Source organism: Microtus pennsylvanicus, chromosome 2 (assembly GCF_037038515.1).
Source record: "Microtus pennsylvanicus isolate mMicPen1 chromosome 2, mMicPen1.hap1, whole genome shotgun sequence".
Taxonomy (NCBI): domain Eukaryota; kingdom Metazoa; phylum Chordata; class Mammalia; order Rodentia; family Cricetidae; genus Microtus; species Microtus pennsylvanicus.
In genome coordinates, this window is record NC_134580.1 from 78,248,425 (window position 1) to 78,462,876 (window position 214,452).

The 214,452-nt window shown below is 46.0% G+C and overlaps 2 protein-coding genes across 8 annotated transcripts; one reads left to right on the forward strand and one right to left on the reverse strand.

Annotated features, from left to right (window-relative positions):
- Nucleotides 1-9,326: 9,326 nt before the first annotated feature.
- Prr5l (proline rich 5 like) lies at nt 9,327-192,695 on the reverse strand. Of its 7 annotated transcripts, XM_075961529.1 has the most exons (12): nt 192,473-192,695; nt 191,030-191,144; nt 173,035-173,131; nt 97,584-97,677; nt 66,579-66,859; nt 65,295-65,375; nt 51,035-51,083; nt 39,341-39,398; nt 32,854-32,945; nt 26,310-26,450; nt 20,834-20,960; nt 9,327-12,404 (listed from the first exon to the last, which is right to left on the reverse strand). In XM_075961529.1, the coding sequence occupies exons 5-12, from the start codon at nt 66,740-66,742 to the stop codon at nt 12,004-12,006; spliced, it is 1,113 nt and encodes a 370-aa protein (XP_075817644.1). In that variant the 5' UTR covers nt 66,743-66,859; nt 97,584-97,677; nt 173,035-173,131; nt 191,030-191,144; nt 192,473-192,695; the 3' UTR covers nt 9,327-12,003. The 7 variants fall into 7 exon arrangements, with proteins under 7 accessions (XP_075817644.1, XP_075817641.1, XP_075817640.1 ...); XM_075961526.1 differs by lacking the exon at nt 97,584-97,677 and having other exon boundaries at nt 192,473-192,665; XM_075961525.1 differs by lacking the exons at nt 97,584-97,677; nt 191,030-191,144 and having other exon boundaries at nt 192,473-192,591.
- A 3,434-nt stretch (nt 192,696-196,129) lies between these two features.
- On the forward strand, nt 196,130-213,780 carry Commd9 (COMM domain containing 9). Its single transcript, XM_075961523.1, has 6 exons — nt 196,130-196,190; nt 204,605-204,730; nt 209,216-209,355; nt 211,089-211,123; nt 212,051-212,154; nt 213,095-213,780. Exons 1-6 carry the CDS (start codon nt 196,140-196,142, stop codon nt 213,233-213,235), a joined length of 597 nt encoding a protein of 198 aa, XP_075817638.1. The 5' UTR covers nt 196,130-196,139; the 3' UTR covers nt 213,236-213,780.
- The last annotated feature ends 672 nt before the right edge of the window (nt 213,781-214,452 follow it).

The window sequence follows — 214,452 nt, forward strand, 5'->3', positions numbered from 1 at the left end:
TGTGCCAGGTGCCCTGGGAGGTCAGAAGATGGCATTGGATCCCCTGGGACTGGAACTACAGATGACTGAGCTCTGAAATAGGTGTCAGGAATCAAATGTGTGCCCTCCAGAGGAGCAGCCGGTGCTGGTAACTGAGTTGTCTCTCAGAATAAAGGTGCTCCCATTATAGGGCTATTAAAAGTTTTTTGGAGCTTTTCTATCTAAAATAGACTCAGCAACCCTGAGGACAATATCAAGATGGTAGGGCATGTAAATGCTTTAAAAGATGCTACCTTAATTTGAAATTCCAAATACAGAAGGCTTTTTAATTTAGCATCCCACTTCTATTTTGGTAAGCTGCCCACTCTTAGACTGTTTCCATGTGTGTAGTTAATTTTTCTGTTCGTGTGTACATGTTCATGTGGGGGGATATTCGTGTACATAAAGTGCACATTGGAGATACATGTGCACATATGTCCTTGTTGGGATCACGTGTGCATGTCAAGGCCAGAGCTCAATGTTGGGTGTCTCCTTGATGGCTCTCCCCCTTGGTTTTTTTGGGGCAGAGTCACTGAACCTGGAACTCACCAATTTGGCTAGACTGGCCAGTGAGCTCCAGGGATTGATCTACTTTGTCTTGGTCTCCATCCCCCACAGTGCTGGAGTTACCAGTCCCATGCCTGGCTATCTTACGTGGGTGCTGGGGATTGAACTCGGGTCCTCATGCTTGTGCAGCAGGCCTGTTACCAGCTGAGCCATCTCCAGCCTGTTTCCACATTTGATTACATTTTATATTAGGATCAGTATGCGTAAGAGTACTTCACACTGCATTAAATAGAATCCTTTGATTTAGAGGGTTCTGTCTCTGGAGTGTAAGGAGATTCAGTCCTCTGGCTCTGGCATGCCTGGCTGACTGGGGCCTCAGAGTCCCCTCCATGTGCACGTTCCCAATGCTAACTTCTCCCAACAGGCCCCACCTCTTCTAAGTTAAATTGTCTCAGAATACTGCTGCATCCTGAAGCACATGGCCTTTAGGGGGCATTTCCAGACCCAAGCTATAGCACTTGAGATAGAGATTTTTACATTTTAATATGAAACTGAGTCTGATGGCAGACTTCATACTCCAAAAACATTAAGTAAACCACACTAAAAGGCAAATTTCAAAATCCTGAAGCAGATAATTTAAAAAATAATAACGATATGGCTCATACCAATACCAAACCAGCATGTGTTAATTTTATGAAATCTGGCTAAGATCACATGTAGTAAAACATTTTATGAAATCGTAATGAGGGAACCAAGGGATGCTACAACTAGTTCTAAGAAGAAGCCAGACAACAGACACATAGAAGTACTGGATTAAATATGTAAACAGACTAGTCCTTGCTTCCTCCAGAGCGGAGGAGGAAAGAGCAGGGCACAATTCCCCCTCTAAACCCAACGATGACTTTGCATTGCTGTCAGCTATCCACAAGGCAGAGTTGTACGGAAAGTCTCGGAACTGCAGACCTGGAACTATGTTCTAGACTGAGCTATGCTAAGTTCACTGAAGCAATTCTCCCCACACCCTGTGCTAAAAGCTCAATGAAACATGCGGGTTGTAAGTAAATCGAGCTGGGCCCAGTGGTGCAGGGCTACGAGCATGTGGAGCACAGGTTCAAAGCCTGCCAGTGAGATGGGAAGCCTGGCATCCCAAGACGCAGTGGAACGAGAGAAATGGCTCCTGCAAGCTGTCCTCTGACCTCCACACAGGCATGCACTCGTACAGACTAAGCACAATTTCAAAATCTATTTTAATGACGGTTAGGATGGCAGTTTATTGGGAGAGCATTTTCCTAACAGGTATGAAGTCTGAGATTCAGTTCCCAGAACTGAAGAAAAGGTGTGGGGGTCCCAGTTCAGTCTGTTATCATACTTTTCTGTCAGCATCTGCAAAACCCCAGACTAGAAGATTGCCTGACAAGACTACAGAGCAAATCCAATGTAAGAACAGCACAGTAGATGCTGAAGAGATCCCAAGCCTGCGGAGCACTGGCTGCTCTTCCAGAGGACCCAAGTTCAATTCCTAGCACCCATATGACCACTAACAGCCATCTGTAACTCCAGTTCCAGGGGGTCTGATGCCTTCTTCCAGTCTGCACGGGCAATGCACACATGTGGCACAGAGATGCAAGCAAAACACCCATTCAAGTAAAATAAAAAATATATCACTCTTTAAAAAGAGAAAGAAAAAGAACATTGTAGCAGTAGGTGGCAGCAGAAGCCTACTCCTGAAAACTACAGCCTTCAAAAAGAAAGCGTGGAACAGGCTCCATAAATTTTCCCGATTGTACAGAAGTTGGAATGGACTCATTTTTTTCTGGGAAGCAAGTCCTTAATTTTTGCTTTACACCCAATGAAAGCTATGAGGCATTTTCAGCAAATGTTGGGAAGCCTCATTTCAATTATATTGGATTGCCAAATAGCTTCAAGTTAGAAATCCTTGGGGAGTTATTAGATCTTACCGTACACTGCCATTTTTGAAAGTCAATAAAGAGTTAAGTTTTGGCAGTTTCATGTGATTCAACCTATATACAGATTCATGGTTGTCCCCAGTCTCCTTTCTATTACAGTTGATGGTGGGTTCACATTTAAGAGCAGCTGCCTTGTCTACGTTTATGTTTAGGAAAATGGACTATTGGACTCTAGTCCATCCCAAGGCTGAACAATGAGAACCAATGTGGCATTAACATCCCCACCCATCCAGTTCACTGGGCAGCTTTCTCAAGGTGTTTGATCGAAGAACCTCTCCACGTGCTTACCGAAGTGCCTATAAGGGCTGAGGGTGTAGCTTAAGGATTAAGTGCTAACCTAGCCTGCACAAGGCTTTTGATTCAGTCACCAGTACTTAAAAAAAGAGAGAAGGAAGAGAAGGAATGTGGAGGATGTGAGAGGGTAGAACAGAAGGAAGGGGGTGGGGAGAAGCTGTCTCCACGACTGCAACCACCTATGCCAAACCCCTAGCCAACTTGCTACATTAGACTCCAAGGGAGTGGGCAAAGAGATCTTGATTTTAAGGATGCTCCTGGCACCAGGAGGAGGGGTGAGAGGAGGTGTGTGGGCATCAAATGGGCTTGTTAAAACCATGACTCTCACACCAGTGTAGAGACCAGAGCATGTCAAAGTATGTACTCTTCATTAATTTCTGACTGAACCACAAGGTGAAACTAACTCAGTGAGTACGTGGGGAGAGAGACTTGTACAATCCTCCAGGAGATGCCTGCTCAGAACAAGTGGGAATAGCAGAGCAAGAGTACCTGGTTACAGAGGGCAATGATGAGCCCCTCGGGGAGGAAAGGGGATTTTATGGAATTTGACACCCCCCCCCAAAAAAAGAGAAAAGGATGCTGTAGAGTTTGACCCAAACTAGCACACAATTTCACGGTATCCAACTCTAACAAAGAACCTGGAGGATCAAACACACAAAAAATCCTAGAGAATCAAATAATTCTTAGTTAATAAACTCACTCCACAGGACAAGTTTGTCATTCATAAATTTATAATAGGACCTCATTTACTGAATTTTTTACATTTTGAAAATGAATAATTAGTTTGACTTAATTATATTGAAGTATGTTTTATATATCATAAATTTCTCCAGTGTCCAGGTGTCTCTTAGACAACAATCAAAACAGTATCATTCACAAGTATAAAAGGGGGAGCCCAAATATCCAAGCTGGATGAAAGGTCAAATCATTATGCATATAATGGAATACTCTTCAGCCTTAAAAATAAGAGAAAAATTTACAATCCTACAATGGAGGGACCTTCAAGACATCCTGAGTGAAATGAGCCTGTCGCATAAGGCAGACCTCCACTGACTGGAGTTACGGGAGTTAACGTAGAATCACTACAAAAAGTGGAATGGCGCCTGCCCGTTAAGAGGAGGGGCAGTGAGAGTTGGTGTGGCATGGGTAGGGAGTTTCAGCTGGGTAGCTGGCAATGCTCTGGAGATGATGGTGGCGATAGCTGCATGGCAATGTGATTGGCCTGATGCCACAAAACTGTGGGTTTAAAACTGGCTAAAGGTATAAAGACATGTCTGCCATCCCAGCAGCCAGAAGCTAGAGGATCATGTAGAGGCAAGCTTGAGCTGGTCAGCCTAGCCGCATAGTATGTCCCAGCTGTTTCCAGTTGGGGTTCTAATGCATAACACTGCTTGAACATACATATATATGAGGAGTGTGTGCGCATAAGTGTGCGTGTGTGTATGTGTGTGTGTGTACTTATTCATTTCTCTTAAGTAGAAACCTAGAGCACTTAAATTTTTGAGAAACTGCCAAACTTACAAAGCAGCTGCACCACTTTGCATGCTGGCCAACAGTGGACAAAGGTTTCCATTCGCTTCACCTCCTGGCCAGCACTTGCTGCTGTCTGTCTTCTGCAATGGACCCAGTTGTCCTAGTAGGCATGAAGTGTTATCTTGAGGTCTAAAACTCCCATTGCGCCCCTGCTCAGTAGGGTCAATCTTCATTTTGTGAGAGCTTCCCAACCGTTTAAATGTTTTCTTGGGTGAACTTTTATTCACAACTTGTGCTTTTTTCCCCCATTGAATTTATTGTCATATTTCTAAGAATTCTTTGTAAGTCTTGCTGCAAATCCTTGACAAATATGTATTTTGCAAGTATATCCCTCTAGTCTGTTGTCTTGGTGGTGTTTTCGATTTTCTTCTTAATTATTTTAATGAAGCCGAATGATGTGTTTCTTTATAGCCTGGAAGAACTTTTTACTTAACTCACTGTTTCAATCATTTTCTCCTTTTCTCTTCTAAAATGTTTTGTATTAGCGCTCATGTTAAGCCTCTGATCTATTGAGTTCATTTGTATGTGTGGCACTGGCCACGGTCTACAATCACTGCCTTGTGTGAGTATCTGGTATCAGCAACAAGCACGAGTTGTTGGATTATTTTAAGCAGTTCTCTAGTCAACTGCTTTGCACATTTGTAAAAACACTATGAGAAGAAACAGTTGACTGTAAATACGAAGATTCTCATTTCGGTTCTGTTCCATTGAACTACATGTCTTCACAGGAGTGACATATCGTCTTGATACTGTAGCTATAAGCACAGGAACTCAGACAAAGCCAGATTTGAATAATGTCTTATCTGTACCTTTGTCTAGCTATGTGACCTCAGGAACTGGGGCTTTAACTTCCTTATCTAGTAAGACTGGGATACTAAAACTTGCTTCATAAAATTACTCAGAGGGCTCATACAAAACAACTAATATATAATACTTAATAATGGTCCTTGACCTATAGCTGATGACTAATAAATGTTAATTTGTGTATTATGATTCATATCTTCCTTTTGAATTGATCATTAATCATTATGAAATTTGCATCCTTCTAATTGGCAACATCAAGTTTCTCTTGCTGTTATTTTTACATGCTATATATTTTTCTGTCATTGTAGTATCAGTCTGTTTTTTTATATTTAAAGTGTGTCTCTTGTTGGACATGGTGGCACATGCTTTTAGATTTATCACTCGGGACAGAGACAGGCATATCTTTGTAAGTTCAAGCCAGCCTGGTCTACATAGTGAGCTTCAGAACAGCCTACATAGTGAGACTCTTGTCTCAAAATAAGTAAGTAAATAATAAATTGTGTATCTCTTAGAAACAAAATGCTATTATTTTACTCTCCTTTGGCCATTTTTGTTTCTCCATTGACTTGTTTGGTCTACTTACATTTAATGTAATTATTGATATAATTGTGTTTAACTCCAGAATCTTGTTTTGGCCATGATCCTATCTTAGAGTGAGACTCAACCCAATACTGAGAATGTATGTCAAAGCCCCCAGCTTTAGTAGGGCCTGAATCTCCTCAACATTACGTAGGGACTGAGATGAATTTGTTCTGTTAATCACCATAGCCGCTGTTTCCCATCAGCTAGATCTGGTAGTTTTGGGTGTACTACTGTCTTCCCGTTGCTATGACAAAATACTTGAGAAAAGGGGGGCAAGTTTGTCTGGGCTCATACCCTAGATGTTTCAGCACATGGTCACATGAGTAGTACATCACAGTGGAAAAACATGGCAGGAACAAAGTTTCTCACTTAATGGTAGCTTGAAAGAAAAAAAAAAAAGATGGAGAGGCTGGAGTCCCAGTTTTCCATTCAAGAGCATAACCTGCAATGATCTACCTTCCTTCTGCTAGGGCCCACATCCTAGTGGTTCCCTGTCCCTCAATAGACCCAGGGGCTAGTGACTGAGTCAGCATCCAGCCTTTGGAAGACACTTGGCACATTAACCATAACATGCTCTGTGCCTGGGAATGAGCCAACACTTCAAGGGAGAGCTTGCCTGTGGATTTCAGTCACCGGTCTCTATCACGTTATCTTCAAGCTCCAACTCCTCCACAGCTTTCCATCTCAGTCCAGAGCCCACTGCTTCCTGCTGTCACCCCATAAATGTGTTGGGGGAAAACCAGACTGAGCTTGTCTCACAGGGTTGCACTCTCTCAGTAACCGGGCCCTCTCAGATCCCACCTGGACTGAGACATTGCCAATTCTTTCAAACATTTGTTTTATGCTTTTTTTTTTTTACTATTATTATTATTATTTGGCAGGGAAATGAACCTGACACAAGCCTTTGCCCCATGTGAAGAATCAAAAGCCTTACCCTGTTTCCATTTATTGAGCCCATCTCAAGTAGGTAGGAAACCTTCTTCCTGGCAAACAAGTAGACTTGATCCTGTATCAGTCTACAGAAAATGGAATGGTGTAATGGATAACAGCAAAGTTATCTAAGATATTTAACTAGTATCCAACTGGATTCTCTAAGAATGCCATTGTCTTGAGTATCTGAAGGAATTTGGGGATCCAGGGTCTGATGAGAACACAACTCAACTGAAGAAGGTATTCCCAGTGCTTTAGAAGTCTTTTCAAAGGTCAGTAAACTGAGCCCGAGAAGTCAGAACAGCTAAGGCCAACCTAATGAGTGACATGTGAAAAAGGCATTCTGAAGAGGTGGGCAGTTGTACTGTACAGGAACAAGGCCTGCAAAAATATTTCTAAGGTGTGAAGCTGTTGAGTAATAAGCCATAAATAGGACCCATTGTTTCTTGGGAACAGATGGATGTCACCTGTGTTTCACCTATAACTCGAGGATGCTAAGGAGCTGTCACCAAGATTACTTAAGATTGTGAAGAGCCCTTAGGTGGGGTGAGAAGAATCCGTCGGGAGGCTCCAATTCTGTCTGCACCCACGTGAGTAACCTTGGTTACCTGGAAACACTGTTGTCTTCCCCCAGGGAATATAGTTTTCAATCCTGGTCAGTCAGGGTCTAGTCAGAGAACAAAGCTGCATCTGTTATTTTACTAATTTATTTATCTTTCTGAGTGTGTGTGCATGTGCATGTGTACACCATGTGAGCGGGTGCCCATAGAGGCCAGGAGAGGATATGAAATGCCCTGGAGCTTGAGTTACAGTTGGCTGACAGCTACCTGAAATAGTTCCTGAGGACTAAACGCGGACGCTCTGAAAGAGAAGGAAGCAGGTTAAGCTTAGCTGCGGAGTCATCTCTCTGACCCCCACATCCATTATCTTAGCACGGGGTTTTAATGCAAGATTGTAGAAATTAAGACAGCAGAGAGGGAATGTGGTGAGATCACACAAGTGGCAGCTACTGGCATCAACCACCACCCTGTGATGAGGCAAAGCAGAGTGGCTGACCTAGCACAGGCTAGAAAGGGCCCAAGAGCCGGACTCCAGACTCTGAAGATGAGACTGATATTTTGGGGTTGTATGTAGTGGATATTTTTGACACATGTGATATCGAATAGAGTAAAGCTCATAAGTGAGAGTTCTATAAGTCCGCTTTAAAATGTATAATTGAGAATTGACTTAGACTTTTTATGGTGGCATCTAAGCTTACATAGAATAGAATAAACTCAATTGATGGACTTCCAGATTTCCTCATAAGCTCAGTTTATCAGCTTTCCTGGAGTAGGATGCCTTTGCTTACCACCAAAACATGAACCAGAAGTATTTAAAGGAGGTGAATTAAGTCTATACATTCACTTAAAAATATTTGAAGTGCTGGCCTGAGTTCGTAAACAGGACTAAGCATTATTCAAAGGCAGCTTGGAAGATTTTGCTAAAAATCTGCTAGATTTATAAATAGAATAATCAAATCTGTCACCCAAATGTAAAAGCCTAAAAAAGATTTTTAACTTGCTTATTGGCACTAATGGCAAATAATATGATTGGTTAAATACATAATTATTATGTTTACTAAGTATTCAGTTTCAAAGTTACACTTACAAAAATAATATGGAAGAGGGGGAAAACCACCCAAGTCTATTCTGTGGACAGCCACCCTGCTTAGGACACTGGACTCTCCTTGTCCAGCTTTTGCCCATGTCCTCTGGAAGTGGCCAGTCCTCAGCTTCTCTGGAAACCATGAAACCATCACTCACCTGATAGCAGGTGCTGGTAAGCTCCCGGCTTGGCTGCTTGGCTCTTCCTTTTCTAATTAGTCAGGATGCCTCCTGAAGCAAAATGCTCCAACACTAGACGTGGGGCTTGGTCCATACCATTCTAGTGTCCAAGGAAACAGACACTTCGGTCACTTTTCCATCACTGTATTCCTAGCGCCAAGAACAGGGCTTATGCAGTGGAAGCTTCCCTTAAGTATGATGGGTAACTTGGCGTGTATACACTGTGTTAGTCTGACATGGTTCTCACTGAACTAGATCCAAGGTGTCAGGGCTGCATTCTTTTCAAAGAGCTGCCAGGGATAATGCCTCCTTGCCTATGCAGCACTAGAGACTGTTCATATTCCTCTGCTTATGCCCTTTCCTGGCCACTGAAAGAAAGACTCCATGACCAGCACAACTCCAGTGTAATTAATCAGCTGAGACTGTACCTCTCCAAATGCTTTTACTAAGCCTGCTGAGCCCTCCAACTAATACTGCCCTTCTAAAAGTATTTACGCAGAGAGTAAAACATTATAAATTTCTTCTGTCAAATAGAATCAGGAAAAACATGCGAGGAGCTCATAATAAATATAACACAGTAAGCATTCCCTCTAGGTCAAACACTCTGAAAGGAAAACTTCTTGAAGAGCTTTTTTAGTGTTTTTATCTTCACAGATGAGATGCTTCTCCAGAAAAACATGCCTACCCAGTCTAGGCTGGCCAACGAAACCAAAGGCTAGGACCTGGCTCTGGGAAAAGGGCAATAAAACAATGGAGCCTGTTGCACACAGCCAGTGCAGGAAGTATCGAGGGGAGAATGCACCATGGCCAGCTTTACTGTGCTTGCAAATTCAGTCAGAACACAATTGAAGTTCTCAACACCGCAGCACACATGACAAACAAAACATTTATTGTATCTATTTTAGAAACACACAATAAGAAAAGAGTTCAGTTTGTGAGTTCATTCAGAGCCCAGAGTTGGGATTATACGGTCACCAAACTTCAACCTAGGGGAACCCTTGGCATAGATAGCAAGATGAAATCTCCCTGGCACCAGAGGGAGGAAACCTGGGTAAAGCTTCTACAGGTGACTCTTGCAATAGGTCTGATGGCCAAAGCTCACAAATGCCATAAAACGTTGCTGTGTACAGTCTGGGGTATGTCTGTACTAATACCAGGTGTGTCCAAAGAGAAACTTGTAAACTGTTTAAAGTCAGCAGCAATGGAGTTCAACAGCCTGTCCACTTCCAATACAAGAGCTCATGTATTATACTGACAACTGCTGTCCTTGACAGAGACGTCCAAGATAAGGAAAAAGGCATATTTAAAACATGCACCGTTCATCTTATCAATGAGAAAAGCAAACCCAAGCATGACTAATTACTTTGCCAGGGTCAATAAATAATCTCAAGTGTGTGCTTGGTGTACTAACAAGGACCCAGCCATCAGTTAAGTTAAACAGACTACAATGTTCTGCCCACTAACACACGGTAATTAACTTATGGAGAGGTTTTTTTTTTAAGTTACTTAAAGTGTGTGTGCATGCGTGTATTTGTCTTGAGTGTATATATGCACACTGTATGCATGCAGATGCCCCCAGGGGACAGAAGAAGGCATCCAATCCCCTGGGACTGGAGTTAGCAATGGTTGTGAGCTGCCTGATGTAGGTACTGAGAACTGAGCCCACGTCTTCTGGTCTTCTGCAAGAGCAGAAAGTGACCTTGAGCACCAACCCACCTCTTCAGCCTCCCACCTGTAGACTTTAGACACTACATACAGAAAGATTAGTTTTCGCATGAAGTTCTCAAAGGAATCTGAACATTTCTCTTTGTGTATATGGCATGTGTGTGGTGTGTATATGTGTGTGCACGCAGAGATGGGTTCACACACTGCGTGGACATGTATGCGTGCACGTGTATGTGCAAGAGCATGAGCACAGCTGTGTGGCATTTAGACAATTCTGTGACAAGTAGACATCTCTCTCCTGTCATTTGCTCTTGGAAGGACAAAATTAAGATATTTTTTAAAAAAATTTCTAAAGCAGAATGCATCAAAAGCACAGCTATGGTCATATTTCAGATCTTTCCCCAGAAGGGAGACACGATCAAGACTTAGATGAGTGTGAATGGCCTCTTCTTCTATTGTGGCTTATGCACTGAGATGCCATCAACAAAACTTCCAGATCCTGAGAGGTTAGCACACACCAAGGATCAGGAGAAAGTTTCTATGTTTTTCTAAGCTTCTACTAGCAAGACCAAAAGACAATTATAAAGAAGAAGCCAGGGATTCAACATAGACAAAAAAGTTCCCTTTCCCCAATCTGGAGCAAATATTAGTCAGGACCTAGCACAGTAACAAAGCCTGCTGCCTCAAATAGCATCACAAGACAGATACAACAGGAATCCCAGACACTTCTGGGTACTTCTTATAAGCCCAGAGAATAAACACTCCTCCAAATAAAACGTGTCCACATGCCTATCTCTCTGTCCACGGATGCATTCTAGTTAGTAGGCAGGCTCCTGATTCCAGCACAGTCTTCCCTAGAAGCCTAGACACTTAGAGCACAGGCCCCTGCAGAGCCAGCTCTGAGGTATGTGAATCCCGCCCACTGTGGGTCCCTGTGTTCTGAGCTATCTCATCACCTTTTGAAGGTGTCCACTTGTGTTCCATCTGCAAAGACACTCCTCTGGAAATGAACAGTGCAAGATCCTACGTGCAAATATTTACGAACTTTTTTTTTTTGAACAATACACATTTTACAAATTCAAGTGAAATCCAGGTAGACTAGGTCAGTCGTTGTCTGCCAGCCTCTCAAATGCACAACAGGAAAGCGGTCAGTTCCTGAACCTAGAGAAGTAAGGCACCAGTGACTGCCAGGGTTCATTCCTGCAGTCTGGGGGGAAAGCCTGAGAGGGAAGCCTGAGGCTAAATGCAAGACAGGGCTGCGCCAGTCTGGTAGATTCTCCTAGGCTAAAAAGCCCTTCGTGTAGACAGCACATGACACCTGGACATAAGTAAGGGTGCACCTGTATCCTCACCCACAAGGAGGATAATGCTTTCAAGGTCACTACAACCAAAATGATAAGGACACATTCCCAGGGCCACGTGTGACGTGGGCTACAGTTGACCTTCCATGCTATACAGAACTTCTGCTATTCTTTCTATCCATTGGCTTCTGCTTTATGGGATCATTTGGGGAACTGCCAAGATTGGTATATTCTAGATGCTCACGTGTGGTCCAACCTTCTGCTATAGTCACACCAGAGCATTATATACTGGGAGCATCGGGCCAGTCCAATATGATAGGAAAGGCCCAGAGATGAAGCTCCAGATGAAGTAGGTGAGCTGGAAGTCAGGAGAACAGTGGCATGAGGAGCTAGTCACAGACACCGAAGTGGAGAGGTTTACGGGTGTTTTCTGAGGGCGTGGAGACTCGGCTTGGGCCCTAAGAAATAAGGCACTATCGCTCAAAGCCAGAGCGCCTCGGTGATCCACGGAGGAGAGATAGCCACACAGTCCTCATCCTGGCCACAAAGCAGGGATGGGGAAACCCCGGAGGTGCCAGCTCAGCTGAGGGAAGCACAGTTCATCTCTGAGTCCTCCTGGCTGCCACTTGCTACATCCTCTAGTTCCAGTTCATCGGGGCTGTCGGGGATGCTGGGTTCACTGGAGCACTGGCGGTGTGGTGGCGGGAAGCTGGGTGGCAGGAGCAGGTGCTTGTCCTCGCTGCCAGCCTCCTCCCCTAACCCTGAGTGCATCATGGTGGCCATAGCCAGCAGCTGGATGTCTGAGTGGGCATTGGCCACGGTGTGCCGCCGCACACTGCCACACTTCTCCAGGTACGCCTCTCCTTCCTGCTCTGTCAGCGGAGTCAGGGCCATCTCATTCAATGGCCGGCCAACCGAGGTCATCAGAGAGGCGTAGTTCAGGACAGTCACCTTGGGCCGGACCCTGGAATGCCTCCTGGCTGCAAGAGAAAAGGCAGCAATGTCTGCGATGGGGAACGGTAACAACATCTTCTGAGGAGCTTCTCCTCAGATGGAGGAAGAAAGAGGAAGTGTCTCAGACTCCAGAACAGCTTCAGGTGGCCTCCTGCCCCTGCCCCACTGAATCTAAGGACCTCCTCCTCCCAACAATGCCAAGAGCAACAAGTCATGTCTCACACCTTTACAACCACACCTTGTGGCCTGGCTTGTAGGGAAACCACAATCACCCTCACAGAAGCTGGACCCAACAGCTTCAGAGGACATGGACTAGAGACAGTCTCTGTTTCTGAGGTGAGGCACCCAACCGCGAGGTAGGGTGTGTGCAGAAGCCAGAGTCAAAAAAGAGGACAAGAGAGTTCCCATTTCAGCTGTGACAGAGACTCCCAGGATCTGGGCGAGCCTCCAGGTAGGGAAGAGACACATTGAAGGCAACACAGGGACCTGAACTGCACTGACAGGAGGGGAAGATGTTACGTGTGCTAACACATGAGACGGATTAGCCAGGGCGGGGTGTCCAGGCAGAGCACGGAGTGGGAGCAGGGGCCAGTGCCAGGAAGAACACAGGAGAAGCTGAGGGAATGCAGAGTCAACGTGTGGAACTGAGACCCACTGCATCTCTGGCTGAAGGATTTTCATGGGCCTCAACCTGCTGGAATGAGCCCAGGAAAGGTCTCTCAGGTTTTCTGGACATGATCCATTTTTCAGTGCAGTCAAGTCCGTGAAGGGTTCTACTGGCAGTGGATTAACAAAAGGCCACCTTGGCTGCAGCTGAAAAGAGCTGAGAATTGAAGCCAGACTGAGACTGGGACAGCCTTGGGGAGTGGGAGTGGAGGGGTGGAGAACCATGCTGTCTTAGAGGTGCAGAACCATGCTGTCTTAGGAGTGGAGAACCACGCTGTCTTAGGAGTGGAGAACCATGCTGTCTCAGGGCTGGAGAACCATGCTCTCTCAGGGCTGGAGAACCATGCTGTCTTAGGAGTGGAGAACCATGCTGTCTTAGGGCTGGAGAACCATGCTGTCTTAGGGGAGGAGAACCATGCTGTCTCAGGGGAGGAGAACCATGCTGTCTCAGGGCTGGAGAACCATGCTGTCTCAGGGGTGGAGAACCATGCTCTCTCAGGGCTGGAGAACCATGCTGTCTTAGGAGTGGAGAACCATGCTGTCTTAGGGAAGGAGAACCATGCTGTCTTAGGGTGGAGAACCACGCTGTCTTAGGAGTGGAGAACCATGCTGTCTTAGGAGTGGAGAACCATGCTGTCTTAGGGGAGGAGAACCATGCTGTCTTAGGGGAGGAGAACCATGCTGTCTTAGGGCTGGAGAACCATGCTGTCTTAGGGGAGGAGAACCATGCTGTCTTAGGGGAGGAGAACCATGCTCTCTCAGGGGAGGAGAACCATGCTGTCTCAGGGCTGGAGAACCATGCTGTCTCAGGGGTGGAGAACCATGCTCTCTCAGGGCTGGAGAACCATGCTGTCTTAGGAGTGGAGAACCATGCTGTCTTAGGGCTGGAGAACCATGCTGTCTTAGGAGTGGAGAACCATGCTGTCTTAGGAGTGGAGAACCATGCTGTCTTAGGAGTGGAGAACCATGCTGTCTTAGGGGAGGAGAACCATGCTGTCTTAGGGCTGGAGAACCATGCTGTCTTAGGGCTGGAGAACCATGCTGTCTTAGGAGTGGAGAACCATGCTGTCTTAGGGCTGGAGAACCATGCTGTCTTAGGGGAGGAGAACCATGCTGTCTTAGGGGTGGAGAACCATGCTGTCTTAGGGGAGGAGAACCATGCTGTCTTAGGGCTGGAGAACCATGCTGTCTTAGGAGTGGAGAACCATGCTGTCTTAGGGGAGGCCAAAAAGCTTGTGTGGACTATGGGGGTTCGAGCCCAGCTGCAGCTATGTGCTAGGTGCCCAACAAGTGCTAGGCACTGTACCCAAAGGGAGATGGTTCACCAACGGCATCTCCTCCCAGTGTGTTGCAGAAGAGAAACGTGAAGTCTGCAATCACAATTACTTAGTCAATTAATTATTCAAGTCTGGGGCCCACTGCAGAGCTCTTTGTGACCTTCACAAGCTAGAAAGAGGTCAGGTCATTTGAGCAGCAGTAATGGGGCATGAATGGAAAACTTGTGGTCAGGAGGAAAGCATCTCTGGCCTGCTGGGAGTGGCTCAGGGTCCATGACCTGGCCAAGGGCTACGCCTAGCCAAGCAGGGCCAACTTAAGTCATGCTGAAGAGATAGGCAGAATTACTGTTCCTTTCATGAGACACTATATTTTCCATCCCTAACACAGTGCCTGAAGTTCAGCGGGGGGGGGGGGGGGGGGCGTTATTAGGTTTGAGTCCTTACCTTTGCAATGACAAGCACTTTACTGACTGAAGCTCCTCCTTAACCACAAGAGAGAGATCTTGAAGAGAGAGCACTTCAGCCATACTGGGAAATGGTAAGACTCAAGACACACAGACCTTTCTAGGGCCTGGGTACAGAGAAGAATGTGTCCCAGGCCTTGCATAATTCTAAGGGGAGGACAAGCAAATCATGGCAACACAGCATGACAAGGGCTTGGGGTCCCTGGAAAGATTAGTAGGTAACCTCACACCTGGAGGAAGAGTGGGGACAGGCTGCCCCTAAGGAGCCCATAACACAACATGGCATGGCATTGCTTGGCCCCGCCCTTGGCACTGTTTCTTCCCCCTGCTCTCTCTCAGGAGACAGAGCACGTGCAGGTTCAAGCCACGTGCAGGTCACAGAAGGTAGGTAACTAGCACCAGACTAGAGTGCACCGCTGAGCCCTGGCCTAGTGGTCACCAAGGTCCCTCGCTGTCCACGTTGCCTCCACTCTTGCCATGCAGTGATTTGCCAGAGAGGCCTACAGCTAGCTCTTTCCTCTGCTTTCTGGAAGAATATTTCTGGTTCCCAAGATGGTGCTGGCAGAGCCAAGGCCACACGAGCCTCATGGTTTGCCAAGTGTCCTGGCAGGCAGTGCTTCCTTGGTGAGCTGCCAGTCACCACAGCTAATCCTCAGAAGTCAGCAGAATGGTGACTCTATCAGTCAACCCTGCCTGGCTCCTTAGGGAGCCTGAAAACCAAAGGCTGGGACCTGGGCAGACAGGCAGCTTCCCACCGTTGGGCCCATTATATTCTCCCTTTCTTCACTGCACCAGAGACAGCAAAACCATGCCCACAGAGAAAAGGGAGTGGAGTCTCCCATTGAGGGGCTGGCTGTGACTGTCTTCCTAGGGCCTTCTGAGATGAAGACTGGGCTTTCTTTGCAAGGGGGGCACTCTTGCAGGGAGAGGCTGGTCTGTCACCTCAGCGGCCCCCACTCTCAGGCCACTTCCCCTTCCTCCTTGACTTTCACAAGGTAGGGCCAGCAGAGCCTTTATTCCCTCCCCCACCCCCCAGGCCTCCAACTGAGCCAGGAATTCATCCCCGTGGAAGCCAGCAACAGCAGTTTCTTTCAGATTCCTAGAGAGGCAAAGCCTGTGTGTAGGGAGGTCCTTTGTTGGGGATTGGCTCCCCAACAGGCCTTTGATCTTCTAGGCTCCCAGAATGCCCCTGCCTACCGAAACCATCAGGGGCTCCTGCTCTAGGCCAGAGCTGAAAGGCCCAGGCGGCCTTTGTCATGCAGAGAAGCTAGTGTCCAGCTACAGGGACGGTTACAGAGGGGCCCAGGGATACAAAGGAGGGAGGCTGTAGGAGGCTAGGGCTTTTGTGAAGGAGGAATCTAGCCCGCTAATGTTTGCCGCAGAGGAGGGGCCCTGAGAGGCTCAGAAACCCCAGGCAGCTCAGGAATTTGGGTAACTTGAAAGGTAGCACTTAGGTCAGGCCTGCACTGTGGTTTTGTTGTTGTTCTCTTAGCTTCACTGTGGGCCCCCTCACCTGATACTGCCATTGCCTTCTTACATATTAAAAAAAAAATTGGAGCAGAGGGCTGCATACGTGTGCATACCACACACGTGCACGCGTGCAAGTTTCATTTTGGGCTTTAGATTAGATCACTTATCTGTTGTTCTAAAGCAAGACCCCCTGTCCTGGTACAACTCCAGATCCAGCAAGTGATTGCCCCAGCATCTCTGGAGTCAAAGATGCAGGGGCACAGGGTAAGTACCTTTCTAGCCTGCAAAGGTGGAGTGTTTCTCAGGGACTCTGAGAGTAACAGTAGCACCACCCTCCTCCAGCCACGCACACTTGCCAACAGCTTGGACAGGCGTGTGCAGCACGGCCACTGGGTGAGTGGCTTTTCAGACGATGTCCCGGCTGCCCTGACAATCTCACGCTGCTCTGGGCGCCAAAGCCGCAGTACAGCCCTGCCTCAGATGAAGAACGATCTTTCAGGATCCCTATGTGACTCTTAAAATTGTTTCATTGTCCACTTTTTAAAAAGTGTGTGTGTGTGTGTGTGCACCTGAGTGACTGTGCTCACAGAAGTCAGAGGTATTGTAATTTCCCTGAGCTGGAGTTACAGCGGCTTGTGGTGGCTTCTAGAAACTGAGCTTGGGTCTTCTGCAAGAGCAATATGCGTTCTTAACCTTTGAGCCTTTCTCCAACCCCTCAATTACTGAACTAATACCCCTCTGCCCCACACTGAATGGATGCTCCTTTCACCATCAGAAGAGGTCTCTGTCCCCAAAGGGTAAGGAAGGCCACCTCAGTTTTTAACATGCAGAAGTCTGTGATGAAATGTTGGCCTGGGACCCCTCCTGGAATAAGGAACAGAAGGGCAGGATCACCGGTACTGCTGTTGCCTAGTGAACTCGGGTCCCCAATGCTGACAGGGCTGGGCTGGGGGTGGTAGACTATCGAAGGCAGCTGCAGAAGCTCAAACATCCTACCTCAAAGAGCCCGGTGAAGTTAGTGCTTACAAAGCAGGGATAGTGACCCTGCTCCACGGCCCAGCCAGCACACTGCCGATGATTTGGCCCATACCCAGGGCTCTTTCTTGCCACTGGCGACTCTGAATCTATGAAGCCCCTTCAGTACCTCACATGCTCCATCCTCTGGCCCTCCCGCAACTCCCTAGACCTCCCAATCATCCTTCCTGACGACTCCCTCCCTCTTGTTAACTCAGCTAACTCCTGAACATCGCACACTTCCCCAGACAGCTCACTTCCTCCAGGGAGCCTTCCCGGGTGTTTTGTCTGAGTGGTCCCAGTGCTTCCCCCTAGAGCATCCATATACAGATGAGTCTCTGCATCCACTTCGCCCACACCAGACAGACCATGGGCAGGAATAGATCCCATTTGTCACATCTGCAGCAGCACACAGGAGAGTCTGACGACACAGCTGCTGAGATTATTCATCAATGGGATAAAAGTAATTTTTAAATTGCTCAGAAGAGGATAATGGCCACCCTCTGTCCCTTTTAAAGCAAAGTCCCTTTCAAAAACAAAAACTGGGCTGGCAAAATGGTTCAACAGGTAAAAGTGCCTGTCACCAATCTGTCAACCTGAGTCAGAACCCCATAACCTACATGATGAAAGAGAAAATGGTCCCTTACGAGCTGTTCTCTGGCTTCTATACTTGGGTTGTGGCAGGTATAGATGGACATGTGTGTGCATGCACACACATGCACACAAGTGCACACACATGTGCATACACACATAAACAAATAAAATGTACTTTTAAAACCACACTATTCTTCCTACAAGAATAAAGCCAGGGCTAGAGAAATGGCTCAGAGGTTAAGAGCATTGACTGCTCTTCCAGAGGTCCTGAGTTCAATTCCCAGCAACCACATGTTGGCTCACAACCATCTGCAGTGAGATGGGATACCCTTTTCTGGTGTGCAGGCATACATGCAGATAGAACACTAGTATACATAAAATAATTAAATCTTGTTTAAAAAAAGAAGAATAGCCTTTAATCCCAGCACTCGGGAGGCAGCGGCAGGCCGATCTTTGTGAGTTCGAGGCCAGCCTGGTCTACAAGAGCTAGTTCCAGGACAGGAACCAAAAGCTACGGAGAAACCCTGCCTCGAAAAATAAAAAAAAAAAAAGAAGAATAAAGTCTTGGGCCTCCCTTTATCTGACAAAAGCATACATTGTTCCTATTTGGGCTGGAGAGCCAGGGCCAGCTCTTCAGAGTTCTCATATCTCCTCGTGTTCCAGGCATGGGAGGCCAGAATATGCCTCCTCAAAACATGAAGGGGGGGCTGGAGAGATGGAGTAGCAGTTGAGAGCACTGACTGCTCTTCCAGTGAACCCAGCTTCTATTCCCAGCAGCACGCAGCGGCTCAAAACCACCTGCACCTCAAGCTCCAGGGGAAGCAATGCCCTTTTCTGGCCTCTTTGGGCACTAGACACATAAGCTCACACATACAGGCAGAACACCCAGACACATAAAAGAATAAAATAATTTTTAATAAACACATGAAGGATTAGTGAACTAAAGGCACTGAAGAAGCAGGTTCAAGCTGGAGGAGCAGAAGTTCTAGGCCATCCTCAGCTACATAGTAAAGTTGAAGCCAGTTTGGGCTACATAAGACCCTGTCTCAAAAATTACTGTTCTTTATTAAAGATGTTACATAAACAGGAATTCAAAGCCAACTCTTTGAAAACTACTTGTTCCCTGGATGTCTCTCCTGCATGTGAGAACACATGTTTCAATACACTCATTTGTTTTTCTCATTAATCTGTTACAGGAATCCGTTCCAACTAAAAGCTTATGGGGCTTGAAGAAAAGTTATTTTTCTTCCCCTCTTCTGGCATTAGGCCCTGACTATGGTACAGTTCTTGGCATAGCTCAGCTAACCTGCTGGCATCCTGACATCTCCCCGGGTCCTCATCCCTGTAATCACATGAGCCCATGCAGTAATAAGGAAGGGAGGCTCCATGGAGACTGTGCAATATAGCATCTAGCTTGGGGCGCAGGGTGGGAGACTATCTTCCTTCGGTAGCTTTCTGATCTTATGTGGAGGGAGTGAGGAAGAGATCAGAGATAGAGGCTGTGGGCCAACCTGGGGGTCAGCTAACAACCATCAACCTCCTCCAGTCTGTAGATACGGTGAAGCTAGTACCTCCAGAGAAACGGGAGCATGAAAATGGTCAGTAGAAGGCTCGGCTGTCTACACAGAGAGACCCAGGAAGGGCAACAAGGGGGCACCTTGCCCCCTTGGCTGTGAAGCTCAACTACAACTCTATCACAGCAGAAAGAAGGCCAAGAGACTCTAGCCAGGTGATGCTTCCTGTTCTGCAGCTTTCTCTGGGTGCTGGCTGCCCAGGCTTGCAAGTACAACTGCTTGCATGGATCTAACAAGTATGCTCGCATACCTGCAGCCTTGCTGCATGACTGTGTGCACGGCACAGACACCACTGCAGATGCTGAAGACAGAAATAAGCAAGTGAGCGTCTGCACTGTAAGTGCTTACATCCCAGGCAGTAACCGAAGTATCTTTATCACGAGCTTTTCCCAAGGCTGCTCCCACCAAAACAGTGGTTTTGTTGGGAACTATTCTACAGTACATTGTACTGCATCATCAGCCATTTCTACTGAGACCATCTAGATTGTGCTCTCCCTGGAAGAAGGACCAGATCTGATTCTCCTCTAGATACTTTAAAGAGACTAAGACAGAACCTGCTACTGCAGTAGCTTTATGGTCACCAAAAAGGAGGCCCCATCCAGAACCCATCCCTTGCAGTGAAAGCCCTTGCAGTACCTACGGAAACAGAGAGAGGACAGTAGGTGAAAGGTTTGCCTGTGAAGATGACATGGAAGCTTCACATGCTGAGCCGCTGTCAAGAGCAGAAACATCATGGGTGGGTTTCCACTCATGTGAGTGAAGGGTGTTATACTGGTTAGTTTTATGTCAGTCTGACACAAGCTAGAGTCATCTGAGAGGAGGGAACCTCAATTAAGAAAATGCCTCCATAAGGTCTGGCTGTAGTCAAGCTGGTATGGTATTTACTTACTTAATGGGGGGAAGGCTCAGCTCATTGTGGGTAGTGTCATTCCTGGGCTGGTGGTCCTGGTTTCTATCAGAAGGAAGGCTGAGCAAGCCATGGGTTGCAAGCCAGTAAAAAGTACCCAGTGAGTGAAAGCAACTCTTTCTTCCCCAAGTTTCTTTTGGTCATGGCGTTTGATGATAGCTAACTAAGGCAGGTTTAATTATAAAAAAATACATTTTCTAGCAATAGATACAAGAAAATTAATGTCCAGACACATACAAAGATCAGAGCCATTGATCAACGGTGTGGCTGAGACAGGAAGCACCACAGAGGCTGGGATCAGTCTCTGAGGAAAACTGGTAGAGGGGCGGGGTTACGGCCACATGGCCGCAGAACATCGGTAATTAACAAATCAAGATCTGCCCTGGCCTTCACTGGAACAAAGTGCTAGGCAGACAATCAGTGCTTAGCACCATGAGGTGGGTATCATTACCCCCAAGTGTCTAGACTTTAGAGTCATGTTCTTCTTACCCAATGAGTACGCAGGGCCTGCGCAGCTGCGGTCCCCACTGATGCCGAGGAAGGGAGACACCACTTGCTTCACCAGCTCCTCCAGCTGCAAATAGCCCTCACTTGGGCCTGTGGGCTCGTGAACACTCTACAAATAAACACCCAAGATAAAGGTTAGTGAAAAGTGTCGCAGTGGTGGACACTTGTCAGCGCCTGCCAATGACCCTCCTTGCCGTGTGGCCACATCAGCCTCCTTGTGGTTAGAATGGAGGAAATGGGCCAGAAGCACTGGTCATTTGTCCCACGTCCATGGATGAGAATGAAAGAAGACAGGAAACGAAGATGAGGCCATAGGTGGGAGGAAAAGGATAAACGCAAGGCTTAGAGCTCCGTGGCTCTCGTAGGTCCATGGGCCACTGGGACAGAGCTCACACTGAGCCCTACAGAGGCAGCAGTCCTCATTTCTCAGCCCCTCTGCCAGGTTGCCTAGCAAAACGCAAAAGGCAGATTTTCCTGTCCCAGTACAAAATGAAGATGCGAGGCCCTGAGTTAAAAAAATCAGTTGGGATGCTGAGTGGAAGATGAGAGAATCAATAAACCAGAAACTATGAGGCAGGTGGAACTCTGAGCTCAAGGCCAGCCTGACCTACAGAGCAAGTTCTAGAATAACCAGGGCTACAACACAGAGAAACTCTGTTTCAAAAAAAAAAAAACCAAAAAACAAAATCAAACCAAAAAACTAGTCATTCGAAGATCAATATGTGGGTTCTCCCAGGACAGTGTAGGCAGCATGGTCCCAACTCTTGCTCTAAAGGGACAGGGTGGCAAGGCCCAACAATTACCCCACCCGCAGAAGAGTGGGGACCTTACCAAAAGCGCACAGGCACACCACAGAAGCACCACATAGGGACTAACACGCAGGCCTCCCAACAACCTTTCCAAGGACTAGAAATAAAGACCAGGAGGAGGCTTAGGAAACTTGTCTAGTATAACACAACCAACAAATGGCAAAAACAAAGAACATAACAACAACAACAAAAAGCCCCACTGGACTGGAAGCCAAGCTATCTGGCTCTGAGTCCTTGTGACTGTCACTTTGTTACCAGAGTAGAACATGGAGAAAAAAACACTTAAAAGTTCAAAACAGGAGAAGGGAAGAGTGGTCCAGCACAGCCTGAGGCCTCAAACTAAGACTTGGGTAAAAGCCAACCAAAATAAATGCATGGCAGCCAAAGCTGGAAAGGGGCTGCTAAAACCTGCTTTCTAGAAATCCAGCCGCTCCTTGTGAACTCTGTTTCTCATTGGAAGAGGTGATAAATGTGTACTCCTGCGGAGGGGTGGCAAAGACCCAGGGCCACCAGGAAAAGGACAGGGCCTGGGAAAGAAAGAAGGAAGGCTCCAGGGGTCTCTGTGCTTAGCCAGAAAGATTATCTCCTCGATCTCGCAAAAGAGAAAGCCCTGAGTGGCTTTCCTTAAAAACAAAGAGTTCACCATGGTCCCAGAGTTGTCTGTGGAGCAAAACAGATGGGAACAACTCCTGAGGCTAGGGACCCGTGGGTAAGATATGGTTCCCAAGGAAACAGGCCCTCCCTGGTCCTTCTCAGCTACATCAGATGAGATGAGGATACTTGGGTATTGGATAGTTTGGGGAAACAAGAGGCCTAAGAAGCAGCTACAGGTGTATGCAGAGTTTGTCGTCTGGGATGACAGATGGAAGGAAGAGACAGGTGCAGCCAGTAACTGTCCATTGGGAGGACCTTGACTGTGGCACTGGGGATAGGCATGGTGATTCTCCATACCCTCTTTTGCGCTCCACTCCCCCTGAGCTCAAGCATTAGAATGCTTAGCGTTGGAAATCAAAAGAAAAAGAAAAGAAGCTGCTTTACTTAGGAAGACACATGAAGTTCTGCCCAAACTGGAGGGGAGCACTCAAGGCAGTAGGAAGGAAAAGGCACAGGAATCAAACCAGACTTTAGGGCAGAGCGGTCCAAATCATAAAGCCACCTTTATTGGGTCTCAAAGCCCAGGAAACAGTTGTTTCTTCTTCTATTTCTTCTCTTGATAGTTCTCATCAACTTCTTCTCCCCGAAAGAGACATGACAGGAAACAGAAGTGACAAAAGGCAGGAGGAAAATGGATAATAACACAGCTTGGAGTTGGGTAGCGCTCCCAAAGACATGACCCTTGAGGGCATCCACAGTCTTCTGTCCCACCGCTAGCCCAGTTAGCAAAACAGTCAGTAAATGACAACTTTTCATGGCCCAGTATGAAACAAGATGCTAGGCCCGACATTCAAAATGTGAAGAGTGTTGAGTGGGAGATGGGAGACTATTAACCTAGGCACAGGGCCCTCCAAGGACAATGTCACACACCCTGCCTCTTGGTCAGGACCCCTTACTGAGTGAACGCTTCCCTCATCTAGGTGGGGCCCCTTGAGAACAAGAGCTTTCTACCTACAGCAGGAGATGCCCTGGCATCTTCTTATGAGGGAGGGGTTGATTCAAGAAGGTTTGGAAGGCTGGTAAGAATGGGAGAGCTGAAGTCTAAGAAAGGCTCTTTCTCTTTGTACCAGAGTCATTTGGGAAAATCTTCCCCAGGTCCCATGTCCCTATGGAGAGTTAGGGCCTAGGAAAGACATTCACAGTACATCCCTGTAGCAGGCATGGCCCCAGAGTGGATTCCCTGAAAGTTCTATTCTGACTCCGAAGCTGCTGCTCCTCAGGACCCAGAGAATCAATTTGGACCCAGGGAAGACCTACACTGATTGCTGTCAGCCTCCCTGCCTCAGCTCTCTGAGCTCCAAGGGAGAAAGCGGCCCAGGAGACCTATTACAACGAGGCTCAGAGGGAAACGATGCCAAGTACCCCACCCCGGAGAGTGGCTATCTTAGAAGTTCGAAGGGTGTTTCCAGTACCCGAGGAGGATACAGGAAGGAAGGCTAAGAGGTCAGAGAGAGAAAGCTAAGGGAAGGCCGACTGGTCCAGCTCCCTCACATTAGGCTGAAGTCCTGCTGGTTAGCTGGCCTCTCTGATCCTCTACCTCCTTGAAGTGGGAAAAAAAGATCCACATCAGAGATTATTTCCTTGCCCAGTTTTCCAGAACTCCACCATAGCCAGGGAGCTTCTCCAGCTGTATTTTACTCCTCTGAAAGAAGCCATGGCCTTGGAATCCTCCTTGGTCATTAGCAGCTGGCTCCACCACTTTATGAACACCTGCTTTTATGATCAAGACTGGGTTGGGTGCTGAGGGCACAAACATGAGGAAGAAGCTTAAGATTGGCTTTGACTGTTCTGGACAACAGTGTTTAGATCAGAGGGGAAGTGAGCACCAAGATCTCAGCCCTGCACGGACCGTGAAGGCCAGAGCACCAGGTAAGCCAGCTCCCAATATTTGAGGGAGAGGTGGAGGGGCTCCAGGCCCAGGGACAGTCATGAGCAGCTTTCCTAAGATCAGCTGGGAAGAGCTGCAGGTACACAGCATGGTGGGTAAATGCGACAAAGGCAGAGTAGTCCTTCTGGGACATCTTCAGGGGCTCTAAGGGGTGACGACATGTGTCATCAGGAGACTACACAAGACCCAGAACCTCAAAAGGCTTTCATTAATAGAAACAGGTCCTCCCGCTCCAGCTTCAGTTGGGGAGAATCTGCAGAGGGCAACCACACTCGCAAACAGAAAGGGATGTGTGGTAGTTAATCTTGACTGCCAGAATGGAAACGCCCCTTAAGGGCTTGTCTAGATTAGGTTAATAGGGTGGGAAGACCCCACCATACACATGGACAGCAATGTTCCCTGGGCTGGGGTCTCAGACTACATAGAAAGAGAAAGCCAGCTGAGCACCTGCATCTGTCCGTCTCTACTTGCTGATACAGATACAAGATACAGTGTGGCCAGCCGCCTCGCCTTCCTGTTGCCATGCCTTCTCTGCAGTGATGAGGAAACCTAAACAACCCTTCCTCTTTTAAGTTGTTTTTCTCAGGTATCTTGACACAGCAAAAAGGGAAGTAACTAGCTCTGGATGCCTCACCAAAGCGTTAGAAACGAAAACAGAAAGTGGAGCCCAACTTCTGAACCTCACTCCCAGAACCCTCAGGGGCTCCTTTCTACACGCCATATTTGGGAGCTAAGCTCTGTGTCCAGTACTTCAGGCGCAAGCTGCAGACACTCTGCCATGCCCATCCTTTTCTTCCCTTTTACGGAAAGGCTGGATGTAGACTGATACCCGCCCTCATCTCTGAGACGACCCTTCCTCTTTTCTGATTACAGGAAAGGGGAATATGTAGAGAGATAACCAAAGGCACATAGATGGGGCTGGTGGCATCTCACTAGTCATCAAGAGCCGGATAGAGGCTGGAAAGTGAGAACTGCGCAGTCATCCATGGGAAAGGGCTCCCCAGGGCATGTTGGATCCACCTGACCTCACTCAGGGTCAGCTGATTGGGCAAAAGGGAACTCCAAACACAGCACATGCCAGTCAGATCTCTGACCCAGAAGAGGGAGCAGGATTCTGAATATTAGAATCTTACCACCTCTTACCAGCTGGGGGATTTCACTCAAGCACTTAAGTGTCCTGCTTTTGTTTCCTCGTCTGGAGCATGGGAATAAAACAATGCTGACCTCATTAGATGGTTATTTGGATTGTTTAAGAAAACAGTACATTTATAGTCCATGTGCCTGCACCTGGCAAACCACCAGAGCCTGCGAAGTGTTAGCTCATCTTCCTGTTGCAGATTTAGGATTGGGACGAGAAGACAGCATGGAGCCATCTGGGTAGTGTCTCGCTGGTAAACACCATGGAATGTCACATGTAATCTGATCCGAATTATTCCACAAACAGAAAGACCACGTCCAGAAACAACCAGGCAGGCCACAAGAGACAGCATCACACACACACACACACACACACACACACACACACACACACACACGAAGAATGATCCAAACAGAGATAGAAAGTAACCAGAGTTGGTGGCTCTGGGACCCATGTAGGAGTTCTAGGTCTGTCTTGACTCAACTATGGGAGATGCTTTGTCCCTGTTTGCACTCCTTGGAAGAGCACAGAAGGATGTCTTCTCCTCACTAGCTGGCACCACAGTGGAAGCCTACTTCTGTGCTCACAACCCTGGGCTGGGTACTAAGGACACAAGCAGAAGGAAAAAGTTTAGGAAAGGCTTTGACTGTTTCAGGCAACAGAGTATTTAGAGCAGAGGGAGGGTGAGCACCCAAATCCCACCCTCACAGGGACTGAGAAGGCCACAGCACCCAGTGAATCAGGTGTTGTTTTCTTCTCTTACTCCAACACCAGCACCAGGTACAACACCAGGAGCCTGCAGGGCGCACAACAAATACACTTGAGCCAGTGAACCAAGAAACATGGACGAATAAGCAGAAAAAGCACAGGTCAGCTGCTCTGCTCTGCGTCAGCCCTGCTCCCCTTCTCCATCACGGCAGGATTACTTGGCTGCTTGTGGCATCAGGGGCAGGCCTCCCCAGCGCTCACCTGCAGAATGAGCAGCATTTGTATAACAGATGAGGGCAACTTGGACTGTGCCAACAGCAGCGAGTCACCCAGCTTCACCTTCAGCAAGACCAGGTCCCGGAAGCCCAGCAGGGAGATCTGGCGGATGGTCAGCTCCTGTCCCTGGGGAAGACAGGTGGAAAGGTGAGAGGGGATGCTTGCTGAGTCCCCACCAGCCTTCAGTGCTTCAGGGGAAGTGTTCACAGTGCACTCAGGACGGACTGGGACAGGCAGTGCAACGCTCGTGGGCTGTCACAGAAGACCCGGGTCTGCTTTCTCCTGGCATTAAGGCAAGGTATGGGTCAACCCGATTAGATAACCTAGAGACGATACAAGACACATATAATAGCGGATCTTGCTGTCAGGAGAGTCCAGTGGGTGGGAAAGAGGAAGAGAGAGGAAGGGAGGAGAGATGGAAAGGATTACAACTCTCTCCCCACCTCAAGGCTGCTTTCTCAACTTCATCCGTTAAATATTTAAATGCTTATCACAGGTCAGGCAACATCAGCCCGTACATGGTTACATAAGACGTCAGCTTCTTCCATAATCACAAGTAACTGAGGAAGAAAAGTGATTTGTAAGTAGGAAAAGCCTCACTATTTCAGCTCCTGGGGTAGTAGGCAGGAGATGAAGATACCAGTCACCACGAGAGTTTGTGTTCGCTAGGTTTTGTGTGCTAGGCAGGGCCCTAAGATTCTAGATGTAAACAGTGCATGTAATGTCCACTTCTGTCGTGGCTTGTGTGTGTGTGTGTGTTCTCACACCCGTGTGCAGGAATCCTGGGACTTGGAGAGGCATTTTTACATTTTTGAAAGTATGTATGTGTGTGTGTGTGTGTGTGTACACGCGTGCTCAGGTGAGTATGTGACGGAGGGGGAAACCTGACTAACCCCACATTGTCCTGATTAAATATGACTCTTCCCTGTGCCTGTGATGAGATCACATCACTTTGCGATGAGATCAGCACTGGAGCCAGCAGACAGGACAGAGCGCTGGCTCTCTCCAACACGGGTGGGCATCCTGCAATCACCTGAGGCCTCTTCAGGGCATCCACCAAGCTGTATGTCTGTGGAGCTGGGGCTGGACTCTCCTTAGAGGCCTGGCCATACTGTCCTCTGTCTGTCTATAATGTTAGTAACCTTCTAATAAACTTCCTCTGTCAATTCTCAGTGGTCCCTCAAAGCCATCTGAGATGTTGCAATTTTTACCTCAAGGTTTTTTGTTTTTCTTTCTATAGCATTAAAATGATTACAAATCACAGAAGAAAAGCACTTTTACTCGGTCTTAGGGCTCAGGCAGTACACAGGTCTAGAAATGATATTCTCGGCTTAGCTCAAGCTGGACTAGAGAAGGATTTCTGGCTGTTAGATAAAACCCCACCATTCCTTAGAAACTTGTGAAATGGGTCCACCCATCAAAAGGACTCATTTCCCTTGCCTCTGGCAGGGACATATGGCTCTCCATTGACAAATATGGGTGGTTCCTCATCAAAGCCCATGCTGGCCTCCAAGCTCCCTCAGTCCTTATTCACAAGTACTTGTTACACATCTCAAGGTCCCCACACTAGCTGGCTGACCCCTCTCACTCCCCTACTCCTGCACTATGCTAGCCCCAGGCTATTCCAGCCCCATTATAACAGCAAGGTGCTTGCCTGTTACCCTACCACACCCATTCTCTACTATTTTGCCCACTATTCTCTCTCTTGCTATTTTTCCCACTTCCCTGGCCCATGTCTAGTCTGCTTATTTTCTCTTGCATCTGGATTCTTCTCGATGCCTTTGGATGTTCTCGCTCACATCCACAACAAAACCTTCCCCCTAATCATGGTGCCAACATCTCGGTGGTTTCTTTACTGCATCCCTCACATATGGTCTTACTCACTACCCATGCTTGAGAGCTGGTGGTTAGGGATGCAAGACCCAACACTAGCCCCTCGTTACTCTGTTTAGGCCAGGCTACTCGATGATACAGGATGCTGGAGGATGATAGGAACTATCCAACTTTTGTTCATGGCCCCTTCTGTAGTATCAATCCGTAGTAAAACTGTCTGATTTAAATCATACCAGGCGGAGAAAAAGAAAAAGGCAGGCAAGGGCAGGCAGACTTTTAGAAACTACACTGAATGTCAATATGGAGGAAAGAGAAGACAGGAGAAATAAGAAGGCAATTCTAGAACTCCCCCGCCCCCACCACTAGCAACTACTTGGCATAACTGGTCTTTTGGGAAGCCCCTAGAGGCCACCCAGGCACTGGGGCCTCTCCACTTGCAGCCAAAAGAATGACTCTTGGTACTTTGTCATTTTGTTTTGTATTTCACTTTTAAATAATTGAGTAATAGATATTTTTAGGCTACAATTCAAAGTTAGGACAGGGTTAAGGCAAGTAGAAATCACCTTCTGTAGCTTTTTGATATCCATCCAAGAAACCCCTCTTCAAAAGCTTGTATTTATCCTCTGGATTTTTCTAGAAAGTTTTTACCTCTATAAAATTCACATTTAACCTTAAACATACATAGAGAGCATACTCTTCATGCCTGTATTTAGCTAAGTGTACCTTGGACATTTTTGCATATCAGCACAGCTTGCTTCTCCCTTGCCCCATATTATTTTAAGGTCACATAGTATTCCAACATGTGAGTATACTCTAACTGCTATTTCTTCAACTAAAATACCTTTTTTACTACAACAACGCTGTAATAAACATGTTTATCCATGACTCTCTGGACCCTTTTGTTAGTATACCCAGATCGCTACCACTCTTCGAAAGAAAACTTACACTATCAAAAGTCCATCTTTAAAAAGGAAAGGGGAGCCAGGCAGTGGTGGTGAATACTTTTAATCGCAGCACTTGGGACACAGAGGTAAGCGGATCTCTGTGAGTTCGAGGCCTCCTGGTCTACAGAGTGAGTTCCAGGACAGTCAGAACTGCCCTGTCTCAAAAACAAACAAACAAACAAACAAAGAGCATGGGGAGACAGGTAAGTGCTGAACAAGTCTGAGACCTGAATTTGAGCCCCCTGAAGCCACATTCAAAAGACCAGATGCAGTCTGTAATCTTGCAATTGGATAGGCAGAGCCAAGCAGATTCCTAGGGCTTCCTGGTCAAGAAGTCTAATCAAGTCAGTGAGGTAACAGGCTTGGGAAAACCCTGTGTCAAAGTGGGAAGGGCACCTGACATCGGCCTCTGGATATATGCTCACACATGTACACGCAAACACACACACACACACACACACACACACACACACACACACACAGGTTTTATGGATACTGCCACGTTAGCTTTTCAAAAGAACTGACTCATGTTCCAATTGATGTGGGATTCCCCTCTGTATGCTGTGAATATCATTGGCTAATAAAGGAACTGCTTTGGGCCTATAACAGAGCTGTAAGGGAATAGAGCTAGGTGGTGAAAACTAAACAGAATGCTGGGAGAAAGGAGGCAGAGTCAGAGATAGCCATGGAGTCCCGCCAGAGCCAGATGGAGCTTGAGCCAGCAAGCCACAGCCATGTGGCAATATATAGATTAATAGAAATGGGTTAAATTAATATGTAAGAATTAGCCAATAAAAAGTTAGAACTAATGGACCAAGCAGTGATTTAATTAGTGCAGCTTCTGTGTGATTATTTCGGGGCTAAGCAACCGGGACCAACAAGCGGCCCCCTCCTTACAATACCCAGTGAGTATCTGTGAGCACATTTTCTCAGACAGTGGAGGGAATGGAGATGATTGTTTGAGTGGGTAAGTATGGTAGACATTCAAGAGCAACCCATTCCAAATCCACCTACTTGGCCAGGCTAGAGAGCAACAGATCTAAACAATTAGGGTAACCTCTCCTACTGAACCCCCAAATCAACCTGCTTTATTATTGCCACTCCATCCTTCCCCATGCCATTTCCTTTCCAGAATGTTCTTAGCCTCTTCACATGAAAATACCTGCAGGAGTGTGGGCTAACAGGAGGGTCACAGCACTCCCCAGGAAAAGATGAAAGACTGCCCTAAAGTACCTTACATATTCGGAGAGATGACCGACTTAGTAAGTGACCAGAAGGCTATACAGTGTCAGTACCAGGCGCCTCCCAGGTTGAAATGTGAGCCCAAGAGGGTTCAGACTAGCAGTGTGAGATGCCGCTTGCACTGGAACTGTACTCAATACCTCACCCCTTCAATGCAGCCTGAAACGTGGAACTTCACATCTATGGTCCCAGCAGCCAAAGGCTTTCTCCACGTGCAGAATCTGGCTTCTCATACTGCCCGGAAATGCACTGGATATGAGATGAGGTGCTCGGTTCTCAACAGAAACAAGTCAGTCACTGCTTCCTGGGACTTTCAATTCGTGGTTCTCAGACTCTGACAGGGTTTCCCTTTGTAGTGGACCAGAGAAGAGACACTACTCATCCAAAATTAAAAGCAAGTCTATCTTTGCCCTTGAAACAGAAAATAGTCATCTCCACGTTACCTAATACACAGACCTCCCACTCTCCGTGCCTTCTACCTTGGTGCCTGTTTGTGCAAGCCTCCCTTACCGCCTTTGAATTTTCCATTTATTCTTTGAGTCCATGCCTCTCCCTCTCTCCCTCAGCTAGCAAATAAAATGGATGAGCATAAGCAGATGTCCTTCAGGGTCAGCAGGGGGAGAAAGTGGCCTCCAAGTGAGTGAGGGCCGCGAAATTGCTGGGGCTTGAGAAAGTGAAATAAACAGGCACTTAGGATTGCCAGACCTGGCCGCTTTTTCAGAGAATCAAGACAGACCCCTCCTTAGGTCTACAGAACTGTGCCCCAGTCTGGCTCTGAGCCCCTCCGTGCCCATCCGCCACCTTCTGTAGCCACCACCTCGTCCTGGCAGTTGCTACACAAATGAGCCTTCCTTTGGGTTAAACACAAGACACCGGCTAAATTTTGTTTCCTACACACATGTCGGAATCCATTGTCATTTACATAAAATTTATAGTTAAGGCAACACCTGGTATTTTTATTTGCTACACCAGTTAACCCTACCCTCAGGTCTATTGTTCTGATGACCTGCTGCTAGGTAAGGGGCGACAGCTGCAAGGGAGAGGGTATCTAAGGGTCAGAAGCGACTGCTGCAAGGGAGAGGGGATCTAAGGGTCAGAAGCCACAGGGTCTCCTGGTTCAGACTGAGGATGCTGAGGGGAGCGAGCGACAGGCCAGGCCTTTACTTGCACTGTGATATAGGAGATGGGAGAGGCAAGCCTGAAATGGGAAGTGACATTCACTAAACAAAATTTTAACTGTTGGGTATGGAGTGCAAGCAATCCTATACTCCTTTAAAACCCCTTACGTGCAAACCATCTCCTGGGGCCTTCGCTGCGGAATGAGGAAATTCCAACCATTGCTGGTGGCTCTGCTTGCAGTGTGGTTATTACACCCTCCCGTCAACAAAGCCACAAAAGCCTCAGCCCCAGGGGCAGGAGAGGAATGTGAGCAAGCTGCAGGTATGGGAGAGCAATCTGGGAGAGGAATAGCCTGCCAATTAAACTAGACTGTCTGGCCAGCAAGGCTCAGAGTCCTGCTGTCTCCCCCGCCCCACCATCACTGGGGTTAGGATGTGCTGCTACGCTGACTTCTAAATGGATGATGAGGATCTGAATTCAGAGCTTCATGCTTGCTGCGGCAAGTTCTTTACTGTTGAACCAATCGCCTTCCCTAAATCCCACATTCTAGAAAAACATTTATTATCCTTATTATTTTAAATTATATGTATATGCTTGTGTCTCTGTGTGGGTTTGTGCTTATGAGAGCAGGGACCCAGGGAGCTCAGAAGAGGGCAGTGGAGCAGTTGTGAGCCATGCAACATGGATGTTGGGAATTACACCCAGGGTCTGCTCAAGAGCAGTACAAACTCCTAACTGCTGTGCTATCTCTCCAGCCCAAAATCCCAATCCCCAGTTTCTCAGGAACCGGATGGTGTTGTGCACAAAGTTAAGTGCGTAACTCCTGACCTGCACTGTAGAACTCCAGCCCGCCCATTCCCCATTCCCCACCCCCCACCCAGCACTAATATGTCATGTAGTTCTTTAGGTGAGAGACCATCACAGACAGCGAGGGACAGCATCCTTTCCCACGACTTCAGGACAACAGTAATTTGCTTAAAATGTGTTACAAGGAGATGGGGGGAGGGGTGGAGCGGCTGGGTTTAAGGGGTGAAAGGGCATGAGACCCACATGTGAAGTCATCCTAATGAACCAAGACTTTCTGATCAGTGTGCACTAGTAAAGTACTTTAAAATTGCACTTCAAAGAGGATGCCAGTAAGAAACAGAGGTAGGGTAAGAAAGAAAGAAAAAGAAAATGAAAACCCACACTGTTCAGTATATATACCATCAAAACCACAAGGGTAACAAGAACCTACAAATTGCTGGTTATATATAAGCCTCTCTTCACTTGAAGTTAGGGGCTAAACACAGATCCAGAGAGTCCTCAGAAGGCCTCCGAGTCCCTTTCTAACCAAGGTGCCCACCTAGGTCGGTGGAGGAGACAGGCTGTTGCATCCCAGTGACACTAACCTGAACCGGATAAAATATTGCCTGCAGGGTGGGGAGAGTCTCGGTGAAGAAGTGATCCCAGACTTCAGCCAGAACCTCAATGAGACTATCACCTACACATGGGAGAGAAGATGGGAGAAAGAAGAGAAAATGTCATTACTCACGGGAGAGGCCACAGGGCAGCTCCTCCTCAAATGTGAATTTGCACACACTAGGGATCATGTAGCCAGGAGCCGCTGATACCCAGAGATCACAGCGACAGTGTACAGGATCTTTGTTCCTCTTAAGGCCATCAGAAGACCCAATTTGCTCATAGGATACACACAACAACTGATATTCAACATCACTAGTTGCAGGCTGCAGAGGGAGGCCCTTTGGGTGAGGGTTTTGGAAATGAGCTGGTCTTTGGCTTCTGCTCTGGCTTCCTGGCTTCCTGTGTGGTCTCTTCCACACTTGCCTCCTGATGGAGGAGGGTCATCTGTCTATGTGTTCTTTCATTGGTTAAAAAGAAACTGCCTTGGCCCTTTGATAGGACAGCAGCTTAGATAGGCAGAGTAGACAGAACAGAATGCTGGGAGAAAGAAGCAAATTCAGGCAGTCGCCATGATTTTCCGACCCGAGATGATGTAGGCTAGAATCCTTCCCGGTAAGCTACCACCCCGTGGTGCTACACACATTAATAGAAATGGGTTAATCAAGATGTGAGAGTTAGCCAGTAAGAGGCTAGAGCTAATGGGCCAAGCAGTGTTTAAAAGAATACAATTAGTATGTAGTTATTTCGGGTGAAAACTAGCCGGGCAGCCGGGCGGCCGAGCAGCAGGAATGCAGCCCGCAGCTCCTTCTACAGCCTACCACCACAACGACACCCACCATGAGGCTCCTACCAGAAGATAAGCCAAGGCAACTTCTTATTTATAAAGTGACCTTAGGTATTTTGTTATAGCAAAATTCAGGTGGGAAGCCTCAACTGAGGACACAGAATGTGCTTTTCTATCTCCAAACTCAGGAAAGGGAGGTGAAGATTTAAAAATCACACAGCAGTCAATATCCATGAGTATTTACAGCATTTTCAGACGCTCAGCTAAAGTACTGATAACTACTATGTGAGTACCCCACTACCCCATCTTACAGGCTCAGAGTCACAAGTAACTAGGCTAACAACAAACTCCTCCTCAAAGGCAAAGTTGGGGTCCCTGACCTCATGGTCTTTATCTGATTGTTTTGAAGAGTGTTTGCACAGTTGTACACTGATCTGTTTGCAGCTATATATTGCTCCATCTGGACAGTTGTTATACTCGCCTAGATCTGCAGTTATACATTGCTCTGTGCACAGTTATACATGGATCTGTTTGCACAGTTATACACTGCTGCTTGCACAGTCATACACTGCTGTTTGCACAGTTGTACACTGCTATTTGCACAGTCGTACACTGCTGTTCGCACAGTTATACACTGACCTGTTTGCACAGTTATACACTGCTGTTTGCACAGTTGTACACTGCTGTTTGCACAGTCGTACACTGCTGTTTGCACAGTTATACACTGACCTGTTTGCACAGTTATACACTGACCTGTTTGCACAGTTATACACTGCTGCTTGCACAGCCATACACTGCTGTTTGCACAGTTATACACTGCTGTTTGCACAGTTATACATTGCTGTTTGCACACTCGTACATTGCTGTTTGCACACTCGTACATTGCTGTTTACACACTCGTACATTGCTGTTTACACACTCGTACAGTGCTGTTCGCACACTCGTACACTGCTGTTCGCACACTCGTACACTGCTGTTTGCACAATTATACACTGCTGTTTGCACAGTTATACACTGCTGTTTGCACAATTATACACTGCTGTTTGCACAGTTATACACTGCTGTTTGCACACTCGTACACTGCTCTGTTGGCACATCTACATTCTCTGGCCTGATTCTGGCTGTGAGCTGTCAGGTGAGAAGCAGAAAGAAGATCTACAGTATCACCTTCACCCACTGCTGCCCCATGGCTGGGAGGCACCTCCTAACTGTGCCTGGTCACCCCTGGCACCAGGAAGTCAAATGCCACCCACAGGCTAAAGTATACAGGTCACGTCATGCCACTGAGGGGATGAGAGAGGAGAGAGCCTGGTTGAAGTGGCAGCTGTTTAATGACCTAGATGTCAGAGCTTATGGGCTACTGTCTGCTCATCCTGAGCAGAGAAACTGGGTCAGCCACGGCAAGACACCGAGAGACGTGTTTGGCAAAACATCACTAGTTCCATGGAAGGAATCTTGATAGTTTCATTTAGCGTCTTCTGTCTATTAATTTAATGGACAATAAAAGCAGTGGCCGGGGAGAAAGCACAGAGCAAGGGCACAGCTCGTCGCTAACAGCTGCTGGAAGGGCAGGCTGGGTGCAGAGAGGTGCCATGCTCTGCTTTCCCTGGCAAAGCACTAATCAAACATTGCTAGGATTGTCCTTGGCTAGAACTTGAGAGACTGCAGCAGGTTTGTCTTGGGACGGGTTTGTCCCTCTTCCATTTTAGGTGCAGAGCATACAGCCAGACACATCAATAAACCACTACGTAAAGGCCTCCATGGCAAAGAATGGCAAGCACCCAATGTGTAGGGTTCTGCACATGCCAGGTCTCTCAAGGGTAGGAGGTTCCTATCTGACCCAATAGATGACATTACAGACCCAATCTTTCAAGTTAGCAGGAACACTTTCTGTTTTCTCATGCAAGAAGGACACTTCTACAATGTGGACCACACAGCCAAGAGGCTCTGCTTCCTTCTCCTTGTCTTCACCCTCAGCTAGATTTCCCTCTGCCTTGGAACTATGGCTGTGCAGGAGCCTTTGCATATGATAACTCCTCTGCTCAGACTTCTCGTTCCGTCCCTCTTTGCCTAACTTGCCGGTTAATCCTCCTCTTTTCAGTTCAGCTTTGATTCTTACAGTCTGACTTTATTCCACCAGTTAATCAAACTCTCGCCTGTGTATATTAGTAGAACTAGTCTTGGTTACACTCACAACTGATCACTAACACACTCTCTCACCCAACTTTCACACACTCACACACAACTGACCTACTAATAGATGGTGATTTGATTCATATCTGCTCCTATTTCCAGTTCAGCAGTCTCAGAATCTAGCAAGGACCTGGCATCCAACAAGTGACTGATCAGCCACACAGAACCATCTTCCAGATGTAAGCAAGGCTCATTCACAGCAGGGATGAGGCAGGAGGACACCTGGTCTCCTAAATCCAAATTGAACCTCGAAGAGCAATGAAGGCTGTTCCGGCTGCTTTGTTCATAACCCTTATCTGAATGTTTCTACATTGAAGGGAAGGAGACAGAACCCTATGGCACAGAACTATGCCTACTTCCAAGCTAAGATAGAGGCCTCAAGGGTGCATAGAGGAGTCCTTCCACCCTGGAGCTGGGAGGTACCTTCTGAGAGACTGGATCCGATGGATGGCTATAAAGGTCAGGGTGGAAAGAAGGTTCCAGAAGGTGTTCTGTGAGAGCAACAACAACAAAGGAAGAAAGACGTAAAGGAAACAGGTAGCCTCATTTCCAGAAACAGCCTACAAGTCAGAGCTAGCTTCCTACAAAGATGAAGGTTTGAATGGAAGGTTCTAGATGTCTGCCATTGAATCTGCCCTCTGATATACCACAGGAGTTAAACCAGCGGCAGCACAAAGGTTGCTATCAAAAACATCCTGAAAAGCAAGGCCAGTACAACTGTAGCAAAGACTGAAATCAACATGGTGTCCCCGTCCACCAGCTGTCACCAGGTACAGCTGAACACAGTAACAAACTCAAGTACAAGCAGGAAGCTGCCAGGGTACCTTCACCTAGCAATGCACAGGGCATCCTGGTTATTCTCAAATTTGATTTTTTGTGGCACAAGAACCTTTTCAACCAAACAAAACCTTTCTTTAGGTTCTAATACATGAAAAAAAAAAGAGTAGAATCATATTGTTTGAAGATGATGACATCTCTTTACGGTCTTTCTGTGCCTATTCAGTGTGCAGAAAAAGCTCCAACACCACCACCGTGAGACAAGGAGAGCTCAGGGGATGCCTGGAGTGCGTGGGTCCCTGGCCATGCTTTGGGTTTACAAGCACAAAATCTTGGATGATATTTGGTCAGTCCACCTAAGCTCTAGCACTGAGTTTCTCTTTTCGAGTCATCTCTGCTCCTGGTCACTTGTATCCATATTTCTACTTTCCTATTTTAAGGATGTCTAATTCTTAGTCATCGCTTGTTTCATGGAGCAGGTTTTACACATTCCCAGGAGCTGTAATACTCCCAGAAGAACGACAAACAAGTGGTATGGCCAGGGACAAATGTTTCTTGTCCCTCCCTCGACTGGAAGGCTACCTTCCACATGTGTGTACTAACCTGACTCCCGGATACAAAGACTTCTAACTTCCTGGTCAAAACAGGTCAACACTGATGGATGAACAGATGGAGAAAATGTCCAGTAAAAGAAGCCACTTACAAAAACGCAACTACTGTATGACCCCTCTCAGTCATACACTTGCTGAGTCAGACAGGGTCAACTCTGGACACAAGGCGTGAGAATTCGCAGTTTCAAGGTGAAGGACTGGAGACCACAGCAATGAGATGAGAAAAGTCTGTTCTGTGAACTGTGAGGTGGTAACGGGACATTTTGTGTTATGTGCTTTATCACAATTTCAAATGATTTCTTTAATCTAATTTTATGTTGTGCATGTGTGTGGTTTGTGAAACACACGCATACATGCATGCAGATGCACAAGGAGGTCAGAAGAGGGAGTCGGCCCTCCTGGAGCTGGAGGTACAGGTACTAACTAGTTAGGTGCCTGATGTGGATGCTAGGAACCAAACCTAGGGTCTCGCTACAAGAGCAGCGATCATCCTTACCTGATGAGCCATCTCTCTCCAGCCCCAGTTTCAAAGAATTTATAGCCTTGGTTTTGTTTATTTGCACAGGATATTTGTACACTGTGTGAAAATGTATTGCTGTGATTGGTTTAATGTAAAGATGAATGGCCAATAGCAAGGCAGGAGAGGTTAGGTGGGACTTCCGGGCAGAGAGAAGAACTCAGGGGACGGATCTCAGCACAGGGATTTCATAAGAGATACGGAGGAGTCAGACATACAGAATGAAGGGGAGGTAAAGAGCCACATGGCAGAGTTTAGATTAATACAAACAGGTTACATTATATAAGAGCTATCTGGGAAGAAGTCTAAACTATACTCCAAGTTTTCATAATTAATAATAAGTATCTGTGTCAATATTTGAGGACTGGTGGTCCAAAGGAAGGCTGATAAGAAAGTCCAACTAAAGGGTGTAGTGGGTATTTACAGACTTAGGGAAACAAAAATCACAGCCTAAACGTGAAAGAGAAAATGCTTGAGTGTGCACATGCAAGCATGTGTGCAAATGGCTTTCACTGGACATGATGTCCTCAAAGTTCGTATGTGCTGCACTCCAGTATACGGCTAGAATGGAACATGTTACATGTTTGGAGTCTGGGTCTGGACATCCACCTGAGCTACACTGAGGTCATCAGGCTAGAGTCCAAAGAAAAGGTAGACCAGCTGTCTGCAGAGTATGGTGTTTCATGTACCTGATATTACTACAGTTCTCACCCCACTCCGTAACTTTAAAACAACACTCAGAGCTGGGGATGTGGCCCAGTTGCTAGAGTACTCGCCTAGCATGCACAAAGCCCTGGGTTTCATCTCTAGCTCCGCATAAACCAGGCATAGTGTTGCATGCTGGTATAGCGACATTCGAGATGAAGGCAGGAGAATCAGAAGTTCCAGGTCATCTTCCGCTATGCAGGAAATCTGAGAATACAGGAGAGAGAGAGAGAGAGAGAGAGAGAGAGAGAGAGAGAGAGAGAGAGAGAGAGAGAGAGAGAGAGAGAGAGAGAGAGGAGAGAGAGACTTGGAAAAATTCACTAGAGAACTACGAAACAAGCCGAGTCTCTAGAAGCCCTCGGTGGAATTGAAGGGGTGGCCAGTTCTTTCTTTTGAGACTACCTCCCTTCTCCAGCCAGTTTCTTTCCATCCAGTCAGCTGGATTCTGAAGCCACAGACAGATGAGGAAATTTCTTTTCATCTTTCAGACAACATCCAATGGAGCGGGAGCTTGCTTGTCCTAATGTCCCTCAAATGGGAAGCACTTCTGTCTACTGTGATTCCAAGAAACATATCGCAACAGTGGATGGGGACCAGAGCGACCAGCAGCACCTACGGTAAAGCAGCTGCCAGTATTCCCTCAGAGGATACCACCTGGACACATCCACAGAAACCCCTTACCCAGGTCTCCAATAAATCACCCCATCCCAATGCATTTTTGCAAAGACAGTCGGGGTTGCACAGACAGGGGCAGCTGGCTCCTTGAATGCAGCAAGGAGCAGGGCGACCCACTCCCTGGGAGCCTGCTGCTTTTGGACAGCAGAATCTCAGCTGTGCAAACATCAGAGGTTGAGTCACAGCCCCGTGCACCAGGGCCTCGTACTTGCCTTCACACTGCTTGATCTTCTCCTCCACAAAGGACAGTCCTTTTGCAAGAAGCTGGTTCTGCCAAAAGAGAACAAAGAGGACAAGAGCTGGGAGACTGAGTGGGAGTGACCAGCCCTCTCCGATTCCAACTTGCAGGGCAGACTTTCCAGGCCTGTGGTACCAGTCAGGCCTCTATGTTTAAGAAGCTCTTTGTCCTCCTGGAAGGGCACGACCTCAGAGGAAGACTGTGAGGACCACGCGGCCAAAGGGCAGTAAGCCAAAAGCCAAATGCAGTCTCCACCCAACCTCTCAAACTAAGGGACACAGAAGGGCACAGCCCAATTCACTATTGATGCCAATGTCCTTGATGACTTAAACCCATATGGAGAGTCTAGACAAATGGGAAATTAAAAGAGATTGTCTTTCTTAAGACAGGTGTGGTGGTATATGCGTTTAATCCCAGAACTAAAGAAGCAGAAGCAGGTGGATCTCTGAGTGCAAGACTATCCTGGTCAACACAATCAGTTTCAGGACAGCCAGGACTACAAAGAAAGACACACACACAACACACACACACACAACCACACTGCATCTCAGAATAAATAGATTAATTAATTAATTAATTAATTAATTAATTAGGGGAGCTGGGAAGGGGCTCAGTGGCTCTTTTCCTCCAAACGACCCATGTTTGAATCCCCGCACCCCCATCATGTGGCTCACAATTGCCTCCATAACTCTAGCTCTCTGGGATCCAACCCCTCTGTCCTCTGTGTACCTGCTCTCACTGTGCACACACTTAACCGCCACACACACACACACACACACATACTTAAAAAATTAAAAAGAATAAATTTGGGGTTTCTCACTCTCGGGGTTTCTTACACTGAACACAACAGAAAGAGCTCCTATGCAAACCCTCAGGCAGTAGTGAGTGTGTGCCCATCAGCAGCACCAGGTCATCAAGGGCTGTGCCCCGTCCTGGGGGAGGTAGAGAGCAAAGGCGGCACACAAACAACAAAACGCAATGCCCTCCCCTCACACTGCCCTTCAGAAAACCTCAACTCCCTCGTGCAGTTAGCTTAGGAAGAGTTTCTCCCGCTGTACTGAAACACCATGACCACATCAACTTGAGAAGGACAATGTCTTTTTGGCTTATATATCCTGAGTCACAGTACACTGAGGGAAATCAAGGCAGGAACTCAAGCAGGGCAGGAACCTTGAGGCAGGAGCTGATGCAGAGGCCATGGAAGGGAAATGCTTACTAGCTTGCTCCTCATGCCTTGTTCAGCCTGCTTTCTTATAGAATTGAGGACCACCAGCCTAGAGAAAGCAGCACTCACAATGGGCTGGTCCCTCCCTCATCAATCACTAATTAAGAAAATGCCCTATAGTGTATATAGCTTGCCTACAGTCCAATCTTATGCAGGTATTTTCTCAAATGAAATTCCCAGCTCTCAGATGACTCTTGTTGACACAAAAGCTAGTCAGCACAACAGTGATGATGGCAGTGTGTGCAGCTGAGTGAGAAAAATGTGGGTACCACATAGGTTCAGGACCTGCTCATTAAAAGCTACCATTACAGACAGGGTTAGTTACAGATAAGGTCTCACTATATAGCCCAGTCTAGTCTCAAACTTGTAACCTTCCTTCCTCTGCTTCTTGACTACTGGGATAACACGTATATGCCTCCAGTCTCTCCCGGCTTTCACTAGTTTTCTTTTTTTTCCACTAACAGTATGATTTTATTATGTTTTCAATTTATTTTAGTATATCTTAATTCTTGAATACCTATGTTTATTATCTGTAATGATGTGTCTGTGTGGGAGCGTGAACACGTGAGTGCAGTTATCACGAAGGCCAAAGGTCTCAGATCCCCTGGAGCGGGAGTTACAGGCAGGTGTGAGTCAACCAATGTGGGTGGTGGGAACTGAACTTGGGTTCTCTTCAGGAGCAGGATGCACTGTTCACCAAAGTGCCACCTCTCCAGTCCTATAGTTTAAAATCTTAATGGACATATAAAATAGTTGTGTATTCACGGCCTTCAAATGCATGTGGGTACTAGGTAGTGATAACTGACATATCTCAGATATTTAAACTTCTTGGTGTTGGGAACACTTAAGAGCCTCATTATCATGATACCTGTGGCATATCATTAAGTTGTTACAAAAGGTGTAGACACAAACCATCGTATAACCTTAGTAATTAGTGACGGAGGCGTCGACATCCTAATATCTTCCCAGGAGTGAGAAGTGAAGAAAGATAGTGATGAACAGGGCTTTAGCAGAGGCACTGGGAGTCTCTGAAGAGTATTGTGTGGCCAGCATGCCTGGGTCGGTGTGTGGTACACTTGCCCCATGAGTGCATGATGTTGGAGTCTTTCCACCCCGGCTCCACTTTTTTCAGCAAGATCATTTAGCCAGCAAGACCCCAGCATCCTCCTGCTTCTGCCTTTCCAGCACTGGGGTCACAAGCTCACACAACCAGGCCTGGATTTCTCACGGGTGTTGGGGACCCAAACTCGGGTCCTTATTTTTGCACAATAAACACATTACCCACTGAGCCATCTCTCCAGTCTCTGTATCAAGACAGTTTACCAAAGCACTATCAAATTTCTTTGATTCTAAATTCCCACAGAGACTCAAATATGAACCAATTTTAAAAAATAACTGGCCACTGTTTAATTTTAAGATGGCATATGGTACTTCAAAATCACAGTTCAAATAACACTATACTGGAGTGTACCGATTTTGTTGAAGGGGAAAAAAACTGTCCATCACAAAATACCATGGACTGGACAGGCAATTATACCAGAGTCCCAACCTGTTTCTCCAGCTCTGGTCGAGCAAATGCCTCTGGGTCAGAAAGCAAGAACGCAGCCCGAAGCCAGCTGGTCTAGACCTCCTGGAGGCCAAGATGGGTGTGAAAGATTACTCGGATGAGGGGTTAGGGCAGTCACTCCACCTGAGCACAGATTCCATGTGAGCTCGGAGTGTCTGCCCTCCTCCTTCCTCTGAGTCAGTCTAGGTGAGAGTCTCAGAACGTCACCCTGCACCGTTCAGGACTTCTGATGTCAACACTGGTACCCCAGCCTCGTCCAGAACAAAGCTGCACATTTCCAAGGCACCAAAACTCCTTCCGGTAGGGTTTATATCATCTTGTTCCATCTCTCTAGTTATCTACACAAAGGGAAGAAGCAGCAGTAATCTAGGATGCTGAAGGAAAGTTTTTAAAAAATTAGTCCAGGTTATAACACGATTTAGTAAATACTTCCAGGGCTAGGGACATACGTCAGTAGGTAAGAGGTACTTGGTAGGCAGGCATGAGGACCTAAGTTCAAATCCCCAGCTCTCATGTGCCAGAAGTGTGGCAGTAAATGCAGAGAACTCCAGCTCTGTAAGGGGTTGGGACATTCGGCTCTCCCTGAGGTTTGCAGTCTGCCAGCCTAGCACCAGGTTTAGTGAGAGATCCAGCCGCAAAGGATGAAGGTGGAGCGCGAGAGACAGGACATCTGACATCCTTCCTCTGGTTCCCATATGCACACAGGCACATGAACATCCACATGCACAAATACTCAGATATAACACACACACAGAAAAAGAGAGGGAGGGAAAGAGGGAGGGAGGGAGGGAGGAAGGGAGGGAGAGAGAGAGAGAGAGAGAGAGAGAGAGAGAGAGAGAGAGAGAGAAATGCAAACAAAAACTAAATATATCCTCTAGGCTTTTAGAGCCTTGAGGGCAAGGACCACTTCTCCCTTTAGCCCTCCACTCCCAGCACGATGCTGGGTACAGCTGATGCATCACAAATCTTGGTTGAACTTAATCAACTGCCTATTTTGGTGACAAGAATTATTTTGCATTTTTAAGGAATCAGGATAAGAAGTAGAATGTTTTTAAGGGGCTGGGGGAGATGACACAGGGACCCTAAATCTGTCACCATTCTCTTCATTTGGTAAAAATTCCTTTGCCCAATTCAGAAGGAATAAATTTCACCAGATGGCCCGGAGCCTCTTCTCTGGCCCTTAGTCGTCTCCCTTTGAGGAGATATTGGAAGGAAAAATGCGCGTTTCCAGGGAACGGGAGTTATTTCTGGCTTAGGGGGGAAATGACACAGAAAACATTCTTTCTAAGGCTCTCATGATACACAGCACGGAAATTCTGCAGCTTGGATCAAAACAAACAAAAACGTGGGGTCTGAAGCAGCCTTTCGGGTCATCTACTGCTGCTCCCTGCTAGGAGTCTGCGGTCGCCATCGTCTGCTCACACACAGAATTGTTGATATTTAAGGGGCTTCGTTTTGCAAGAAGCTAAAACCCCTTGAAAAGCATGCCACAAAAACTTTGATCTTCCAGTAACTGGTTAGGTTAGAGTTTCCTTGCCCGGATTCCAGCCCACAGGAATGCAGCTCAGATTCCACTAGACATCCTTCATTCGGTGCCTGCTCGGTTCTGCAGGGTTCTCAGCGGCAGCGGAGCCCCCAGCTTCCCTTCTCCGAGGAAATGCTGCCTTCACCCCCTTCTCATTCACACACTAGCTTGACCACAGCCCTGTTCTCTGCTCAGCTGCCAGGACCGCTCCTGTCCCCACCCTCCTCCTGCCAGGACCCCACTGAACAAGAGTCTTCGGTCCTGTGAATCTGCAGTCGCTCATCGGCACTCCTGTGGATCCTGCATCCCCTACGGCCTGGCATTTAAAGGGTGCTGCAGCTGGAGCTCAGGGCTCTGTAGTTGCCATCTCTAAGTCTTCTACAGTGCATGCGCGGCACTGTAACACAAAATCACAGGGATCCCAGGAGGAGTTCGCCCGCCCTCTTCATGCTCCCACCCTGACCTACCACTGTCATCCTACCTCTAAGGTGGTAATGAGTTGGTATTCGTGTTCTGCTGGAAGCTTCACCCCAGCCCCTGGCATCTATCTACCCAAAGAGTCTGGAATGTTCTGGAAGAAATTCCACCCCAAGGCTCCTCCCTCATCTCTCTCCAAACCCTGTCACATCTCAGAAAACCCGCCAAATGATGACCCATCACCCAGAGATGCTCAAGACCATTCCCACAGGGTATTTAAACTGCACCCCTCCCCCCAGAAAACAGTGGTTCTGGTCTCCCTTTCTCATCTCCTCTCTGGGGGGTTGGGAAATCATCTGGGAGCATTTTATTCCTTAAACCTGTGCTTTTTCTAACTCGGTTTGATTTGGTCTGATTTGGATTGCTGTGTCGGCAGAGAGGCCTCTTGGGGCGCAGAAAGTTTTCAGTTAGGAGATGTCTAGGTCTAGGCATGGCATATGGAGGTCTGGGTTGGACACCTGTCTACTAATTCGTGAGCAGAAGCTTGGTGACAGCCACCCCCACCTGGGTCTGGTACTGCTGTGATACATTTGCTAGGTGGGCCTCGTTGTCTCTCACTCCCATCCCCGCCCTGTGATCTGTGTGCCACAGTGCTGAGATTGCAAAGCCCTCTTTGGTGTTTCCTGACTTCTGTACGTAGCAGGGACAGACCCATTAGAAGAACGAGAAGTCCATACCCCATCTGTCACCTGTAGCCCAATTTTCATTTAGCACTGGGCCCTACAGCTTCTGAAGCCCACACCACCACCATCCACTTCGCCTAGGAAGATGTCAACTTGGCATCGATCGGGTTTAGGCCTGCTTAAAGGTTCTGGGAGATAAAACAAAACAAAAGAAAAAAACCAAGGATAGAGGAGAAAGGAAGGAAGAAGGAAGTGAGGGAGAGAGGATCAGGAAGGGAATAAGAAAGAGAGGGAACTACCCTGCACCATGGTTCTAAGCATCTGTTCTCCCTGGACCTTACCTCAAGGACTTCCCATCCCTGACAAGGGCCTGAATCCTAAAGGTTCTTCTCAGACCTTTGCTGCTAAGCAGTGTTGACTTAGCTAGGGACTCTCCTTCTCTCTCCCTGCCCCACGCCCTCCCTACCACCTTTCCAGCCAGACAGCTTCAAATCACAAACCACCAGTTCATTAAATAGTAGCTCCTTAGGAAATGACTCGGGGCTTGGCAACGGGCCGGTTGTTACTTAACACATCCTTCTGGCATACCATCCGTGAACTTGGCCACAGGCAAAACAGCACATTAATGAAGTGGTAGAAGGATCCGGAAGTGGAAAGAGCTGACATTTTCCCCCCCCTAAGACACAGAGGAATGCACTGCAAACAGAAACACGAGGCTTGGGAAAAACTCTGACAAGGGCGTTTGGAGGATAGCATCCCAAGTCACCCACCTCTGATGGGGAATAAGATGGACCTATCCTGGGCAGCATGGGGCATGATGGAGGTGCCAAGGTGGGCAGAGAAGAAGTTAGGCATGTGTGGGGTGCAGCTAGTCACGCATGTACGTCAAGCAGGGTACCTGCCAACCCAGCCAGAGGCACCCAGGAAAGAAAGTAATCAAGAGAGAGAAGAAAAGAGAAAAAAAGCAGGCTAGGGAAGAATGATGCTCACCCCGCCTTTCCAGGGGGAGAACGCCATGCCAAACAGGATTACAGGCACGTACCGCCATTCCTGGCTTCCGGGGTGTGAGGAATGGGACACAGAACTTCATGCATGCTTGCCGAGCACATTACCAACTGCGCTACATACCCAGCCTCAGTTGTGACGCTCAAGAAAGCTTTCCAAATGAAACAAAAACTCCCGACAACCTTTTCTTCTCAGGAGCACCGGGACAGCTGAGCACTTTTACTCATTTTAACCCAGCATGCGCAGTGCCTACCGCAGCCTGCTGTGGCTCCGCTCTGCCACCCCACCAAACCTGGCTTGTCCTTCTCTGGTCTATTAGAAAACACTCGATTTCACACATAACAGGCTCCCGGAAATATGTTCTCACAGAACAACAGGCCCACATGACTTCAAAGGAATCCTGCTTCCATAGAGAGCCACGTCTCTTCAGAGCCCACCTTCGGGTGATCTCCTTTTGTACCTCTGCATTCCTATCCTTCACAATAAAAGACACAGGAACCAAATCCAATGAAGCCAATGGAATGATCCATTACCTCAGCAGACCTATTGATTCTCATCTTTATCTAAAATCTATGAAGGCCTAAAGTTATCAATTTTAAGACTCATGTTTCCACTTAGTTTCATAAAATATGACAAAAGCACAATAAAAAATATCCGAATAATTGCACAGAATTAATGTAACTGCTCCAGAGTCTGGGGGCAAGAAATCCGTCCACAGGTAACTCCTGGCTGGCAGAGAATACTCTGTAAGCCCACTCAGGTAGCTCCACCTTAGAGGTGCCCCCCATCCCAATGCCATGCCTTTGTCCCAAATACCGGTCAAACCTCAGTCCTGAGGACCTTCTCACCTAAAACATAATCCTCACCCAGGCTCCTTGTCAAAGCCTCTTCCTGCCCTGGCCCCATCTTTAACCTGCAGAGTATGCATGGAATTCCCCTTCTTCCTAGATGGCAACATCACCATCTCCGCTTCCTTTTGGGGAATCTTGCTGATTATAGAAGTCTTTCGAGACGGATAAAAAAGGGAGCTGTACTTCTCCTTCCCCATTCAGTTGGGATTTGAAAACCACAAGAGTTTTTCTCATCACTCTGTCCTTCTCATTTTAGTTTTCTTTTTGTTTCTGTATTTGTTTTTTTTTTTGTTTATTTGTTGCCATGGCTGTCCTAGTCCTAGAACTCACTCTGTAGACCAAGGTGGCTTCTCCCCTGCCTCTGCCCCCTGAGTGCTGGGGTTAAAGGTGTGCATCACCACCGCCAGGCTAGTCCCACTTTCATAATTAGTTACTTTTTTGTATTTATATTTATTTATTCTGGGTCTGATCTGAAGACCCCGCCATCAGTCAATGCTAGTGTGTGTGCTGCTGATAGCAGATTCATTTATATTCTTGCACTGTTTACAGTTTAAACTCCATTCTGCCTAGGACCTCAGCATGGGTCTCCTCTTTCGGCCCCTGCCAAGTGCACATCACACTGTGACGATTGGTCTTGCAGCAATCAGATAAACAAAAGTACGCACACACCTATTTATATTCATTTACATGTGTGTGCTAACCTGTACGTGTGCATACACACACGCATGCACGTGTGCACACACACGTTTCCCTCCTCCCTAGCGCTAACTCCCCCAGAGCCTTTGACTTCAGCTTAAGTTTCTATATAAAACAAAACTTTAATCCCACCAAAAAAGAAAAGAAAATGGAACCTTCTGGGCTTGGGGCAAGGTTTTTTGCAAATAGTGTAACCCACAGATGCAGAACTGAGAAAATGAGGTATCCAACACCCTGCCCTCAAACTCTGAACAAGAGAGATACCTTCCTAGGTAATCTAAAAATGCAGATCATTTTATAATATACGTTTTTGAGCATGGTAGAGAGGCAATTATTCCTCCAAGCAGCCACTAGGGTAGGGTTCTACTTGGAAACCTCAATTTTCCTCCCAGGCAACAATTCAAAACAGACAGGGGAAAGCGGGGAGGGGAGTCAATTCTGGAAATGTCAGAGATTTCTCTGGCCAGTGTCTCAGAAATCTATTCAGGCTCCTGTACTCCGAACAGGCTGTGTTCTCTGCGTGCAGACCAGAGATAAGCACCGTTTTCCTACCCTCACCTCAGGTCATTTTCATTATTCTTCACTGTGGACGTTCTTTCTTTAAAACCGTAAAATGGAAATGCTCACCTGCTCCTGCAAAAGCAGAGCCTCAGACAGGAAGAGCCCTGTGTGGGGCTCTGTAAATAAGGAGCTCTCACTGGGAGGAAGGGTCCCAAGACGGGGCAGACCTCACTTCCAAATGCAGGTGTCCGGCGATGGCAGGGATGGCGGGGGATGGCGGCGATGGCGGTGATGGCGGCGATGGCGTCTGAGCCTCGCACTAAGGAAGACTACAGGGTCCAAGGAGTTTGTTCAGATTCTTCTGAGCCACCAAGGTTTAGGGACTTCCCTGATTGCCCCGAGGCTCTTCTACTGTAGGTCCCCACTTCCCTCCAGTCCTTTGTCGGAGCCTCTTAAGGCTTCACCCCTGAAAATGAGACTGTTGTGAAGCTAAGCTTGCCTCTGTGAGCCTGACTTTCTCCCGTGGGGATTTCTTGTGTAGCTTTGAAAGCCTCCTCAATAGTGCCCAGCCCCAGCCTTCCCACTTGAATATCTGCTGAACCTCCTTCACCACAGGGCCATAACCAGGGCCCCCTGCACCATCATCCTTTATGGGCTATTTTTTTTTTCTTAAAATTACTTATCAAAATTGCCATTAGGTATTAAAAGGAACCAGTAGCCGCACCACTCACCGCAAGTGGAAAAACCACTCAGAAATGAACTCACAACCAACAAAATCATGCCACGGAATCTCAGCTAGTCATGGATTCCTAGCTGAAGATCCCAAGTTCAAGGCCAGCTCCCTCTTCCTTAAATAAGGAGACTGCGGAGTCCTACAGAACACTGCCCAAGACTTGAACACAAGGGCTAAAGAAAAAATTTTAAAGGGAAACATCTCTGATGTTATTCATTGTCATTGTATAGGTCACCAAATGTCACTTCTGGTATGCATGGTAGACAATCCTCCTGCCCTCCCTAAAAAGGTAGACAGAACATCCAAATATACTCTACACAAAAGAGAAGGATACTTAAATGCTTAAAAACACCAGGAAAGAAATGTACACCCACAGCTTAAAAAAAATTAAAACCTACAGTAGAAAAGTATCTAGGAGAGTGTTCCTCCAGTTTAGCACCCTAAATAAGGAAAACCCCAGATTCAAAGTTCTGAAAATCAGACCTCACATCACACCCCAAGAAAAAGACTCAGCGTTCAACCAACGGCTTCACAGCCCAGGATCCTGATAGGAAATGCCGTGTGGTTATTAGTTTTGAAGAAGTTGGCATCTTTGTAAGCAGTATTTGCCAACCCCCAAAACCTCAGGGCTTCCCTTATGCATCAGTCCCCAATCGGACACACCCTTCCGATGGGCCAAGGGGTCGCCCCCAATGCCAAAAGACAGCTGACATTTACAGGTTGACTGAAACCACACGGACCCCGTCTCTTCGAAATGTCAAGGCAGAAAGCAGCCAGGCCCAGCAGGCTTCTTCAGGATTGGTGAAAAAAAAAAAAACCTTCTCAGAAGGCTTCCTTCAGGGCACCCAAGAGAGACCACAGGGGGCAGAGTGCGGCAGAGGCTGACCTTTGAGAGAAGGTCAATTGAGGTGATTCATCCTTGGGATTCTTGTCACAGTCTGGGCCCTCAGGATCCCCCCACCCCCACGCCAATAACAGATTCTGAGGATGACCTGAGTGAACTCCAGGTTTCCACCAGATCTCGGTCTGTCGAGGCTTAGAGTTAGTGTTTCCTGCATGTGTGTGTGTACAGTGTGCACACACATGCACATGTGTAACGTACTGGTGTAAAGATGATTGACACCTGTCATTTTTTAAAAGTGGACGAAAGAGTTTGACATTTCTTAATACTTGAGTAGAAAAAGAAAATGACTTCAGGGTTTTTAGCAACAAAATTCTCTTCAGTTTTAAAATTGTGCTCTACTTGGACATGAAATAATACAAAACAAAGTGCCACCGAGATATTTACATTCCTTTCCCATTCAAATGGGTGGCTGGCACTTCAGGAATGTAAATAAGGACCAGCATAAATTTAACAAACACTATTATTTTGTGCTGGCCAGTAAAAATTAATTAATTCATTTTAATTAACAAGCAATTTATTTAACCCTACAGTACTACTATAAGGGTATGTCCTAAAGGTTACGTCCTGGCTTTGCAGAAAAGGAAACTGCAGCAGAGACACAACAACTCACCCATAGCAATCAGTAAACGGCTGTGCTGGGCCCTGAACCTGGGTAGCCTGCCTCAGTGAGCCATGATCTCAACTACCACGCTATGTTGCCTGCTATAGCTAGCATTGAGTTCTCCGCTGCTATTATTTCATGCAAACCACAAAATGAGGTAAACTGAGGTTCTCATTTTACAAACGAGGAAACTGAGAGACAGGCATAAAACAGCTTGCCACGCCCCCACTAAGCAAAAGAGTGAGAAGTAGAGACTGCTGAATCCTGCCTTCAACAGACTAGGAGGCTTAGTGACAAGCAATAACCTGTCTAAGGGGCACATATACCTAATCCAAATAAATACCGCACATACGACAGGAAGGGCTGAGGGCAGGGAGGGAGTCAGGGGCCTCTGGGTGAAAACCATGTCTTCAGTAGCAGTGAGCTGATTCTGTCTGTTCCCTCCTGTGTCCCTGGGCTGAACAGTGTGGCTGTCTCGAGACTACCTGACATGCAATACACGGCCCACAAAAAGAGGCAGACAGGAAAAAGAATTGCTTTCTACCAAGCAGGCCATGCAGATGTTTGCACAAACACAAGACCAACAACACTCTTCTCACTTCTTTTTGTTCTGGAAACTTTTTTTTTCCCACATAGAAGTGCTCTGTATTCTTCTGTGAGTTAATTAAGACAAACTGGCTGTGTAGTCTTCTGTGAGTTAAACACACTGTGAAGTCTCTGAGGCACAGTTCCTCATATGGTAAGGACAGACAGAACCCAAGCAATCTTTGACAATATAAATAAGTCCTGAGACCCAAAATCCCGAGACTGAATGCAAGAGACCCGATCTCCACTAACATCAGTGAGCAAGCTGGCCCAGTATCCTCCTATAGCCACATATAACTGTAGACATTAAAGGACGCCCTTGTTGGTATGGCAACTAACCGCAAGGAGGATGGGTGCTGGGGCCCCCGAGCTTACCTGGAAATAGTCTGAAATGAATGATCCAAGTTCACTCTTCAGCAGCCGCCTGGGGAGAGAGAAACACAGAACCACAGTCAGGCAGCTGTCGGTGTGCTTACAGCTCCTGAAGGATGACAAGGGGCTCATCGCTGACGACAATGTGCTTGCCAGCCCCATAGGGATGGAATCTAGGCCTGAGGAGGGAGGATGCTTTCCTGGGTCCTGGTAGCGCTCCACCTCCAGAGCCACCGCAGTAATAATAACATTTACAGACACTGTGTAGTCTAAAACACACTTCCCCCATCCACGGATGGAAAGTGTGTGCAGGATGGTATAGTTACAACTACTGTAGATAGAGAAACCATGCTCACCCCCATCCTACACATTAATCCAACAGCCTAGGTTCAAAGCTAGAGCTTCTGCAGGCTGAACATCGTTTCCTATAACTCCACCTCTCCTCTCCTTTAACTCCATCAGGGATGCCCAGACTTGAAATTCTCCTTGAGGATATGATGGGGTGGTCTCACTATTCATCTTGAATGTACTGAGGCAATCTGCAAAACGGACCACAGTGAGGAGAATTGGGTTCCTGGTTACCTAGGCAACACATTTACTGAGCTGCCCTGTATGTTCCCACATATTGTACTAGCAGTGAGACCACCAAGGTGAAGAAGACACACAAGGTCTCTGCTCTCATAGTTTCTACTCTTGGGTGGAGGATGTGGACAGAGACAGCATGGTAGCAAATTTACAAGATGATGTCAAAGCATCTTAAATTCAAAAATATAAATGAGTAGAGATTTGGGCACCAGGCTTCTTCCCCTTTCACAAATAATGGGCCCATCCCTACCGATCCATCTTGAATTTGAGCCAGACAAAAGGAGAAAAAGCTAAAAACAAGAAAAACTGGCTCCCAGAACCCAGTAAGTTCTCTAGGGAACAAAGTCTCCCTGACTCCAGTGTTCTCACTGCCCCTCCCATTTGCTATGGTTATTAAGGCGCAAATACTCAAATTTCTGACAATCTTCCTAGGTATTAACTTCCCTCAAAACATGCTCACACATGTCACTAAAGGACAAATAGGCGGTTACGGCAATATGTCATATGTGCATAAAACCTGGACAAGAATTTGGGGACAGAACAAGAGAGAAACACTCATGTTTGAAATTTTCAAAAAAGCTTGGGAAGCTGAAACACATGGAGAATACCGCCCTTTCCCCAGAGCAGAAAACACATTAGAAAGAAGACAGAGCATCTTGAGATTCAACTTAATGGCAGGCAACCTAAGAGCCACTCCAGCAATACAGCCCAGGGGTTCTTGGGATGTGGGCAAGTCTAACGAGAGATGGAAACTTATCAAAAGTTCCTGGGCCAGGACTAAAGAGATGGCTTCACTGTAGAGGACCCAGGCTCTGTTCCAGCACCTACGCGGAGGCTCGTGAGTCTGCTATTCTGTACCCCTTTCTTATAGATGCTGCAGGTGAGGCTCAGAGAAGGGTATTCTTTGTCTAAGAACAGAGCAAAAGGTGGAAAAAGCCCTGCCTAGGCCACCGGGCCACAGAACAAAGTCTCCCGGATTCTACTATACATATATAACCACCTGTAACTTCAGTTCCAAAGGATCCTATGCCCTCTTCTGATCTCCATGGGTACCAGGCACACATGTGATGCACATATAAACATACAGACAAACACTCATACACATAAAGTAGAAATGAATTCATCTGGCTTTAAAAAGCCATTGGGCTGAGCAGACATGGGAGGGAAAACAGAACTACATGCATGGAAGTGTCAGAGAAGAATGAAGCATGGGGTCCGCTTCCAATCGAGAGCGAAGATGTCTCCTGACGGTCTCTGCAGCCATCAGTAAGTCTCAAGAGTATGGGTGAAGAAGACATGTTTGTGGAAACGTGGAAGGGTCTAGTGCTATCAGCTAGCCCATGTCTCAGAGATGAGACATGGTTTGTGAGCACCAGGTTCATTTCTGAGTATATTCCTATATACTCAGAACAATATTCTCGAAGACTAGTCAGTGAAATGCTGTTATAGTCACATCTGCCTCTGAAAAGAAGAAATTAGGCTTTTGGGTTACAGCAAAGATTTTCCACCTTGTACCCTTTTTATAAGTGTGTGTGTGTGTGTGTGTGTGCATCAGCACACGTTCATGTGGGTTCATATGCACGTGGAGACCAGAGATCAACCTCAGGTGTTCCTCGGAAGCCATCCATCTTGTTTTTTGAGATAAGTTCTTTCTCTCTCATTGGGACCCATGGCTCAATGATTCAACTAGGCTAGCTAGCTGACCAGAAGCCTCGGGATCCTCCTGGCTCTGCCTTCCCAGTACTGTGATTACAAATGAACACCATGCCCAGCATTCACAAGCCCACTGGGACCAAACTCGGGTCTGTCTGCTTATACAGCAAGACTTTACCACCGAGTCATCTCTCCAGCCCCAGCTATAACATGTTTGAACTGTATGGGGACACTCTTGTTCAAAACAACTTTTCAGAAAATTCTAAAATTAACAGTAACCTCCACCAAGCTTACTGAGGACGATCTGAAACCCAAGAAAGGACTGTGGGAGGAAGTTCCAAGCAAGGGCACAGTGTCAGGGAGCAGGGCGGCATAAGGTGACAGAATACTGGAAGTCCTAGGAACCTGCCCTTCCAGCCCTGCCTGCACTGGTAACATGAGAATCACGGATCCAAGGGAACACAGACAGGAGGAGGTGAAGAAAGGGGGCCGAGGCCAGGGGAGCGGAGCAATGCTAGCTGGTCAACCTGCGGGTAGACCACAGCGAGTCAGGTTACACAGCTGCCTCTACACTGTCTATTCTGCTTGTCCTTGTCTAACAACGAAAGGACACCTCTAAAGAAAACTTGACTCACATGTCAGTCAAACTGAGAGTTAGAAGTGCTTCCATACTCCTCCAGAACCATCCTGGCCGTAAAAACATGTGAAAGACACACTTGTACCCCCACCCCCACCCCCTAGTCCAGCCTATTGACACAATAGTCCCCAAGGAATTGGAATTTCCCTAGGAACCCCATGTTCAAATAAGGAAAATGCTGAATCCTGACACTTGTACATGTAGTTTGTCAACGCATAGGACAAGTTTGACCATCTTAGGACAGTCTGGGACTGAGACAATGACAGGGCAGTGATGGTCAGGGCCACACCTTGACCAAAACTGCTTAATTATGCATAACTCTGATCTACTACTTAAGCCTAAATCTTTTGGCAGAACCCCAAAGATGGACTTGGGGAGTCACTAGATATCTTTGCTCCCTCCTTCTTCTTCCTCTTCTTTTTGTTTATTTTTGTTTTTTGATTTGTTTTTGAGATAGGGTTTTTCTGTATAACACCCCTGGCTGTAGAGAAAAAGTTTCTGTCCCTCCTGGTCCCTGCTGCCATTCAGTCCCAAAGAAACACACAGAGGCTTATATTAATTATAAACTGTTTGGCCTATTAGCTCAGGATTATTACTAGTTAGCTCTTACAACTTAAATTAACCCATAATTCTTGTCTGTGTTTAGTCACATGGCTAGGTACCTTCTCTCAGTGTAGCATTCTCATCCCACTCCTCTGCGTCATCTGGGTGACGACTGTAGACCGAAGCTTTTCTCTTCCCAGAATTCTCCTAGACTGGTAGACCTACCTATACTTTCTACTTGGCTACTGGTCAATTAGCATTTTAGTAAACCAACGCAAGTGTCAAATATTAACAATATACAAGAGCATTATCCCACAGCACCTGGCTATCTAGAACTTAATTTGTAGATTAGGCTGGCCTCGAGCTCAAGATCCCCCTGCCTCTGCCTCCTGAGTGCTGGGATTAACATTGTGTACCACTATGCCCTGCTTTTCTTTGCTCCCTTTTCAACATGACTGCACTGAATTAATCTCCTTTTTCTGCTTCCCAGCATCACTTGCTTTTCCAATTAGCTGCTGATGACAGGTCTAGCTAGTTAGGGCAGCCAGGGCCCAGACTCTGACCCTAACACACGGAACACTGCCATCTCCAGGGCAATCTAGACGTTGTCCCTCTTATGGCACACTCTGCACCCCTTCCCCACTAAAACAGAAAAGAACAACTGACAGAGAGAATAGGAAATCGGCTAACTATTTCTTTGATCTATAATAATTTACTAGAAGCCTGTTAGGTATTAGATACAATGCTGGGCAAAAAAAAAGAAAGGAAACAGAACACACAAGGGTCCTCTCCTCACTGACCACACCCTCATTCAAAAGCTGAGATTTCTTTAAAGATTGTTCTGGGGGCCTGAATTGGGATCCTAGAACCCAAGCTTAAAACAAAACAAAACAGGCATGGTAGTGTGCACTCGTAACCCCAGACTAAGGAAGTGGGGACAAACACGACCGCTGGGGCTCGCTAGCCAGACAGCTAGAACTGGTGAGGTTGGTCCTAAGAAACAAAATGGACGGCTCCAAAGAAATGATACCCAAACCCGGCGATGGTGGTGCACGCCTTTAATCCCGGCACTTGGGAGGCAGAGGCAGGCAGATCTTTGAGTTCGAGGCCAGCCTCATCTGCAAAGTAAGTTCCAGGACAACCAGGATAGTCAGGACTGTTACACAGAGAAATCTTGTCTTGAAAAGCAAAAAAAAAAATATTGCCTTGGGTTCTCACACATGCACATTATATACATAAACACAGAAACAGACACATATACACATACATACATACACAGAGGTACACACACATGCATACACACAAACACATACACATATACACTGAGGTACACATACATGTATACACACGCAGAGACATTACATACATGTGCCTAGATACACACACACAATCAAGGTATGAGAGACACCAGTCCACATCACAGCAGGATAACCTCCTACAGCTTCACCATACCCTGGCTCACCAGGTTTATCTAGTTCACACATGAGGCATAGAAAGAGGAGACTCCTAGTACCCCAGTATCTAGACATAGGTTCCTACGTGGCTCAGAATCTGCCAACCTACCTTCTATTTTCCCCAGTTTCTCCCAAGGTTCCTTCTTTGTCAACAGAAATGCAATTATTTGCTGGAACAAATTAAAATAATAAGGAATAAGAACAAACTGTCCCTAGGATGGTGTCTCTTACTCTAAGTCAATTTACTATTCATGTGTATCAAGCTCTGGTGTGCATGACATTTGTATTTCTGTACTTTAGCCCAGGCAGCATCTGCAGAGGAGCAGATAACGACCAGCTTGTAACCCAGAAGCTGACCTCGGAGACAACTGCTCATTAAATCTGGAAGCGGCTGCCTGGGTCTGAATACGGATGGCTGCTTCCCTGCTACTGACAGTGGTAAGCAAGCAAATGAGCCCAACTTTCCTCTTCCCAGTCCTCAGAGAATGTGTGGGTGGTGAGATCACCTCAGGACAGGATGGCAGCAAGGGGCAAGCAAGTGCATCCTTGAGAAGATTTTGTGGATGAACTCCTGGCTTGGCAAGCGATAGTCCCAAGGATTCTACCAGGTCTATCAGACTCTGGAGCCTACAGCTCTACAATCCCACCCTTCTTCTTGACTCCTGCCCAGAACAGCAGGAAGCCTTGCCCAACCTCACATTAAGGCCCCGGGAGACCTGTGAGTGGAATAGCATGGGAGGTTCTTCTATCCGTGAGCATAGCACTCAAGAGGCTAACGGGTAGAAATCATGTAGAAAAGGGGAGGCCACGCCCACATGAGCATTCCCACACCCCTGGCTTCATTTGACAACAGAGTTCCGCTCGCAGTCCCTCCACCGCAAGCAGCTGAGCACCGGGAAGGAAACGGTTATGTGGGACATGTGAGCCCAGTGAAAGCAGAAATAGCGTGAAGTTCAGTTAGAAGCCAAAAGGAGCCACAACAGGGGAAAGGGGAACAATTTACTGGGCTACACCGTGTCACACCCCATCCCTGCGCAGGCTGCCCAGTTGAGCCGCCACCCCAGCTCACAGGACTTCCTATGAATACACAGACCCTGATTTCAATCTCACACCATGCTGTCAGCAGTCCCCACTAAGGCTGGCTCGGAGGTAAAGCTAGCAGCTCCAAAGCCGGGTTCCAGCCACAGAGGCACTGAGCAGAAGGAACTCTGAGGAGCCCTCTGAATCAGCCACCACCCCCCTCCTGCATGTATAGGCCAGCCAAGTCCCTCTGCTTCTCAGTCTGCTTAATTTGTCTTCCCAGGTCAACAGTAGAGAAAGGGAGGTCACTTTGGGCAGGTGCCACCATTTAGGTGGGATGGGTCAAGAGAGTAATACTGGTTGTTAAATATTTGGCCACCCCAAGTTCTCCCCAGGCCCCTTTTGTGGGACCCACCTCAACAGCTTCAACTGCTTCAAAATCCAAGAACAGCAAGGCCCTCCAGGCAGGGCTCCAAACCAGATGTCATAGCTGTGTTCATCCAAACTGACCGCTTGACTCTGAAGACTCCCACCTTACAACAGGACTTGTTTGGAGGTGCAATTGTTTAAGTGGTAGCATACGAAAGTTCCTCTTTCAAAGTCCTTTGTGCTATTCCACTGGGATGTACTGGAGTTAGTGGGGGGCACAGTACTACCAGTTCCACATATCTCTGTTTGTACCCCAGTGGGTATCAGTGGGAACAATGAGGAAAAAAAGATTCACCTAACAATGGGCGCAATAAATTCCTATTATGAGGTACAAGCTGTGTGGGCCAGCTTGCACATACTTGAATACTCCAACAGCTACCCAGGTGGGAGTCTCTGAGGTTGCCCTTCTCTGCCCAGAAAGGACTAACTCTCAGAGAAATCAAGTGGAGATAGTACACCCTATCTACAGAGGAAGAAGGCAAGCCGGGGAGGGCTGAGGAAAATTCCTCTCAAACAAGCAGGCAAGTCTCAGATCCCATGACTGATACCAAGCCAGGCTGTGGGTCTAAGATGGCCAGATTGGAATTTGGCAGAAAATCTAGAAGCCTTGAACTTTAGGGAAGAAGGGCAGATTTCTAAACAATATTCTGACCAACACATGAGCCAGCTGCATTGGCTTCCAGCTGCCACTTCTTGCTAAGGACTTTCCTGTCCCCCAACATTTGTTTCTCAACTTCAGCGCAAGGTGCCAACTCAAGAGGAGGCAGAGCCAAAGAGCTCAAAAGGCAAGCAACCCTCCAGAGTCCAGCCTGGTGGTACACGTGTCATTAAATCCAGGGCAAGGGAGGCACAGCCAGGTGGATCTCTGATAGTCTGAGGCCAGTCTGGTCTACAACTTGAGTTCTAGGCTAGCTGGGGCTACATGATGAAACCTGTCTCAAAAAGAAGGAAAAGACAGGCCTTATCTTAGTTCTTTTTAGAGACACCATGCCCAGCACCCCTGCTTACTTCCAGATCTACTTGTGAAGCCGCACCCAGGGGCATGGGGCCTGAAGGGGCCTGTGCCAGTGCTAGGGGAAACCAGAATCTTCTGACACCAGGGCAGGCTGCGTTTAAATCCCAACCCTCTCTGCAGAGATGACCCCAGTGAGCTGGACCACTCTGTGCAGCCATACTTTCTCATCACTTTGACAGGGAGTCAACACCCATCTTCCAGGCATGACACTTGTACAGCCGTGGAAGGGCCTGGCACATAGGGCTCAGCGGGCACCTGCTGCTGCCATCTGCTTCGGGGAATGGTGCCTCACACTGGTGTTGGAGCCATCAGCTACCCTTGGGTGAGATGTAGGCTCCCCCTCTTCTCATCCCCCTGCCAAGCTTTTCCCAGCTGTGGTTCCCACCCCAGTCAGCAGACTCAGAGAGATGGGAACCTTGATGGTGGATTTCCATATAGGATTCGAGCAGCCCACTCACTCCTCCGGTGGAAGTCTCGCCCCAGACCTGCCAGAAATCAAACAGTTGGAGCCTCCTCTCCTTAAAAATCTCGGGTTCCCTTTATGCCACCTTCCTCCTCAATAACAGAAGTAATGTGATTGGAGAGAGAAGGAAAATGTCCATTTCCTACCTCGGGCCAGCTACAGACAACTCATCTCCGACTTCCAAAAGTGTCACCTCTGAGTATTTCTGCAGAGAAAACATCCTCCCTGGGAGCTGAGAAAGCAACATGAGTGATGGAAAGACAGTTCCATTCTCGGCTGCCCTGTGGACCCGATGGCTACCTGCTCAACCCTCAGATTTCAACTTAGGAATCAACCCTGTCCTCTATCTGATGATCTGCTACCACCCCGCTTCAACTCTCAGACGAAGACTCCCTGTCCAGCTCCTCTCTGCTGCAAACTCTGAGTCACCTGCCTCTATGGCTGCCCCAGAACGTGTGAGGGACCCAGCAGAGCCCACACAAACGTTCAGTGATTGGATAGCAGCACCATCTACAAGCCCAGCCCAGGTTCTCACAGGAGCCAGTGAACATCGGTCTGTGTTTTCTCACTGTTCTCGCTGGCCAGGTAAGAGCAGAAAAAGGTGTTTGCTGAGAAAGGATTGTAATCCACATCAGGACTCGGCCATCCCCGCTTCTAGAAGATTCCTTAAACCCAGACCTCTAGCCAGGGGTGAGGCAGGAGTGTTAAAGACCACATCCAAGCTCCGGAGAATTCAGTCAGGAAGGCGTGCTCATTGAACTATGCACGGTGATGACTGAAAATCTGGCCCACATCAGTCTATTCAGAAAGGTCATCCCCTTGCCTCTGAGGATGTCGAACCACGGTCTGCTTCCTAATGCAGTTGCAAATAGAAAATATTCTGGTTTATGGTTTTCATATTGACAAAAACAGGGGCTTGGACTTTATTTGGGGAAAACTGGCCAATCTGTTTTGGATGGACTTACTCCTAAGGTCTGGAAACACTTGTCTATAAATTCAATATTGTGTTTTAGAACTTAGCCACACTTGGACCCAAGTTCTTATCTGTACAAACAAACTATCTACAAAGATGATGTTTACAATGACGTGTCTTAAAAGAAAGGGCCAATTATAAGGTCTAGTTATACAGACACATGCCTTTGGCCATCTTGCAAGCTGGCTCCCACTTGCAAGCATCCACTTCTCCCAGGCGCATCTCAACTACATTGTGAGAAAGAGGGCCCTGTGAGGCTGTCAGCAAAATCCCATGACAAGCATGAGGACCTGCCTTGTATCAGACCCACACGGTCTGAGCATGTGGTGTGGGTCTGGAATGCTAGCATTGGGACTACATAATTTCCTAGATCTCATTGGTCAGTCAGCTCAGTCAATAGAGATACCCCAGGCTCAGTGTCTCAGAACACAAAGTTAATGCTGGGCAGTATGCACGCCTTTAATCCCAGCACTCAAGAGACAGAGACAGGTGGATCTCTGTGAGTTCGAGACCAGCCTGGTCGTAGAGTAAGTTCCAGGACAGGCTCCAAAGCTACAGAGAAACCCTGTCTCAACCCCCTCCCCCAAAGGTTAAAACCCTAACCTACCTTTCTCTCCTCTCTATGTCTGTGTGTGTGTGTGTGTGTGTGTGTGTTTGTGTGAACCACAAGTGTGCAGGTGCCCAAAGAGGCCAGAAATAATGAGAAAGACACCTGCTATCAAGCTCTGCCCACTCCTCAAGTACACACACACACACACACACATGAGAGAGAGGGGTTGAGGGAGAGAGGAGAAATGGGGGAGGAAGGAAAAGTGGAGGGGGAAAAGGAAGGTGGCCAAGCCTGGCTGGGATCAGAGACCCAAGGGAGAGGATCCAGCTTTGGACACCAGACTTGGGTGAGCATCAAAAGGCTCACGACTGCTTGGCTGAATAGAATGGAGAACTGAGAGAGTCATTTCCTCTTAGACTTGGTCTCCACAAAAAGAAGAAATAGCTGTCTGTCCTTGTAAGAACTCAGCCTCACCCAAACTTCAGTTCCAAGCACAAGTTCAAAGTGAGCTCGCCTCATCCAAAACACTGGGGAAATGTCATGCTCTCTCTGTCCCTAGGATGACTCGCCACCCTACCGTGTGGGATCCTTCGTGGTGTTTAACACGCATTGTCCCCAAGTACTGACCATAACAGCAGAGTATGCCCAGCACTCACAAAACCTTTCCTGTACCAGATTGTGTCCTAAGACCCCTTAAGCAAGACCATAGTCCCCCCACTGCCGTGAGGTTGGTCTACTATCACCCACAGTTTATGAAATGAGAAACAAACAGAGAGCTCATAGGGCTTCACTAGTCCGGATTCCATAGGCTCCCAATCAGCGGTGGCTGGCTTTCTTACATTAAAGCCTTCTATCAAGTCTAGAACACATAGGTCACGTAGTAGGACTGGAGAGGTTAACTTAAGAATGAGGCTGGGGACCACTCAGCCTTCCCTCCCACCACACCCTCTTTCCAACATTCCTGTTACCCCTGTTGCCGCCGTGATACCCTCCAGACTGAAAAAAGTGTAGGTCTATCCTGCAAACAGGGCTTAGGAGGAGACAAAGGAAATTCAATGCTCTGTGTCTGTGGCCACGTGCAGAGAGCGGCACATTCACTTAAGTGCTGAGATCCGTGGAGCAGCTGTGTCTACAGATACTTGCAAATATGGGAACATATTGGGTGGCTTGCTTTATGCAAGTTGAGATGTCCAGGTATGGTGGTTTGAATGAAAATAATCCCCATAGGTTCATATGTTTGGATGCTTGGTCCCCAGTTAGTAGAACTGCTTAGAAGGATAAGGAGGTGTGGCCTTGTTGGAAGTGTGTGACTGAAGGTGGGCTTTGAGGTTTCAAAACCCCTTGCCAGGCCCAGTGTCTCTCTGCCTGCTGCTTGTAGATCAGAGTGTATAGTTATCAGCTACTCCCCCAGCACCATGCCTGTCTGCTTCCTGTCATGATGATCATGGACTAACCCTCAGAAACTGTAAGCAGGCCCCTGTTACATGTTTTCCTTTATAAGTGTTGCCTTGGTGATATCTGTTTACACCAATAGAACAATAGCTAAGACACCATGTCACACATCTGCCTGGGACATGTTCCACATTCCAAGGCCGACTCTGTGCCTGTGTTAGGGATGCCTGTCTCCACGCCATCACTAGATTGGAGAAGCCAAAGATCAGAACTCCAGATGCAAACAGAGCCCAAGCTCTGCATTCTAAGAGCTACAGCTTACTCTAGGTTCAAATCACACCAACCACTGTAGTTCCCACCAGACCGAAGACAGAGAACCTTTGGTGGCACCCCTAAACTGTCAGGAATATCTGGATGGTCAATGTTTCTTGGGGACATAGGGTAAAATCATCATACATTAAGTGATGAACTCAAGGCCCTGTGAAAGAAACTAAAGCAGAAAAAAGCCATGGACATCAGTTCAACCGACTTCCCAGTAAGAAACTGCTCTTGGACACCACACTATGGTACTGAGTGAGGTGCCACTGTGTGTTGAATTGTGCACCCTGCCCCCCCAATTCCTATATCTAAGCCCTGACCTTCCACATGATGAGACGGTGAGGCCCTTGGGAGATGCACAGCTATAGGGGGTTTTAGGGGGTACAATCCTCAAGGCAGACTGGCGTCCTTCTAAGAGACACCAGAAAGCTGGCTTTCCACCCTTGAACACAGCAAGAGGCCATGTGCGCTGATGGTGAGGTGATGCAGAACTCCTATCACCAGAACTGAGCTGCTTAGCACCTTGACTTTGGGCTTCTGGGCTCCAGAACATAAAGGAACAGGTTTCTGTTGTTTAAGCTACTCTGTCTGGTCACTTGTTAGCAGCAACCTGAGCAGACCAGTGTGGACTTCAGATGCAGGCGTTCAGGCAGGAGATCAAATCTGGACCCATATTTAGAGTTGTGCCACTATGGTCCAGTCACAAGGTTTCTCTCACTCATGATTTTCTCGTCTATAAATTACACAAGGAAGATGTGGCTGTGTGCGCACAGAAGGTGCCTCAAGTTGTCTAGGACACAACACATTTCCTCAACAGGAACATCATCCCATATACACTGCATATACACTACCTTCATAGTTACGGGTAGCATGTTTGCCACATTTGGACCACAGTGTTTTGTTAGGTCTGCACCAAAGCTTGGAGAAATTTACACTTTTAAAAACCAACCTTTTTTGAAAGACCAGAAAGTCAGATACACCAATTTATAAAAGATAATTTAAAAACATAATAAAGCTTAAAATCGTAAAAGACCTGGGTGTGGTGGCTCATGCCTTTAATTCTATACTCAGGAGGCAAAGGCAGGCAGATCTTTGTGGATTTGAAGCCAGTTTGGTCTACATAGTTGAGTTCTAGGAAAACCAGAGCTACACAGAAATAAGTTTTTAAAAGAAAAGAAATTCTACATAAAAAAAAATTAATTTTGGGCTTTCTTGGAGCATCTTTGCATGCATAGTTCCCAGCTGGCCTTGCCATTCAGAAGGTTCCTTGGCACCCGGGGGCTGCTTTGCTTCCCTGGGTTGTGGGGGCAGGGAACATCACAGGCTTGTTCCCACCTTCCTAGCTGCCCACAATATTTTTTAAGTACAATGTCAGGATCTGTCTCCTGAAGGGAGAAACAATTAGCACATTCCTGAGCTACTGAATTATTTATTTATATTTCCACTAGGGGTTGAGGAATGGGGGTAGGAACTTAAGGTTTTTGGAGTAAGCTGTCCTCTTTCTTATAAGTCAGGCTGGTGACCCAGCTCTGCCCCTGAGACCATTATCTTCTTGGGACCTCACTTTCCTTCCCTGTAAAATGAGGCCTTGGGCTAGATGGTCTCTTCCGTCTCTTTCCACATTTATGTAACTGTGGCATGAAATTCAAGTACATAGATAGAAATGTACCACAACAGTTTGCTTATGTGCTTGAATGAAAACAGACCCAGCTGACCTTAACACAGACCCTGATTCAAGGTAAACAGGACTTGAACAATGGCCTTGTTTGTTGTTGGCCCACTGAAGGCCTGGATCCTTACTCTAGATGTTCTGCCTTTAACATTCTCAGAGAGGAATTAAAAGGCTAGCTAACTCAACTTCCCAGCTCTAGCTGAGCCTGGGGCTCTGAGCCCTGTTCTGAACCGTTCTCATTCCAGGACACAAATCCAGCTGTGCCCTCGTCCATCCAGTACCCTATGTACGTAGGCTTTCTTACCGCATGCACAGGGCCTGTGCACCTGCTGATTCCTCCCGCTGGAGCCTTCTTCTCCCTAATGAACTCCTGTAGACCCTCACATCACATCATAAGCATCACCTCCATTGTCCCTGGACTCTTGGCAAGACCAAGTCATGTTAACATGCTTTCTTCATATCAATTCTGTCATCATACAGCTCATGACTGGTTGACTAGTGATTATCTCCCATCAGACTGTACATCCCAGCAGAGTGAGCTGGGGATGTGGCTCAGTTGACAGAATGCTTGTCCACTAAGCAAGAGGCTCTGGGCTCCATCCCCAGCATCTTATATACCAAGGATGGGCCGGGTGGTGGTGGTGCACGCCTTCAATCCCAGCACTCAGGGGGCAAAGACAGGTGGATCTCTGTGAGTTCAAGGCCAGCCTGGTCTACAGAGCTAGAACAACCGTGGCTGTTACAAAGAGAAACACTGTCTTGAAAAAAACAAAATAAAAATGAAATAAACCAAAGATGGTAGCACATACTTGTAAACCCAGCACTCAGGTGGAGACAGGAGAATCAGGAGTTCAAGTTCATCATCAGTTATATAGTTAGTTCAAGGCCACTACAAGCTACCTGATGGGGGGGAAATGAAATTTATGCCCTGGCAATGCTGAAGCATGCATGGGCAGCCCGCATATGGCAGTTCTGTTGAGCTTGTCCATATTGGGTTTCATGGTCTAAGTTGATGAAAATGACTGACCGGGTCTCTTCCTCAAGAAGCACCAGATCTCATTACAGATAGTTGTGAGCCACCATGTGGTTGCTGGGAACTGAACTCAGGACCTTTGGATGAACAGGCAGTGCTCTTAACTGCTGAGCCATCTCTCCAGCCTATAGGCTACCTGATCCACATATGTCTGCTCCAGCACCTGGCCATCAAGGAGGTACTCTAATATTTGTTACTAAGTCTTTTATTAACAGATATAAATCTCAAGTATCCTGGCTCCAAACACTAAGTCATATTGTCTAATATAGTTCCCAATAAATGTTTACAGAATTAGTATCAGCTCATATCTATCAATCTGTATCCCCAGCACAAAGTGCATAATACACGTGAGCATAGGCATTGTACCTGAATGAGAAGTCTAGATGGCAAAGGTCTCAACACAACAGACACAAGAACAGTTTTCCAGCAAGCAAGGGCTAAGTAAGACAATGGGAGTGGGAGGCGGGGTAGGGGGACCCTAAGCCTCCTAATGGGAAAACAGCACTGGTTTGGGCCAGTCAAGTACCTGATGTTCTCGTTCAGTGCATACAGTTCATTGCTCTGCAAACCGCCCCCTTTGAAAACGTTGATCACAGCTGTCTGTACGCTGCAAAGAGAGAGAAAAACATTCCAGTTAGGTGATCTGCCTTCAGGAGCCGTTTTTTCAAACAGATCACAGGAGAGGTCATGAAGAGCTGGGAAGCCCTAAGGGATACCCGCAGCTGCATCCTCTGTCCCTTTCCTTAATGTCCTAGAAGTACTAAGGAGACCAAGGCAAACAAATTCAAAGGCAGTTCCAGGCATCTTGCGGGTCACAGAGGGCTTCTTCCCCCTGGTCACATAGAGGCAGACAGTGGACCAGCTCTCTGAGAATTGCCACTACTGGGGCCTGCAAGCATCCAGAAAGCGTTCATTGCCAGCAGGGGCTGACCCTGTCTGATCTTAGAACTGGGAAGTCACCATCTTCTCAGATAGAAACTGCAACCGTTTGCCTTAATAATAGAATTTTCCATGGGCCTTCCTTGTCTTTTTATTTCACGCCAGTGAGAGAAGTAGACAGGCATAGAGTTAGGCTCTAAGGGCCGCAGTCAGGGCTCAAGTCCACTCAACTCCAGGGACCTGGGTCCAAAGACTCAGCAGAAGAGCTGGTTAGAACATTGTCTGTGCTGAGGAATTTTACAGGAGTCAATGACCCTCGGAATGCCAGAATATTCCAGACAGCCCCACTGAGCGGCACCAGCATAGGGGGTCTGATGGCCAGCCACTTCGAAAGAACACAGAGAATTCAGTGATGCTTTCATTTATCTGGAGGCCACCCCAGATCTGGAAACCAGTAGTCCGCAGACTTATGAGGCAGTGCTGGTGTGCTGATCTGGTCAGGGCTTGGCTCACAAGTTCTGCCAGACACCTTCCACAGCTCCATCTCCTGCCCCAAGCACTAGCGGCTCAGGTGAAAGAGACTGTGGTATATGCCACCCACCGAGCTTTGCACAGAATCATGCCTAAGCTTCCTAAATAGGAGATATGAGGCCATTTGAAAGACTCTGCCCTTAAATCCTCATGCGTTGAAGGGTGTTAAGGGGCATGAACAGTAACTGTAAATTCTAACTCAATGATCCCAAGCTGGCAAAACGGATCCTGATAGGCTAGAACTCACAGTGAGCTACTTTCGCTATGAAAACAAGGGGCACTTGCCCCAGTCATCATCAACACTAGGATCAGACTTCATGAGCAAGGCTCTCAAGACAGCAGATGTTCAACCCATCCCCAGATCATCCCAGACCTCTCCCTCGTGGTCCTGGACCCTTACCTGTTCCAGGCAGAGTTGGAACTCAGCTGCAGAGCCTGCTGGGCAGCATGGAAGCGGGGCAGCTCACTGAGCACGGGGGAGCTCATAAATCGTGGTCTGGGACGGCGGAAGGAGCCCATCTTGTGGAACTCAACGGGCAGGAGGGGGGCAAGGCCTCGGGTCATAAGTCTAGGTGAGGATTGAGCTGTGTCTTCAGGACCAGACGTTTCTGGCCACGCACGGAAAAGGCTTCTCCCAACGCTGCTTCTGGGATCTCTTAAAACCCCACTCCGAGCCAACACCTGAAACGAGAGGCGACCTCTCCTGAGAATCTGGCTGGAAACATCTAACTAAAGGATGCTGGCGAGACTCTCTAGCTAAATGATCCTAAAATCAATGAGGAAGGAGACACAGCAAGAGCCTCTATTACCACTGAGGCTCCTGTTCACTGTGTGTGCATGTGTGTGTGTGTGTGTGTCTGTGTGTGCCCGCACGCGCACGCGCTAGGCAGGCTTAGAGCATGGGACATCACTTCATGACTGAGATACACCAAGTCCTCCAAACGGAAAGGCAGCCTTTGTGAGCACCTCAAGAAAAACGTAAAAGCTCCTTTTCCTTGGCAATAAAGACCTTCCAACCTCTGTCCCATCAGCCACTGTGTTGTCCAATATTCCTCGGGTCACGAGTGTTTCCTCTCTCAGGCACATCTTGCCATTCCTTTCCTTACCTATGGTGTGTTTATTTAGTCCATCAGGACATAGTTACTGTTTGATGTGTAATAACCATTGTAACAAGTCAAGCAACAAAAATCTCTAAGGCCCAGGCCCTGCCTGCCTTCCGGAGACTCTCACTCCATGGTAAAGATGACTGATTGCTCTTGTACTTGTTCATTCAATAAATACTCACTGAGCCTGTAAGCTCCAGGTGCTGAGATACTGCAAGATGATAAGAAGAAGGCCATGGGACCCTTTCATGTAACTGTTCCGCGACCCTGCCCCAGGCCCTTTTCAAGGCTTTTAAGCCATTTCTTGTTCTCCTTTACCAGAATGATCTTCCTTTGGCTCTCTGCATTTCTAAATCCAACTAATTCTGTCAGGTCAGGTCAATATCATCTTGTCACTGAGCAGGGCTAGGTGCAGACCTGTAATCTTAGCTACTCAAACGGCTGAAGCAGAAGAATCCAAAGTCAAAAGCATTCCTGGGCTACAGTAAAGGTTAAAGTCAACCTGGACAACTTAATTAGACATCCAGCTCAACATAAAAATAGAGAAACTATAAAAAGTGTCAGAAAGATGGATCAGAGGTAAAGGTCTGCCACCGAGCATGACAACCCAGCGTTCAACCCCCTAGGACACACATGATAAAAGGAGCGAGCCAACTTCCACCGGTTGTCCTCAGACTTCCACAAGTGCACTGCACACACACACACACACACACACACACACACACACACACTAAGTAAACATTTGTCTTAAGTAAAGAGGGCAGGGAATGTAACTCAGAAGTAGAACGTGTATACATGTCATAAGCTCTTTGGGATCAATGTTCAGTTCCACATGCACAAAATAATCTTGTTCCTTGCAGCAAAACAGAAGATGCTTTATATCTGCCGTGGAAGACGACGGCTTTGCAATGAGCTTTGGTTCTGGGGTTCAGGAGTTTACTCAGGCCCTCCCACATCAAATGACTTCAGACACTGTGAGTGTTCTCGGGTGCTAGTGTACCAGCCTCACAGGACTGGGAAGGGATGAAACGAGATGGGCTGACATGCCCAGCAGGCTGGCAGAGCTGTGCCGCAGGGATAGCTCGCTCCTTCTATGTTCTTCTCTCAGCGCTTCGGGACCCACCATTGCAGTCACCTCAGCAGACTGGAGTGCAGCAGGAAACAGCCAAGGGCGCTTTCTCTCTCGAAAGGTTTAGTAGATTTCACTCAGGGTGTGTTTTTGTTTGTTTGGGTTTTTATTTTGTTTTGTTTTTTACTGCTTCTTCTGGCCTAACTCAGATAAGTTAACTCAGATAAGTCCCAAAGACCAAGGAAGGAAAAAAAGCAAGATGCCAGCCATGAGTGGCAGTCTGCAGGTTGGCAAGGAAAGTCCCACAGCCTCGGCTGCAGCATTTGGCGCACAAGGAAGGGACACCACAGCCAGAACCATGACAATTCAACTTGTCAGGAGGTATGGAGCTGCTGGTGGCTTCATGTAGGCAATGGGCCTACTGACACTGGATTCACAGGCTCAGAAGGGTGACTAGTCCCACTTTTAACTCTGTAACTGCTTTCCTTAAGAGAAGCAGTTTCATGTGCCATCTTCTTAAAAGTCGTTAGCTGGGAACCCTGCACACTGAGCAAATCAACAGTTATCAAAATCGATTAATAAATGCTGCAGAAGCCGGGCGATGGTGGCGCACACCTTTAATCCCAGCACTCGGGAGGCAGAGGCAGGCGGATCTCTGTGAGTTCGAGACCAGCCTGGTCTACAGAGCTAGTTCCAGGACAGGCTCCAAAGCCACAGAGAAACCCTGTCTCGAAAAACAAAAAAAAAATTAAAAAAAATAAAAAAAAAATAAATGCTGCAGAAGCCCGTTAAGTTCTGGAGAGGGTTTCAACAGGTTCCTAAATACCAGAAAACCTAGAAAGATCTCTGCACATCAGTGATGAGGAGAGGATAAAATGAAACCATGGATCCCTCAGAATACAAACACTGGCTGGCCCAAGTCTTCGCTTGCCAACAAAGGTCCCTCTGCTTTGTCAGGATGCATCGCTGGGCCCCACTCTGAAAGGCCTGTGAAGTACAATCACTATGTAATTACTGGATATTAACTCACCCTGTAAAGCTGCCGCCCACTCTGGGGCACTAGCTCAGGGAAGCAGAGGAAGGCAAGGGACACAAAGTAGGGGCCGCGCACATGACATTTCTCCTAAGGGCTGAGACTACAGAGGCTCTAAGGAGGCTCCTGCCCCTCCATATCTCAGCTACAGCTCCTAGATCTCCCATCTGAGCACCGCACACAGCACCCTAGGTAACGCCGGTCACATGGGCCAGCTCCAGCAGCATAGCCTGCCCTGTTATAAACAAGGGTAACTCTCAGCCCAAAGGACAACAACCACAGTGTCCACACCTGAGTCAGGGACACACGCAGCAAAAACTTCCCTCTGGTTTGTTTTCAGTCCCCAAATATCGTCCTTCTCATCTTCAGACGAGGAGAGTATGTGATCCCCACCACCCCTGCTTGTCACAGAGGCAAGCAGTCACATGGAGACCGAGGGAGGAAGCTTTGCCCACAAGGGCCTGAAGAAAGGTTGGTGCACCCTGTATGCACCTGCTAAGGCACTGGCCCTTCAAGCACCAGCTTGTCCTGACCCAGATACGATGAGTCAGAAGTGACAGGACAGACAGGGCCTAGGAGCACAGCCGTTAGAAACAACAGACGTGGTACTCATGATCAAACAGATTTATCCAAAGTCTCCAACATGGGATGAAGCCAACACGGCCTAGAACTTCCATTCCGCAGTGCCAGGCCGGAAAAGTTCTGCAGCCCCACCGGCCAGGGTAGGAAGCCCTTGAAGCCCAGGAGGAGATCCACACACACGGAAGGAACGTATAAGCCTTAGCTCACCACTCAGGACAAAGGTAGAATTAAGGATGAAGGGGGCATGAGTAAACTGCCTGATAGGATACTGGGCACAATTACCAAGGTGACTGACTATTCAGCCCTCTCGAAATGCCATCTGAAGTTAAAGAAGTTAAGTAACCTATCTGAGGACACAAGTCACTGCCGTGTCAGGGTCAGCCTGCCTTCCCAGCCCATCTCCACTTTCCACACTACTAAACTCAGACAGGATCCTAGAATTAAAGTTACTGAGTTTGAAATACCCATCACCAACCTTCATGTCAAAATCTAAATCTCATGTCACCAAGATAAGTAATCTACCAAAATCAACTGGATGGGACACACACACACACACACACACACACACACACACACACACGATCGGGACCAAAGAAACAGAGTAAGAGGAAAGACCCCATGAGGAGATGCAGGCTTGCCAGTCAGACAGACAGCCTTGCCTACTGTGTGACCTTGGACAAGGTACACGACCTCTGAAGCTTGATTTTTCTCTCCAGGAAAGGGATACACCAACAGTGAATCCTCAGGGTACCGGGACTGTTTGTGAAGCACTCACATGCTTTACCTGACAAGGAGCAAGCTTGACACAGTACTGACCAAATCAATAAGGGAATACTGCTTTGTATTGTACCAAGATTGCCCAGCCCTCACAGCAGCGGCAAAACAGCAATGCTTCTCTCATTGGTAGGGTCTTCCCCAGAATCTGAACCACATTCCCTCCAGCCAGGCCCCTGACACTGTCAAAGAAATGGACTTGATCTCTTCAGACATTGGTGTCTTACACACAGCTTCAGGTATTAAGGCTTCACCGCCCTAACTCATAAATCCCTTGCTTCTAAATCTCACCCAGCCCCAGGCTAGGGATGCAGCTCCGACAGAGGGTGCCCGAGTAGCATAAACCAGCATTGCATAAACCAGCGTGATGATACATGTCTGTAATCTAAGCATTGCAGAGGTGGAGCAGAGGATCAGAAGGGCATAAGGGTGTTCAAGGCCAGACTAGGCTACCAGAGACTCTTCCCCATAAACAAGAAAACACATACACACATACATACATACATACATACATACAAATAAACATATCATGCCCAACCACGGGAAGCAGGCAGAGCAAGGATTCCACCTTTAATTAAGAAACTGAGGGGGCTGGAGAGATGGCTCAGCGGTTAAGAGCACTGCCTGTTCTTCCAAAGGTCCTGAGTTCAATTCCCAGTAACCACATGGTGGCTCACAACCATCTGTAATGAGGTCTGGTGCCCTCTTCTGGCCTGCAGGCATACAAGCAGACAGAATACTGTATAAATAATAAATAAATAAAGAAACTGAGGCAGAGTGACTCAGCCAGGACCGGAGGGCTATAACTAACCCAGAGCTAGTCAAGAAAGGCTCTACCTTTAAGCCTGGTCCCATAACATACCAGCCCAGGTGACTGGTTTTGTCTTTTTTTTTTCCTAAATATTTCAAGATTATGACTCATTATGAAAGTTATGACTCATTATGAAAGTTATGACTCAGTATGACTCACACTTGAAAAGTGTATGCAACCCAGGCAGTGGGGGCACACATCTTTAATTCTAGTACTCAGGAGGCAGAGGCAGGTGGATCTCTGTAAGTTCAAGGCCAGCCTTGGTCTACAGAGTGAGTTCCAGGACAGGTTCCAAAGCTACACAGAGAAACCCTGTCTCGAAAAAGAAAAGCAAAAACGAACAAACAACAAAAAAAAAAAAAAACAAGAAAGAAAGGAAGAGGAAAAAGAAAAGTGTGTATGCACATAAACACATATTTCAAATATGACAGAGACCTGCCAGCAGCTGGAGGAATGCAACAGCGCCTCAGAAAGCCATGCCCCCACTTCCTGGACAATGGCATATTTGCTTCTATAGGGGAAAGAAAGGAAGAGAGAGAGAAAAAGGAGGAGGGGAAGGAGGAGCGAGAGGAGGAGGAGGTAGAAAGAAGAAGGAGGAGGAGGAGGAGGAGGAGAGAGAGAGAGAGAGAGAGAGAGAGAGAGAGAGAGAGAGAGAGAGAGAACATTCAAGTGTCTGCAACAGGAAGTGGCAGACTACCCCGCAGCTGAGCGTACACATATTAATGCTAGCCCTGATGTCACCCATAGCCACTAAACACTTAATATGTGTCTTGTACAACTGGAGAGTGAATTTCGATTTTACTTAATTTTGTGCCTGTGTCTACATGTTCGTGTGTGCACATCTGTAGGAGCGGCATTCACCATCAGGTGTCATTCCTCCTCAGGAATTCTTGATTCTAAAACAAAACTCACTCTCCTTCCCCAAGAAGCTTTCAATAGCTCCTCAGCCTGGAATGGAGCCTCTGCTGCCCTCCCTCCCATTGGTGCCGCACGCTGATTGGCTCGACCTTGCGTAGGGACAGTCATTATTGTGACTCACAGAGCCATAGCTGTTGATAACTTTTTACTCACCACCTTGCTTTTCATTCAGTCTTCCATTGGCCTAGACTTGATTCCCTCAGCTAGACTGGTTGGCCAGCGAGCCCCAGGAATCTTCCTGTCTTTGCCTTCTCAATGCTGGAATTACAAGCCCACTCCAGCACACCTGGCTTTTCTACATGGCTTCTGAGGAGCCAACTCGTCTTCATGCTTATGCGGCAAGCACCGTACTGACTGAGACAACTCCCTACCCCTTACTTCACTTTTAACAGCCACAATATTTTAACAAGGGCGGGCAATTCTTTCTTCCTGCTAGTACACTACAGGCATCTCCTAACGCTTCGTTGGTCTGCTTTTCAATTAAAATGGCAGACGAAGCAACCCACTTAGGGGAAATCACATTTTATTCAGCCATCACCCTGTGAAAGGACATTTAGGAAGATTGCAGGATTCTGGGATGGCAGAGGGTGAGTCAGTTTTTAGGTCTAGCAGCCCTGATGTGCTTCTGATGCCTAGGTTTGTCTGACAGTTCTTAGCCAGCTTCACTCTCAGCCACAGCTCTAATGTCCACCCACACAGAAGTCCAGAAATAGCACACAGGAAAGGGAAAAGGGGTGATGTCTCTGGCTCCAGGGGATAAGACACCACAAGGCCATGTGACTCCAGGCTGGGGATCACAGGAGCTATCATCATGGTTCTTTCTTTTACTAAGAGGCAGGCAGAATGACCTGAGGATACCTTCTAGACAAAATCTCACACAGCCCAGGTTGGCTTTGAATGCACTCTGAGGATGACCTTGAACTTCTGACCCACCAAGTGCTGGGGTTACAGGCATTTGCCACTGTAACAGGTTTATTTTTGCCTTAATCCCCAGAACTCATTAAGTTTTACCTTATATAGCAGAAGCTATGATGAAGTTAAGCTCTTAAGAGCAAGAGATTATCCAGGATCTGTGGGTCCTACATGTAATCCAGGCAACTTAAAAACCACAGTGAAGATGAAGGAGCAAAAAGCTGGGAAGACAGAGACAAAGACAGCAGTGATGCAGCTATAAGCCAAGGAATGCCAGAAGCCTCTTAGAATCAGGACGAGGAATGTTTCCAGAAGGAAGAAGGCTCCAGTATGACTTGACTCTGGACCTGGGCTTCCCAGAACTGTGGATAAATAAATTTCCATTGTTTTAAGTCACGAAGGTCACGGTAACCTGTTACAGCAGCTACTGGAACCTACTTCTTACTGCATTCCCAGCCTTGGACTATCTGAACTACAGTTTCCATCAAGAAGAAAGACTAAGGAGAGTTTCCGTGGAGAGATGTGAAGATCAGAGATATTACTAGGAAGTGCAGGGCTTGATTCCTGTAACTGTCTAGGGAATGGTCCAGGTAGAGAGAAGCTCTGGTCATAAAAGACAGGCAGAGGAGGCCATGTTGATGTCCGTGGTCTGTGCTGCCACTGGAGGTGATGCTGATGTCAGTCCGTGCTGCTTCCTGAGGTGATGTGATCCATGCTGCGATTGAGGGCCAAGTTGGTGTCCATGGTCCGGCTGCCACTGCTATGGACAGGAAGCGTCTTTTGCAGTGGTATCTATGATGGTAAATGGGAGCCACTGAATGTTTCTGGACAACCTCCCCTGCCCGAAACAAACAGTCCAGAAAGGAAGCTTGCAAACTGTGATAAAGATGCTGAAGTGTAGCTCTTCCCTTGATGGCTTTTGGCAGGAAGGGGGTGGAGCTCAGTTTTCTTTAAATGGTTGGCCACTGGGAGTTTGACCAATGAGTATATGGAAATATGAATTAGACTTGGTGGAATTTTTTGGGGGGGGGTGCAAGGGTAGAAGGGTGAACGTGGGAAGGATGGAAAGTGAGTGTGATAGGGGTGGATTGTACAACATTCCCAGATAAATAGTAAAAATGTCATCTTTGGAAAAAAGAATAAGAAGATGGCCACTATTATACGTTATCATTATTTCACTCCTCTGGTACTTGATCTCTTTATCTTCTTGTTGATGTTTGTTTGTTTGCTCTAATAAGCTTACACGCCAGTTCTGTCTTCTAGAGATGATATATCTGCCATCTGCGTTTTTGTGTTTTCTCAAATATGCATCCTTAATAAAAACTTACTCTCCTGGGCCGGGGGAGGGGGTGCCACAGGCAGGATGGTGTCAACGGGATGCTCTTCTCTGTCCCATAATCCCGCCTGTTCCTGAAGCCACTTACAACATATCACATAATAATGCGGCTTATTATCAGTTACAATTGTTAGGCCAGCGTCTTGGGCTTCGTACCGGCTAGCTATTACTGTAAGTTAACCCGCTTCTATTAGTTTTCATTTTAGCATGGGGCTCGTGGCTTGTTATCTTACGTCTTGCTTCCCCGGCATCTCCCTGACCTCACCTTCTCTCTCTCTGTATCTTTGTTTGGACTTCCTGCCTAGCCATATTTTGCCTGTCCATTGGCCAAAACAGCTTTATTTATCAACCAATAAAGCAGCACACATCCAGAAATACATCCCACATCGGGATGGTACTATCACTTCTGGCTGGGCAGCTGACTCAAAAGAGGGATGAGGTTAGGTGTGGTGGCTCAAGGAAGACACACAGGAAGTGTTTGGTAGGTGCAGCCCGTTGTTTATTTGTATCACCACCACCACTCCATCCATCGGCTGAATCCGTCAGAACGAAACACCACAGCCCGGTTGGCTTACATGGTACCAATGGACACCCTAGCTCTGGAGGTTGGAAATCCAAGAACCAGGAATCAAAGGGGTTGGTCTCTCCTGAGGCCCCTCGCTCTGACTTGCAGATGACTTCTTTAGCACTGGGTCTTCCCTCCATGCTCTCACTGAGTTACCCAAATGGCTTATTCTATGGAGATACTAATAGATTGGATTAGGGCAAGAGTCAAGTTCTTTACACATATGCAGAGGCACGGTGGCTATAGCTTCAATGCAGGGACATCACCTCAGCCCATACCCCCACGATAATCACAGGAAGCTCAAGTCTAGTATCTCTGCATTGAACAGATTCTCTTCTGAAGGACCAAGCTACGGAAACTGTCATGTAAGCGTGCTTTAAACGATAGATTTGGTGAATGGTCCATTTCTGTTCTGCACACAGCTGGGGTGTGGGGTTGACAAAGCAACGGTGAGGGTCGCAGAGCCCCTGAGAGGCATCGCTGGCCGGGCTCTCTAGGTGCCCCACCTAGTTTCTTTGCCAAGTTCTTCACCCATCTTGGGAAAGAATTTGTCGCTACGCTTCCTCCCCACAGCTGGCAGAGCTGGAGTTTGGGGTCAAGACAACAGATTGTGGACGGCATACATGAGGCACCGAGTGGGCGTGGAGATGAGGAGGGGGACAAAGAAAGAGCTGGGGATGAGGATGGGGAGTGCGCGTGGGAATGGGGTTGAGGATGGAGGCAGGGCAGGAGGACAGGGTGGGGATGAGGATGGGGAAGAGAATGAGGGTGGAGATAAGGATGCACATGGAGCGTAAGGACAGCAGTGGGTGTGAGGGCATGGGGAGGGCAGGGACAGGGATGGGGAGGAAGCATGAGTGCAGGGGTGGGGATACGAATGGGAACAAAGACAGGGCCTAGGAATGGAGGTAGAGAGATTGAGCATGAAAACAGGAACAAGATAGGGACTGGGGATAGGAACACAAAGCATAAGGTCGGCGTTAAGGAGAAGGCCTGGGGACAGGGTTCTGATGGGGGGAATGATACAGGGACCCTATGCACCGTATAGGAGACGTTGCATTTATGGCACATGCAAATGAAATCCACTAGGGCTCCAGCTTGGCCTCTGAAAACGGAAGTAGCATCATGACACAACAGCTTAAAATAAAGAAGTGTGAGCTGGTAATGGCTGGAGGCTTCCAGGAAAAAGCCACTTTGGTGTAAACAAGAGTCAAAGACAGAGCCACCCAGTCTGATGTAACCTCCAGGAACAAGAGAAGAATCCAGTTCCCAGGCAGACAGAAACAGCCCGCTTCACATGCTTTCCCAAGCTCAGCAGCATCTGCCTTGCATCCTGAACACAGGCGTCAGTGTCTCCCTGAAAGGCAAGACTCACCAGGACTCAGCCCCACATTCACCGACATCGGAACTCGCTGACCCGTCCCCTCCCCCACAGCACATCATTGATAATGATGCTGGGGATGGCCGAGCTAGTTCCTGGGGGTCCCTGTCAGACAGTGGGCACACAGATATACCCCCTCCTCTCAAAAACAGACTGAGGAGCAGTGGCCTGGAGATAACCATTCTTGCCGTGCTGGCTGGCATTTTGTCTATTTGATACAAGCTAGAGTGGTCTGAGAAGAGGTAATGTCGACTGAGCTCATAGGCAAATCTGTAGGGCATTTTCTTGATTGACGGTTGATTGGGAAGGCTCATCCCACTGTGGGTAGCGCCACCCCAGGCGGGTGGTCCTAGGGTATAGAAGCAAGCAAACTGAGCGATACATGAGTAACTGAGCAGCAATCCTCTGTGGTCCCCTCAGCTCCTGCCTTCAGGTTTCTCCCCTGACTTTCCCTTCATGATGGACTGACTATAAGCTATAAGATGAAATATGTCCTTTCCTTCCTATCTTACCTTTGGCCATGGTCTTTATCACAGCAACAGGTAGCCCACTAGGGCACTTAGACGCTTATACTGACCCACATATGTGCTACATATTTCACAGTGTACCCCCAAAGTTTGTGGAAGCCCTTGGACTTGGTCCTCCAGTCACCAGGAGACAGGCTCTGTTACCATCACACAGAGAAGGATGTGGGGTGCACAATGGCAAATCTATCTAAGGTCGCACACTCAGGAGAGAGTGTGATGGGACAAGAATCCGGCAATGAAGAACGCACAGTCCTCGTGCCTTAAGTCACTGTCACACCAACACCTTCTGAGACTTTCCACAGCTCGGAGAGTAAACCCAGCTCCACCCTTAGCACCTTGCCTTCAGGTACTGCATGCCAACTCCTTAGCTCACTTCACTTCCGCCACCACCTTCCATTCCGCACCGGGGCCTTCCCATGCGCTGTGACCCCAGCCCATTCTCAGGCTCAACCCATCCTCTTTCCCCTTCACCCCTTGATTAGGTTTCATCACCCCCAAAGAGCCCCTCCTCGCCAACTTGGTGGTCTTATCACAACTGGCCTTGTAAAATGTACAAAATTGTTACTTTTCCTTTCAACATATTTTTACTGACTTTTGGGGGGATTTCACATCACACACCCTGATCACACTCATTTCCCAGTCTTTTCTGCACCCCCCCCCAGCCCTTGTTTCCTCCCATCTTGACAAAAAAGGGGGAAAAAAAACTCCAGTCCAATTTGTGTTATCTATTTACTCTCTGTGGCCTGTCCCCAAATAGAACTGAGTCCTTCCCTTCCAGCACCCCCACCGGAAGTCACGAAGTGTGGAGAGCTACACTTCAGCATCCTTATCACACTTTATAAGAGTTAGCTTCAAGGACTTCCTGTTTAGGCTGCTACTTTTGAGAGGTTTTGGAGGGGGAGTAGGGGTTGTCACAGAAGCCTTCCACATCTGTGATCATCGGTATCACTGCCAAAGAAGCTTCCTTGCCCTTTATAATCAGGGGAAGCATGGATCATGGGGCTCCACCCAACAGCACAGACCACAAACACTGCCCCCACCCTACCCGACCCCCTGCTGCAGTAAGGCCAAGGACCCAGACCTGGCCCTTGGCAGCAGCCTGACTGTGGACCTCACCATGGCCTCAGGTGGCAGCGAAGGCCTCACATCAGTATGACCCCTGAGGGCTGTACAGACCAGAGATAGCAACATGGGTGCAGGAGGCAACACAGACCACGAACATCGACAAAGACGCCAGCTGCAGTAAGGTAAGAACCAGGCACGACCCTCGCCAGCAGCATGGACCTAGATATCACCATGACCTCAGGTGGCGCAGTACAGGCCACTCACATAGCCCCACAGACACCAACATGGCTTTAAGCCACCACACAGACCATGGATACCCATATGGTGTTAGGTGGTATCACAGGGCTCAGACATCAACCTGAAGCCCTGCTGCATCAGGACCACTGACCCACACATAGCCTTCGGCAGTATCACAGACCACAATGGCCCTTCACGGAGGTCCAATTGTTCCTCACCTCAGGTCTACCATCGCCAGGGCTATCCTGAGGCTGGGCGATGTGCTCAGGGGCTGAGTCTACATCTGCAAAGCTCCAGGCTGCTGCACAACACCCTGCCAAGCCCACTGGGCAATGACATGTTTCCCTGTCACCCTGTCACATCTCTGGTTCTGCCTCTCTTCACAGTACACACACTGCTCAGCTCTTCCATCCGTCCAGCACGCATTCATTCTAAGTGTGGCACCTGCCCAACGGTCCCCTCGCTTGTGTGAGTACCCAAAATGGTCACCTCTTAAAAGGCCCATGTCCCCAAGTGCCCTGTGGTAGCCCACCCACTGAGGATACTGTGAAGTGATGGGTGCTATCCAGGGAGTCATGGAAAGAAAGAAGGCTGCACACAGCTATGTGTATACCATCCTGCTGCTGACACAGAACAACTCAGGGGTCATTTTCATATTTTAATTAAGAGCATAAAGTGACTATGGAACCCTGGACCAGATACTGATCATGCTCATCCCCACTAGGGCTTCTGCCGCCTGGCAGGCACGCCAACACCAGGGAAGTCTCTTTTCTGTGTGTCCTTCTGTACTTTCTAAATTTGAAATGTGAACCAGGATTATTGATTCAAATAGACAAAGACACCCACAGTGGTTCCTACAGCCCTGAAAAAAAGAAAACCGTAAGAGAAAAGGCGGTGTGATTTGCTCACAGTCAGTGTTTAGAAGGGAGGTGCTCAGAACCAGAAGCTGGCTTTTGGTCTCAAGCCAGGGCTAACAATCCCAGCCCATCCATACACGTGCCGGTTCACTCAGCTCACTCAGCAGGCTCCCACAGTGGGGCTGCTGCGGAGAAGGACCTGGAGGCCGAGGACTCGCTGATGGAAGAGAAAAGGAAAGATTAAGCAGTTTCTTCCCCCCACCACCACTTTTTTTGCACCATACATCACAAACTGACCAAAACAGGACAGTTCTGACCACGGCAGAGAGTAAGGGGAAACCCACTTGTCAAACTCAAACAGCACCTACCCCGCTTAAAGAAGGCAGTCACTACACAACCCAATCAGCTTTTGACACTGGGATATTAGTCCAATTTTATCTGACCTTTCCCAAAATTTGTGCGTGTGTGTTGTGCTCACATGGTTATGTGCTTGCATGGTTATGTGTATGTGAGTATGTGTGTGTGCTGAGCTCACATGATTGTGTGTGTGTGTGTGTGTGTGCTGTGCTCACATGATTGTGTGTGTGTGTGTGTGCTGTGCTCACATGGTTATGTGGATGTGTGTGTGTGTGCTGTGCTCACATGGTTATGTGGATGTGTGTGTGTGTGTGTGCTGTGCTCACACGGTTGTGTGTGTGTGTGTGCTGTGCTCACATGGTTATGTGGATGTGTGTGTGTGCTGTGCTCACATGGTTATGTGGATGTGTGTGTGTGTGCTGTGCTCACATGGTTGTATGTATGTGGGTATGTGTGTGTGCTGTGCTCACATGGTTGTGTGTGTGTGTGCTGTGCTCACATGGTTATGTGGATGTGTGTGTGTGTGCTGTGCTCACACGGTTGTGTGTGTGTGCTATGCTCACATGGTTATGTGGATGTGTGTGTGTGTGTGTGTGTGTGCCATGCTCACAAGGTTATGTGGATGTGTGTGGATGTGTGCTGTGTTCATGTGTTTATGTGTATGTGTGTGTGCTGTGCTCACATGGTTTTGTGTGTGTGTGTGTTGTGCTCATGTGGTTATGTGTATGTGTTTGTGCTGTGCTCACATGGTTGTGTGTGTGTGTTGTGCTCACATGGTTAGGTGGATGTGTGTAGATGTGTGTGTGTGTGTGTGTGTGTGTGTGTGTGTGTGTTGTGCACCAGAAAATGGAAGGATCTCCCTTGCTCCTGGATTTGGAGGATCAACATAGTAAAAATGGCAATTCTACCAAAAGCAATCTATAGATTCAATGCAATCCCTATCAAAATCCCATCAAAATTCTTCACAGATCTGGAGAAGACAATAATCAACTTTATATGGAAAAATAAAAAACCCAGGATAGCCAAAACAATCTTATACAACAAAGGAGCGTCTGGAGGCATTACCATCCCTGACTTCAAACTCTACTGCAGAGCTACAGTATTGAAAACAGCTTGGTATTGACATAAAAACAGAGAAGTCGACCAATGGAATCCAATAGAAGACCCTGACATTAACCCACAAACCTATGAACACCTGATTTTCGATAAAGGAGCTAAAAGTATACAATGGAAAAAAGAGAGCATCTACAACAAATTGTGCTGGCAAAACTGGATTTCAATCTGTAGAAGAATGAAAATAGATCCATATCTATCACCATGCACAGACCTGATACTTCTAATGTGATTTTTTTCAAAGAATTTCTCACAGCTGACTCCTATCAAACTTACTCAGCTGGCTGGGTCCTTTAGAGAACAAACGTATAAGTCTTTGTTTCATCCCATCATAGCTATGACCCCAGCATTCTGACCACAATTTTCCTCCCATGTCTGCTGACTTAAAGTTCACTAAGGGTTTGTTCTCCCAGAGCCTGCTTGGCTAGCTGTGCAGTCTCCTACTTGCTGACCCTACCAGAGGTGTCAGCAGCAGGCACCACGGAGAGTCCTCCCAAAAGAACTCGATCCCTAACATAACACAGCCACAGCCAGCTTCAGCCTATGATTGGCTCCAAAGCACCACTTCTTCAGATTCGCTTGTCTCCGTTTCTCTGTCTGAGCTCATCATCACCCCATCATCTATCTGCTCCTTCACTGAAACACAGTATCCTCTTTTTCTTTCAAGGAGACAGGGTGAGCCTTCAGCCCCCTCAGCTATCACAGAGACACACAGCAAAGCAAAACCCTCTGAGCCAATGCAAGAAACCAAATCCACATTCCAAGGCCACTGCATGAAAACCAGGTCAGAAAGGCTACTATTAACAGTAAGGTTGTTGTCAGGGAGTGTGTGTGGGGGGGGATCCCAGCAGAGGCAGAGGCAGGTGCTCACTGAGTTTGAGGCCAGCCTGGTCTACAGAGTGAGTTCCAGGACAGCCAGGGCTACACAGAGAAACTCTGTCTAGAAAAAAACAAATAAATAAACAAACATTAAGGAAGAGGAAGCAGAGAAGAAGGATGATGAAGAAAAAGAAAAAAATGACAATTAAAAAAAGAGTGGGATTGTTTCATCATATAAAATGACTAACACGGCAATTGTATTGACATTATTACTACAGGTTAGATTAATATTAATTATCACTAAAGGCTACTTGTGATGGGCCAGGCCTCAATCTGCATGTATTATTATCATTAATTTCCACCAAAATCCAGAAAGGCTGGCTTTATTAGATTATTATCTGTTTTATAATCCCTATGTTGCAAGATGAAGAGACTGAGGCACGGAGAGTCACGTGCCCGACAGCAGAAAACTCATAAAAGTGTCCCAAAGAGCGATCCTACAGGCCCCAGAGTCTGGGCTCCCAAACTCTCTGCTTTACACATGCGTGTGTTGGCTACACAGGCTGCCAAGAAGCTGGACACCGCCCCTCACTTTCCCTGTGAGCATCACTTTCCTACCTCGTCCTTTCGCCCTCCCAGGAGGAGACCTTGCTTCTCCAGAGCCCTTGGCAAGCCATTGTCTTTGTGAGTCTGACCAGCCCTGAAAGGATAAAAGTCCTTCATAGCAAGGGCCCCACCTGCCTTCTTCTACCACCACCTGAGACTGAGCACAGTACTGGGTACCACACACTTTTAAATGGGTGAGGAAAAGGAATTCTCTAAGTCCCTGGGAAGAGCATTACAGAGGGGCCAGAAAAATCCTCGTCATGATCCAGCACATATTCATCCGAGCATTCCCACTCACCGGCACCTTGTGGACCAGAACCACAAGGGCAAGGAATTCTGGGTCAGTTGATCAGCCAGTGGCACTTGCAGACCTAGCAGGGAAAGGATGTAGAGTGCACAGTGGTCACACTCATTTTCTTAAGGACCAGTGTTCAAAAGTCTGTGGGGTGGCTCACATCTGTAATCTGAGCCCCGAGAGGTTCAAGTCAGTGTGTGCTACACTGTGAGACCCTATCTCAAAATAAACAAACCAAAACCAACATGGAAATCTCTAAGGATGCAAAAGGCTAAGGGACAGACACTGGGTCCCAAAATAAGATGAAAAAGGCCCCAGGAGAAAGATGAACAACTTTCTCAGCGTTCCCTGGCAACCAAACCGAGAATCTAGAAGTCCAAATTTGGACACTCTTCTACATCCGAGCAAACAGGATACAAGCTCAGGGCTTGACCTTGACTCAGCAGAGGTCACTAATTATCTGGAGGACCGAGGACACTGGTAATAAGTAACTATATGACATTACTGCTTGGACCAGAAACCCTCTGTATAATTACAACAAACCCCCCTTTCTTTGGTGCAAGTTAAGCGAAATTCTGGGAAATACCACACTTCCTATTGACTCACCTTGACGTCCCCACTTAAAAACATCAATTTTCTTGGAGTGCACGTGGCTTGGGTGTGGCCCGTGAATGTCATCCACAGTGCTTCTGCAGTGCCTACTCAATGGTAAGCCAGAACGTCTAGACGCAGACGGTAGCTGAGACGCACCATTAAGGAGCAATTACATTTCTGACACATAATATATCTAAAACACTGATGGGTGAAGGAGCGGTCAAACGCTACTGCCTGGCAGCCAGAGGCACTTTGAAGTGCTGGGAAATGTGCTCCGTGTTAAATGTGCTGTTCCTTGAAAAGTAGGTCTTCTCTCAGAGATAAAATGCTTGTTCCTAAGAAAATGGGTGAGGAGAAAACAAACTCCCCAGGTAATAAGTCAGGAGCAGAGTTATTGCAATGCAATCATTTCACAGAAGTCACAAGTGGCCAAAGTCTCTGTACCTCAACCACAGTCGAGCATGTGCCAGGACCTAAGCAGAGAAGCCATTGGCCCATAAAGAAGACTAAAAGAACTACCCCCAGAGAGCTCAGGGTCTGTCAGCAAACATCCAAAAGTAGTACTATCATGGCGACAGGCACCAAGGTTACTGCTGAAGATGGTCAGTCAGACAACCAGAGGCAGAATGTTAGAATACATTCGGAAATGACTAGGCTAGACCCATCAAAGGTCAGCTGAAAACTATGGGTTCCCCAGTCCTTGCCCAGGACTCTGGAGTGTGGGAACTAAGCATGGGGAAGGAGACTTTGAGAAAGGAAAACAAACGTTTGTAGGTAAGACGTTTTTGTTTTGTGTTTGTTTGTTTTTGAGTTAGGGCTTCTCTGTGTAGACCTGGCTGTCCTAGAACTCACTCTGTAGACCAGGCTGGCTTTGAACTCAAATTCTTCTGCCTTTGCCTCTGGGGTGCTGGGATTAAAGGCTTGCACCACCACCACCCCAGGGTAGATAAGTAATAGTAAGAACTTTAGAAGCCCTGAGGGCAGACAACACTGTCTCTGCGAGACAAAGATGGGTGACATTGCATTGCATCCAATACCTACTGCTGGCTGTAAAGACAACTCATATATGCAGCCTAGTAACAATAAGAAAATAAAAGGAGAGAATAATTGGTCATGACTAACAAAAAGGATAGGACCCCCTCCTTAAAGGGCAAAATCAGTAATGGTCAAGGCAGGAATGCAGTAAGATTACAAGCAGGACTGTGGCTAAATAAAGCGCACATCCGCCTTTCTATCTGTCTGTCTCTCTCGTATTGTGGATTGCTTTTCAGAAACAGAGTCTCAGCATGTGGTCTAGACTGACCCTGAACTCTGCTCCTCGGGGCCCTGCCTACAAATTTCTGTGCTACACTGTGCACTGCTACACACGCCCTTTCCAGAAAAGTTGGAAAGTTCATGCGTCAACTCTCCCAGTTTGAAACTTGTGTTTGGAGTTTGTAGAAAAGTATGCCCAGTTCTCAGCCGCAGCAGCAGCTTAAAGGGGCACTGTAGAGAAATCTGGTACTGGCTGTTGAGGTAGGCCTGAGAGAAAATGAACACAGGACTGAGTAAAACCAAATACAGCAATACGGCAACCAAACCAACATCGAAACACAACTCCAGAGGTCGGCAGCAGGACGATGCCTGCTCACATCTGCACGGCACATGAGTACCTAAAGCCCTTTCCCTGGATGGGGAGGCTCTGAGAATTTCAACGACATCCCCGAGGCCCACTGCTGCAGCAGCATAGCTCAGTCCTAACATCTGTACTATCCAGAACCTCAGAACTACAGCATCCATCACCTTAAAAAGGACAGTCGTCCCCCATCATCTACAAAGAGTGCGTTCCAACACCGCCAGTGAATGCCTCAATCTACAAAGAGTGATGAATTTCATATATTCCATGTTTTTCTTCTACATACACATAATCTATCATCTTAGTTTCTTTTCCTGTTGCTACAATATAGCACCATATGGAAGGAAGGATTTATTCTACAACCCACCATGATGGGAATGTCAAGGCAGCAGGAGGCTGAAGAAGCTGACTACATTGTATCCACAGAGATACAGGGCAGGAAGAGAGAGTGATAAACACAGGCCACTGCTCAGCTCCCATTTTGTTTCCATAGCTTAGGATCCCAGCCAGGGAATGGTGCCACCCACAGTGGGCAGATCTGCTTACGTCAATTAAGACAATCGAAGTTCTGCCTCACAAATATGCCCAGAGGCACATCTCCCAGGGGATTCTAGATTCTGTCGAGTTCACAACACCAATCCCACACCTAAGATAGTTTAATTATAAAATGAACAAAGAGATTGACAAAAATAGAATAATAACATACTCTGTTAAAGATTTGTAGTCAGTGTTCATTATTAGGTAAAATAAGGGGTACTTGAACACTAGCCCTACAATACAGTAACAATGGATCTGATCCCTTTGACATCTGCTCAGGCACTAACAGGCAGGTAGTGCATACAAGGGGAGCACACTGCACAAAAGCATGATTCACCCAAGCAGCAAATCACAGAACAGCATAGACTTCATGATATATCAGAACAGGATATAATTTAAACATGAATTGTTTCTTTGGGGAATTTCCCATTTAACATTTTCATAGTAGCTGTAGTTAACTGAAACCAAGAACAGTATCAGGAGTAAGGGATAACAGCAGACAGATTCCGGGGCCCATGCCTGGGTTTTGATACATTAACACTAAGGTTTGGTACTGGTTTATGCCAGATGACTCAGTATACACTAGCACTGATAACATAGGGCTAGGCCAACATTCTCAACCAAAGTGACAGTCTCCTGTTTCCCTAGGAGACAGTCAGCATGAATGGATTGTTACCACTGTGGGGCTCAGGGCAGAGGACACCATGATTATCTAGTAGACAAAGGCCATCTCACAGCACCACAAGAACTCTGCGGCTCAAAATGTCAGTAGAGCCAAGGAGGAGAAACCTTGCTTCAAACCCTAGTATCTGGGCACAAACACTATGTTCTGAGATGCTACATGATCAATAGCACCCTGGAGTGGGGTAGACCCAGTGGATCCACAGATTGTAGTTTCATGGGATTTCCTTGTGACCCTGCTATGTAGCAATTTCTTATGAATAAAAACATCCCACCAAGGAGAGGGGCTCACCAAGACTCAAGAAATAAGCAACTCCCAAGTTTAGGAAGTTACTGAAACTCATTAGATTCACAAGCCCCAGCCACCCCAACAAACTTAGATTACCAAGGAAGACTGCTAAACATCAAAGACAGTCCAGCCTGTCCATCTGCCTGAATGTCATGCAGAGAGATCCAGAGTTCCCCACGCTGAGCTAGGCTTTTGGCCATGTCACTGCCGTTGAGTCTTCCAGGCTGTCAGTAACCACAAAAAGCTCATTGGTTCAGCTGAGCAATGGTGGCACACACTTTTAATCCTAGCACTCGGGAGGCAGAAGCAGGTGGATCTTTATAAGTTCGAAGCCAGCTTAGTCTACAAGAGCTAGTTCCAGGAGAGGCTCCAAAGCTACAGAGAAACCCTGTCTCAGAGGGGGGGAAAAACACTCACTGGTTCACCAATTTGAACTTTGGAGGCATCATTACTTTGCTCTGTCCCTGGTTCCCTATGTGGGGTGAAGAGACATCTGTGCACATCTTCCCAGATAGAGTACCACACAACAGATTTGTGAGCACTTTGGCCATCCTGGATGACACTTAGGAGTAGGTCAGTTTTACAAGATTTGTAGACAGCAAAAGTGAAGTCCAGAACAACTGAGAAGATAGTACACTGTGATCAGAGTCACTCAAGGCAGAGCCTCAGTCAGATTCCCAACCTCAAGTCCCCAGCCCGTGTGGTCCCCAGTGCCAGTAAAGGCTAACAGTGGGCACAGGTAACAACTCTGCATTAAAACAGATCTTTGGGAAGAGGTGTGTGTGTGTGTGTGTGTGTGTGTGTGTGTGTGTGTGTGTGTGTGTGTAAAAGGGGGCATCCTGTGAGGGTTTTTCTGAGGCCTAAAAGACATCTATTATCCTGCTGGTAGGTGAATTTTTAAAAAATAATTTTAAATACCACCCATTAATTTTGTCTGCAGATATCACAAGTAAAATAGTCCAAGGGCTCCAAGGGGAGGAGGAAGACAACTGCCTGATGCTTCAGAGTTCTCCAAACGCCTGCCAAAGTTGACTTGGTCTCCCAGAGACACAAGAAGAGGACGATGAGTCACTTCCAAAGGATTTCTGAAGCATTCAACAGCAAATATGAAAGAGTTTACCCTGAGGAGCTGCGCTGCTGAGGTCAGGAGCAGGTTGTGACAGGGTCGGAAGCCGCTCAGAGCAGGTTAATACAGACACATTTCGGAGCCAGGGGTAGGATTGCGTCCCAGTTCTGCACAAGGAGAAACAACCTTTGGCTATTGTTGCAGGCTCTGCTTGAACTGACGCATATCCCAACGGTCCAAACAGACCCAACACAGTCCTTTCTTTAATCCCCAAATTTGCAAGCAACCCAGCTCCTTCCACAAAACCAAGAACTCAGCCAGTGTCAAGAGCACCAGCAAGGTTGGAAAAAAAAGCTCTGTAAAGTAAGAAGAGAAGTGAGAGGAGGAGGCATTGCTGATGCGCAAGAGAGAACCTGAGTGTACACTTGAGGTTCTTCTCCTGATACCTCAGGACCGAGAAGGGAGCTTGGGAGAGCAGAGAAAGGCATGAGGAAATATACAATCCGATGTCACACGTAATAACACGCAGAGTATACGGCACATGTCGTTATGCTGGACAGCAGCAGGGCCTTCCATAGACCACAGTCAAGAGGAAGAGTCTTCTGGAGAGTTCTCCATTCTCCACTAACCTTCTAGGCTACCTCAGCAAACTGGGTTCTCCAGAGGCTGCTGAAAGTGGCTGAACATGGCCATGAACTTCTGATTTTTATAAAAATGTCATGCATTGTCTGCTACGGAAATGTAAGGCTTAGATAGCGAGATCTACATATATATGTAGATCTCTCCTCTCTCTCTCTCTCTCTCTCTCTATATATATATATATATATATATATATATATACACACACACACACGCACACACGTATATATCTCTACATTTATATACTATATAAAAACGCCTTAAATTCTAGAATATGTTACAGTTAAGAATGCTGCAGGTTTTTTTAGCCAGCTTCTATTTAATAGAGTGTTTAAATTCCTCGTTAATGGTAATTAGAGAGCAAGCAGCATTTCTTTAAATGCTGCTAGACAGAACTTAATCCAATTTGGTAATCACTAACCTCTGGGCGTTTTCCCCCCTCTTTCTCTGTCTCCTAAATGAAACCCAAGCATTGATCTACAAAGGCTATAAACTGGCAAAGCATAAGAAAAGAATATTTAAAGAGCGAATGAGTGACTGTTAGCTCACAGGGCCAAGTCCAATTAAAATGGAAACAGGTCTCACGGGCTCCCTTACATCTACAGCCTATAAGCTGGCGCAGAATAACAAAAGGCACTCCCAGGAGGTGGGGGACTTACTTTCCCACTGCTCCCCCTCTGAGAACTGCATCCAGTATGTCATTCACCAAGTCTTCTTATTTGGCTCTGTGACCGAGGACCACTCCTTCCCAAACCAGCATAGCGTTATTCTCTATATTGACTCTATATCCCTTTCCTTCCACGGGCCTATCCCCCTGAGGCCACTGAGTACTACAACCACCTCTTCCCCCACTGGAGATTCCCCGTGTAGCTGGAACACTGACTTCTGGTTCAGAAACTTCCGTGTAAACCACTACAACCATCTTGAGAACTTGGGAGTCTGCCAAAATGTGAATGATCTCAATCTGATCTCTGATGGTTTCTCACTGACTACAGTGTGGCTTCTTCCTTTATAAAAGCAAGGCCTTCTGCTTACCAGGGTACCCCAAATCCTGGACAGGGCACATAAATCTTCCCTTCAAATCTCAGAGACAGAGGTATTAATTCTCTCTGCTCTGTAAGGAAATGAGTTTTATCTATAAGCACTGCCTCTAAGGTGTTTACAGCTTGCATAGAGGCAGGTAGCTCTACAGACCAAGCCCTTCGAAGATGCAGGCATTGTAAGAATTCCCTCACAGAGATGCACATGCAAGCCCTCAAATCAATCCTATGCTGGCCTGGTTCTGCAACATGGACTAAAGAAAGTCCGCAATTCGGAAAAGGCTTTGAATTTGTTTCACCTGGTACAGGGGCTCTTTCACAGGCACGCACACCCGTTTCACTAGGACAGAGGAACGTGAAAAGAGCTGAAGGCGCACAAGTTGTTCCTTCTCCCGATGTGTGGATTAAACGTTGACATGCACTGAGTTAATAAGTAAGCTGAGAATAGAACATCCAGGTAAGTTCTCTCAGTGGAGTTCTCAGGGAAGCATTGCAGTGGGGCTCTGGGACCAGAAGGACGTTTTCAGTAATTGTGTGCTCTACACCATTTGAAAAAAACAACAACCCAGCATGTGGGCGGGGGAACAGCTCCATTGCCACACAAGCCTGAGGAAGCAGACCTGAAGGCTTGCTTGCACTGGGGCAGCTCTGCAGAGGGAGATCCCACAGGCTTGCTGGCCAGCCAATTAGTGAAATCAGTGAGAAAGCCTGACTCAAAACACAAAATAGGAATCAACTGAGGAAGACACTGCCATTGGCACACACACACACAATGCAATATGCATATACATACAGACATAACACACGACACACACACAGACACACAAATATAACTAAATGATGATCTAGTGAACATCTGGGGAATCCTACAGAAGGGGAAGACGTCTCGGGTGCCCAAACCTAATCTAGTTTTCACCGTTTTCAGAAGGAGGTTTTGTTTGGGGAAGGATCTTTTTTTTTTCTTTTTTTGAGACAGGGTTTCTCTGTTTAACAGCCCTGACTGTCCTGGAACTCACTTTGTAGACGAGGCTGGCTTTGAACTCACAGAGATCCGCCTGCCTCTGCCTCCCGAGTGCTGGGATTAAAGGCATGTGCCACCGCTGCCTGGCAAGAAGCAGGTTTTTCTTAATGTTTCAGCATTAAAGATAACTGCTAAAATTACACACATTGAAATAAATACATAGCCATGCCCCTCCAGGAGCTGAAAGAAATGCGCTTCACCGGCTATACTCAGGTTAGACCCAATGTAAGCAGGCTTATTTCTACTTCCGACTTTCTTTTACACATGAATGGGTCCAGATGTTACTAGAATGACATGTGGATGTGGAGAAGCCAGAGACAGCTTGGTAGCCTGGCCAGCCATTGCTCGCCTTCTGTGGAAGGCAACCTGACACAGAGACCACTCTCCACGGCCACGCTGGTCCTTTCTCAGTAATGCAACGAGAGGACGCCTCTGCCCAGTGCCACCTGGTAGACCACCGTACTCTCTCCAGCTGTAGAAGGAACCTTACTAGGGGCTAATTTTAAAATGTGACTACATTGATTTCCATTTCTATCCTGATTTTCTTGCAGCTTGGTGTTATCAGTCAACAGCGCCTTCTATCTCCAGAGTAATTTAGCAGATCTAACAATGACCTTTTGCAGTATGCGGGGGGCGGGAGGGAAGAAATACTATTACTTCAAACCTTAAGTGGTCAATATCACTAGTAGATGGTCAAAGGCGCAGTCTTGAAGGCTGATGGATGCCATGCTGGAAGAAGGCAGACGGGTTGGGGAAAGGGGCTGACAGGATGATTGTCTGGACTGTTGTTCTCCTTATCATGACTTTCTGAATTTGCATGTGTCTCCTGGGGAAGGATTCCAAAACTCCAAGTTTTGGATGCCTGGAGATTTTTTTCCATGCGGGTCTCAGCAGCAGACTTGTAGCTGAGCCGACGCGCGTAAGCATCTCGTCTTGGGCGCGACGCAGAGCAGTAATTGAAACCTTGCACACCGCAGGATTGCAGTGGCGTCTATAAATACTCTCCACTTTACTGCTGACAAGCAAAACGCGGGCTTCTGGCACCGCGGAGGAAGAGGCGGCGGTGGCATGTGATCCCCGGCAGGGCGAGGGCAGAAATCGGGGAAAACCCTACTGCCCACGAAGGTAGCACCCTAGAATCTATCCATGAAGACACTTCTCAAGCACACCTGGTCCCTGTCACAGTCCACGGAAGACTGGGGGCGATCTCTGGGAACCAAGTCTTGCTGCGAGCGCGGGTCCCACAGCGCCCCCTGCGCGCAAAAACGCGCAGTGCGCGCACACACGAGGCGCGTGGAGGAAATCCCAGCCCAACGCCCCGCGGGCGCGAAAGACGAAGCGGAAAGGGGACACCACGGGCGCCCAGCACTAAACCGCAGCGAGCTGTCCAGAGTTTCCCGCCACCAGGGGCCAGGTCTCTGGCGGGCGGTCCCCTAGCTACAGTGACCTGCACAGCGCATGCAACCAAGTGGCCACCTTGTGCTTGCAGGCCCCCTCCAGGAAAGAAGGGGACGGGTGGGAGGGTCGGCTTCGCGTCTGTGTCTCCCCCTGAGCACCCGTGGCTCTTTAGATCTGCTCCTCGGGCCGTGGGAGGATGAAGCAGACACACGTACTCTTTTCTGCCTCCTATCTCGCTAATGGGTCTCCCCCCATCAGCAGCATCTCCCCAAAGTCATTCACAGGGCTTCCTCGCTCACACTAAGCCAAGGGTGGCCTGCCCCTTCCTTATCCACTTCTTGGTGGTCTACCTCGCCACCCTCGGCATCCTGTGCGGAGGCTCCTTAATCACTCGGAGCCTCCTCTGACCCCCGTTCCCACCCCCTGGTCACGCTCGCCGAGTTGTTTTCCAAGTCTGTGAAGTTGCAGAACGGATGACTCCTGGCCCTCCAGGGACTTCCCCACTCACCCCCTTGGGGTCCCCGGCGTGAGTCACCCGAGTCGAGCCGCGCACCGCCGCCGCTCGCCTCCGTTTCAGACACTGCGCGCGCAGGAAAAAGTTTCCGGCGTTCCAGGGAAAGTTTTCTCGCTGGAGAGAAACAAGCGATCTGAATGGTTTTCGCCTAGGTCTCCCCTCCTGGGTCCTCTCCCAGTTCTGCCCTCCGCCTGGTGGCGTACAGCCCGGGTTCCTCTCCGGAGTAGTTCCCGGAGTGACTGGTGACTGTTTCCCTCCTCTCTCTCAACTTACGGCCGCCTCCTCTCCTCCCCCACCTCCTCCCACTTTTCCTGTCCGGTGCACATCGCTCTAAGTTTCTCTCCAACGCCCCCGCCTCGCTTCACCCCGTCCCACGACTCCTCTCCAGCAACAAGAGGAGGCGGGGGACCCTGCGCTGAAATTCACCTCAACAATTTCAGGAAATCCAAACTCGTGGTCTTAAAAAGCAGGGGAGGATGCTGCAAGTCAAGGAACTCTGAGATACGTTTCGCTCGCCCGAGAGATTGACCTCCCACTGCTAACCTCGCGAAAAGAAACTGCTCAGGAGCCCAGAGGTGTTTGTGCAACCAGATAAAAAGGAGCGGAGGTCTGCAGAACATTCCTGAGACAGAGAGGGTTTTGTTGTTGCTTTGGAGCACGCACGCGCGACTCCGTTTTAAGGAAAGGTTCTCAAACAGATTCCACACTTGTTTGCGTCTCTTGTTTAGCATTGCAAAACGACTTTAAAGATCTGGGATTATCTTTCCAGGCGAAGGTTTCGCGAACACAACAGGTCTTCAGAATTGAAACCACAGAAAATCAACGAATGTAAAAATTTAAAAACACTAAAATTATTTTTATTTATTTATTTATTTTTATTGTTGTTCTTTGGAAGGTGCTAAGAATTTGAGCTGATTGTGGAGCATTCCTGATCCTAGCACAGTGTTACTCAACCTATGGGTCATGACCCCCCTGGGGGGTCGCATATCAGATACCCTACATAACAGATATTTACATATGATTCATAACAGTAGCAAAATTGCAGTTATGAAGTAGTAACAAATATAATTTTATGGTTGGGGGGTCACCACAGCATGAGGAACTCTGTTAAAGGGTCGCAGCATCAGGGTGGTTGAGAATCACTGCAGCACGTTGGAGGTAGAGGTAGGAAGACCAAGAGTTTAGGAAGGACATAGTGCTCTACACAGTGCGTTCTATTCCACCCTGGGTTATATAAACCCTAGTCTCAAAAAAGAAAATTCTTTTATGCAGCTGTTTGTAGGACTCCTTGTTAGCATAAGTGACCCTGTGGTTGAGCGGGAACTACTTTTAAAAGCGCTGTCCAACCTCCTATTAACATGTAAACTTTAAAACCACAGTGACATTTGATGAAGGAAAAGATGTATGTTCCCTTTTTTGGTTAAAACTAAGTGTGAGTTTGCTTTGGTCCCTGTAACCCCATGAAGCCTTTGTGTTAAGCTGTGCGTGTAGAGGAGTCTATGAGCCCAGGGATAGTAGAGAAATCTAAAGGATTCTGAAAAGAACCCCCAAGATGGACAGAAGGCCCTTAAATCTCACTCTAAGAATCTCCTCCATATCGGGGAAGGTGCACAGCACAGTGCAGGAGGCAGATAGCCTGGGGAATAGGCAGAGATCAAGAAGCAAAAGCTGGCCTGCCCAACAGGGTGGCAGAGGTCTTTAAGTCCGGTGGATCTCTGCAAGTTCAAAGTCAGCCTGGTCTGCATTCTGGGCTACATGGAGAGACCCAGTCTCAAAGCAAAACAAAAAAGTAGGAGAAACTGGAAGAAAGGCCAGGAGGAGGAAAAGGAGAAAGCCCAAAAGCCTGCAGCTTCAAGGCCTGGATGTACACCATCACCTCCGTCCTAGCCTCAGAATAGCATCCCGTTGGACCTCAGTTTACTCCTTTGAAATGGGAATAATTAATAACTATCTCAGGTTCACTGATAAGGATGTAAGGAATACACACTGTGGACTTCCGGAGAATCTCCACAGGAATCACAGGACAGAAAACTGTTGTTACTGTTATCCCTACCATGGGGAAAGGATAGCCTTGAGACTGGCATTTCCCTCTCCAGGGCTCCTCCCTACAGCTCTTTGTTCAGGGAGACCTACTTTATTTCTATCTGCCTGTAAACAGAGCACGAGGAAGCAGTACCAGAGAACCTGAAGTTCCAGGTCAGCCTAGGCTGTATAAGGAAAGTCTGTCTCAATACAAATAAAATTGCAATCCATTCCTTTTCCCCAACATCCTTCACGCCACCCCTTTTCCCCTTTAGCATCCATTACCTTGCAATATATTATGTATCACATAAGTTAATTTTCCTTCCCACCTATCTACAAAGACAACTATCTAAAAATCATTCCTTCTGTTCTCTGATGGTTATTATCCAAGTTCCCAGACCAGTGCCAGGCACACAGTATGCCCATGGTATACTGTAGAAATAGAACTATAAATAAATTCATCCTATGCTGCCTCTGACCCCGTCTCTGCTGAGCAGAGCATTGCGCAATGGTGTGTGTGGGGGGGTACACTAATTACTAGACCTGTCCAAGGATGAGAGGAGACACTCTTCCCTGTGGAAAAGCATCTTCCTGGGAAGGAAAAAAGGAGGGGCTGAGAAAAAAATATCCAAAGATTGAGAGCAAGTTTTCACGAGGTTTTAACCTGAAGTTTTGCTAATTTAAGTTTGCTTGCTTGCTTTCTTGTTTGCTGAGGTAGCACTCTCAAAGTCCAGGCTGGTGTTCAACTCCCTTAACCTAGGATGACTTTGAACTCCAGGTTCCCCTTCCTCCACCTTCTGAATGATGGGATTATCCACACCACACACCCAATTAGTGCCGCCAATTTTGTAAACAGAATCTTCTTAAAAGGAGAAGCCAGTATTCTGATGTAAATCAGGACTTCTCTAATGCCATTCTCTCATGCTTGTCACTTTGCAAATATATAAATATATGTGTATATATACACACATGTATATACATGTATGTGTAATGTGTATGTATATGTATTGTATGTATATGTATGTGTAGTGAGCACTGCCTTTTCTAACTAAGAAACAGAGTCTTGCTGGGAGCATTCAACACAGATCAAGCCATTTAAGCACTCATTTGGTGGGGGGTGCTATCTCATTCTTTATTAAGCATACCCCCTTGTAGAGTTTGCATGTCAGTCTCTGAAGTGGAACTTGGCCCAAACCAGGCTTCAGATGAAAGGGTAACTCCTAGGCAGCCCTTTTAGGACTAAGAGTGGGAACCTGACTTAAGTTCAACCAAGCCATAGATTTGTCCTTTGACACAATCTGTCCCAAAAAAGTATTGGGTAAATCATATTCCATTTTCAGAACTAGAAATAGAGAAAGGAAGAAGAGAAAGCTAAAAGGTCAGGCCTCTAGATTATAGACGCTACAGACTGTCTGCAGATAGACTAGTTAGACGCTTCTTATTTGAACTTCACGCCTTCCATTTTCTTCAATCACAAAACTTCATTTTAGGGCTGGAGAGATGGCTCAGCGGTTAAGAGCATTGCCTGCTCTTCCAAAGGTACTGAGTTCAATTCCCGGCAACCACATGGTGGCTCACAACCATCTGTAAAGAGGTCTGTTGCCCTCTTCTGGCCTGCAGACATACACACAGACAGAATATTGTATACATAATAAATTTTTAAATATTTAAAAAAATAAGAAAAGAAAACTTCACATTAAAAACAGATTCTCAGCCTGCCATGAAGGACCTAGGAGCAGCGGTGTTAGCCTTACTGTAGGCCTGCAGGACCACACGACCAACTTTGCAATACTTTCCTCCCTGTTTCTAGTTTGCCACAATCGCAGCCACTCCCTGCTTCTCTGGCTCCTGGCCTAGGCTACTCTCACTGTACCTTGAGAGAGATGCCTGGGCTAGGAGGGGCCAGAGTTCTGAGCAAGCCGATCATGCAATCGAGTGTCATGGGCTTCAAACATTTTACCCCTAGCAAGAGAGAGAACCCATTGTTTTCAAAGCTTTACACTTAGTGACATCATTTGAGTACTACTAAGGTAAAGGCAGCCGCAGAGGAGACAGACAGACAAGTGGGCACAGAAGGCAGGAAGAAGCAAAGGCCTTTAGGGGGGAGGCCCCTAGGAACACAAACTACCTTCGGCTCCAAAGGTCTGCTGTTCTGCTTTTTCTTTGTTCTTATGGCAATCCTGCCCACCCAACCTTTTTCCTCATTGCCACCCAAGAAGAGCCCCAGTCAGACCACAGTCAGATGAGCGGTCAACACCATCCTCAAGCAGGAAAGAATAGCACAGGGCTTCTGTGAAGTCAATACAGGCTCTTCCTTTTGTTTCGTTACCTGCTTCCAACTCTGAATCACAACAGGAACCCACTAGAGTCAACAGTACTAAACTAGGCAGAGCCTTACAGGCTTGGTAGCCAACAGGAGTGATGCACTGTCTCCAGTTTAGGCCATAGGGGTCTGCTCTCTAGCTTAGATCACCTTCCGTACCTCAGTGAGGAAAGGCACCGCCTCCCTCCAGACCTTGTCTTGTCTCCCGTGTGCATGTCTGTGTGTGTGCACTTGGAGAAGGAGACATGCACATGTGTATACAGGGTGGAGGCCAGAGACTGAAGAGGGCTGGATTCTTTAGTTGCTCCCACGCTATTTTTTGAGGTGGGTTTCTCAATGATGCTGAGCCTCATCCCTTCTGCTGGAGTGGCTGGATGGTGAGCTTGAGGGATGGGTCCTCCTATCTCTGCTGCCACAGCACTCAGAGTACAGGCGTAGAATGCCCAAATCCAGCTTTGTTCAAGCATTTCTGATTCCCCAAACAAGGGTTTTATGCTAATCTCCCCAGCCTCCCTCCTTTTACGTGCAGGGGGGAGAGGGCAGGAGGGGAGACCTCAAAACTCCTAGATCTTTTGCCGCAGAGGTTATGGTAGAGGTACGGCGCATAGGTAATTCTTTCAGTCATGTGTACATTCAGGACTCAAAGCTCCAGTCATAAAATAAGTTAACGTGGTTATTCACGATAGGTGCCACCCTGAATAGAGAACTCGCATAAGCACCGAGAAATCCTCAGCACTCACCAGCCATAAAAGCAGGACCATATAAGAAACGTGTTCTGCATCTGACCCAATTGCAAGGTATAAAATCAGCGACCTTTGGTACACAGGGAAGGTTTATCTCACACACACACACACACACACACACACACACACACACACACTCCCTCCATCCAGCATCCACCAGAAAAGGTCAGAACCTTGACGTTTGCTGGGGGTGGGGTAGAATTAAGATGAAACAAACAACCAGTGAAAATTCCCTTCCACCTTTTTCTAGTCAGCAACAGAGCATTTTAAATACATTAGTCCTTGACTTTTTTCTTCTTCTTTGGGTATTGAGGAGTGTCCACATTCCCATTTAAGACAGCTGGTGATTATTTCATACTTTGAAAATGACGAGAACGCTTGAAAAAGTAGGTATTGCAGATGGAAAGCAAGGTAGAGATCCTACACGAATAGTCTCTTGGAAAAAAATTTCAGTTATTCCTTTGCACAATCCCAACTCCACTGGTGGGCCAAAACATTGTGCAGTTGTTGATTTGTGTTAAGTACTAGAGGTGCAAGAATGAACAAAAAGGTGTGGTTCCTACCTTCAAGGAGCAAGAGACAAACACATAGGACAGGGATCACTTTTTCTACTATGGAACGTTCTTTCTGCTGTGATAGAAACCTGGAAGAAACAACCTGAGGGAGAAAGGATTTATTTCAGCTCACAGTTTCAGGGATGTCGTCCAACATAGCAGAAAAGGCATGGTGGCCGTAGTAGCAGAGGAATGTGGCAGAGGCTGCTCACACATCGGTAGATCAGGAGGTAAATAGCTTCGCTACAAACAGGCTGGACTATGACCCTCAGAGCCTCACCTTCAGGAAGCCACTTTGACAACCATGTTTCTTTCCTCGGAGGTTCTGCAGCCTCCCAAGACAGCACCACCAGTTGGGGACCAAATGTGCAAATATGAAGTTGTGGGAGACACTGCACATTTAACCCATAACAGGTTTCAATACTGGTGAATTTTGTGAAAAGGAGAGATCAGAACACTAGTGACCAGGCAAGAGAGAAGGGCTCTATGAACAGTGCTCGGGAATGATCTCTCCGAGGAGGTAATTATGGAGTGAGACCGACACAATGAGAAGCACTCCCAGCAGCACAGGAAGCCTGAGTCAGGAATAAACTTGGGAAGCTGAAGGGCAGGGAAGAGCAGCCACCTGTGCGAAAGATAACAAACAAATAAAAAAAGGGGAAAGAATGAATTCTGGAACAAAATCAAGGTCACATCAGATAGGACCTGGTCCTATCACCACCAGATGGACTGGCATCCAGTCACCACTGGAAGTCATGGAAGGGTTTTATGATCAGTTTGTACCTTGAGTGTCCCACAAAGGACATTGGTAAAATCTGGTTCCTAGTGTGGCGCTATTAAGAGAATGGGTCAAGCAGAAAGTGGTGGATCGCTGAGAATTTGCCCCTGAAGGGGGAGGCAGGGCCGACCCCAGGCCCTTCTTTCTCAGCTCACACAGTAAGGCCAACCAATAAAACCAGGGCCCAAAGCAAACCTGTCATCCTAGACTGAGTGTCTTGGGTGTGTGCTAGTAACACAAAGATGACAGACTCAGGTCGAGTGCCATAAGAGGCTACTTATGCCCATGAGTTATCTGACAACATTTTCCCCAGGGAGACACAACACACGTGCGTGCTCACCCCAGAGTTCTCACAACAGACCAAAGGACAGATACCATCCAAGTCCACTTCGGCTAAACAATGAATTTTACTGGGGTTACTTACAAGAGCGTGGGTGAGCAGAAATAACTCAAAGACAGGTGCATCACCAAAGTCCTCTCTTCCCCCCGCCGGCTCACAAAGCTGGGAACCTGGAGCATACTGCATACTCCCCCGCAACTCAATAGCTTGAAAAGTGTCCTTTCTAAGTGACTCTGATACAAACCTCTTTCCAGGAAGCTCGGTTAGTTTCTGCTTTTGCCAGGCACTGGTCTGGTCTCAGAGTCTTTTTTTTTTTTTTTTTTTTGCAGCTTCTCTGTGCTCTCCTGAGAAGGACTCTGAGCTACATATGTAAAGGTAAACATTCATATACATAAAGTCAAAATTATGAATCTTATTTTTCTATTAGGAAGAAGGTCTATGTAGCCCTGGCTGTCCTGGAACTTGCTATATAGATATAGACCAGGCCAACCTCAAACTTTCAAAAATCCCCCTGCTGAGCCTCCTGAGTGCTAGGAATAAAGGTATGTGTCACCCCTTTGGGCATTTTTTTTAAAGGAAGCTCTCACTGGGCTGGTTGAGGGTGCCTACTGCTCTTCTACAGGACTCGAGTTTAGTTCCTAGAAGATCTCAACAGAAGACAGGATGAGCAGATCAGCAGTGGACCCTTTAGGACTTGGCAGTGATAAACCAAGGAAGAAAGAGATGGTGATGCTCAGGGATTGAGCCCTGATGATTGTGCTACTATAACTTTAGGGATGCAGGACTGTCTGGTGTGCTCGATGGATGAGGGAAGGCACGTGCTCATAGATAATGCTTTGTTTTTCAGTGGAAATGCTGGGCTATAATAGAGGTCGACACACACCTACCCATTAAGGCTGGGCCATTGGGGTGCATTCCAAATAAATACTAACGTTCATCCACAAAGGAGATTCCCATCTCCCTCCATCATCACAGAAGGTACTTAAAGGTACCTGTGCCAAGAACCACCACGCTTCTGACTGTGACATGGAGCAGTGGATGGTTTCATGAGTTATGTCAAGTGGCTGGAAATGGCGGGTGGACACAACACAGGAAAAGACGAGCTGTGACAACCAGACTGCCTTTTAAGGATGCAAACTAACGGTGCTTGCTGACGACCCAGGTTTGGTTCCCACCACCCACATGGTGACTCACAACCATCAGTAACTCCAGGGTCACATGATCAACACTCCCTTCTGACCTCCGCAGACACCAGGCACAAATATTGTGCTGTAGTGATATTTCATTTGTATTTTAATAAATAAAGTATGCCTGAAGTTCAGAGAATAAAACAGCCGCACTTCTCAGCCTTACAGACCAGGCAGTGGTGACACACACCTTTAATCCCAGTAGCCACACTAGTTTGCCATAGAAACTGGGTGGTAGTGGTGCACACCTTCAATCCCAGCACTAGAGAGGAATATAAGATGGGAGGAGACAGCTCTCAGTCAATCTTGTTCTTAGGATTTCTGGAGGCAGGATGGCCATTTCAGACTGAGGGAGAGGTAAGAGCCAGTGACTGGCTGCTTTGCTTTTCTGACCTTCAGCTTGAACCCCAATTTCTGTCTCTGTGTTTTTATTAATCATGACACATTGTGCACATACATATGTGCAGGCAAAATTGTCATACACACAAAATAAAAGAAGCAAGTCTTACAATAATGATAACAACAAATTAATGCAAGTTAGGGAATGGGAAGATCGCCCAGTGGCTTAAAATGCTCGTCCCTGTCTCAACCCTTATAATCTACGTAAAAGCTGGGGTGCAGCACAAGCGTCTGTAACGGGGGTGTTTCTATACAGGTAGAAGGTAATGGCAGGAGAATCCCAGCTCTCAGACCAATTAGCCTGTCTCAAATTCAGCACTAAACAAGAAATCCCGGTCTTAAACAAGGTAGAAGGTGGAACTAACATCCAGGGCTGTCCTCTGACCTCCACACGTGTGCATGTTTGTACCTTCATTCATACACACAAATAATGTGCACACATGAATACCACATATAACATTCATGTACATATCAATTTCTTTACATTTTAGTCATAAAAATTAAAACTAAGGTTCTGTTTTGGGGGCTAATGAGATGGCTCAGTGGTTTAAGGCTCTTGCCTCCATGCCTGATGATCTGAGTTTTATCCCTGGGACAACACCTGAAAATTGTCCTCTGACCTCTCCATGTACACACAGAGAGACAGACAAACAGAAGTAGAAAGAGACAGAGAGATAGACACACACAGAGAGAGAGATACACAGAGAGATTAAATACAATAAAAAAATGAAAGTGTCAAGTATGGTGGTAGTCCATGCTCTTAACTGCAGGGCATGGCGACAGCCATTGCAGGGCTTTAAGTTCCAGGCCAGCCTGTACCATACAGTGAGACCTTGTAACAAACAAACAAAAACATCAATATGAAAAACAGAAACTATAATCCACACATAGTTAGGATGCTTGAGCTCTTCTGGGTTGATCTCCTCACCCCACCCTCATCCCCGCGCCCAGCAGAAGCTGTTCCTCTCTGGCACGTGTTTCTTGTCTCCTAGAGACCCTTGCAGCCTCTTGATTGCCCTCTGATCAGCACAAGCAATAAGGCCAAATAAGGATCTCTTGATCCCCTAAACGACATCATCAAATTATCATTTCTCTCCCCCCCTTTTTCTGATCCATTCCCCAGCCCAGTCTGTTGTCAAGAGCCTCTTCCCTGTTCTCTCAGTCCAAAGGTTCCTCACCAGCAGAATCCTGTAAACCTCAGTGCCTTACCAACCTGTAAGTCCATACTTAGAAGATCAATATTTTAATCTCAAGATGCTTTCAATCATTTAAAAAAGTGATTCGGTGCTCTAAATATGGTATCTGTCCGTACTTCCTACATTCAAAATTAAAAGTTAAAACTAATACAGGAAGTTTAAAATAATACAATTACTGCATATTTTATGAAAGATAAGATTGTTCAGAATGACACATTGGGAAAGAAGAGGCTGGTGCATCTCTGAGACTTTCTATTCAGCCTCGTGGAGGACTGCTGGATTCCGCTAGCTCGGCATTCAGCCTTTCACACTGGCACGGGCACACTGCCCCCAGAACAGCAGTGGACTTAAGAAAGAATTGGAATGAAGAAGGTAGATGACCCTTTGGATCTCTGTGAGAGTCATGTTACTCTCATGGATCTCTGCCTGGGTCCTGGGCATGGCTGACCCTGGTCTTGGAGCACGTGGAGAATGACTGTCCTGGTTGGAATCCTGGTTCTTCCTTGGTTCCCTACAAATAGTCCAAATGCTGTTGTTGCCCTCCAGTGTTCCCCAAACTGCAGACCTGGAAATGAAAGTGCTTGTCTTCTTGTTCTCACCTCCTGTAGACCACAGCCTCCCCCTCAGAATGGGCGCAGTATCGCCAGGCTATTCTAGTCACAGCCTCTTCTTCCTGTGGCCATTGTTGACTCCAGACGTACCCCATCTTTCTTTTTTTTTAAAAAAAAAAGACATTTATTTATTTATTATGTATACAACATTCTGCCTCCATGAATGCCCCCATGCCAGAGGAGGGCGCCAGATCTCATTACAGATGGTTGTGAGCCGCCATGTGGTTGCTGGGAATTGAACTTAGGACTTCTGGAAGAGCAGCCAATGCTCTTAACCACTAAGCCATGATCTCTCCAGCCCTCCCCATCTTTCCTTAAAGCTTTTATTTTATTCAGGTGACCTGGTTCATGGTCACTCTCCTAAGAGTGGCTCATGTCACACTTCTTGATAATTTTGATATCCATAGAAAAAAATTCTTTCTGAAACGATGGCAGATCAGGTCCTTGAATTTTCTTTCAATGGCCTTGTCCTCTACTCTGCAGTCACTGCTTATTCTCATGGTCATCTTTGATCTTGTCACTTCCTGTGGACACTCCCTCCCACTTCAATCACAATAGCCCATCTTCCCAGCTAGAATTATACCTATTTTAACTCTACTGGGGCCTCAGTTGTAGCTAATAGCTTTCGATGGGGTTTTAGTGATGCCTAGATGAAGTGTATGGGACATATGTGAAATATTTGCAATGGTGTTTGACACACAGAATTGTATTTTCAATGGCAAAAGCAAATATTAGGCATAACACTCAAAGAAAGAGGATACTTTTGAGACACAGTCTTATATAACCTAGGCTGGTCTTCAACTCAGTATGATGATGTGGGATTCCCCTCTGTATGCTGTGAATATCATTGGTTAATAAAGAAACTGCTTTGAGCCTATAGCAGAGCAGGGAGAACAGAGTGAGGTAGGGAAAACTAAACTGAATGCTGGGAGAAAGAAGGCAAAGTGAGGAGAAGCCATGTAGCCCTGCTGGAGACAGATGCTGGAACTTTACCTAGTAAGCCACAGCCTCATGGCGATACACAGATGATGGAGATGGACTGATTTAAGATATGAGTTATCCAGAAATATACTTAAGTTATTATTATCCAAACAGTGTTGCAAATAATATGGCTTCTGTGTGATTATTTCAGGGTTGAGCAGCCAGGAACAAACAAGCAGCCTCTTAAGACAGTATGCAGCCAAGGATGACCCTGAACTCCTCAGCTTCCTGACTCTACCCCCTAAGTGCTGGTGTAACAGATATTTCCAGTTTTATGCATGTCAGGGATCATCAAACCTAGGGCTTTGTACCTGGCTGGAAAGCAGCCTACCAACTGAGCTACATCCCTGATCCCAAATAAAAAAACTTAATGTGTCTACTGTCTGTGTTTGTTTCCCTTGATAAATAATCCCAGTTCCTTTATCAATTTAACACTGTAATGTATTTTTAGTTTATTCTAGTTTTTCTTCACAGTCTAACATGTGTTGAAATTATGAATAATAAGAATGCTTAAGGAGACCTCTATAAGTAAGCCATAGATAGATAGATAGATAGATAGATAGATAGATAGATAGATAGATAGATAGATGGATGGATGGATGGATGGATGGATGGATGGATGGATAGATAGATAGATAGATAGATAGATAGATAGATAGATAGATAGAGATATAGTAGTGTATGCCTTTCATCCCAGCACTTGGGAGGCAGAGGCAGGTGGATCTCTGTGACTTTGAAGCCAGCCTGGTCTACATAGTGAGTTCCATGACAGCCAGGGTTATATAATGAGATCTTGCTTCAAAAATATAAATAAAATAGTCATCTTCATAATAAAGCATGACATTCATATTCTCCCCACTTCTAAAACTTGTGTAACCATAGCATGAATAACGACCTTAGACAGTGATCTGAGCATCAGATACATACAAAGACAGATGGAACAAACAAGAGTTTGTTCATGTTTGCCCACATCTGTTTTGGGGGGAAAAAGAACGAAAAGGAGGAAGAAAGCAAAGAACAACCAGAGAAAGAAGTTCTGTGGCTCCTGGGGTAGAACCCCAGCCAGAAGCTTTCATCTAGATGAGTCAGAAGCTTGATCAAAACTCGCTTAGGAAGACTGGGGAGATGGCTCAGTAGATAAGGCTCTTGCTGGGGATCTTCTGAACCCACATAAAAGCCAGCCAGGTGCAGTGGCCCTTTTGCAATCCAGCAATCTGGAGACAGACACAATGGGCCCCAGGGTAAGCCAGCTATCTACACCAGCAGGAAGCTCCAGGTTCCATGAGAGGCTCTGCCTCAAAATAAAGTGAAGACAAAAGAAGATACCCAATGTGAACTTTAGGTCTACACACACACATGCGTATACATTCTACACACACACACACACACACACACACACACACACACACACACACACATCCTAAAGGCAATCTGGTCACTTTCTTCAATATCAAAGCCCACACACCACTCTATAGCCACCATTTAGTATGCCAGATACCATGACACACATGGGTCCATCTGATACACTTAGCGGATCAACTCAAGCTGAGTTTTTCAGAGACTGGTGTATAAACTAGAACACTAATGAACATAGAACCTGTAATACAGATTTTTTTAAGACTTTGGCCAGAATTCCATTGGTAAGTTGTCTCTTTAGATAAAAAAGAGATGCTATTAATAGATAATATAATAATTTTTCATTTGGTCTAATGTTTCCTTCATAAATAGAATTCCTTTTATATTCTCTGTATAACATACACTCCATATGGCTCTCTCCCTCCTTCGTCACTCCTCCTTCCCCTCTGTCTTCTCTCTCTCTCATTTTTTATTTAATGTGCAATAGTATTTTGCCTGTATATACTCCATGCGATGATGTCAGATCCCCTGGAACTGGAGTTACAGACAGTTGTGAGCTGCCATCTGGTACTGGGAATTGAACCTGGGTCCTCTGGAAGAGCAGTCACTGCTCTTAACCTCTGAGCCATCATCTCCACATCCCCCTTCCTCTTTTCATCCCGCTCCTGCATACACACAAATACGAGACCTATATGTAACAAGTGTAGCTGACACTAACACCCATGCAGCATGTGACACTGTTGAGGGGACTTGGCTAGCAGAACCTCACGCCTTGGACAAGCTGCGAAATGACTGTTGTCATTACCCCTACCCCCATTTCACAGAAAACCACCTTGAGCTTTTAAATAGTCGAGGCTTTCACGAGGTCTCACAGTCTCCTGGAAACAGAAATAACCACCAATCACATTATTTTAATTGCTGTTCCTCGGTCTTTCTCAATTTCAGTCATCTTTACCTCGCAATTTTGGAAGAGGCAGTTAGTAGAACTGTTTAGTAAAGAGAAGTGTTCTCATCCAATGCATCCATTCTGACAGACGTGAGGAATGGGGGAAATGTTGCAGGAACAGAAAATGAAAGCTGTCAAAGCAAAGATGTTGCTGTCCCCAAGAACCAGCTGGCTCTGCCTGTGCCAGAGTGTCCAGCCCAGACAAAGTGAACCATGCTGGGCAGGGTGCACAGCTGCGGCACAAAGACATCTCTGTTTATTCTCAACATGAGGATAAAGTAGTCCTCCTGTCCCAGCAGGAACCCAGACCAACTCATCATTCAACATCTCCTCCAGGGATTGCACTCGGGCCACCCGAAACCTGATGTTTCACACCCTTTCACCAAGGAAGTCTAGATAGCTCCCCCAGATGGCTGTTTCTGAGAAAGGCAATACTGCAAGATTTACTGGAACAAGGTAGTTAAATTCTCAGAAATCCTGACTATGGGTATGATGTAGCTCAGTTGGCACATTGCTTGCCTAGCTTGTATGGAGCCTGGGTTTAACCCCAGAACTGGGTAAACCCAGTGTGGGGGTGCACGCCTGTAACCCCAGAACCAGGAACGTGGAAGTAGGAGGACTTCATTCTTGAATACATGGCAAGTTGTAGGTTCAACCTAGATTATAAGAGGGCTGGGAGGGAGAGGAGGAAGGAGGAAGGACGGGAAAGGGGGAGAGAGGAGAGGGAGGGAGAGCTTGCATATAGTATGCTAGAATGTTAAGACCTTGGAGGTGGTCTTCAGAAAAGAAACATTCAACAATTTAATTTCTGGACTTGGAACACTCTTAACAGCTTAAAGAAAATGCACTCTGCAGAGCACAGTTGGGAAGTGTTGTCCAAGACAAAAGAATCCCGTCCGTCAAATGCGCATTGTGCAGGGATGAGGAGAGTACAAGATCAAGGAGAGATCTTAATTGAGTCTACTTGGTAGTCCCTGCTTTCTGCGCTTCAATTTCTTGGATGACTAGTCTGCTGATAGTATCGGAAATTCACAGAGGAAGAAACAGTCCTACTTCACTCTCCACTGCGGAAGCAGAATGAGTAACCTTGAACATTCTCCCCTTGTCTTGCTTCCTTCTGGGGAAGCCTAAGACCCACAGTGGTGGGACCTAAGAACACCTGAGAGCACAGCAGATGCCAGCCCCAGCTCAGCATCCCACTCCTCCCCTACTCTGTGCTTCCACAGTAACCGTTGAATTCCCAAGGCCTCACTACACACACATGAACTGTGCGATGGGGGACAGCCAGGAGGAGGTGCTCAAGGAGTGATCATTAAAAGAGAGTTAGGAGGAGAGGAAAAAAGAAGAAAGTTAACTACGGTCTGGACTTACTGGATTGCCCAACTTCACACTCTAGCAAGAAGCACCAGGCCCCTAAACACACCATCTGAGCTCTTTGGCACCTCACAAGCCACCAGGACTTGTGGTTACATGAAAAGACTGTTTGCTGGTCACATTTGCTCAGTGTACTAACTCTGGTCAAATTTTAGCTTGCATCAAGTATGGTGGTATATGCCACTTTGGGGTGGAGGCCAGAGGACCGGGAGTTCAAGCTCATTCTGGGTTTCATATTGAGTCAGAGGTCAACTTGTGTTGCATAACACCCCCTTTTCAAAAAAGGCCCATGTTGTGGCTTGCATAAAATCGTGTGGTATGTGGTACCCCTTTCCTTCATGCTTGACAATGACAACAGTTGAAATTTGTTGAGCACTTACTGGGTGTCACACTTTAAGAACTTGACAGAGCTCACTGCCCACAGCTGTTCCCCAGAAACAAGTGCAACTATATCTTTACAGGCCAGGGAGCCAAGCGGCACAGAAAATAGTTGCTTTAGCCTCTAATTCAGTGAAGGAGTCAGGATTTAAAATGATGCAATTCAACCTCAAACTGCTGCTTTCCTCTTCTTCACTAAATCCACTCTTTCTGTCCAGTGGCAGAGACCTCGAGAGAAGCAAAGAGATGAGGCAATGGGCTGGGGCGATGGCTCAGTCAGTAAAGTGCTTGTCACAGGCATGAGGGCCCAAGTTCAGATCCCCTGCACTTCCATAAAAACCCAGGTGTCGAGGTGTCCAACTGTAATGCCGGCATCAGGGAAGCAGAGAAGACAGGCAGATCTGAGGCTCACTGGCCAGCCAGTCCAGCCACACTGGTGAGCTCCAGTTTCTGTGAGAGACCATATCACACACATACACACTCACACACACACTCACACATACACACTCACACACATACACACACACACACACACAAAGAGGCAGAGAAGCAACTGAGAAAACAGCTAGTATCAATCAATCTCTTTATCTCTGTACACACACACACACACCTGCATGCATGTGTATACACCACATAAACACGTACACATACCACAAACACAGACACAAGTAAATTAAAAGAATAAGGTGGAAAGCAGTTGATGAAGACACCCAGCACCAACCTCTGGCGTCATGCGCATGCGCACATATGTGCGTGCACGGTCACACACATACACATGTGCAAGCACGCACAAAGAACACAGGCAAATAGCACTCACACTTGGAAGGTTAAACATAAACAGTTTATTGATTTAACCTGTGGTAGCCTGTTATTGTATGGGCTATGTAGCGTTCTAAGCACATCGCAAATATCAACTCACTTGATTCTCCTGGCCTCACAAAGCTCAGCTGTGGCCACCGCTACTCTATCACTGTCCTCACTTCATAACGAGTAGACTGAGGCACAGAGGTACAGAGACTAGTTACTTTGAGACTGAAAGCCAAACATTCTGCCTCTCTAATCTGTGGTGCTACCCACCCCTGAAAAGGATGGGAAGGAATCTTATTTAAAATGAAATCATCTTCAGAGACCAGTGGCTGAGCATGGTCTCCAAAAGGAAAGCAGGGGCATCCATAGTTCTGAAGGTTCCCAAGCTGAACAGCTAGGTGAGTTAACCACTGTCCAGTGTAGAGTTCCAAGACAGACGGGCTCCTATTGGCCCTTCTGCAAGCTTGTAACCAAATGGGTGTTTTTGTTTGTTTGTTTGTTTGCATGAGGTTGGCTTCCTTGTATCAAACTGGTGCAAGGTTTTGCTGTCAGTCAGGGTCAGGCAAGTGGAGAAGATAAGGCATCAATGCCTGCACTTTCGAAACCCAGCAGAGGACGTGTGGGGGCAGGGGGAAGGGGGCTGGAGTTGTGTCATTTGTTAGTAATAGGAACCAAAGTTCAAAGGAAGCAGTGGGGAGCTTCAACCCAAGTTAGGGCAGAAAGCAGTCTTGAGCTGAGCAGCTGCAAACCCCTCCTGCCTCAGGGAGTCCTGCCTCAGAGACTAGGGCCCTGATATGAGTCCGAGCATGTGACATGCATGCCATATATATAAACTACATAACTCAGAACAGAAACATGAGTAAAGGGACCTAGAAGGTCCACAAACTTTGTATTTTTTTCTGTTCGTTGGCATGCCAAAAGGAAAAACCAGACAGACCACGAACACATCCCCTTGCCTGTTTCTCCTCTCCCTACTTATCTTTGTCAATCTGTCTGGTGTTTGAGAAAGGTAGGACTATACAGGTGGGTGGTGCCGGCTGTGGGGTACCACACGGCACATGGGATCCTGGGTGCATGATGTGATCTCTAGGGCCTGGAGCACTTGATTCTCTCACCACCACCCCTAGACAGTTCAGTTGCTAAGGTTCTTGCCATGTGAGCACAGGACCTGAGTCCATTCCTCAGAACCCAGGTTTGGTGGTTCTTCCTTGAGCTCTATGCACTGAGGAGGTGGAGACAGGAGGATCCCTGGGGCTTCCAGGCTAGCCAGCCTGGCCTAATAACAGAGTCTCAGAACAGTGAGAGATCCTGCCCCAAAATAAGGTGGGCTGCACCTAAGGAACAATACCCAAGGTTGACCTCCGGTCTTCACACACATGCAAGCACACACACATGCACATACACATGTACACACATGTACACACACATACACACGCACCCACATACACATGCACACATGCACACGCACACACATACACATGCACACACACACACGCACACACATACACATGCACACATGCACACACACACACGCACACACATACACATGCACACATGCACACACATACACACGCACACACATACACATGCACACACATACACATGCACACACATACACATGCACACACATACACATGCACACACGCACACATGCACATCACACTCTTACTCTCAGAGCTGGAGAAAAGCATCGTCCCCATTTCTGCCTCCATCCCAGGCTGCTCTGCACTTTACACATCTTCTCCGTCCAGTATCTCTTTTCGCCTGTTACAATCATTAGGTTACCTGCTCATCTCCACTCCCGTCACACCACATAGTTTATCTCTGCGTCCCTATGCCAAGACAGTGAACACGACAGAGAGCACACAGAGCCTTTTACAGTATAGGGGGAGAGTAGGAATGCAGAAGGGAAGATGGTGGAGAGGATGAGAGAGATGGAGAGGATTGCTTTTAAACCTCAGGTATGGCCTGAGACGCTCCAGAAAGACAGCCTTTACTGACTCCATCCATTCTTCTCGTCCAGCATCTAAAATGACTGCTTTACAGGAGTGTTCCTTGGGGTGAAGGCTCTGACCCAGGTACCTCCTTTCTTTTCTCAGGGTGATATGGGAGACTGTGCACAGTGAGGCACCCTGCCGTTCCTTTACAGGATGAATTTTTAAAAGACAGGTGGGAGGAATTCATATCTGAACTGTGGAGCTGAAAGTGGAGGGAAGGGGCCCCACAGGGAAGAGAGTGATCGGTTTCAGTGAGTCAGAATACAGGAGTGAGAAGCACTCATTTCCATTCCCATGCTACCCTCCCGCGTGCTTTTTTTTGAGCAAACCCTCTCTGCAAGCTGGTGCTGGTGGCTGCTTCGGCTTCTAATGCCCGGAGTGCGAATTTCTAGTGACTCCTCCAATGGCTTGTAGGCTGACAGAGGGCCAGTGTCGTCTCCTGCCTTCCCACACCCACTTCATGTATTTGTTCCCCACGACTTCAGCCTCGTGACTTTGGATCTGGTGAGGAGCAACTCTGTTGGTTATCTGAGCCACAGACAGAACCTCCGTGGTCACTTCATCCCGCTCTGCCTTGTGCAGAGGACCCTCTGCCTATCTCCTTGGGAAACAGCTGGTTTCTGTGTGAACCCGGGATGGCCACTCCAGCAGCATTGCCATCTTGAAGAGCTCCAAATGCCACACAGACTCCAGATCCTGCTGTTCTCAAGCTTCCACAGAGGAGACAATGAAACAGACACAAGCGCATGGGTTGGTTCACACCATCGGACAGTCTGCAGAATTCAAAGCTGCGGTAAAGGGAGCCTACATAGGCTTTACCCACAAAAATAACAAATATGATCACACTGTGTCTCTTGATCACTCTTGATGGGCTCTTTCCTCTAGTAAAAATAATCTCTTAAAAATTATGATGATTTCTGAAGGCTTAAGTTTCTTCCAAGTTGTATCTGATGCTACTTAACATATCAGGAACTGACATGGATAACAAACTTGTTTATTCGGTACTAAGGATCTAACCTAGGGCTTCACCCATGACAAATACATGTTCTATTGCAGGTATACCCAGGGGTCATAGAGAATATTATTCAATGATAATTTATTTAAAATAATAAAAACCAGCCGGGCCGTGGTGGCGCACGCCTTTAATCCCAGCACTCAGGAGGCAGAGGCAGGTGGATCTCTGTGAGTTCGAGACCAGCCTGGTCTACAAGAGCTAGTTCCAGGACAGGCTCCAAAACCACAGAGAAACCCTGTTTCGAAAAACCAATAAAAAAATAAAATAATAAAAACCAATTCCATAAAGACATAAATAATATTTTTATGAGAGTATAATTACACTTTCCAAAACCAAAAGGTATTTTTGCAAATCTCTTTAATGTTCAAATTGGGAAAATTCAGCTAAATTTCACTTTTCCAGAGACAAAAATAGAGAAAGGCTGCAGAGAGAGAGACAGACACACACACACACACACACACACACGGAGGACAGGGGAGCACTACTGTACCACTTATGAGCCAGTGTTTAGAGCGACACCATGCACTGAGGGTAAAGCCTAACTTGGCCTTGAGAGACAGCTTGGTGAGACAGCCCTTGTTGAGCAAGGATGAAGACCTGGATTTGATCTCAGCACCCATGTAAAATCTGGACGCAGCTGTATGAGTGCCCACAACTCCGGTGCTGTAGGGACAGAGACAGGAAGATTGCTAGAGCTTTCCAGATGCCGGACTAGTTCCGGGTTCATTGAGGGACCCTGTCTCAAGAGAATAAGGCAGAGTGGTCATCCTCCTCTGGCCTGGGCATGCGTACCCAACACATATACCCCCCACACAAGCGTGACTCACAAAGCTTTCCCTTGGTATCCAACAGTAAAACCATACACCACTTTCAGCCTGTTAGTGCCCAGTAACCACATCCCTCCACACCCCTCAAACTGTGTTCCAAATGGCTACACCCTAGAGAGATACTTGTCACAGACTCTTGCCCTGTGTTTTGATTGTGGGCACACTTTGATCAACACCACAGATACCTCAGCTCCTCATTTTCCTGTTTGGTGCCTTCCCATAGCAGGCATGGCCAATCCGCAGCCTGTGGGTGGCAGGTAGCCACACACAGCCAAGGCTATCTATAAATGGGGCCCAACACAAAAACAACCATAAACTTACTTAAAGCAGTAGCAGATGTTGTTTTTTGCAATTTTGTTTTTGTACCCTGTTTGCTCCATTCTTGAGAGAGAACTCTGCAGATAACAATCTCAAAAAGCTGGATACGGCTGCCACTCAAGGCTGAGTTGAATTTTACAGCTCTGGTTGCCAGGGAAAATTCTACTTCCTAAATATTGCGAACGGTGGATGAGCAGTGACACAGATCATTGCCTGATTCTCCTTCCTGAGAACTGAGCACGGGGAAGGGGGGGAGAGCTGAAGCCCCACTAATAACAGGTGGGCGTGTACAATCAGGGAAGGACAATTCGCTGCTCTGTAGTAACAAGCTTATGGTGAGCCGTGGCTTCTCAGAGTCGAACATGTGGATGTGGCTGATCAGGGCTGGGAAGATGGCTCAGAAGTTACAAGCACTTGTTCTTGCAGAGGACCTGAGCTTAGTTCCCAGTACCCACGTGGAGGCTCACAACCAACTGTGTCTCTGGTTCCAGGGGATCTATGTGGAAACACCCTCGGATATATGAAGTGACCGATTCATCCAAGACCACGTGTCTGTGTGACAGCAGCAGTGGATCAAACCTAGCAAATGAGTCAAAGACTAGCCACACCAGGAGAACGTGTATTCCAGGGAAACATAGGTCCAGGCCATTGGAAAGCCAATCACTGGCTCCAGAATAGTCTACCCTGGACTAATTGGAAATCATCCAAACCAAGAAAAAATTTATTCCTGTGAATGTGCTGAACACCATCCCACCCCAGGAATCTGAGTTCCCTTTCCTCCCCATCAGAATCTTCTCTTCTCCCTAACAGCAGACCCCCTCCTTATTCCCGAGGTATGTCCATCACCCCAGGAAAGGGGGAAAAAACAAACTGTGTGGCTGGCTTCTTGTTGCTGTAGTCCTATTTGTTTCTTATCTGCTATTGCCGAACTCCCAGGACTGATACATACATTGTATTTCCACTCGTTCCCCCCTCCATTGACTCCTTGCAGCCTGGCTGCCTTCCCAGCACTCGACAGAAACCACCCACTCACGGGTCAATGATGCACTTGTCAAATGGCTTTCACTTCGTTGAAATTCCTGCTGTCCATGCCCAAGCTTCTGTCATCATGAGAGAGCCATTGTAATAACACAGACGCTCTATTTACTTAAAAATAGGTCAGGTATTTAAAGGCTGTTGATCGCTCAGTGGCTGAAAACAGGGTCTCTGGAGTCAGACTGCCCAGTTCAAACCTTGCTGCCCTGGTGGACTAGCTTTTCCCCAGAAGCAAGCCACAGCTAGAGGCTCCCATGTCCATACACCTACCTCGTTAGCCTTGGGGAAGCCCGCGCGATAGTCTGGGCACCGTCTTGTGCATAGCTCAGTGTTTTCACAAGCCTTAAGGCTGCCCCAGTGCACTGCCTGGTAAGAGTCATAATGGGAGCCGTGTCTTGGCTGCAGCTGTGTGCCAGCTCATTTGTGACTACTTGCCATAGCAGTACCACTGCGCCATCCAATGCTGCACCTCGCAGGCACATGCATGCAGCATTCTGCATGTTTTCCACTTTCAAAAAAGAAAAAAGGCTCCACTTTCATTATGAGAGGGTATCTCTTTCAAGTAGCACGTTTCTCTCATTGCCTCTGTGTGTATAGGAAATAACAGGCCCAGAGGTATTTATGTCACCTTGAAGCTAACTATGGGTACAAACAACAAGCTGTTTAATAAGGAACAACCAGATGATCCACACCAAGGAAATTACTCTAATGACTCGCCTCAATCTTTGGGTGTGCTTTTGCTGGAAGCGAGACTTTGCTCCTAGGCATAAGACAGTATAAACTGGGAGGTGACTAGAGACAGTTCTGTGAATTTGTGGGGTGTTGTGCTGGCCCCCAGCACCGCAAATGACAGGTGTCCAGAACACCATAGGTGAGCACTGCTACAGTCTGCATTACACAGACAACACGCGGGCACAATGGAATCCACCCAGGGACTGTCAGCCAGGCTTCCAACACACGTGCACCTGCCGCCAAGTCTTCATCCCATGTGATCTGTTTCTGTGACCCCTGCAGAACACGTTCCTGGCGTTCTGGTCACGCCCACTGTTGACCTTTCGCCATCAGTGGCTTCTCTCCCTTCTGTATTCCCTGTGGGAATCTGGAAATGGCATGGGGTGGGCCTTCGTTTTTCTACAGCACTGGACCATGAACCCTCAGGTTCCACTTCTTTCATTCTTATCTCCCCAACGACTTCAACAGATCTCACTGCTTGGTAGCAAAACAGTAAACACTCATGGAATAAATAGGCAAATCAGTGTTCCAAAGACAGTATGAGTAACTAAATATTAATAAATTAGCTCTCAACAAATGATGCTATATATTTTAATTAAATCTTTACAACTTTAGGCTTTTGTTTAACTTTAATTTTTGTTTGTTTGGGGTGTTTTTGTTTTTGCTTTTGAAGACTGTCCTGGAACTCGCTCTGTAGACCAGGCTGGCCTCAAACTCACAGAAGTCCACCTGCCTCTGCCTCCTGAGTGCTGGGATTAAAGGTGTGTGCCACCACCAGAATTAATTTAAATGTTCAGGGTCACGTGCAGCCCAGAATGGCCTTGAGGATGCTGAGTAGTGAAGGATGCTCATGAACAACGGATTCTGCTGCTTCCACTTCCAAATTCCGGGATTATAAACACACGTCACAGCCTTGTTTTATTCAGTGCTGGGACTCAAACCCAGGGCCTCGTGCAAGCTAAGTAAGCACTAACATCTCTGCACCTAACTTTTTATTCATGATTATTATTTTTTTTCTTGAGACAAGGTGTCACTACGTAGCCATGGTTGTCCCGGGAGTCAGAGAGATCTGCCCGCTTCCGCCTCTGTAGGAATTAACGGCATGTACCACTACATGTTCTGAATTCCAGCTTTTGTATTTTTGGAGGGTTTTCGAGATAAGGTTTTTCTGTGTAACAGCTCTGGCTGTCCAGGAACTTGCTTTGCAGACCAGAGTGGCCTCAAGCTCACAGAGATCCACCTGCCTCTGCCTCCCGAGTGCTGGGTCTACTCCAGTGTGTGACACCTATGTCAGGCAAGTTCCAGTTTTTAAAGTGCTTCTGTTAAGGGAACAGTCAACAGAGAGGATCTAACGTACATGTCGACCCACTTTCTGGGACATTTTCTGCTGCTTTTTTTAACAACACTTTTATGGTTATATATGATTATAAGGTATCTGACTACTAGAAAATATTCAGAAAAGTCAGAGGTCATAAATGAAGACTATCCCTAGTCCCACCCCCAGGCACTGTTAACACTGGAGGAAAGAAAGTGGCCTTCTAGACTACACAGTCAACCTATGTGAACCTCCGACATTGAAATGCACTGAGCACTTCAGGAGGTATTTACTGGAGGCCTGTTGTGCACAGGCCTGGATATAAACGCACAGTTAGAGAGTAAAGACAGCAGAACAGAATGAACACAAACCCCACGCAGGGGCTGGAGACGTGACTCCGCAGTTAAGAGCAGAGGCTGCTCTTCCCGAGGACACTGGTTTGATTCCCAGCCTCCACACAGCAGCTTACAAACATCTGTGACTCCAAGTCTAGAGGACCTGATGCCCTTTTCTGGCCTCCAAGGTCACCAGATGGGCACACAATGCACGATATACATGCAGGCAAATGATCCATCCCCATACTTAAGTTTTTTTTTTAATTGAAAAAAAAAAAACCCTCAATCTGTACTCAGGTGGAAAAAACAGGCTAGATACTAAATAATCGAGAGGCGTGTTGGCAGGTGTTTGGTATTATGGAAAGAGAAGCATATTCTGGGAACAGGGACTCGAAGTGTGAGGAGAGGGAATTTAGCATTTTTAACCACGTGATCCCAATGCCTCACTGAAAAGGCAGCATTGCAAGAAGACACGGGGTTGACAATGCAGGGAGAGAATATTTCAGGTGAAAATAATAGCAAGTGCCAGGAGCCTGGGGTGGTAAAGCCCTTGCTGGGTCACAAAAATTCAGCTAGGCAGTGAGGGGCTGGAATGGACAGAACAATAGCAGATAAGACAAGAGAAGGAAGGTGCCCAGGTCTGAAGGGGACAGAGGACCATGGAGAGGGCAGTGAATTGGGGCTGCTGGAAGACTTGGAGCTGATAAGTAAAATAATAGGAACTGAGAGAGAGAGTCCCCGAGAAGTCGCTGCAATTGCCTGGCAAGGATGCTGGGGACGTAAAGTCAGGTGAAACAAACCAGTCTCCAGGCCCATCTCAAAGGACGGATATGCCTCCCCATGCTCCAGTTTCCATAAGGAGAGAAAGGGAAGGAGAAAGGGAAGGTGCCAAGGCATTTGCTGAATACAGCTGGAAATAAGCTATCATTGCTGAGGCAAACTGAGAGGTGATGCAAAGAGGTGTTTTGTCTGTCTGTCTGTACCTTTTGTTGGTGTGCTAACGCTGACTGGAGATTGACATGCATGTCTGAAGGTCAGGTGCGATAGTTAATGACCTTTCTCCCCTTTAACAATAAGACAACTGGGGCTTTCACCCTTTGTGTGTGTGTGTGTGTGTGTGTGTGTGTGTGTGTGTGTGTGTGTAGTTTTTCGAGACAGGGTTCCTCTGTGTAACAGTTCTGACTGTCCTGGAACTCACTTGGTAGACCGGGGTAGCCTTGAAATCACTGAAATCCTCCTGCCTTTGTCTTCCAAGTGCTGGGATTAAAGGCATGTGCCACCACCGCCCGGCTCTCCTTTTTATCTAAGTATTTATTAATTTTGACACAGAACTTCCCTCCCTAAAGGCCTGTTTGTGTGGATGCTTTCCACCTCCTGTCTGGTTAGTAAGCTCTTTGAAAGCTGTGATTCGTCTTGGTGTAGTAAAAAGGCAAAGAACATTATTTTAAACATTAACTGGTCACAGCAATTTCTGCAGTGTGTGCATGTGGGGGTGGTATCGACTGCAGTGTGGGGGGGCTTAGGAAAACAGGATGAGCTTTTGTTTGGAAAGGCAAGGGAAGAAGCCATCGGGTACAAAGGTTTCTGGGGTTCAAATGGGAAAGAGAGGCAGAAATAAAGGAGGGCAAATGGTCAACAACACAATGGCAAAAGTGTTCTACCTTTTCTCTTTCAGCTTGAGACACGGGCATATGGAAAGCGCCCCCAAATCATAAGAGACAGGAAGAAGTTGTTTTTCAAGGTAGGGACCATCAAGGATTCTGCAGCACAGAAGGCATCTGTTCAGAACAGAGCTGCCAAGGATGCTTTGTTGCTGCCTCAAAACCCTGCGCCAGGCATGGTTCTGCCGCTCTGGAAGTACTCAGTTATTTAGTCTCCAAAACAGCGCCACCGACAGGCATTATCCAGTACTTCCGTTTTTCAGAACTGCGGCAGAGGGAGGCTGAGCGGCTGGTTTAGCAACTCGAGGCTCTGAGCGATTGGGTCTGGATCTAGTACCCACCACTCGTTATGTTGGCTAGAAGATGACAGCTGTTAGCTGGGGCAGTCTGGGAATCGAACTGATAGATACTTGAACTCACTCTTTTCCTCAGGAGACAGGGTGCAGGAGAGAAGTGGGGGTGACTTCTAGCATCCACACACACGTGTTGGAGAAAAGCCAGCGGCAGAGTTCAGAATAAAGATGGCGCTGCCTCTCTGCTCTGTTCAGTCCTCGGTGGGGCCTTTCCTGGTGACGCAGAAACCTGGAAACTTTGGGGACACTCTGGTCAGTCCATGAAGCTTTGTGCAGAGTAAGTGTTTGGTTTTTGTTTTGTAAGAACTTGAAAAATGTTCAGAAGTGAGACCAGAGAGACAGCTCAGCGGTTAGCCCTTGCTGCTCTTCCAGAGAACCTGCATTTTTTCCTAGAACCCACACCGAGTGGCTTATGACAGCCTAGAACTCTAGCTGCAGGGAGTCCAACATCTTCTAGCCTCCACACACACACATGCACACAGTATGCATACACTCACAGACACATGAGCACACATAGACACACACAAGGATGCACACAGACAGAGACATACACACGCTTTTTTAAAACTTAGGAAGCAATGTGCTAAGCCTGCTACCCTTGCCACTGAGCAGACACAGAGGAAATGGCTCAGACATGTACCACTGCCTCCCGCACCTCACCTCACCCCATACCCACAGAAGGCAGGCACGCTCATTATTCCTGCTTCGGAAAGAGCTGGTACCTCGCGCTTCCGGAGAAAGAACACTCAGCTTGCCTTCCCTCCCATGAACAATTGAGCAGAAGGAAACAGGACATTCAGGCCTGGATTTCCCCACAGGAAACTCGGGCCTCCTGCTTCCCTTCTCCCTGGCCCTGGTGGAATTCCAGGTGAGCTACAGCCCGCTTGATAAGCAGACTCCAAGGAGGAACAGCCAGCTCAGAGGGATTTAAAAACACTTAAAAACTCATTGCATCCTTAGAATATTTAAAGGTATTTGTGGTGTTTCACCAGCATGTGTGCCTATGTATCTCAAGTGTGCCTGGTCTGCTGGGTCTGGATTTACAGGTGGTTGTGGGCTATCATGGTGGTCCTGGAAATCAAACTTAGATCCTCTGGAAGAGTAGCCAGTGCTCCTAACCACTGAGCCCTCTTTCTACCCCCAACTGATTCCAGTTAGAATAGCAGCCTTTTGCATTTCCAATTCATCACTGAGGCTGTACATGAACTCTGCTGGAGCTGGGGGAACTGGAAAGCGTTAGTTCTTAAATACCTGGATCCACTTGACCCCCCTTACTCTCTCCTGAGCTCTGCTCACCACACAGCAGGGACACGGACACTACCTCATGTGGGTGCCTCGCTATTGACAACATTCCTGTTTCTGAGCAGGGTCTTAGTGCGTAGCCCAGGTTGGCCTTGAGCTCTCCTTTCTCCTGCCTCCACCTTCCATGTACCGGGATTAAAAATGTACATCATGTCTTGATTTAAATGTCCTTTTTACATGAAGAGATCTAGCACTGTATTGACAACCTGATCTTGAATTTAGCATTCACTACTAGCTTTTAATTGGTGATGTGCATGAAAATGTGCAAGACAAATTCTAATTCTCTAAGACATTTCTTTCAGCTAAGGCCATGAAGAGCATACATACAACCATTTAGGCTACAAAGCAATGTCTGGCATCAGTCAATGGACAAGGCACATAGAAGAGGTGGGATCTGAGCTGGCTGGAGGAGAGGGGAAGTGTAGACCTGCAGACAGGTGAGGCAGAAAACTCCAGGCTTTGTATTTTTATTGCTCACAATCAGTAGTCTGCAACTTACTCTGTGGGTCCATCCTACAGGGCACTGTGCATCCTCCTGCTTGTTCACAGAAGACTAGCGAAGAGCTGAGCCTAGAGAAAGCCAAGTCATCAAGTAATCTCCTTGGTTGTATCCAAGCTCACAAGGCTCTGAGGCTAAAGAGAGAGTTCTGCACACACAGGTGAAGAGGAAAGGACAAGAGGAATGTGACAGTAATACCCACATTAAGAGCCACGGCAGCAAGGCATTTACTTATTGTGGCATAGCCGGGCAGTGGTGGTGCACGCCTTTAATCCCAGCACTCTAGAGGCAGACGCAGGCAGATCTCTGAATTCGAGACCAGCCTGGTTTACAAGAGTTAGTTCCAGAACAGGCTCCAAAGCTACAGAGAAACCTTGTCTTGAAAAGAAAAAAGGAATCTATATTTTTTGTGGCATGCACCAAGAGAGGAGCTGGAAGTGGATCAACTCCTCTGACTCTGATGACAACCTGAAGAAAGAGATGTCCATTCTTATTATTTCTGTTGTTGTGCTTAGAATCCAACCTAGCTCCTCCAGGATGCTAAGCAAGACCTCTCCCACTGAGCCTTATCTGTGGCCGACATTGTTATCATCATCACTATAATATTATGAGGGGAGAAAGAAAGGGATGGAGGGATTCATAAATGTTCTCCAAGTTTGCAAAATCAGGTCAGTGATACACAAAGCACAGCTTCTGAGACACAGCAGGATTCCCCCCCCCCCCCCCAGCTCCTAGGTCCTGCCGAGAACATTTCCTTCTACAGTAATTTAGAAAAGGAACTCTTATGGCCTGTCCTCTCTGGCATTCCTTGATGGTTGCTAAATAAGCCTGCTGAATGACAGGGCTTGAGATGCAGCTGGGGCTGGGACGTTCTTCCTTTCTCTTCCACAGCAGTTTGGGGGTAGGTGAGAGGGCAGCTGCCCCCACCTCTGCAGGCCAAGAGAGCCTCCTGTCAGGCTTCCCTTCACCTTCAGAGTCTCTGTCTTGAGAAATCAGCTGGTTTGTCCACATCTGTTTCATATCCCAGGAACCTCAAACAAAAGAAAGCCCTAGATGCGGCTTGACAGGAGGTGGCACACCAATGGGATGGGCCTCATACCAATGGGTTGGTCCTCACACCAATGGGATGGTCCTCACACCAACGGGATGGTCTTTCACACCAATGGGATGGTCCTCACACCAATGGGATGGTCCTCACACCAACGGGATGGTCTTTCACACCAATGGGATGGTCCTCACACCAATGGGATGGTCCTCACACCAACGGGATGGTCTTTCACACCAATGGGATGGTCCTCACACCAATGGGATGGTTCTCACACCAATGGGATGGTCCTTACATCAATGGGATGGGCCTCACAATTCATCCCAGTCACTCATGCCATGGGTTACTGTATTGTGGAGTGATAAAACACCACAACCAAAAGCAACCTTGGCTTACAGTTCTAAAGGGTAAATGTCCACCATGGGGGTGGGGGGACATGGAAGCAGCGAGCTGCAGACATGGGTGGACAGAGAAGGAAGCTGAGAGCTCACATCTTTAACCGCAGCACAAAGCTGTGAGATGGAACTGGAAGTAGGGCAAGGTTGTTATAAAGGTACGAAGCCATTCCCCATGACATACTTCCTCCAACCGGGACCTCCCCAAACAGTGTTGCCAACTGAGGACTTTGCCAACCCCAGAGCCTATGGGGGAGATTTCTCATTCAAACCACAGTTATTATACTCTAAAACTGGGTCAACGTTTTAGCAGTGACTAGATTCTCTGGAGCTCATGGTTAACAAATTCCTATAAGTTTATGCAACGCTCTCCCACTCCGCTAGCAAAGGAATTTCTCTATTGCTTAGAATCTCAAATGTTCAACCACATCATTTTAGGTATTTAAAGAATAGATTACAACAGCAGTATATGTGTTCTGTTTCACATCAAAGAGAACAGAAATGGAAAAGGAGACAATAATCACCCCATCACTCCCTATAATGGTTTGAAAGAAAATGGCTCCCAAAGGGAGTGGCACTATTATTCCTTGTTGAAGAAAGAGTGTCACTGTGGAGGTGGACTTGAGGTCTCATATAGGCTCAAGCTTCACTCAATGGGATTCAGACCATTTCCCGTTCCCTACAAGATGTAGGACTCTCAGCTCCTTCTCCAGCACCATGTCTGTCTGCATGCAACCATGTCCTGCCATGATGATAATGGACTGAACCTCTGGAACTATAAGCCAGCCCCAATTGAATGTTTTTATTTATAAGAAAACATTTGGTCATGGAGTCTTTTCACAGCAGTAGAACCAGAACAAAGACCCTCCCCCTTCTTTCCCCACAAAGTAATTAGCATGAACAACTTGAAGCCTTTCCTAAACACATAAACAAACGCACGCAGGTCTTCTCAAAGCTGTGTCAAGTGCAAGCAAACCATAACCTGTAGACTAAATCTGACTCACTGATTGCATTTATCAAAGCTTTGTTGGAACACAGCCCAATCTATTCTTCTATATATTGGCAATAGCTGTCTTTCTACCAGATGTAAAAAGATGAATCATTATAACAGCGGCTATGGATCACACAAAATCTGAAATAGTTATGATTCAGCCATTTGCAGAAAGCGATTGTTTCTTCCTGACCTGTGCCTACTCTTTCAACCATCATGAAATAGTTGAGAGATATCGGAAAATATCATGGACATCCTTTAGGTCACTGAGTACAGGTCTAACTTTTTCCTTTTCTTTTCCTTTCTTTTCTCTATCCTTCCCCTCCCTTCCTTTCTCTTTCTCTCTCTTTGTTTTGAGAGATAGTTTTGCTGTACATGCAGCCCAGGTGGGTGCTAACCTTGCTATCCTCCTGCCTCACCCTCCAAGCACTGCAACTATAGAGATGCACCACCGTGCCCAGCTTAGATCTCCTTTTCTTTTAAAAAGCTAGCTATATATCGGGGGGGGGGGGAACGGTACCTGTGGCCAAGCCTGATGACCAACCCCCAGGACCACAGCGTGGCTTAATGTCTTCTAACCTTTACAGACACTGCGCACACAGATGCGGAAACAAACAAATAAATGCAATACTGATGAAATGATTTTAAAGACATTTCCCTATCATGTCATGACATAAGCGTTACTGCTTCTCAAATGTCACTATCAGTGACCACTAGATTGCTTTCAGGCTCTTGCGTCTGCGGATAATGCTAAGGGAACTGAATGTGTAAAAGGAATCCGAGGGGCTCTCAAGAGAAACAGCCTCATTGCCAGCACGCAGCTCCCACTGTGCACTTCCTGAAGCAACGGTCTGAGCCAGTCCTGGTCGGAGGGCTAGGTGGAATCAGACTTTAAGGAAACAAAGTACGACTCCAAGTGACACCCGTGTTCCTCATAGCCGCCTGGTGCTTCCTGGATGCTTCTCTCCCGTGTGCAGAGCTAGTGCTGAGCATGCCTTCTGGTACTTGACTCATTTGTATCTTCTAAGAAGTCCTCCCAGGGCCAACCTGGTATACTTACCACCACATCCAGACAACGTTTTCTGCCACTGGCAGGATAAAAGGCCTCTTAGAACAAGCAGAGAGAGTCACAAAGGGAATCTTCATAGATTCCTGATCTCCTTGTGGGTCAGAAGCATCAAGTCACAGCCCCTCCCCAAGAGGTAACACATCTGTTTTTTTCGTAGGAATTCTGGGTAAACTCAGGTGTGTTCTTCTGTCATAAAGGTGCTACCATGGTACCGTGTCTAGGTTATCAGTCAGGCTTGAGGCCTATCACATTGGCCCTCCCCAGCAGCCTTCCCCGGCTCTGGCCAGAGGGTCAGATACAGCACATTTCTCAATGATTCATGAACACTTCCCTCCTGTCCCTGACCTTGTGTCTGTCATTCCAAAGGTCTTCCTCAGGCTGGCAGTCACATGCTCCCTTCTTCCTCCTGCCATCCTGTTTGGGAAGATGAATTCATTTCTGAGCCATCAGCCCAGCTCTTAACTGGGCAAAGAACACCAGCCCTTCTTCCGGTTGCTGCCCCCCCCTCCCATGACCTGCTTTCCTAGCTCCCAGTGCAAGCCCACAGGGGAAAGACCCTTTTATCTCCAGCACTATACCATCTGGAATAGTCTTCCGGAACATTCCTGAAAGCCATAAATCTTTGCAAACTAGGTTTTCCTTTCTGGCTCCGGCCTATAAACTTGAGGAGCATGGTATTGCTAAATTTTAACAAAGAAGCCATGATAAAACATTACTAAGAGACAAACTTCAACAGGAAAGGCGGGTGTCCCTTGGTGTTTGTGCTGCCCCCTACTGGAGAGAAATCAATACATCTGCTGGCCAGTCTGCTCTTGGTCAAAATGTGCCTTGTTTTAATTTACCTTACTTTAAGTATCAGTCTTGGAAAGTAACACTAGTCTTTGTTTTAAAGGCAAAGTACACTGTGGCCTATTTCAGGCCTCCCGATGGCCATTAAACTGTTCTTGCCCTTTGACCTAGATTTCCTTTCCAGAAATCAGCCCTGATGAAATAAGAAAAGTAAGCAAGAGATTACTCTCAGAGGTGATTGTATTGTCATTAATCATGGCAGCCAAGAATCAGAATGAAGTTAAACGTCCAACAAGCAGGTGGTTCAGGATATCCACAGGCCAGGCTAGCGGGTCTTTAAAAGCAACCTAGTGATGCTGAAGGGTATGAAGAGGTATTGATGTCATGGTAAGTCAGCAAGACCTACCTCACAACTATACAGTCTCATCCAAATATTGTATGTGAACAAGTCAGGGCTGGATGTGGTGAAAACCTCCTATGGTTTCTTTGAATGATAAGATTAAACTATTTTATATGCTCATATATTTTTTCAATTTTCCTGCAAACAGGAAAATTGCATGGTGGAAGAGCAAGGCTTTAGGACCAAATAACTACAATTTCCATCTTCATTCTGTGTGCCTGGACAAGGATTCAAGCTGTGCAGACAGACCTGCTCCCTCGGCAGTGACAGTCATAATGGGATCTACAACTCCAGGGGGACCACACCATCACCCATGTGCACTGCTCTTGGGCTCCTATTGATAAGCAGCGATGTCACTCTAAAAGAGGATAGAGTGGGCACGCTGTTCCCCCACAACCTAAAACCAATCTGCATCCACTCTCCCACAAAATGCAGAGGAGCAGAAATCATGTGGTTTCTACAAGCCGTCTTGCACGCTTAGGGAAGTCCTTGCCCTCTGCTCTTTCAGCTGCTAAACCAACCACTTTGCATGACTACATCTCCAAGACATCAAAACCACATTTCAGAGGCAGGTTTGTGGGCACCGCTTCTAGCACTGAAGAAATTATCCGAATAGCCACAAAGGGGGCCCAGACTTCTTATATATTTTCACAGTGGGTGCAGTCAACAATAGCAAGGCACTTGAGCCAGTATATGATTTTGAGAGCCATTTATGGATTGTGATTGAGAACATTCTAACGTTTATTAGCATGGATCTCACCAGTGGAAATCCATTTCTGACGCTTAGTATGTTCGTTAGCAAAACATCCAATGTCTTTCAAAGATTAGGGTGTCTGAAGCATTTAAAATGAGCTATTTGCAATGCGATTTTTCTGATGTAATATTGGCTGAAGGTTGGGAGTATGGGAGCTGCCCATGGGATCCAGTTTCAAATAGTAATGCATACATAAATACCTTACATTATATACTTACGTGCTTCGGGGGAGATTATAGACCTGCAAAGAGAGAAAGACAGCCCCTGCACAGCCAGCATGCAGCAAACAATGTGGTATAAACTCGTGTGCAAAAGTTCTATCTGGCTGAACATTCGAATTGTATACTTTTGGTATGTACGCCCTTAAAGATTCTGAACTATAGTTTTCTACCTTCGTTTCATTGCTTCCTTCTTTCTGTTAGTTTTTCTTCTGCCGTTTACATTCCTCTCTCCCTCTCTCCTTTGTAGTAATATGGGCTGCGGTGGCAGGGCTGCGTCCCCAACACCCCAAGCCGCATGCCCGGCTAGTTTATGCCCCAAAATAATTACACAGACACTATATTCATTTAATCACTGCTTTGGCCCATTCCTATCTAGCCTCTTCTAGGCTAATTCTCACATATTAATTTAGCCCATTTCTAATCATCTGTGTAGCGCCCCTAGGTGCGCTTACCGGGAAGATTCTAGCCTAAGTCCATCCTGGGTCGGAGCTTCATAGCGTGCGTCTTCCCTGGAGCAGGTAGCATGGCATCTCTCTTGCGTCTTCTCCGGAGAGCAGAGCTGTCGAGTCTGACCTCACTTCCTCTTCCTCCCGGCATTCTGTTCTGTTTACTCCACCCACAGGGCCAAACAGTTTCTTTATTGCTTAACCAATGAAATCAACAGATTGATATATGACACTCCCACATCACTCCTTCCTTTTTTCTTTCTTTCCTTCCTTTCTCCCTCCTTCTCTCCTCCCCTCCCTTCTTTCTTTTTTTCTTGCCTCTTCCTTCCTGTTGAAACCACTGGGATTCCGGCAGAGGTGGTGCACATCTTTAATCCCAGCACTCGGGAGGCAGAGGCAGGCGGAGCTCTGTGAGTTCGAGACCAGCCTGGTCTACAAGAGCTAGTTTCAGGACAGGCTCTAAAACTACAGAGAAACCCTGTCTCAAAAAACTAAGGAAAAGGAAGGAAGGAAGGAAGGAAGGAAGGAAGGAAGGAAGGAAGGAAGGAAGGAAGGAAAGAAGGAAAACTGGGAATGGGCCTGTGACATAATTTGGTTAGTTCTGAGCCAAACTTAGAACTGATCATAGACTAGTCTTGGAAGAATCATGTGCTGTCTTTGCCTTTCAATATATCAGCCCTTCACACTAACGTGTGAGTCTTAGCTGTGAACTTTAAAAATCTTTTTTTTATTAATGGCTAAGATAGCTCAGTGGGTCAAGGTACATGCCACTAAGCCTGACAACCTGAACTGGATCCCTGGGACCATGTGTAGAGAGAGAAGCAGTAGCTCCTACAGGTTGTACATTGGCCTCCATACACGTGATGATGCACCCTCCCTCCTCACAATAAAAAGATATTTCTTTTTTTTTTAATAAAAAAGGGGGGGATCCTTCTTTCACAAAACAATGCCCTCTATTGGAAAAACATTGTTCTTGTTTTCAGCTCAGTAATGCACTTCCTGGAATCCATTCATCTGTCCTGAAGGAGGCTTCTTCACCAGTGTGCAGCATGCGGGGGCCTGGCTGCTATTTAAAAGCACCTGCAAGCATTTAAACGGAGACAGCGTGGGAAAAAACAAAGTGGCCAAACCACCTGATCTTGGAAGAAGAGTTTTATGAATTAATTTTTCCATTTTATACTGAAGTGTGGCCATGTGTAATAGGGAAGCAAGCCTGGGTCTCCAAGCAGAACCCTAGTGTGAAAGGTTGGGTGCTGCCCCTCAGAGGCTCACAGGGTTGGAGGAAGCGTCCACCTCACTCCCCTCCAGGTCGCTACTCCTCAGGAATTCCACAGAGAGGCCTGCTTTGGTATTTTGAGAGTTCTCCATTTAGGGAGGTTTTATCAGAGAAATCAAAGCAGGAGGTATTTGGCTCAGATAACAGGGCTTAATTGGCATTCCTCTCATTCTGCAGAGAAACACAGATCAAGGCAGGGGACTGGGGACCAGCCAGTGTGAGGTAACACTGCACACTCTTAAAGTGCCCAAGACTCCATTTTTTTTTGGTTGTTGTTTTTGTTTTTTAGAGACAAGTTTTAGCTGTGTCGCCCTGTCTGTTCTGGAACTCACTCTGTAGACCAGGCTGGCCTTGAACTCAGACATCCTCCTACTTCTGCCTCCTGAGTGCCGGGTTTTAAAATGCCATCATGCCCTGCTTCACTGGAGATTTTCAAAAGCTATTTCTTTTTATTGGAACCTGGGCTTCTCCAGCAATAGCATGCTCCAATAATACCATGCCTCTTCTCGAGTGGCAGGACTTTCTCTTTCAACCTTTCCCCCCTTTTCTAGGGTCTGTTTCCTGGTTGATATGTTCAGATGGAACTGATTTACACAAGAGAATGGCAATGGGGTCAAGGGCAGGAGCAGGTGCTTATGGGAAATCCTCTGTGGCTCAGGAGTGACCGTGGGTTCATAGACTAACATACTCACAGTCATTTGACCAGATTCTGACTTTGGAGCTCAGGGAGGTTTTAATATCTCTCACTCTGACCACCTGTCCAGCTGGGTCCAGAGGGTGCTAGCTTCATTCAGTCCATTTAAGCCCACTCTCAATCACTGTGGTAGAATCTGAAAACCACCTTAATCACCCACTGTCATGTGCACAGCTCTAGGCTCAGGGAAGTGGGAATGTTCAATGAACATCTTCAATTTATAGCTTGCGGGTACCATGCCCCACACCCTCAGCAGCCACACATAAACTCTTTCTGCCTCTAAACCATGGAGATTTCCAAGCGCGACTCTCCCTTGAGCACCAGAATATTAAAATGACCCAATTTCTAGAGGCTGTTGAGCAAAATAATCCAAGCAGATTAATTTCTCTCAGAAGGACAGGAACCATTTGTCACACTATGAACTGGGTAGCCCAGGGGGCTCAGGTAGCCTGGTGACCACTGTGGATGTGATATCTCTGCTCCTGTTTGTGACCTACCCCACCGCCTCTCCAAAGACAGTCAGGAATCCAAATGGTTTTTTTTTTATTTGTTTATGGGGCTAATGTTTCAAGTGAGATTTAAGATTCAGGCTGGACAGAATTAAATCCTATTTCTTCCAAGGGTGATAAGCTTGTCTGTCCACCACCACTGGCTCCGAAGTCCCCAAAGGCACTGCTAAGTCTCACATGGACCTTTCACTACCCTGCTGTCAGATCAAGTTCAACTTTGTTCAGAGCAAGAAGTAAAAACAGCTTTTTCCTGCTGACCTGCTGTTTGCCTAGGAGCAGAACTTAGTGGCTGAAGTTTTCAATGTGTGGGCCTTAAGCCACAGAAGGCATCAAGGCAGGTCCCCTATCTGTTCTTTGTCCTTTCAAAGCAGGGGCACACACTTCAAGGTCTGCAAAAAGGTATTGGTATAGAGCCTAAAAGCAGACTTGGAAGTCAAAAAATGCCAGGTATCGCGACCCAGCACCAACTTTTAATTGTTCCTCAGTTTCCTGGGGAGAAAGGTAGTCTCTCTTCCACTCTGGCACACAGCATTTCATACAAGAACACGCTGTACCATTATTGTCATTTGCGGCAGGCTAGTAAGGAAAACTAGTGTGGCTGCAGGTGTTTCAGGAACGGGAAAGAGAAAACTGTGCTGACCCAGACAGAACAGGCTGCACGTGACTTGGCAGCCTGAGCCCACGGGCAGACCCACCCACAATTCCCACACCTTTCACGTGTTCCTAGGGAAGCCCCGAATTCAGACTCTGCACCATGGTCCAGTTTGTAAACACTGACAATAAGTTGAAACATCATCAGACCCTGGATTGCAGTAAACTGAGCATGGGACTGGGGGATCAAGCCAGATGCTGTGGCTGCTGCCTTAGCTCAGTCACTCCAGCCTGCCACCACCAAGTGTTGCATATGATAAACAGAGTCTCCTGATGAATTTGGTCTCTCTCTCTCTCCCTGACTTTCTTCCCTTTCCAGTTTTTCAAGGTAGGGTTTCTCTGTGTAGCCCTGGCCATCCAGGAACTTGCTTTTTATCCAGGCTGACCTCAAACTAAGAGATCCTTCCTCTGCCTCCTGCATGCTGGAATTACAGATGCACCATGCCTGAATTTCTTTTAGTTATAGCCAAGTAAGATTTTGGTGTGGGAGGTTCTTCTGTCTATATGTTGCTTTTATTGATTAATGAATAAAGAATTGCTTTGAGCCTGTGGCAGGGAAGAATAGAACTAGGTAGGGAAAGCTAGGCTGTATGCTGAGAGAAAGGAGGTGGAGTCAGAGAGACACCATGAAGCCACCAGAGACAGACGTGCTGAAATTTTGCTGGTAGGCCATGACCTCGTGGTGATATACAGATAAATAGAAATGGGTTAAATTAATATAAGAGTTAGCCGATAAGAAGCTAGAGCTAACAGGCTAAGCAGTGATTTAAATATTATGGTTTCTGTGTGATTATTTCAGGTCTAAGCTAGCCAGGTGGCTGGGAACCAACAAATGGCCCTTCCTCCAACAGATTGGCCCCAACATGGCTATCTAAATCCACTTAAAACCTGAGAGGGCTTACAAAGGAATTCTAGACACAAAAATACAGAGTTTAACACAGCTTCTTGCTGTTTGCTGGCAGCATGCCACAGCTTCTTTAACAGAGGTTTTCCTGATTCAACCATTGCAGGAAAAAAGCCACACCATTGTGAAATGCTGGCTTTCTGGGCCATCCTGCCAGCGTGACCTCTGTCTCTTTCAGGCAGGAGGTCTGGCTACAGAGCATTTGAATGGGCTTTGTGAGTAGTGTGCTGCGGCTTGCTTGGTGGCCACTTGGACTGGCTGTGTGCCTGGAAATGGGGCAGTGTGCGCTGCTCAGAGGCAAAGAGGCTCTGCCCTGTTGGACTGGGCGGAAATCAGGAAATACCATATTACCCCTGGCAATGGTGCAGCTGAAGTTTTTAAGAAGCACTTAGCATTTTAAGAAGCTGTCCTGGTCAGTAAAGAATTACATATACACAGTAAAGTCAAATTCAAATGGAAAAGACCTCTAAATGGGTCACAGTATTGGATAAATGTATTTAGGCTTGGAACAGAGAAGAATAAGAATATAGAGAGTTGGAAAAGAAGTAAATGGTTTAAAAACATAAAACAAAGTCTTTAAAGAGACAGAGTACAGACAGTCATAGATTAAAAAGAGAAAAGAAAAACAAGCCATATAAAGATGGAGTATACACAGAGTCTGGATTATGTATATTATTGTGTTCTTAAAATTTTTTGACTGTGAAGGAGCTAAGAACAGAGAGACATTTCATTATATGGACCGCTAAGCTAAACCAGCATGTATATTATAAAGGTATCACGACTTCCAAGTTTGGGTCTAAGGATATGTTGCTTTGGAAAAGAGTTTCTTCCCTTGTTTCCACAGAGGATGAGAACCTGTGGATTGCTTCCCAACTAGTGTGGTTTGATGGACCAAGAACCACCCAAAGGTTGCTGTGAACACCCCAAAAATACTCTCTAAAAATTACTTCACCCAATAAACAACAGAAAGCAGTTTGGAGAGAAATAACTACATCCATATTCTACAAATAATATACTACAAAGATTCTACAAATAACTACAAATATTGTCTGTAAATGTTTGTTTACATTTAAAGGGGGATATGCTATAGAGTTAGATATTTTTCATTGGTACAGATCTTGGTTTATTGATATAAACTTAAGGTTAATTTTGTTATATGTATGTTTCTGCTCTTGATTAAGGTGTTGTGTTTGTGTAGTTCATTTAAAATGTAATGTATAATTACTAAATATAGGTTAATAGATAGTCATCTATAATAGTCAAAATTATAGCCATGTTAGTTAGGTTTTTCTAGATATATAGAGATATAGTTCATTTAGTTAGGTATTCTTCAAATCTTTCAGAGACATTCAGAATATGGCTTTTAAATGTTTTAAAAATTCAGGACTATTCATGACAGTGAGACACATGTGCCCCTGGCAACACCAAGCTACTTCAAAAAAAAATATAGGCATCGAAGAGGCTCCTTATAGAGTTGGTTAGACATTTGGGCAAGAAATTGCTCTTGACTGGACTGCTTAACTGGAAATGCAGGACTTGCAAAGAAATGACTGCTGAACATGCCAAAAGGTGAGATGATCCTTCGGGGTTCTTGCTTCATGAAAGAGTCTGCAAGAAACTCTGCAGGATACAGAAGAAAGTGACTGAACTGTCTTTGAAATTTCCTGCTTCATGGAAAAGTCTGCTGGATACATGGGCCTGTAGGCTAAAGATGGATGTCCCAATGGTACAACTTTAGGTGACTGTCCAGGCAGCGAGATGTCTTTGTCAATTCTAGAGTTTTGGAAGTTGCTTACAATGTACTTCCTGTTTACTTAGGTAATATCATATCCTTCTGGAGTTTTTGATGGAGTTGAAGAATTTATAGTTATAGTTTTCCTTAGTTATGATATAAGATAAAGTAAATAGAAATATTGTAACTATAATTCTTGGCTTGATAAGTGTTTTGTTATATGTAATTTTACTATGTTAAAGCCTTCTTTTTTGTTTATACAGAAAAGGGGAAATGGTGTGGGAGGTCCTTAAGTCTGTGTGTTGCTTTTACTGGTTAATGAATAAAGAACTGCTTTGAGCTTATGGCAGGGAAGAACAGAACTAGACAGGGAAAGCTAGGCTGTATGCTGGGAGAAAGGAGGTGGAGTCAGAGAGACACCATGGAGCCACCAGAGACAGAAATGCTGAAACTTTGCTGGTAGGCCACAACCTCATGGTGACATACAGATTAATAGAAATGGATTAAATTAATATAAGAGTTAGCCGATAAGAAGCTAGAGCTTATAGGCCAAGCAATGATTTAAATAGTATGGTTTCTGTATGATTATTTGGGGCTAAGCAGCCAGGAAACACCAAGCAGCCTCTCTCCCTACAACACGATTTGATTATTAAAAGGGAAGTAGGGATAGAGACTGACGGCTGAACTCCTAATGAAGCTGGCAGTGGCCTGCAGTGGCCAGGGTCAAGGACACCCCATCCCAAGAATGCTTCATGTTGGGATGGAGTGGCAGGCATAGTCCTTGTGATGGATGTCAGCAGATCTTTGAATCCTAAGATCACTCTTCTTTTCTAATCACCCTTTTAAAATAGTGAGAGCCTGAGCTCAGGATCAGGTCCTGCCCCCACCCCTGTGTGACTTCAGGGAGGAAACTTGCTCTGTCTGTCCATCATTTCCAGCTGGACAAGTTCAGGTGCTGGCAGACAAAAGTTCTGTGGGTGCAGGGGCTCTAAAGTCATCGCAGGGGTGGCAGTGAACAAGGGAAGTGGTAACAAGGTCTATGCTTTCAGGAAGCTTAAAGGAACAGACTTTAGAGCTGTGTTGCTGCTTGATTAAAAAGGGCTTTCTATGATTGGCTGTGGTACAAACTAATGGCTAGGCTCCCTTCTTTACCTTTAACAAAGCATCTGATATAGGGGGCTAGCAAGATGTCTCAGTGGATAATGGCACCTGTGACCACTTGATGGCCCGATTTCAATACTTGAGAACCACAGGACTGGAAGAAGAGAAACAACTACCATAAGTTGTCCTGTGACACAAAATAAGTAAATGTAAAAAAAGTCTACTTTATTGGTCCCCAAAAGGACTGACTATACTTCTCTGCCCCTCTTTTGGTTGACTGAGGCCATGTGACAGGTTGAACTTAAGGGAAAGTCAAAGTCAGACACAAAGTCAGATGTCGGCAGTCATCTCACATTCTGAGGTAGGATTCTTCTTTCTGCTGAGCCTGACTAGGGTGATTTATAGGAGCATAGATAAGGGGCTATTTGTGTGTGTACGGGTTAAGTTACCATGACTATACCACTGAAGACAATGTCTTTCCCTCCTTAAGCAATCATTAACTGTCCATAAATCTTCAGGGAGTCGCAGGGCCCTTAGAAGCCTCTCCCTAGTCCATGACACATGACATTAATAAACCCAGTCTTGTGCAAGGGATCACAGCTGAACGTTCAAGAGTGCAAGAGCCATATCGTGCCAGGAAGACATAATTTCACAGCCCCCACCCTTCCCTCCGGCTCGTATGTTCTTTCTTTACCCTCTTCTAAGATGTTCCCTGAGAACTGGAGGGGGTAATGTGGATGTCCCAGTTATGATCGAGAATTCAATAATCACTTATCCTCGGCTCTCTGTCCGGCTATGAGTCTCTGCAGTAACCACTCCCCACTGCATACAGAAGCCTCCCTCACCAAACCAAGAGCAGCACTAGTCTGCAAGCAGGAACATTTGGGAAGCAGTTTGATGAGCACATATCCATTTATCAAAACGTGGGGGCAGTAAGATGACTTAGTGGGTAAAAGCATTGGCTCTGCAAGTCTGGTGACCTGAGTTGGATCCTAGGAACCCAAGAAAAAGTTGCAAGAAAGAACCAGCTTCACAAAGTTGCACTCTGACTCTGACCTTCACCTGTGTGTTCTGGCGTGCACACCACTACATATCACACACACACACACACACACACACACTTTGTTTTTTAAGCAGTGTCTTCCTCACTGGGGTCGATGACCTCTCTAGCCTTAGCTTTTAACCATTTTTTGCAGTACTAGATGTGAATTCCCTCCTGTGTCAGGGCCCTCAAATGCAGCCCGAAAGTGATCTGCTACCCTTTTAGCAGTCATGTTTCTGCTGTACCTGTGGGCACCTTATGCCTGTCAAGTTGGTAGTATAGCACACATGCTCTGTAGCTCAGTACGACTGTTGAGGGCACGTCACCCTGCAAGCTTCCTAGCATCTTTTAGCAGCATACAAAACAAATAACCAGGAGGAAGCTTCTGGCTCAGTCCCCACTTGATTTCTTTATGTTTTGCAACCAAAGCTTGCATCGTCTTCAGCAATGGGGTCTTACCATCTGGCTCTGGCTGGCAATCAACAGCAGTGGCAGAAGTAGCTGAGGCAGGATTTTGAGAACCACAGAAGAGGAAGGAAACAATTTCTGAATGACTCTTCCTAGTGGCAGGCAGGCAGCCTCCAGACTTATTAAGGAGAGGAAGGGAACTTCTTTGCTATGCACCATTGTTTAGATCTAGTCTCAACATATGGTTGGGCTTAATCCTAACTGACAATCCGTTGACTGTTCTTTAACCCCAAGCAGGATGCAACCATCAGTTGTCTATGCACAGACAAGTAGCAAATTGGAAATGCAATGCAGGAAGGTACCGTGCAGGACAGCATGATATTCTCAGTACTGAGGTGGAAAGGAGCATTCAGAAGTACAGCACTGGGAGGGGAGGCTGAGTGCAGTAACCAAGAGAAGATAAATGAGCAAGGACTGAGAACTATTTGGTGTGTGTGGGAACTAGAGAGATGGCTCAGAGATACTGAGTTTAATTCCCAGCAACCACATGGTGACTCACAGCCATCTATAATAGGATCTGATGTCCTCTTCTGGCCTGCAGGCATACATGCTGGCAGAACACTATGCATCATTAAAAAAAAATTCTTAAAAAAATCTATATTAAAAAAAGGAAACTATTTGGGGACCCGTCTTATGAACTGGATGTTGTTGTTGTTGTTATTGTTGTTTTGTTGTTTTTAAGAGGTTAAAAACATGCACAAATATTGTCTTACTGCTTTAACAAAATATCTTAGCCTAAGTAATTTTTAAATGGTAGAAATTGGTTGTTCACAGTTCTGGAGCCTGAAAGTTCAAGATCAAGGGGCCAGCAGATGCAGTGCTGGGAGAGAGGGGAGGGGTCAACCAGGTTCCCTCTAGCATCTTGGTAGGAGCTCTAATCCACTTGTCTAATCCCCAGTCACCTAATCACCACCCCAGCCGGTTCTTAATACAGTTGCTCTGGAGATCAGAGTTTAACATGGGAACCTGGGAGGACACCAATCTTCAGGCTAGAGCATAGACAATGTATGTCAGGTCCAAAGGGCATCCAACCCTCCCTAAAAGAGCAGACTCACTGACTTTGACCAAAATTGAATCAGTCCAAACTGAACTAAAGAAGGATTGCTGATGGTTAGATAGACGCTAGCGTTCCTTCCCATCAAATGGAGTCATTTCCCCTGCCTCTGGCAAAGGGACATAAGGTTCTCTACTCACACATATTTGTGACATCTATCAACATATCAGAGCTCATGCTGACCTCCAGGCTCCTCCAGCCCCATCTTTGTTAGACATCCCCTCTCCCAACAAAGTTTGTCCTCAGGGTTAGGAACATCATTTAGGGATTGATTATAATTAGTATAGGGTTGGGGGGGAATTTTGTAGGCTCAGAGATCTCTTTGGAAAAAAAGGGAAAATTGGACGGGAAAATCAAGATGTGAGAGTTAGCCAATAAGAGGCTAGAGCTAATGGCCAGGCAGTGATTTAATGAATACAGTTTCTGTATAATTATTTTGAATGTAAGCTAGCTGGGTGGCTGGGACAAACAAGGGCCCCCACTCTATCTACAACACCTATTTTCGTCCACCATATTTGTATACCTAGGCAAAGTTATTTTGTCATATTGTATGCATGCATGCTTCTACCTCTACTTAAAACATTTTTGTATATTGATACAATTTTAGGATATATTTATCATATTGCAATGTAAATTTCTACCTCTGATCAAGATACTTACACATTGTTTACATTTTGAGGTCATTGTCCTCATTTTTTGCATGGTTGTTTATTGTATAATATTCTAAATAAGTCTTAGTCTTTAAGTTATATAGGTATTAAGAATTATAGGTCAATAGTCATCCATGTTTGTCATACTTATAGTTAGACTAATCAGGTTCTTTAGATACATAGATATTATATTCTGCATAGATAAGCAATCTTCAACCACTTCAAAGAGCTGTAGAATATGACATTTAAATAACTTAGGGTTCCTGACAGCACCAATCTATTCCAGAGAAAATGTTGAGCACTGAAGACACACCACTTGAAGCTTCTTTTCTTCTTGGCAAAACTGGCCTTTGGGCAAAAAAAACTGCCCATGCCTCAACCACTGACATGTTACATGGTTTCTGGAAATGGATAAGCAGGACTGTCAAATCTTGCCAAGGCACTTCTTAAAAAATTTCCTGCTTCTGAAAATGGTCTGTCAGTTATTCTAGGCCTTAGCCAAAGTTGGTTGCTTCAACGTTGCAAATGGGACTTTGGGTGATTATTCATGTAGCCAGTTGTCTCTGTCATTTGTTGCACATTTTGGAAGTTGCTTGATTGCACTTCCTGCTTACTCAAGTAATATTATTTTTCTTCTCATATCTTTGATGGGGACGAAGACTAGATAGTTGTAGTTACTTTCCTCTCATGACTTGGCTAAGTTATTTATTATACAAGAATTAAACTAGTTAGGAAAGGATAATTATTGAATATATTTGTTCTTATTGTATATAATTTTGTATTAGGCTTAAAACTCTCTTATTTAAACAAAAGGGGGAGGTGCTATAGGAAATCTTACAGCCAGTAGTTACCCGCCCACTGGGCTGGAAACAAGGCAGCATGCAGGCAGACATGGCACTGGAGCTGAGAGTCCTACATCTTGACCCATAGGCAACAGGAAGTGGGCTGCCTCATTGGGTGTAGCTTAAGCGTAAGAGACCTACCTCAAAGTTCACCCCAGATTGACACACTTCTTCCACCAAGGCCATACCTTTTAATCATGCCACTCCCTTTGTGGCCATTTTTCTTCAAACCACCACAAGAGGTTTAAACCAGTATCATCATGGTGGGACATGATGGTGTACGTGTGGACATGGTGCTGGAGAAGGAGCTGAGAATCCTACATCTTGACCCACAGACAACATGAAGTGGTCTGAGATATATATGAGGGCATGGTCTGAGCATATATGAGGCCTCAAAGCCTGCTCCACATTGACACATTTCCCCCAACAAGGCCATACCCACTCCAAAAAGCCACACCTCCTAATAGTGTCCCTCCCTATGAGCTTATGGGGGCCAATTACATTCAAACTACCACCCACAGCCCCTATTCATCTGTACTTGTTCCACACCTCATCCTGGCCCTTCTCACCTCTTCTTCTACCCTAAACTCCCAGGCTGCTCCAGCTGCTTCCCTCCCTGCAGCTACTCATGCTCCTGCATGGTTTTTCTATACCCAGCTTCCTTAGCCCTGGTCATGTCTAGTCTGCTTCTTTATCTCTCTGATCTAGGCTCTTCTAGATGCCTCTAGCTGTTATCTCTCTCTCTCTTGTCCACAATAACAACCTCCCCACAAATCAAGGAGCACCCTTTGGTGGTTTCTTTATTTCCTGTTGCTTACAGTGTGCTTCAATGACATTGAGAAAAGCTGTGCAATTTTATCAGTCTGTCTTAAATTGATAGGTGAGATGATGTGGCAGGATCAGAGAATACTACCCAGCACAGTGAGATCTTTTAAAACAATGCAATAATTTCCATGCTCAGGTTGCTGCTGAAGGTTAAATAAAGTAGGCTACTCATACATTTTACAGATGCTCCCTGTGTAGTACAGTGTGCTGGGAATATATTGATGGACCAAACCACCAGGGAGCAGAGGTGTGTGTCTAGTGAATAAGAAGAATAATGAGAAAGTGGTGAGATGGCTCTGCAGTTATGATTGCTGGGGAGCACAGTGAAGCCTGGTTAGTGGGGAAACCTCAATGGTGGCCAAGAGGATGCTACCCAGGGATTATATCGTAAACATTTATGTTTATAACAGTTATAGATTTATAACATCTTAGAAAAATATACTTCTCCATAGGTGATAATGAAATTTATTCATTGAACAAACATTCTTTTAGTCCCTACTAGGTATTATCGTAAGTATTTCAAAGACAAACAGAAAAATTCCTGACCCACATAATTTGTTTGTGTAAATACATTTGTTTAAAAATAGAATCTTTCTTATTAAGTAAGCCATGATGATGGCTAGGGCAAATTGCATGAAACAAACTATGAATGGACTGGGCCATGTCACCCCCCCCCTAGGGGAGGGGCTATGTGGGTTATGGCTCTCTCCATGAACTAAGATCTACTTTTCCTCCTTCCTCCCTCCCTTCCTTCTTCCACTCCTCCTTCCCTTTCCTTCCTTTTCTCCCTTCCTTCCCTTCCTTCCTTACTTCCTTCCTCTCTTCCTTCTTTCCTTCCTTCTTTTCCTGTTCAAATTTCTAGTTTTCTATTTATTTCTTCAACATGTAGACAGAAGTTTCTATCCTGCCCAGTACCACAGTCATTCAGTCCCAAAGAAACATGCAGAGGTTTATATTAATTATAAACTGCTTGGCCTATTAGCTCTGACTTAATATTAACTAGCTCTACAACTTAAATTAATCCATAATTTTTGTCTATGTTTAGCTACATGGCTTGGTACCTTTTCTCAGTGAGGTATTCTCATCTTGCTTCCTCTGCATCTGGGTGGTAACTGTGTCTTTGCCTTTCCTTTTCCCAGAATTCTCTTAGTCTGGTTGCCCTGTTTATACTTTCTGCCTGGCTATTGGCCACTCAGTATTTTATTAAACCAATACAAGTGACAAATTTTGCAGTGTACAAAAGCATTATCCCATAGCATTAACAAAATAGAAGTATTTCCTTTTCAAATTTATGAGAACCCACTGATGATAGAAATCACTGAGACAAGACTTCATAAATCAAGGACACTTTGTATAAAGAAATGAGCATAGCTGGGCAGGGGTAATGCATGTCTTTAATCCCAGCACTCAGGAGGCAGAGACTGGTAGATCTTTGTAAGTTTAAGGCCAGCCTGGTCTACCAGAGCTAGTTCCAGGACAGGCACCAAAGCTATAGAGAAACCCTATCCAAAAAAACAAAACAAAACAAAACAAAAAATGAAGAAGAAAGAGAAGGAGGAGGAGAAGAAATAAGCATTAAAAAATGCTTTCATGTTTGCTTATGGTACAGCTGGTTGAGCAGGTATCACCTAGTGTAGAATCTAGGCTCTTGAATCTGTTACTATCCTATAATCTTTCCATCAAATCACTGATGTAAGTAGCCTGCATTGTATCTTCATTCAAAATCAGTAGCACACACTGGAGAATAGCCTGCATATCAATACCACCTGTCCATTAAAGGAACAGTGTAAGTATGTCACAGCATGCAGCTGCTGTCCCTGGGCACGCACGCGCATGCACATACACACACACACATATACATGTCCTATTCCAACTCAAAGTAATTCAGTCCCCCTCACAGGGAAATAGTAACTGAGGAATTTTCAAGTAACGTTCATGCCTGTGAGCCTTACTCACTCCACTCCCTACCCCAGCACTGAGGCAGTGTTTACAGGAAAATTCAGCTCCTCTCAAAGGTGGTGACTTAAAAGAAGATTCAGGGTGAAGGACAAATGATTAAATGAAATACTAAGCTGCTGAGCATGTATCCCAATGGTGGCATGCTTGCCTGGCATGCACCAACACACCAGCTGTATTTCATTTTTATATAAAAGAAAACAGCATCCATTTAAAAATGTACTGATTGGGGCTGGAGAAAGGGCTCAGTGGTTAAGAGCACTTGCTGTTCTTTCAGAGGACCCAGGTTTAGTTCCCAGCACCCACATCAAGTGACTCACAACTACCTGCAACTCCAGTTCCAGGGGAACTGATGACTCCTCCAGACCTCAAAGGTCACCACACATATATATGGCATACATACATACATGCAAGCACTTACACGCATACACATAAAATGCTTTTAAAATGTACTGATAGGTATGTTCTGAGTTCTATACATAAAACCTTTTAACAACTACTACAACCAAGGTTCAGAAGTGTAAGCAGAGACTGTACTTTAGTTTCCAGCCGCCCAGACCCAAATAATCACACAGAAATTGTATTAATTACAATACTGTTTGGCCTATTAGCTCAGGCTTCTAATTAACAAACTCTTGCATCTTAAACTAACCCATTTCTATTAATCTACGTGTCTCTACGAGGCTGTGGCCTACCAGTGAGGTTTCAGCATCTGTCTCCATTGGCAGCTACATGACATCTCCTTGACTCCACCTATTCTATATATATCTCTGTTTGGATTTCCCATCTGGTTTTATTCTGCCCTGCCATAGGCTAAAGCAGCTTCTTTATTAACTAATGGTAATAAAACATATTCACAGCATATAGAGAGGAATCCCACATCACAGAACCTTTCTGCTGTCCCATCACCACCACCATCAAACATCCTATACCTCTGCAGTCCCCTCCTCTCTCCCACTCCTCACACCAGTGCGTCCTGCTATACTTACTGTCGCCATTGGCTGTTTTTCACTTCCTAGAACTTTAAATTGGATCATATAGTATGCACTCTCTTGTGTCTGGCTTCTTTCAGCATGTATAATTATTTTAAGATTCATTTGTGCTGTGGTATCAAGTTCATTTTTTCTTTATGACCAACTTGAATGTTATTGTACATATTCACTACCACTGGCTTAACCAGTTCCCCAGATGATAGACATTTGATGTGGAGTCTAGCTCACTGTTTAGGGATAATGTGAACCAAACTGCTACAAACATGTACAGAGACTTTTATAAACCCCGAGGAGATACCTGGGAGATAAACAACTAGATGTTTAGAGAGACTGGGGAACATGAGTGAGCGCTAGAAACTTATTTGACACTCTTGGAGGATTTGCACACCAGTTGATCCACTTCCTCACCAAGATCTGGAACTGTCAGTCCTTTCAATTTTAGATATTATAATGGGCTTTTAGTGAGATGCCTCCATTTTTATACGAAAAGGAGAAAGACCTTGTATGTTATGCTTATTTGGGATTTTCTCCTGCTGTCAGACAAAGCTGACTGATCATCCCAAATAGTCAAAGCAATACAGAAGGGAGGCAGAACAGCTAAAGACATCTATGATTCTAGCAAGAGGTGGTGGCTACAGTAGCAAGGCGGGAAATGAGGAGGGCATGGTATTAGGCAGATGATGGCTTTAGATTCATTAGTGGACTAGTTATGGTGAGTTAAGAAAAATCAGTCAGGCTATAGCAGCAGGGGAGCTGGGCTCAGACTCAGTCCTACTTAATGCTTGAAAAGTCTCCTAACTATTGCCTTTTCCAAGTCACACACAGAACTGACAAGCACATAGGCGCCATGACTTTTGATAACATCCTTGGGTGTGTCTATGATTGTCACAGCAGGATATACTCAGTAAGAGTGAGGAGGAAGTATGAATGGTTGATGTGGGATTCCCCTCTGGATTCTGGGAATATCATTGGTTAATAAAGAAACTGCCTTGGCCTGTTGATAGGGCAGAACTTAGATAGGCAGGAAAAGCTAAACTGAATTCTGGGAGAAAGAAGGGTGGAGTTGAAGAGAAGCCACGTAGCCCCTCTGGAGACAGATGCTGGGAACTTTACCCAGTAAGCCATAGCCATGTGGCAATACACAGATTAACGGAGATGGGTTAAATTAAGATATAAGAGTTAGCCAATAAGAAGCTAGAGCTAACAGGCCAAGCAGTGATATTTAAATAATATAGTTTCTGTGTGATTATTTCGGGGCTGAGCAGCTGGGAAGGAACAAGCGAACAAGCGGCCTCCTAACAAGAAATGGTGAGGGTTTCTTTGTAACATTGTTACAGATTTTGGTTTTACTAAATGATGATTGTTAATTATATCTATACATAGTTCTCTTACTATAAGTCTATGGGAAAGAACCCTCCTCCAAAAAAGTAAACAAACAAGAAAGAGCCTATCTATATTAGTTTCTTGTGTTCTTTCTGTCACAAAGTACCCAACAATAGCAATGTATAGAATGAAGGAAGAAAGGGTTTATTTGGCTCAAATTTTGAGGATACAGTTCACCACAGTTCAAGAAGTCATGGTGACTAGGGCACACTACATCTGGTCAGGAAATAGAGCAATGAATGCTGGGGCTTACTTGACTTTTTCCTTTCTCCTTTTTATTTTGATTTTTTTCAAAGATTTATTTGTTTTATGCAGATGAGTGTTCTGTTTGCATGTACAAACGTAGGTCAGAAGAGGGCATGAGATCCCACTGTAGATGGTTGGTGGTTGTGAGCCACCATGTGATTGCTTGGAATTGAACTCAGGATCTCTGGATGAACAGCCAATATTCTTTACTGCTAAGCCATCTCTCCAGTCCTCCTTTCCCCTTTTTATTCAGTCTAAGACTCCAGCTCATGGAATAGTGCAATCCATAGTCATGGTGGATCATCCTGTCTCACTTAAATCGGTCTAGGAAAACTTTTAGACACACTCTAAGGTGTGACTCCATAGGTCAATTTGACAAAGAAGACTGTCATATCAACCTCTTGTCAACTTGACACCTAAATATGCTACTTTTAATCTCTAACTTTCTACCCCTGATCTTCAAAAGCCTGTGGCATTCTCATATTGCAAAAATGTGTTTAATTCATCTTACAGAGTCTCCAAAGTCTTAACAGTCTCAAAACTGATCAAAAATTCAAGAGACACAGGGCAATCTCTTAACTCTGAGCCACTTTACAAAATCATAATGCTTCGTATTTCCAATGTACAACGGCACAGAATAAACAGTCCCATTCAAAAAGGCTGGGGCATAGCAAGGAAAAACCAGACCAAAAGAAAACCAAAACCCCAAAGAGAAACCAGAAAATCTTTCAGTTAGAGGTCCAGCAACTGGAGTTTGCAGGATTACCTGTTTCCTCCTCCTCTGGTCCTGGCCCATCACCTGCAGCACACATTGCATCTCTCTTGAGCTAATTCCACCCTGTGCCTGCAGATTTTCTCCACAGACATCCCATAGTCCCAGTATTGCCAACATTCCGGGTTCTCCATAGCAAACAAAGCTGCATCTTCTCAGCTTCAGGAATTATCTGTTGTGCCCTCCTTATAGGGAATTCAGCCCTGCTACACATTATCTGGCTCAGCATGCTTCCAGAACCTTGGTGTAAGCTCCATGACCCTGTAACTCCTGTATTGTGTATCCTGCAAAATCGTGTGATGAACAGTGCCAAGTTCTGCCAGCTTGGGGTGTCACCTGGCCATCGTCTACCACAGTTAGAGTTGTCTCTTTGGGCCTTGCCAGCTAGCCTGGGGAAACACTCTGTAGGAAGTCCCTTGACTGGCATTCCCAGTTCAGTCGTTCTTTGTTTGGGTAAATCTGCATTTTGACACCTGCAGCTTTGGATGGGCAGTCTTGCCTGGAAGGCTCCTTTCCTGCTGGCCTGATGGAGAGTGAGAAGTCTCCTTGTTTGTACTTCACTGCAGCTGCTTTTTCCCCTCTCTCCCTGGGTGCAACTCAAACTTGCTCATGGTCCCTTCCTCACCTCATCTCTCCTGCTCCATTTTGCTGCTTTCCCACTGCAAACCTGGACAAGAGCAATGAGAACCAACTATGCCACAGCTCGTATGCTCACCTTCTTGATATTTCCAGTGCAAGTCACTTGGTTCACTGGTTTAGAATTCGGCTTTAGCGAATTTCTCCAGACATGGGCAGAATGCAGGCAGACTCTGCCAGAATATAATATGAATGTGCTGTAGCCCAGTGCCCAAGAATGTCCTTGTTCCCCTCTAAAACTTCATGAACACATTCTTTACTGCCTGCATCTCTTTTGGCACTCCGGTTTCCCCAAAATCCCACAAGAAGGGTGCATTCATTTCTGCTTACAGCATTTTAGGACTTCTGTAGCCTTTAGCCCCAAAGTCTTTCTCGTTTCTCCTGTAAACCAATTCCAAAGACTAAAGGCCCACATGATCAGCCTTCTCACAGTAATCGCCCCACTCCTTGGGGCTAGTTTTCTATATTAGTTACTTTTCTTGTTTCTATAACAAAATGCCTGACAATGGGCAACTTAAAGAAGGGAGGGTTTGTTTTGGCTCCCAGCAGTCCATCAGCAGATGAAAGACCGGAAGCAACTCTGGTGAGAAGTCTGGTCACACTGCATCCACAGCCAGGAAGCAGAGAGAGGTGAATACTAGTGTTCAGACCATCTCTTTTCTTATTTTTATATAGTGTGGGATTCCAGCCCATGAGCTGGTGCTGCTCACTTTCAGAGTGGATCCCTTCTCAGTAAAACCTCACACAGACACAAGGGTGTCTCCTAGGTGATTCCAAATCTAATCATGCTGACTGACAGTGAAGATTAGTCACCAAGGTACTTGAAGCCAAGAACTAGAATCAAAGCTTTAAATAAATGGTTTATATCTCATCTTTATGACCATCCTGTTTTCTGCATTTCACCAGTTAGGAAGCTAAGATGCAGAGACATTTAACGACCTGTTCAAAGTCATACAGCTTGTCAGTGATACAGCTTATGTTTGGAGTTTCACTTTCAAAGGAGGTAATGCAATTTAGTCTTTTGGGATTGTGATGGGTAGAAATAAGCATAAAAGGCCTAAAGTGAACCTAATACTGGCTCAGCAACTAGAAACTTGCTTTGGGCATTTCAGATAGTGCAGTGGTTTCAATGAGAATGGTCCCCATGGGTCATATATTGGGATGCTTGGTCTCCAGTTTTGGAACTGTTTGTTAAGGATAAGGAGGTGTGGCCTTGTTGGAGGAGGTGTCACTGGGGGGAAGAGAAGCTTTCTCCATCTCCTGCTTGTGAGTCAGATGTAAGCTCTCAGCTACTGCTTCAGCACCATGCCTGCCTGCTTGCTGCCTTGTTCCTGCCATGATGGTCACAGACTCACCCTCTGAAATTGTAAGCAAGCCCCCAATCAAATGCTTTCTTTTATAAGTTGTCTTGGTCATGGTGTCTCATCATAGCAGTAGAACAGTAACCAAGACTGATAGCTTAAAATTTTATTTTGATCATTTCTTAGCTTTATGGTTGAGATCAAGTGTAAATATTTTGATACATTAAATTATCCTCCATAAACTTGTCATATTTGTTTTATTTAAAAATCTTATTTTAAAATTTCACTTATGAGGACTGGAGAGATAACACTGTAGTTAAGAATGCATACTGCTCTCCCAAAGGGCTTGAGTTCAGATACCTGTATCCACATCAGGTAGTTCACAACTGTCTGTAACTCCAGCTCAAGGGACTTGAGACTCTCTTCTGGCTTCCATGGGTATCCACACACACATGTGCACATATAGTCATAATGACACAGACATAAATAATGAAAAATAATAAATAAATTAGAAATCACTTGTTCTTGCACCTTAACAACTTAGGAAAGCCACTCAATTTCCATCTATTTGCAAAAGAACCCTGTAGCATGTGGAGCTAGGATTCAAGCCAAGCAACCCACTTAGCTCTGTGTCAGTGTATGAATTCCTTAATCTCGCCAAACCTCAGTTTCCCAGTCTGTAAAAGAGGAAAAGTTTTACTTGGTTTTAGTATGAGGGTAAAGAGACTTAGGATATGCAATTTTGAAGAGCAAGGTTTCCTAGATGATCTTAGCAGCCTACAGGAGCCTCCCAGGAGAATCTAGCAGTTGTAAATCCTCGGCAAGAAGGGTTACAGTCAAGCTTTAACTTAGACGTCATCTTAAGTTGGCATCAAGTCACTTAAGATGGCATCAGGTTAAGATTTCATCTAAATGTGATCATCTTGTCCTCTGCCTGGGCAACACTATGTCAAAAATTTAAAAAAAAAAAGAGTCAGAGTAGATGGATACAAAATTAACAAAAAAAAATTATCCTCCTATATACAAATGACAATCAGACTGAGAAATAAATACGGAAAACAACACTTTTCATAATATCTTGGGTTAAGAACCAAGCAAGTAATAGACTTGTATGATTAAAAAGTTTTGACAAAAAGTCTTCAAGTCTTGGAAGAAAGAAATTGAAGAAGATACCAGAAGATGGAAAGATTTACCATGCTCACTAATCAGTAGCATAGCAAAATTAGCATAGTAAAAATGGCTGTCTTACCAAAAGCAATCTACAGATTCTTCATTAAAGTCCAACACAATTCTTTACAGATCTTGAAAGGACAATTCTCAGCTTCATATGGAAAAACAAAAAACCCAGGATAGCGAAAACAATTCTGAACAACAAAGGAACTGCAGGAGGTATCACCATTTCTGTTTCAAGTTGACTACAGAGCTATAGTAATAAAAACTGCATGGTATTGAACACAGGGGCACAGGACTTTCTAAACAGAATACCAATAGCACAGGCACTAAGATTGATGATTAATAAATGGGACCTCATGAAACTGAAAAGTTTTTATAAGGCAAAGGATACTGTCAAACAGACAAAGCAGCAGCCTACAGAATAGGAAAAGATTTTTGCCAACTCCACGTTTGATAGAGGGCTAATATCCAAAATATATAAAGAACTTAAGAAACTAGATATCAAAAAACTAAATAATGTAATTTTAAAATGAGGTATGAATCTAAACAGAGAATTCTCAATAGAAGAATCTCAAATGGCTGAGAAACACTTTAAAAAATGTTCAACAGCTGGGCGGTGGTGGCGCACGCCTTTAATCCCAGTACTCGGGAGGCAGAGGCAGGCTGATCTCTGTGAGTTTGAGGCCAGCCTAGTCTACAAGATCTAGTTCCAGGACAGGAACCAAAAGCTACGGAGAAACCCTGTCTCGAAAAAAAAAAAGTTCAACATTTTTAGCCATTAGCAAAATGCAAATCAACTACTTTGAGATTCCATTTTATCCTTGTCAGAATGCTGAGCAATAACACCAGTGACAGCTCATGCTGGCAAGGATGTGTAGCAAGCAGAACACTCCTCCATTGCTGGTGGAGTGCAAACTTGTACAGTCACTTTGGAAATCAATAGGGTGGCTCCTCAGAAAATTGGGAATCAATCTACCCCAAGACCCAGCTGTACCACTCCTTGGCATATACCCAAATGCTCAGGATGCTTCATCCTACTGCAAGGGTACTCATTCAAACATGTTCATTACAGCTTTTTTTAAAAAAAAAATAATAGACAAAATCTGGAAACAATCTAGATGTTCTCGACAGAAGAATGTATAATGAAAATGTGTTACATTTACACAATGGAATATTACTCAGCTGTTAAAAATGACATCATGAAATTTGCAGGCAAATGGAAGGAATTAGAAAAAATCCGGAGTGAGGTAACCCAGACCCAGAAAGACAAACATGGTATGTGCTCACTTGTAAGTGAATATTAGTCATTAAGTAAATTATAACCTAGCTACAATCAGTAGACCCAGAGAGGTTAAGTAAAGAGGAGGGATCTAGGAGGGAACACATGGATCTCCCTGGGAAAGGGAAATAGATTTTACAGTGGGCAGGTGGGGATGAAGTGGGAGGAATCAGGTGAGGGGGATGGAGGGATTGAGTACAGGGAGAGACAGCTGGAATTGGGGGACATGTCAGGGGGTAGTGTGGAAACCTAGTACAATGAAAACTGCCTAAAATATATGGAGGTGATACTAACGAGGACTCCTAGTAATAGGGGCTATAGAGTCTCAACTGGCCGGCTCTTGTTGCCAGGCAAGACTTCCAGTGGATTGGGTTGCATTCAGTTGAATTGTTGGCAGGAGAAGTACCGTAGAACCAAACAACCCAGGCTGACACTGAGACAAAGGATTACTCTCCACAAACTGACAGTGGGCCCATTGCCAATTACAACATTCTTACAACTCTATTGAGCATGGAGAAGTTGAGCTGGTGCTACATGGAGCCTTCACATTCTAGTCTATTTGGTGTGGTGGTATGGGAGGTCCTTCTGTCTATGTGTTGGTTAATGAATAAAGAAACTGCTTTGAGCCTATAGCAGAGCAGCGCATAACAGAGCTAGGCAGCGAAAACTAAACTGAATGCTGGGGAAGGACACTGTAATCAGAATATATTATATAAATCTATTTTCAATAAAAAGAAAAAGATAGAAATAAAGTAAGGCAGATTTGTAGAAAAGAGCTGACAAAATTACCCTTCATTATGGGCTCAGATTCTCATTAGGAGAGAATCCCATGACCACTGTGTGTGTGCACGTGTGTGGGGAGTGCCTTGAAGATGGAGAGCATTAGAAAGGGCAGAACATTATTCCACAGACGGCATGCTGAGGCCTTGTAAGGAGAGATAGTCTTACTTTCAAATCTATGGCCCAAAAAAGGTTTATACTGTGTGAAGATGTGTCATTGTGATTGGTTTAATAAAGAGCTGAATGGCCAATAGCTAGGCAGGAGAGAATAGGTGGGACTTCAAGACAAATAGAAGAACTCTGGGAAAAAGAGAGGCGGGGAGACATCAGTGAGACACTGAAGAAGTAGGGCACCTGCTACAGAGAAGAGCAGTCAAGCCACATGGCAGAATGTAGACTAACACAATGGGTTCATTTAAGTTATAAGGGCTAGTTTGGAAAAATCCTAATCTAAGCCCAAGCTTTCACAATTAATAAGTCTCGTTGTTATTTGTTAATGAGCTGGTGGCCCAAAGAAAAGTCTGAATACAAGACCTCAAAGCTTTAGGGGCTAGAACTTTGTGGAGTAGTTTGGCCATGAGGTCCCTGCCCTCATAAATGGACCTAGAGACTTTCTATGAGGGCTGGATGGAATTATTCCTTCACTGCAAGGACACAACAAAGTGCCATCCTGGAAGCTCAGATAAACCTATCAGATGCCAAGACTGTTGACGGCTTGATCGTAGGCTTTCTGACCTCCAGAACCACGAGGAAACACATTTCTGTTATTAATAAACCACACAGTCTCATGTGGGCACAATCAGACCACAGCGCAGGAGAGACTATAGCCCGGACAATGAGGAGGACCACACCTTCACAAGGACTGCCTAGGCACGCATGTCTCACGCCTCTTCTCTAAACCTAACCCTCATGTCAGGACCCCAAACGTGAACCTGGGGAGCTGTTGCTTGATCCCTTTGTTTGTTCCTTGTCCCACTATGAACACATGGAATAACTCCCCTTCTCTGCTTTCACTATTGTCTGTTTAATTGATCTGTGGAGGATGGGCGGCCAAAATCAGTTTGTTAAGGTCACCAGAGTCCAGATTCTGATCCTAACGACTCCACTAACAGAGGCTCAAGCCTGCAATCCCAGCACTGTGGAAGCTAAACAGGGAGAACACCATGAGTTTGAGACCAACCTCTCTGTTGCAAATTGAGTTCACGTCTACCCTAAAGTATAGTGTGAAGTCCTAATCTAAAAAGAAAATCCATAAAGTAAATCATCTAGCTTTATATATCTTGTTATAGCAACAGAAATGGACCAAGGCACCTGGTTCTCTCATCTGAAGATGCTGAATTAAACAACTGATCTTTCTATAATAGTAGATTATGGAACCACTCAGTTTCCATATTTACATAAAACAATTCCTCAAAATAAACCCTTCACCTGTGTCTTAGTTTGGGTTTCTATTGCTGTGAAGAAACACCATGACCATAGCAAATCTTATCAAAGAAAACATTTAATTGGCTGGCTTACAGTTCTGAAGTTCAGTCTCCTTATCATCATGGTGGGATATGGTGGTAGTGTGCTGGAGAGGTTCCTGATAATTCTACATCTTGATATGCAGACAAAAGGAAGTGTACTGAGATATGGGGCATATCTTGAGCATAGAGACCTCAAAGCCCACTCCCGCAGTGACACACTTCCCCAAAAAGGCCACACTTATTTTAACAAATCCATACATTCTAATAGTGTCACTCTAATGAGTTTATGGAGATCAACTAACTACATTCAAACTACCACAACCTATATCTCACTTTCTATTTCTACTTCTGTATTAGTGTTTCCTTGGCTGCCTCTTCAGAGAACCCTGCTAATGCAGGCCCCAAACACTATGCACCACTGTGCAGTCACATTTTGCCCAGGAACACACTTGAATAAAATTCTGCTTTTACTATTCTCATATCAGTTGAACTCCCATTTCAATACCTGTCCCAAGCTGCTCAAGACTGAACAGATTTATTATTGCAGATGCCTTTAAATGTCAATAGCATTTCAAAGTAAATCTTAAAGGGATAAAACTTCTTAGATTATTGGTCTTTTAATATGACATTGTAAAGGGGGTGATCTGCTAGCAAACAAAATTTCTGCATATTATCAGAATTATTTTCTAGAAGCTTCTACATGATGCTTTCTGGGATATTTCTGAACATTTGATCTTCCTATCTCTGCCTCCCAAGTGCTGGGATTAAAGGCATGTGAAGGGATTTTCGTGTCTTTGATTATGGAACAGAACAAAATCTTTTGAGGAACTTATCTATGGCTCTATTTAACTAAACATTCAAATTTTTCAACATCTTTGACCACTTCCCTAAGTCAAATTCTAAATGAAGTCTCTTGATTCTGAAGAGACTCTGAGATCAGAGGACTACCGGAGACCCCCACATTTGTCCTGCCACCTTGCAGGAACACACCTAGGATGTGATGTTCTACACCGATTAGGAAGCATTGTCAAACAGGAAGAAATGCTTAATGCCATCTACAGCATATCTGCCTTGTTAGATATTATTAACAGGTAGACTTCTCTTCTAAGCACTCAGAGGACAAAGTGATTCACCTCATTAATTCCCTGAGAATTTCATACATGTGTACAATGCATTTTGATCATATTTCCTTTGTGCTCGGAAACCCATGGAAGGGACCATGACACTCCATACAGGCTTCTGATGTCACTGCCTAAGTAACTTTAAGACTGAGTCAGCACACTGAGAGGGAATTTTCCAGCACAAATGGAGTCATAAAACTGCTAACCCAAGATGAAGCACAGGAATTAATCCCGCAAGCCTAAATGAAGTGATGAAGAATGGTCACAAATTTTATGGCCTGTGCTTGGAACATTGTTTCTACTTTAATGTTATACTTTGTGAGTATGAGTGTTCTTCCCTTTTATCCCCACATAAATTCTGTGACTTACTCGTTTGTAAACAAAAGTGACAGATTCATGTTTTCCTCCCTATACCATGGCTCCGGAATCTGGAGACCATTACTGTGGCATCTTATTTCCATAGCAATTCGTACAAGTTCTCTAAGAACTTGTTCTCTGGTAAGAGCGCATCTGGAAATACTGGGCCTACAGCAGGCTCTGAGTGGTTGGCCATGTTCGAGAATGACGTCCATAGAGTGAGATTCATGCAGCTAAGTGTGTCTCTGTGGAGCTCGTGCTAAAAAGGTTCTAGTCCTTACAAAGTGGCCCAGTTCCTGGACTGCAGGGTTCTCTGCCTCCCAGATAAGTGATAAAGGGCATTTTTATGACAGTCTATGGCTTCTGGGAAAAGGTATAGAATCAGTATTGAGGGTGTGGCCCCTGGTGGCCCCACAACTAACAGTACGTGGGAAGCACAAACTGGACTTAGTGAGTTAATTTTTAAAAAAGGATTACAAAGTTGGGATGGGAAAGGGAACAGATCTGGGAAGGATAAAGGAGGGATGAATATGATCAAAATATATTGTACACATGTATGAAAGTCTGAAAGAATTATGTATTTTAAATGATCAATTTCTGATAGTGTTAGAGGGATTAGGATACATATATTCTAACATGCATTCTATGTATATCTCATATATATGCATACACATATATGTTTGTGTACACACATAATATTTATATAATTTATATTTTTGTTTGGCTGTTTGTTTTTGTGTCTTAGACACATATTGCTATGTAGCATAGATTGTTCTCAAGCTCAGACTCTTCCTACTTCAGCTCCCAAGGTCTGGAATGACATTTGTGTTCTACCTAACCTTGTTCTGAGTTTAAGATATTCTCAAGACTTCAACTGTGATGTGACCATCACATCACAGTCAATCTTGATTGTCAACTTGAGGAGTTTTAATGAAAACAGACTTCTAGGCATGTCAGTGAAGGAACTTCTAGATTGGCTTCATTGGGGTGGGAGGAGTCACTCTCAATGTGGGTGACACCAGACCATGGGCCGTCCTGGACTGAGTGAGTGAGCGTGAATCAGTGTGTCCGTGTGTGTGTGCGTGTGTGTGTGCATACACATGCGCGTGCACGTGTGTGTAGCCGGACACCAGCATCAATGCTCTCTGCTCCTGGATCGTGGACACAGTGTGACCTTTTACTCCTCAGACTCCTTTTGTCATTGATGAACAGAATCCTTAGGTTGTGAGCTAAACAAACCCTTCCTACCTTAGCTGTTTTGCCATAGCAACCAGAAAAGTATCTATAAATACCTCAATAAAAGACTAATTCACCTAAATCTCTGGGTTCCAGTTAATTCCGACAGTGAGTTTGGTTCTCGGCTTCCTAATCTCAAAAACATTTTAAAGTCTGGTCTGAGATTCCTTTCAAAAGCTCCAGTTAAGGAAAACTTCAAAGGCTTATGTGATCAATTACCATTTTTTTGCTACATTTATACAAACGTTCAGGCTAAATTTAATGAGGCTGTAGAATTACTTTGTAAGCAAGAGTAATCTAACTGTAATTGTCTTTGATCAGAATGGGAGCAATTATGGACTAAAATGTTATGCTTGGTGGAAAACTACAACCCACCCTTGTGTGTTATTAGATTCTAAGCCATAGTCATAATCTTTATGCCATGTTTGCCTCTTTGTAAACTGGATATTCCCATCTAATAGTATGCCAGTAATTAACGTTTCTAATATTCCTCCCTTCGATGAAAACCAGCACTGCCCTTTCCCAAAGTTCTGGAAGCTGAAGTTGGACAATTTGATATAACTTTGAAGAACTATCAGGAAGTTTGGAGCACACAGAAAATTTGCAATAACGAACCCAGTCTCTTGTACGCCACATACCACTAATACCCCTACTCCATCATGTAAAGACACTTCAAGCCCAATATCTGAAAATCTTTTTGCACTCTGGGTTTGAACACACTTTGAGAAATATGCAACTCCACATGAGCCCCATAGAAAGACCTCTCTTCCAAACACACCACTGTCACCTGCATCATTGCAACCAGGGGCAGAGTTGTGCACCTTTCCCAGGCAGGGGGACTGGTTTTCAGAGCTCTGGAGCAATCAAGTAACTTGGCCCCTTAGAGGGGAGATTCTGATGAAGCAAGCACAGAGATCCTATAAACACAACTTAAGGTGTCTCCCCGCACATCCCGACCCCCTCTAACTGTCTAAGAGCAGAGCGGAACTCAACAATAATAAAATCAGTTGCAGAATATAGTTTAAGACATGTTACTTTCATTTGTGCTGTGGAATATATGTTTAATGATGCAAAGACGTGTTGCATTTTTTTATGTTACATTTACTTAACTCTAAAACTGTGTTACTTTGATTGACAAAAACACTTGATTGGTCTAATAAAGAGCTGAACAGTCAATAGCTAGGCAGAAGAAAGGACAGACAGATCTGGCAGGCAAAGAGAATAAACAGGAGAAATCTAGGTTAGAAAAGGAAGGACGTACTGGCTTTGGGGGAGCCTAGGCAGTTTGGATGCTCACCTTACGAGACCTGGATAGAGGTGGGCAGTCCTTGGGCTTCCCACAGGTCAGGGAACCCTGATTGCTCTTCGAACAGATGACGGAGGGGGACTTGATCGGGGGAGGGGGAGGGAAATGGGAGGCGGTTGCGGGGAGGAGGCAGAAATCCTTAATAAATAAATAAATTTAAAAAATGCAAATAAATAAATAAATAAATAGCTGCCTAAACTTTGAAAAAAGAAAAGAAAAGAAAAGGAAGGAGTGGAGAACACCAGGGGCCAGCCATCTAGCCACACAGCGAGCCATGGAGTAAGAAGGAAAGAAAGATATTTAGAATAAAGAAAGGTAAAGGGCTGAGAGGCAAACTGTAGTTAAAGAGAAAAAGGATAAGTTAAGTTAGGAAAGCTGGCTAAAAACAAGCCAAGCTAAGGCCGGGCATTCATAAGTAAGAATAAGTCTCCATGTATTTATTTGGGAGCTGGGTGGTGGGCTCCCCAAGAGAGAAAAAAAAAAACACAGCTACAAAAACTGTCTGTGGAAGTCTGTTACAGGAGAAGACTAACTTCTGTCAGTGCACAGGAGAAGCTGGCACTGCAGAAGAAATAACCTGTCCAGACACTGTCAAAAAACTATCAGGTCTGCCATCTCGTTTCTTAAGGCTCACTCATCTTTCCGAGTCATTCAACTGTCTGCAAGCATCCTTTACTGCTGACTTTTTGCCAGCAGATGTTATACAAGCCCCACTTCTAACCACTTCCTTGGCTCACGTTTTCCCATGGACCTCCACGTAAGTGAATGAAAATCTTGCCAATCAATATGTGTGTGCATGTGCGTGTGTGTGTGTGTGTGTGTGCACCAATGTGAACACATGCACTCATGTGTGTACGTGTGAATGTGGAGGCCAGAGGATAGCTTCAACTGCTGTTCCTCAAAAACCATCCACCGTGTTTATTGTGGCAGGGTTTCTCACTGTCCTGGGGTTTACTGAATTTGGCTTGGTCAGACTGCTCAAGGCCCTGGGGACGCTCCTGCCTCTGCCTTCTGTTTGGGGATTACAACTGTACAACACAGCACTCTGCTGTTTCCCATGGGTTTGGGGAACCCACACCCTCACACTTGCATGACAAGGACGTTACTCAGTCTGGCCTCCGCCCAGCAACCTGTGTTTTCTCATTCTAATTGGAAGTCTTCCAAGTAATGTAAGAGCTGTAGGGAAACCCTTTATCAGTCGATCCCACAGGGGGTATGAAATCGATAGCTATCCATAGTACAATAATTCTTTTTTCGTCCAGTGTTCTCAGCCAAGAAGCCCAGAATTAGCGGTGACTAAGCAAACAGGGAAGGAATTGTTGTCCCCACCCTCTTTGGCTTGCCTGGGAGAGTCCACATCACTACACTTCCTCTCACTGGTATCTGGAGGAGTCTGCCAGATGCCATAAGCTGCCTTTAGTTTCATTACCCCCAGCTAGGCAAAGTTTGAACAAACACTTACCCTGACATTCAATTGAGTCCTTAAGAATGGTTTAGATTTTTAAAATAGCTGTGACCTTTCCAGGGGATATTTAACAGCCAGTTCAAGAGTTCGGCAATTTTAGAACGCTCTAATATAGCTTCTGCCAAAATAACACCTTGTGGGCTTGTTGGGGTATGAGAGGACCATGTGGAAGACACCCTAGGAATGCAGCCAGTCAAATGAAGAATATGGGGTCTTCTCAAGACAATTGATCCACCCAAGGCCTCCAAACAAGTGGAAATAAGAAGGTACAGAGGGAAAGAGATGGGGACTTCAGACGTAGATGGCTCAAATCATTGCTGAGTTCTTCCATAATTCCAGGAAACAGAATGTATAAATGTGTGTGTGTGTGTGTGTGCACACATGTGCGTGTTCAAGTGCATACATGAGTGGAATGTGGGGTAGATATGAAAGATTCAGTCAGAAATGAATCACAGATTGTGTGTGATGGTGACAATGGTGTGTACAGGGATATATGCATGCATGTACGTGTTATCCTTGTCTAGTAAAGATACTATTTGAGGGTTAAAAGAACAACAGCACCTACACTTTGCTTTAAGTAGACTAGAAAAGAATATGCTATGTGTTGTGGAAGGGAGAACACATTGGTAAAGTTAGGCTTCATGGAGGCCCAAACATTGTTCTAATGTTGTGTGTTCAAGGTTGTAAACAACAAAAGGCAAAACAAAGCCCAGACACCAATGCTGTTGGTAGCATCCACCAATGAGAACAAAGCCCACACACTACTGTTGGTAGTGTCCACCAATAAAAAATGGGACAAATAACTTGAAATCTTACATCAAGAGTAATAGAAGATGCATTTACCTTAAGGATGGAAGAGAGGAAGGGAGGAAGGGAAGAAAAAGTGAGGAAGGGAAAGAAGAGAGAGTAGATCAGCACCTTTAACAGTCTCATTTGACTCACAGAAAATCTTCCTAAGGAAAGGTTTTGGAAATACATAAAGAGCAATAAATGCATATTGTTTTTTCCTCAGAGAGATTTCTAATGCCAATCCATGAGAAATAATCTTCAAGTTCACCAAAAATGAATTTAACTTCCAGCGAAGGGACACTTTGGTGCATTTTGCCAAATGGAAAATAGTGTTGAAGACTATTTACTATCATAAAAATGTACCAAAAAATCAGTTTTCTATAATCTAAATTTTATTAAAATTAAGAGAATGAAAATATTTTATCTCAAAAGGAACAATGATTTTTCTTTAAATAATGAGATAAATAAGAATTTTTAATATTTAATATCATTGTACAAGTTTAAAAAGCACTAGTTTTTCCCCCAGAAAACTAGTTATTTCCCTAGATTTTTCTCCTTGCATGATAACACACCTAAAAGGAAAGGGTACTGCTGTGATTGCAGGGTGAATATCGCCAATTTGACAGATTCTGGAGTCACCCAGCAGACAAGCCTTGCTTGTGAGGAATTCCCTAGGTCAGGCTAACCGAAGCAGGAGACTCGGCTGGTGCTGTAGTCGGCACCATACCAGGGACTGGGATCTCGGACTGAACAAGAGAAAGCGAGCTGAGTCTCAGCACTCGGGTATCTCTGTTTTCTGACTGCCAGTGTCACAGGCTTCTGCCTCCTGGGCCGCCCTGGCAGAATGGACCACACTCTCAACTGTGAGACAAAACATTCCTTTCCTTAAATTGCTCTAGTCTCCTGTTTTGTTGCAGCAAGGAAAAATAACCGATACAGTGTCCAGTGTGGTTTTAGGCATGCTCAAATGTTACCGCACCCCAGACTGAGACACAGAGCACTGGATACATCAGGGTGTCTTTTACACCTCTTCCCTGTTCCCTGGTGTCCCATCCCCCTTCCCATCCCCCCCATTCCCTACCTCCGCTTACAAGAAACCACAATTTTAGCACACACAAATATTCAAACGCTTATGTTGCTTTTTCTTAGCATCATGTAAATGGATTATATAATACATATCCTTTTGTATGTGGTTTTTTATAAACTAATACAATATCAGGTTCATCTATATTCTTATATGCATTGATTTTTTTTCTATAAACTATGGGAGAATTCCACTACAAAAGTATACAATCATTTATTTATCTATTATCTTATTGCTACGACATTTGGACTGTTTCAAGCTACTGACCATTAGGAATAAGTCTATAAACTTTTTTTTGTTTAAATCTTTTTGTGGACATATGTACTTAGGTCTCTCTCCTGGGTTTATACCTAGTAGATAAATAACTGGCTGGCTTTATGGCAACAACCAACTAGCTCTCCAAAGAAGCCATGCTATATTAATTCCACTAACAATGTGCAAGACTGTCAGCTGTACCCCACCTAGTCAGCACATAAAACCACCCCCTTTTAAATTTTAGTCTTAGTAATTTGGGAGGCAGTCTCCAAATACTCAACAGACTGGCCGCTAATAGCACTGAATAAGCCAGGATCTGTTTCGTTTCAAATGACATAATTTGAGGTCAAAATGGTGTCAGCAAAAACAGGGGCTACTGGCTCATAACACTGGAAAGATGAAGTTGTTTTTTCTCAGCTCGTGTCATGGCACGCACAGCAGATGATCACAGAGCCCAGTTGCCTTCCTATACACTAAGGATAAGGAAGCAAAGAGGGAAATCAGAGAAGAGTCACCTTTCACGATAGCCACAAATAGCATAAAATATCTTGGGGTAACTCTGACCACAGAAGAATCTTAAACTGAGCTGACTACTGTTGCTAACCCCAGCCGGAATGACTACAAGGCTGAAGGAACCAACATTTCAGGGTATTGAGAGCCCTCCTGTCCTTCGTGGCTGGACTAGGAAGCTCTGAGGCAGGTATAAGGGATTGCTAGGGAAGCAGGGTAATAGGTCGGACTTGGACTTGGAATCAATGACGTCAGAACCCACTTCCTATCAGCCCAACTCTCGTCTCATGTCACTTCTTTGGTTTGGACCTTCTCTCTCTCCATAGGCTGGACACGGTAGCCATATCAAATTCTCAAGTTCCATAAACATCTTAGCATAAGGGTGGGAGTTATACTAAGTCCTAGTGCTTCTGTGGGAAACCGCCTGCCTCACGCTGGGTAGCTTTTAAAAAGATAGAAACGTGGCTTCCTGCAGTTCTATGGATTAGCAGGCTCCTTGTATGTGGACCCCACTCAACTTGTAGCATCATGGCAGTCCGCTTCCATCCTCCAGTGCCATTTCCCTCGTGTGTCTCTCTCATCCTCCAAGCACAGTGGTCAGATCAGAATCCGGTCCACTGCTGTGTGGCAATATCCTCTGAGAGAAAACTCCACCTGGAAGGGAAGGTCCTGAACACACAGGATGTTCTAAAGGGGGGTGAGACATTCTGTCCTGCAGGGAAGATGTCCTGGTTAGTGTTACTATCACTGTGATAAAACAACATGACCAAAGTAACTTTGGGAAGAGAGGGATTATTTTTAGCTTACACTTACAGGCAGCAGTCCATCATTGAGGGGAGTCAGGGCAGGAACTCAAGCAAGGCTCAAGGAGTCTAGAAGCCATAAGAATAGCTGAGAGATACTACAGACAAGCTGGGCCACCTGGAAGAGGCAGGGACTCACTCATATTTGGTTTCTGGCCATAAATAAAGGACATTGAGCATATAATTTGTGATCCTAGAGAAGCTAAATAAGAAGGTAAACCCAAAGAAAAACATATAGTCATCCACCTGGATATGGGAAGTAGACAATATTCCCAGGCAAAAACTGGGAACTTGGGGGTGAGGTGGCATGGGGCTAAGGGGAATTGGGGTGAGAAACGTGAGAAGGGGAGGATTGGGGGAGCTTGGGGGAATGGGATGGTTGGAATAAAGGAAGGGTGGACCAGGAGCAGAGAAATATATATCCTAATTAAGGGAGCCACCTTAGGGTTGGCAAGAGACTTGACTCTGGAGGGGCTAGCAGGTGTCCAGGGAGATGTCCCCAGATAGTACCTTGGGCAACTGAGGAGAGGGAACCTGAAACGACCCTATCCTATAGCCATACTGATGAATATCTTGCATATCACCATAGAACCTTCATCTGGCGATGGATCGAGATAGAAACAGAGACCCAAATTGGAGCACCGGACTGAGCTCTTAAGATCCAAATGAGGAGCAGAAGGAGGGAGAACATGAGCAAGGAAGTCAGGACCACGAAGGGTGCACCCACCCACTGTGACAGTGGAACTGATCTATTGGGAGCTCACCAAGGCCAGCGGGACTGGGGCTGAATAAGCATGGGATGAAACCGAACTTTCTGAACATGGTGGACAATGAAGGCTGATGAGAAGCCAAGGACAATGGCACTAGGTTTCGATCCTAATACAAGAACTGGCTTTGTGGGAGCCTAGCCTGTTTGGATGCTTACCCTCCTGGACCTGGATAGAAGTGGGAGGACCTTGGACTTCCCACAGGGCAGGGAATCTGGACTGCTCTTCATTCTCGAGAGGGAGGGGGAATGGAGTGGGGGGGAAGGGGGAGAGGGGGAGGGGAGTGGGGAAAGGAGGCAATTTGTGGGAGGAGGGGGAGGGAAATGGGAAATGGGGAGGAGGCGGAAATTTTTTTTTTCTCAACAACTAAAAAAAATAAACAAAAAATAAAGAAAAAAATTTACTTTTACTTATGTGTATATGTCTGTGTCTGACTGTAAGAATGTGCACCATGCCTGTACAGATATCCCTGGAGGCCAGACAAGGGCACTGGATCCCCTGGAGTTACAGGCAGCCGTAAGCCACCTGAGGCGGGTGCTGGGAACAGAACCCCAGTGCTCCGGAAGAGCAACAAGTGACCTGCTGAGCCTTCTCATTGGTCTTGTGTTTGGGCATTGAGATGATTTACTATGAGAGTCAGAGCATAGACAGAATAAGGAAACAACCTTCAGAGACATTGATGTGTTAAATATTAAACTTAGATGCCCTTGCAATTATAGCAGCCAATCAAAACACTTTCTTATATAAATGCCTGCTATTATACTAGAAAATATCCACCTCTAATAGTTAGAAGTTTATAAAAATTAAATAGGCATTTGTTACTTTCATAATTTTAAGAAAAATAACTAAAAGCAACCAATAACATAAAACCAAAAATAATATTTTTTTTAATTCTGTAAGAACAGTGAGAGAAAGAGATAAATTAGAAGGGAGGGAGAGAGGGAGGGAAGGAGGAAGGGAGGTACAGAGAGAGAGAGAGAATGTGTGTGAGTTTTCCTCCCAAATAAACAATTCTTTTAAATAACAATTATTTTAACAATTTTTTTTAAAACTGTTGTATGTACAGGGTATTGTATGGCAAGCCCTATACTAAACACATTACATGTAGTTTCTCACCTAATCCTTATGGCAATCCCATGAAGAGGAATTTAGAAATAATCTCATTTTACAAACACAGAAATCTCAGAGAGTTCAAGGGTTTAAATAGTCGGTACAATCTTGTACAATAAAAAAAAAACCTGAACAAAGATGGAATCCTGCTGTCCAAAAGACCAGAGCCACCCCCTGAACTAGCCTGGGCACAACGCTGTGGTTCTCACCCCTACACCACCGTGCAGGAGAGGGCTGATGGAGGACGAGGGAGTGGACGCTCACAGAACACACGTATCACCCACCACAAGCTCCTCCAGCTGGTGATTATGTAAAAAGGTCAACTGCGGGGCACGGGGTGTTACGTCTCAGAGATTAGCTGGCGAGATGATGCCTATCTGGAAGGGGGTGCCAAAGCTTGGCACTTAAGAGTCTTAAATGACTAGGTTCTCGTTTTCTTTTTGTTTCTGAAGAATGAAGACTCGGAGAAGCTTTGGAGTGAGCCCAAGTCCAAACAGCGAGCAAGAGCAGCAACGCGAGGAGGACACAGGTCCGGTCTTCGGTCCGGTCTTCTGTCCACTCGGGAAAGCTCACAGCTCTGGGGTTGGTGAGAGAACTACACAGAGCAGCTCCTGAAAGTGCTTGACTTGGGAAGTTGCCTTAATAGAGATCCGGCATTCGGAGCCTGTGTGCCTCCTTTTCTTCAGTGACGAAACTCTCTCCTCCTGCAAGTGGCCGTGAAGGAACTGGTCCCTTCTACTGATCCCGTGACACACACTACACCAATTTCCAGAGAATTTGAGTTTGACTGTTTTGGTAATGAATTTGTCATTTTCATTACAGAGTTCAGAGCCAGTTTCCATCGTTCACAACCTAAGACTCTTAACCAACAGGAAGCCGGAGCCAAACACAGGAAGATGTACTTGGTTAGACGGCGGGTCCTAAATTGTGTGATCGCTCTTAGTACATGCACTTTCCCTGATGGTCTAATGTTCTTGTAAGTTTTTTTTTTTCTTATTTTAAGTCTAGGTCCCTCTATATGGCTCTCTCCATCCAGGCTGGTCTTGAACACACAGAGATCTGAAGATGGACGCAAAAAATAAAAAAAAAATCCCACACTAGCTCAGAATTGCGTATAATAAAGGGTTATTTATTTGGGGATAGACTCACAGACCACAGTCCTCTGCTCGAAAGGGAAAACAGCAACCGAATCCAGCAGCCGGAAGAGAGATTGAGCATGAGTTTACATGGGCATTTATAGTATAAGAGGCCATGCGCAAGTAGACAGGGAACTTAAAGGCTACTGGCTGAAGAATTTCCTACAGCAGAGATCCACTTGCCTTTGCTTCCTAGTGCTAGGGTTGGCAGAGGGCAAGGCCACAGGAAGCTCTTCCTGTGGGATGTGAGGAGAATCCTTGTCCAGCGCTTCCTCAGCAGCAACACTCCTGTTATTGGCGAAGTCATCAGCTCTCCTCCATTCCTGCTGGTGTGGTTGAGCAGAGCTGACTCCACCCGTCCATGCTGGGTCCTGACCATATGCTATGTTAGCCTATATCCACTATTTACTTTGAGATTGGATAAGGTGTTGCCGCATGGCCTAGCTTGGACCAGCGAGAAGTTGCTATTGTATGGTACTTCCCCCCCCCCCCCCAGTAAGAAGATGGCATCTTGGATATTGCCTTGTAGCCAAGGCAACTAAGAGCAGACAATACAGTAGTATCCAGGTCTGTGGTTATGGTAATGGAGATCTAACATTTCCTAATAGATGGAAGAAAGAAGGGTCAGGAGACCTCACTTGAGAGATCAGCTTTGTTCCACTGCTCCGGCCACCCCAGTGCATGTGATCTTAGGAGAGACTAGTAGGATATAGGAAGTGAGCGGTTAAATAAGAGCAAGACCTGGAGATGCAGACTCCAGGCACCAACCTTGATGAGGTGAATCTTTGCGGTGATACAGTTGTTTTGGGATCACCTGTATTTTTGTAAACAATGCCTCATTTGCAGTCTGAAAGGAAGCCCGATGAACTCATTGGTCTTACCAAGATGGACTTTGGTGGAAATCTCCTTTGGCTTGTTATTGGTGCCCAGTTACAGTAGATGTAAAGATGGACTTTGGTGGAAATCTCCTTTGGCTTGTTATTGGTGCCCAGTTACAGTAGATGTAAAGATGGACTTTGGTGGAAATCTCCTTTGGCTTGTTATTGGTGCCCAGTTACAGTAGATGAAAAGCTCACATGTATGTATGTTGCTGAGGCTTGCATCCCTCCTAGGACAGTGACTAGACTATGGGGCATGCTTGTTATTGGTGCCCAGTTACAGTAGATGTAAAGCTCACATGTATGTATGTTGCTGAGGCTTGCATCCCTCCCAGGACAGTGATTAGACTATGGGGCACTCGCTAACGCTGGACTCCATAATAGCTCTTCTAGAGACAAAACACCCAATTGATTTTTTTTGCAGCCAAATGCCACAGAGGCAGTCTACCAGATCATGAACCGGGCTACCAGATCCTGAACTAGCAGACTACTAGAGACTGATGTCTAAAGACCTGTCTGGCCTCTAGTTCAGCAACTCCACTGTTGAAGCCAGGGGCCTCAAACACATGGCAGTTCAGAAGACTGGGTACATTTAAAATCCCGACAGTCAGGGTCCCCTCCAGACCAGTCTATCCCAATGGGAACAGGACAAGGTCTTTCCTTACCAATTATTCATTCTTCCCTTGCATCCCAAAGAACGAGTCCCTAAGTTCACCATGCCAGAGTAAGAGGTCAAGTGAGTCTCAGGGGCTGGGTTAGTTAACATTCTGCAGCTCCAACAAAAATAACCCGAGGGGCTCAGCTAAGAATTATTTATTTGGGCTTACAATTTTAGAGATTGAACCCATTCAACCACACAGTTCTTGGGTCCTTTCCTTCTGGGCCTGTGGTGAAGCAGAGAGTCATTGTAGAAGGGCGCCCATGGGAGAGCCTGTGCACCTTGGGCAGATGGAAGCAGAAAGAGACAGACAGGCCTAGGAAGAGATAGGCTCATCAAGGACAAGCACCCAGTGATTCACTTCCTTCCTGCCAGCCCCACCCTCCAAACTCTAGACTCTCCCAGACAGCGTCTCCAGCTGGAAAGCCAGCATGCACAGCCCCCTTTGGGGTCACTTCCCACCCAAACTGACAAGTGTTCCTGTGAACTGCAGCCAAAGTTCACATTAAAGAGTCAGATAATAAGCAGAGACGAGCAGCAATGACACTTCCACTTAGTCTCCGACTGGGTCTTACCGGAAGTTCAAATCGCATTCCCTACAATTGTATTATAGTGTAAAACAGTAAGTATCGGCCTGCTTTCTTAACTGAGCTTTGGCCTGGATTCCTCAGGACATTAAGTCTATATTTTCTGGGCTACTTAAGTTAGAAATGTCAATTTCGCTGATTTTATTCATGGTTTATGTCATATTTAGACGTGCCTTAAAAGGTCTCAGTGAAATTACTACGGATAAAATAAACTAAACTGAACTCGGGCTGCAGGGTCGCAGCTCTTTCTTGCTTTCTTGTCTAGAGTTTCACCCCTCTAATCAGTGAGGTACAGCACTCCCACCAGGCCATGCCTGCTTTAAAAGAATGACCCCCATCCTCAGTGAACCTCTCAAGAGTAAGAGCTGACATGTCCTGGGGGGCTCATGGACTTCTAAGTGAAGCAGGAACCTTTAGGAGAAGGTTCTGTTCTAATCTTTGTTCTTGGGTCTGTTTAAGCTTTTGGAGAAAACCAACCATTCCCAGAGGTCCTTCTGCTCAGCATCTTTATTGCATGAACTGTGTATGTCCTGAAGTGTTCCTGTCCACCATCTTAATCCTCTAAAATATTACCATGAACTGAGCAAGCTACAAAATAAATTTACCATCCTTCTGTCTGAACTATGACCTTAAACTGAGTGTGTTCAGAAATGTGCCCCCCCCCCTTTATGTGTAGAGTCCCTGACTAAAATCCCCATGCTCCCCTTATCTGGTGAGCTGGAATCACTCCAGTTCATCCTGCGTGTGCTGTGGACAGAAGCTTTTCTCCGTTTTTCCATCTTCTGGGCTTGCTTTGCAAGCTTTGATCTCAGCGAGACACCATTCTACTCAGGGCAGCGACATGGTCTGAGCTGCCGGAAAAGGCCTCCTCTGAGGGCAGCACGTGCTCTCAGACCACTCCATGATGGAAGCTAAATCCTTCATCCGATTATTGAAGTTCACGTTGGGACTTCACTTTCTTGCAAGCAGGAGCTCTATCGGTTCCTAGATGGAACTCTCCGAGATGCAGATCCTTTTAGGCTGGACTAGTTCCATAATCTTGACGTGGGGTATGATTTTCACAGTGCTTGCTGCTGCTAAAACGCTTTCATTCTCTTTATTTCATATAGTACCTTAAAGTGAATGATCCATTTTACTCCCCGTCAGGAGGGGGAAATAGTGAGCATTAAATGTCTCTATTATCAAAACATCATTGTTATGTGATATAGACCATTAGGGCCTTCCAGTGCAAGAGAGAGAGAGAGAGAGAGAGAGAGAGAGAGAGAGAGAGAGAGAGAGAGAGAGAGAGATCAAAGGACCCAGCTCTTCTTGGGCCAAGCCCCTACCAATACCTCGCTCTGCTATATTTGAGTCTCTTCTTTCCTGCCTTCCTCCCTGTTCTTTTGGATCTACCCTGAGACTCATTTCCTCCCAATTTCTCTTCGTTTTCCAGAATATTCCAGTCTTCCCTGGCTACGTTTTTCGACTGCTCAAATCTCTATCTCATTCCACCTAACTTCTCCTCTGAAATCCTGTCCTCTTGCAGGCTTATGCCTTCAGAGACTTCCTCCACCTTCTCTTTGGTACAACCACCCTCGGAAAAGCAGCTGAAATGAGCTCCCTCTCAAACATACGTGATCACTTGACAGCAACTGTGTGTGTCTACCCTCACGTGCGTTGAAAATGGACTTGACCAAAACGGCTAGTGTTTAACAAACTCGACCATAGACTATAACAGAATATATTCAACAATAGAATATCTCTGCAGTTGAAGGAAATTATTAGCCCAGTGGTTCTCAAATGGTGTTTGTGAGTGGCAGGTAGTATAAGAATTAGGATCTATGTGCTATCTTATCATTTCACAAGATTTTAAAAATGGAAGTGGGATTGACATATAGAACTATATTTAAATCAAGGGTTTTCTTTACCAAATAATATCTGTAACAGCTGAAGGTCTCAGGTCCTGATAATATGAAGAACTACTCCAGCTCAGTATGAAAAGCTGACCTTCGAGGGCGCAGTATATGAACGTGAGTATTCAAATGTTGATCAGTGTATGAAAAACCACACAATCTCTTTACTCACTAAGGAGATGATACTTAAAACCACCAGAAACCAACAAGGCAAGCAACTGGAATTCTCACAACGTTGCTCAAGAAAACACCAAGAGCTCTATCAGTTTTCTAGAACTGTTTAGTGTTTACTAAGCCGTTTGTTATCTCCTAAACATACACAGCCCAGAGCTAGACATGAACGTCTGTACATCTCTGACACGCAGTTCCTCTCATGGATACACTGTGAAATCAGTGAACTCTAAGCACTGACCCGAATTTTGAGATGCAAATCTTTATGAATGGTGATAAGTCTTTCAACTTCCCTAAATTAAAAATAAAATAGCATATAGGAACACACCACTACCATTTAGTATATGCTGAACAGTTTACCTACCAATGTCCACCTGGCCCTCCCCACTCTGAGGTCGGTCCTATCATTCCAATTGCAGAGGTGGCTTAATGAGGCAAAGAAACTTGCCAAAGGGCACACACTTAAGTCAAAAGATGGGATTCAAACGTAACCCCAGTCCGTTGCCAGACTCTTCCCATTCTGTCATATCTCTTAATTACCTGGTTCCCTGCTGGTTTGGGTTCTTCTCTCATGGCTATAACAAAACACCTGATAAAAGAAACCTAAAGCTGGAAGGGTTTTATCCCGCAGTTTGGGATATCATGGTGGAGATGTCCCGATGGCAGGCACTCCAGGGCGGCAGGAGTGTGCAGCGGGGATGCACCACCTCCGAGTATCTCGAGTATCTCGAGTGGAGGGGAAGTGAGGCTTTGCTGTAAAACTCCAAGGCCTCCCTAAACTGTATCCCTTAAAGCTTCAACAATTTCCTAAAACAGCGCCACCATCTGGCTTATCTGTTCAAACACATGAACACTTCCCAGCCAAACCCCCGGACACAAGCAACTCCCGCAGCTGTTGCTACCTACACAAGGTCTGTGCAACATCGGGATAGTTAAAAATTCCAACATGGAGAAACCCTGTCTCAACCCCCCCCAAAAAAAATTCCAATATGGATTCCTTTACCAACAATTCCCTACAAGGACCATCATGTCCTGCTCCTAAGAAATAGTCTCCCTGATCATCCTCACCCCACGCCCAAAGGGAAGCATCTGGACACTCCACGTTCTGGTACACCCCAAAAGGCTCTTAAGTTGCTTTCTGCTCCCGATAGGCCTAAACCTTTCCTTGGGAGCTGATCCTAGACGGACTTGCTTTGAGCTGTAGTCGTCTCCATGAACTACATTTGTGTCTAATTACCACCAGGCACAATATTGATTTTGCACAGCCTTTATAACATCGCATTCAATTTGATGCAAGCTTTATTTGATCTAGGCATTAAACTCTGCTCAGGCATCCACAGTCCATCTCCGTAACTAGTTGCTGGTGGAGTACAGCCAATTGCTAGCAATTTACACAAAATCAAAGGGCACGCTGGCCAGAAGTGCTGGGCTATTAGCTCATGCCTCAAATTAATTCTGAATGTGGAGCTGACGAAAGGAAACCACCACAAAGCTAAAAGGCCCCGAAGAAGTTGAGATTTCCTAAGCCAAGTATCAAGAGGGAGCCATTAGTACATTTATGGATTGTGTAGCAATTTTCAACCTCTAAAGCTAAAGCTATTAGACTAAATTAAATGATTTCTGTCTTGACCAAAGCTTTCAAGAGAAAAAAATAACATTAAGATTGCCTAAATATATCTGAACCTTGCAAACCCAATTTTTATACTGGGGGAAAAAAGCAAATATACTTTCATATCTTAACAGTGCAATTCAAAGAATGAGCTATTAGTAATACCTAAGCTTTTTAAACTCTGAGTTGGACTAGACTGTGTTTTACACATATTATCTCATTTAACTTTCCTACAAGTCATAAGTAAATGTAACGCTCCCCATTTCCTGATGGGGCACGTTAATATGGAGAATGGTGAAGTAAGCTGCAAAAATCTCCACCACTATCTGTGACCCAACTCTTCACGCCTTTGTGTTCCATAGTGCTCTCTACACATTTGCTAACACAGTTATCAGTGGCCCCTTTTTATTATAAAAAGCCCCACTTACATGAGGCCTGGGGCCACCCATTCATCCATACGGTGTACACTGCAGTCTGGGTGTGTGCCAGGCACTGTCTGTTCCCCAGGCCTGATTCCACACGCTCTTCCCCATAACTCTAATGACACTATCATTATCTCTGTCTCTCAGACAGCTTACCTGATTCAGATGACTGTAGTAGGAGCTGTGGGCTGCATTCCTGCCACCCAGCTCCTGGCCGCCTGGCTAGCTTATGCCCCGAAATAACAACACAAAAACTGTATTCATTTAAACACTGCTTGGCCCATTTCTATTAATGTGTGTTGCACCACAAGGTGCGCTTACCAGGAAGATTCTAGCCTACGTCCATCCTGGGTCAGAGCTTAATCGCATCTGCCCCAGAGAGGAGAGCTATCGAGTCTGAGCTCACTTCCTCTTCCTCCCAGCATTCTGTTCTGTTTACTCCACCCACCTATATTCTAACTTATGAGGGCCAAGCAGTTTCTTTATTAATTAACCAATGACCTTCCTCCATCAGATGACGAAGAAAACAGCACGCCCCAGGCCACAGGACTAGGAAGCAAAAGACTGCGTGTTTTCATTGTTGACTCTGGGATCCCCGAGCAAAGGGTCATTTTGATCTATCAGTGTGCCGAGTCATAGATGCTGGCCTGGCACATGGTCGATGTAGTAAGACTGTGGAGGAGGCTGTATTAGGGCCCAGGGGCCCTGCTTACTGAAACGAATAAGGAATTGGAATTTCCCAGGAGGCGGACAGAGAACAAGACTGGCTGCTGGTGTAAGGAAAAGGGCATGGGGGGAAACCCTCCGAGCATAGCCAAGTGGGACTTCGGAGAAAAGAAACCCCGAGAGATGTTGAAGCTGTTTGCTTGCTGTGGGATAGGCATGTGTGTATGTGTGTGCACACGTGCACACACGCACACACGCTATAAACGCACAGCTTCCATCCTTCCCGGTGCTCACCACAGTACCATGAGTAGACTCTACCCAGACTGCACATATGTGGGCTCACCACAGTACCATGAGTAGACTCTACCCAGACTGCACGTATGTGAGCTCACCAGAGCATCATGAGCAGACTCTACCCAGATTGCACATGTGTGAGCTCACCAGAGCACCATGAGTAGACTCTACCCAGACTGCACGTATGTGAGCTCACCAGAGCACCATGAGCAGACTCTACCCAGACTGCACGTATGTGAGCTCACCAGAGCACCATGAGCAGACTCTACCCAGACTGCACGTATGTGAGCTCACCAGAGCATCATGAGCAGACTCTACCCAGATTGCACATGTGTGAGCTCACCAGAGCACCATGAGTAGACTCTACCCAGACTGCACGTATGTGAGCTCACCAGAGCACCATGAGCAGACTCTACCCAGACTGCACGTATGTGAGCTCACCAGAGCACCATGAGTAGACTCTACCCAGACTGCACGTATGTGAGCTCACCAGAGCACCATGAGCAGACTCTACCCAGACTGCACGTATGTAAGCTCACCAGAGCACCATGAGTAGACTCTACCCAGCCTGCACATGTGTGTGGGATTTCTTTTACAGCAAGTCACAGCATGACCTTGAATCTGGATAGTCACCAAGCAAAAAAGAGGACACCGGAGCCACGCCTTAGCCACCAGCTGACCTCTCATCCACGTTTTATAAGTAATCTCAGGAATTAGTTCAGTGACCTCATACCAACCACATGTTTCCAGTGAGGTAAGCGTTCTTCAGTCCCAGGTACTTTACAAGCACAAGGAAAGACATTACTGGTTATTTGAGGATGAATTCCTATGCTGCTTGCGCTGAAGGTTATTTCTCCTTATTAACGCCTTCAATCCCCACTGCAGCCTGGGGAAACACGAGCTGGTATCGCCAGCATTTTCAGCAGAAGACAAAGTGAAGGAGAGAGAAGGCATGTGACTGGTTAAAACCACACCGGGTGCTGAGGAGAAGCTCGGCTGGTTTTAAACTCGAGTCGGGTCACGTGCCCCAGAGCCCCTAATCCAGACTTTACCAGAAGCTGCGCCATGCAAAGATCTGCTACAGCAGGACCTGCAAAGCCCTTTACACCCCCCCCCCCCCCGCGCTCAGCTCTAACTTGACAATATCCGCACCCTTTAATTGTTCCTCAAAGCAGATATGACTGGCAAAGTAGATAAGGTCAACTGCAGCTTGGTGGTTGCTGGACCGTGGTTTTGAAATTTTGGGCATGTTCATACAGGAAAAGATGAATTCAGACCTATGGCCCTCAGATCCCTCACTGCTCTCCCCACCTGTCTACAGGAAGAGTAGGCTCAGCTGCTATTGGCTTACCTCATGCGTCCAGGATGAACTATTTGGTGGTACAACGAAGAAATATATGTCTGCCCAGAATACAGACCAGGACCAAAAAAAACCTGAGACAGCCTTCACTATATTCCCACTTCGGTCTTGAATTCCTAGGTTCAAATGATGCTCCAATGTCAGCCTCTTGAGTAGCAGTGGCTACAGGCCCATTCTGCTGCACCAGCACACAGGCCTGCAGGCTTCCCCTCCTCCCCTTCCTCTTCCTCTTATTCTTATTGTTCTGCCTTGGTGTTGGCTATTAAATGCAGGGTCTCGCACATTCTAGACCATCTATACCCAATATTTTCGTACTAAATACTTTAAAAACATGACTAGACTGAACTATTTGAACCCCAAATATTGGAGGAACTTAAAATTTCCTCCTCCAGGCAGAGTAAAACATATCACATTAAAAGTGGAGAATCCCTAATAACTTGGCGGGCATCTACTTTTCTTTCTCTTGCCTCAAACAAGATTTGCTTATCACAAATGAAACTCGAGGAGGCTCATTGATTAGGGTACAGTGAGAGCCATCTCTTCTCTCTAACAGCTGCTGTGGCTGGAGGCAGGGAGAGGGCTTTTCTATTAGAGGAACCATTAGCCTTTAGAGCCATTTTGCAATGACATTAAACCTTTTGCTTAGCAGTCGCATGGGGAATAAACACTTGTGGGGTGTTCGAGAATACAGTTGTGTGGCTGAATCTGAAAAGCCCTCCAGAACCCCACTCTGCCATCTGAGCGGTGCCCAAGGGATGCCTCAGATAGAAGGTTCGTGTTGTCCTGCTCTGCCTGAGAAATCATAGACTTGGTACTACCTTAAGTACAAAAAGTCAGGGCTTGCACTCCCGATTGCAAGCAGTGTTGCTAATGTAGAACATAGATGCTTGAGCATCTATAGGGGACCATGCACTGACCTCCTCCTGGGATGAACCTCACGAGAGTATGGTGGGACTCATGTTATACATGTTTCATACGTGTGGGGATGGAGGCACATGGGTGATTAAATAGATGTGAGACTCACATATCTAGTGAAGGCCAGAGGCAGGGCTTGAATGTAAGTTGATTTTGTCTCCAGAGCCACTATCTTAATGATCCCCTGCCCTGCCTCCCCAGAACAGCAAAGAGAGGCGGGCCCAGCTGCTCCTGCAGAACTCCAGCTGCCTCACACCTCAGTAGGCACACTTCCCAGCTCTGTTCAGAGGAGTGCATAGCTGCTGCATGAGATGCAGAGAACACACCAAGGACATGCTTAGCAGGAGGGACACGGTCCTCTGCTGTATGAGACACGGAGAACACACCAAGAACACACGTAGCAGACGGATGTGGTCCTCTGCTGCATGAGACACAGAGAACACAGCAAGGAGGACACGCTTAGCACACGGATGTGGTCCTCTGCTGCATGACACACAGAGAACACAGCAAGGAGGACACGCTTAGCAGATGGATGTGGTCCTCTGCTGCACGGGACGCGCTTAGCACACGGATGTGGTCCTCTGCCTTCAAGCTCAGCACTCGGTTTCTTCTTGCTCATATCTTCCTGTCCTTTCTTCTCTTCTCCCCTTCCCAAAGTCAGGGTAAAGGTCATCCCAGTGACTCATAATGTACACAGAAACAGTTATTTTCAGTTATCCCTTCTCTATCTACCTTCCCCTCCTTGGGTTCTCTGTGTATATATGTATGTGTACATAGGGAATATATTCTGTTTCGATGAAATGATATTGAAAAGTTTCTAGATCTGGGGAAGGAAAGGAATATGATAAAATACATTGCAGAAAACTCTCAATGAATAAGCAAAAAACATTTTTTAAAAGATTCCCATCAGGTTCCTATCCACCTCATTGCCGTCCTTAATCCCTACCAGTACGTGTCAGAGCTGCTGCTCTGTTGCTGTGGAGAGAGACCATGGCCAAGGAAACTCTTACAAAAGAAAGCATTTAACTGGGGCTTGCTTACAGCTTCAGCTTCAGAGGCTTAGCTCATTATCATAACGGCAGGAAGCAGACAGGCATGGTGCTGGAACAGTAGCCATGCTACATTCATGTGTGTCCTTGGTGTGTTTTCTGTGTCTCATGCAGCAGAGGACCACATCCGCGTGCTAAGCGCAGCCTTGGTAGGAGAGAGGAGGAGGAGATTTCCTCCAACAAGGCCACACCTCCTAATCCTTCTAATCCTTTTCAAGAGTTCTGCTCCCTGGTTACTAAGCCTTCAAATAAGTGAGGCTACATGGCCTGTTCTTATTCAAACCTCCCAGGGATTCCTTTCATGCATCTTATGTGTATGAGGTGCTGAAGCATGCAGGCCTCCCTCCCCTCCCCCACTCTCACAGCTTGTTCATAGGAACAAGCTGGGAGAACATATTCCTTCTCTTTTATGGCCGATAGCATTCCATCTTATGAATGCACTGTATTTTATTTAATCAGTCCCTTATTAGCAAACAGTGATTATTTCTAATCTTTTGTTACATTTAAGCTGATGTTTCAATTTTTCTGCCTGTACGTAAATTGGCTTTAACACAGACAGAAGAAAGGAGAGGGCATCCCAGAATTCCAACACTGCCTTCCGCTGAACACTGGAATAGAGGAAAAATGAAACACACTCAAAGGCCCCACTGTAATAAATAAATAAATAAATAAATAATACCTTACTAAGTCCTGGGAAACTGCTACATCCACTTGCTCTGCCTCCAGAGACCTCATTTCTTCTCCGACCAGAAGAGAAGAACAGGCTAAACTGAGTCATCTCTCCAGGTGTGTTGTATCTTAGAAACATTTCTAAAGTGACAGACTTCTTTAATTTTTCCATTCCACTTTCCTTAAAGTCATTAACGTAACTCAAAATTTAATCTAGCACAATTTAGCAGCTCAAGGCCAAGCAAGGAGACCTTACTTCCTAGGCTGGGACAGTGAAGAGCTAAACAACAGCCACTCTGCTAAGATACCTGTGCCCCTACCCCTGCTCCATGCCAACCAAGGCATTCCCCTAAGCTGTGGAAAGGACATACCAGTGCTAGATTTGTATATTCCTTCTCTCCAGCCTCTTTAACATTCACAGGAAGAGCTATGCCAAGCAGCCACATCTTCGCATGAGCCACACTAAGCAAAGTGAGACTCAAGAAACACCCCTGACTCCTGACATCTTTGCCTTCCCCAAGTTGAGTCACTGTTCCTGACTCTCCTCTGTGCTTTTCTCACCGTAGGTGATGCCATATATCCAGGAATTAATGCCACTGTGTGCATCACCTCAGCCAATCACTGGACAAAGTTGGTATAAATAAATAACCCAGCTTTCATGCCACTTAGTTGAGATAGCCTAAAAAAAACACATTTCATATTGTTTTCCAAAGTTCTCCAGCAGGATTACGCCTGTTTTGGTAATGTGCACGTTAATGTATCCTTACCTGGTTTCTCCTGCCTGGTGGAGCTTCCATCATCTTCCAGGAGAACTGCTGGACCAGACACATTATCTTCAAGGTCTTCTTTATGACTGAAGTGGTCCTAAGAAAACAGAACGTCAAGATAGGATTCTCAAAGTTGGATCTTTGCCTGGCTGGTGACAATACAGATCTGTTGATGGTGCCAAGCGAGGAGTTCCTGATTCCTCAAGAACTAGCATCCTGATGGTAGTGGATTGGGTTGGAGCACAGGTAGAAGGAAGTGTCTGGCGTGTGTAATATTTAGCAATAGAGAGAAAGGGGAGGAAGTATGCCATCTGCTTTGGGGTCAGTTACTGGTTGAGATGTACAGAAATAACAAAGGGGAAAAATGACCACTCCAAACTATGCAGCCATCACTGGACAGTGGTGATACATGTCTTTAATCCCAGCCCTTGAGAGTCTGAGGCAGCAGATCTCTGAGTTCAAAGCCAGCCTGGCAAAGATCCAACTAGCCTACAGAGCTAGTTCCAGGACAGCCAGAGCTACAGCGAGAAACCCTGTCCCAGAAAACAAGAACAAAACCAAAACAAACAAGCAAAAACAACAACAACAAAAAACAAGCTATCAACTTAGGTTGATGACCTAACAGCTCCTATGGAAGTGTGTAATAAGACTCTTAAAGGCTGTGCCAGAGGGTCTATTGTGCTGGTAACCAGTTGCACAAACAGTAAGGAAGCATGGGAAATAATAGGAACAGTACACCTCTGGGGCTAACATCAAAATCCTGATATGGAAGGAGCATTGGGTCCTACAATGCATTCATAGGAAGAGTTTGCTTTTTCTCTTCTTGTCAAGGGACAGCCAAGGCAATGTTCCAAGAACCATAAGATCTACTGCCTCCATATTATACCACGCCACACAGAAGCTGTTTATCTAAAACTAGATTAAAACAACTCACCAACACATAAAGGTACAGAAGAGAGGCCAACTTTGGGGTGACCTCTTATGGAGTCAAGGTACACCCCCTGAAAATGTGGTACATTTTGAACCAGGAGTCATTATCTGGTGCTGTGTCCCCAGTCACTAAGCAACAGGGATTCAGAGACCATGAAATGTAATTACAACTAAGTTTTCTTGCTGTAACTCCAGTGACCTGCTAATGGACTTTGTGCTTCTCATTTGCTCAAATTTAATATCTATTGATTCTTAGTGGGAAGATAGGGAGAAGATGAACTTTTACCATAGAAACAGTAAGAGTTACACCCAACCTAAAACAGCTAGTAAACCAGCAGACAAAGGAAGGAGCTTTTATACAGATGTTGATAATTGATCTGGGTATCAAAACATAGCAGAACCAAGGAAGTTTATATCCAGAAGCTGCAGGAACACTTGGGCACATTTTAATATATCGGACTACAGTGATAACAAGATGGGTAACTGTCACACAAATACATCTTGACTAAGTCACAGCTACTAGAAGATCAAATCTCTTGATGGTGTCAGCCTGGGATATCTCCTTGATTTAAAAACCTGTGCCAACAGAAGTTGTAGCTAGGGTAAGGAATAGTAGGACAGGATGGAAGAAGAGGAGAGGATGGTCTGGTTGATCTACAGAGAAAGGTTTGTAGATACCAGAGTTGGTGCTGCCTCTAAAGAGCAGTCCCATTCACCAAGGTCATTGTGCTCAGGCTTGTGGAGGGCCATAAAAGCTAGGAATACCCACGGAAGCATTCTCAACCATCAGCCAAGGAAGCTGGCATAGAAATGCTCACTGACTTCTTCCCGAATGACCTAACTCTCAGGTGTATGCCCTACAGTCTCCCAAGGCTTTTAGGAGTTAAACTACAACCACCATTACAGGGATAATTTTCCTTATAACACTACATTTATGGGCCAGTTTTCCCTGCCTTCTAGGTTTCCTGCTTTGATAATAGTCTTTCCCTTACCTTACAAATAGATTACTTGTGCTTTTGTCTCAGGATTGGCTCCTATGAAAACTGATTAAGACACTTAGTTCCACTCCAGTTAATTCTCTCTGGATAGATGCTGATGGCCTCTTCTGTTGGGTGCAGATGACTCATGTGGTCCAGTGGAGTAAATTTAAAAGGTTGTGGTGCTGATGCAATGGGCTAGACATGTAGGAGCTGTGTGAAAATATGCTGCCAAATTATGACCAAATGACAAGTCGTTGTCAGTAACAACTGATTGTCGTTATTGTATGCTGTCATAGACTTGTGAACTGATCCTGTCTCAGAGGAAGGGGTACAGCATACAGCTCTGTCAAGCCATACATGGGTGTTCTTCTGAGATGACTTTTATATCTGGGTGCAAATATCAAGCTCTGATCAGATACTGACATCAAGGCAAAGAGCCACCACATGAAACTCTAGGATGACAGTGGGGGGTTAACAGATACACTGATGTTTGCAGAACCATAGAAAATACGATATAAGGACAGCTGAGCTGGGCAGTGGTGGTGCATGACTTCAATTCCAGTCCTCAAGAGGCAGAAGCAAGTAGATCTTTGTGAGTTTGAGGCTAGCCTGTTTACAGTGAGAACCAGAGCCAGCAAGTCTACACAGAGAAACCCTGTTTCATAACCTTCCCCATAAAGGAAAGCTGAATTGTTGGGTGTTGTTGAGTCCTCTCATCCTTATGTTGAGTTTAACAGCACATACACACACACACACACACACACAGAGAGAGAGAGAGAGAGAGAGAGAGAGAGAGAGAGAGAGAGAGAGAGAGAGAGAGAGAGAGAGACTGTAACTCTGGATTTCCAGTTACAATAAGTAATACAGATCTAAGGGGAAGAGAAGAAGATGAAAACTTCTGAGAGACTTTGAGATCATATGCCACTAACATGCCCACTATTGCCACCACCCATGCTTGCCAAGTATCTTTACTGTGTCAGTATTTTTTAAACAGGCTAAAAAGAACCCTAAGGGTGCTAGGTAGGAACTTGACACTGAAAGACTTACTACTAAAAGTTAACACTGAAAGACTTAGTACTAAATGATGATGGTGTAGACTGTACTCAGTGATCAGTTTTATACGTTAACTTTGTTGGAAAAGGGCATCCTACTCCTTAAATGCAGTTTAGAAACTAGTAATAAACATGCTCCTTCCTTCCCTCCTTCTTCCTTACCTCCCTCCTTTCTTCCCTCCCTCCCTCCCTCCCTCCTTCCTTCCTTCCTTCCTTCCTTCCTTCCTTCCTTCCTTCCTTTTTTTTGTTTTGATTTCCAGACAGGATTTCTCTGTGTAGCCCCGACTGTCCTGGAACTCATTCTATAGTCAAGGTTGGCCTTGAATTCAGGGATCTGCCAGGCTCTGCCTTCGGAGTGCTGGAATTAAAGGTGTGCACCACTACCACCTGGAAACTATGTTTTTTATAACCACCTCCATCTTGAAGATAAGGACAGTGAGGTTCAAAGAGGTTGAATTACTTATCTGAAGGCACAGACTAGACAAGAGCCAGGCTGTGGCAAGCAGCAGTGGCCCAGCCCATGCCACACCCCTCACTCTTTCCTCCACATACTGCATGTGAGAGGCGATGATGAAATGCATGGTTTAGCAATTTCTTGGCCATGAAGTTTGTTTAGGTGACAAGGGGTCACAAACTTCAGAGTTTGGGTTGCTTAAAGAAGCTCACCACGATACCTCCAGTTCATTCCCGTGATGAGCTCTTCTCAAGGCTGCTGTCCTAGGAGCTGCTTTAATGGGACATGTCCTCACAGCTTGTCTCCATGTCTACACACTTGAGCAAAGCCCCCAAATATCAGTCTGCTATTGCGTCGATGATGCTATGAAAAACACAAACGACTTTGTGGCCTAAGAAAACAAGCACATGGGCTGGAGAGATGACTTAGTGGATAAAATGTTGGCTGCACATGCAGGAGGACCAGAGTTCGGATCCCCAGAATCCTTGTAAAAATGACAACATGTGTCTGTAATTCCAGTTCCTCTATGTCAAAATAGGACGTGACACAGAAAAAGCCTTAGACCTCTCAGGCCAGCTAGCACGTCATACCGTGTACCTGCCTCAAGCAAGGGTTGAAGGCAAGGGTTAACTCAAAAGGTGTCTTCTGAGTTTCACAAATGTGACCTGGTATTTTTACCTGAAATCATACAAATGAATACACACACACACACACACACACACACACACACACTAAAAAGAAGAAAAAAGAAAGACACAAATATGCCTTACTTGAAGATCTGTAGGTGGGCTAGAAGAATCCTTCGTCTAGTTGGGCTGAGTTCTGTTTCCTATGACGAATTCTGTTTGGGGTCTCGGGAGAAAGGACTGCAGCTACCCTCAGCATGCTCTCTCCAGCCAGGCAAACTGCAGAAGCGTTGCTTAGCCTCAGCCACCCAATCTGTACTATCACACCCCATGAGCAAAGCAAATTCAAGGACGTGTGCAAGCTTCAGATGACCCCAGGTGGAGAAGGAGAGTGGAGATTTGCTGACGGACACCCGTCCCCCATGCTAGGTAAGTAAGAGTGTGCTTCCCTGCAAGAAGGTAAGAACGCCTTTCCTAAGTCCTTCAAACCTAAAATTCTCCCAATTTCCAAAATCAAGCCTGCAAACAGACCTGTCACCCTAAAGAGACTTCTCCTGGGAGCCCAGAGAGAGTTAAATATCTACCAACCAACCTAGAGACATCCGAGAAGGAATTATCTGTGATTCTGGGATAATTCAAAAGCAGCCGCTTTGCTCCTATGATCTATGCAAACCAAGTCTGCAGCACCCTGCGTCATAAAGGCTGCAACCTGGGATAAAACAGGAGGGCAGATGTGGGCGTTTCACACCCTCCGCCTTCAAGGCGTTCGCTGTCTCAGCGTTATAACCTGAGAAAATACACTAAATGAGAGGAAATTTACTTCAATCTTCCATTTCAGCCCATAGTCACCTGACTGTGCACTTGGATACTTCACGGTAGGCAGAAAACAGCTCACTGTGTATATTAACCACACGTAAGGCCCCGTGCCCAACAGAAGATCGCCAATGCAAAATGAACTCAATCTCATATTGTTTTTGTAGGCATTTTTTGTCTTATTGGCCTTTTGCTTGTAAATTATGGTTTCCAATTTTGTTTTTATGAGTTTGTGTGTGTGTGTGTTTCTTGTGTTTTTATTTTCCTTTTTAAAAAGATTCTGGTTTTGTCTTTGTGTTTGCCCATTTGTTTTTAAACAAAGAGAGAAAGAAAGGTGAAGTGTTGGGTGGGTGGGGAGGTAGAGAGAGCTGGGAAGAGTTGGGGGAGAGGAACCTCAATCAGAATAGATTATGTTTACGTTAATAACATATTTTTTAAAAAGAATATTTGTTAACACAGTTTTTAAGTACACCCTCGTGTATCATCCTTGCCTGGGAGTTTAAGGCAAGGCAGTCACTTACTAGTCGCGTGCATCCCGTTATCACCTAACTCGCTCACTGCATTTTTGCACGGGCCCGTGTCCCGGAATTGCTGTGAGGCGAACGACATTGCGGAGGAAGTCTTTGAGACCTGACAGGGTCTGGAAGCTGTGCGGGGTGCGGTGCCACATGGCCATGGCTTTTATTGCAGGGAATTTGGAAACTTTCAAGTAAGAAAATATGGGCCGGAGACAGGGGCCGTCCTTTCCCCATGTTTAGTTTGTCGCCCCCTAGCTGCCGCTTCCAGAACTCATTATACAACCTTCTGCTCAAATTGGGAAGGGCTCCTAACAGGTAGCATCAATGAGGGTTCCTACACCATGGCTGCCATTGGTGGGACCCCAGGAAGAAGATGGATGGCTGCTCTTATTTTAAAAACATGACAGTTTGTACAAGTTCCCTTTTCATGAGAAAAAATACAATCAGTTTAAGCAAGAGGAAAGTGTGTTCTAGGTTCCACCGCCGGAAGGAAACGCCCTAGACACAGGTATGTCCTCCAAAGGTTTTGGTGCTGGCTGCTTTTGAGAATAAAAAGGAAACTGACAAGCAGCCAGCCAGGTTCCCAGGGGTAGCCTCCTACAGCAGCCTTGGGGAAGAACCTGGTTGAGTTTTCAGGAGAAGGGTACAACTGTGAACAATCTGAAAAGAATGCTGTACCCATCCTCTGGATAAGCAAGTCTGCTTGGAGGGAGGGGGAGAAATAAGAGCAAAGTACAATACCAAATTGTTATCTGAGGTTTCTGTCCTGCCTGGTTCCCGCATTCGTTAAGTCCCAAAGAAATCACACAGAGGTCTACATTAATCATAAACAGATTGGCCCATTACTCAGGCTTCTTATTAACTCTTATAACTTACATTAGCCCATTATTGTTATCTGCCTTAGTCGCATGGCTCAGTACCTTTTTCAGCGGTGTAGTCACATCTTGCTTCTTTTGTGTCTGGGCAGGACTGCAGAGAGAGCTTCACTCTTCCCAGAATTCTCCTGTTCTCATTGACCCGCCTCTACTTCCTGTCTGGTTGTCCCACCTACACTTCCTGCTTGACTACTGGGCAATCAGCATTTATTTAAAACATAGTTGACAATTATCCTGCACCACCAAATGCTTATGAAAAAGGCCGCAATGAAACCCAATACATATGCTAACTTAATAAAATTAACTTTAAAACCAGGCAGTGGTGGCACATGCCTGTAATCCCAGCATTCAGGAGGCAGAGGCAGGTGGATCTCTGTGAGTTCAAGGCCAGCCTGGTCTACATAGTGAGTTCCAGGACAGGGTTCAAAGCTACACAGAGAAAGTCTGTCTCAAAAAAAAAAAAAAATTAACTTTAAAATGTGTTGAGTGAGCTGTGGGCCTGCTTTTTGTCACACCTGGCTCCCGCCCAACTAGCTTTACACCACAAACTGTATTCTTTTAAACACTGCTTGGCCCATTAACTCTAGCTCTTACAGGCTAATTCTCATATCCTGATCAACCCATTTCTAATAATCTGTGTAGCATCAGTCTTACCGAGAAAGATTCAGCATGTCTGACCTGGCAGCTTGCTTCAAGGCATCTGCCCGGGAGAGGGGAGCATGGCCTCTGAGCTCACTTCCTCTTCCTCCCAGCATTCTGTTCTGTTTACTCCACCCACCTATGTTTTAACCTATGAGGGCCAAGCAGTTTCTTTCCTTTTTAACCAATGACCTTCCTCCATCAAAAATGTGCTTATAGGACCCTGGCTCCTGAAAACAGTAAAGAAACCAATGAGTAATTACAGAGAGCTAACAGACTGCTAAAGTCTTTCTGTGTATTTTTTATACCTGTCCTTCAGGGAATATTCAAAGTAACCACTTTTTTAAAAAAAAAATGATAGGTTTGTTGAGGTGTAATTCACACGGTGCCTTGGTCTTTTGGGTTATTGCAACCATCACTATCAAATAATGGCTTCTATGCAACAGTAGCTTGCTCCTTATCGTTCTGGATGCTAGGGTATTCCAGATGGAGGCTCTACTCAGGGTTTTGTGAGGGCTCGTTTTCCAGTTCGTGGCTGGTGCTTAATAGGGCCTCCAAATGTTAAAAGGGAGGAAGCACTATGTAGAGTCTCTTCCTTGAAGGCACTAGTCCCAATTGTGAGAGCTTCATCCTGATGGTCTCCTCGCCTGCCAGAGGCTCAACACAAAGACGGTCACACTGTCAGCAAGTTTCAACATAGGAATTCGTGGGAGGCATGAGCATGGCATTCAGAGCTTGGCACCTGGTATAAAATTAAACTATTTATTGTCCATAACAGCTCAGTGATTTAAAACACATTCTCAAATGTGGCTCATTTTAAACATCTTTCTCACTCCAAAAAAGAAACCCAACAGCATCTCTCTATTCCCATGCTTGCCCTCATGCCTTTTAATGACTTACCCACCTCCCTTTTTTGTTCTGGAAATGTTCTACAGTAGATTTATCTATTATAATGTTGTTTCTGACTCATTTCTTTCACTTAGCATGTTTCCAAGATTGTCCATATTCTAGCAGCTATCAGTATTTAATCTCTCTTTAATGCTGAGTAATATTCCAGTTTACTGTAATAATACAGTAATATTCCAGATATATTATACATATATATGCTAGTTCACAGATATACTTTATATATGCCAGTTTATAGATATACTAATTTTGTATTTAACCCTTCATTAGTTGGTGGATACTTGAGTTACATCTATCTTTGATACGCTACAAACAAAACTGCTATGAACATTTTTTTGTGCAGACATCTATTTCCATTTCTCCTGGGAATAGACCTAGAAGGGAACTTCTTGGATTAAATTACAGTCTGGATTTTCCCTCTCGAGGAAACGTCGGACTGTCTTCCAAGGTAGCAGCAGCATCTTCCGCTGTGACCAGCAGGGGGCGGGTTTTCTCATTTCTCTCTACCCTCACCAACATTTCTTATCTGCTTGATCATCTTATTGTACCTATCCCTGTGGGTGTGCAGTGCGGAGTTGAGGTGCACTTCCATGATGTCTGTAGAAGCATTACTTCACTAGTGCAATTGTACAGAGGGGGAAAGTGAGGTACAGAGAATCTAACTAATTCACACGCAAATACTTGGTGTACACACTTACATATCAACACAATGTGCAAAAGAAAGTATGAGTATGTGTGTATGGGTGTCTATGAGTGCTTGTCTGCTCCATGTGTGCCTTTAGAGGCCAGAAGGTAGTGGTGGATTCCCTAGGCTGGGGTTCCAGGAAGACATGAGCAGCCACAGACTTGTGCTAGGAACCAAATTCAGCTCCTCCGGGAAAACGGCAAATACTCTTAACCACTGAGCCTTCTCTCCAGCCTTGTTTGTGAAAACTAATGACAACTCCACTTGCCTATCTTCAGGGTTTATCAAAGGACAGGGAAGGTCAGATGGGATGAATTCCAAGACAAATTGCTAGTGAAAAGTTACAGAACCACTCATACAGTATGAACGTGTTTACCTTTGTGAATGTATGGCCTGGAAGACTGTATACCACATTGTCACAATATTGCCTAGAAAGGGCTGGGGAAATGGCTTAGCAGAAAAGACTGCATACTGATCTACCAGAGAACCTGTGCTCTGTTCCCAATCTTCACATCAGACAGGTCAAGAACACCTGTTACTTAGCAGCAGGGGAGCGATACCCTCTTCAGTCCTCCATGGGCACAAACACGCATGTGATATACATAACCACACACACACATAGAGAGAGAGAGAGAGACAGAGACAGAGACAGACGGAAAGACACACACTAGCATACAGAAATGAAAATACAATCTATAGAAAGAGTATCAACTTGGTCAAAAGATCTGGGTGCTAGAGGACACCCATAGGCCTGGCTGGCACTGGTAGAGGGACATCCAGGCTGGCAGAGGAAACCTGAGATGCTCTTGCCCTCAGTCACATGACTTGGGCCACAGCCCAGAGGATGTGAGCTCTGGAGAACTGGCCCCGCCCCTTGTCAGCAGGGAAGTGGCATGGGAATGGGAGAGATGTGTTGTGCCCCCCAACCCACCCCTCACTGCAGGCGGGAGAACTGTCCCTGAGAGCCCCATCTCTCACCAGCTACAGCCATCCAGGGAGCGGGCCCACACCTTGCCTGGGCAGCACAGTAGAGCTGGGCCTGGTGGCATAGGCACAGGAGATCCACCTCGAGGGGTGAGGCCGGAGAGTTGGTTCCACCTCTCACCAGGGCATCGCTGGCGAGCAGACCCTGCTGGTGGGGGTATAGGAGGGTGGGCAGCTTGACAAACTCAGCTACCACCCAGGCCCAGATCCAGGGCTTTGAGCTGGCCCGCCCCAGCATCTGCCCCATCTCTAAACTGCTGGAGCATGTGAAAAAGCTGATCCTGCAGATCCAAAGCTGCAGGATCTCCATGACATAGAGCAACAACAAGGCATCCGTGAGGAGTCCCATGGGGATCTGGTATCGATCGTGTCGCAGAAGCCAGAGACCTCAGACTACACATTTGCAAGGAGAGATGTCTGGACTAATGGACAGACTGTGAGACACACCACGGCACATTGCAGCTTCCAGGGAAAGAGGTTTTTGAATTTTAATTTTTTATCTTTTTTTTTGTTTTCTTTGGGGGGAAGGTTGCAAGTGCAGAGGGCAGGTATGGAGGGGCAGGAAAATGAGTGGAGCTGATATGAAATTCACAAAGAATCGATGAAGAAATAAGCTACAGGAAGGCAAGGCTTTTGTCATCTTGTGCACGGCTATGTCGCCGATCCTTTACATAGTGTGTAGCATGGAACAGCAGGTGACCAAAGAGTTCTCAGGAAGGTATGGCGAGAGGGGACTGCAGAGGAGCTGGTGTTTTATTCTGCAGACCTGTGTCCTCTGTGCCCGACACGGCATAGTGCTTGCCCCCACCACCACCACCACGGAAAAACCAACCAGGAATCTTGAGGCCTTTAGGGGGACAAAAGAATGGTAAAAGGCGACCCTCAGAGATGTTGATGTGAGACAGAAAAGTGGCCTCAGTGGCCTTCAAGGGTGCTATTGATTCTTCTGGACCATGGTGCTCTGCCCTTCAAATGAGTCCAATTCGGTCTCAGCACAGCTCCATCTCTGAAGGCTGATTACTTTCCCGGGAAGAATCCTGTTCACTGGGAACCCCCACCTAATCAATAAACCACTCTTCTAGGGAACAGGCATCCGATGTCAAGATACTAGCACTGAGTCTTGTTTTCATGCCTGAAAAGATCCCACAAATCAATAAGCATTAGAAGACATGGCCATGTTCTTTTCTTTCTATCGCTTTTCAATATTTGCTTAATTTCTCATACCGGTTCAGCATTCTGAAGAGGCTCACGGATCAAGGGCTTCTGGTGAGTACACACAGGTGTGTGATCATGCCATCCAAGGCTAAGGCTACGATCGCTAGGTCGAGGAGCTATTAGAGAAGGGACCGGGAACTGGGGTTTGCCTGGACTGACAATCAGCTGAGGGTACAAGGGTACAGGAATGGCCTAGGTATCACAGCAGCTGCAGATTACAGGGCTCACACCGTACAAATGACAAGTTGCACCAATGATTGTTAGCAGAGGCCAGGACAAGGGGAACGTGAGCTGACTGCACAACAAGCCACCCAGCTCGGCCGAGGAGCACGCTAAGGGGCTGCTAGCACTTGCTCAAGTTTTTAACAATTAGAGCATGTTTGTGCTCCCTTATTCTGGTCCATTTCTCAGGCCAGTGCTATGCAAGCTCAGGTTTTCAGTGGCGGAACAAACTGATCTCTTCTTTGATGTCAGTTATGAATATTTGCTCTGAAATTTCCCCTCCCCTCCCCTCCCCTTTGTCTCCATCTCCACTGTTACTTTGTTACTTTGTCTCCTTCAAGGCTCCACTACCAGTTGCCTTGACTGACTGTTCCACAAGGCTTCCTGCCTAAACTGGTGGCCAAGTCCCCATACAGAAATCTGAGTGGCCTGGAGCAACACTGTAACGCAGTGTTTAAAGCATAGGCCTTGAAGTCAGGCCACCTCAGTTCGAATCCAGTGTCCTTCAGACCTGCAGTGACCTTTGCAAGTTACCTGGTCCTTCTGAGCTTGGTTGGTTTACACATCAAAGAGAGATTCTAGTGTGCACGTAGTTGGTAAGGGCTCAGCAAAGCTAAAGTAGTATAGATTAAGTGTTTGGAACTGGAACAAGTGGGTCCTTATAGCCCCATGCCTGTTAGCTGGCCTGTTTCAAAAACATATCCATCCACCTCTTTACAGTGTGCTGAGAATAAAATCCAGATCACTTCCTGAAACACACAGTCATACATGCGCACATGCATGCATGCACACACACACACACACACAAGCCTGTGGGACCTGATCTTCCTGCCTGTCACCCTTCAGTGACTAAGCCGTTGCTTCCCATCCCACACTGACATTGAATGTCTGTTACTGTAGGAAGATGGGCCCCCAGGCCTACAGACACTCTTCCCTGTGCCTGGAACATTCCTGATCCACTGCTGCCTGTCTCTCAAGTCTTAGGTGGCATTTTCTTTGGGATATTTATGTCGCCTGTGTCAATCAATGTCTTTGAAGAAATGTCCTTTCTCATCCATGTCCTTGACACTTTGAATTTAAGTTTTCAGTGTGAAGCCTAAACTTTCATGCTCTCCCAGCAATTGAGAATGTTTTACGCGTGTTTGTCTCTCTATCTCTTTCTATAAATATTATTTTTATGTAAATTACAGGCACCATGGATTTTCCCCATGAGTCTTCCAACTTAATCCTCCAAAAGACAAAAGTGAAGGGCTATTCTCCCAACTAACAGGAGATATTAGGACCAGAGTTTAAAATGACCGATTCTCTAGTATCACTTATTACTTGGTCCTCATTCCCATCCCCCCCAATTATTCTCCAACGTTCCATCAAATCTCCTGCGCTGCTCTTCCTGTATGCTGTGTCAGCTCGAGAGGCACCAACACATCCTGTTTTCCATGCAAGCACTCAGCCCTGTTGATGTTTGCTGAAAGAGTAGTTACCATGCCTCAGTCTCTCCAGCTAGGAAAGATTCTCTGTTTATTCCATCCACACACAGGTGCACACACACACACACACAATATACACACACCATACACACACATCCATACACACATGCACACACATATGCTCACACACCATCCACACACACATACCACACACATCACATATACACATACCACACACACATACCATCCACAAACACACACACATGCACACACACACACAATCCACACACCATCCACACACCATCCACAAACACACACACACCATCCACACACCATTCACACACACACCATCCATACACCATTCACACACACACACCATCCACAAACACACACACACCATCCACACACCATCCACAAACACACACACACCATCCACACACCATTCACACATATACATGTGCTTTCCTTAGTTCAGATCAGAAACTCTGGGCGTTTCTGTGTCCCTCCCTTGGCTGGTCCCACTGGTACCCACACTCTGTCTTTTCCCCTGTGGCTTTGCTTGTTTCTCTGCGTGTTTCTGAAATTCACACTCATGGGGTGTATCAGTATTTGCACTGGGTGAGCAGCTGCTACACATTGATTACACAGATAACAGGAAGCAGACTGAGACACTGGGTGTGGCTTAAGCATATATGAGACCTCAGAGCCCTCCTCCACAGTGACACACTTCCTCCAACAAGGCCACACTACTCCAACAAAGTCACACTTCCTAACAGTGTCAATCTCTATGGAAGTCATTTTCTTTCAAGCCACCACAGACGCCCTCCTTCCGATACCTATGTTCTCTTAAAACCCAGAGAGTAGCCCAAAAGCCTCTCCTGGTGAGGGTTCACAAAAGCTTCTGACATGACATGAACTAAACTGCTGGACAGACAAACAGAAAACACATTCTGTCCTTCCCCCATCTCCCTTCCAACTGCATCCCCAGCCTCTCTAGGTTCTGTTGCTTGGAGCTCAGCTCCACCCCAGCCCAACCCAGCCCCCCACTGCCATTAGATGATCCCCTGGGTATAATGTTTCCAAATGGCTGCAGAGAAATCCATGGCTTCCCTTTCTGAGGCATAACGTTTGTTTGTTTGTTTGTTGTTTGTTTTTTAAAGCATAGTTTTAAAGTAGAGTTTTATATTTTTGAAGCTCTCTAGGCAACAGGCTCCTAAGGAAGAAAGCAATGGCACGGCCCTTCCGCCTCCCGTTAAGATCCTGAGTAAATGCCACCGCTTTAGTGTGCTCTGACAAAGAGACACTTCACTCCCATTCATTCTCCCACCTTTTCACTTAAACTGTGGGGAGGAGAAGGGGCTTTTCAACCATCAAAGACATCTCCTTGGAAGAAGAAACTCATCTCACGCTGCACCTGTCACGCCTGTCGGCGTCTCTACATCACAGACATAACGACCTTCAGAAGGCTCACCAGAGGAGGATGCTTATGCCGTGCACACCTAACTGTGACAGGCAAAAAAGGGGGAAAAAAGGCTTAAAGTATCTCGGATGCTGATGGCCCAGAGAAGGGAAGATGGGTATGAGCTAAATCTGGACTCTTCACTTCCCTCCTCCAAACCCCATCTTGGGTGAATTCTTTAACCTTTCCTAGTTCCAGGTGCTTCTCCCATCTGTGGATAATAATATCCTAGGGTTCTCTGTGAAAGCAAAATGAGGTGTTGTTTGGGGAGCAGGATGTAGAAGCTATTCTGGTCTCAGTTTAAGCTGAATAGCCGGCACATTCCAAGCAAGCAGCGATGCCAGGATGCAGTGGCACGAAACGCATGTCCCCTTTCTATCGCCACTCTGCCACACAAAGGAGGCTGGACAAGGGAGACAGCTGGCAGGTGGCAGGAGGAGTTTGGGGGGAAGCAACGAGTACGCTCTCAGCTCCAACCATCAGCACCCAACTATTGCCCCAAAGAGTGGCTTCAGAGGAATGCAGTGTTGCTCGAGCTGAGATGTTTCTGAGGACATAGGTCTGCATCATGCTTTAGAAACCCAAAGAAAGGGGAAACCAGGGAGGAGGTAGCAAGCTGGAATAATGGGGCTTGCCTGGGTAAACCGCGATTATTTTCCACAAGCCTGAGACACAGCACAGGTAACCTGTGGACTCTGTAGCTCCTTGTTTATTTGGTTGTGCTTCGTTTGTTTGTTTGAAACAGGGTCTGCAACCTAGGCTGACCTTCAGTTCACAGCGATTGTTCTGCCTCAGCCTCTCAAGTGCTTGGAGTGTAGTAGAAACTCTTTGGAATAAGGAAGCTATTAATACCTGTGTGCCTCCCAAATTCACAAGCTGTCCCCAATAGTTCAGGATAGTACAGTATAAGAAACCAGGACTTCTAAAAAGCTGATTATGGGCCGTAAAAATGGCTCAGTGGGTAATTGTACTTGCTGTCAACCCAAATGACCTGAGTCCAAACCCTGCAACCTGCACGGTGGAAAAAGAAAAGTGATTCACATAACTTGTCTTCTGGTCTCCATGAATACTACACACACACACACACACATGCACACACACACACATACACATACACACACACACAATTTGTCTTCTGGTCTCCATGAATACTCCACACACATACACACACATACACACACACACATACACACACACACATATACACACACACATACACACACACATACACACACACACACACAATTTGTCTTCTGGTCTCCGTGAATACTACACACACACACACACACACACACACACACACACACACACACAGTTTGTCTTCTGGTCTCCACATATACATTCTGGCACACACGCAACACACACATACAACTAAATCACTATTTTAAAAGTTGATTGTGTTAAATGACGAGGTCCTTAGTGTAGAACCTAAAGCAGTGTACACCAGGGTTTTGTAAAAACACAGCAGAAGAACACAGTGGGAAAGACAGGCACCTGCAAGAGCTATCCTTGTCTTTGGACTTCGAGTCTCTAAATTTAAGTTATTTAATTCCCCAAGTCTGGTGTGTCTGTCGCAGTCCTGTCTCTGATGCTTAAGGAGGGAGACTTAGGCAGCCACTTCCTGGGGTGTTCAGAGAGCCTCAAAATTTACTAAAAAGGGCACTCTCTGAAGTGCCCACAGATCACACTAAAAGATAAAACTTAGGGCCCAGCCAGTGTTACCAGCTATATGTTAAGCGTCCTTTAAAGACCATATACTAAATGCCTAGCACTGGGGTGGAAGCCATGGGACACTGGGCCTCTGGAGGAAGTTGGGTCACTGGGACTGTGTCCTTGATGGGGATGTCTGGAACTTAGCTTCTCCCACTCTTGTTATGGTTGGTTTTAAAATCAACTTGCCACACATTAGAGCCACCTGAGGAAAGAGCCTTACCTAAAAACCTGTCCCGATAGCCTTGATAGAGCTGGGAAGACACACCCTGGTTGTGCTAGCAGCCTCGGTTAAAAGGGTAGTCAGAAGGATTCTCTGACCTTTCGCTAGGTCGGCCTTCCCTCTGGCCTCACGTTGATTAGTGCTGATGTCAGCGGCAGCAGAACCAGCATTTCCAAGCTGTTTTCCTGGGATAAGGACCAGAGGACCTTCTGGACTTCCTGCACCAGATAAGAACTGCTGAGGCCCTCACTACATGGACTAAGATACTACCAGTTGCTGCTTTCCAGTGCGAGACAGCCACTGTGGGACTACTCTGACTGTGGAGATACCAGTCTCAAGTGTTAGGTCCAAAGGAAACTCCATTTCCCCAAATTCTGGTGGTTAGACAAAAGCCAGAACTCCTTGGAAGCTTGTGAAGCTGGTTCCCCTCTACCAAAAGAGCCATTTCCCTGTCACTGGCAGAAGGGACAAATGGCTCTCCGTGGTATCTAATAGCATACCGAGGCACATCCTGGCCTCCAAGCGCACTCAGTATCACAAGTACACATTTCAGAGTCCGTGCTGGCCTCCTGGCTCTTCTCCCCTCCTCCCCTCCCCTAAACTTCAGCTCATGGCTTTCCCTCCTGACAGCTACTCATTCTTATAACCCTACTATTTCAGCTCTATGTGCTTTCTTTGGCCTGTGGTTCTTTTTGTCTTCTTTGCTAGATCCCCCTCCTGCCCCCTCCACTCCGGTACCTCTCTCTCTCCCTCTCTCCTTTCCTGTCCCCTCCCTGCTTGGATCTCCTGAATTGCTCCTGCTTCTCTCATTTCTGTCTCTCTCATGGTGAGGTTACCATGTTTAATCTACAGCTTTCTCACTCTGCTCTAGATTCTTACAGATGTCTCTGGCTTCTCTCTCCCTCATGGCTACAGTAAAAAGCTTCTCCTTAGCCAAGTCATGGAGTGGTCATATTGTCAGTTCATACGTCAAGGACCTAGGAACTATTGGGTTCTCCATGATTCAGGTGTGATTTGACTGCCATTACTCTTTTCAACCTGACTTAATAAACCCTGATATATATTCTGTATACACACACCATCCCTTTGGTTGTGTTTCCGAGAACCCCAACTAAAACATCTCTCCTCTTTGCTTTCCTGCTGCTGTGAAGGGAACAGATTGCTTCTACTGTGTGTTTCTGCCATGAGGAACCCCACAAAAGTATGGGCCAAAATGAAACTTGGTTCCTTAAAAGCTGATTCATTCAGGTATTTTGTCCAAGTAGCAGAATGTTAAATAACACACCCTACATGAACCAAGCTGAAACTTGGGTGGCTTTTCTGCTTCCCCTCCATGGGAGGTGGTGGGGAAGTCGCCACTCCAGATGGTGCTGGAAGTCTGGCATCCCTCACAGGACTGAGAATATCATTTCTCAGTGACACCATGTTAAAATTCTAAGTAAGGAGCCGGTTGGTGGTGGCACAAGCCTTTAACCCCAGCACTTGGGAAGCAGAAGCTGGTGAATTACTGTGAGTTCAAGACCAGCCTGGTCTACAGAGTGAGTTCCAGGACAGTTAGGGCTGTTACACAGAAACCTGCCTGGGGGAAAAAAAATAAAAAACAAATAAAAAACTTAAGTAAGTAGGAAACTTCTGGTTCCTGAAGGTCATCCAGGAGAATTACAGACTTCTTTAACTTTTATCCTAGGACAACAATGGGGCCTACGGAGAAGAATTAGACAGAGAGGTGGGCAGAAATACAGGTGGCTTCCTGAATATGCTCCCCATGTCCTGTTACGTATACAGCTCCTCAGTCCACCTACAGCCAAGCACGAGGCATCGTCCACTCACAGTCATTACCGTTCCCTCCCTGTCACCGTCGGGGAGTCCGGCTTTGCTCAGACAAAGTTGACGGCTGCAGGTCAGTCATTTCACATCTGCTCAGTCTTCCAGCTGCACAGTTTGGGTGCAGGAATCCTATAAAGCCAGGAGTAAATGCCCCCCTCTAACACACCAGTCCATTGAGGGACACTGACTCCCGGCCAGCAGGGAAGCTGGGCAAGCCTCATAGTCAGGTAATGCTCCAGTGAGAACCGAGTTCAAATCTTGCCTCCCTATTTAAAAGTCATGTGACCTTGCATGGAAGATTTCACTTCTCTGTGCCTCTATCTCCTTATCTATTAAATTGGGGTAATATAGCACCTACTTTACTAGGTTATCATCTAGAATAGAAGAAAAAATGCAAAACTCTTAAAGACAGTATCCAACCAGGGCAAAGGACTCAGTACCGAGACTTACCCTGACACTGCAAGGCCTCTCAGAACGAAATGCTGTCATGGTCTCAGTGTATTGGCAGCATGAGGAGCTCCTGATGGAGACCAGATCCTAAAACCAGACTTCCTGGGCTTGAGTTCTGCAAGAATGGGAAGCACGACTGTGTAAGTGTTTGATGTTATTGCAATTAGCACTGTGATAAAGTAACGTCTATATGTACATGGTATATATAGTAAGACAAAGTAATATCTATATGTACATGGTATATACAGTAAGACAAAGAAACGTCTATATGTCCATGGAATATACAGTAAGGTAAAGTATGTCTATATGTACATGGTATATACAGTAAGACAAAGTAATGTCTGTATGTACATGGTATATATCGTAAGACAAAGAAATGTCTATATGTACATGGTATATACAGTAAGATAAAGTATTTCTATATGTATGTGGTATATACAGTAAGATAAAGTATGTCTATATGTACATGGTATATACAGTAAGATAAAGTATGTCTATATGTACATGGTATATACAGTAAGATAATAAAGTAATGTCTATATGTACATGGTATATACAGTAAGATTAATAAAGTCTATACATACATGGTATATACAGTAAGAGCTTAGTAATAACAACTGCTCTTTAGAAATGGTTACTTTGATAAACCTCCATGTCCCTGGAGATTCTGGTCACTCACAGGTCTCAGAGGCATTAGGTGTTTACTTCCTCTTACACTGTTGGGGGGGGGGCAAGAATCTTCCAAGCTTCCATTCTTCCCAGATACTGTGACCACCTGTTTACCTCTCTCCAAACCCTTTTTGGAGCATATGTTTCAGTTTGGAGATAATGTTGCCATTGGTCAGAACATGCCATATAAGAAGGCAAAACATCCTTATGCATGAAATGAAATGAATAAATCTTTAAAAATGTTTTAAAAGGCATAGCTTCCCCCTTATTATCATCAGAGTATTGAAGTCAAGACCCTCGGAGACATCAGAATCTGAGAATGCACAAAGCCCTTGTTTTAAAAATTGATAAAGCCTTTTCCATAAGATGTGCATATCTTCCATATACTATGGTCATCACTAGATTGCCGCCCTATCTGGTACAACATAAAGGTTTGGTAACTTTATGTTCTGTGTTGCTTAGAAAACAAGGAAAAATGTCTCTGCATGCTCAGGACAGATGAAATGTAAATGATATTTTTTATTCAACATTGGTTACATTCTTATATGTGAAGCCCACGGGGAGTGCAGACTAGGTCTGCTTCCCTGTTGGGAGGTTGTCAAACCTGACCACAGTTGCTTTTCCCTGTGTGTGAGCCAGAGGTGTCTGTCTCCAACCCAGAGCCCCATCCTCCTTGGGCTACACTCTCAGCCGCTGCCTGCAGTGGTCCCGCCCTAGGCTCTCAGCCTCTCTCCAGGTTACTTGTCTGGTTCCTTCTCCCAGGGTGGTTCCTACCTTGCACAGGAGAGACGAAGCATCCTGTCCTGCCAGTCTCTTGAAGTGGTGACATTTTGGCAGTCCAGATCTCCCTGGGCCTCACTCACCACTCTGACCCTGAAGATTGGGGGAAATGGAAGAGACTATGACAACCTGCCCCCTTCTAGCAGGAAATCATAGTTTCGCCAATCCCAGAACTGATAAACAAGTGCAACACTGGAGACGGAGGATACAGTGCTGCTCAGGCTATTGTCATAGCCGCTGCTCTGTGCATGCGGGAACAAAGGGGGCCTGTGTACAAACACAGGGACAATACTGTTGTGTTGCCAGCTGCTTCTGTGTTACTCCCGGGGGCAGCGGATGAAAAATGAGGCCATGGTGAGCTCTGGACCTCACTAATCTTAGCAACCAGGCCATTTAGGACATGGAAAAGACACAGGTACATTCAATCCATGGTTTCTATAGTGGGAAACAGGGGACAGTATCCCAAGCGTGATCTATTGCTTACAGGCCATTTTCAATACATGTGAAATCCCCAGCATCTCTCTTCTCTTCCCTTTCCAGCTTTCAAAGATGTTAGAGTAAAAAGAACTGTTGTGGTCCTATGATCCTCAATGCTTAGTTTTCACAAACACAAACAAACTCTAGCCAATATTCTGACTTACAGCCACTTACTCTGTGGTTAACTTCCACGCTTCGGCAACCCCCAAATGTTTTGAAACTAGTCAGTGGGAGTTTTTAACCTAAGTAATTGTGCTGGTTAATTTTTAGATATCAACATGTTACAGCCAATAATTCATCTGAGAAGGGAGTCTCAAGGGAAGAGTTACTTGGGTTGGGTTAGCCTGGGTGCATATCCCCGGGAGGTTGTCTTAGTTGTTAATTGAGATGGGATGACCCATCTCAATGTGGGCAGCACCTTTTCATGGGTTGGACACTGAAGGGTGTAAGAGAGATGAAGGCTAGCTGAGCGTAAGCAGCAAGCAAACAGCTTGGGTGCCTTTGTTTCGCTCTGGGCTCCTGAGCATGCTGGTGTGACCAGGGTCTCGAGCTTCTGCTTCAGTGATGCACTGATACCAGGAACTGTAAGTCAAACCCTTTCTTCCTGTGTGCTGCTTTCTGTCAGCGTTATTATCACAGCAGCAGAGATAAAGCCAGACTGTTTTAATTTACATTTTAATTGCATGTCCTAAGAAATAAATGAAATCCATGGTAGTTTGGTAACTTACAGTGTGTACATAAAGATCTCTGTCAAGATGCACTTTTCACAGGAAATAAATAAATAAATAAAACAGAGAAATGAATCTATTCAAAGCCAACATTCAGTCTGGTAGATTTCGGTGCAGGACAGTCTATAACAAGCATGTCTGCCCTTATTCCCACAGCTGCTCAGCTTCCAAGTTTAGAATTTTTGGAAGCCTTTTAACTGACATTTTATCATGCTGATATCTGGCACACTCCACAGCATCTCCAGCCAAGCTCCGAGCACTTCCAATTCCCTCACGTATGGGTAGAAGCTTAGTTAGCAGCATCTGGTACTCCAGTGGGGGAAGAGACTGCTCTGACACCTGCAGTGGCTGCTGAGGCTGCCCACACACGGCAACGGCATGCATCAGGTGGTCCATACCCTCGGTGCATCCACCTTTCACTGATAACTAACTCGTCACCTAGCTGTGCTTATTCAGGGAAGAATTAGCATCTTTAAAGTCAGGTAATCGGGAAAGCCCAGATCCCTCCTTCACAGGTTTCTGGGTTTTTCTTAGTTCTGGAAGCCCATTCTTAAAATTGGGGTCACTTCCCATCTTGCAGCAAAGAGAGCTCCATACATGCCTGTGGAGGTGACTGTTCCGGCCACAGTTTTTGCTCCACTGGGATGTGAGCCTCCCCTAGCACAGGCAAGCAGTGATTAGTATCTTGTGCCAGAGCTCACAGCCTGCAGCTGCTTTGAACCAGGATGTGAAAAGGTCACACTTAAAATTGTATGCATTATTTCAAGGCCAGAAACCCTGGAATGGCTCAGCTGAGTGGCTCTGCCTCACATCTCCTAAGACGTTTGTGTTGGTCACTGTTTGTCACTGTGACACAATACTGTGCAGGAACGACTCAGAGGAGGAAGGTTCATTTCTGCTCGTGGTTTCAGAAGTTGTAATCTAACACGGCAGAGCAGGGTGGCAGTAATATCCAGGCAAGGCTCCTTACATGATAGCAGACAGGACACCAAGCAAACGGGCCAGAACCAGAAGCAGTATAGCTCTCAAAGTCCTGCCATCAGTGACACTTGATAGACAGGTCCCAATTCCTAAATTCCACAACATTCAAAACAGTCCCAGAAGCTGGGGACCAAGTGGTCAAAGCCTGAGCCTGTGAGGCAGATTTCAGAGTCAACAAATAAGAAGGTTGCAGTCCAGCAGTTGGTTCGGCTACTCCTACTTTCAGACTCTCTAGAGGCTGGAATTTCTGCCCTTGAGGAAGGATGTGTTTGTAGGCCTCAGTGCCTTGCTGCAAGAGCCTCAACATTGAGTTGAGTTCCCAGAGAGAGAGAGAGAGAGAGAGAGAGAGAGAGAGAGAGAGAGAGAGAGAGAGAGAGAGAGAGAGAGAGATATGTAGGGATAAGTCCCGCCCCTTAGGGGGCGTGTTCGCCTCGGGCTAATGTCTGCCTATAAATTTGGCGAGCGTGCTCCGAGCTGTCTCTTCTACTTTCCTGGTCTCCGCGGGAACGGTGGTTCTGTAAGTCTATTTCTACATTAAAACTATATATATTTTTACAAACTGTCTGCATTCGTTTACGCCGCTACAGAGAGACCCAAGGAAAGAGTACAGGGAGAGCATGTGCGAGACAGGCAGCGCTGAGGGAAGCAGTACTTTCATATGCCTTCCTGCCTTCCAGGCCCTTCCTAACCACCTGTTCTTCACACCAGAGCTCTCCTGGGACCACAGGAAAGTCACTAAGAGCCCTAAATGCTTTGGTTTCACTGTCTGGTAAGGCTGATTATAGTACCGAGCCCGTACTTCTCTACAAACAGGAAAGAAACTATCTGCATAAGAGTACTGTGGTTTTTTTTGTTGTTGTTGTTTGTTTTTGTTTTTGTTTTTTTTTTTCGAGACAGGGTTTCTCCGTAGCTTTTGGTTCCTGTCCTGGAACTAGCTCTTGTAGACCAGGCTGGCCTCGAACTCACAGAGATCCGCCTGCCTCTGCCTCCCGAGTGCTGGGATTAAAGGCGTGCGCCACCACCGCCCGGCTAGAGTACTGTGTTTTTTTACAGGGTTACTGCAGATGTGCATGCGTCCACGTGTGCGTGAATTCCAAGAATTCGAATCGGCACAGCTTCGTTTAAATCCATATGGCGAGTAGGAAAATCACTTCTGGGCATCTATGTTGCTGAGGTGCCTGCCAAGTGTGCAGGTGCATTCCCCAAATCAGCCAGCCTACCCAGAAGGGTAAAGGCAAAACCACTTTCCCTGACCTAGGAAGTCCAGACAGTTGCTCCTTGGAAATCATCCCATACCCAAGTTCTCCCAGCACCGGCTCTCTGGTCCTTGAATACGATTTCCAGACCTTCTGCACACCCTACTACGTTTACGCTATTCTCGCCTGACACGGTGAAGAACTACAACTCCCGGCATGCCCTGCAAGGTGTCACGTGGCACGCCCCGCTTGCTCTCTCTGTCACATGACTGCAGAAAGATGGCGGCCTTGTCAGCGGAGCATTTCGTGGCGCTCCAGAGCCTGCTGAAGGTATCTTGCAGGGGTGGGGATGCGTTCGGCGGCTGCCTTAGACTCTGGGACTTTGTACAAAGCAAGCATTGGGAATAAACCGGCTCTGTCTCGGAGCACTGCCCCCTCGCAAGTACTTGTCTGTGTGACACTGAGAAAAATCACTTAGCCTTTCTGAGTTTTTAAACAGGAGCAACAGACTTAATCACTCCCTGATATTAAGGTGGAAGTTTAAAAAATAGATAATCGATGTGAATTCACCGAAGAATGAGTGGCTACGAGTGGTTTTCCGGACTGGAGCACCCGAGTGGCAATCAGTTCCCCATTGCATCCAGGTCCGTCTGCCCGCACTATCAAAATTCTCTTCCTCGGATTGTATGTGCTTCCAGCGCTGGGTTGTATGTCCGTTCGGACCCACTGAGGTCCAGTCTGTACTGGCTTGGCCTGTATGCGGCCGGGACACTTTCCTGACCGTCTTTGGTAAGGTTATGAGGTTGAAAAGGACATGAAATTTGAAAAGAAATTTATGCCCAGGCAATGCTGAAGCATGCTTGGGCAGCCCGCATATGGTGGTTCTGTTGAGCTTGTCCATATTGGGTTTCATGGTCTAAGTTGATGAGGACGACTGACCGGGTCTCTTCCTCAAGAGGGCCCCAGATCTCATTACAGATGGTTGTGAGCCACCATGTGGTTGCTGGGAATTGAACTCAGGACCTTTGGGAGAGCAGGCAGTGCTCTTAACCGCTGAGCCATCTCTAAAGGGACATACTACTGGGGATACCATAAAGTTTGAATTACTTTGTAGAAGGATGGCTTTACCATCCCTCTTAGAACTTAACACTAGCTGACATCACGGATCTGTTTATAGTCTCTTCTCAAGAACATGATTTCAGTTTGTTTTCCTTTCTTCTCTAAAGAAAATCAGGAATGATACTGGTGGCACTATCATTATCAGCCACATTTGCTCGCTCTTCTCCTGAAGGCTTTGACTTTTGTTAGTCACAAGTGTATCCCAGCAAGCAGAACAACTCCTGGCACCCAGTATGTGCTGGAGAAAGAGCTACTGAGTGCATTCGTGCAACAGAACGAACTAGGAACTAGAGTTCTCATGCCAGCCTTTAGCCTCTGTGGTGGTTGATTTGGATCATTGCTTCTCCATTGCTGCTTGTCTTGGGACATTTTGTTTCCCTTGATAAACTTTAAAATGTAATCTATAGCATAGATGCTGAAAATGCGGAAATCGTTAGGGCTTCACTTTCTGACTACACTAGATCACAAACTGAGACACCTGCCCCCGGAAGTCCCTCCCAGTTCCTTACTTCTTCCTCTCGCCTTCTCAGTAGTGCACTGCTTCTGCCACAGCTAATTTAATATTGTTCATATCTGAACTCCACAAAACTGGAACAGTTGAACACATTCATTTTCACATCTGGTTCTCAGGCATGATGGTGTAGCGGTAGCTCATTCATTTGCATTGTTAGTTCTATTTTTAAAAATTGAAGTTTATTATAAGTCAACCGTAGAGCCACATGTCGTTGTAAGAAATCATGCAGGGAGATGCCATTTACCTTTTGTCAAGCGTCCCCTAATGGTTACTTTCTGAGAATCTACAGAACAGTATCATCGTTGGGGTATTTATGTTGATACGCTCAAACTGTACAAGGCACTTCTGTTGGTGGAAGAGCCCCGTGTTGGTGTCTTACAGCCATGCTCCCTTGCAGTTGGTTCCAGACCTCCCTTACACTTCTGCGTTCTTCTGTCTTTGTTTTTCATTCCGAATACTTTTGTAAGTCTCATTGTAGATGATGTTTGTGGGTTGGCTTTCCTCACTCAGTCCAATTCTCTAGAGCAGTGTTTTCAACCTGTGGGTCTTGACCCCTTTGGGGGCCACATATCAGGTATCCTGCATATCAGACATTTATTTTATGATTGATAAGAGTAGCAGAATTACAATTATGAAGTAGCAGTGAGCTGGGTTCATTGAAAGAAAGAAAAGAACTAGCATGAGATTTATAATTGGGGGTCACTGAAACATGGGGAACTGTATTAAAGGGTCGCAGCATTAGGAAGATGAGAACCACTGCTCTAGAGAATCATAAATCGTGTGTGTCAACAGTTGCTTCCTTTTTAGTGCCTAGGAGTCTGCTGTAGTATTCTGTTTGATAGCTCCTGCTCTATTGAAAGACATATAGACTGTTTTCAGTATTCCCTGTTACAGAGAAAGTTGCTCAGTCATCTGGAAGTCTCGTGGTTTAAAGACATCTCCAGACCTTTCCAGAGCGCCTGTGCTACTTCATACTTACATCTGTGCCCGCATCAGCATCTAGGGCTGTCTCTGTGTCCTAGATGAATCCTTCTGATAAATGTGTCTTGTGTGTGATTGTGGGTGTGTACGTGTGGTGGTCAGTCCTTGTCTTTAGTCTGGATGAAGACAGGATCTTTCTCATCATTCACTGCAGCATACACCAGGCTCACTTTCCCGGAGCTTCTGGGAATTCTTCTGTCTATCATTGTGTGGCAGGAGCCCTGGGAGATATGTGTCCTACTCCAGCTTTTGCGAGTGTTTTGGGAATCCCGCTTCGTGAATCAGACTTGTGCAGCAACTGCGTTACCCACCAGCCTGTCTCCCCCAGCCCTGCATCTGTCTTTAATATTTCAGTTTGTGATCTGTACAGAACTGGTTTTTATAAAGTATGTGATATTTAAGTTGAATGTGCTTTTTTAATGTCAAATTGTTTTAGTACCATTCGTTAAAAAGAAAATTTTTTCCTACACTGAATTACTTTGCAATTCAAGAATCCTTTGGACATATCTGTGTAGTTTTGTTTCAGGGTTCTCTGTTGCCTTAATCTATGTGTTCTTTCCTCTGAGTATGCCCAGTGATTTCTCTAATTGTATAATAAATCTTGAAATCAGACTGGTTCCTCCTAGTTTATTCTTCTTTCTCAAAGTTGATTTGGCTAGGGAGATAGCTGAATCTATAAATCACGTGTTATGCAAGCGTGAGGCTGTGAGTGTGATCTCTGATGCGATGGTGTGGACTTGTAATCCCAGTGGGTGATGGTGTGCACTTGTAATCCCAGTGGGTGATGGTGTGCACTTGTAATCCCAGTGGGTGATGGTGTGCACTTGTAATCCCAGTGGGTGATGGTGTGCACTTGTAATCCCAGTGGGTGATGGTGTGCACTTGTAATCCCAGTGGGTGATGGTGTGCACTTGTAATCCCAGTGGGTGGTGGTGTGCACTTGTAATCCCAGTGGGTGGTGGTGTGCACTTGTAATCCCAGTGGGTGGTGGTGTGCACTTGTAATCCCAGTGGGTGACAGTGTGCACTTGTAATCCCAGTGGGTGATGGTGTGCACTTGTAATCCCAGTGGGTGATGGTGTGCACTTGTAATCCCAGTGGGTGGTGGTGTGCACTTGTAATCCCAGTGGGTGACAGTGTGCACTTGTAATCCCAGTGCTGGGGAGACACGGACAGTGGGATGGCTAGGAATGGCTGGGCTTGACTATTGACTATTTGGCTGGCCCAGACCAATGAAGAACCTGAAGGAAGCAAGGTGGATGGTGCCTGAAGAACCACAGTGAGATTGTCTTCTGTCTTTACAGTCATGTACACACATATGCACACGTTCTCCCAACACATTCACAAGCATGCGCACAAGCACACACACACACACACACACACGCTTGCAAATGTTGCTTTAGTTGTTTTAACTCCTTTGCCTTTCTTAGTATACATTTTTAAATGTTGTTGGGTATTTCTGAAACAAGCATGTTTAGATTTTGATAGGAATTGTTTTTTTAATCTATGTGTCAACTAGGGGGAAGTTGCCCTCTTTAGGGTGTTGAATCTTCCAGTATGTAAACTTGGTGTGTCTCTGTATTTATTTCTTCTTCTCTGGGCTCTTTTGTCTGCAGTCTGTAGTTGTATCACAGAAGTCCCAGAATTCATTCTTTGACCGTGGCAATGACAGTGTTTAAAGTATGTACACATAATTTGCTCTGACTTCCCTCAGCGATGGGCATGACCCAAGAGTTGTGAGATGAAATAAACCTTTTCTCCCAATCACAACAATAGAAAGCAAACTAAGGCAATCTTCCTGGAGTACTGGGTTACAAAGCAGAATGAGCAGGAGATACACTGTCAAGGAAGAAAAGGAAGGGAGGCTGGTTGAAGATGGGGGAGCAGATTTCTGAGGAGGGAGGAGGAAGAGAGAAGAGGAGGGAGGGGATGGGAGAAAGGGGAGTGGGGATGGGGAACCAGAGCGTATTAGAATACTCTTCTCAGAATTGTAGATGGGAGAAGATACCCAGTAGTCCTGTAAAAATATTGATACACTAGTGAATAGTTAAGGCCAAAGCCAGGGCACCGAGGCTGGAGTACAGTCCTTGCTCATCGTCAGTAACCTTTGCTTTGTATTTTGAAAGATGCGTTTTCTCTGAGAAACATCTGTCCATTACTCGGACAGACAGCACCCAAGTTAAGATGGTTCAACCTTCGATTGTTTGACCTTACAACACTACGAAAGAAATAGCATTGGGTCCAAAGCACACTCAGGATTCAGATAATCTGACTTGCAGCATCTGGGGAAGATGCTTGCAATGCCAGGGGGCAGTTCTGAACCTAGCTGTGCTGGACATAGCCTAGGTTGTTAACTATAGGCTTTCACAGATGCCCTTCCCGGTTAAAGACGTGTTCTGCAAAGGTTTACTTGATCCCCAAATTCTCCCATGCTCACTGGTCAGGTGGGATCATGAGGCTGCACTCTCCTGGGATGTGCACCCCTAGGTTTCAAGTGTGTATACTGGCCTCCCATGATGCCAGGTAGTTTTTTTCTAAGAATTTTATATTTTTGAGAAGGTTTTAATTTTAAATGTATTTATTTGTGCGTGCACAGGCACACACACACACAACACACACACACACACACACTCACATATTCAGGTACGGAGGTCAGAAAACAACTTGCTGTAGGTGGAAGTTTCTGTCGCTTCCCTCTCCAATTCCAAAATATCCAACATGGAGACTTAATATTAATTATAAATGCTCAGTTGATAGCTCAGGCTTATTACTAATTAGCTCTTACAACTTAAATTAATCCATTTCTATTAATCTATGTATTGTCACCTGCCTGATGGCTTTACCTTTCCTCTAGCATGTCTTGCTCCCTCTGTGTCTCCTGGTAACTATGCTAACTCCACTCTTCTTCCTCCCAGCATTCTGTTTGACTGTCCCATCTGTACTTCCTGCCTGACTACCAGCCAGTCAGTTCTTTATTAACTAATGAGAGTGACGTATATTTACAGTGTACAGAAGGATTATTCCACAGCACTTGCAGTGGTTGGTTCTTGCCTTTAGCATGTAGGTTTTAGAAGTCAAGCTCAGGGTCTCAGCTCATGCCTTTCTTTACCTGCCAAAACAGCTCCTTGGTTGAGAGGGTTTTCTTTGTTTGTTTACGTAAAATATTGATGTTTTATTTTATCAAGCATTGTTCTTGGGTTTTTTTTTTTTGAGATTGTGTGGTCCCCTTCCTTTAATCTGTTAAAATGTGAATTACGTAGATTTTCATATACTCAACTAGATTTATATTCCTGGGATAAATCCCATCTGTCCATAGTGTATAATCCCTTTTATACACTGTTTATATATTGCTTTTTCTATATGTTAATATGTTGCTAAGAATTTCTGTGTCAGTTTTTATGAGGGGATACGGATCTGTAATTTTCTTTATTCCCTTCTTTCTCTTTTCCCTTTTTTGAACTCTCCATCTGATTTGGATATTTAGGTAATTTTACCAATGAAATGCATTGGAAACTGTCCCTTCCTCTGTATTCTAAAAGAGATTTATAGAATTGATGATTTTAATCCTGAAATGTTTATTAGAATTCTCCAGTGAAAATGTCTAGGTCTAGAGATTTTTTTTTTTGAGTTAATGCTGTGGATTCAATTTCCTGAGTAGTGACAGCTGCTGCATATCTGTTTCGTGTGAGGGGCGTCGTGATGGGGTTTTTGAGTAATTGGTCCATTTGTGGAAGCCGTCAGGTTTGTGTGTAGGCTTCCCTCATCCTTTCAGTGTCTGGCTTGTCGTTCTTGCCAGCTCTTTGTTTCACCTGCTTCCCCTGTCCTCTTACTGGGGATTTCATGGATGTCATGGATGTTTCATGGATGTCAATTAGAGTGATGGATGGTGTTGCTTAATTCTTCCGTGCCCTCTTTCATATCTGTCTGGTTCTATTGGTCGCTGAAGGAGGAGTGCCACTGTGCCCGTGGGGTTGCGGAAATCCTGTTTCTCCTTACACTTCTGTCAGTTTCTGTTTTGCAGTTTGCAGTCCTCTTGCTGGTTCTATTATTTCTTAAATGTTATCCAGCTACTGTCTATCTCTGTCCATCCATCCATCCATCCATCCATCCGTCCATCTGTCATCATCCCTTTCCTCTTTTGTTTTCTTCCGTGACTTAACTGGTCCACTCGTTAGGTCTTTGGTGGAGCCCTGCGGACACCCAAGGCCTTGTTGATTAGTTTCAGTCCATTTTCCTCTGTGCAGGCTGGGTAATTTCTTAGAATGGCCTGTCTTCCATCTGTTAGTTCTCTGATGTCCTTCCATGTTGCTGTGCTGCCTTTGTTCTCTGGGTGTTTGTTTGGGTTGTGTCTCCCAAATGCGATTTGTTTGCTTTATATTATTGTTGCCTTATATTTTTTGCCAGTCTTTTTATTTGTTTATTTCAGGAATGTTTTTAATGATTGGAATATTGCAAAATCATAGCTGCTTCAAAATCTTGGTCAGATAAATTTAACATTGTCCCCAGACAGTCCCATCATATAGCCCAAGTTGACCTGCAACTTGTAATCTTATTCCCTCAGCTTCCTGTGGCATGTGTTCACGCCCCCTTTCCATTCATCCCAAAATCTTCCTGGTTTCTGGCCACAAGGGTGATTTTTATTAGAACCTGGACATGTTCCTGTTATGTTCTGAGACTGTGCATAGTATTTAAATCTTGTTTTAGGTAGCTTTCCCCAACATTGCTACGGCAGAGAGGAGGGATGTCTTTTGTCAGCTTGACACAAGCACAAACAAGATAGAGTCTTCTAGAAAGAGGGAACTCCAATTGAGAAAATGCCTCTATCAGACTGGCCTGTAGGCAAGACTGTGGGCACATTTCCTTGATTAATGATGGATGTGGGAGTGCCCACCCCCACTGAGAGTGGTGCCAGCCCTGGGCAGACAGTCTTGAGAAAGCAGGTTGAGCAAGACATGAGGAACAAGCTGGTGAGTGCTGCTCCTGCATGGCCTTTGCTTGAGTTTCGCTGCCCCCTGATTGTGGACTGTAACCTGTAAGCCAAGTTAACTCTTTCCTCCCCAGGTTGGTTTTGGTCAGTATCTTACCACAGAAAGAGAAACCTCATTAATTCTCCATGGAGGTGGAAGTTCAGATTCCCCACAGGACAGTGTGGCTTGCTACAGGCCATTGGGAATGAAGATCCAAGCTCCCCTCTTGCCTTTCCTGGTCCTGGATACCATCTGCATTAGTCTGGCTTCTTTAGGCTCACAGAACTTTTAGAATGAATCTCTCTCTCAAAAAAGAAAAAAAATGTGAATCTCTCGTCTTGAGATGTATATGGAATTTATTGGAAGGACTTACAGGCTGTCTGTCGTCTAACAATGGCTGTCTGTGAATGGGAAGTCTAGGAATCCAGTAGTTGCTTAGTCCCACGAGGTTGGTGTCTCAGCTGGTCTCTGTGTATCCTGGAGTAGGTCCCAGTGAAGGAATGTATGTGCCGACACAATGAGGGCAGGCGGGTGAAGAACAAGCAATCCCTTCCTTCTTCCACGGTCTTTCTATAGGCTTCGGCAGAATGTGTGGCCCAGATTAAAGGAGCGCCTTCCCGCCCCAAGGTCCGGATCACGAGTGTGCCCTCTGTTTCTGGACTATAGTTCCAGATATAGTCAAGTTGATAACCAAGAATCGCCTTCAGACCACCCTAACAGATGTTGGGATTCCTTGCTGCAGCCTCGATTACAGGGCTTACTGCTCATGGCGAGACTTCCTGTCAGCCATTGTTAGCCCCGTGATGTGCTCACGGTTCTCTGTGTGACTGTTGTTGGGGCTGAAGTAGAGGAGTCACTGTCTGAAGGGATTCTGTCTTAGGAGGCTTCCCCTCTATGGCAAGGTTTGGGATCAGTGAGACAAAGGGAAACCAAGAACCTGAGCCCTGTGTCAGTAGTCCCTGGGCTTCATCCTAGCAGGTCCGCCTTCTCCCCCATTCAGGGCTTGTTTTCCCCAAGTGCTCAGGATTGGTTCTCAGCAGGAAGAGTAGGGAAAGGCACATCCAGTCCATCTGCCCAGAAACAGAAGTGTTAAGAAACTCTCAAAAGAATCATAAAATAACCAACACAGGTGTTTGCAGGGTCTAACTGTGTGTGCTTCCCTAGGCCTCCTCGAAAGATGTCGTCAGACAGCTGTGCCAGGAAAGCTTTTCCAGTTCAGCCCCTGACTCAAAAAAGCTCCTGGATATTACGTGTTCCGGCTTGTCTGTGACACAGGAGGAGGCAGAGCAAGTAAGTGTGCTGTGAAGTGGCTGTCACCCGCCAGTCCATATCTCCTGTCAGCCCCTTTGCTGACTTCCTGGTCAGCCGCATGTCCAAAGACGTTTTCTCCTTGACACATTTGTTGATACTGTAGTGAGCCTCAGATAGTTCTTAAAAAAATATTTATGAACTCAAAGGAGCCTTATGACACATAAGCCCACTATGATAAGTAACTAGAGTTCCCAGTCACTTCATTTCAGGCTTATTACCTAGGCAGTGTGGGTTAAAACAAACAAACAAACAACCCGACCTTTTGTGATTTCACGTGTGCCCAACATGTGACTTGCTGGTGCTGATGAGCCGGCAGCTGGCAGCTGAGGACAGACCTAGCAGAGATGTCTGAGCTGAGGTACCAAGGCCTGAGAGGCATTAGAGAATACCCATGCTGGGCTCAATCAGGCTCCCTCAGGGATGCACACCCCATTCTTGTCCTCTGCCCCTATGGCATCTTCTGCTCAGGTCACGTGATGCTCATCAGGCAGTGGAGGAAGCCAGAATTATACAGTAGTGGCAATGTGGTCCATCCCCGGCAGATACGCTTGGCAGGAGTGTCTCCATCCAGATGGCTCTGTCACTGTCATTCTCCTTTAATCTAGAGCTTTATTATGGAAATCAACTATAGGAAAATGAAAGACAGAAGTGAGATTGTGGACTTAGTTTGGATGCCCTTAAAATGCAAGGACTTGGGTACAGCTGGGTGATTGTAGGAAACAGGAAGGAATGGGGAAGACAGAATGGAGACAAGCCCATTACCAAGCACACTGACCAAGTGGTCACTTCTGTGGCATCAATGCTCACCCTCACTGCGGGAAGCTTCACTTTTCTTTGCCTCCGAGCTGTGTCCATTTATAGGCAGACAGCCTCCCTGGTGTCATGAAGCCACAAAATGGAACAGGCACCTCCAGAGAGCTTCCTTGGCTTCAGCTTAGCATCATTATAGTCATAAGTGAGCTCGAAGCTACATTTGGCTACAGATCTACAAGAACATAGGATAGTTTGCTGGGAGTGTGCTCAATGATGGAGTGCCGGCCCACTGTGCAGAAGCCTGGGGTTTGCTAGGCAGCGCCTGCAAGGGTGTAAGGTGGAAACACATAGCAAGGCAGAGGCCAAGACTCCCCTTCGCAGAGGGGACCCACTGCTGGCCAGGAACTGTTTTCTTTGGTCTTCCAAGTGACAGCCTAAAGGTAAAGAAAGATGTGCCTTCTGCTCCAGGGAAACCATTACCTTGTCTAACAACTGCATAAGCACAGGTTCTGATTCCTGCAAGGAGGGTGCAGCCTCACTCACTAAGCATGGTGTAGTGTTAGTCCAGAGGCATTGGACCAGTGCAGGGTTGCCTAGTAACTCAGCTGGCTTTGCACTTCTCTCAGGTTACCAGGGAAACAGCATCACAAAGTTAAGTGAAGGGCAGATTCTTCTACAGAAAGCAAGAAAAGATATATCATCCTTTTGCCCACAACTAACAAGTTGCTGACAAGCTGATGACTTCCTGGGTCAGGCAGCTGCCTCTGTCTTCTAAAAGGGCCAGTGTGTTAGCAAAGTCAGGTGGGTGTGTAATGAACTAGCAGTCAGGTGTGCAGTGAACTAGCAGTCAGGTGTGCAGTGAACTAGCAGTCAGGTGTGTAGTGAACTAGCAGTCAGGTGCGCAGTGAACTAGCAGTCAGGTGTGCAGTGAACTAGCAGTCAGGTGTGCAGTGAACTAGCAGTCAGGTGCGCAGTGAACTAGCAGTCAGGTGTGTAGTGAACTAGCAGTCAGGTGTGTAGTGAACTAGCAGTCAGGTGCGCAGTGAACTAGCAGTCAGCTGTGTAGTGAACTAGCAGTCAGGTGTGTAGTGAACTAGCAGTCGGGTGTGTAGTGAACTAGCAGTCAGGTGTGTAGTGAACTAGCAGTCAGGTGTGTAGTGAACTAGCAGTCAGGTGTGTAGTGAACTAGCAGTCAGCTGTGTAGTGAACTAGCAGTCAGGTGTGTAGTGAACTAGCAGTCAGGTGTGTAGTGAACTAGCAGTCAGGTGCGCAGTGAACTAGCAGTCAGGTGTGTAGTGAACTAGCAGTCAGGTGTGTAGTGAACTAGCAGTCAGGTGTGTAGTGAACTAGCAGTCGGGTGTGTAGTGAACTAGCAGTCAGGTGTGCAGTGAACTAGCAGTCAGCTGTGTAGTGAACTAGCAGTCAGGTGTGCAGTGAACTAGCAGTCAGGTGTGTAGTGAACTAGCAGTCAGGTGTGTAGTGAACTAGCAGTCAGGTGTGTAGTGAACTAGCAGTCAGGTGTGTAGTGAACTAGCAGTCAGCTGTGTAGTGAACTAGCAGTCAGGTGTGTAGTGAACTAGCAGTCAGGTGTGTAGTGAACTAGCAGTCAGGTGTGTAGTGAACTAGCAGTCAGGTGTGTAGTGAACTAGCAGTCAGATGTGCAGTGAACTAGCAGTCAGCTGTGTAGTGAACTAGCAGTCGGGTGTGTAGTGAACTAGCAGTCAGGTGTGTAGTGAACTAGCAGTCAGGTGTGTAGTGAACTAGCAGTCAGGTGTGTAGTGAACTAGCAGTCGGGTGTGTAGTGAACTAGCAGTCGGGTGTGTAGTGAACTAGCAGTCAGGTGTGTAGTGAACTAGCAGTCAGCTGTGTAGTGAACTAGCAGTCAGGTGTGTAGTGAACTAGCAGTCAGGTGTGTAGTGAACTAGCAGTCAGGTGCGCAGTGAACTAGCAGTCAGGTGTGTAGTGAACTAGCAGTCAGGTGTGTAGTGAACTAGCAGTCAGGTGTGTAGTGAACTAGCAGTCAGGTGTGCAGTGAACTAGCAGTCAGGTGTGTAGTGAACTAGCAGTCAGGTGTGCAGTGAACTAGCAGTCAGCTGTGTAGTGAACTAGCAGTCAGGTGTGTAGTGAACTAGCAGTCAGGTGTGTAGTGAACTAGCAGTCAGGTGTGTAGTGAACTAGCAGTCAGGTGTGTAGTGAACTAGCAGTCAGGTGTGTAGTGAACTAGCAGTCAGGTGTGTAGTGAACTAGCAGTCAGGTGTGTAGTGAACTAGCAGTCAGATGTGCAGTGAACTAGCAGTCAGCTGTGTAGTGAACTAGCAGTCGGGTGTGTAGTGAACTAGCAGTCAGGTGTGTAGTGAACTAGCAGTCAGGTGTGTAGTGAACTAGCAGTCAGGTGTGTAGTGAACTAGCAGTCGGGTGTGTAGTGAACTAGCAGTCGGGTGTGTAGTGAACTAGCAGTCAGGTGTGTAGTGAACTAGCAGTCAGGTGTGTAGTGAACTAGCAGTCAGCTGTGTAGTGAACTAGCAGTCAGGTGTGTAGTGAACTAGCAGTCAGGTGTGTAGTGAACTAGCAGTCAGGTGTGTAGTGAACTAGCAGTCAGGTGTGTAGTGAACTAGCAGTCAGGTGTGTAGTGAACTAGCAGTCAGATGTGTAGTGAACTAGCAGTCAGGTGTGTAGTGAACTAGCAGTCAGGTGTGTAGTGAACTAGCAGTCAGGTGTGTAGTGAACTAGCAGTCGGGTGTGTAGTGAACTAGCAGTCGGGTGTGCAGTGAACTAGCAGTCGGGTGTGTAGTGAACTAGCAGTCGGGTGTGTAGTGAACTAGCAGTCGGGTGTGTAGTGAACTAGCAGTCAGGTGTGTAGTGAACTAGCAGTCAGGTGTGTAGTGAACTAGCAGTCAGGTGTGTAGTGAACTAGCAGTCAGGTGTGTAGTGAACTAGCAGTCAGCTGTGTAGTGAACTAGCAGTCAGGTGCGCAGTGAACTAGCAGTCAGGTGCGCAGTGAACTAGCAGTCAGGTGTGCAGTGAACTAGCAGTCGGGTGTGTAGTGAACTAGCAGTCAGGTGTGTAGTGAACTAGCAGTCAGGTGTGTAGTGAACTAGCAGTCAGGTGTGTAGTGAACTAGCAGTCAGCTGTGTAGTGAACTAGCAGTCAGGTGCGCAGTGAACTAGCAGTCAGGTGCGCAGTGAACTAGCAGTCAGGTGTGCAGTGAACTAGCAGTCGGGTGTGTAGTGAACTAGCAGTCAGGTGTGCAGTGAACTAGCAGTCAGGTGTGTAGTGAACTAGCAGTCAGGTGTGCAGTGAACTAGCAGTCGGGTGTGTAGTGAACTAGCAGTCAGGTGTGTAGTGAACTAGCAGTCAGGTGTGCAGTGAACTAGCAGTCAGGTGTGTAGTGAACTAGCAGTCAGGTGTGTAGTGAACTAGCAGTCAGGTGTGCAGTGAACTAGCAGTCGGGTGTGTAGTGAACTAGCAGTCAGGTGTGTAGTGAACTAGCAGGGTCAGGTGTGTAGTGAACTAGCAGTCAGATGTGCAGTGAACTAGCAGTCGGGTGTGCAGTGAACTAGCAGTCACCTGGATGTCAGCGCCTGCTGCAGAGGCCCCAGACTTGTGTTAACTCACGTGTGACTGGCGGTGTGTCTGTCCGTGGTGAGTGTGCAGAGCTCCATCCCTGCCCCTCATGTGTACCCTTGTGCCTTCGCCCTCTTTGTCCTGCAGTTGCTCCAGGCTCTGCACCGCTTCACTAGGCTGGTGGCCTTCCGGGACCTGTCTTCTGCCGAAGCGATTCTGGCTCTTTTTCCAGAAAATTTCCACCAAAACCTCAAAAACCTGATGACAAAAATCGTCCTGGAGCACGTGTAAGTGCGTTTTTGAGAGTCCCTTCTTGTTAAGACTGTTCTTGTAATATTCATATTCTTGTTATAACTATTAGCACATTATGTGTCCTGTTATATACACAAAGCCTAGAAATAATGTAAATTGTGGTTGGAAATGCGTACAGATAAATGACGGAAGAAAATAAGATGCTTGTAGCCCCACAGCCGGAGCTTAGCTGCATCCAGTTTCCAATGGGAAGCCATTTATTTGTTTATTTTTGTTGTTTGAGGAAGGGTCTCACATAGCTTAGGCTTGCCTTGAGCTGCCTCTGTGGCCAAGGATGGCTCTGAACTTGTGTTCCTTCTGTATCCACCTCCCGAGTGCTGGGATTACAGGCATGTGCTGTACCACTGCTAGCCTGAATGTGAGAACCTGGCTGGTGTTTCTTTTTGCATTTATATGGAAAAGCCAACCTTTTGGTTTTGGTTTTAACAAACAGGACCTTGCCATTTTATAGCTGGTTTATTTTCAGCAAACGGTATTAATATTAATGACACTTCTATAAATGTTTACCCTTAGGGTCGTTTTTAACAGTTTAAGGAAAGTATACTCTAGAATATGGAGGAATTTAGTATAATTTTTTAGAAATCATTTAAGGTTAGCCATTTAAGACGTTGACAGCTTCTCCCAAAGACAGTTTGTAATAGAACTTTGTTCTGTATTCAGCTATTGACTTAAAGGCCATCACACAGCAGGGCATACTAGGTTTTGTCATACATTGTCAAGTGGGCCAAGTAGGCTACCAAAACCATTGTTCCAAGCCCCCCGCCCCCTTTCTTGAGACTAGGTCTCCGGGAGTCTGTTGTTTCTGCTGCTGTGGCTGGAGGCATGCTCCACAAGGCCTGGCCTCGCAGCACTGAGACGATTTCTCTTTTCTGTTCTCTCCCCAGTCCTATGACGGGAAATAGCACCCCATTTTAGCTTTGAACTTTCTGAAATTAGAGATATTGATTGTCTTTTTCCTGTATTTATTGATCATTTTTAGTTTCTTTTATGAATTATCTGTACTTTCTAAACTGGGAAGATGCTTTTCAGCACGAATCTTAAATAGAAGTGGATTGTTGTTTAGCTGAACGCTTTAAGGGGTCTGTTGGTAATGGTTGTTTACCAGGGGCTTGGTTGCTAATATATGCTGACCACCATATATTCTGATGGCCTGGCACCTCGCCCTGCTGCTGCGTGCTCTAGCATCGCAGGGCTTGTGTGGTGTGTTTTGAGTAAGATGAGGCACTCAGAGTAGATGCTTAGGGAGGGGATAGTGAATTGACCTGTTCTATTTCATCTTAGAGACCAGGAGCTCAGTAAGATTGTGACCCACTAAGCTTTCTGTTCTGTCGTATTGCGTTATTTATTTGGAGGGCTGTGGAGCATGCCGTGGTGACACAGAGGTCAGAGGGTGGCTTGCAGGACTTAGTCCTCTCTTTTCATCATATGGGTCCCATACATTGAACTCAGGCCCTCTGTTAGGGCTGTAGTGTGTTTATTTTCTGCCTTTTGTAGTTTTTTGTGTTTTGTTTTTCCTAAGCTATGAAAACTGCCAGCACTTGGGCCTTGCCGTCACTGAGCTTTGCAAAACAATAAAAAGCTGCATTTGATAGGGGTTGTTTCTGAAGCCTTTTCTTGATGAGAGGCCCCAAGCTGGGGTCCCTCCTTATCAAAAAGCTACTCTCGTTGCTTTCTCATGGTTTCCTCCTTGTCTTTCCCTCCTAAACAGATCTACTTGGAGAACTGAAGCCCAAGCAAACCAGAGTGAGTAACGGAGCCCCAGCCGCTACTCCCCCCGTGTCAGCGCTGAGTCCCCCAACCAGGCACTTAACCACAGACCAAAGAGAACTATTCTAGTGAAATTTAAATTTCACTCTAGGCGATAATGATGATGATGATGATGATGATGATGATGATGATGATGATGATGATGATGGACACAGCTGCTAAAATGCAGAAACACCTAAGCAGAAAGTGAAGTACTTGTCAGCTAAGTACTGTGTCGGTTAAGACAAAATAAAGAGGGGAGCAAAGCAGTCTAATAGGAGGGGGAGGAGGAGAAAATGGGTGACGCTGACCTTAGGTAACACAGAACATGTACAGTGACCGTAAGCAACGAGAATTGTATATATACACATGTGTGATGTGCAGAAAGGCAAGATTAGTCATTAGCATCACTCCTACAGGTTGCATAAGAGCGTGCTGCTGAGTGACTGCCCTTGCGTTTTTGTTAACTCAGTCACACAGCTGGAGCTGTGTCCGTGCCGACCCATGCAGCCCTCCCAGTAACCCTGGAGTCCAGGCTTCTAGACGAGGGGGTTAGGAAAGTGTGGGGCTTGCCTTCAAACCAAGGCCATTTCTTCTATAAAACAAAGTCTCTAGCGCAGTCGCCCAAGTTCCTCTTTCTCTACGACTCAGGCCATGGCTGCATCTCCAGCTTGTGTCACCTGTCATTCTCTCCCAACATGTGGAGTGTGAGTGTCTGGAGATGCACCCACCAGGAGTCAGGCTGAGGACAGGTGGCCCCACACAATGTGTAAGGCATACGACACGCGGGTCTTAGGCCCTCCCTGTCTCTTTCTGAGACTTGCCTGTATTATATGCATACGTTCCTTACAGCCACCTGTCACTGAATCAAAGCTCAGGAGACACAGGTTGTATAACCTCTTACCAAAGCTGTCCCCTCCACAGTCTCTCTGCCACGCCTGGTGGACCTGGACTGGAGAGTGGATATCAAAACCTCCTCAGACAGCATCAGCCGCATGGCCGTCCCCACCTGCCTGCTCCAGATGAAGGTATGCCCTCTGTCCCGCTCCGCAGAAGGAATGGTAGTGCGCTGACCCTCCCCTACCCACAGCCATCTGAAACACCAGCAGTCAAACGTCCTCCCCCAGTGTGGTGTCTGTTCAGATTCTACCTGCAGGCCCGTATTGACGTAGCATGGTCATAATGAAGCAGATACTAAAAGCAGAGGCTTCAGAATAGCAGGTGCAGGGCATTGTATTCTTTAAATAGTGTGCTGAGCCCGGCATTAGCCGCCGGGTTACGCATGTGGAAGCTGATAGTCCTCTGGATCGCTTGATAGCTTCCTGTCCAGTGGAACTGGGCCGGCAAGGCTGCAGGACAGCCCAAGCGTCCGGTGGCAGTTGATAGTCAGCACTGTGTTTTCCTGCTCACCTGCCTGGTCTCATTCTCTCCACCTTGGTGTTCTTTTCCGGAGCCCTGTAAAGGCACAGAAGCCATCTTGTAGGGTTTGTGTGGTTACACTTAGGAGAGTGCCATGCTGTCGCCACTTCAGCAGACACCCAGAAACTCAGCATCCGCAGAAGATGAGGAAGTGGCTCTAACAGGTCCCTTTCAAAATATAGTAATGTTTCATTTCCTCTTTTAAGATCAAATCAGTATACCCGGAATTTTTCTGTGTCTGATTGTTTTCTGCATGCCATAGAGCCCGCTTGTTAAAGTGTCATACAGACAGGGGGTGGTTTCTCATTTGAGGGCTAAGACCCAGTTCCAGAGAGATAAGTGAGCCTTCACTCACACTCGTGTGTAAAAGGAGAGTGACCCAGGCCTTCCAAGCGTCTCCTTCATTGCCAGCTGCTAAAGGATGCGAGGCTAGGGTCCTCTGCTGCACCCCAGAGAGCCCTTGTCTTCAGGAGCTAGAACTGTGTGGGGCTCACTTCCCGGGAGAAGCAAAGACAGGCAGCTCTGACTTTCTGGACCGTGTTCTTACAGATTCAAGAAGATCCTAGTCTGTGTGGAGACAAACCCTGCATCTCGGCTGTGACCATGGAACTGAGCAAGGAAACACTGGATACCATGTTAGATGGTCTGGGCCGAATCCGGGACCAGCTTTCTGCTGTAGCCAGTAAATAGGCCAACCAGCTGCTGACCTGTGGAGGTGCGGTGCTCACCACACGGGCTGACGGTGGGCACGCAGCAGGACGGAGACGCCGCTGCTCTTCAGAAAGCACAGTGGAGGGAAGGAAGCCGTGGCCATTCTTTCTCTTCCTCGTTTTGTTTCTTTTCCTAATGATGAGCAGAAGCCCCCACCTCTGAGAAGGCCTTATGTGAAGCTGACGTACTGCGCTGGTTGTGTGAGGGAGCACGTTCTTTATATCAGCTTCCTGAGCAGGCTGCTGTGGAAAACTTGGGCCCAAACTGGGGAGCTTACCTCCAGCATTACCTCGGAGGAGTTCATTGCCCACCCTGGAACACATGGGGTGATTGGGGGTGATGCCAGCAGCTCCTGCTCGCCCTTCAGAGAAGCCGCACCACAGCACAGTCCCGCAGAGCCTTCCCTGAGCCTGCAGCCCTCCTGGGCCACAGCTCCAATTCAGAAAACTAAAACATGATATTTGCCACTACTCCTGAGTGAGAAAGTGGAAAGAATTGGAAATAAATAACAGTCTTTTATTCTGGTCATGATTCTTTTTACTTGAGTTGATTTCTTCAGCCTTGCTACCTCTCATTCGGAGAAATGACCTTAGCTTCTTAATTCCAAACTAAGCTCACAGCTGCATGGTAGGAGGCCCTGCACGGTTAATGAACCTCACCACTCTCTGCTCTTGTCCGTCATGCCAACCCAAACAAAACGGTTAACAGTCAGGAGAGGCGCTTCCGAGAGCTTCGCCACGGAGAACAGCTCTCTCATGCTTCACATGCTGGCAGACCCATGTCAGGGACCCTCTTCTCCTTCAGTGATCTCCATAGCAGCTCATGCAGCCTGAGTGTGTGTGTGTGTGTGTGTGTGTGTGTGTTTGTGTATGAATGTATATACGTGTGTGTATATATGTATATATATATGTATATGTGTGTATGTGTGTATATGTATGTGTCAGTGTATGTATGTGTGTGTGTGTTTCTGTGTCTGTGTGCATGTATGTCTGTGTGTGTGTATGTGTGTTTGTGTATGAATGGATATACGCGTGTGTATATATGTATATATATGTGTGTATATGTATGTGTGTGTGTGTGTTTCTGTGTCTGTGTGCAGGTATGTCTGTGTTTGTGTGTGTGTGTGTGTGTTGGGGTGGGTGTTGCAGGAAGGAGGTGGCACCATTGCTGAAGAACACTCAGGCATCCAGGCTGGG

What these genes read in the sequence shown, in the direction of transcription:
- Prr5l (XM_075961525.1), bottom strand. Translation starts at nt 192,495, where the DNA reads ATGCTTCGTCTCTCCTGTGCAAG. An exon ending in GCACTGAACGAGAACATCAG is followed by an intron (nt 51,084 to 65,294) that starts GTACTTGACTGG and finishes CTCTCTCCCCAG; the next exon opens with GCGGCTGCTGAAGAGTGAAC. An exon ending in TCATTTCAGACTATTTCCAG is followed by an intron (nt 39,399 to 51,034) that starts GTAAGCTCGGGG and finishes CTCTTTTGGCAG; the next exon opens with AACCAGCTTCTTGCAAAAGG.
- Commd9 (XM_075961523.1), top strand. Translation starts at nt 196,140, where the DNA reads ATGGCGGCCTTGTCAGCGGAGCATTTCGTGGCGCTCCAGAGCCTGCTG. An exon ending in CACAGGAGGAGGCAGAGCAA is followed by an intron (nt 204,731 to 209,215) that starts GTAAGTGTGCTG and finishes TTTGTCCTGCAG; the next exon opens with TTGCTCCAGGCTCTGCACCG. An exon ending in TGAAGCCCAAGCAAACCAGA is followed by an intron (nt 211,124 to 212,050) that starts GTGAGTAACGGA and finishes TCCCCTCCACAG; the next exon opens with TCTCTCTGCCACGCCTGGTG.